Here is a 246,248-nt window from a genome sequence, read left to right on the forward strand (position 1 = left end):
AAAGGGCTGTAATTCCTACACTGTTCACCCAATATGGACGTAAACCCTCAAATTAAAGCTGGAAGTGTTTAACCACACAATGATTGTTTTATTTCAACTGTTGCTGGAGTACAGAGTGAAAACAACAAAAAATGTGTCACTGTCCAAATACGTACAGACTGCACTATGGGTCCTGAATCACTGGGGATGAAGGGTTCTGCTGGCATTTGGATCTTGGCAGGCCCTAACCTAGGGGAATGTTCCTTGCAGCTAAAAGTAATCTATTTCCCTGTACTGTATATGACTGTACAATGACATGACAACAGCAGCAAGACAACAACCGTATGGGGTCCATATCTCCTTTCGGTCCGAGATGAGACGTTTACAATGTGAGGAGAAACAACACACACGTTTCTGATCCCAGATCAGCAGGAACCAGATAACACACAACCAAAATGAATCTCTTACTTTCCCTCATTGCAGCATCCTAGGCCAACCACTGGAGAAGAGGAAGTTCCTGACAGGTTGAAGAAGTGCAACTCTCCCATGGAATGGCTGCTCAGTCCAGATTGTGGAGTGTACATAGTACAATTCCCAGTGTTGATTCAACACTAGCAGAGTCCTTTATGGACCGACGGTAGTCTATTAGAGTTAAAAGAATTTGGGAAGAGTTGATTTAACACTGAATGCTGCAGGCCACATGTGCTTTGTGCACCAGTATGCGCTCTGGGTAGGGGTTGTTTTAGCGATGGGACAGGCTTACATTTGAGATGAAAGTGAGGGAATACAAATATGTTCAAAAAAGCACTGTGAATTATTTGGCCTTGACTTCCTTGATGAAATGCAATAACTGGCTGGATTCGCAACTTGCCAAGAAGCCCAATTCAAACCCGACTGTGGTGTATTTGTCTTTCATTAGGACAGAGTCTTGAAACGAGACTCTTCTGTGACAATGGTACATTTTAAGTCATAACATGTATTCAAGAATATTTTCTTTTGTTTTATGCTCAGTTGTTTTCCCTCAACACATCCTTATTTGAACATTGATTATTTTTTAATTGGATCGCTTTGGAGCTTGCTAAGGCATGATTCCATTCGTTTATTGGATGCATACTTACATAACTGTGTTATTTGCATGCTATTAGAAACTTTACCCCCAATTCTGCTAACTCTGTATTACCGGAAGAGTGGTGTTGCAATATGAAAGATAGAATCTATAATCAGAGAAAGTGCACGGGATAAAACAGAAAGGAAATGATTATGAATAGAAAGGAATCAAGGAGAAATGTAAAATAAAAACACATTTTAAAAAGTAGGCAATATTTCACAGACACCTCTGGAAGTCCTTTGATGAGGAATGATCACTGTAAAAGCTGGGAGTTTGCCACAGGAAATATTGGCTGAAGTCATATCATTTCATGGAAAACTGAAAAAAAGTGGAAGAAATGTTTACTTCTTAAATTAATTAAGAGAGCTCATGGGCAGCTGTAGGAAATTATTAAAATAACATGCACAACTGTAGCAACAGTAAGAAATACTTGAATTTTCAAAGAGTCAATGGGCGAAAAGAAAGAGTATGCTGTTTTGTCTGTAATTTAACAGAATATTGTTAGCGTGCTGAAATTGCATTACTAAAATAAAACATGTTGTACATTGCTAGGTTTGATGGAAAACCTTTTCTCCCCAGTTACCGTAACCGGGGACAAAGGAGTTGTCAAACATTACAGCAACTGACAAGGAGGGGAATCTTGATCCCAGCACCTTCACCTTCCATATTCTGTTTCTCCCAGCAACACTACAAACTACATTAAGGTTGAGAGGCATATTAAGGTATCCAAAACTGCCAAACAACCCATGGAAAGTACTAGAAATGGACAAAAATAATGTAAAAAATGTTTTAAAAAATGAAAAAAAAAAAAATGGGGAAAAGTGACAGAACTGCCAAAGAAAAGGTAACATTTGCGGAATCTGTGATACCCATGACTTCAGTGAAAACACCCAGCCTTAACTATTTTCCACTCCCGAAAGACTGTCTGCACTCATCAGTGCCTTTTACATTACATTACATTCATGGCATTTGGCAGACGCTCTTATCCAGAGCGACGTACAACAAAGTGCATACCCATAACCAGGGATAAGTGCGCTGAAAGACCCTAGAGGGAAGTACAATTTCAACTGCTACCTGTACAACAAAGATAAGGACCAGGGCCTATTTGAATTTTTTTTTATACAAACAAATAAACAAACAAACAAACAACAAAGCAAAAGTGACCAAACTTAACTAGCTAAACACTGCTTACCTAGCCAAACTAAAAATACCAATACACAAAAAAGTCAATCACAGAAAGACAACAATTAAGGTTCACAGGGAAGTAGGGAGGGACAGGGAGAGGTGCTGCTTGAAGAGGTGCGTCTTCAGTTTGCGCTTGAAGGTGGGAAGAGATTCTACAGTTCTGACCTCAACAGGGAGTTAATTCCACCACCGTGGAGCCAGAACAGACAGTAGTCTGTCCACCCTCCCAGGTTGGACAGTAAATTTTCAGAGTTAATACTGTAGGGAGGGTTACAATCAGGACTTTCAAAGCACACATATTATATCTGAAGAAAATGAGCACAATTAAAATAAATAAATAAATAAAACAACCTGTAAATTTATTTTTGTCCACTGTCATTGATTATGGTGTTTATATGAAGAAAACGGTCTACAGGTCAGGTGTACAGTACCACTTTGTCTGGTTATTTGAAGAACTGGTTTTAATTTTGAAATAAAGGTTCTGAACAGAGATCCCCACTTGTGACAGCCAGGGAAACAGTGTCTGGGACAGATTGCTCAGGCATGGGTTTGAGAAAGTGCGGCGCATTGGCTGCATGCTGCCTATAAAAACACACTTTCACAGCCATCGCCCCAAGCTGAAACCTCATAACCTGATCCCACAAAGAGGCTGAAGTTCCAGTTAGAGAATGAGGTTCTTCCAGGAGAAAAATATGAGAGATCTGGGGAAATCAGTTTGCTCTGTTGGGTGTTGAAAGGAATGTCAGGGAAGTGAACATTTCGTAAAATCACATCGTATGAAAAGCCAATCACAGAAGGGCATTACTTCTCAGCATTGTGGTGTTCTGCCAGCAAACCTGCATTAGTGCTTACGTTTATACATGTAGATCAGTTTGACAGGACACTGAATTACTTTAGCAGTGTTAATTGATACTTGTAAACAACCATTGCTATTACATTAAAATAATACATTATAAATTAAAAGTATTATTATTATTATTATTATTATTATTATTATAAATGATGATGGTGATTATTATTCCTATTATTATAGTAATAATAAGAAGAATCATAATAGTATTGTATAATAATACTGAGTCAGTCTATTTTTACATTACACAAACTTGTTCATGCCATCCTCAATCAAAGAGGTCAATGGACCCTAATTGAAATAGCCGGCATACAATGCAATAAAAAGTGACCATAAGGGGATTGGCCATTATACCCATGACAAATGCGCGCAACGGGTTCCCGCTGTAAATTGAATACGCTCTGCTGCTGTGCGCGATGGGCCAGAAAGTGCTTTCTAAATTGTCCCTTCATGCTGTCTAATATAATTTTGATTTGGGCTTTAGGGCGAAACCGGGAGACAAGCAAGCCCTTTCTCAGGGCAGAAGCAAGGGGAAATGCAGTGTGGAGAACTTGGCTGGGGTGCAGCTATGTGATAGTCCTCCAGAGCCTTTTCAGAGAGGTGGTCTTCAGCTGTCATGACAATCACACCAAAGGAAGCGGAAAAGACCCTCTCAGAAACAGCTGGCCACATTCAGAGTCCTCTAGTCCACTGAGGAAAAAACATTCCAAACAAACAAAACTGTCCTAAGGGAACTGTGTGATCAAGCTAATTACCATATTATTTCTGTTTTATCTCTGAGTTCTAATAATTCCCAAGAACAGATATATAACTGATCTACAAGAATGATCTTTTTTTTAGGTCTTCCAAGGGAAAATGATCAGTACAAAAGGTATAATATAAATTAGTATAAATCATTTAAAATGAGTATAAATCATCATGTTCATTTATTTTAACACATGTTTTCTGCAAGTGTACATTTCTAAAAATAATGATAATGATAAATTATGAAAATTCACTTTAAATAATTACTCGTAGTCCAGATTTTGTATACCTATCAGTGCCTCACTACAACATACAGTAATCTTCAAAGCCACTTCTAATAGCTACTACTAACGGAGGCCGGCTATCAGAACAGCAATCTTTCTGCTATGCTAATGTGATGTCAGACAATGGATGAGGATGAAGGGGTTTGTGCTGGTGGTAGAGTGTGATGTGTAGTTCCGTGTCGCAGGAATATTGGATTACTGTAATGTAATCGCTTCTCAAACTCAAGATATTAACGTAGCGCATTGTCAAATATCTAAACTGGAATGAGGCTTAACTAGAATCGTGAGGTGCAAGCCAAAATTCTGACAGGGTTCTGATTCTTCTTTTCTTTCAAAATGGCGGTCCTGCCTTCAAAATCTAGGCATTTGTATTCATGAGATGTATTTAATTTCTGTATTTTGGGATGCAATGAGAACAGTACTTATACAAGTGTGGATATATCTGATGTAGTATATGGTTACAGTACATCATATCCATGTACAGTGGTTGATGGCTATGCAATACCATGCCTAGTTGCCCCTTTAAGGTTTAAATCCAGCACATTTCCCAAAGCTACACTCTTTGTGTATTATTGGGCTTATCTCCATAGAAGAACCTTTTTCAGTTCTTTATGGAACCCTCTATCATAGGTGTGAAGTGGGAAAGCTCCCAGACAAAGAACGATTTTGCCTGACAAAGAGCCCTTGAACTGGATAGGGTTCTCCTGAGAAATCAAAAGGGTTCCTTCTGGAACCATTTTCTCCTGAAACTGCATTATAAAAGTGAATTTTTTATTCTATATTTGTCATTTTACTTCTCGCGTTCATCTCCTTGGTTTACTTGCAGGGGCTTCTTTCACATGGAAAAAGAGAAAGGCTCAATATTGCATGGTCCTTAAACAGCTTTACAGCTGCAGTTCTGCTTTCAATCAGCCTTCAATAACATCATTATAACATTAAAATGAAATTAAAAAGAGACTGGATCAGCTCACCCCAAATCCTGCTGTCATTCTGCTGTCCCAATATGTAAAGTTCAAAAACAAATATTTGTTTTGCTCAAGCAATAACAGACACACACATTTTCCTTTCTGACTGAGCCTCTTGTTGGCATGAGAGCAAGGGATATTAGAACACAAGTTTTTGGACCCGTGTTCATGATTCAGCATGAAAAATGCCGAAACCCTCAGAAGGAACTGGAAGGTAACATTCAGGGTTTTGGGGGGTGGTCAACGTGCACTGGTGAGAGGTTAACGTCTCAGCCTTCAATGCATCCGATTTCTCCCCAGCTGTATGTAATCAATATATAGTTTACCCAAACGTAAAAAAAACAAAAACACTTGGAGTAACTTCACTCTAGATATTACTACTAGTCAGAGAATCCTCCATTTTTAAACAGAGGTTCTGTTTCTCCCGGGTTACAGACCATCAGGCCCCCTTTCCTCCAATACAGAAGTCACCTTTGCACCTCCAAGGCAGAGGACGAGAGAAACCTGTCAGTGCTATCAGATCAGCATTCCTTAGCAACCCTTTGAAGATGACTACCAGAAGTTGTTCTTCGAGAAACAGCAAGTGTAAATATTTTTGTTTATGGACTGGTGACCTATTCTGTGGCAAATGACTGCACCATTAAGAGTCTGAGAGCACCAGGCAGCACCCCCACAACTCTATATATTATACTATATATACACACACACTATACACTGAGCTGGGGGGTTTTGTGGTAGACCAGGGATTTGAAACCATGGTCCTGGACAGCCAAATGGTGTGCAGGGTTTGATAGCATGGTGACAAAATCATGTAAAATTGTTACTCCTAATTTTGCTAAATGTTTTGGCTTTCATAGCTTGAATTATTTTGGCAAAATATTCATTCGTAATACATTTAATACTAGAGCCCCCTACAAATGTACATGCTTTTAATTAAATTATCAAAATGTCTAAGTTAATGAACCAGATCACTCATAGATAAAATGGCATCTTTAGATATTAATTAATATTTAGCTAAGAATATTATGCTCACTGGTCACCATCTACTGTTTCAGTGCACAAATGTAGCTAAATGCTAAATGCAGAACACACTAAATGAGAGTCCAAGTTTCAATTCCTACACGATTTTAACCTTCCAAACATGTGCTCCTTTATTGCACAAAAGCTTGGGCTGATTGTGATTACTTCATAATTATTATCAGGGTTACTATGTGCATCATTAAAGGGCACAATTCTGCATGGGCGCCATTCCAGTTTTCTGTGCTGAGCCTCTAGCAAGAAGCATAACAAAATGAATGCCTATGTGGTTTGCTAGCATTGCAGCGCTAACCGCATACTAAAAATGAAGGGGTTAGGAAAAGAAAAAAGTCAAAGAAGCATTAATGCTGCAGTGGAGTTCACTGCGCCAACCACTGATATCTCAGACCGATAAGCTCTAAGGGTAAGTACCACTTTGCCAAAGTCAAGCTGAGCATAGAAATCTCTAGCTCTGATGAGGAAACCCATCTTGTGTGAATCAATTTTGCCCTTTCAGTGGTAAAGCAGCTAGTGTTGTTACATTCACATAAGCCCTCACGCCAAAGACAAATATCCTGATTAAAAATGAGTCATTTTAGACGAGACGGCTTGAAGAAGGCGTGTTGTCCTCGGATCGCCAGATCCCTTCAGGCCGCCGAGGGAAAGGGTGTGGGCGGTGTATCCCCTAGCTAACGCTAATTGGATTAGAAAGGGTACAATTGGCTACCAAATTGGGAGAAAAAGGGAAAAATCTGAAAGAATAAATAATTTTCACCCTTCTGTATAATTTATGCAGTGTATACAAACTCAAGAAAGTTTAATATGTAGGCTTACCATTCTACTTGCAGTCAAGAGTGCACCTAGCACTGTGTCAGGCACATTTTCAACTCAATGAACAGTAAGACCCCTTTCCTGTTGACATTTTAGCCTGTTGATAAAAAAATAAAAAAAAAACAGGAAAAACCGGAAACCAGATTCTGAACTGACAGGGACCCCCCACAGTTCCACCTATAGCTGATACTGCCACAGTACTTCAGTGTGTGAGGCACATCAATCAATCTACAGTCTTCTCTTTCTTCCTTTCCTCTAGTATGGTAAAGCAGTGGATCAAAAGGCAAATAACCGTTCGCAGTTTTAAAGAACACTTCTCCCCCACTTGGTTTAATTACATGATTTTGTGAAAGACAAACGTTGTTGCTCTTGGATCCGAGCAGACAATAGAAAAGGAACTCCACTGATCGGTTGAAGGATAAATCTCAAAATTAGAGGGTGAAGGCAAAGGGCACATCCTGTCTTTGCTCTGAAGCTCAGTTCATATACTCATACACTTGGTGTTCATGAAAGGGGCTAATGGACAGCAACAAAATGTCTGCCCACTGGAATCCAGCTGGACCTCCTGCACAACAACGCCCTAGTCTGTACCACAGTGCGAAGCAGTCCTTCTGCTTACTAGTGTCTATTCCCTGCTGCTTCATAAAAAAGGTTTAATTCTGTTTTAATTCTATTTGTTTTAGATTTACATTACAGTCAGTTACATTGCATTTATTTGGCAGTCGCCATTATACAAAGCGACGCATAATAAGAGCATGCAAGGTCATTGGAGCAACTACAGAAGACAGATCGGATAAGGCACAATTTTCATAAACACTTATCCATCAAGTCTAGTCCACACAGTAAGCATAGGCTACTGTAAGTCAGTAAAGTTATGGCATATCACAATTAGAAGTGAGGCATGATTACAAGAGATACAGTGCCACGAAAAAGTATTATTTAAGGAGCATTGTATTTACTGAGTGTAGCATAATAGAAACTGAGTAGTTTTGTGAGGGAAAATGCAAAACTATTGTCAGTTCCTTTGCTTGAAATAGATGCAGCTGTTTCAATTGTACTATTTTCATCTTTTATTTTGTTTTTGTTTCTGTTGACTGTGTGGACATGCAGAACCCGGGGTTTGGTTGATCTACAGAAAAAACCTTTTGTCACTTTCATTTCTCTCACTAGATATAATGAGCTGGCTAACAGTGAATTGTGCTGCAAAAATTAAGCAGTGTTCTTCCTTATACAAAGTCGAGAAATCTTAATCACGTAATCAATCATACAATATAATGAGGCAGTTTTACAACTGGAGGTTTGTGCCAGAACATCAACAGTGAACTGTCATATTAAATTTGTTTAAAATATGAAGTCTATAAAATGGCAGCAAAATCTTCAGTGAACTCAGTGCACTGGCAGCATTGTTCTGAATTCCAGAGACATGGGTTTTGAGCCAGAACTTAACATTACATTTGATGCCTTAAATGCTCTGCTTACATTGGCTGCCTGTAGTATCTTTGCATTACAGTGCTGAATGTGGTCATAACAAAAATAATTATTCATTTCTAAATCATTTCTACTTGCATGCTATAATCAGAACAAGGAGTCCAGTGGGAGAAACTGGCAAACTCAAAAGCTTAAATGTAATTACATTTGTTTTTCTTACTTTGTATTTTTCACCTTTTAAAATTCCACTGTATTACCTCTTTCCCATTCTCTTGCTGGTCTATTGTGTAAATTCAAAACAGGGATAGCATATTCAGTCAGGACAACTCACATATTTAGATAACTATTTTAATGAATATATCAGTGAATATTCTTTAGGTTTGGCACTGAATGGTTCTGCTTCAGGTGCACACACCAGCGCACACACCAGCACACTACCCTATCTAGCAGGGAGCCCAATACATCTCCCCTACTTAACAAGAAGAATACCAGAAACCCCCCTAGTACCCAGAAGCAGATCCAAACAACAGGTGGTAGCTGGGGTGGTGGAGGGTGAGCGCAATTTGTGCAGTGGCAAGTGAGCAAACAGAGGCAGCACAGGCAATGAGCTGGCTGTCGGTTTAAAAGAGGCACTCCGAGATGATGCGTGCATGCGATTGGATGAGTATGAGTTGTAGAAAGTGACTGGTTGATTATGGAAACCTGTGTGTGTGTGTGTGACTGCTGAAGCCAGTTATTGGACAGCTGCGGTAGATTTCCCTGACCGGACTTGCTCTGTGCATTCAATTATATTATTCAGACAATAAAAATATATATTTTCAGCACACATTGAAATTAAGGCGAGCACTGCAGTGGTCAGTTCTGTTGGGCTGTTATGTGGTTTAAACATTTCTCCCATATGACATACTGTAGATTACTGTGAGAAAGAAGGGGCATTTTTTTAAATTAACTTTAAATAAGAATGCTGGGGTGTCACTGGTCAGCATTTGTATTAACCTAGTTCAAGGTGAGGTTGAGAAGAGATAATTAAATTAAATTAGGAAATGCATTACAAAACGCTACAAAACTATTTAATGGCTATGCATTATAGCTCCTGTAATGGGTGACTAAAATATATTGAAGATCGCAAATCAACAAATACAAACCTGATTTATTTCACTGTAATGTTACTGCCCTGTTCAATGTGGAGAATGAATGCTCTTTTGGCACATACTTTATCAGGGATCCCTAATCATTTCTTCAACAGCTGTGTAAGAACAGCTCTTGTTTGGAACCATGACATGTTAAGAGTCTAATTCCTGTCAACAAGCTCAACTCCAACCCTTGAATGACAATCAATGTCAACAGCAAATCATGAAAACCACAGTAAATATCTAATATATAAGAAACACCAACAGCTGATGACATGGTTGCAAACTAGGGCCTGACTTAAGACAGTTTACCTGAGCAAAAACTCGATTGGCTTGTGATTGGTCATGGTGTTTGTTTTACACAAAATCATTGGTTGTGTTATTCATGTTGTTTGTGATGGTTCTCTTTCTCTTTTCAAAAACTTCATTTTGATGGAAAGGTGCTTGTTTACTTAAGACAAAAGGGAAATATTTCCACGCAAAGAGGGTGGTAAAGTCTTACTTTTTAATTTGTTCATAAATATTCATTTAAATTCTAAATACAAAAGATAGTATGTACATCCACAATAAAGTGGCTCTGAATAGGTTGTCATGGGAACCCTTAACATTCAGTAAGCAAGGATTGCCACTAGAATTCCTCATGTCATAACGAAATTTAACAATGTGGATACTCTTTACATTTATAGTCCCTGGAAGAGTAATACAAGGAATACACTCAAAAACTCCCAGACAGACAAAGCTTTACTACAAAACTATTTCAAGCTCCAAAAGGGGAGCGGTATTTGATTGTCCGTTTGCATATTCCGAAACTTTTCCTTCCCTCTTCGTCTTCATGAAGGATAATCCAACAGCTCTTTGAAATCCCTCTGAATTCCATGGAATGGCTTTGAAGTGAATATTTAGAAGTTACTGTAACATCAGTCCGAGGTTAGCTATGCACCTCCCGCTGTCCAAATACTCATGAGGCCTCCCATCAAAAATACTCAAATATAATTTCTTTAACAAATGAGTAAGAAAATAGATTTATTTTTATTATCAGCTTTTAGAAATATATATATAAGTTTGGCGAAAAAATCCTTAAATGGCGGTGGTCTTCCCTTAAAAGGCAGGCGTTGAGACAACACCCGTTTCAAATGCTTGTAAACAAAACACGTTTTTTTTGTTGTTGTTGTCAATAAAATGAAACTCCCAAAATACTTGTTTGAAAAGAACTGCTTCAGTTGAAATGAAAAGGGGGAAAAAAGCTGAAGCTTAAGACGACGGCGAGCTTTCTCGGTACGTAGCGCGTTGGGCATTAGGCGGAATGACCCTGTGGGGGGGAAGGCGTAGGAGGACGTCATTTGCAGATGTATCTCTCCACCGTCCTCTCGCACCTCTTGCAGGTGACGTAGCAGCACCAGTGGTATTTGCAGTGGCACTTCTCCACCAGCGTCTCCGTGTAGGGGTTGTAGCCCCGGCCGCAGCACATCAGGTCACAGCTGTCGCTCCCACTGGAGGTCTTGTTGCACTGCCTGCGGAGAAACCGGGGAGAGGGAGGGGGCCTTACACGCTGCTCTGGATTCAGTTGGCGTGCTTCTGACTTCATGAGTTTAATGCAAGTGCTGTTTTATTTTATTTTATCATGAAACATTTTCGGGGCAAGAGTTCAATTTGGCGATCGTCGAGCTCGGCTAAACGGCTCGTGAAGAAAATGAATTACCACTTTCAATCCAATGTGCGTCAAAATGGAGAAACGTTTAGGGAAACCGGGCAGCGAGCTTTAATGGCATTCGTGACGCAAGACAAATTGGGCTCTTGGGGAATGGTGGTGGTGGTGAAGGTGGTTTTGGGGAAACGCACTTTACTCCTGTTGATAGTTTGGTTTATTGCCACCACCACCCCCGCCACCACACCCCCAGCTCTCCCACACGCCTCACTGACAGGAGGCCCAAGTTAAAATCACTAAGCTAAGCTCCAGTGTTCAGGCCAAATCACTGAGAACCAGGGAGTGCCTCCTATGAGTAGGGCCCCTAATGGTCTCACACTGCAACTGAGACACAAGGGATCTCCCTCCTGTTTGTTTGATATTGTCATGCTTTAATGGTCCCCGTGGTGAAAGAGGAGAATGGAATGCTGGGAGGAGGTGGAGAAAGCAGGAGAAACAATTCGCCCCTGAAGAGGAGCGCCCTAAATTCAGCAGTCTGGTGTAAACGCTGAGCCTATGACCCAAAGACTGCCATTTAAACTGATTCCTTTGTGTGGTACAGCTGCATTGTACCCTTAATAAGGAACTCCATCAGAATGCAGCCGGTTATGTCAATGGATAATACTTTTTTAACACCAAAGTCATGTAAGCTGTCCTACACTGAGAAGAATGTTTGCAAAGCAAGATAAATCGAAAAAAGGAACATAACAGACTAAAAATAAAGAAAACAACAAACATAACTAGGTCTTGAAGGGAACAAGTAGCATAGACTGCATGTGTGAGCACTCCTGCTAAAGTAGTTTGGAAGGTATAATGTCCATCCTATATGGCCGACTATGACTGATATCTGCAAACACATGGAATGGCTATCTGTCACTGTGTGGCGCACTAAATATATTCCGCATGACCACGGGCCAGTCATGAAGAGTTCATTCAAGTTGGTGGATTTGGACATGCAACTGTAATGGATAAACTGGACATATAAAACGGAATTTGTCTGGTATTTAACGGAACATAAAATGCAGATAAATGTTTGTTATAATTCATAAAACTTTATGCTGAAATGAAGCAGATTTTTCCATTGAAATGTGCAGAACCAATTCCCCAATACGAATCCTTATCTGTACATAAAAATGTCCAGAGCACATATAAAATATGACACCCACATGAATGCTTTTGAAGCAGTTTCCTTTCAGGCTGTGTAATTTCCCTTTGAGACAGAGGCTTTTTATATTATTTGTCTGTTCAACATCAGCAGATCGTTTTTTACAGTGAGGGATGCTACTGATTACTGAAACACTCCATTGCAGCTGCAGGCTGACTACAACTAGTTGAAACTAGCAGTACTTTGCCCAAAATACCACGTGTGACATACAAACAGGTGGAACGCAGTCAGGATGATTTCATGACTCACTTCTGTAATCAAACATGCTCAAGGATAATTTCTCAAAAAGAAAATTGAACAGAGACATGCACTGTCTAACATTTAAAGGCAAACTATGCAGAATTTATGGCTCCTGTTTACACACATTCTCCCCATTCTCAACCCTGCCTACACCACCAAAATCATTCCAGCTCATTTTATAGCTAGCTGTTAGTAGGTTGGTAGCTTGGACTACTGTGTGCCATGATGAGCTAAGAAAACCGTGGTCTGATGTGATTCGTAAAACATCTTCTTTAGTTTCCGCTTTCCACACAAACCATTTAGCTAGCTATTTAACTGTCTATAGCTAACCAGTGATAGCCACTCCTGCTAACAACAGTGGATTTCAGTCTTTCTAGCCCGCCTGGAAGGAATTCTGTAACAAGTATCCATACTCACATACATATCAATTCATTGTTGCTTTTATTTTTTATCAGATATCTCAAGTCTTCTGAAAGTCTGGGAGTCTTTTGGATTTAGGCATGAGCTCCCGGCCTAGGAGAGGAAATAAGCTGGTAGTAGTGTGCAGTGGGACACAGCTAGCCTGGTGTGCCAGCTGACATACCAAACTGAATTTAGTTATCTTACAACGCCACAGCTAATTAATGTGACCAAACATTGGCAAGCCAGTTGATTAGCTAATGGTTAGCCACCAAGGCTAATCTCTGGCAAACCTAGTTGTGGCCAATCCACACCCATCTCCTCTTGCCCTCCTTCTATTGGATCATAGAGCATATGAGTTCAGCGTATTGGACACATGCCTTTCAGATACATTACAGTAAAAAAGGCCCATGCCCAGAAGCAGCCGGAGGAGTTTTTTAAATAACAAATACAAGTAGACAAGCGGTGTACTGGGAAGAAATGAACACAGACACATCTGTCAGTCATAGTAATGACTGAGCATGTCCATCTTATAATATTTTCAAGGTGAAAATCCTGCATAGTATGCCTTTAAGATACTCCAAGGTACTCATTAGTGTCCAAGTAGAGCATTACACTTTCAGGGGACATTTGGGAAATGGATTCCTTAAAGAACTCAAGTGCGTCTCCTTCATTTCTGAGTGTGTACTAAGCCAGTTAAACAGACCCCACCAAAGACTCTCTCGGGCAGACATCATTCTGATGTCACATCCTGTCGCTGCTCACCTGCCCTGCGTGCCGAAGGAGCCATGCTTCTCGTTCCTGGAGCAGAAGTCCGGAGAGCTCTGCAGGTACACCAGCTCGTTCTCCCGCACCGGCCGGATGTCGATGTCCTTGGGCACGAGCTGCTTCCTGGTGCCCATGGGCCGGTGCACCACCTTGGTGGCCGACAGATATTTGGTCTTCAGGTCCATGGCGATGTTCTTCAGGTCCTGAAGGCCCTTCCAGCAGGTTCTGATGGAGCAGGAGCCCGAGACGCCGTGACACTTGCACTTCAGCTCCAAGGCGTCTCGCAGCGCCTAAGGGACACATACGCCAAGTCAGCATGCGGGGGACAAACCAGTCTAATTGGGTTTATGCTTGTCATCTTGCACCAATCAATCATGTTGAATTATATTTTGCACAACAGGACTGTCACAATGTGTGTTTAAATATTTATCATTAACAAATGAGACTAATGATAAGATGTAAGTGTCAATATAAGCGTAAAATACTTGTTATCTTTTGGTTTTTGCCGTGTACCTGTCTGCCGACTTCGCTGTTGTGCAGGTGCATGAGCTTGTTCGCCTGGGAGCGGGACTTCTTCATCTTCATGGGCGCGTCTGCAAACTTGGTGCCCATGATCAGGCCGTAGTGCAGGTTGTCGGCGCAGCCCCCCCAGCGGTAGCCCGGCTGGGGGACCTCTCCGGGCACAGGGCCGCAGGAACAGAAGCGCAGGTCCCCGCTGGTGCAGGCCCGGGCGATGGTGTGGCTGATGGTGGCCGCGGCCAGGGCGTAAACGAAGGCTGCCTCCCGCGTGCCTGAATGGAAATATCACAAAATGGAGAAAGGTTTTGGTCACACTTTACAATCAGGTTCACAAGCTGATGTAGTTGTTAATCGTGAATTAATGATGTACAAATACGTTCACTAAGCAAGAAATTACTTTTTCATTTGTTAATGTATTTGTTAACTACTAATATATTTCTTATATTAATATTTATACATTAGCAAACCATAGGATAAACTTATAATGAATTAACCATGAACAAATACATGAATGTTTTCTTTCATTCCAATATGAATTGGCATTAAGTAATGTAGTTATTGATATGAATGATGTACTAAACATAAACAAAGCTGTACAGATTAACTTATTTGTAGTCAGTTAGTTAACAATTATATTAGTGAATGTCAATTCATGTTAACTTACAGCAAAGTGTTACCAAAGTGTTACAAAATTGTAAAATATGGGAAAAACGTAAAAATTGAATTGTTATTTTTAAGCCATAGGAGGCAGAACAACTATCTTAGGCTTTTACATTACATTCCATTCCATTAATGGCATTTGGCAGACGCTCTTATCCAGAGCGACGCACAGTTGATTAGACTAAGCAGGAGACAATCCAGGGCAATGCAGGGTTAAGGGCCTTGCTCTAGGGCCCAATGGGCTGGGTGGATCTTATTGTGGCTACACTGGGGATCAAACCAGCGACCGTGCGGGTCCCAGTCATTTACCTTAGCCACTACGCTACAGGCCGCCCTGTAGTCTCAATATAACCGGTCAAAGGCTTGCTTTGATTATCTAGTGATCTGAGGAAGGATTGACGGAAAATGAGACATGTTGCCCTGTTCATCATCATAGGACTAGTCTGATAGCTGAGAGTTCTTCTGGAGAACCATCTGTGAAGGTAAATTGTCAAGAAGGGAATATGGGGATGATGAGGCCGGTGGAGCTGGGCTCAGTCCAGTTAAGAGACAAATAGCGTTCCCAGCAGGAATTTATGTCAAGCAAGAATGGATGACGAATTGAAAAGAACCCTGCCTTGACTCAGCATGGGATATATCAAAGACACCCCGGAGATGGAGGCCACTTGTGGGCTGGCAGGGGTTTCCAGGCCTGGTTAAACCAATGACAGATGGACCCCGTCTCTTCTGTACGCGTCATCCGGCTATCGCTCATGCCGGTTTCATTGGGGGCCTTTGAAGCGAGTGCACTGTTTGTAAATCCACCTAGCCATTTGGACCACTCTGGCAAAGGAGATTCTTGGCAAGAGGTCCGATAAGAGGAAAGCAACTTTCGGAATGATAAGAGATGATCATAACTAGGAGTAGCAGACAGGGTCTGGCAAGGCCTCAAAGTGGCTGCAGTAAATCGAGCCGTGTGGCACACTTGCACCACCCATGAACACCTGGAGGAATAGGTCGGTTCAGTGATATTTCACTTAAAAGGGAAAACCAGAGGAGCTCATGAAAACGTATGGCTATAGATATTGCAAAACGATTTCAGAAGGGATCAAAATGTAAAATAAACTTTACACATTATGAAGCCATGGGTATTATGGAGGAGGGAAAATAAACTTTAAATGTGCATGTCAGATGTTATATTGAAAACCATTTTAAGATGCTTGACATTAATTACCCAAATGGGTCAACGTGAAGGAATTACCACACACAACATGGCAGAAAAGCAATATTCCAAAGCCACAGGGAGCAGTCTTCACTCTGTGAAGACTTTGAATAATAATGATGGTATCATGAACACTTCACTATTGTAAACATAATCCGTAAAAAAAAATTCAACCACGGCAATATCAAAAGGACATCAAAGCTAAAGAACTGCCAAGATAAAAAATATCCTTGTTCAACTACAGACAACTTTTGCGGTGTGTTTTTATATAAAATCATTTCAGTATGAGCATTTTGCATGCATGTTGGAAGAATGCCTGTTGAATGGTATACATTATATACTGCAGGCTACAGTTTTTCAGTTCCATGTGAGGATATATGGAAATCATTTGAGGCTCTTTCTGCCCAGCAAATTATATGTAGCTGTCTAAATGAAAAGAAAAACATGAAGCTCCCTCATCTACAGGTGTGTATAAAGAAGAGGTCCAGCAAATGTACCATGTGTGACTTAAATAAATAATATGCTCTGAGGAAGACCTTAGTTGAAACTGATCAGCATTGAAATTATCACTATCAATTAGCACAATAAATAATGTTATAATCATCTGCAAAGTCAATTTTTTGTTTCAGACCACTTTATACCTTTATATGAATATACTGAAGGCTCAATCCAGTAATTGTGGAAGGGCTACTAATGGCACAAACAGTACACTTTCAACCAAAAACATCTTTACGTAATATTCATTCATTCATTATCCTAATCCGCTTATCCTGAACAGGGTCGCAGGGGGGCTGGATCCTATCCCAGCATACATTGGGCGAAAGGCGGGAATACACCCTGGACAGGTCGCCAGTCCATCGCAGGGCACACACACCATTCGCTCACACACTCATACCCACGGGCAATTTAGACTCTCCAATCAGCCTACCCTGCATGTCTTTGGACTGTGGGAGGAAACCGGAGTACCGGGAGGAAACCCACGCAAACACGGGGAGAACATGCAAACTCCGCACAGAGAGGCCCCGGCCGACGGGGATTCGTTGCTGTGAGGAGGCAGTGCTACCCACTGCACCATCCGTGCCGCCCTCTTTACGTAATATGAATAAGTAAATAACCAATTCACCCATCAGAGGCCCTCTGATGCAATTATTATCAGGATACATGCCAGTTTATAATCTAGCGACAGAGGGTTGCTGTGACAAAATTACGTGCAATGGATGTCACTGGTCATGGCAACATTTGGCTTATACTCTGGGGGACTGGAGTGCATTTATACTTTTGCTAAGGACATCGACCACAGTCTACGTTGGGCGACAACAGAAAATTCTTGAATGTTAGGCGATTTCAGCGACACTATGAACTTTTTTAGGCCAGTGAAGCTATCCTGGCATGAATGGCACTTATTACAGTATACAATGGCAACCTCTTGTATTCACTAGTGATGGGGGGTGGAGGTTTGTGTAGGGTGCTAGCACAGTGAGACAGCAGAGACAGGGGGAGATTAGTGTAGGGTACTGGCACAGTGAGACAGCAGAGACAGGGGGAGATTAGTGTAGGGTACTGGCACAGTGAGAGAGCAGAGACAGGGGGAGATTAGTGTAGGGTGCTGGCACAGTGAGAGAGCAGAGACAGGGGGAGATTAGTGTAGGGTGCTGGCACAGAGAGACAGCAGAGACAGGGGGAGATTAGTGTAGGGTACTGGCACAGAGAGACAGCAGAGACAGGGGGAGATTAGTGTAGGGTACTGGCACAGTGAGAGAGCAGAGACAGGGGGAGATTAGTGTAGGGTACTGGCACAGTGAGAGAGCAGAGACAGAGAGCTGCGTACCTCTCTCCAGGTCTGGGGGGTACTGCGGTGCGTTCTCGATGGAGGAGCAGTTCCAGCGCATGTCGCCGAAGGTCTTCTGGCAGGTCTTCCTCACCTCGCGGGCGGCCTGGATGATGGTCTGCATGAGCTCCAGGTTGCTGCGGCACAGCTGCACCTGCGAAGACACCAGGCCCTGCAGCCCTTTGCAGTGATGCGTGCGGTTCACAGGCATGGAGGCCGGAGTCTGCGACAGGGCTCTGAAACCAGACACGCACATACAGACACACACACAGAGACATACAGACACACACACACACACAAACACATACAGACCACGCACACACACACACACACACACACATGCACATACACATACAGACCGCACACACACACACACACAGACCACACACGCACAGACACACACACACACAGAGACATACAGACACACACACACACACAAACACATACAGACCACGCACACACACGCACACACACACACACACACACACATGCACATACACATACAGACCGCACACACACACAGACCACACACGCACAGACACACACACAAATACACACACACATACATACAGACACACACACACACGCACACACACATACAGACACACACACAAATACACGCACGCACACACACACACACACATATGCACACATGCACAGACACACACACACACACAAACACACACACATACGGACACATACAGACCGCACACACAGAGATACATACAGACCACACGCACGCACACATACACACACACAAACATACAGACACACACACAAACAGACCACACACCCACAAATACACGCACAAACACACACACACACATATAGAATATTGAACAACAATTCTGCTACATGAACAACAATGTTGCTGCATGTTAAGTAACATTAAGTAACTCCGAGCATGTCTCATTTAATTGCAGCCCCACCCAATTCTAGAATCCACTATCTATTCTTCTCAGTGCCTTTCAGACATTTCAGCCTCAACACCACTTCTAGAAAACTTGGTTGGCATGGTTGGCATTTCTATATTGCCTTTATTCAAAGTGCTGTACAATTGATGCTTCTCAGGGACACTTCCAGGGCAGGAGTGTGGGTAGAATGCCAGACAACCGCTCTTACCGCCTGAGCCAATGTCGCCCCGACTTTGATTTAATTTGGTTGGGGGATTTAATTGAATTTGGTCTGCAGACATGCCTCTCTCCTTATGCACAGTACTTGTATGCAACCAACAATGGGTCAGGACCCAAAATGGGTCCCAGGGGTGTTTGAGGTGGGTCTGTAGCCCACTGACTTATGCTAGTGTGTGTAGACAAGTCCCTGAAAGGTACTACATTTAAAATGTGGGTCCCTATATTAAAATGTTTTAAGAACTAGTGGCTCACCACATTTTATTACCTTCTCCCCCTGTATCATTACTGTACACCTGGACAGAGCGCCCCTCTGCATCTCATTTAAAATGGCCTGAACTTCGTTTGATTTTATTACATATTGTCACTTAAGGGTACTATAGGTAGTGGTTAACTTACTTTTACCACTAGTAATTATACAGCTGTTATATGAGCTTGCTGTTGGGACTGTAATTTGTAGTCAAATGAATTCTGTCCTCTGGGGTCTACTCTGTACGCTTGTATGCCTTGTATGTGCTGTATGCAGTATTATATATAAACAACTTTAGCATATTATGGAAAGTCTTTCTGCATTTCTGTGCTCAAAACCCTCCACAAACCACCCCCTGGCTCCGATATGTAATGTAAGGTCTGGACATAGGGAATCAAGACCTTTTATCTAACAACAAAGGTCTAACTTTATTTCAATAATAACAGTATGATTTCATTTACCAAACTCAAGATTAAGGTATAAGTCATTCTAATCAAACATTTGTTTCATCTTAAATAGTTTTTGGACTTGCCTGTTAACACCCCTGATATACTTTTCCTGAAAAGCGGGATTATTTTACAACAAAGACTTTCGTAAATCTAGCCCTGTGTAGCCTTGACAGTGGTATGTTCCACATGTGTCTATGGCAATGTGAAACATACTCCCCCAAACCACCTGTAGTTCCCCTCTTTTAACAGGTGTTTATTCCTACACAGTTTAAAGTTGCCTCTTATCTTATCTGAGTTGTACAATCCCTTCCTTATATTCAACACATATTGGCTGGCTTCCTGGGAAATAGAAAGTAAATAAAGCAATTTCTCCATGCTATCACACCCTGCAATGGCTTAGTTTAGTACTATCTGAAAAAGCAGCTAATACAAGCTTTCATTAATCAAAATATGTATTTTAACAGAGCACAGTTTTAAAATGGGTGACAGCAATGTGGGTAGTTATGCACATAAAAACTACATAATGCTGCAAAACAAGTAGAGTGCTGCCCTTTATTTTCCCTGGATAAATGTTAACTAACCCTTTTAGAGGAAATGCTTATCGTACTTTAACATTGTTTCTAGGTTTCCGCCATGACATGCAGCAGTCTGCTTTAATTTTACATCTGACAGCTGTTATTAAATTTGCTCTTCTTTTTTAAAAAAATACAATTTTGGTCATTATTGACTGTTCGTGCCAAAGCAAAATTACCGAAACCTTTGACTTTTAAACAGCTGAGACAGACACATGAATTATTAAATTAGCTCTTCTTTGAAAATAAGTACAATTTTGGTCCTGTTTGACTGGAATGGCAAACTGTTCATGTCAAAGCAAATTACCGAAACCATTCACTTTTAAACAGCTGAGACATACAGATGAATTATTAAATTTGCTCTTCTTAGAAACAAAGTTCAATTTCGGGCATATTTTTTTGAAGGGAATGCCAAACAGCTCATGCCGAAGCCAAATAACGTAACCATTCGCTTTTAAAGAGCTGAGACAGACAGATGACGGCTAGAGCGCTTGAAAACCCGTATGCGCTGGGAAAGAGCAGCTCCCTTCAAAGAGAAGGTGAGGAAGGTTGAAGAGCTTACAGCCATTTGATTCCTGAACAAATCTGAGACATCAGCAGGAGAGTGGGCAGACACAGGGGCAGGGGGTGGAAAGCTCTTTTCATGGCGATGGTTCGACGGAGACACAGAGAGACAATGCCGCCGGTAAGACTCGTCTGAGGAACGATTAAAAGACAGGAACCGCGACACCGACCTCTTGTCCCAGCTTTTCACTTCCTGCAAGATATATCCAAAAATATATACATTAGAAACAATGTGGGCTTGAGCTAGGTGAAATATTTCCACCAGTGTAGAATTGAATGTGTTTCTGTGAAGAGGGTGACAAAAACAGTTTAATGGCTCTTCAGAAAGCATAAATATTGATAATGTTAATGATGAAATAACAGGACCCTAACTGACAATCAAAATAACACAAAGGCAATACATTTTAGGTACAGGACACCTAATGAGCTAAAATAAATCATTTATGTCCAATGTGATGCCTTAAATGTTTCCTTTCTTGACATATTTCCATAATTCTTATTTAAGCATATCACATTTTAGAATTTACTTCTAATGAAATGAAAAATCTTCAGATGTTTTATGTTTTAATTCACTTCATTTATTTTTCTTTTTATTATTAGTTACATTTTCTGACAAATCAGAAACTCACAGCAATATTAGCTTGACATAAATTGATTATTAATCAAACTATAAATAAAAAATGCAAGACTTTGGCTTTGTTATCAGCTATTCAAAGCAACAAACAACCAAATCAAGTTGACTTGGATCATTTAACACTAAATTTTGAACAATGCCATCATTCTTACATGCAGACATTATACTGCTCGACAATGTGGCTGATTTAGGTAGCCTAGCCAATCTTTATCCAGCGCTTCATTAGAAAAACTTTCCCATAGATTTGAATTTATATCAAATCAACATTATATAAGACATACTATCAACACTGAATTAACATTGACTTAAAATTAATATGTTCTGTAAACAATAATGCAACATCAAATTCACAAAATAAAACAATTGCGTTAACATTAAAACTGCCATACCTAGAAGGTATATGTAGGCCTACATAGGTCACTTTCATAACTGGTTCAGAATCTGCTCACTGAACTGGCAAGTATTACACTATTTCAAGATTCAGAAAATGTTACTTAAGACTTTAAATTAATTCTTCAAATCTAGTATTCTTAAGAAAGCATAAAAGTAGAACCACAAATAGTGATGTATCCTTACGTCGACTTATTTTGAGAAATGAAGTAGGCTATCTACTTTGCGTAATTGTTCCTAATGTTAAACAAAAATAATAAAAATGCAAAAAACCAAGAGGGTGACAACATTCCTGACAATAGTCAGGACTGAAATAAGGCCATGCATACTACCAGGCAAGTGTCAAGCAATTCCTTTCAGGTGGACTACGCAGTGTGCTGATGAACAGAAAATAAAAACGTTGACAAAGCAAAACCTCCGCTCCATCTAGCGGTGGCAGAGGAATTTACTTAATTTCTTGGTGATCCAATGTACCAGCACAAAATATCCAAGAGTTCGGCAAGAGCTTGAACTCAGTGTAAGCGACCGTGTAGGAAAATTAAGGTGTCATGTAAATTCATGCTGACAGAATATTCGTACAAAATCAGGATTGACATTGTAATTTCAGATTGAGATTGATCACACAATCCTGCGTTAGTTTGTTTTGCCTGTCAGCAAGACTGTATTGCTGCGACCAAGATCAGATGGCGTTCGTATTTTAATGCAATTGCAGAGAGTTTGATTCAGTGGCAAGCAGTTCTAAAGTATATTCAGATTGTTCTTTCAGTTCGTTGTCACCGGGTTGTGCTATAAACATTTAAGATTAAAACAACATGCATTTCGGCTGAAAAACTCATTGATGAATGTGCACAAAAGCCGACCACCTCACGTATTAGAAAAAAAGCTTACCTTTAGGCTATATATTTCACCAATATCACGGGAATATTCCAGACAATATCTCTCTTCATTCAAGATCAGCCATAAAACTTGTTTGTAAATCCACAGTGTTCATGTAATGGCCGCTGTAAAGTCGATAAAGCATGGTGCAACGATACCGACTACTGCCTTAGGAAAGCGAGCAGGTTTCTCTGTCTTTACTAGGCTCCCTCTGGAATGTGAACTAAGGCAATAGCTGAAGCCCCTGTTTATATTCCCTGCGCCGCTTTGATCTCAAAGTGATGTCAGACATAATTAGCATAACAATGCTAACAGGATTTGATACCCACCAATTTCGACATCTGAGAAGAATATGTCAGTGGCTACATCCACCCTCCCCAAATTATACAAGCGATATAGCAAACTGTATTTCATATTTCTAAAATCAATAATAATAATAATAATAATAATAATAATAATAATAATAATAATAATAATAATAATAATAATACCCATGCTTAATATTTAACCGAGTAGGAAGATATTCCTCGATATCCACCTCCACCCACGATTTTTCCTGAAGATTATTGAATATCTCTGGTAACCTACACATCATATAATAATTGCATTCCTTGGGTATTGGGAAATGAATTTAATTAGAACTGTTCATAGTAATATGGCTTTTTAATTCTTCAAACTTTCTATCAAAAGTAATTCCATTATATAATTATTAAGATAATTATTCTTAGACGTGCATATTTATATTTGTTGTAGGCTATATGCCGATCACGGGGCTTGGTCATTTTTTGTACCACTTTGTCAAATACTTCTAGAGTCATAATGGTTTTCTTGTTCCCTTAAAATCATGCCTAGAGATCTGTAAGTTGTTGCATTCATCAGTGTGCTATAGCATACCCAACATTGCATTCCAGTTTTCAAATAGGAACCCTGGCAAATTGTGAGTGTTTTATGATTTTATTGTTATTATTCCAACTTTATGATGGTGCAAAAAGAGGCTGTGGAGCCCATTACATTTCTTACTGAAGGGTTTCCACGATGAAATGGCGCCAAAGACAACACTTTATCGCGCAAAACACTTCTGCAAACTACGATAGATCATCCAAGTTAGGCTAAAAATTGAAATAACCATGGTGAGAGATTACCCCTATCGATTTATTACTGTTATAAAAACAAAGAAACGGTGATGTTCAAATAAGAGCAAATATAATCCAATCTACCATTTTACTGTTACGATTGTTCTATGATTCAATCAAATTGTACACTGATCAGTAAGTGTAATACCGACTCATGTAGGTAGGCTATATCAGGTAGCCTACATTATGACACGATTCACTGAATAATATGAAATGTATATTTCATCGTGTAACTGTATCTTAAACGGCTGTTCAATTAAACTAACTAATTAATCAGTACATTCGTTTCAAAATATTGAAACGCTTCTTCTTCTTCTTGTTATTATTATTATTATTATTATTATTATTATTATTATTATTATTATTATTATTATTATACTGATTACCCCAAACTGCACTGCCGCTAATAACAAAATCGATCATCATGATAAACTTCAAAATGATTGCAACTTAAAAAGAAAAAAAAAAGAAATTGTTGCCTTTGAAGCAGGCAACAATTTCTTTTTTTTTCTTTTTAAGTTGCAATCATTTTGAAGTTTATCATGATGATCGATTTTGTTATTAGGCTATTTCAATGTATCTTTGTCTTCAATTATTCACGTCTGATTTTATTATTGGCCGCTGCGTATTAGCATGCTGCTTTGCACATGAAGATACCAGTCCTCTTTTTCCAAAAAGACAGTACACTAGCTATAACCTACGTGGCACACCAAAATCTTAATATTTTCAAAGCTTACTTTTTGCTTCCTGTATCTACTGTGAGTTTATCTCCAGAACAAGTGTTGTTTCTCATTTGCTTAGAGTCTATGTTTGGACGAGCTGACTTTTTACAAACTCTTCAAATGCTGTTCTCATAAGTGATCTATGTTGTTTTGGTGGGATGGCGTCCCATCCCATTTATGGCCAATAGGGTACACGCCTTACTGTTTACATTTTAGGCTAATTGGTGACAGAAATGTTACGGTAAAGGAAGTAAAATCATTGGCGCATCATGCATTGGTTGTGACATAATTGGAATTTAACGGCTATAAGGCCAGAGACAATGGTTTAACCCACATCAATGAACATGTTAAATTCATTAAGCGAGTTGTTAAATCCATACAAGTACAACTGATTCTTCAAGGGAAATTAAGATAAGGCACTGTTTTTCAGCCAATTTTTAGGATATCATTATTTCGATTTTACGCTATTAGAATTATATACAATGCATAAATGAGGGAATCAAGGCGTTTATTATTATTTTTTTTACATAATAATATGAAGTTCAAAACAGATGATATGAGTTTATCTATGTCTGATCGGATTTAAGGTCTTTTCCTCCTTGCTTTTTTCCCTTTGATAACATACTGTATTCCTATTCTACTGACAAGAGTGAACATTTCCCAGAACAAGGAATAACATAATGACTCACAAGTACTTGTGAATTTGTCTTGCCTAAAAGGTATATTACAATTATTGACTTTGCTCCCCGGTTCCAGCAGTCTTCTTATAATTGTAGTTTTAATATATTTCCAATGCCAATAGAGTCCTACATCTCTAAGATTTTTTGTACGGCAACATAGGAAGGTTTGGTCGAAATGAGAGTTACAACCATTCACTCAATTATACAAGCAGGCAAATTCACATATTGTGTCCCAATAGCCTACTTTTTTTCTTCTTCTTTTTTAAGGAATATACAATATTATAGTTGAAATTTTAACTTTACATATATTTGCGCACCTTTTTAAAACAAAATGTTACTCTTTAACTTTCCTAAATACATGTCTTAGAGGAAAGGTAATGCAACAGAAGTTCAACATTGGTACATCAACAGTATACTAATGATGAATCCAGCTCAAATAGGGATACAAATAAACTGTCTTTGTTACTCTACAGTAAACAAGCTCTGTCTGTTAAAACCAAGCGTCAGGGTGAGATAAATACATAGGTTGCTCAAAATAGTAAGACTTTCCCCTCATTACCTAGGCCTACCTATTTTGGAGCATATACATCCTGCAGAACACTCCCAATCATAAGTAACAGACACATGCAGGAGCCAGGTCAGCCAAAGGGGGCACTCTTTGACTGATGAGGTCAGGACTTCTGGCTGAAATGACCCATAGCCAATTATCAGTCCTACAGTATTCCTCATGTCTCAGAGTGCCAGTGCCATTTCTTGCACGTTGACTCTATTCATGGTCCTCAGGTGTCAGGAAAAACGGTTCCCACCAATAACTCATTGTGATTTACAATAAAAATATAATTCATGTATTCATACACATTAAATGTGTCTTGCATTTGAGATATGAGCAAAACGCATATGGCACATACTGTAGGTGAAATGTTTCTCGTCCTGCAAAAGATCTGCTGAACTGGCATGTCAGAAGAATAGAAAGATAATTGGAAGAAGCCTGAGAGCACAAGGCCTGCTTTACTGGCCATTTCCTTCATGCAGCTCTTGAAATAGACCCATTTGGCTTGGGGAAAGAAGAACTACTGCGGGTACTCTTGCGCAGTGACGTAAATTTTACTTGAAAAAAGCGTTGTGTTTATGGAGGCACTGATTTATTAAAACTGGATGTCTAAAAGCGAAATCCCACATGCCTCCAGAGCTTATTAGCAGTTGGGTTTTGGTACTTTGAGGTTTGCAAGGTTTATGGCCCACTCATCATTGGGCAAAATTGTAAACAATTCTCCCTGGTGTTCCAGATGGTTTGATATTTCTTTAATTTGTACGATAGGGGAAAGCTGCAGCACCATATAACGTGCCCTTCATCTGTAAACAATATGGAGCACTATATTTTAAAGTTAAAACACATTTCTGACACACACTGGTAGAGTTTTACAGAGACACCCCCGCTGCACAGCCAGTGTTTTTCATCATGGGGTTATCTGTTGTTCACCTCACTATCACGATTTAACATATTGAGATATTTCAATCCTACTTGTTTTTTATGGAAAAATCTGAGATGTATAACGAGGAAAGTGTTTAGATAGAGATTTTGAGGACATCCAAACACAATGGCATCTTGAAAGCTATTATTGTAAGTATAGACAAATAAATGTGTACAACCAAACCATTTCTTTAAATTTACATTTTGTCATTTGTTAAAGGACAATAAAAAGTTTGATGTTAAGTTAACTATTTCAGTGTACATTTGGTCCGTATTGGACTCTTATAAACTACAGTATGTTAGAGTTCAGTTATCAATTTAAATCAGTTTAAATCATTAAGACCTCGTGGTTGTAGCAGTTTTTAAGTCTTTACTTATGGTGTATTGTGGGATGTGGCATTACAGACCAGAGAGAAAGAGTACCAGGCAGTTATGGGATAGATCACCACTCACATTGTGGAATTATGACAACTCCAAACCTAAGGCTATTCAATCTCACTTGCATTCTCCACTCTGAACATCATCACTTCTGATTAAAATTAACAACAGACTCACTAATTGCCATTATATCAAATACAGGCTACCATTAAATCGTCTATGCCATCATCAGTATGTCAACTGACATTAACATGACAATCTGAATTGCTGGTTTTGCTATAGCATTCGACATGGAAGATAACATGCAGTGACACACACCATAACAAGCTCAGCCTTTGTGGATTACAAGTGTTTACAAATACTATGGAGTGCTTATAGAGGTGTTATACATTTCTTCTTTTCCTTACTCAAAGAAAGCATAAGGGCTGGCTCCAATCTCACTTTTTAAAGTGGAACCATAACATTGTAGGCTGATATCCCTGGGGTGGGCTGTTCAAAATTACACATTGGCCACACAGTATACATATGTTGATCACGCAATATGATCCTTTGCGCTTGGTATCATATGGAATGCAGAGAATGTTCTTTACCGCTGCTCAAAATTGGAACAAAAAATATATTTATAGAAGCTGGGTGCCACATTTTCACATGGTTTCTGACAGAACCATATCGGCTGTCTGGGGGAAAAGAAAGGCAAGTTTGCTGACATAGTTAAACACCCTGGTCTCATTCCATTTGCAGGTGGTCTCATTGTATTAGTGCGCGTCATAAAAATTCAAATAGCCTGTTTAAATTGTACACTCCTACAGCAGAAGATGCTGAATGAGACTTTAAAAATGCACCCTGCACCTCTACTCTGCAAAATGCATATTCTCCAAATAAAAACGAAAACTATGAATTCCCTCATATGAACTTTTACTCTGAGCCCTTGTTAATGGAAGGCACTGGCAGGAGATCCAGTGTCCATTCATAACAAATATCTTTTAACTACTCTCTGGGGGGAAAGGTAGAAATATAAACGGACATATTTCAAGATTTCTCTTGAAGTGAATAGGCAACCATGGCCAACAGCCTACGCCAAGCAGCAGCAGCAGCAAACAGAGCATTTGGTTTGAGTTACCAGCAGAAAATCCTGATCAGACCTGAAAAGCATTTATTATTTAACTGGCAATTCAGAGTAAACCAGGCAATTATGCCTCAATTATGCCTTTCAACGGGCAAGATGAGGTCGCAGGCATTTTCAGAACGTATATATCTGATTAGCTTCCATTACTGCCAAGTGATAAACACAAGAGAGGTGTGTGTATGGAAGTCGTGTGTCTGTAACCTCTAGATAGCATCAGATTGTTCACATTAAACTATTTCACATTAATTATTTAAATGGCTGCGATTCTAAAATACCAGGCTGATAATCCCTGTCTGCTTCTGCATGCAGGGCCATGTACTAACATAGCTGTGCTAATTATGGCTAATTTATTTTTATTTACAGTAGTCATAAGACAGGGTTCAATTCAAAAACTCAATTCAGATCACATAAAATGACCCTGGGGGCTCGTGTATGCTGGCATTCATTCCAACTACAATTGCATTCCCAGAAGAGACAGCTACATTTTCTCATGTGCTATTGATGTTTTGAGGGATTATTTACCCTCTTATGTCACATTATCACAGAAATAGCTATGTATGCCATGAAGAATACAATAACAGAAAAGGTTTTTAACTTGTTAAATTAAAGAGTGAGGTGAATTGGCTTCTAATGAGTGAATGTATGGACACCAGGCCACTAAAACTGATCATCTGGATAATGAAGAATTCAAAGACAAAGCAAATGATGAACCAAATGTGAGCCAAGCATGCATTGAGTTAACATATGAAAGAACTTAATTAACCTCAGTCCTTCCTTCGATACAAAAATGTTTACCTCTTTTTATGGAATTGTTTGCAATATGGAATAATAAGCACAATATAAACATGGGGATTTTGTTCTTCATAATATGCATACCTATTTCTAATAGCATTTTTCTTAAGGGGTAAATCCCTCTAAACATGATGAGCACCTAATTAAGGGACATTTTGCAGAGCTTGCCCAAGGAGGAGCACAGCTAGGTGATTCCCTGAGGTATCAAACAAATACAGCTCGCATTGATCAGTGCAGCCTGCCTCTGCAATAATCGAGCAGCCCAGCTGGAGGGTTCTGGAATGGAAAAGTACTGGCTGGCCACATGCTTCAGGATGCTAATGTGCTAATATGCGCCTAACAAAACCAAGACAAGACATCACAGTCAGGGCACAGGTTTATAATCCTAGGCAATAGCAATCGTGCCTGGAAGAACTTGTGGACCCAACTCTGAATTCATCATGTCCTGAAAGGTGATTTATATTCCCTGATCATTGCTTATTAACAGCCCTCAACCAAACTACAAATTACAAAGGTGAAAATTTTGCAACTGTATTTTATCAGTATCGTTGCATTAATTTATGCATCCACATAATTTATACATACTGCATTTTAAATAGTTTGGTCAGAGAGATAATTTGCCAATCTTTTTTTGAGTGTTTTGCAATTTGATGATAAGCACAGACAATTCTGCCAGAATTGTTATAGCCACCGTTTCTAATGAAATTAACCATTTCTTTCCAAACATACCCCAACATAAACCACTTTCATAGAAACTAACGTCTCTTCCTCTAGCCATGAAAGCTAATATAATGGGCAGCTGAGCCTGCTCAGCATTTTCATACACAACCTGAACATCCCGGATGCTAATTGATCACAAACCACCCGCGTGGCAGCAAATACGTTCAATATGCTTAGCGTCAGTAATCAACTCGTTTATTCTGCCCTCTTGTGGCTCGTTTTAGAAAAACGTGTCATTTTTCAATTATTAAATGTGTCTGAGGAAAAAAATGTAAAAATGAAAAATGTATTATCCAAAGAATGGCAGGACAAGACTTGATAATAAACCTGTTTATTTACAAAGCAGACTCAAAAATATTGGGCTTCAAATTCTCTAACATTTCAGAACATAATCTGACAAATGTATGGATTTGCTTCAGGTATTCAGTGTGTCTTCAGAGGTTGTAAGACATTTCTGTTGCACAGACTTCATTTTCATGTTTGTTTGATCGCACTTTTTGGCCTTAACCATTTATTTTCTTTTGTATGCTTGTTCTTTTTAGCTGCCTGGTTTTCCTAGCTCTCCGATCTCTACCCTAACCTATTTATGCACTAACCTCACAAGTTAGTCAATAGTTTTGTAATTAAAACTAATCCATCTAAGCCAGGCTCCATGGGTTACTATGTCAGTTTATTCTGCCATTAATGCTACAGGGGTTGATTTAGAGAACACTCAGTTCTCATTCATTAACTTTATAAAACCAATATACGTTTATAACTTCAGACAGAAAGCTGTAAGTTTTAGGTTTTATTTATTAGAATAGCACAAGACACCTTCCAACTTCCCATATTCAAAATTAATAGGTTACATTTTTAGCAGTGTTGAACATTCCCATACAGGTTTACTTTTACCATAAGAGCCCAAAAAAAACTGAATTATAAGCAATGGCATTGAATTGCTGATGGACACTCATGTCTGTGCCAAAACATAGATATGTGAAATGGTACTGATCCCAAAGAAGTTAGCAAGTTTACTCTGTACACTTTAATAAAAACTATGGCAAGGGTAGAAAAGCCAACACAATGATGGAAAATGTTGGAAATCTGAACATTACCAAATGGCAACACAAGGGAATATATCATCATAGAAAACATATGGTAAAATCTCAAGAGGAAGTGATCATTTAACATTTACATTGAGAAAAGAACAGAGCCATATATACATGTGTTCCTCTGCTGCTGTCCTTTTCCATACAGGAACATTTAGACATCATTTGAGTGAAGGAATTCAAACCCACACGCAGTTCACCATGGCGATTTCATACAAGTGACTCACTCTCCTGCTCAGGGTGCAGTTTAACGTAGGTATCAACCATCATGTCCAAGTCGTGCTTGACGTCGTAGTTGATGTTGAGCACCGCCAGGCTCTTTGACCGGTGGTTTACGGGCGTGTCCGCCAGGTAGGCCCTGGTGCGTTTCCAGGCCGCCTCACACCTGGCGTTCTCCAGCTTCAGGACGGGCAGGGTGCACAGGACCTTGAGGAAAGCGTAGACGTTGGGGAAGAACTTGACCTCGGCCAGCTGCATGGTATCGTGGATGGTGGAGGGCAGGCTGATCTCCTTGCCCCTGTGTTTCCATTTGATCCTCCAGCAGTGGAGCTCAGCGGGGAGCGTGTCCGGGTTCGGGAGGTCGCCCCTGTATATGTCGGCGTTGTTCTCCTCCGACGCGTTGAACTTCAGCTGACCCATGACGGCAGGGACTAGCGACAGGCACTTGAGGGCTCTCAGGTGGTTCTCAGAGAAGACGTCCTTCAGTTCCTGGATGACGTATCCCACCAACGGCACGGTCAGGTACTCCTTGAAGTAGCTCTCGGGCTGAATCTCCGCCCCGGCCTCGGCCCGCTGCTTCCTGAGGAACAGCCGGGGGACCCTCACCGGGATCTCCATGGCCGCGGCCAGGTTGACCGCCTCCTCAAACCAGAACTCGTGGTAGACCTCGATATTGTCCATGACCTCGTTGAGAGAATGGAGGACGGCGGTCAGGCTGCTGGCGGCGAAGAACACGTCCAAGGTCTGCCCTTGCAGGTTCTTGCCGAACGCCCGGGTGAACGACAGGGCGTTTTTCAGCACGACTAACGTCGCCACGAACTCGAAGTCCGCGAGCGACTCCGAGATGACGTAGGCGTCGCTGATGATCTGGTCGCTCCACTTCTGGTCCTCGTTGTCGTGGACGCTGTCCATGCAGAGGAGGAGAGACTCCAGCAGGTCCACCGCCAGCTCGAACAGGTCGTGCCTCTCCGTCCAGTTGCCGCGGCAGATCTCTTTGAGCTCGTTGGCCTTCTCCTCGTTGCCCTGGTAAAAGATGGAGATGGCGTGCTCCAGCTCGGCCTGCAGTAGGGGCACCTTGTCGAAAAACTGGCCTATCCTTCTCAGGGTGGACATCACCACCTGCACTCCGGTCAGGAGCAGATTGTTGGCCAGGTAAACGTTGAGGGCGCACGTAGAGCAGGGCGTGTACACGGCCAGTGGGTACTTCTCCGCCAGGCCGGTGGCGATGGCCTTCATCTTGCAGGCGAACACCCCGGAGCTGATGTGAGCCTGACCGCGGCAGTACTCCATGTTCATCCCCCACTTCTCGCCCACCTGGGACTCCAGCCTCTCGATCAGGGCCTCCTCGTCGCCCTCGAAGGGCAGGAACTCGATGAACTCCTCCCGCAGGATGTGGGACTTGTCCACGAAGCGCAGGAAGAGAGGCACGTGGAGCCCGTCGGGGAACTCGGCCGAGTCGCCCGTTATCAGGGAGAAGAAGCGGGACTCCCGCACCTCCTGCAGGATCTCCTCCCGGATGCACCCCTCGCACACCTCCAGGATCCTTCTCTGCTGGTCGGACGGGCAGTACTCGGCGTTGACGGCGGCCATCTCAAACCTCTTCCGGAGGACCTCGTCCCCGGCGTTGATGCGGTACTCCAGCAGGGCCTGGAAGTTGCTGGGGGTGAAGCAGTCCTCCTCCTCCCCTACCTCGGCATGGCCGTTCAGCGCGATGTTCTGCTTCCCGATCACGACGATGATCTCGAACAGGGACTTGAGGTAGTCCCGCAGCTCCTTCTCCTCGGGGTTCAGGGCCGGCTCCTCGTCTTTATCAGCTCCGGCGTCCTGGTCCTCGCTCACCTCGTTCTCCTTGTTTTGAGACTTTTCACGAGCCGCTTCCACTGGGGGACACAACGGAAAGAGGAAGGGAAATTATTCATTTCCTTATTATTTTTTTGTCCCCAAAAAATATATTAAAAGATTTGTAACTTACATCTCCTCTCTTTGATCCTCTTTATGTCCTCTTCTGTCTGTTTGGAGAAAAAGGTGGCGTGTGTTTTTTTTTTCTTTTTGACAATGAACTGTTAAATTATTTCAATTCTGTCAAAAGAGAAACTCCTCAGAGAAGCTCCCTGTTTTTTTGGTTAAAAGAAATATATATATTTTAAAATTTACAATATATAAACAATCATACTCCATACCAGCTCTTTAATCCGCTTCCGGTGCCTGCTGTTGGGATTATTGAGGTGGCTGGTCAAATCGAATATGGTTGGAATGGCGGTGTCTTTTAGCACCGTCCTGTAAGGGCTCTGGAAGACAACAAATAATCATGAAGATGAGGCTTAATTGCATTCAGTTTTCTACCACGACTTTATTATTCGGAACATTAAAAACAGCAATTTCCTCTGAGCAGTTATATGGTCACATTTTTTATTCCTGAATATACCACACACACACACACACACACACACACACACACACACACACACACACACACAATATCTATTTTTTTACTTGGAATGAAATGGTTTGGATCCAAATAATAAAGAAATATCTGGGTTCAAAACATAATGTAACATTTAGCCTACATAATGTATTACTCATAAATGACTGAACACTGGGATATGCAGAGATGTCAAATTTGTAAAACCTGTACAATTTCAATTTAGTATCTTTGGTTTTTTTGGGGGGTTTTTTTATCTAACAACCATCATCAGGGAAAAACTCTCACACAGGAATACTATATTTTACCTGGCCCTTTTTGCCTTAATATACACTTACGGTTTTGCAGATCATAGCGGGTTCAAAGTGTTTGGCACACAATCTGTAGTGTTTGTTCAACTGGTCAGCGGTTTTGTCTTCCAAGTCAGCTCGACGGCAGTTCTCCACCCACAGCTGGCATCTGGACACACAGAGGGAAATGACCATTACAAATGATTCAATACAAACACAATGCTTTCCTCTGGTTACATCAAATAGCAATAACGACAACAATGTAAGCAAATACGTGTCAGCCATTACCTCGAAGAGAACTAGGTACCGAGACAAACTCATAGAAAAGCAGAGGCCAATGACCGATGACCCCCCTCCCTTGCTTTCAAGTGTCATGGCCAAACACCCCAAACATATAGTCTACACATTTTTCCCACCAAAAAGTGTGAAAAAAAAATTCTATATTATAACATTCACAGTGGTGTTTTTCTGGCAGCTAAAAGAAATTGACATGGCAATCACCAACTAGATATGGATTGACAATAGATGCAATCAATTGTTGATTTACAATAGGCTCGACTATCATTTCATCCCTAGCTAGCATGAACACCTGCTGAAATGCGCAGTCAACCACCTGGTACTGCTTTAACTCTTAAATTGAACTAATCTGCAGCAAAACTACTGCGCCGGAAAACCGCACAGCCTCTATGGCTGGTGCACATCGATAGCAGGTATCCAGTAGCCAGAGGCACAATGAGGTGGGGATACCCTTGGGGGTAATATAAAGTACCCCCTTTACATTACCTCCCGGGGCACTGCTATGGTTAGGGTTCTGAAGTGCAATACTTCTGCTGAATGAATGGACATGGCATTGATCATTTCCACTGTTCTGCAAATATATTTGTGAACATATTCACAAACAGACTCATAGACTAATATCTGTCATTTGAAGCTGTGTATTTATTTAGCTAGCTAGCTTCAACTAAACGCGTTAAGCTCAGAGCATATTAACAGCGTTAATATGTAAAAAGGGGGATAGTTAGGTTAAATGCGCAAGACAACAGACCAATTCTGAGCAGCAGAAATCAAACCCTATAGAGCATAGCCGTGTGTCATATCCAAATATGGGTCAAGATGCAAATTTAGCCTGCCATTATCCAACGATGGCGGTCGCCTCAAATGCTCCGATTGAACTGTATGACGGTGCGCCAAATCAGATATTGCTGCAGTTAACGGTGAGACTCTGCTGCATATGCGTAATGTTAACACTGACCCGAGGACAAGCCTCTGATTAGGTAGCTAGCTAGCTATACATCATTTTATTTAGCTACTGACATGTCATTTCGCCAGCCGGCATTTCTTAATCTTGTCAATGGCTTTGCTTACTGGATAACGTTAGCACTGTTTTTGCGTTTTGACTGTCTGCTTAGACAAGCATGAAATTGTTCTTAAGGTTATTTAACCTATTTTTGATCTATAGCTTTTAGCTAGTTTGCCAGCTAAAAGTCATAAAACACGGTATCTCTTGGCTAGCTAGCTTGTACGCACACTAGGGGACATAGATTACAGCCAGCTCTCCACAATCAATTTTGCATGATTGATAGCTTGCATATGACACTCTCCCAACAGTTATGTTGCTAATAACGCGTTTTCTAGTAACGTTACAGAGAAGCTATCCAAACAGGAGGCTAAACATAACTAACTTCGACTTATACAACCAATAAGCTGCGACGTTATCTAACGTGAGGTTACTTAGCTAGCTGGCTAAAACACGCGCGCACGTTCTTTGCTATAGCTAGCTAGCTAGCTTGCCAACGCTGTCAATATTCATTTTCTAAAATGCAGTTCAGTTGTAATTTGCAAGTGTATCACAGAAGCTGCGAACTTACCTTTCCGGGTCTCTAGGAAACCTAAAAAAAGCCAAGTCTGATTGTGTGCTTTTCCTGGTGCAGTTTGGGGCCGCACAGAAATTAGGCATTGTTCATTAATTCATGTAGTTTTGAAACAAAATGTTTAATTTTGACCTCTTGTTTAGTTAACGCGTAGTGGTCGCTATGATTATTTTAAAGGTAGCTTCTTAGTTAATTTATTAATTCGCCATATGTAAAGAAATATTAGGTAGCAATGAAAAGCGCGCAATACTGCTTTCTGTGGCCTGGAGGATTCCCGTGCGCGAAAACAGACGTCCGCCTTCGTCCCATAATGCATTTCAAATTTGTGCTTGCTACTTTGGTTACCAGATTGGACTCAAGTGTACCCTTGAAGGGGATTTATCTAAAAACAACGGGTGGCGGTTTATTCCAAGGTTCCTTTTAAAAGGAAATGTCTAAGAGGAAATTGTTTATGCGGGAAAAACTGATGAAAAATGTACCTGAGGTGCAGTACTTTATTTGGGAGACGTTTAAAATACAAGCAGCTGGCAAAATGGCGTGCCCTAGTTATACCTTCATCTGAAAAATAGCTAGCAATTCGATTAACGTTAAACTACAAAGCATGTACATTACTTAATACTAGGTGATGAGAGTTAGTTAAACTCTAACGGAGGCAATTTATTAATATGTGACGCATGTATTACTTTTCAGATTGGGTTACAATCATGTTGGAAAATCAGTTTCTGGATCTTACTTCTTATCGGATGCAAATGTGTGGCTCGTTGGTCTAGGGGTATGATTCTCGCTTAGGGTGCGAGAGGTCCCGGGTTCAAATCCCGGACGAGCCCTCTTTTAGAAGCTTTGTTACCGTCAGAACGTTTTAGTTAGCGAGTTTTTTTAAAAAATCTCCTGAGCTAAAGCATCCTTTGCGTGCTAATATGCATACATGTCAGTTTTGCAGTTAGAGTGGAAAGAACGATTCTTTTAGTTTAATTACTCATCGCGGTTGCAACACGGTACTTAATTTCTAGCATTAATTTGAACATTAACAGTGACAGTCCTTCTAAAAATAGGGCTCGTCCGGGATTTGAACCCGGGACCTCTCGCACCCGAAGCGAGAATCATACCCCTAGACCAACGAGCCAGCCATTGCTAAATGTTGAGATTTGATTATATAAAGGCCTATGTTCACACAGTCATGTAATTTATGTGATAATTGTATATATGGAAAGTTATATTCATCCGTGTTTGGGCTTTCCTGACGATCATATGTTTCTCAGCTTTACTGCCACTTATTTGGCTTTTCGCAACTGGAATAATACGCTATAACTTCCCCTTTCTCAACAGCTAGCCAGTTATATCGAGCATATGTACTTTTATAATTACCATTTAAATGCCCCAGGAATTATATGATGTATTATATACAATGTCTAAATTGGATTAATAATGTATGTAATTATAACAAGTCAAAAACGCTCTGGATAACATTGTTTACTAGCTAAGACGAAAGTAAAGAGTAAAGTGTTTATTCACTTTTGTATTGTGTAATGGGATTCATTACTTCAGTGGCAAATGTATTAACACCCATGTAAATGGTTAATGCAGAAATTAATCTTCCTGACTCCTGAACAATAAAAAATTCAATCCGCCTGGATTTAGCCCATAGCCTGCTTGTCATTCTGTTTGTTAGCTTGATGATGTGTATATTCACAGGCTGCAAATCTGTGTCGTTTAAATGTTTTAATTTAATTTGTTTATATGTTTCATTTTCTGTTCACACTTTTCCATGGTTCCACTGCACAGCCAGTCTTCTCCTTGCTATGACGAATGGATCTGAAAGGGAAAATAAGTAAGGGAGGAAATTAAATGCAAACGAACTAGCACGAACTGGAAGTAATATACCATATATTCGGTAGGTGGCAACATATTCACATTATTCATTTATGCAAAAACAGTGGTGGCGGAGTGAAGAAGATTGTCGCGAAATGAAACTCCTCGGGTGCTGCTTTAGATATTTGTTATGCTGACGTGATTGACCTTACAGGTTTCGTTTTTCTTATTATATGTTAACTGGATATTTATTGCCGCATGCAAGCAAAGCCAGTATGTTCAATCTGAAAAGGTAATCGGCGTCCTTCCAAAACTAGAAGACACTAAATAATCATAAGAATAATAGCGTTTTTGAAACTTTCTCCAGCAAGAAAGCAATAATAAATATTTATACAATTCCTTGGATTTTCAAAATTGTATTCCTGCATGTCATGCAGGTTTTCTAAATTTGGATTTTTTATTTATTTATTATTTCTCAGCCTCACAATGGCTTCCTTGACTTTCATTGGCACAACTCTGGCCCTCATGTTGACAAATGCCCTAAGGAAGCACTTAAACACACCTGACCAATCAAAACAACTGAGAAACCAACCGTCCAAAAATCATTATACTTATTTTTACTCATTGGTCTTCTGCTGCTGTAGCCTATCCACTTTGAGGTTTGATGCAGTGTTCGGAGATGCTCTTCTGTATATTCTGTTTTTGATTTATATTGCAAAGAGCAAATGTTATCTCAGAATCTTGTAAACAAAATGAGGATTGCGCGGTTATTTAATTAGTTGAGTTAATGATGCTGAATATTCTACAGGGGACATTTGAGGATATTTGAATTTTACTGGCTATTATCAAGTTGTACATTATACGTCTTGCAAGAACTGGTTCCAAATAGAAGTGTGATGTCACTAACAACTTGTATAATGGATGTATAATAATGTATCCTATTACACAATAACATATATATTATATAACAAAATCATTATTATTATTATTATTATTATTATTATTATCTTTTAGATCATTCACTCCTATTTATATATGCACAAGGAAGGTTTAAATAATGAATGGATTCTATAAATAATAGTCTCTATGATCACTTTTTTTCTGTAACTGAAACAATGAGTAAATGAATCAATCAGTCCTAACACCACTGTGCGAGGGTGAGCCATTGTAGTCTTGATGATAAGGCATTTGATCTTTCAAGGAGCTCCCAGTAAATATTGTATTATTTTTAGTGTCATACTGGACCCTTATACCAACATGAGTGTGGGCCTCCTAGATTATATGGCCATGATACACAGATACAGAGTAAGACAAGTTGCACTATAAGAATAACACAATAAGTGCTGATAAAATCATGTATCATCATCTGCATAAACAGACCCAATATATTCCAGTGCTGGCAGAAGCTGCCAAAATTAGTTTGATTTATGAGATATTGCCAGCTTGAATTCAATCCATCAATCGATTACCACGCTGAAGATTATACTTATTTAGGAACATATGCAAAAGCTGAGCTGCAGAAACTATCATCTCTTCTAAAGACAGTGCCAGGTCATATTTAAATCATTACATTATATAAACAAAATAAATATTCTATTAACTTTTTGTGTTTCCGATTTCAAACATTAGATTGAGCAGAGTTTCTTTTTTTCCCCATACTTCAGACAACCCGGAAGAACTTCACTCTAGAGTAAGTCACTCTTGTGCAAGCGCTCAAGAGATAATTAATGTGGTTACTGCACAAGATAAACACAGTCAGGAAATTATATTTATTGTTATCTGACATATTACATTACATTACATTAATGGCATTTGGCAGACACTCTTATCCAGAGCGACGTACAGTTGATTAGACCAAGCAGGAGACAATCCTCCCCTGAATCAATGCAGGGTTAATGGCCTTGCTCAAGGGCCCAACGGCTGTGCGGATCTTATTGTGGCTACACCACGGATCGAACCTCTGACCTTGCAGGTCCCTGTCATGTAGCTTAACCACTGCACTACAGGCCTGCAAATAATAATGCCATGCTTCATTCGCTGTGGTAAAAGAAAGTGGTATATTCATAGATGCACAAATTATATTTGTGTGTATGCCCTCAGACTAGTTAGAGAGGAGTTGAATAGGCTGTTTACAAAAGAGTGCTTAAGTGAAACATGCTTTGTGTGACAGTACTGTTTTGTTCCTTGCAAGATGCTCTATAGAAGCAATTGTGATTGTTGGTTATCACTTCTGCTTTGCCATTAGAGACCATTTATATTGAACTATGACAATAATAAAAAGAAGCCTGTTTTTGTGAGACCACAATGGGTACTTTACAATAGGAAGTGATTTCAATTACTGTCGTGATGTGAAATAAAAAGACATTTTTAAATATAAGTTTTTTACTTGACACTTGAGGTTTAGGATGACCTCAAATATACATACATTAACTTGAATAAAATTATTTATTAGACAACTGCATGACAGTGTGTCATTCAGAATTTCATTAACACAACAGCTCATGTTGACAGAACACATAATACAGTGGGGTCCAAAAGTCTCAGACCACGAGTGAAAATGTTTCTATTTTGCATTATTTTATCATTTAAAACAAACTTTTTCATTACAAATTATATTATCAGCATAACAATTTGAGTGAAGTTAAATCTTTGAAAAATGTACATGAATTTCTTAGTATTTGGTATGTCCCCCTTTTGCTTTAATGGCAGTGTGCACTCGCGCTGGCATTGACTCCACAAATTTGTGCAAAACCTGATAATCTACGTTTTCCCAGCATTATTTGCCAATGTTCCACAGAGCATCTTGTGATGTTACTGAATTGGTTTTTTTCAGTCTTCAAGTGCCCCGTTCAGTGGGTTGAGGTCAGGTGACTGTGAATTGTGCAGCACTCCTTTCTCTTCTTTGGTCTTTGAGTAGTTCTTGCAAAGCTTTGAAGTAACTTTAATTTGTTTTACATTTTTTAAAATCCTAAAACTTTCGGTTTATTTCCAGGATTATAAGATAAAAAGATTTTCAATGTGGTCTCAGACTTTTGGAACCCATTGTATATTATTTCCTATGAAAATTCAGGTTCATGAACAGTGACAGATTGTACGGTTACCTACATATGTGCGGCATGTAGCTACAACAGAAATAACCCTGTAACAAACTAACAAATTAGGCAAGCTAAGATACATACAAAATTAAAGAAACATCAAAATCATGATTAAAATAGCTTACAGAAATTCCGATATTCATTTACTTGGACACATAAATAGTCAGGTCCAAGTGTAGACTCTTTTAGCTCCCACACAGTTGAGTCATCAAAGTAAACAATGGACATTCTATTGACGGTAGCATGTCTGGTGCTTTTAATTCCAGGTCTAAATAAATACTAAAATAATTGGAATTGTCTTTCATTGTAATAATACAGTATTTCTTCATCAATGAAAACAATAAAATAAAATAAAGGAGGATAGCCGAGAATCAGTAGCACCTGATGCACGTTCCTTACAGATCCAGCTGTATCATTTCTTTAGACTGTTACTGTTTGTGCAGCAGTATTTGGCAATGAAATATAAACTTTGGAAAAACATAAAACAAATTAATGTTTATGAAAACATGAATGCATATATCCCCATTTAAATCATTGACACATCATTCATTATGAATGATTCTTTTTGGCCAGAATCATCAAAACAATTATTCAGTATTACAATAAGGCTGTAAAATAAGAGACCAGGAACATAGTGTGTGTAGTGAAAATGTGGCATATAGCCTTATTTCTTATCTTGCATTCCCGGCAGCTGTTAGCTGCTGGTTTCTTGCACTGTGTAAAGCAGGACCTCCCAACCCTGCTGCTAGAGATCTACTGTCCTGAAGGTTTTCATTTCAACACAAGCGGCCAAAACCAGGCTTTGTTTTTCAGGCTTATTTCCTTTTTTCCTTGTTGTGTATCTTGTTGAGAGATGGTGCTCACTACTGCCACTGCTGTTGGCTGCAGTACAGGCGTTTCAACCACCCTTTCAATGTAAAGTCAATGGTAACGAAAATACGAAGTCAGTCATTTTTTTCCCACAGGAAAAAGTAGTTGTAATCTGTGTTTTTCTATAAGCAATACTTAGTGGATGGATGATGGACATTTTGCATCACTGCCGAGTCACTCTCTCGCGCTTAGTGGATGAGCTGCATTCAGCCTCACTACTGCACAGTCTCTGGCACCAAATTCTACAACACGGCAGCACCCGTAATCTTGCAGTTTCAAAACGCATTTCACTGTCCACGGATAGTCATGATTAGGTGACGTAACAGGCCCTGGGTCCATATTTTATCTCCAGTCTATGTTTCAACCCTAATTTGGCACACGTGATTCTATTCACTAGCAGCTCAACGGGATCACTAGCTGTCGAATGAGGTGCACTTTGTTAGGGTTGGAGTGAACACCTACAGGACGGTAGATCTCCAGCACCATGGTTTGAGAGCGTAGGTTTTAAGGCTCAGAATAAATAATAAGTACCGTTGCATAATAATGTTACCTTTGGGCCACTGACGTTCGATTCCTTAGAATCGGGGTCGAAGAAGATCCCTCGGTCCACACGGTCCGCAAAGCTGCAGCACCGTTCAGTCCAGCGTGTTTCACACCAAACATCGACCGCAAATAAAAAAGGGGGCCTTCAGAAAAACTATTCCTGAGCTTCACAGGGGGGAGATATAGTCCCCCCCCCTTCAGTGCTGCCGGTGGTTCAGTCCCCCGTGTCGGGCTGCACCCCCAGCCGGACGTGCAGTTGCTCCGCAGAGCAGCCCAGCAGGCCCTTCAGGTCCCGGACGAAGCGGTAGACGTAGCGCCTGCCCGCGGTCTTGTGGATGATGTTCTTGTGGTAGTAGTAGCGCAGGCCCCGGCTCAGCTTCTCGTAGTTCATCCTGGGCTTGTTCTTCCTTCGACCCCAGCGTCGAGCCACCTGGACAAAAAAAGAGGCAGAGGTAGAAGCAAAGTGCCATCTTGGTTAGAGATGTTTGTATGTTCCAGACTCGCTTCCCTGCTGATAATTCCATCTTAAACCAGCCTACGTTGGTCAAGACGGTTTAAGCTGTGTTTTCCATAATTCCAGCCGGTTTTAACTGGTTGCCTAGCTGTTCATTAGCTGAGCAACCTACAGTCAGCTAGTCTTCCGTTCTAGCTACCAGCTTACCCTACCTGGTAACTAGCTTTGACCAGTCACAGACCAGCTATGACCAGCTAGAAATATTGAAGACACAGCTAAAACCAACTTAGAATGCCAACTCTTTATTTTCAGCAGTGTTCCCAGTTATGATACTGCTGTTGTTTCTAACTCAAATTACTCCTGTAAATATCCAAGGCACTAACTTGTTCTGAACACACCACTCAGCACATAACACAACACCTAAACTCAGCGGCTTTTTTGCCCTGCGAGTCAGCAAGGCCTGTCTGCTCTCACATCTTTGGTATCCATGAGATTGTAAGACCTGCGCTCACCCTGTTGGGAGCCTATGAGCTTCTAACACTCATCTGCACACTCCTTGTTAAAATCTGTGAGATTGTACAGCCTGTCTGTGCTCACCTCATCGGGATCCGTAAACCTGAACTCCCAGCCGTTCCCTGTCCAGCTTATGAAGGACTGACACGTCTCATCTGTCAGCTGCTCCAGCAGGAACTGCCACAGCTGGATCTGGCCACTTCCTGGGAAGGCAGACCAAAGGTCACATGGGCACCTTATGTCACTGCTCAAATGTCATAATGGATTTTCCTTATATTGAAAGGATATTTTGTTGCTGCAATGTCTCTAGGCAGTTCTATTCTGTGCCATTGGTTGTTCTGCATTTAGCTCTTAACATTCTGTAAGTACCTATGAGCACTTAGTAAATTAATAAAAACAAAATAAAGAAACAAATAAAGAAACAAAGGACCAAAGGAAAGAACAGAACACAATGTGGCCACTGTACAAGATCCAGCACTGATTAAACTCTAACAGAAGTTAAAGTACTACTTTCAGAGTAAAATGCATTCTATTCACTCATTTACACAGTCAAAACAAGAGTAAATTCAGGAACCTACATTTAGCAGGACAATCCCCATGGCCTCATTGACCCGACATTAAACCGCTGGCCAAAACCGCGGCCCACAGTGTGGTTAAGCGGAATGGCGGCTCACCCGTGAAGCCTGCCAGTGTGGCAGCAGGGATGCCGAGCTCGCCCAGCTCTGCTGGCCCGCGCCGCTCCTGAGAGCGGTCTCTGAACGCCTGGCCCTGTTCCCGAGGGCCCGAGGGCCCGGAGCCGCGGTCGTCCGCAGAGCAGTCGCGTGACGGGACGCGCTGGGCGTCGGCCGGGTGGGAGAGGCGGCTCCAGGCTCCGCCCCCGCCGCTGTCCCCGTTCCCACGGGACCGCTGGTCATGTGACGCGGCTGGAGAGGGCAGAGCATGCGCGCCACGTTTGGCACATTTTCAACCGCTCAACAAATGTTGAGAATACAAAAAAGGGGCATTTGTATAATGGTGTTGCTTCATAAGTACTTGCATGCAGAATTTAAAACAGGGCCACTTCTGTATGCAAGAACTATATTCATTCAAACAGTCTCATATAGGATGTTAATATCCAACACACTTTTTGTGCTACTACCTTTGTGCTGCTTTCAATACATTTTGGGTCAATTCAATACAATGTCTTACTACTTTCATGTTACAAATATACATACTTTTTAACACTTTTTAATAGAAAGAGACTTTTTTAATAGAAAGAGACTATGTTGAAAGCAATACAAATTGGGTTGTCCTTATTAAGACGTGGAGGTGTGCTATGACAGACTCATTATCGGGTCAACATGCAGAGGAATTTAACGTCACACTTACTGGCTCTACAGAGCTCTGCATCCAGGCTGTTCCTGGGCAGGCCCTGGATGGAGGTGTAGTTGACGGTCATTTTGTCCATCTGGGGTTTGGAGAGGAGCTGGTGCTCCAGTCTGTGAGTGGTGAGAGGGCTGAAGTCCTGTTGCTCAAACACCTCTCTGGGTAAACTGCTAGTGTCGCTCCCGGGAACCAAACTGCTGTCTGGAGAAACAACAGCACTTGAGGAGCTCAGATGAGTGATGTGTGATGGGGGACTTGCCCTGTCTTCCAACCCGAGACTCAGTTTACGTACATCTGTCATAACCGAACATGGTTGTCTCCATTACCAAAAATGTTTCAGGATGAATAAGTCTGGTATAGGCCTAACACCTTTCAGAAAGTAAAAGTGGCACAACCGTTTTTTTAAGCATATAACCTGTGAATTGGATTGAAACAGAACTCACTATATAACGATACTGTTGGAATTAATACCCCTTGTGTTTTTTAGAGATGCCCAAATACTTACCTCTGGAGCAGCTGCTGGTCCAGCTGGACACAGAAGGCACAGTATCACAGAGACTCTGGGTCCCATCACCCTCTTGAACATCAAATGAGAAATCACACATTTAATCAGGAGCCACAGGCAAATTGCATAGATTTCAATGTAGAAGCTAGGTCTTAAAAGGGCAGTTCACAAAAAATTTAATTGAGGTACAGTCAGGTCCATAAATATTGGGACATTGACACAATTATCATCTTTTTGGCTCTATACACCACCACAATGGATTTGAAATGAAACGGACAAGATGTGCTTTAACTGCACAGCTTTCAGCTTTAATTTGAGGGTATTTACATCCAAATCAGGTGAACGGTGTAGGAATTACAACAGTTTGTATATGTGCCTCCCACTTTTTAAGGGACCAAAAGTAATGGGACAAACTAACATCATAAATCAAACTTTCACTTTTTAATACTTGGTTGACAATCCTTTGCAGTCAATTACAGCCTGAAGTCTGGAACGCATAGACATCACCAGACGCTGGGTTTCATCCCTGGTGATGCTCTGCCAGGCCTCTACTGCAACTGTCTTCAGTTCCTGCTTGTTCTTGGGGCATTTTCCATTCAGTTTTGTCTTCAGCAAGTGAAATGCATGTTCAATCGGATTCAGGTCAGGTGATTGACTTGGCCATTGCATAACATTCCACTTATTTGCCTTAAAAAACTCTTTGGTTGCTTTTGCAGTATGCTTCGGGTCATTGTCCATCTGCACTGTGAAGCGCCGTCCAATGAGTTCTGAAGCATTTGGCTGAATATGAGCAGATAATATTGCCAGAAACACTTCAGAATTCATCCTGCTGCTTTTGTCAGCAGTCACATCATCAATAAATACAAGGGAACCAGTTCCATTGACAGCCATACATGCCCACGCCATGACACTACCACCACCATGCTTCACTGATGAGGTGGTATGTTTTGGATCGTGAGCAGTTCCTTTCCTTCTCCATACTCTTCTCTTACCATCATTCTGGTACAAGTTCATCTTTGTCTCATCTCTCCATAGGATTTTGTTCCAGAACTGTAAAGGCTTTTTTAGATGTTGTTTGGCAAACTCTAATCTGGTCTTCCTGTTTTTGAGGCTCACCAATGGTTTACATCTTGTGGTGAACCCTCTGTATTCACTCTGGTGAAGTCTTCTCTTGATTGTTGACTTTGACACACATACACCTACCTCCTGGAGAGTGTTCTTGATCTGGCCAACTGTTGTGAAGGGGTTTTTCTTCACCAGGGAAATAATTCCTCTGTCAGCCACCACAGTTGTTTTCCGTGGTCTTCCGGGTCTTTTGGTGTTGCTGAGCTCACCGGTGCGTTCTTTTTTTTAAAGAATGTTTCAAACAGTTGATTTGGCCACACCTAATGTTTTTGCTATCTCTCTGATGGGTTTGTTTTGATTTTTCAGCCTAATGATGGCTTGCTTCACTGATAGTGACAGCTCTTTGGATCTCATATTGAGAGTTGACAGCAACAGATTCCAAATGCAAATAGCACACTTGAAATGAACTCTAGACCTTTTATCTGCTCCTTGTAAATGAGATAATGAGGGAATAACACACACCTGGCCATGGAACAGCTGAGCAGCCAATTGTCCCATTACTTTTGGTCCATTAAAAAGTGGGATGCACATATAGAAACTGTTGTAATTCCTACACCGTTCACCTGATTTGGATGTAATTAAAAATTAAAGCTGAAAGTCTGCAGTTAAAGCATATCTTGTTCGTTTCATTTCAAATCCATTGTGGGGGTGTATAGAGCCAAAAAGACCAGAATTGTGTCGATGTCCCAATATTTATGGACCTGACTGTAGGTTTCCATTTACCCCGAGAACTCTCGATCCATCCACATAATTTTGCTGAGTTTTCTCGATAAAAGCTGCAGCTCACTCTGATATAACGGATCTCAACGGACCCATATTTTTATTGCGTGCAAAAAATGTACATTAAAAAAACACAACAGCAACACCTCTTTCCATTCAGAGAGCTTAATTTGTGCACAATTTCACCGATAAATACTTATTCTAGAAAAGTGTTGGCTCCTTCACCTCTCATCATTTGATCCAGGTGTTCCCACAGGATGTCCCCCACAAAGTCAGGAGCCAGCTCCAGAAAGTGCTCCTTGCCCAGGCCGCAGAGCTCCTGCCCGCTCAGGTCAAACCTGAGGAAGTCGATACCGGTGAGGGAGAACTCTCCAGCCGCCCATCTCAGCCACTGGGTCACTTCTGCTTTGCTCCACGCATGAGGGTCTGAAAATGGAGAGGGAGAGAGAGAGACCAAAGACATTCATGTGTGGGAGAAAATCCGAGTACGCTGAGTAAACCCACAGGAACACAGCGAGAACATCCCAGCTGGGATTTGAACCCAGAACAACTTCGAGGCGACAGTGTTAACCACTACACCACTGACAAAACACTTGTGATTCCACTGGGGTTCGAACCCAGGACCTTCTGCGTGTAAAGCAGACGTGATAACCACTACACTATGGAACCGCTTAAAGTGACTGCAAAGGTAAATCTGTGAATGGCTTCAAATTACATTGAATGCTGTTATTATGATGTGTATTAAGCATCAGCAATATTTGAGAAATCAAATGCATCGCAATATCAACTTATATCAGTGTAAACATTTCCATATATTCCTATGTGGGGAATGAATGGGTGAAGTTCAATTTATTACCAGACTGTGAGCTACTGGGTCAGGTACCTTGATGACATGAAGAATTCCCTGATTTTTATAGAGAGCTAATATGTGGCAGCATGGTGGTGCAGTGGAAAACACAGCCGCCCTGCAACAACAACATCATGGACTTGAATCCTGACCAGGGGTCTTTCTGTGTGAAGTTTGCTCTTTTTCAGCGCTTAATCCCTCTGCTGACCTTATCCCTCTCCCAGTCTCTCTCTAAAACAATTTACTTGTGGTTGATACATTTTGGGAGGAGCTGAGGAGGGAAGTATGGTGGTGAGAAAGTCCAGACCATGCCCATACAATCCTGACATTGTTTTCAATACAGAATTTATGTTTGACGTGAAATGCGTTATTATAGTTATTTACATTACTTTGAATAGATATTTGATGGATTGTGTAGTGGATACATCCCTCTGTGATAATGAATTCATTCATTCATTCATTCATTCATTATCCTAACCCACTTATCCTGAACAGGGTCGCAGGGGGGCTGGAGCCTATCCCAGCATACATTGGGCGAAAGGCAGGAATACACCCTGGACAGGTCGCCAGTCCATCGCAGGGCGCACACACCATTCACTCACACACTCATACCTATGGGCAATTTAGACTCTCCAATCAGCCTAACCTGCATGTCTTTGGACTGTGGGAGGAAACCGGAGTACCCGGAGGAAACCCACGCAGACACGGGGAGAACATGCAAACTCAGGCCCCGGCCGACGGGGATTCGAACCCAGGACCTCCTTGCTGTGAGGCGGCAGTGCTACCCACTGCACCATCCGCGCCGTCGTGATAATGAATTGTCATTTCAAAATTCTCCAGCCACTGTATTGTCACTAGGTTCAGTAAAGCCCCATGATGCGTGCTTTTGGGGTAATTGTACATCTTAGGGGAAACGTACAGAAGAGACAAAAGGAGACTCACTGCTGGGGATCCCGTAGCGACGCTGAACTCTGGTGAACCCACTGAAGCTGTCGTTCAGGGCCTGGCTCATCACCGCTTTACTGCAGGGGGTCAGCAGGGGCACTGAGCCGTAGTCCAGGTCTGGGGAGAGAGGGGGGGAGGTGTGGAGCCCAGAACATCGATGGAGAATGCTTCAATTGACATGCTCATCAATGTGTCTTTTTTCAGAACTAATTTCCGTAGCTCCTTTTGTAGCTTTCTCAGGATTTACACTGGCTGTGAGTTTTCACAAGCTGCCATTTCTTTTTCAACTAACAGTTTGCCAATCAAGAATGGAAGATAAATTCTGATAGTCAACTTGATACATCAGCACCTCTCAGGATATCACATTCGTAAAACTTTTTAAAAAAATTTTATTTGATTGTAGATTCAGTCCACCAACATTTGATGTGGGATAATAAATGTGACACAAAATGGTTCCCCTGTGTCACCCAGTTGGGTATTGTAACTACACAATGCTGGTTGTGGAAATGTCCACCTTGCGCCTTCTCCCACCCACATATATACACTTTGACATCTTTGAAATCGTATGTTACCTCAATATAATTGATGTCACACCTTTGCACCATAATGCAGTACAGTGTTAAATAATTGCTATCAGTCATTAGTGGGTGATAAGCAGCTCTCATACCATGAGACACAGAGTCCAGGCCAGAAGGAACCTCCTGGACAGACTGCTCATTGGTTGCTGGGAACAGTGAAATGGCATCATCGAACATGTCCAAGGCCATCTGACGCTGGGGGGAGAAAAAATAATAATAATAATGTGGATGATGCACTGAGGAGCATGATTAACATTAACATTAACATCACAGGTGCATCACTGAGGGAATTACAAACTTTTTTCAGGTAAGGTATTTTTAAAGGTGTCTTAGTTGTTGCTTAATCCTTTTTAATGTGACTGCTATGGTTATAGCATGGGAGGGATTGACAAGGAACCTTACCTTGAAATCAGCAGGATTACCACAAGACAAATGGTTCATTTTGATGTCACAAATTGGAATCTAGAGTGGTCAGGGAATAGATGTTTAGGTTAAAGCAATTCCTCTGAGAAACCCTATAACACATGTCTAGCAATGACATATACGTTTTTATTTACAATTGTTGCTACCCAATTTTTAACAAAAGTCTGGAAAATAATTTAATATTAAATTAAATCTATGCAAACGAATCAGCAGTGACTACATATTTGCAAAATATATGCATTTAAACCAATTATCTTATTGGTGATAAGTTTAGTGGGTGTATCCAATTAGATATGACGCGCCCTCGCCAGCGCGTGGGCGAGTCCTTAACAATGGAACATATCAGTTATTTTCCCAGTCTGTACATTTAAAAAATCGCTATCGCGCTTAGACTAATCATAATCAATATAATGCGTAGACGCAAGCACCAACATTGTAGGCTACACGTATTGTTTTGCTATTGTCTTCCGTATGACTAAAAACATGTAACTAGCCTACCTAGCGATACTATCAACATTTTTATAGGTATACTAGAGATACTATATATACTACTATACTATGGATATTATACTAGATACTATTACAGATATAGGCTTAGTACTACGTTACTGAACAACAGATAGTCGAAAAGAGATCGCCATTGTCAGCGAATGGCAAATTGTATTAGCTAACATTAGTTATATTAGCGACAACAGTTTTGGTTGGCAGTTTACTTAAAAACGGAAATTTCATTTAACAATTGGATTTATTTGTATCACCGATTATGATATGCTCACCACCATTAGAAAACTATATTTGCCCGTTGTTCATGATGTAGTCGTACATTAAAGTCTCCTAAACGTACTAAATGCACTACCCATTGTCTTCGAAAGTTGTACAAAGCTGTGTAGCTAACCATCAGAATCGATTCCTGTATTCCATAAATAAACTAAAAGTCCATTCCTTTTGTGTCCGATCTCAGTTTATTCCAAGTTTCCGACTGAAAACCACAAGAAAAAATCAATCCACCTTCTGAATGAGTCAGCCTGCGAGTAGCCCACTATCGCGCGGCAGCTAATGGGGAAGTAAACATATTTGCTCCTATCATGTTAGCCATTACACATAGGGGTGGGGTCTAGGCGACGACATACAGATATCGGAGTTTATTGCCGCTCTTCGTTGTAGCCTAAGTATTTCTTCACGATCAAAAGGGTAGTGCTCTTTGAGCAGAATACTAACAACGCAAACCTATAAACCCATTTGATATTAACAACACTCTTATCACGTGAAGTTCGATTCAGTTTAATAAACACACTTTGAAAATGTGTTGGAGGTATTTATGACTGTGTAACCTCCCAATCCAATTTTAATGTCCTTCGGGCTTTATCCCCCACACATCCAACCCACGAGTATTCAGTGTAAATTGGCATCACAGTAAGCTATGGAGCACGGCGGACAGAGGTGTTGGTGTGATATTCCATTGTTGGGTCACTGGGTATGAATTCATTTGCATTTCTAGGCCGGGTCAAGGTGCATCTTTGAATGCTCGTAACAAGGTACCAAATCAGTTATACCGTTAATACCGCAGGCGCCATCGATTTGCATTGGCCAGAGGAAGCCCCTTTAAAATACACTGAGTATAATTTATATGGATCTGTCAATGTATCTAGCAATATCATCTTAATACAATGTTGTATCAACATTATGTGGTCTGCAACATAGCTCTGGACATTTTTGGTAACTTTAACCCCTTAGGTCCCACCAGCTGGCACGGGGCTGGACCACTTGTTGTCTGTTTCGCTGTTGCATACTTCTACAAAAGTAGGCTACTTGTACATAGAAATGCTCTTAACTATGTTTTTTGTATAGGCACTCACGTACAAGCTTCTCTGACCAGTAACCGTAATGCAGTTGCTAAGTATATTCTCCCCACCCATGAGCAATCAACTACAGTATAACTTCTATGCAGCAAAGAACCGACTATGTGCATGTGCAACGGTGTATAGTTTGTTAGGCTTGCACGAAACAGCGCATCATTCTTTTGCCCTTACAATGAAATAATCACATTTTCAATATGCATGCACTTTGGCCAAAACAGTTCTTGAGAAAAGGTTGATGTTTTACAACAAAACATGTATTTTGTGATGCCTATGTTTTAATATAGGACTTCCTTTGAGGACTTCAAGGAATCTCTAGTCTGAATGAATATTTCAAATATATCAAAGGAAGACACCTTTGACTCCACAATAGAAGGAATTTTCGGTGTTGTGACCACATTTTATACAGGGTGAGCATCTAAGTAAATTCTAAATAAATAGTTCAGTAAGCTTATAAATAAGGAGCCATCCTGCTTTTGAATAATAAATAGCCTGTGAAATTCTGGAATGTGTTTGACTTGTTGATGGGGGTTGGGTATACACAAACTTCAATTAATGCACCTCAATGAATATATTAGTATACAATATGTTACTTTACTTATTATGATAAGTAAGCTGATGAGTGCAAGGAAAGAGAGCTTGACAGGCAGGGGGAAGTGCAAACACTTTTTTTCAGGATAAATGTTGTATAGTTTAGTAAGCAAAATTCAGTCTTTTACACATCATGATATCATTTAGTTTCCATTTGTCCGTTTGGAGTCTGCAAATGTCCTCTTGGGAAAACTGCCTAGATATAGCCTAGAATAATTTTATTTTGGTGATATTGTTGTGGCTGTGGCTCCATTGTGTTTCTAGCAACATCTGCCACAGCCACAATAATTCGTTCAAAACCAGACAATCTTTTCAGCTTCCTCTTTCACTGTGTTTGGGCTTATGTAACTTTGCTTGAGTGATAATTAGAGCAATCCTGACTCTTGAAAAACAAACCCCAAAGGGATACCTCTCAGAAGAGAGGATTATGTCTGTCGTTAAAAATGTTCAAGAATAGTAACCATTTTATTTTGTCATTTTCAAGCTTGTGTCAAGAAAAGGGGCGATACTTAAGGGGCTAACATGTATAAATTAAAACAGGTTAAAGATTCAATATCTAGCCTAGTTTAATGTGTGTTTCTAGGGACATACACTGCATATTATGAATTTAGCAACATAGTGTCAGCCCTATAGGAACTGTTTCATAAACTATGTTCAGAAAGGACTGCACCTTGGAGGGACTTTGTGACTGTATATGGTTCAGTTGTCTTTGGGTAGGTTATTTTACCTGAATTACCTCAGGGAGTATTCAGCTGTATAAATTATGACTGTATATACTCACCTCTAGATAAGGGAGTAAGGAGATGACTTGTTTCTCGCTACTGTGTTTTCCCCCAAAGTAAGCTTTTCAAATTGGCCAGAAGACAATAAGTGTACAGTGCCAAAAATGTAAAAAATGAAAAAAATAAAAGAAAAAGGCCTAACAAGAACAGGGCACATGGATTTCCAATATCATTTACGTAATAATTAGAATTTATTTTAATTTTCTAAACACTCTATGCTGCCTCCCCCTGCTGGTAGTTCTGCACATTTGCATCTCAGCAATATGAGATGGGAAATGTAAAGGAAAACATTTGCACTTCACTTCATCTGGTATGTTACAGCTTTCTATAACCATATTTAAACAATTATAGTTCTATATATTTTTTCCAAAGTCTGTGGCATAAATTTAAAAAATTGAAATGCGACTGATTTATATTAGTTGATAAATCTTGATTAAATATCTGTATATCTCTGTATTGTACTGACCAGTCATAAAAACATGTACAAATTGCTGTTCTGTCATTACTATATTAGTAGTAACATTTATAAATGTTGACATCACTTATATTATAACTCTTGTTGTATGCAGCAAATACCTTACAATAATAAAACTGAGACTTGTGTAAGCTTGCCACCCCCCACACTGTATTTGTACATCCAAAGAAGAAAAAAGGCTTGAAAATCATATGAACACTTTGGAGTGTAATTAGGCATTGAAGAAGGAGAGGCAGCCCTGCCAAGTCAGAGGGAATGGCCTCCAGATTTCAGCCCGGTTCCTCCGTCTAGACTCCTGCCTTGCATTTTTTTTTCCAGCACCAGTTGAACACTGGCTCTTTTTCCTGAAAATTCCAAGAGCCGCTCGGCCGTTTGTCCCTTTCCCGCTTGAATTTCAGTATGGGGAGCAGACCTCACCTTGTGCGTTGGGGTATGCTACTGCCGGACCACTCCTGGTTCCTGGTTCTACTTTTGATGTCTGTTTAATGTTGAGCTTTGATGGGCTGAACGGCCTGCTTTAGTCATCATACTCTCACATTCTTATGTTGCTGTGCCAAATAGGACTGCATTGCCATGTGGACCAAAGTGGACTACTGGATAATGTGTGGACTCTTCTAGGTCTGTAGCAGGTTCAGCAAGGGTCTCATATCATGGCACAAACAGATTATCCTCAGTCAGCAACTCTCTTTCTCTCTTGCTCTGGGATTGATTGATGATGTCTGTTTACACACTTTGTTACAGGGCAAAATGTAAAACTACAGTGCTATATCTTGGATAAAAATGATTGGCTTCACTGCACAAGCACTGCGCAAATAAGAAATGTAACAATTCATAAAACATTGTTACCTATTTGTATTTGTGAAGTAACCAAACATGTTATTTCAGTGTTGTTTAATTCTTCACCTAAATGAGGTGTTTCCTTTTCTGTGACCCTCCCTCTCTCTGGCAGACTTGAAGAATGTCTGGGATCCAAGGGGACTGGGACTGCGACTGTGCTCATGGTGTAGCATTCTCAAAATGGAGGGAGAAAAGAGCAGGAGAGAGGGAAAAGAGAAAGCGAGAGACCAGCCCGCAGAAATGTAAACATGTCTGGAGCTAAAATAACCGCTTTCATTGAAAACACCCCTCTGTCACAAGAAGGCTGCATGCTACACCCAGTAAGAAATAATTAAATAAAAATAAAATGACTAGCTTGCCACTGAAAATGATTTGCTTAAAATAGGCATTGTAACAACAGCGCATACGCTGTGAGTGCATTACAATGGCGCCTTTTCCATAAGGAGTGAAGAAATTGTAGTTTACGAGGCCATTACTGGAATTGTTGAATGAAAAAGACAATGCTCTAACAAGTTGAAATGAGGTTAATGCACTTATCTTTTCTGAGATAAAACTATTGTTTATCTTCTCGTTATATCCCTCAGTTATCAGACCATAAGCCTATGGTGTGTCCAATGGCCTTAAAATAATAGGGTCAAGCCATCCCCCTTTTGCATAATATTAACCCACTGGGTACAAAATGTTAATAATGCAAAATAATGCAAAAAAGAGGAGCAAGATCCATGGAACATGCAAAAATATTGAATAAATGTTTTGGTCCGTTGGAGTGCATAGGAAATTGAGATGTTTTGTCAAACAAGCTGAAGGTAATCAATATCAATATCAGCCCCAGCGGATGAGATGCTTCATGTTAAGCAATGAAACATAAATTATAATATTATTGGAAACGCAATCAATGTTCAGTAATAAGTATTGTCAATCATGATCAATCTCACAAATACCAGTGGATAACTGACTCCTGCACTCTCTACAATAGTCTCTTTTTTACTGCACTGGTATAAGACCAACTGTCCATATTAAAACACTTTAGAAGAGCATTTCCTGTTGACTGTTACTGTGAGATAACACGTTGTGAGATAATTCACTGTGTATAAAACGCATTAATTAATTAACAGGTCTATTTTAAGACGTGCTGTACAATGCTCTTGAACAATGAAGTGAAAGCTAAACGACTGTAGATTTTGCACAGAATATTAGCCTACATTTACGCACATTATAGTACGTCACGTGCTGTTATATATATGTTTTAATTGGCCTACCACTCAGAAACAAATTGCATTCTATTTTCTGATTTGGGTGTTAACCGCCCCTCTCTCTCTCTCTCTCTCTCTCTCTCTCTCTCTCTCTCTCTCTCTCTCATACACACAGACACGCAGTGAACAGTAGAGTTTTGTATGACTGTAGTAGCATATTCCATGCAGCCTGGCGATTTGTATATAATACAGATGAATAAGATACCTATTTTACTCTATACGGTTCAGAAGCCTACATTTTAATGAAGTTCTTCCACTTTTCGGAACAAAAGTTCTTGATCGAAACAAAAAAGTAAGGTAAGTCCAATATCACAACTTTTCTGCAGTTGCGCTGCGTTATTGGCGATGGCTTTTTTTTTTGTTGGTTTTATCTGTGATTCCGCTCATTTTCCTTTACAAAAATATTTTCTTGTCAGACGACACGGGTTATTTGTAATTATTTTTGGGAGAGTCATGTATCAAAATAGTCTGGGATATTTGCTGCATGCCAGTCGTATTAAAGCGCAAGTAGGCTATGTTTTGCTCCGGGTTCTGTGATCTCTATATACTGGAAAGTAATTGTATTTTAAACTTTTGCATCTATACAACTTGTTGCATTGTCTGGTACACGCCTGATTCCTTAAAAAGTAGATCTATAACATAAGCTAATTGACGATGATGATGATGATGATGATGATGACGATTTATAGAAGTATATCGGTGATGCATATTGACGAGGATTAAAATTTCAGATGACAGAATAATGTCGGCTATTATTTTTCCAAAAATGAAGCCCGCAAAGTGATCTTATCTACCTAATCATTTGTAGCCTATAGCCTACCAATGCATTATATTTGCACGTTGTGCAAATTGCATCTAATTGTTTATATATTTTGGATCTGACTTTAAGTTTTGAATTCAAAGCGAAAGGACTCTGGATGCATGTCTAGATGCAACAGCTAACATATGAACAGTATAATATGTCTTATTCATGCTGTGGCTGAAAATCTGTACTTTAATGAAAGGTATTTAGATAAAATGTAACCACTAAATCCAAAAATTCTGACAACTTGAAACATTTGTAACATTGTATATGAAATGGGCATACAGTGTGTTACTACTCTGCAATCAACAAGGAACCAATGATAACATCCAGCTTATTACAAAGTAATTCATGTAGGACAAACATGTGCAGGTTACATTTTATTGGAATAACCCACATCTGAACTCAACTACTGCCTATGCTGCGCTCACCATCTTTAACCAAATGACCACTCTTAAACTATCTCCCTGTACTAAATATAAACTACTTATGTATTTACATAAATTACATAAAGTATGTGAGGCTCTTTAATAGTTTATACTGTATTATGCCAAGGTCACTCGGACACTATAAAGAGTCCTACAGAAACCATTACCTTTTCTTTCTTTCTTTTCTTATTAGCTTACTGGTTCCCTGCACTTAATGTGGTAATGAGAAAAGAGTTGTGTTTGGATGAGAACCTGGATTTTGGCGACCCGGGCCAGGATTTACCAAATGAAGGACAGATGGGGGCGATACGGGGTATATTTTGTGTGACCACAATATGGCACAATAAAGGTTCAGTATGTAGGCTGTTTGCTTAAACAGGGCAAAACAAAGACATGTAACACTACTGCTATGAACATTGCCTCATATGACCGTATTTGTCACACAAATGGGTGCTTTAAAGCAGTACACACACTCCTTATCTTATCCTTATTTGTCGTTTGCTTCCGTAACAACTCATTTCTGGTAGGCAGTGTTTTCCCTGAGAGTTAAAATCTCCCTGGTGATCCAAGGCCTGGTAGACAGCTGGGAAAATGGCATTCAGGCCAGAGGCTGTGAATGCAAAATAAAATAAAAACATACTCCTTCACTGAGTAAGTGGGTGGTGTCAGAAAACAGGGTTTTCTTTGGCTACTTACAATTTTCCCTTAAATTTGAATAATCTTGAAAAAAAATTCTCATATGGCATTTCTGGTGAGAATTATTGCAATTAAGACAAGAGGCTAAGATAACAGACTAAGGATTCAGGTATTCAGATTTGTCTGCAAGAAAGAAACATATCCCTAATATTCAATCTACATGCAACTAACAGTTAAAACATCAAACATCAGAAAGGGCAGAAATGGCCCTTTCTTATCAGGTTACCTGGAGCGCCTTCTATTCTAAAACCTAAACGTAGAGAGACACATAATCGATAGTTCAAATAAGGGCAACAGACATAAGGTTAACTAAGCCTAAATGTAATATAATACAAACGGAAATTGGTCATAGCAATAGTGTTTCATGACTCATAGTTTACATGACAGTACATATAGTGAGTAATGATTTATGAACTCCAACTGCAAATTATGTAAACAATTTGGAGTGTGGGGCCATTAATCACCAAATGAGACTGAGAAATGAGAAATGTTGTTAAGTAAACTATTGCTGGGAATGAGCAATATAATTTTTTTAATTGGTGCATGTCTTGTTAAAAACAATAAAATTGTACCAATACATAATAAATCTGAAAGGCATCATTAAACACAAGTAATTCTTTGTGTGGTTGTTGTGTTAAGTGTATGTACTGCTTATGAATATGGTTTGCATACATCGCGAACACACCTGTGTACAGATGCCATTTAATGTAATAATTTTAGGCATGTCTCATGCATCATTCCTGTAAACACACATGCATGTACACATGCGAACACACACACACACACACACACACACACACACACACACACACACACACACAAACATAAGTTAGGTCGGTCTCAGTTTTTGTCTCGCACCCAAGTGGCAATTTTAGTTTTGGTCTTAGTCTCCAACCTCTCCGTTGTGGTCTTGGACACAGCGGCCATAGCTCCTTCACAAGTTGTATTTACTTGGCCTTCCAGAAGAAACTTAAATCAAGCCAGTCTTCCACAGGAGCCCCTGTCTCTGGGGTGCAGTCTGGCCCAGCGCTGGCTACCCACAGGGCCTACGGCTGCAGCTCCGTCTGAGAAAACAAGCGCTCGTGGGGCTTAGCGGTCAGAGTTTTGGGGAGGAAAAATAAAACCAAAATGGGAAAGCAAACTGCCTCTTTCCTCCTCAGCAGTTGAATTTATATGTTGATGTGCTCTGTTTCTGAATGCCTTCAAACGGACTTGGTTATGTGGGGGGTGGGGGGTAAATAGGTTAGGAACCAGGCTTTTGGGGAATTCTTCAGGACAGGAGATACGGTACATTTGCCTCGGTCTCAGACAGAGCTCCAGTGCTATAAGGAGGCCCTGTGTCTTGGGCTTTATATAGAATAGAACACATCTGTCTGTACATATAGTACCATATCAGCAAACCTGAACCACAGGTTTCGGCTCTGAATTGTCGCAGTACTTTTTGATTCCTGTGGGCAATTTAACAACATTTCCTAACTTTGCTCTAATCCTTCTGGTTCGTGACTAGCCACAGTGCATGTTCTAACATTGCCACAGTGTTTAGATCAGTGTAATAAAAATTCAGTGCCAGTTTAATCTATTCATATTCAAGCTCTGTGACACTAACAAAATGTATATTTATAGGAAGTGATACTGTCAGGTACTGTCAGTCACAAAAGTAATATAATACACTCTCAGAAATAACGTGACAGTGGAGGTACATGTTTGTTCTTCAAGGATCAAATAAAAAAAAGTACAGTAATGTTCTCTTTGGGAACAAAATTAGTATGTTTTCCCAGGCACTTTTCATACCTTTGTTTCTAAGAGTGTATAATATAATATAATATAATATAATATAATATAGTATGTAGGCGGCCATCTTATGAAAAGGCCCATAGACTGCAATGCAGACGTCCATATTGTGAATGAGTGGGGAGTGCTGAAGCCAGTGTTTGGCCCGCTGGGAGCAGGGGGCCTGGCTGCCTAATTTGAACCCTGTGTGCGTGGGGAGGTGCCGGGGCATCTGTGGGGATGGGGGGCTCGAGACGAAGGCGGGGGGCCCAGAAGTCTTGTTATTGTTCTCAGCACCACACTTTCATAGCCCAGAGACTGCTAATGAAACCAGCCTGTAAATCTCCCGTTATAGGCGACATAAACTAATTTTAGATTTCTCACTCACCGCCGAGGCGCTGGCCGATTCGTGTCTGCACTGGAGAGGCGTGAGCTGAATGTCTTTTATTTATTTTTTGTTAAGGGGGGCTTTTACTGTATGCAGGATGTGGTAAAGTTTGAAAGTTTGAGTTTACAGGCCACACTCTGGCCGAAAGTGGAGTTTTATTGTGTGTAATACCCACCCCCCTCATGGATGAATAATGGCCTGTTCGTCTCACTATCAAAAATGAAATATACCCTCTCTTTCCACGTGTTGTCACGTGTGATAGCCGGGGATTCTGTTTACTCAAAGGTGTTTGTGGTGTGGGCCCACCCACCAGCCACAAGGGGACCAGTTCTCACATTTTAATAATAATAATAGCAATAACAATATTATATATACTGTATGGTTTCTGTTCTGCTGGGATTTACTCTGACATACTTGTTTAATGCAGTCATGACATAATGTGTGGACCACATACACTTCAAGCCACCTGCAACGATCTTTTGAAAAAAGCACTCATGTGCTCTGCTCAGGTCTGGGGACTGTGGTTTGTGGATGAGGGCTAGCGTTAATGTGAATGGTGAAGATGGGGTGACATTCTCCCTTCCTGTTTGAACTTAATGAATTAATGAATTTAAATGGACTTAAACTGGTAGATTCATGTCTCTGGTGATGTCATTGTGAGAATGTGGCCGTACATGTTCATAATTGTGCCATTTGCTGTAATAAATATGAATTGACTCATATAAAACATTTTATTGCCTTAAAATGTACTATGCATGGCTATGTTTTTCGTGATTGACTGGCTGGTTCTGTAGCATTCTGGTCTTCGGGGCTGATTTATTTAGAAATGATAGATTGTTCTTGAAAGTGACAGAAAGGGTTCATCTATAATTAAGCTACTGAGTAGCAGTCATTTAAGGCATTTGGCATGACCAGAGGCCTGTGTCACGAAGCAGGATTACTAAATTAGCTGGATAACTGCACTGAGTAATACCCGGAACAGCTCTTTTTACTGCAGTCTATGCTGCAGATTTGGAAGGGTTCAGGGTTATCTAGCTAAGGCAGTAATCCAGGAGCCTGTTCCACAAAACATGATTACTGAGTTAGCCGGCTAACTGCGAGTAAAACCTGAATGCCCTCCAAATCTGGAACATGGACTGAAGTTAAAATAACTTTTTTTCCGGGCTTTACTCAGTGCAATTATCTGGCTAACTCAGTAATCCTGGGGGGGTATTTCACAAAGCAGGGCTACAGAGTTAGCTGGATAGCTGTGCTAGTTAAAAACCCAGAGCAACTCTCTTTAGTTCAGTCCATGCTCCATATTTGGGAGGGTTCCAGGTTTTACTCTGTGCAGTTATCTGGCTAACTCAGTAATCCTGCCTCGCAGAACAGGCCCCTGGTTCAGGCCCCAGAAGTCCCCAGTAGCCACGCACAGCTGAATACACACTCCCAGAAAGGCTGGGTGAGTTTAAGCTCACCAGGGTTCCTCACTGGGTCATTGCTCCATTAGCTCCTCACAATGATGTGTCAGACAACCTCAGGCTGACACCTGTCAATCAATTAGTGAGAGATACACTTCTGCGTTGATCAGCTCGCTCTGCTGTACTGGATTTGCTGCAGTACGGAGGTGATTTAGTCCTAAGACTGTGCATGATTCTGCTGCAGTGCCACTTGTCTGTATTGTGAGCTGCAGTGGCAAATGGACACATTGAGCCAAACCAGAGAAGAATTAAAGGACATAATTTGGGTAGAAAAAATAAAAGAGTTGAAGTATTGAAAATATAGATTGTAATTTTAACAGACTGATCCTACAGTATGTTGGGAGCAGACAGCACCTGAAGCTAATCACTGCTTTACTCTGCTGGGGAGGTCTCAGATGGAAAAACGTTTATATCTTTTATAGGCCAATCTCGAGTACATGTTTTAGTGTATGTTTCCTTGGCAACGGCTGCAGAGGGACGATCATGTTCGTTCTGGGCTCTGAAGTGCTGGGAGCAACTCGGAATTCAACAAGTCGAGCAGTGCCAAACTTGATATCTCCCTAAACGAAGAGTCAGATTTATTGGGTTTCATCATTGGTGTAAATGTGTGTAAAATGGGTTTAAGACATTATCTGGGAGACCAATGCATGATTTTTCTCTGGTGAAAGTGTTCTGTTAGCCAGAGTTTGTATTTTAATGTTGATAAATGATTAGATATCTGGCAGAAACCGAATGTCAGTGGATAGCTTCCAAAAACGTTTCCATTCCTTTGGCAGCATTTTCAATGCAAGTAATTGGTTTTAATCATATTCAGAATAAAATAAACTCTAAGCAGATAATCCTTCTAATGCTCTTGATGGACTGTTCTGGATGGGACTGCTTACTTACACCCTATATTAATATTTTCAATCGACTGATTTGCAGTGGCTACAGTTTTGTCTTGTGCCTCTAGAGCACAGTTGGCTCTTTCAACCACACTTGCTGCTGTTGATGGTATTGAGTTCCACACAAGCATTGCCTTAAATACTGCCATTCTAGAGTACGTTTTTTGGAATGTTATTTAAAAAGTCAGAGTTCTTTGCATTAGACTGTTCAATTGAAAGCATTCTTACACTTTAAAGGGTTAAATATCAGCAAGTTCATAGTCACTGTTTGTCTTAGTTGCTGAAGTTACTAAGTGTGCCCCAATAACAACCCTCAAAGTAATTTCTAGCCTTGGTAGCCATAATAATTGGTAATTTGGCATTACCCAGGATTTTTATACATTAGCATCATGATTAGAAATGCTTTAAACTGTATAAACTTGTTTATAAACACTTAATATTTCATTATATGATATGCATACTTATATAAGCAGATAATCATTAGTGAATTGCATTGAAAAGTTAAATTTTTCAATGAAAATGGAAATCTCATTGGGGGGGGGGGGGGGATTGTTTTGTTATTCAAATATCGTGGTCACTTCTAGAACACTTAGGATATAGAAAAACCTTCCCAAAATACCTTCACAGGGTTAATTCATGGACCTTGTGTATAATTTGGAATACTGCTCCAAAAATATCCCATTCCTAGAATGCAACTGAAACACTCTCCATTTCTGCCTCTCTTCCAGTAGAGAAGTGTTTTTTTATTTTACTTGACAAAGCCGTCACTGTTTCAATGTGGCGAAGATAAACGTGGACCTTGAGCCAGAATTTCCTGGTCTGCCTGAACTCCCCTGGCTCTGGTGGCTGCTGGTTTCATCTTTCCAGTGGGCCTTATTAACTGAAACAGCTTGAGCTGGGCCCTGAGACTGCTCAGCTCTCGATGGAGAGAGGAGGTGAAACACGGCGGGCTCGCTCCAGTCACTTATTTAACCCATCCTCGTCTCCCGCGTCCACTCCTGACCTGGAAATCGATCAAGACCCGCCATCTTTAAGGACTTTCCAATCCTTTAGATTCTCTTCTGCGGCTTGAGGAGGCTGCCAGAGGACGCTTCCGTGAAGACACACGAGTGCCGTAAAAACGATGGGCCTGTGGATCCACCTCTCCCCATCTGCCACGTCTATAATAGATGTGGCTTCACACTGACGCTTGGCTGAAGAGGGACATTCTGTCTGTGTAATACATGGTTCCTCCATTCCTCCATCCTCGCGTCCTCCTTTCCTTGTGTCCTGCATTGGGTGGAGCTCGGACAGGATGGGGGAAGGTTTGGAAAGGGCCCAGTGAGTGGCTCTGTAGTGTAGTGGTTAAGGTACATGACTGGGACCCACAAGATTGGTGGTTCGATCCCCGGTGTAGCCACAATCCGCACAGCCGTTGAGCCCTTGAGCAAGGCCCTTAACCCTGCATTGCACCCGGGGAGGATCGTCTTCTGCTTAGTCTAATCAACTGTATGTCGCTCTGGATAAGAGCGTCTGCAATTGAAATGTAAACGTAAAAGTGAAAGACCATGGCTTCACGTGGAAGAACCCACAGAAGCCATGCTGGCTATATATACAAGCTTTGGCTTTGAAGGCCATAGTATACCTTGCACACAAGGCAATAGAAAGGACCTAAGTGCTCAGTGTGCGTGGGTTAATCGCTGTTTCCCTATGTGGTGGGAAAGGGGCTGCAGTGCATCCTCAGATGGGTGCTGCATACGGGCGGTGGATATGTCAGCTTTTACACTTCCCTGTAAAGCACTTCCCTAAAGGGGCCGTGTTCAAGTTCTACCCTCCTCTGTGTCAATCCATATTTTATTATCCTTGGTCACTATTTTTTTTAATCTGTTCTGAATCCTAGCCAGCCACATTTTCCTTGTAAGATTAAATATAAAATGTATACATTAAATCAAGGTCCTAACTCACTGTGGTCGTTAAAATACCATGACACATTTATAAATAGTAAGTATGGTAACCCACTGTTCTTGTCAAATTCTCATAAACCTGTACTTCTGACTACATCATCAATCCCCCAATCTGATTGGCTACATTGTTTTCCTGTAAAGTGCCTTTGTGACAGTGTCTCATAAGTAAAACTAAATGGAATTTAACTGAAAGTTTACTGGAAGTTACGCTGTGTATATACGTATATAGGATTGCTTCGCAAATGTGTTTGAGTGGGTGGATCACAGCTATGATCTGTCTTTAGTAACAAAACTCAAAACACATACAGTGCATCCGGAAAGTATTCACAGTGCTTCACTTTTCTCACATTTTGTTATGTTACAGCCTTATTCCAAAATGGAATAAATTCATTTTTTTCCTCAAAATTCTACACAAAACACCCCATAATGACAACATGAAAAAAGTTTAGAAATTTTTGCAAATGTATTAAAAATAAAAAACTAAGAAATCACATGTACATAAGTATTCACAGCCTTTGCTCAATACCTTGTTGATGCACCTTTGGCAGCAATTACAGCCTCAAGTCTTTTTGAATATGATGCCACAAGCTTGGCACACCTATCTTTCGGCAGTTTCGCCCATTCCTCTTTGCAGCACCTCTCAAGCTGGGGAGCGTCGGTGCACAGCCATTTTCAGATCTCTCCAGAGATGTTCAATCGGATTCAAGTCTGGGCTCTGGCTGGGCCACTCAAGGACATTCACAGAGTTGTCCTGAAGCCACTCCTTTGATATCTTGGCTGTGTGCTTAGGGTCGTTGTCCTGCTGAAAGATGAACCGTCGCCCCAGTCTGAGGTCAAGAGCACTCTGGAGCAGGTTTTCATCCAGGATGTCTCTGTACATTGCTGCATTCATCTTTCCCTCAATCCTGACTAGTCTCCCAGTTCCTGCCTCTGAAAAACATCCCCACAGCATGATGCTGCCACCACCATGCTTCACTGTAGGGATGGTATTGGCCAGGTGATGAGCGGTGCCTGGTTTCCTCCAAACATGACGCCTGGCATTCACGCCAAAGAGTTCAATCTTTGTCTCATCACACCAGAGAATTTTATTTCTCATGGTCTGTGAGGTGCCTTCAAGTGCCTTTTGACAAACTCCAGGCAGGCTGCCATGTGCCTTTTACTAAGGAGTGGCTTCCATCTGGCCACTCTACCATACAGGCCTGATTGGTGGATTGCTGCAGAGATGGTTGTCCTTCTGGGAGGTTCTCCTCTCTCCACTGAGGAACGCTGGAGCTCTGACAGAGTGACCATCGGGTTCTTGGTCACCTCCCTGACTAAGGCCCTTCTCCCCCGATTGTTCAGTTTAGACGGGCGGCCAGCTCTAGGAAGAGTCCTGGTGGTTCCAAACTTCTTCCATTTACGGATGATGGAGGCCACTGTGCTCATTGGGACCTTCAAAGCAGCAGAACTTTTTCTGTACCCTTCCCCAGATTTGTGCCTCAAGACAATCCTGTCTCGGAGGTCTACAGACAATTCCTTTGACTTCATGCTTAGTTTGTGCTCCGACATGCACTGTCAACTGTGGGACCTTATATAGACAGGTGTGTGCCTTTCCAAATCATGTCCAATCAACTGAATTTACCACAGGTGGACTCCAATTAAGCTGTAGAAACATCTCAAGGTTGATCAGTGGAAACAAGATGCACCTGAGCTCAATTTTGAGGCTGTGAATACTTATGTACATGTGATTTCTTTGTTTTTTATTTTTAATAAATTTGCAAAAATTTCATGTTGTCATTATGGGGTGTTGTGTGTAGAATTTTGAGGAAAAAAATGAATTTATTCCATTTTGGAATAAGGCTGTAACAAAACAAAATGTGCACAAAACACACCAGGATATAAACATGCATGCAAAATCTTATCACTGAAATAATGTAAAAATAAATCCTTGGTTCAATTCCTTAGCTTATGTGGCTAGTCGTAACATAGTTGAAGTATGTAAAATAGAACGTACTTAATGTACATATTTTAATGTATTTATCTCTCAGAAAATATATATATTTTTTCTGTGACCTGAAGTGTTCTTGCACCAGAAAATCACCTTTTAAGTGAATCTTAATTGTAGCACTTACTCAAACCACCACTTCTTTCTCCCCTGACAGATGAACAGGCCTGTTTTTCTTTGGTGAAGTTTTATTTTTGTTAAGAAAATAGGATCATGACAACCCCCTCGACTGAAATTACATGCCACTTTTTTGGCACCGCTCATGTTGGGAGGGGGGTGTGTGAATACCTGACCGATGAACTAATATATATATAATGATTTTTCTAGGAATAAACTAAAAGGGAAAAAAAAAAACTATGTAGACCGCAAAAGTCCCGCGACCCCCAATTATTTATCATTTTGCAAAGTGCAATTACAATTTTCCACGACAGACATACGCTGAAACCTAGAAGTAGATTGTGTGATCCAATGAGAATAAAGTGGAGCTCTTTGGCCTGAAAGCAAGGTGCTGTGGTGTCTCTGCTGTCCATGCTGGTGACAGCATCTCTCTATGGGGTTGCCTGTTCAGCAGTAGGGCATGGGGAGTTTGCGATCATTAAGGACAAAATGGCTGAAGCCGAAAGCAAGTATTTCATTCAGGTGTACCTGTTTCAGTCTGCAAGTGATCTGTGTTGAGCCTGAAGATAGGCTCAGGACAGTGACAGTGAAAAACTACAAAGGAAAATGGCTCATTAAAGCTCATACTTAAATCCCATTGTAAATCTATGGTTCGGCCTCAATATCTTTGTCCATCTAGCTTGGCAGAGCTGGATCAGATTTGCATCAATGAATGGGTAAAACGTCCAAAATGTAAATGCACAAGAAGACTAGAACTAATTGCTGGCAAAGGCCTATCTGCAAAGAAGAGATGAATAATTTTGTGAATGAGAATTGTAAGTCTTTAATAAATGTTTTTAATAAAATCATTAATGTTTTGAATTTATTGTGTTAGGGAAGGGGGGGGGGTATTTAAGTGCTTTAAAATCTTAAGGTGTAACAGTGCAGAGTGTAAACAATTATAAATATATGAAATTATAAATATATAAAAATGTATATATTCAAAGCACTATATATACTGTACACACATATATGCATACGCACACACATACACACACACAAATAATGTAAGTGTAGATAATAAACAATACTACACTACTTGAATGCCTTTTCCCACAGTACTGTAGCCATTTTCTAACAGTCTGCTGCCTCGCTTAACAAAGTGTAAGTAATAGACAGTGAATCATCATAGCTTTTGCAGAGGCTATGCTTAACATGCTAATGTTAGTAATGATTGTATACTCAGCTTCAATGTGTGACGGGGACAGCTGTCTGTTTGGGGATGGCTCCAGATGTTGAAAGACAAGACTCTGAGAACCATACATACTTAAGACCTGGGTGGCTCAACTTTATGGCTAATATTTGTTACTTGATTACATTTCCAGACAAAATCATGCAAGACCATGTTTTGTTATTTTGTTTATTTATGGGAAAAATATTCCCCTCCTTGTCAGTGAAAGGCGCTGTTGAGCTTCGGTTCCAAAGGTAAACACTTCTTGTGGGGTACAGAGTGTGTCTCTGTGTTTCTCACTGGCTTCACTTTCCTCAGGAGCCAATGGGAGCTCGTCCAATAAGTGGTGTCAGCAGAAGTATTCACACAGAGCAGTCTCAGCTACTGTGTGACTGGGAATCAGTCTAAAACAGATGGCCATGTACACACATACACAATACTTTCACTTTTTCACAGGCATTCATGCATACACACACATACACATCTATAACTGTACACCAGTACACCACTATTACATATGCTACACTCTGTCTCGCTCTTGCTCTCTCACACACACACACACGGGTGCATGAAAGTACACTACCAAAGTATGAGCATACACATTCATGAGCGCATATGCAAGCGCACACATACAGTACATTATGTTCCCTCTCTCAAACATACAACACACACATACACACACATTATGCTCCCTCTCTCAAACATACAACACACACATACACACACACATTATGCTCTCTCTCTCTCAAACATACAACACACACATACACACACATTATGCTCTCTCTCTCAAACATACAACACACACATACAGTAGTTGTACAAAAATGAAATTAAAGAAAATAAAAAAATGTATTTCATTAGGATATTAGCACAATATAAGGTTGCGGTGGCGGGTTTGATTCCCAGGTCGGATGTGGTTATTGTCCCATTGAGCAACATACTTCACCAGAAGTGATTCAGTAAAATGCCCAGCCCTTTAAATACATTGTGTGTGATGTTAGCCAATCTAGATAAGAGCGTCTACCAAATGCTAAAATGTAATGCTAATTTGTCTTGTGTTTTCCTCTAAAGGTAGAGTAAAGAGAAGAGACTAGCCTCGTCTGTCGCCCATGTCTGCTTGGGGACATGATTCAGACTGGAGCAGACTTTGCAGACACCACCAAGGTCAGTACTAACTTTGACAAAAGCCTGATATGCCACTGAAAGCTTTTGGCAATGTATGGCACTGAAACTGTGACTACACTTCTGAGTGTAGCTGCAGTTGATTTATAAGAGAAAAGAGCACGGGATGGACTGAGAACATTTGCTGCCTCTCTGGTTGCCAGGTGCTCCTTTTTATGCGGCTTAAAGGGAATTGTGGGTAAATTCCTAGTGGTCTTCCCCTGAGTGTGATAGGGTGAACACATATGCATTTTTAGGTATCATGTCATCTCCATTTTTCACTAGAGTCTGCTTTTTCACAATGCATGATCCTTCTATTGATTGATTGATGAAGCATAAATAGAGCATAAATATCTTTATTTTAGGGTGTTTGTTAACTTGCTGGTTACTGTGTGTGTGTGCATGCCTGTGTGTAGCGTGTGTGTGTGCATGCCTGTGTGTAGCGTATGTGTGTGTGTGTGTGCAACATGTGCATGCCTCTGTGTGTGTGTGTGTGTGTGTGCGTGTGCGTGTGTGCAATTTCTGGCTACCGGTGGTCCATTTATGACAGTGTAGTCTCAGAAGGGCCTTTTGAATCCAGTCTTCATTTGCCTCTCAATCGCATCACAATCTTCTCTTCTTTGCTGGAAAGTGACACCTCTTGTATAAGTGCTCTTGCTTTAATCCAAGACTAATATACTAACTGCAACAACAGAGCAGTTCCAGGCCCTGGCGGAGTGCTGATCCTTGCATACCTTGCCTTTCTTATGCAGAAGAAAAGAGCAAAAGCATCAGAGCTGCTGGCATGGTGAACGGGTTCAGCCTGGTGAAGATGGCCTCCCCTCTGTAAGCGCAAAGGAAATGACAAAGGGGTGAGTGGGATCATAAGAGCGGGATGCAAAGGGATTTATAGTTGGGGAGGGGTGGTGACTTTTCAGTTTACAGAGAGTGTCTTTTGGGGTTAGTGTGCCTGTTTCTTGCATTGTCCGCCCTGTGCCAGTACCTGGGAAGGGTCTCGGCTTTCAGTGTTACTTCTACTGTACATCGGGCTGTAAGGAAGTTCAGTTGGGGCGCCCCAAAGCTCCTCATGAGCTTGAAGTCCTGTGCGTGTAAACATGGCTAAAATACCTGTAGATAGACTGAGAACATTGGGTGCTAAATGCAAGTTAGCATTGAGTGCTTTTCTTCTGGATTTGTTACTGACTCCATCAAAGTACTGATGTATCTAACACACCTACAATGTATTTGGTACTTTCAAATCTAACAGCAGCTACATTATTGCTGAAAGGATGAACACAATGACAGTATTTGCTTGGACTCTCCAATCAGCTTTCATGCATGGCCGCAGCTAGAAATCTTATAAATAGGCTTGAAAACTATCAATATTACTGTAACAAAAGAAAAGAAAAGGTGTAAGTACTGATGCTTCTGGAATGAACCGCCTAAAGTTCCCCTCAAGTGTTTTACATTTGAAGAAAAAAAAAATGGCAGAGAAGTTTGAAAAGGGGTACAAACGGCACCCCAGAGAATGGAGACTATTAGTGGGGATCCAGTGATTTACGAAGCTAGGAAAGTGGGATCAAAGCAAAGGCTTCCTTCATCTTTCCCTTGGTCAAATAGAGGGAAAATGGGAATAATATTTGCGGATGGTGTCATCATTATGGATGTTTCCGGGAGTTTGAGATCTGTAAAGAATAGTTTGCAGCTACCGGAAATACCTCTCAATAAAGCAGGCAGTAATTCTGCCCAGGATTCAGATTTAATATTGACGTTGCTGTTGCTTTCTCGGTAAGTCTTTGCACTTCTGTGCCTCAGTGTTTTCTTAGCTTGAAATATTTTTTCAGAAGTATTTTTGTTGGGTCTCATATATTTACTGGTTTCTTTTTCTTTCTTTCTTTTTTTTTTAACCAGTGTTTACAATGCATTTTACAAGCGGGCCCAGAGTTGGCACTGCCGTTCCTTTATTACAGCACTTAGAACAGCACTCGGGTTGTAAGGACGTGCTGTCCTTTGGAAAGGTGTGACCTCGTCATAAAATAGTGAGCTGAATAAAATACTGGAACATAAATCTACGTTTCTCTTTGAGTATGGTTTTTAGTCATAATTCACCTCAAGTCATAATTTAATGTGTCCCTAAATGTTCCAGGTTAAATTTTATTCAGTGGAATCTATTAAGTGTTACACTCGCAAATAAATTAGCCATATACATCTTAGATTCATAACATTCATTAGTTTTCATAACAACAACAATAGACAGCCTCAAATTAGCTCCAGTCATCCAATAAAAATGTGGACACACTAGCTATCTTACTATCCCAATTCATTTGGTCAGTGTGGTGCTAGTGTTGTGGAATTCAATAACAAGCAAAAAAGTGAACTTGCAGTCCAGAGGGTGATGTGAGAAAACCTAGATGCAGTCCCCATTAGTTCCCTTGGCTGGGGACCTTAGCGTTTGATTCAGAAATCATTAAGTCATTGATTCATTAATCATTTATCTGCAATGATAGGAAACTGACAGTTTTATTCTCTCTTGAAGTTTGAATTTGGTCAAATTCAAGACAATTGTTGATTCGTAGTACCTCTTATATTTGCTGTGGATGGTTAGGGCTGAGGTCTGAAGCCCATTTGCAGACGTATTGCTTTTTAACAAGCCTCTGCTGACAGTGTATTCTCCCACAGTGAGGCCAGAGTTTGCACAGGCACAATGCGGTCTGTCCCATAACGAGGTTCTGGGTCAAACGTGTGGGCTGACTGTGGTTTCGTGACGTCTCTCATGCCTGAAATCTCCCGCAGCTTAATCTGTTACACCTCCTCAGAGGGAGAGAGGGAGAGTAGGAGAGTGGGAGAGAGGGAGTAGGAGAGAGGAAGAGAGAGAGGGGCTTTGCCTCGCTGTGACAGCACCCACTCGTTCTCCGACCACAGCTCTTCCCACACTGTGATTAAATAGCCTTTACTCAGCCAGCCCGGGCCCAACCAAAGCCCGTCTCCAGTCTCCAGACGCTGTGTTTAAGTGCTCACAATTCCTCCCACCACCAATTCGGGCCAACCGCTTTGCTCCTCCGCGCATTCCAAGAAATCTGGCATTTAGGAATTTTACTGGGGCCAAACGATACGTTTTCATATCTTTCTTTTTTCTGTTGGGTATTTTAGCTCTTCGCCCGGTTTTGTATTCAAGCTTGTCGTCCAATCGCATTCCTCTGTATTTTGACCAGGCTTTCTTTCGTCTCTCTCTCTGGTGTCACCAACTCTCTGGCTCACAGAAACCCTTATGTGGCCGCAGCAGAAGATGTGCTCTTCACAGCAGAGAGGGTTATTTTCGGCATTCAATTTGGAGAAATACCGTTCCAGCCAGAATGGAATATTTAAAGTGACAACTGTAGTGTTTTCATACGTTTGCACTTGAATTATGGAGTCATTTTCGGGATAATTTACTGTGCAAGCTTTCCACTTCATGGGTGCCGCAGAACACTTATAAATCCCTTTGGACAGAATAAGCAACACATTAAAGAAAAAAACCAAATGCCTTGCTGTTTATTTCCAGTGTTCCAATGACTGATGCGTATGTCATCTGTGTCAACCAGGAACACTGTGGATTAACACAGTGAGATAGATTAAGTGCTTGGAGTTTGGCATGGAACAGAGAAAAAATTGTGGCACTTCTTGAGCTAGGAGTTGGCCAAATTCAAGAGCTAATTTGTTACTTGCCAAATCATCAAAGAAGAGACGCCAACAAGACCTCTCCTGTTGTGAAATTCTGTCCATTTTTACACAGTAATTCTTACTCAGTTTTTTAAAGTGATGAAAATGGTTTCATTTCATAAGAGTTTGTGTCACTGTGTATAACATTTTAACTTTATTAATAATCATCCATAAGCATTGAAAGATAAAACAACAGCATCAATTGTCAACCGTTTTTAACAGTTTATGGCAGACAACCATGGACAGATACATTTAAGCATAGATTTCTGTAAAACTAATATCCACTGCAATGTATCACATCATTTATTGCATATGCTAATTTCCAGTGCTCTTGGAAACATCTGTCGCTGGGCTTATGTTGTCAGGAAGAGTACTACAGCAAGAAGTTTATCCTCACTAGTCGGCCTTGGTAATGTAATTATGCTAATGTGTTGCTGAGTAGAAAACCAGGGTTCAGCTCCCATATCCAGCAAGTAATCTCTTCCCTTCCTTAAACCCACACTCTCACCACAGTACAGTTTCACATTTTACAACCCATCGTTTACTTGAACTGGTTGTAAGGTTCTGCTGCACACATGCACAAGGTTTTCTAAGATTATCTAAAGAACACTGCCACTCAATGGGAATGACTAGTGAGGGTTAATTATATACGATAGGGTAAACACATTTCTGTACTGTAGCCTACAGTAGACTGCTTGATGAGGTACTACAGACTGTCGGACTGCCATACGCTTCTGAATTAAATGCTTGAGGCAGCTGTACTGTTGCAGGCAAACGGACACAGAGTAATGACTTGGCTACCTGTCAGACACTGTCTGGGCTCACCTGTTTTATCAGGCTCCCAGGTCCAGTATGTGGTTTCTCTGGAAGGAGAGCTCAGGAGACTCCTCTTCATGCCTGAGGCTCAGAGGTCTTCTTTGGGAGAACACAAGGCCCATCTGCATCACACTCTCACCACACGTAGTGCTGCCCTCTGGTGGTGGGAGCAGCATTTGCATGGTACATCCTGATTGGACATGCGGGGGAGTTAGCTAGGCCTAGGCAGAATGGTTAGCCTTCTCTGGTGATCCTTGTAGTTGACATGCGCATATGCGTATGATCTGAATAGCCACTCTTCCGTGTCTCATTTCCATATGCCCGCTGGAAACAAGAATGCTTTAGCCCATTAATGCCACAAGGGGGCGTCTCAGTTCATTCAGCGCCTCGGGCCAGCTGCCAGACCTTTTGTTTTCCACAAGCAGAGGACTAGTGTAAAACCAGGAAGGACCTTCCACTTTAAAAAGTCTACTGACAATATATATATTTTTGATCAAATGTTTTCTTATTCAATTTGTTTTCACGCAGAACAGACAACAGTTTTTTCCTTTTTTTTCCTCGAAACATCCTGTCGACTGACAATAGTAATAATAATAATAATAATAATAATAATAATAATAATAATAATAATACATTCAATTATCACAGTATATGATATACAAAATATATTATATTGTATTATATTATGGGCGGCACGGATGGTGCAGTGGGTAGCACTGCCGCCTCACAGCAAGGAGGTCCTGGGTTCGAATCCCTGTCGGCCGGGGCCTCTCTGTGCGGAGTTTGCATGTTCTCCCCGTGTCTGTGTGGGTTTCCTCCGGGTACTCCGGTTTCCTCCCACAGTCCAAAGACATGCACGTTGGGCTGATTGGAGAGTCTAAATTGCCCGTAGGTATGAGTGTATGAGTGTATGAGTGTGTGAGTGAATGGTGTGTGTGCCCTGCGATAGACTGGCGACCTGTCCAGGGTGTATTCCTGCCTTTCGCCCAATGTATGCAGGGATAGGCTCCAGCCCCCCTGCGACCCTGATCAGGATAAGCGGGTTCAGATAATGGATGGATGGATGGATGTATTATATTATATTATATGGCCAGAAGCTATACCATCATGCACCCTGCTCCTACCAATTGGCTGAATATAAGCAGGTGTGGGTTTGGTTAGTACTTGGATGGGAGACCTCCTGATTAACTTTAAAGTTGCTGCTGGAATTGGTGTTGGTGGGCCAGTAGGGGGCAATCTTCCCTCTGCCCAAGTTATCCCTGATGCCCCAGGGCATTGATGGGGACACTGTGCTGCAAGAGACATTGTCTTTTGGATGAGATGTCAAACCGAGGTCCTGAATCACTGTAGTCACTAAAGATCCTATGACACACTTCGCAAAGAGTAGAGGTGTCCTGGCTAAATTCCCAACCCTGGGTCTTTCAACCTGCCACTTACTCATCCCCTGATTCAATCATCAAAACATTGTTCTCTCCCTCTCTACCTCAGCTGATGTATGGTGAGCTTTCTGGTGCAAAATGACAGCCCTGCATTGTACAGAGCAGTGTACTGAGTAGAGCAGAGTAGAGCAGTGTGCTGAGTAGAGCAGTGTACTGAGTAGAGCAGAGTAGAGCAGTGTGCTGAGTAGAGCAGTGCAGAGCAGTGTACAGAGTAGAGCAGTGTAGAGCAGTGTACTGAGTAGAGCAGTGTACTGAGTAGAGCAGTGTGTAGAGTAGAGCAGTGTACTGAGTAGATCAGTGTACTGAGTAGAGCAGTGTGTAGAGTAGAGCAGTGTACTGAGTAGAGCAGTGTACTGAGTAGAGCAGTGTGTAGAGTAGAGCAGTGTACTGAGTAGATCAGTGTAGAGCAGTGTACTGAGTAGAGCAGTGTGTAGAGTAGAGCAGTGTACTGAGTAGATCAGTGTACTGAGTAGAGCAGTGTGTAGAGTAGAGCAGTGTACTGAGTAGATCAGTGTACTGAGTAGAGCAGTGTGTAGAGTAGAGCAGTGTACTGAGTAGAGCAGTGTACTGAGAAGAGCAGTGTAATGAGTAGAGCAGTGTACTGAGTAGAGCAGAGTAGAGCAGTGTACAGAGCGCAGCGGGGAGTCCCACTCACGGCTGTGGCGGTGGAACAGGACATTCCTGTGCACGGGGCCAGCCCTGCTTCTCAGACCCCTGCCGAGAGCGCACAAGCCCCCGCTCCTCCTGATCGCCGCTGTGCCCACGGGTATGTGCGGGAGGACAGAACAGGGGTTTCCTACAGGCTTCCTGCTGGAAGCAATAAAAAGTAAAAAAAAAAAAAAAAAAGACAGAAAAGCAGAGGGTGAGCAGTGGGTGTCTGCCGGGTTCAGAGTGTTCTCTGTGGACCTGAGGCTCAGGTGCCCTGCGAGAGCGTCACTGCGGAGGCAGAGAGACAAGGCCATGCGGACCGTGAAATCTCAGTAGATATGTGCCATATTTTATCATTACTACAAGTTTTTGGTTGTTTGATTCAATGTTTGTCTCTAAACAGAATATTGTCTTTTTCATGGGTCTCACTCATGTATATCTACCGATCATTAACCAACCAAAGTGTATTCATTAACATTGAGGGATCCTTTCCTTTTTTTTTAATGATAGTCTTGCCTTCCTGAATTGGGACCTGCAGTCTTCTATGCCACTGATGTAGGGAACTAAATCACCCTCGCCAAGTGTCATCCTTGAATCCAGTGCTATTTGAAGACCAACTAGCATTGTTTTCTTTTATTGTGTTTGCGTCATAGGTCAGGAGATCCCTTACATTCGTCAAACTCACACACATGCACACACACACTTGCACTCACGCGCAAACACGCAGCCCAACACATGCAAGCACACAAACAACACAGTCATGGATGAGAGAGAGAGAGAGAGAGAGAGAGAGAGAGAGAGAGAGAGAGAGAGAGAAACTGTGAGTGAGAAAGCAAGAGAGAGAGAGAGAGAGAGAGAGAGAGAGAAATACCAAATTATGCAGGGGACTGCAAATTAAAATATACAATCTTAATTATTGTCTAATAAAACCAAAATAGCTTGTTGTTTTCCCTTTTCTGCCTGGCTGGGTCATTTCTGTTGTGAAACTACAATTACAAATAATTGCAGAGGTATGCAAATGTGTTCCCAGGAAGGAAACTGGAAGAGCAGAGTGAATGTTATGGCCGTGTAATGGCCTCTCATATTTTCTGCGGTGTTTTAAAGGAGGGGCTCCCTAAGCTGGGATCTGTGTCCCTAACCATCCACGTTATTTCAGGAATCACATATTTTATATGATTTATATCACATATGATTTTTAAATCATGACATAAAATCATGTTTGCCACAGCATGTACTTGATAAAGGTATATGAATTATAATGACTGTGTAAATATATTTTTTATATAGTTTTAAGCCAAACTGAGGGACAAAAGTCATAATTCTCACCTTGTCTATTTTTTTTAGCTGTCACAATATTGTAGGTGAAATGATTTAACTTCCATGGCAGTAATAAGCAGTTTCTCTAGTTAAATGTGATGTTCATGCTAGCGTTGAACCCACATGCCAAAATAGCTGGCTAATTAATGGCTGCCCGCGTTGGGCATGGTTGTATCACGTAATTCAATCAAAACTGATTGTTTTTGGCTTTTATTTCTTAGCATGCCAAATATGTGCCATATTTTATCATTACTACAAGTTTTTGGTTGTTTGATTCAATGTTTGTCTCTAAACAGAATATTGTCCTTTTTCTGTTCTATGTAATAGAACAGAAAAACAGACAGTGGTGTCCCAGTAGACACACTAAAACACTCTAGTATACGCATGGTTATCAGCTGACATATTCACTCACACGCAGGCACCATGAACACACACACACACACACACACACACACACACACACACACACTCACTGACTGTTACAGTATATTGGTTTAGAAAGTGATTTTTTGAAATAAAGCTGTTTTACATTGAAAGACTAAACATTTTTGTATTTTTTCTATTCTAATTTTAAAAAGGGTTCCTGTTCCTTTTACATCCATCCCCAGTCAGTAGTGGGGTAGGTGTTAACAGTGGAACTCTTTGTATTTCACATTAACTCCCACATTGTGTGATACTGCAGTAAATGTCTAAATGGCTAGGATTTGTAGTGGACAAACATGTGCAGTTTAGTTTGAGCGCTCTAGCATAAACACTCATTGAGTTTTACATGTTTGAAAAGTGTTACAATCATCCCCAGTCTCCCGTATATTGCAGCCTGTACTGGGTGATAGGTAGAGGTGTCAAAAGGTAACTGACCGTGCTTAGATTATTGCGAGAGTCTATTTTCAGGTTTAAACCAAAAGTCTCTGCCTCACCTTTAGACCATTCAAAATTCTGCTGCTAGGCTCTTAACAAGAACAGATTACATGTGTCAGTGCATCCCTGCTTTAGTTGTCGGTGAAATTCAAAAATAGATTCTAACATTTCACTGCTTACATATAAAGCATTGCATGAGCTGGCACTGGTTTATATTGCTGAGTTGTTGGTCCCATACACCACTGGAAGTCAGCTCAGGTGTTCAGACCAGAGACCTCTGGCAGAGTTCAGGTTAAAATCAAGGGCCTTCACTGTCATTGCCCCTAGACTCTAGAACAGCCTCCCCTGTTGGATCAGTTTCAGCTTTTAAATCTGTTCTTAAAACCTACACATGCAAGCTGAACTTTCTTTGTATTGTTTGTTTTATTTATTTTGATATTTATTTATACATCTGTACTTTTAATATGTACTAATATTTTTGTACTGTACATGTTGTAATAACTATGCTTATGCTTTGTTTTTACAATATTTTTAATTCTGTAATTTTACTGTTTTCTTGTGCTCATTGCTCGAAAGGTGCTCTATAAATAGTTCATTGATATTATTATTATCGTTGTTATTATTATTATTATTATTATTATTATTATTATTATTATTAGCAGTAGTAGTAGTAGTAGTAGTAGTAATAATAATAATAATAATAATAATAATAATAATAAGAAGAAGAAGAAGAAGAAGAAGAAGAAGAAGAAGAAGAAGAATACTTATGATTATGATTATGATTATGATTATTATTCTTTTTTTTTTATAATAACCAATTTACTGAGGTTGGGGGCCTTAGACACAAAGTGCTTCTTTTTGGGGTTCTAGAGATAAAATGTTAGGAAATTTTGGTATTACACCATAAGTGGTGGAGCAGTGATGTGTTTAATACATGGCCCATGGGTCTTACGCAACTCTCCCATTGCAAGCCAGTCATCAGCCATACGGAATTTCATGTGCCATTGCACAGAAGATGGGCTGTGGTTCACAGCAACTTCCTCTCCATGTGCTGGGGCCAGATTTCAAATGCCATCTTATCTAGCGCTTTCTGCCGTAGCTTTGAGCAGGCGTGTGAACTGCAGGTAGAGTTCCAAGAACATCATGGATCATGGACGAATACATATGTGTTTGTGGGATTCCAGTCTTGAGAGAGGAGGGTTCATTGTACTGATTTATTTGAAAGTTAAAGTTGAGGAAAAACTGTGAGTCCAGGCCATTGTTTAGCAACTCAACAGGCGGCCTTGAATAGAGGCGATGTGCATGGGGGTGAAGCAAATGCTGTTACAGTCAGCTGTAATCCTCTAGGGGGGAAAGGTGGTGTGCAACCATATTAAATTTGGAGTTCATGATCAGACATCTGCTTCCTGCCCCCGGTCTAAGTGTCACACACATACACACACGCACACACACACACACACACTTTTCTGCACCTGCCATGGCGGAGACCCCACTGTTGAGGTAACACGCCCGCCTACTCTGACTAGCCTGGCCCCCACCACCCTCCCCTGTTAAAAGGGGGGGAAAAAAATTTACCACACATCATGATGAAAAACAACATTGTTTTTAACCATTCTTATCTCCTCACTCCCAAATATCCTGTTTCTTCGAACTGCGGCAGCCAGAACCAATAGAATCCCCTTCCTGCTATTGGCTGACTTCACTTCCCAGCGTTAGCACAATCTCATCCGTTCCAAACAACGCTAGCAAAACCGCAACGCTCGCTCGCTCTTCAGAAAAAAAGAGAGAAAAAACAAAACAATCGCTGTATCGATAAAGCTGCTCGATCAATCGTCCTGATCGAGAATGGCCAGCACTATTAAGGTGAGTCAGAAACAAGGGGTTCTTGCCAATGTTTGACTTGTGTGGATGGTTTTTTTGTGGGTTCAGTCGTTTTCTCAGCGCTTTAAGGATAACAGATTAAGAGGGAACACCCTTCTCCTGTAGTGGTATGACAGGATTTCCTATTTTGTGTTGCCTTGTCAATGTCCGCAAGGTTTCGGAAAATAATCAGAGGAATCACAACAATGTTCGTCTGGCGCAATCGGACATGGCTCGCCGTGGAGCTTGTGGCCACGACAAATCGACAAATAAGTATATACTGTCTTTTTTAGGAACTGTTCCACTACAAAAGGACACTTGTCACTTCTCCAAATGACACATTTTAGTAAATTATGTGGAAAAAGTTTGTTTTAAAGTTAGCAGATCAATATTCAGCAATTACTCTTTGTCAATAAATATTCAAGTTATGACACAGCAACATACGCAATTGTAATTGAATGATTATCGTGATTTATGCATAGCTTATGCATAGTTTTAGAGTAAACTGATAATTTAGGGCTATGGTTATCAGTTTAATAAATTCTACAACCATAGTAAAATATGAATTGAAATGATATGTTTTATTATCTAGTAGCTTACTGTGCTTTTTCTTAGCTATAGAGGGTGTATGACTTACATACAATACATAAAAAACAGACCACCATCAGGTTTGTCTTGAAGTACTTATGAATCATTCCACTTCATACTGTGGACAGTGAACTAATTTGTTTTTTTGGGTGTGATGTATGGAATTTAGGGTCACACTTTACAATTAGGGTTCATGAATTGGCATTAACTAAAGTAGTATTTAACATCAATGAATTGATGTACAAAAACATGAATTAAGCATGAAAATAAACTTTCAATAAACAATTATTTTTTGACAAGTAATGTATTAGTTATATTAATATTTATACATTACGATTAGGATAAACATGATTAGTTAACCATCAACGAATACATTAACTGTTTTTTCATTCCAATTTGAATTGGCATTGACCAGTTCTCAACATGAATGAATGATCTACAAAAGCATAAACTGTATGTATTAACTTCTCAGTAGTTAGTTAGCAAGCAACTACATTAGTTAATGCCAATTCATTTACTGTAACCTTATTGTAAAGCGTTACCATGTAGTATGTAGAGCAGGTTTCTGACTGATATGTTGGGATATGACTTTTTCTGTGACAACTAAAGTTCGGAATGGTCATCTGACATGCAATACTTTGTTCTCTGAATATGATAGAAATATGATAGAAATCAGTGGAAGAGCAAAAAGGCCATGCATTTAAAGTAATTACATTTGGCAAAACAATATTTCAGGAAATTCATTTCAATGCAAGCCTTTTTATGGAGTGATTTTTATTTAATTTTTTCTTGTGAAAATACAGAGTAAAAAATATGGTGTTTTTTGAGGTTCCAGGGAAAATAAATGTTACTTCAGAATGGTTCATAGGCAGGGACCGTATTTCCAACAGCTCACACATTTGTATTTCATCACAGAGGTGTCCTGGAATGTTCCGTGAAGTAATGTTTTACTATCGTCCTTATTTCCACACTTTGGAATCTTCTGTTGTTTCTCTGGAACTTTTTTACTTGGACTTTAATAGTTGTTATTCAAATTGTATAAACCTGTGTGCATTCAAATGAAATCAGTAAAAAAATCTAAATCTGTAAATATAAAATAAAAATAAAAGCAGTCGCATAATTAGGTGTTTTACGCTTGATAGATTTTGGCTAGAGATATGCAATCTTTGGAATTCTGCTTTACCCATTAAACGGGAAAAGCCAACATTATTTAATTGCTCTTCTGCTCAGAAATAGTATTCGCATTAAACAATCCCAAGGCTCTAATTTGGTTGTTTTGCACAATGGTGTGTAGAAGAGAGGCCAAATATGTATATTTATTTACTTGTTTATTTATTTGTGTGAGGAATAACAAAATGGGCTTAAATAAAGCTCAGAAAAGCACTGCATTACAGTGTAATACTGAGCTCTGAGGTCACCATACTAAAAGCTGTGGCTGGGGCATTGTGGGAGGTCCGGGGCTGGAACCCACAAAGCAGGCTACTCCCTGATTGGCTGCTGGCCTGCAGGACTGAGAGGGAGACCGAGATTCACTTTTTCTCACTAATATCTGCTTTCTCCCAACAAGGGAAACGCCTTATCGCCCTGAAAACTTCCCACATCCTTACTGCTCATCAAAGTCACTCTCACACCCTCTGACTGGGCTGCCGTAGCTTTGACTTGATTTTTTTTTTCCTTTACAAACGCAGTTTTGCCAGTTAATTTTGGTGATTGCTGAACTCACCATATTGTCTGTAGCACTGGCATTGTGCCTCTTATCAAGCTACCAAACTTGAAATGCTTTAGTAAATTTGTGGCTGCAACATAGATTATTTTAAGAATAACCCCAGTGAGTCATGCAACTTCCATGTGCTGAAGTTTGCCACACTTGCATAGCTTATGCTATACTCCGTATAGTGAAATACCATGCATGTTACGCTATATACAGTTTTTTAAACATTACAGTAATATCAACCACAGCCAGTCAGAGTTAACCTATTACAGTAAGTCTGATGTTATGGAAAACCAAAGGAAAGACCAGCAAGGGAGTGGTCTGTAATAACAGGAGCTGGAGCTCACTGATGTTGCGGAGCAGTACGTTTGTAAAGCTAATGTTTGTAACGTTTTGGATGTTAGCAGTTGGCAGGTTCCTCAGTACGAATGGTAGGGCGGGCTCCCACTCATTTCACTCTCACACCCTCTGACTGGGCTGCCGTAGCTTTGACTTGATTTTTTTTTTCCTTTACAAACGCAGTTTTGCCAGTTAATTTTGGTGATTGCTGAACTCACCATATTGTCTGTAGCACTGGCATTGTGCCTCTTATCAAGCTACCAAACTTGAAATGCTTTAGTAAATTTGTGGCTGCAACATAGATTATTTTAAGAATAACCCCAGTGAGTCATGCAACTTCCATGTGCTGAAGTTTGCCACACTTGCATAGCTTATGCTATACTCCGTATAGTGAAATACCATGCATGTTACGCTATATACAGTTTTTTAAACATTACAGTAATATCAACCACAGCCAGTCAGAGTTAACCTATTACAGTAAGTCTGATGTTATGGAAAACCAAAGGAAAGACCAGCAAGGGAGTGGTCTGTAATAACAGGAGCTGGAGCTCACTGATGTTGCGGAGCAGTACGTTTGTAAAGCTAATGTTTGTAACGTTTTGGATGTTAGCAGTTGGCAGGTTCCTCAGTACGAATGGTAGGGCGGGCTCCCACTCATTTCAGTGGCCTCCGTTAGCGAGAAAGAGGGCCGAAAACTCAGAAGTTTACAGCAGTGTCCGCAGTCAAAAACGCAGATAGATGAGAACTTCCTCTTTGCCTCCATGGCACCAGTTTTCACCCCCACCACCCGCCCAAATACAGGAAATGCTTTCAGAAGGACTTTCCTGTCTCCTGCCGCGCAGTTAACACGATTGGTGAAGCTCGTATGAATGAATGACCGCTATCACCTGATGTATCCAATCTTCAGCGTCATCCATGCAGAAATGCAACTGTCATATCTTATAACTAGCCTCTTTTGTAATCCGAAATCCTATAACTGCTGTTAGGAAACTTGTGATTCTAGTAAAATTTGGAATGTTGTCAAGATTCTGACATTCTGGGTATGTGTACATGTCAAACTGTGTGAATGTGGTCAACTTATACACAGAATTACTTGCTTCATATCTACTACTACTAAGTTGCTTAATGTTATTGTGTAATCATTTGAAGAAAATAACTTGCTTAATGTCTTAATGTAAATTGCTTAATATTGCCCCTGTGAAAAGAGAGTAATGCCATAAGGTTATATACAGAGTAACATTATTAATAGAGTAACGTAAAGTTTAGCCTGGATTCAGCATCTGCTTTGGCTAAGGGGAAGTCAACAGTCACCCAAGCGATTTCTGTGAAACTTGAGGACAATCAGTGAGTGAACTCACGCCTTTATTTTGTGTGTCAGCATTTGCTATGATCCTGATAAAATACAGAATACCAAGCATTAATATCCCTGCTCTAAAATCCAGCTGTCAGCTTGACAATTGAGCTTGAGAACTTGAGAATTGAGCTGGTCAAGCTGGTCATAAACTGGTCTTTCCTGGTATGGGCTGGTCAACCACCTAGTGCTGGTAGCTTGTCTGACCTGGCAGCTGGTCAACCATCTACCACTAAAAACATAGCTTGAGCTGGTCAAACCATATTAAGATGGGAGCTGGTCTGAACTGGTCAACCAGCTAAACCATTTCGAGCTGGGAGCTGGTCTGAACTGGTCAACCTGCTCCCAGCTGTTTCAAAACATTGTTTGCGCTGTTTTTCCAGTAGGGAACTGTACCACCAACAGTGCACCTGGTCAGCATGTGATGCGCAGTGGCATTGAGGGGAAACGTATAAAAACAATGAGTCAGAAAAACATGATCTCTGAGTGCACTGCCCAGACCTGACAGCACAGCTAACGCCTCTCTGTCCCTGTCTCAGCTCCTTAGAGCAGAGTGAGAGTGCAGTCATTCAGTCTTTCATCCGACCTACTGCGTTAAAAATTAAACTTGTGAGAAGGACTATGTATGAACAGGGCTGTAATCCCTACGTGGATCACTTGACATGGATGTAAATACACTCAAATTAAAAGGGACAGTCTGCACTTTAAGCTCATATTCATTGTTTATTTCAAGTAATGTGCTGTAGCACAGCAAAATTGTGTCATTGTATAAATACACTGTATAAATAATTGTACAGTAATACAATATAGGGCATATTATAGAGCAGAGAGCAGCAAATCATGGTCCTTGAGGACCAAGAACTGCTGCTTTTCCACCCTCCCTTTACCTGGGAGTCTGGTGTGAAGACAGTCTGGCCAATCTGTAGCACTAATTACCCAGGGGAAAAGAAAGCCAGGGCTGGATTTGCATTCAAGGGCCAGAGTTGATGATCCCTAGTATAGAGGGTAGAGTAGAAGATGTGTTTTCACTTTATCAATTTGCAGAGTAAGGTTTCACAAATGTATACTTTTCCTCAGGGACTGTCACATATGTTATAACAGATAGCTACATTTACAGAATATGCAGCAAAATACATCATGGAAAATTCCTTCCCAAAACAGCTAAATGTACACTGCTGACAAAACAGGACTGTGGTCGCATGTTTCTCAGTGTGATGGATGGCAGTGTAAGTGTTGTACTTAGCAGGAGAGTGCACTGCTCTCTGTACAGGAACTAGTGCGTCCCTCTGCCCCTTCCAGCAATGTGCGCCACGCCCTTCGACCCTGCGGCTAGCGCTTAATCACCCCGTCGGCTCGCTAATGGGGTTAGCCGCTGACTTATCAGGGGAGAAACAGTGGCCACAAGATCAATCTGGTTTCCGACACCACTTCCCTTTCCTCTAACTGATCCCAGCCCAGCCTCATGACCTGCCACGGGGGGTCCAGGAACGGAGAGCGGGTGGGCGCAGGGGGCCCCAGCTTCTGGGAGTGAAGCTGGGGTAACTGTCACTGAAGCAGGAGCATTGGGAGTAGGAGTGGGAGAATGCTTGGAGATGGCAGCCATCTTCTTGGGCACCTACCTGTCTATGAGGGGAATAATTTCAGTTTAAAATATGGGGGGGTGTTAAGTTTACATTACAGCCGTCTGTAAAAGTGCAGACGACTATATATGTGCCCCCCACTAAATTGCACCGATGCTGTCCCTGTTGCTGGTTCAGGTTTGATAAAGCATGCAAAGGACCAGTTTATAAAAATGTAAACTCCACCAAACTATGCTGAATTATGTGTTCAGACAGTAGGTATGCTCACTGCGCTAATGCAGCCTAAGTTTATTAATATTCACATGTTAAAAGGTGCCAAGACCAGAAAGTGCTTGGCTGTATTGACAGAAATACAAGGAGCACAAATGCTCCCTTGTGAATTCAAAGGACCACCCACTAATACTGCTGTGAGTTCTGTAGGGTATATCCTTATCATATAGCAGTCATATGACCATTAATAAAATAATTATTAATTAATAAAATAAAAAAATTAATTACACAGGGGTTCTTGATCTTCTTGAATAGGTCCACATGCAGTTGCAGTACCCTATAATCAAATGTGAGGAAATGATAAAAGGATTTGAGATTAAAATAAAATAAAATCCTTATTTTTATATTTTATCTCGATAAATTAATTTTTTGTTCTTATTTTTTAAGTAAGCCCGAAGACAATGCATAGAGCATGTCTTTCTCTGTAATTGTAAGTTGGATGGAGATCCAGAACACAAGATAGCATGAGGTGAAGACGTGGTTAACTATGTGTGGTTAACTATGGTCATATCGTGCCAGTTCCTTAACTCAGGAAGGAGTGCATCGAGTTTACCCTTTGTTTTTTACCTCTACTGTGAAAAAGATCCAGTGAGGTTATATCCACCGTTAGCATGTGGTTTTCGGGAGGATATTAAAAAACAGATGGCATGATATTTGCTTGAATGTGGTTATCATTGTGGTCTCCACGTGGCTCTGGTGACATTCAGGAATGTTTCATGTCACTTCAATTCCATTCACAAATGCTGGATGGATTAAACTTTTTTTTAAAAATGTAGCTTAGTTATTATGCAGGCTAACCAGCCTTGGTAATCTCTAGCCAGCTTTATAAGTAATAGACTAACCCACAATTTTATCTCAAAAGAAATAGATGTGCCCTTGGGCATTCCATGACTTGACTTAAAGTAATCAAAGATGACTAACAGAAGGTTATAATCTTTGTTTATAATATATTGATAGTACTGTATAACGTATGAGTCCTTGTATGGTCTGTACTCCTGATACAGCAGCACCGGTTACGTGTGTAATCTGGGAAGGCAATACGTACAGGTGCACTGTTGTTTTCGCACACTTGAGGTTACACTGTTTGTCACTGTCAAAGCAAGGCGTTAAACAGAAACGTAATTCCTTCTGCACACAGATGGTCGCACTTACTGTATGTTACAGTTCACACAGCCGTTCAGTCATACGGCTATGTTCTGTACAGACATGTCCTCTAATTATTCATTCATTCATTCATTCATTATCCTAACCCGCTTATCCTGAACAGGGTCGCAGGGGGCTGGAGCCTATCCCAGCATGCATTGGGCGAAAGGCAGGAATACACCCTGGACAGGTCACCAGTCCATCGCAGGGCACACACACCATTCGCTCACACACTCATACCCACAGGCAATTTAGACTCTCCAATCAGTCTAACCTGCATGTCTTTAACCTGCATGTCTGTGGGGGGAAACCGGAGTACCCGGAGGAAACCCACGCAGACATGGGGAGAACATGCAAACTCCACACAGAGAGGCCCTGGCTGACCGGGATTCAAACCCAGGACCTCCTTGCTGTGAGGCGGCAGTGCTACCCACTACACCAACCGTGCTGCCCTTCCTCTAATTATATAAAACTCAAAGAAATTATTCCTTGCCAAAATCAACAACGTCTACCTTCCACTACACTCTCTGGTGGATGTATTGGATCTCAGTGTGATAGCTTGTGAGAGGTATGATCGAAAAGTACTGGATTGTTTATGGACATTCACACTGGATAAATTTGGTCGGTAATCTAATTTAGATATATTTTTATTTTATCTTGTGAATGAATATTTAGGCCAGGCCTCTTTATCACATGTAAAGGGGATTGACTGACTGTAGTGGGGCTCAGTTAGTAAAATAAACTCACTGCAGTTGTGGCTTCCAGCCTGGGCTTTGAAGAGTATGCACACGAGCTGTCAGCAGTGGAAAATGATTAGCCTCATCCTGCCAGGTGTAGGGCTATCACTGCATTGGTTCACCCAAATAGTCTTTTTTTTTTGGTGAGCATGCTAAACGTTCTCCTGTACCGTGTATCCCATGGTGGTAAATGCGACTTAGATGTGGCTTAAGTATACCAGGAGCACACACACCGCAGCTGTAGTGGCCAATGTCTGGGTGCAGGTGGCTTTGCAGTAATGGGAAAACTTGGAAATATTGTCTCAAAAACAATGTTAAGATTACGGGATGACAGATTTTGTCTCGCGGTCCACCCAGGAAGCGCTGTCGGTGGTGAGTGAGGACCAGTCTCTATTCCACTGCGGCTACGGAGCGCTGCACCCGCCCAAGACGGAGATGACGGCCTCCTCGGCGAGCGAGTACGGCCAATCGGTGAAGCTGAGCTCCCGCGTCCAGCAGCCGGATTGGCTGGCCCAGCCCGCCTCCCGCGTCAAGATGGAGTGCAACACCGGCCATGTCAACGGCTCCAGGTGGGTCTGGTGGGGTAAAGGCAGCGTGTATCCAGCATTCGTCATGAGAAACAGCCCTCGGTCCTCTCCTTCTGCTGTTTACTGCTCTCTCTGCAAATGTTCTGTACATCTGCCAGAGCATTTCATGGAAAGAAATCTGAGGGAATGAAACTGACACATTCTAAATTCATTATTTCAAGTGCCACGACCCAGTGTGTCACAGTTCAGGGTTCTGTCATTCGTACCAGAAACCACATTTTTGGAGGGATGTGGCGTGCATTGCTGTCAGAATACAGAGCGAGTAGTAACTGGAGAATGGAAACCAAACTCAACACAGCTGTGTCTCCTCAAAGAGGGACTGCCACACATCTCTCAGGGATTCAGGGATTCAAGGGACAATGATGCTGATGATGGTTGTTGTTGGCCATTGTTGTCATTGTTGTTGTCTGTTTTGCTTGTTATTGTTGTTGTTGCTTGTTGTTGTCGTTGTCTGTTTCGCTTGTCATTGTTGTTGTTGCTTGTTGTTGTCTGTTGTTGTTGTCATTGTTCATATTTGTTGTCGTCTGTGATTGTTTTGTTGTCACTGCTGTTGTGTTTGTTGTTGATGTTTGAATAATAGCTTGAATACTAGAGGAATACAGCATGGCTGTATCAAATTGGATTGTTATAATTACTTTTTTATTTCAGATCCACCCCCATCCCCCCACACACATTAGAAGCCTGTCACATCCAGTCAATTTTATTTCTTCTTGGATTTAATGATGATACCTACTGTAGTTTACGTATTCTAAAAAAGACCACAATGATTCCAAACAGCTCATTAAATTGGTCAGAATTATACTAGACAACCACCAATTACCCTGGCTCAATGAGCTAATTGCCTATACACACAAACACAATTTCACTCGTAGATTAGATTTCAGTAGAAAATATGGACACAAGAACAGTCTTCGGCTGTGGGATCACTGCCCACCTCTGATTAAGAAACATTTGACACCATCTTCCAAAGGATTTGTATGTCACTTCTACACTAATGTTACTTATGCCATTAGGGCCAGACTGTAGCTTGCTTTTGTCAATAGAGGAACTTGTAATATACATTGGCACCTAATACTCAGTTTCAGTCTCAGTTTTAGGTACTACACTGCTGTGGAGATTTCCTTAATAGAAAGTGTCTTATTTTGTATAGGACTCTCGTTACCTTTTCATGAATATTTTTTCCTCTCATGGTCGATTCACAACTAGCAGTGGTCACTGTTTGTGTGTAAAGAAGAAATAAAATAAGATGATAAATGATATCAGGAAAGCTCATAAATAATCCCAACACTGTCCTGTATCTCAGAGGAAGGGTGATCCAAGGGCGGAAAGCCCAAACGTTTGACTCCTCTAACCCTCCTCTCGGAAAGCGGAGCTCCAGACTCTTAATTGCACTCCTCCAGACAGGCTTAGCTTGCTTTGGCAAATGCCTGTGCCCTGGCATTCAGGAGCCTGCTCTCTGCCTGTGCATTTACGCTTTGCTTGAATAGCGTTCCTTAGCCTTGCGTCTGGGCCAGAGGTTGAGCACCTCTGAGTTACACTAATTAGAGGCGCAGACATGACTCAGATTCTACCCCAAACTTCAGCTTGTTAATGTAGTTCCCATCTGTGTTGCCGATGCAAGATAAATGGCATCATTTGCAGAGTGACTGTTTTTTTTTTACTAACACTAAATATAATTCCAATGTTGCCGCTGTGTTGACGCAATGTTTTTCAGGCTGATGAAACATTCCAGTAACATTGTAAGAACATTCTGTGCTAGCAGGGAATCTTTTTTGTATAGAACGCATGTTAGCTTTAATCCATGTTGATACTCACAGATGGAATGGACTTCATGTGATAGGTACATGGCATGATTAGCAGCTAGCAGCAGCCAGCAGCCCAATATTGTGTGTAGTACAAGCAGCGTGCCATAATGTCCTCTTGCAGGGCCTGAATGGCATTTCTAGATCATGAAAATGCAACATTCAGACAACACGGCAATATAATTTGTCGACACACACACACACACACACACACTTCATAATTACAAAACATCAAAGTGGGTAAAGTTTTACTGCCCACGTAATGGAATACTTGGAGACTGCATTTTGTTTCCAAGAGAGAAAACAATGGATTCAGTGTGTTCCAAAATTGCTACAGTGTAAAAGCTTTTTTGTAAGCAGAAATCGTGAGGGATGTCTGGTCTTAACTTCCGTTTTCCTGAAAGTAAAATCATTTGCTGAAAATTTGGCAAGGAATGGTGGTGGGGGGTGGAGTGGCAATCTCCCTGTGGATTCACTGAGTTACTTAGGACAGGGAGAAATGGAGTGTTATTCAAGGAAAGACACAGATATGGAAACTTAATCCGGGAGTCTTTCTTTGGAGACAGCATTTCATTTCTTAGGGGATCTGAAAGCCATGAACGAGAATGTCACTGAGAATGTCAGTCTGTGCCACGGAGCACATCTCATGGAAATGAAAAGATAATCATTATTATTGTGATTGTTGGAAAGATTATTGTGATTATGATTGCTGGGTTATCTTCATTTATAATTTCTCTATTCATTCAGTGAAGCCTCCCCAGGGAATTCACAAATCTTTGCATTAATTTTATTTGGTAACACTTTACAATAAGGCTATTGTACGTGAATTGCAATTAACAAATGTAGTTGTTAACTAACTAACTAACTACTGTCACAACCTGTAACAACTTTCTTTATTCATTTGTACCTCATTACTTCATGTTAACGTATACATATCCAACTAATACATTTGTTACTAGTTAACAAATTTTGTGTACCCTTATTGGAAAGTGTGTCCATTTTTATGTGGGAGGTGGGGGATGGATGAGTTGTAGTGGGGAAGGGGGCTGCATCTATAATCAAGAGTATCAACAGGTGAAATGGTTGTGTGAGATCCTGCAGTGCATTTCTAGAACCTGATGGGCAAGGAGGATTGTGCTGGTTGACTCCTGACTTTAATTTCAGTTTCCCTTTTGGGTCACCGCGTTAAGATGGTATGCATTAATAAAACATTCCAACTGCGATCCACATCTGGTGGCCATGCCAATGGGAGATCCTCCAGGCACGATAACATCTGCATGACAAATGAAACAGGGTTAATCATGGGGTTCTCTGTCTCTTTCGAGCAGTATGTTTACAGTAAGTATTCTAGTCTAGCAGGGGTGGAGTGTATCAACTAATGGGGCCATATCCAATGTGAAACTGATAAATATTTTTGAAAACGAAACCCGCATTTTAAACCTTCCCAAACAACGGAACGACAGCTACTGCATCATTGTGTTGGTGTCGCCTCTTCTCTGTGTATCAAATTATCAACTACACAACCACAAGAAGAAACAGATATGTTAACGCTCGCCTTTTTCTCTCTGTGAGGTCTGTCATCTTCAGTGATTGTGAAATAGCTTGTATTCCAATTGTTTTATTTCCTCAGACCTAATAGTGCTGTCTGTGTCCGCTTTTCTCAGGAACTCTCCGGAAAACTGCCACATGGGGAAGACAGGAAAGGTTTCCAGTGGAGCTGACGGTGCTCCCATGACCTACAGCAGCTACATGGAGGAAAAGCACACCCCTCCCCCCAACATGGTCCCGAGTGAGCGCCGAGTCATCGTGCCTGCAGGTAACTCATTACATTATTGGCATTTTGGCAGACGCTTTTATCCAGAGTGACATACAGTTGATTAGACTAAGCAGGAGTCAATCCTCCCCTGGAGCAATGCAGGGTTAAGGGCTTTACTCAAGGGCCCAATGGCTGTCCGGATATTATTGTGGCTACACTGGGGATCAAACCACCGACCTTGCTGGTCCCAGTCATTTACCTTAGCCACTATGCTACAGGCCACCCTAGACTCCTGGGTCAACTGTAAAAGCACTGTCCATTGGGTGACTGAGGGAGAGTCTCACAGGGTCAATGGGTAATAAGCCGTAGCTGCACTCAGGGAAGGCAGGGTATTCTCTAAAATTCGGGTGTGCTACGTAGGCATGGTGCTTCGCATGTGTGTCCTTGTTAATCTGTGGCCTCCAAAATTAAGAGGATGAAAGTAGGGATAGAACAGGTTGTTACTGCTGATTCCAAACTTGGGTAATTAAGACAAACAGCCACAAGAAAAACAGCCTTCAGCTTTAAAAAAAAAGTGTTGTCTTCAGCTAAACTCGGAGAACAACACAAAAAAAGACCCCTAGTAGAAGAATGGTGATTTGAAGGTACTGTTGGGTCAGAGTTCTGAGTGAGTTCCAGCCTCTGGCTTCTGAGATAAAGGGGGTCCCTCCCCTATCCGCCCTGCATAGAAATCTGACAGTTTAGCGCAAGTGTGCTGTCGTCTAGACCGCTTCCTATGGAACTGAAGGGGAGAGGAGGAGGCGGAGTGCTTGAAGCGTCAGCCAAACGGCTGCATCCTCCAGGACTCAAGACAAAAGCATTCCTATCACCACTTTCCCAGAGACAAACACTTCAGGAAGAGATCCCTCCTGAGCGTCACCTTTGACCCTTTCAGCTCCTCGCACACGCATGTTGGCAGAGGAAGGGAGGAGGTGGGCCTGAATATTTTTCCACTGATTAAAAAGCAGAGATTTATGACTCTCTGAAGTACAATATGGTTCCCAGTCCTGTCTGGAATATTTTCCTTTGCAACTTAATGCTACCATATGCGTGTTAATACCTTTTAAGAACAGACAGTTGAAAGTGGGGGGCTCTTCACACGCATTTAGTAGGCATAAATTATTCCACTCGTTCCAGGCGCTGTTGGTCATCCGCAGTTATAACTTTCTTTCTTACTGCGGTGGAGTGGTTGGGTAATAGTTTCATTCTTATAGGGCAACTTCCTCTCCAACCGTCGTTGACACGGCCCATGATGAAGCACACTGAGGACATCCTGTTTTTGCAGCTCGTGAAGAGACAGAGAGCCCAGCTCTGCTGTTTGGCTAACACGAGGCTCTGCTTATCTTCAGTTTTTTTCAAGACATTGCTTCATTGGTTTATGCAAATAAGTTGGATATGAAATGAAATAGGTAAATACAGTATGTTAATGGAGGTACAGTATGTACACGACTAGAAAATGAAAGCTATACTCAATGAATGAGGTGAATAATGAACACAACCATCCACCGACTATGCTGGGATGCGTATTCGAACAGGTTTTAGCCCCAGGTTTAAACAGTAAAAAAAAAAAAAAACTCTAAGGAAGTGCAGTGCCCCTGCTGAGGTGACAATTCAACTTCCTGTTCGAGTTCACTTTGAGAAGGGAATGCTAGAAGTTGCACAATGCTATCCTCAGCTGCCATGCAAACCTTGGTTTAAAATGTTTAGCCATGCATTCTTCCTGGTGTTTTCTCTCATTCACATTTGCAAAATTAATAGTGAATGGACAAGACACAACATGGCTAAGTGTGAAAAGCTGGTTATTCAGCACACAGATCATCTATGGCTCTCGCTGGTTCTCTCAGGACAACTGGAACTGGTCTTAACTTGTGGCCGGGAGTAACCTCTTGAACTGAGAGTGGACAACGCACATCAACGCTGTTGGTCACATGTTGCTTGATTATATCAATAGCAACCAAACTGCTGAATTTTTGGAAATTATTTCCAAAAATCCACCCACACACAGCTCCACCAGACATAACCCCTACCAAATAAATACATACAGTTGAAATCTCCATTTGCTGCGATATATATTGTGCTTTCTTATGTCATAAAACAGTATATTATCGTGAGCAATGTGTGGAAGCTCTTTTTTTAAGGTTCTGTATGATAAGTTTGAAAAGAAAACACTCATGATCAGGGGAAGAAATATTATTTTTGGAAACAAGACTCTGATATGAGAATAGCTCATATTCTTTCATAATAATTTCTCAGTTGGCAGCACAGTGGTTGCCTCACCACAAGAAAGTCCTCAGTTTGAATCCTGGCCTGGTCCCTGCAGTCCAAAGACATGCACGTTTGGCTTATTGGAGAGTACAAAATGCCCCTAGGTATGAGTGCGTGAGTCTGCGTGCCCTGCGATGAAGTAGCAAACTGTCCTGGGTGTATCCCTCTTGTCCAGTACATGCTGGGATAGGCCCTGACCGGGAATAAGTGGGTTAGATAATGGAAGGATGGACAGATGGATAGTTCCTCAGAACTGTGCGCTCTTCACCCAGGTGAGTTGTCCATGCCTTGCCTTGCAGACCCCGCCCTGTGGACTACGAGCCACGTGCGGCAGTGGCTGGAGTGGGCGGTGAAGGAGTACGGCCTCCTCGACATGGACGTGTCCCTGTTCCACAACGTCGACGGCAAAGAGCTCTGCAAGATGAGCAAAGAGGACTTCCAGAGGCTGACCCCCTCCTACAACGCCGAAATCTTGCAGTCGCACCTCCACTACCTCAGAGAGAGTGAGTGCGGAAGCTTCTGGAAGCGTGCGGGGTATTTCACGGGGTGAACTCGACTGCTACGTATTCGTGAAAGTCCTGAATGAGTTCCGGTCTGATGTACTGTATGTTAATTATATACTGTTTGTTTGTACACAACACTTATCATGGCTGCTGCCTCTGCTTTGCTGTGCATACTGTCGTTGTGGCTCTATAACTTGGCCCTTTTCCATTTTCTATGTGCATCCCATGGAAACTGCCCGCTGTGTGTCTCAACCCAACATTTTCCTCAGTCAGGACTAATCCACAGACGACTGTAATTAAGCAGGGCTCAATGCAACTCAATGCAATAATATACTGTACAAGTGCTACACATTGCACATAATTCAAATGCCATGTTGGCTTTGATACTCCAATGGGAGTAGGACTACTGTATATATCACATAGGTCTAGACATGAATTTAAAGTTGCTGGGTCATATGGTTTCTGAGGCAAGACTTCATATGGTGCAGTTAACAGCATAAAGCATTCTAAGTGAGGAGAACAGGCCCAGTCAACCTCTCTCGGTTTGACATGCATGTTTCACAAATCACCACGGGCTGCGGCTGCTTTCTCTCCCCGTCACCGTGCTAATTATCGTCCTTCTGCCTCCATCGACATGCTCCATACGCTTCCCCTCTCTCCACCTCCCTGTTTCCACCTGCCCGCCGCTCTGACCGCTCGAAGACGAGAGCCGCTCGCTCTGAGCCCCTCCGCGGGCCGCTTCTGTCACTCAAAATGGCTGCCGTCTGAGCGGACTGTTTGGAGGCGTTGCCGTCGGTTACCTCTTTCAAAAGAATGTTTTGTTTCTCAGCTCCTCTTCCTCATTTGACTTCAGACGATGTTGACAAAGCCTTGCAAAACTCCCCGCGGTTAATGCATGCCCGCAACACAGGTAAGAACAACCTGCCCCCCCCCCTCTCTCTCTCTGTGCTTTGCTGTGGCACCTCACTGACTGTCGGACATGAACGGTGTCTGTGTCGAATATGTAGCTGGTTGTGTGTTAAGTCAGGGGGTGGCGGGGTGTCAAACTCAGGTTTCTGCAGGGCAAAGTGTGTGTGTGTTGGTTCTGGTTTCAATTACTCCCAGGGTTCCGTTCACTGAAAAACAGCTAACTGGTATATCTGCACAACTGGCTGAACAGGACTTCCATCTGAGACGTTTACGGCTGAGATCCAAACAATTTCAAAACGTCAGAACAGGTTTTACGCCGTTATAATATTCAAGAGTAATTAACATTAACGATCCCTGGTAAAACATGTATGCAATACACATAAAACAGTTTAGACTATGGAACATTTCACGAATAAGTAGTTGCCAAAATTTTATTTGAAAGGCAACCTTGGGTTCTTACGGCCTCATGTAACTTTTTGTAAGACTGGCTCGTAGCATTAGGTGAAAAAAGAGAAGGAGGTCAAGATATTTCATCATATCAGGCATGGAAATCTATTTGCAGTCAGCTTATTTAAAGTTGATCTGACTTGTAAGGGAAGACTCAAAAGAGGTCTTGGTGTTTGGTCACCACATGTGACCAGTATGGTCAGTCATCAGGAAGAATATGGCACCAGTGTTCCACAAGAAACTCATTCAACTCAGTAGAGGACCTTGGGCAATGTAGTCTCAGGCATTGTTCACTGGCTGTCTGAGCTTGATTTGATTCAGTATGGTGACTGAGTGGGTAATATTTCTCAAAGTTCTCAAACATAAAATTTCATAGAAAACAATTCATTTAAGATTGAAAGAGCAAGTCTAAAGCCAATCGCTAAGAACATTTCTAGGAACTAGGGTTAGTCACTTTCAGTTTGTATGTCTTACATCAGCCTATTTAAAACCCAAGAACAAACAGGGCTGTAATCCACTCATAAATCAAACTGCCTACGTCTTTCTTTTAAAGCTTGTTCCCTTTTAATTTTTTCCCATATATTTTAACGCCAATTTGGAATCTACATCTGCATCTCTCGAGTTACAGCAGTACCACCCAGTCTGTCACTGCACTGCAGTCAGAAGTGCTAAAGAGTCAGCAGCCTGTAGTCAATCAATTTTTGTCTTTAACTTTAGGTAAATGCAAGCTCACCTCAGCCCTGTTTCCAGGAATAGGATTACTGAGTTAGTTGGATAACTACACTGAGTAAAACTCAGAACCATTCCAAATCTGGAACAAGGACTGAAAAAAAAAAAGTAAAAACAGCTGTTCCAGCTTTTATTCAGTGCAGGTACCTAGCTCAGAAACTCTGCGTGAGTGAATTAGTTCTAGGGATTATTTAATTTGAAAAAAAAAAACTTGCTTATCAAATATTAGGTAAAGTTAAGGACAAATCGTAACCTTGGAATTATCTGCATTCTAATACAGCAAAACTGAAATGCAGGGCAGTTCTTCATAGATCAGAATGACAGACACCCTAAACATACTCTGAATGTACAATATAAAAATCATATCAAATTGGTCTCAAAAATATGATTAAATTCCAGCCAAGCAAGATTTTCCAGAGTGCACCAGGACTGCTCCAGGAGAGCTAGTGCCAAATGGAGAGGAACTTACTGGTTTGTGGTTGCTTATCACATTGCTGGAAGAAACCAATGCAGAAACCATCAGGCACTCCTCCAGTAGGGTATCTTTATTTCACCTGGTTTTATTGCCTCTCCCATTGATTCTGGTGACATTAAAGACTGCGCTAGGTGCATTTTTTCAGTTTTGTTTCCGGAAGAGCACAGTGCTTGTGAAGGGATTTGGGTTCTTTACGGTGTATATGACTGTTCATTTAATGGTTTAGTGATGAGTGGAAAATCTCATGCTGGAAGTAGTCATGTAATAATTACAAGTCAGAGGATCAACTGTTTACAGATCAAATTGGTTTACATTATGTGCCTTTTGAGTAGACTACAACAACAAAAATAGTTTGAATTGGAAACATTAATTGAGAAATAAACAGAATGTAGTATTCTGACTATATATTTTAATGAATAATGAGAAAAAAATAACTAAACCTAGCACTTTAATGAATCCAGCATTTATTAGCCAAATATTTGGTTTTCAAGGCGACATTAATATTTCAGAATTTGGTAATACAACAGTAGCACACTGCATATTGCAGTTAATTCTTCAGAAAGCATATTCGGTTGTTTATCCTATTGAAAAAATATAAACAAACAGGCGTGTGAAAAAAGTTATAATACCTGCATGCAGACCTGAGTTTGACACCCCTGATACAGTGTATAACAGGCACAGGAATATGTGTACAGCAATGCATATTTATGGGTAAAAGACCTGAGATGGCCTGTTCTCATTGTGTGTTTGTATGTACTTATGTATAAAAAGCTCAACTAATATACATTTCTAGATCCACTTGTGTCTATTTTGTGTAAACAAGACTGCAGATAATTAACCTCTTTAGATTTCTGTAAATAATCATAATCCAAACTGTCACTGCTCTAGCTGTTAGAGACTAAAAATTTGTTAATAAGTTATTTAATTACATATAACTCTTTTTTATTGTCATGCCATTTTTGATTTTCAACAGATGACAAGCTTAACACAAAAAGAACATATTATATTTCTCCATAGACTAATCTTACAGTTGTGACAATTATATCAAGTGTTTTTGTTTACTGTCGTTTAAAATAGAAGCTGTCACATTTGCTAGCTTTAGAGGAAGGTAATTTGTCTTTACCAGGTACTTTGTGTAAACATTGACATTGTGTGCATCCGTGCACACAGTGGAGCACCACTGGCTCGGCTGTTTTTGTATTGCTAGGGTCAAAGCTTGATTTAATTGGATTACACATCTAGGCCACTTTACCTGACTTAATGGGTCTAAATTACTTTCATAATTTTTATTGAAAACCAAAATGAGATAGCCTTGTTTCTCTCCAGGGTAATGGATGATGGTACCCATCCTATACATTTGAACAGAGAAACTTTGGATAACCAGAAGCATTTTTGTTTGGATGCGTGTGTTCATGCTGAACACAAGACTGAACATAAGAGAAGTTTGGCAGAACATTCACACAGTTGAAGGCAGCCATGTTTGCTGGTGTTTCTTGCTTGGCACTTGCATGGTGCTACAGTGCAAAGCGTTGCAAAGACACAAGGCTTCAGGTCGAGTGCAGTCTCATTGTAATGCTGTCACATCTTGAGATAGGGTTTGCCTGACCAGTATTTTGAAGAGAATGCCATTTGCCCCCTGTCAACAGGTGGTACAAGCTTCATATTCCCCAATTCCTCACTGTATGATGCCCCTCCGAGGGTCCCAGCCCGATCAGGTGAGCAACATCCCTCTGATGAACAACACAGGTCCAGTGCTCACTGGATATGATTATTTGCTATCTACTATAAAAATGAACAGTCATTTAGTATTTTATTTAAAGGTGAGATTTTAATTGGGTACCTGACGAGTATCCAGCATGTATCTGAACATGGAGTTCATGAAACATATGTATTTTTGAAGCTCCTGGGTGGTATAGATACCTATGTGTATGTGTATTTGTTTCACTGTAGACTGAACCAACAATGCTAACTATGTACCCAAAAATGAACTAACAAGATACCCTGTGATTCAGAATAATTTAGTGAATGTTTGGCCTAACACTAGCACTAGCATCTGAAAATTCTGATCAATTTCTCACTGAACGAGGAAACCTTGGACCTTTGCCATGGTCGTTTCTTCAGTGACCACACAAACTGAACTGAGAGAAGGGTTCCCCACTCAGCCGATAAATACTGAGCAGTTTCTCCCTCTGGTGGTGTGTGCTTGTTATAGCAGCAGCTGCACTTTGGATGACCTGTCATGTTTTTCACAGACATAGCCTACGAGGCCGTAAGGCGGTCCGGATGGACGCCGCAAGCTGTGCCTTCCTCCAAGGGTGAGTGCAAGAATACATTCTGATGTCATCGTTTTCTGGCCATTCAACTCTACCACCTGATAACAAGTCTATTTTAAACGATGGTATATAAAACAAAGATTGATTGTTTCTGCCTTTCATAGGTTCCCAGCTGTCTCCTGCCATAGTGACCAAAACTGAGGACCAAAGACCTCAGCTGGGTGAGTAGGTAGCGTGTTACACGGAGATGTTCAGCTGGGTTAGCATAGCATATTGGACGTAGATGCACAGCTGGGTTATCATAGCGTATTACACAAAGATCTATTGCTGGGTTATTGTAGCGTGTTACACAGAGATATTGAGCTGGTTTAGCGAAGCATGTTACACAGAGATGTTTGGCTGGGTTAGCATAGTGTGTTACACAGAGATGTTCAGCTGGGTTAGCGTAGTGTGTTACACGGAGATGTTTAGCTGGGTTAGTGTAGGCTATTACACAAAGATGTTCAGCTGGGTTATCATAGCGTATTACACAAAGATCTATCACTGGGTTATTGTAGCGTGTTACACAGAGATATTCAGCTGGTTTGGCGAAGCATGTTACACAGAGATGTTTGGCTGGGTTAGCATAGTGTGTTACACAGAGATGTTTAGCTGGGTTAGCGTAGTGTGTTACACAGAGATGTTTAGCTGGGTTAGCGTAGTGTGTTACACAGAGATGTTCAGCTGGGTTAGCGTAGCGTGTTACAGAGAGATGTTCAGCTGGCTGACTCTATAGCATGTCACAGTGAGATGTTCTATTGGCTGATCTAGAACATGTCAGTGAGATGTTTTGCTGGGTGATGGTGTTATATCACAGCATTAAAACCCAATGTTTCTGTGGGCCGCTTTACTGCAGATCCCTACCAGATACTCGGCCCAACAAGCAGCAGGCTTGCAAATCCAGGTACGGAATTTTGGGTTGGGCGGGGGGTGGGAGGTCTCTAGAAAGCACAGCCTCAGCTTACCCTTTCCACACACTCTTCAGTGTGTCTGCACTTTTAGAGAGTATTGTATTGGTTCCAATACACCAGACAATCATTTGAGTAGTGGATCCTTTTTGTGTGAGTTGCAAGCCACTTTATGTCCTCAAATCAATATACCTCAGAACCAGCACCCCAACCCACTAATTGAAGAAGGGGAACTAGTGGGCAACTGTTTTTAGGTTTAAGTTATACTTCATGAATCACAAAAGTCATAAATTAATTAACTCTGTATTAGAACTGAATTACCCACAGAATGAGTGTTTTTGTGTCAAATTTTTTATGCAAATATTTTAAGGGTATCCATAACACAGAAATTGTGCAACAAAGCAATAATGGTTGGCGAGCCCGTTGCTATTGTAGTAGACATGTGAAATGGCACTGAGATTGGTCCTGGAACGGGTGAGACATTGAAGTTCAAAATGTGATATTTCCACTGGGAGAGCCAACCAACGCAAACATTTAGTGAGCACAATATACTACACTAAACTGTAGGGAGGTCATTATAATTGATCACATGGGTTCATTGTTCCTCTGCATTTGACTCATCCTAGCTGCTTAGGAGTAGTGGGAAGCTACAGTACAGTGCCTGGGGACCAACTCCAGTTCTGAGGGCAGTGCCTTGGCCAAGAGCAATCAATGGCAGGAGTGTAGCAGGAGTATCTTGCAGTCATGTTTATAGGATAACTGCACTGAAGGAGGTGAGAGATGGTTAACGGGTGACAGTGACCTCCTGGCATCTCCTCCTCCCTCCCCAGGCTCGGGGCAGATCCAGCTGTGGCAGTTCCTGCTGGAGCTGCTGTCGGACAGCGCCAATGCCGCCTGCATCACGTGGGAGGGCACCAACGGCGAGTTCAAGATGACGGACCCGGACGAGGTGGCGCGGCGCTGGGGCGAGCGCAAGAGCAAGCCCAACATGAACTACGACAAGCTGAGCCGCGCCCTGCGCTACTACTACGACAAGAACATCATGACCAAGGTGCACGGCAAGCGCTACGCCTACAAGTTCGACTTCCACGGCATCGCGCAGGCGCTGCAGCCCCACCCGCCCGACTCGTCCCTCTACAAGTACCCCTCGGACCTGTCCTACATGACCTCCTACCACCCCCACCAGCAGAAGATTAACTTTGTGAGCCCCCACCCCCCGGCCCTCCCGGTCACGTCCTCCAGCTTTTTCGCAGCCCCCAACCCTTACTGGAACTCCCCCACGGGGGGCATTTACCCCAACGCCCGGCACCCTGCCACCCACATGCCCTCCCATTTGGGCACTTATTATTAGACTCGACTTTGTGTGTGGGGGCGTCCGTTAATCAGCAGGAGGAACCAAAAGGAAAATGAGGAGCTAAACACCCTGAAAGGGGCTTTTTGTCTGGGCAAAAAAAAACGTGAAGGCAAGATGGCGGAGGATTAAATTACAGGTGTCGGAAAGGAGCAGGGGACCAGTATATGAATTGCGGAAGGGAACAGAGAGCGTGTGGGTTTTGACCAGGTAAACCTCTTGGTAATTGAGGAGTGAATGAGGAGGTCTCTGGTCACGTGGGCTGTTTGGTTGAGCTGTGATGAAGGCAGAGGGAGTTTCAGCTGCTCATATGTTCTCATTAAAAAGAGCATCGGGCTACAGTAAACTCACAATAACCACGTGGAGAGATATCCACTATATCTTAGCATTAAAGGACTGTATTTACTGAAGTAAACATATCATAGGAAAGGAAAATGTGGAAGAAATAGGTGTTGAGAAGGCATGGGTAAACGTGGAACTGTAGAAAGGAGCAGCGCTGTGTATTGGGGAAAGTGTGGAGGAGGTAGAAGCTGTAGTATATATATGTAGAAATGCGTAGTGGGGACAGCATGAAGTCAGGCAGCAGACAATGTAGGGATGTGGTAGAGGGAACAGGAGGGTACAAAAACATAGTTGATGTCAGAGGATGTGCAAACTGAATGGAACTAAAATATTAACAGAGACCGTGATATATGACTTTAGAAATAAACGGCCGTATTTATCTGGTTTATACCACAGAGCAATGGCATTACCGAAGGCAGTAAGAAGCCTTTCACTTGACTGTTATTCTTAAAGGAAATGTTCTAAGATTCCGTGTTTGGCTAGCGATTTAGAAAACTGGAATCACGAGTATTCTATAAATACCGTTGGACCTCGATGTGTTTCGAGAGCGTAGGAGAGCTCTGTGGCCACAGGCTTTACCATGAAAACTCTGCCAAAGAAATTTTCTAAAAAAATAACATTTTTTAATGTTTTCCTTCTTTTCCTGAGTCACAAACGCTGTGCGTTTGTTAGATTGAAGCACAATATCAGTGTTATTTCTTTTTATATTTTAAATATATACTGTAACTTAATGCATTATACACTACGAGTTGAGCTCAGCTAGTCAAATTACAGAAATGATAGTAATATAGGAAAGATTAATGAAAGCATATTAAAAGAAATAATAAACAAAGGAAAGTATGGTGGCCTTGGATTTTTAATTTATGCAAAACAGTATTTGTCTTTAGGAAACAGTAGTAGTTTGAACAAGTAGTTTAAAAAATTGATTGTATCTGACACCAAACGTGCCACTACTAACATGTAATTTTCAGACATCAGCCATACACCCATGAACATATTACTGTGCGTTTTCCAATGCAAAATTTCAAAATTTCAACTTTAAGCAGAGGTTTACCAAAGCTGCTTGCCAATCAACATAATAACCACAGCACAGAATTAACCTCTCTTGGTTTACTTTCCACAGATTCTGCTATCAGTGTTCCTAAAATCCCAGATTGGCATGTAAGAAAAAGGCACTAACAATGATAAACATTACCAGTGCTGCAGCATACCCACATCATGCACTAGAGTACATGCAACGTGCTGAAGGATAATGATGGCTATGGTTGCTAAATCTGTCAGACATGCAATCTTTTATCCATAATGAACTGTAGTCATAAAGCACTCAAGTGCTGTGGGACTTTGGTGCTAGGAAACAAGGAGAACAAGCAACAGCTACAGTATGTATACTCCATCTTATTGTGCCCATTGTACTTTACATTGATATTAGTTTGACATTGTCATGAATAACTGCTGTTGTTGTTATTGCTAAACAATGTAATGTACAGTATCCATTCCCTAAAACTGAATTTGCAGTACTGTGAGCTGTTAAATGGCTATCATAAACATAGTCTATATTTAGATTATGATACATTTGGGAGTAGTTATGCGTGTTGTTTTACTATTGTAAATGTACAGTAGCCATATAGTAAAGTACACATTTTTAAACATTCCTGTGGGTGCCTCTAAAAACCCATTTGTGGAAAGAATTTGTCGAAAGGCCATTTAGTTGGGATGTGGTGAACATATCTAACCAAGCCTATTTTTGGCCAGATAATGATCAGATATTTACAGACATTATAGGTGCAGTGCTTCTTGAGCTTGAAGAATAATGACCACCCACCACCAAGAAGCAAGAATACCTTGAAACCAGGGAACACAGTACTGGGATTTCTCACAGAGGGAAGGGTACACAGAAAACATATACGGTCATATTTTATATGTTTTTCTATTGTGCAATTATAATAAAGTATTTTTGAACCAAAATATTTTGGAACCTTTTTCATTTTCATTTGAAGCATGAACACTTGACACTTGCGGGGTTTGCCTGACAGCACATGAGACAGGAGAACTGAGCCAAAACTGGTTGTGTGTGCGTGCATGCATATGTGCATGTGTGTGTAGCATGCAGCAAGCTCTCAATGTTTTATCCCAATGATTTTTACTCCTGGTCCTGGAGAGCTGCAGGGTGTGCTGGCTTTCATTGTTACTGGGTAGTTAATTGATGAATAAAGCAGTCGATTACCCAGTTAACTCAATTCCATCTGGTTTCTTTGGTCTGAATCGGTTGCTGATGCTGTATAAAGACACACCCTGTGGCTCTCCAGGACCAGGAGTGAGGACCCCAGCACAACCTCTCCAGGACAAGGACCAGGACCTGTTTTATCACAAATTTCACTTTGAATCAACACTTTGAACCTACACACGTAAAGTGTACTTGCCACAAGAGGGCAGTTTCTTGATCAGCCTTCTTAAGTGCAAAGTGCTTCATTTATCTGTAGTACTGTGCTCCTGCTCTGAAAATGGGTCACACACAAACAAACCACCATACACTAATTTGTCTGGCGTAACATTTGTGGTTATCTTTATCATTACTACACAGTACCCATCTCATTTTGAAGTTGCTTGCCTCATCCTCTTTTACCGTTTTGCACATGTACAAATGTAACCTTCATATAGTGGCACACGGTAATGTCCAACCCACCGTCCTACAGATGGTGTAGATTCTGTGTTTGTAGCCGGGCGGGGAGAGCAGGTTCTGGAGAGTGTGCAGCCCACACAGGGGCAGGAGTGCATGCCCAAAACCTGGACACCTGCAGATGCATGAAATGGCTCTATTTCCCTCTGTGGAGGCTTACCCCATTCAGCCCTAGTGCAGCCAGGGGCCAGTGGGTTTTCATTAGCGGTGTAAGAAGCTGGAAATGACTACAGTATGTCTTGTCGAATGGGGGGTTGAAAGCAAGATTAGATCCTTCAGCTGATCCTTCAGCCTCTGTAGGATGCACGCTATTTATTAACTGTTTAAGAACCTATTATTATTATTATTATTATTATTATTATTATTATTATTATTATTATGACTGGGACACGCAAGGTCAGTGGTTCTAATCCTGGTGAAGCCACAATAAGATCTGCTCAGCCGTTGGGCCCTTAAGCAAGGCACTTAACCCTGCATTGCTCCAGGGAAGGATTGTCTCCTGCTTAGTCTAATCAAATGCACATCGCTCTGAATAAGAGCGTCTGCCAAATGCCAATAATGTAATCATTATTATTAGTAGTATTGTATTTTTATAAATGTTTAACTTGCAGTTTTGAAAACAATAGTGCTTCCATATGAATTAAAATGTGGTTAACATGAAAAATAATTACCACCTATTCATAGTAAGTGCTTGCATGTAAGAATCTCAGAAAAGCAGCAGAATTTCTATTGTAAGTCTGCATATCCCTAATGTCCCTGGGTCCCTTGTGTTCGGTGGCTGAGAACTGAAGTGGCATAATAAATTGATATCAACATGTGAAAAGCACTTCAAAAAACCGCTTTAAAGTTGTTATGATAAGTATTCCCATAAACGAACAACATGCTAGTTCTGTAAATGAGAGGATGAAGGTTATTATATTTTATGTATAATTAAGAGAGCTAAGGGCCTAACTAAGCAGTGATGAGCCATTCATTTATAACACAATTAACTGAATTCCCTGCTGTTTAACGAACACAAGATTTACTGAGAAAATTCAGGTGTTTTTTCTGAGTTAATTCCAGAGTTGTGAGGAAAATTAGTTCTGGTTTTAGAACAGCAGAAGAGGAAACTGCATTTTGCAAGATAACTGTGATAATATGATTCCAGTGAAAATCTAAAATCTAAAATAAAATCCAAATGGGGAAATTTTTCAAAGAATGCCAATACGCTGATGCTTTTCCAAACCCTGTCTTGTGTATTTTATCAAGATATTTATAAAGACTTTTTGACTAACAGTTGACATTGTCCACATTGAGGTATATACTGTATGTGTTCTGATGAGGTGATGGTGGGAGTTGGTGTGACGTGAGTGTCAATGGTGAAACCTGATAGGCTATGGGCACCTGTTGAGTATTGCGACTATCCAATGGAATGGTAACCTGAGAAACCGTTGCTGTTGTAAACCGATGTAACCAGCTGGTGGGAGAAAGCTAACCGTGTCCTATTGCTATGGTGTCCTTGTCATTGTCACCTAACCGTACAACACAGACACAAACCTTTAATGCCTTACTGTAGCCATAGGGCCCAACATACACTTACATCCCCGTGTAACACAGTGGTTGGTATCACAGGCTTTCTCTGGACTTGAATTAATGTATCCCAACGTAAAACAATGAAATAAAATACTACTTCTTTAATACCACATTTGGCCAAATTGAGACTGGTGGGTATAGTGCACGGGACGAATTAATTTCTGATATTGGGCAAAGTATACAGTAAATGATAGTACAAATTAAATAAATGAATAAATAATTGCAAAATATAAAAAGTCTGAATTTGGTCTGTTGGGGAATATATTGTATAATTAGGCACATTTTAAATTAGGAAAGTTTATATTGTACAGAAAAAAATAGATTTTTTGGGTGGTAACCATGATATGCACTGTGAAAAAGCTAAAACTAAAGGGAAACCAAAGTCTTTGAAACTACAATCTCTCAATTTCACATCTACAGCATTAGTTAGATATCAAAAAGTGACGATTTAGAACAACTTTTTTACTGAATTATATTCAAATTATTTTCAACAATTTTCAAGACGGGACCTTTAATTTAGCCACAACTATTTTGCACAAACAAAAAATATCTCCTGAAGCAGATACTTAAATTTGGAGCGAATATCCACCCTTGTTTGGCGACAGCTCCGGAGCGCGCAGATGGTCTCGGGAAACGGCAGCAGCGTGGTGAAATAAAGCCTTTCAGGAAAGACATTTCAGGTCTATCCGTAGACTTGGGGAAATATTTTCAACCGTCAGCTCTCATGCCACCCAGCCTGATAAACAGGGATTAATGTGCTCTCCAGAGAAGGACACTGCTCTTGATCTACCGCGAAGCAGTGGAGATGTGCTGGCACCAGTGGGCGGATGCCTGCATCCGTGTGTTTCTGTTTTAGCGGCGGTTGGAAGGCCTGAAATAATCACTCAGGTTAAGGCTGGTGATTTAATGGCAAGCAGTAATAGCAACGCTTGACAGCTTGATACCTGCTCTCTGAAAATGTGAAGCAAAAAGCCAGTCCTCGCCAGGGTGTGGAAGGCACGGAACCAGACGACGCATGAATCTCCGATACAACTTCGCGATTTCACTGAAGGCTCGGTTGAATGCTTGCCTCGGTAAAGCGTCGTTGCGTTTCATAAATAAATATAGTCGTGTCTGTTTGACAGATACATACTTTCTTTCTGCACGATGGAAATGAAAATCGTCCACACCAAATGCATGTGAGATGAGATCCAAAATAACAAACACATCTATGCAACCGTTTCTGATTGATATCCTTGCAAATGTTATGCAAGCTAAGCAAGGTTAAGTTTGGTTACTTACCTTCAAGCTGTGATGGTTTGCAGAAAGGTTTTAAAGCACCGCGGTTAGAAAGGAAACACAAGAAGTTTGAATGCACTTGCAGCTTTTGGTGATCAAATTACACTATTGTAGGGTGGTATGTGCCCCACAGCTGCCTGAAAGTCGAAGCTGAGGCCCCGAACTCCAAGGGGAAGATATACTGCTCTGAAGATACCTGTAGTTTTCCCAGCAGATCCATGAGGAGGCCTGATGGGACGGGGGGGACATTGGCTCAGGAGGTAAGAACAGTCGTCTGGCAATCGGAGGGTTGGCGGTTTGATCCCACCCTGGGTGTGTCGAAGTGTCCCTGAGCAAGACACCAAATCCCCAATTGCTCCTGGTGCATTGCATGGCTGTGTGTGAATGGGTCAATGTCGGAACTGTTCTGTACCCTCAGGTCCTCTTAGCACTCATACTTGTGTTTGATTGGCACTTCATTGTATGTCGCTCTGGATAAGAGCGTCTGCTCAATGCCATGTAATGTAATGTAAATGTAATGTAATGTCAATGAGAATCATCAATTGAACAGCGCTTTCGATAAAGGTGCTATATAAACGCAAACATTTACCAAAAGCACAGGACACTGGTTTGTTTGAGGGGAGGGGGGCTTAGCTTAAATTAAATTGGCTGCCATAATGACCCCATTTCTCAATGTTTCTATGTCTTGACATGAAGGCAAGCTTTCGTCAAACAAAGGCAATAGCTTTGCTTAATTATTTCTTCCAAAACACCCAGCCTATTACAATTCAAAAGTCAACATTAAAGGAGTTTTCTGCCACTTGGCTTCGGCTAAAAGCCTTACTGAAAACACACTGGCACTGACTGCCAATTCTACCTAATTGACTGGTACACCTGCGGTGAAATTGAACAGATTCGTGAAAAAAAGGATGCCAGCAGAATAACACCAGTATTTTACTGATGAACACAGTATGCCAAATGCTTGGACCTTTAAAACAGAACAGAATGCGATTATTACTATACTGTAATATTGAATGTTATTCATTACTATGGTTAAATTAAATAATGTATTTCAAATCATTTTTAAAAATCTATTAATTATGGTGTGACGTATCTCAGACTACTGTATAACCATGTATGCAGAAACATTGACTAATATTATAAATATTTCATCATCGCAGGTCTTTTCACATTTCATTGCTTACAAATGTTTGCAGTCTCATCACCTTTAATTGTAAAGAATTAAAGGAATTAATTTCTGTATGAGTGTAGGGCTGAAAGTAAATGATATGTGCATCCTCTAACATCATTTGGGAATACAGTTATTCATATATTCACAGCACAGTATTTCTACTTTCTTGGAACACTTTTTTTTCTTCTTTTGTCAGGTCATTGGGGTTGTGTTATTGTAGTTTTAGTGCGGGGGAGAGACACTGTCAGTATGTAGAAGTCCTTTTCATCAGATCAGTGGTCCTGGAGAGCCACAGGGTGTGATGCCTTGTATTCGCTTTAATATTAGCAACCAATTCAGACCCAAAGGAGCTGAGTTAATTTATCAATTAAAGCAGTTAATTATACAGTTAAGTGCTGAGTAACAACAAAAGCCAGCACACCCTGTGGCTCTCCAGGACCAGGAGTGAGGACCACTGCATCAGATCGTGCTCTATAAGTGGAAATGGTATGTACTGGACCTCGAAGGGCTGGAGGGCAGATACACGTGGTCATGTTATGGTTGTATGGTTCTGGTTCTGGTTCAGAGACAGTGGAGGGCCTTGCTTGTTTTTCAGTCCAGCAGACAGATTGCCTGCAGGTGGCCCCAGCTGGTGGCCTTCTCAGTGGCTCTGGTCTGCTAACTCTGTGCATAAAACCATGAACCTCTCTGCACAGGGTCCATGTGTGTACACTATGGCACACACACAGAAGTGCACACACACACACACACACACACGTGCACACATAAGTACATGCACACGTGCGCATGCTTTCTATCGCTCTCTCTCTCACACACACACACACACACACACACACAAACACACACACGACTATATAACCGTGAGGCTTTGCTAAAGTGGCCTCACGCTCCCTGAATGACTGACGACCATTTTACACTGGTGAATGGCTCATTCCCCTCATCTCCTATTCCAGGAAAAAAAATGTATATTCACACAGCATTTTCACATGAATTAATCATTAACTTTGCCCTTGCTGGGCAGGGTTTAGTCCCACCCTGGTGACTGGAAGAAGAGGTAGAGAGGAGACCGTCCTGCTTCTTGGTCACCGTCACTCCCTGTATGAACCGCAGCCTTTCACCTCCAGACAGTGCCTTCATTACTGCGATTTTAAAATGGCTGAATGAGCGCGGGGGACAATTCTGTTCCTTCGGCAAACTAGTGAGGCAAGCGCAGTGGAGTCAGAGATTTTCCAGTCTCTGCCAATGGGCTGCTGGCTGCATCAGTGCATAGATGCATAAAGATGAATGTGTGAGCATGTGCGTGTGTGTGTGTGTGTGTGTGTATGTGTGCAGGTGCGTGCTTGTGTGTGCGCGTGCGTGCGTGAGCGTGTGGGTGTGTGTGTGTACGCTTATAGAGTATAATCTGTAGAATTCCCAGTATTCCTTCAAGGCAAAAGTCATTGTATATGCTTTATGTGACATTCAAGGCAGTTCACATTAATGCAGCCTTTTTTCCAACAACAAAAAAATATAAATGCGTGTGCCTATTTCCACAGTGCAGAATATAGCCATACAGAGCAAAGCTGTGATATCTAAGGCAGGGTTAACCCGGCTCTTCATTTTTAGTGTCAATCAGAGGCCAAATCTCTCTGTAAATGCTTATTGAATGTGCTGCGTATTGCCCCAGGAAAGGCCCTGGTATAAGGTGCCGCTGCTGAAGCCATTTAATACTGTGTTCTCTATATCTCTGCGCACAGTTTTTCAGAATTTTACATTTTCGCCATTATTTTTTAATGTCTTGCCATGGAGAATGGGCAAGGAATTACTGATTAAAAATTCATGATTAAAATGAGGTACAGTAGAGGAAACAGTCCCTCCATTCCTGGGCATTAACACTTTGTGCGATATAAGCTGGTGCAGAGTTAGAAGAGGCTCATGTTCAAATGCAATACACTCTCCGAAAAAAAGGTGTGTACAATCGTCTGTAAAGGTATAAACTCTTAATATAGAAGTTTGTATAGAATTTGTACCCCTTGACAGCAATACATGATTAATTTGTACCTTATTGATGGTAAAAGATGTGTATGTATTAGTAGCCAAACATAAACGTTCATTTACTCTACTTTCAGGATAAGTAGAACAGGAAATAAACAGAACATGTGCCAAAAGAAATGAAATGTACCGCCACAATACTTTTATTTCTGAGAGCGTAGACAGAACTGTTTAGTGCTACCATGGCTATGTACACGATTCTGTTACAAAGCAGAACAGTCTAGTGCTACCATGGCTATGTACCTGACTCTGGTACAAAGCAGAACAGTTTAGTGCTACCATGGCTATGTACACGATTCTGGTACAAAGCAGAACAGTTTAGTGCTACCATGGCTATGTACCTGACTCTGGTACAAAGCAGAACAGTTTAGTGCTACCATGGCTATGTACCTGACTCTGGTACAAAGCAGAACAGTCTAGTGCTACCATAGCTATGTACACGATTCTGGTACAAAGCAGAACAGTTTAGTGCTACCATGGCTATGTACACGATTCTGGTACAAAGCAGAACAGTTTAGTGCTACCATGGCTATGTACCTGACTCTGGTACAAAGCAGAACAGTTTAGTGCTACCATGGCTATGTACCTGACTCTGGTACAAAGCAGAACAGTTTAGTGCTACCATGGCTATGTACCTGACTCTGGTACAAAGCAGAACAGTCTAGTGCTACCATGGCTATGTACCTGACTCTGGTACAAAGCAGAACAGTTTAGTGCTACCATGACTATGTACCTGACTCTGGTACAAAGCAGAACAGTTTAGTGCTACCATAGCTATGTACCTGACTCTGGTACAAAGCAGAACAGTTTAGTGCTACCATGGCTATGTACCTGACTCTGGTACAAAGCAGAACAGTCTAGTGCTACCATAGCTATGTACCTGACTCTGGTACAAAGCAGAACAGTTTAGTGCTACCATGGCTATGTACACGATTCTGGTACAAAGCAGAACAGTTTAGTGCTACCATGGCTATGTACCTGACTCTGGTACAAAGCAGAACAGTTTAGTGCTACCATGGCTATGTACCTGACTCTGGTACAAAGCAGAACAGTTTAGTGCTACCATGGCTATGTACACGACTCTGGTACAAAGCAACACATTTTGAGCAAACAAATCCTCTTCAGGCAGCACGGAGGCACTAAAATTGCATTGTTCTGCTTGGTTAACTTTGATGCGAAACATAATGAGCGTGAACATTAATACTGACACCACTATGCAAGATTTATTCTCCAAACTGCATATGGGCCATACAGCCATAATGGAGCAAGTTATTGCTGTGAAGAAATGTGTGCTTCATGTAGGTGCTTAATCCCTGACCTACCTCCATTAAAAACCGTTTCCATAACAGCTCTGTGCATGTCCTAAAAATGAATTTCTAATTGAGAGAAACAGACTGCAAACAGGGTCTGTGTTGCTTTCATCAAGCGCAACAAAATGACATGACAAATGACAAAATGCCACAGGGCGGGTCTTTCCGCTAATTACTTGTCACTTAGATTACCCTCCCGCTCATAGGTGTGGTTATTTTTATAGTTCACATGCGTACTTTTGTTGGGTGTCCACATGAAGTTTTTGAAAATGTTTTTTAAAGGCAAGATGAAGAAAACTTTTTTGTGCAACTGCTGAGTCCAATAAAAACTACAGTTTTGCAGTTCAGTCAAAATGGATTTGTCACACACCATAACACACCCTGGGGCAGACAGAAGAGATGGACACAGGGAGGAAGAAAAAATTGTCGGGTTTCCCTGGCGTTTTATTATTTTATGGGAACTAGAGTCCGTGAGCCCAAATGTAAAATAAACAAATCTTCACTCACGGGATCCAGACCAAAACAATAAACAAAAATGACAAATGTAAAGAAATTAACCCGACTCGCGTAGCTTTTCAGCAGGCTTGGGCTCTGTAGCTTGTCAGCTCTGGGTTTTGCCGTGGTTCCCTGGTCTCAGCCGCCTCCTGTGGAAGGAAGCACACGTTTAAGCCCCTGGATTGATTTATAATGTAGTCCAGGTGTGTGCCTACTTAACCAGTAGGCCTGGTCCGCAGATTCCCCTGCCTCCTTCCCGCAAACTGATACTTACCAAACTTGAAACACATTAGGCGAGTGTCGCTGGACTGAAATCACAGAAGAGTCTATTGTCACCCAATGTCGACTGCGGTCGTTGTCCTTAGCAAAAAGTTTAAATGCACTCCAGTCTCCCAGAGTATAAACCAAATGTCCACATCCGTTGCCCATTGTTGGCTGCAGAAATGCTCTGTTGCTGGACTATAAACATAAACATACAGGTGCTCAAATAGGAAAGTAATGTTCCTTTCATTAGAATGTAATATCTATCATTAGCTGTATTCTTTCTTATTTGGCCTTCTTAGCTTTATCGTGAATAATTCTGGAGGCACTGTAAAATTAGCTGAAAAGGTTGAAGATGAAGAGCTGGTGTTGGTGGTCCCGTAGGACAGACATTTTCTCACATATTAAATGTCCATCCTAGAGATTTATATCATAAACTTGACACCCCACTGTGGGAAATTCCCTGGCCATACAAAGAAAGAATTATGTTTGATTGTAATGGAATTACATGCACACTCTCGTGACAATGGAATGATTCGTATATAATGTACCGTAACTGAATATTTAATATGGAATACTCTGTTGAATTTAATTGAATTGAACTGACCTCAATTGAAATACCTGTTGAGTTCTTATGCAGTGTAAGCTTCTCTGAAATAGGCAAAATATACTTCTTTAATAATGCTTTTATTTTTTCTATCACTGTTAAAGACAACACCACATAAAACACAATAATAAAATGACATAACTCGCTGCACCGATTTGATTTTACCTTTAAAATGGCTGCCGTCCCCTGTTCCAAACCACATCAAACCTGGAGTCCCCAGATGCAGCCTCAACCATACACTTCACAAGCACAAATACGCAACAGGGGAAACTCAACAGTGCCTGGCTCAAACAGGAAGCAGGAAGCAGTGCTGCTGACTGCATCAACAAATTACTGTGGAAAATGACAAAATACTCTAGGTCAGGCACACAGCATTTCACAGGATCGTACTGTTTTTATGACTTCTGTTAGCCTGTAAGATATTCTCTTCAGCATATAAATAAACACTGGTGGTAACAAATATCATCAGGCAGCACCGGCTATTGTCTGAATGATACATCACAGTGGTTTATTCCATAATTGCTGTACCTGCATCACTGCTAGTGTGGAAGTCAATATACTTGCTACATAATATAGGGCTTCATGCCACCTTTTATTTGTGTTTGCTTTTTTATTTTTTTGTGTATGAAACAACTGTGACAAATAATATGCAACGTGACCAATGCTATCCATTATATTTTAAACAATGACAGTGTTATCTTAACATTAAATAACATCAGCCAGCAAACATTAGGGTAATGGTATATAATGTGAATCAGATTCTATACCTTCCCCTTCTCTGCCCTGCCCCCCCTCTACACCCTCCCTCAGTGAGCTTCACAACATCGATCGAATCTGACCCCCACTGACTGAGGTGAGAGAAAGAACTTCTGCATCGATTCCCTGGTCAAGATACTGTGTGAACCGTCGCAGAGATCTGTTCAACTGGAACGTATCAAACAAAAGGAGCTCTCTGCTTCTAAGTGCTCTGTCAACAAAGTGGGTTGTTATAGATGTTACAATGCCTTTGGGGACATATGGGTCAGTCACTGCCATTTACCACATACAGTGTTCCTCCAGCCGGCTGGACATAACTGACAGTCCTGAGTCATGTCAGCCTAACTGTGACCAACAACCAGTGCACCATCCACCATGATGCCATTCAAAGCCAATATTTACTGTATGACAAATCCAAACAATTCCATTGCCCAAGATTTGTTCACAATTCGCTTTTTCAGCTCGACTGAAATATGGTGTGATGGTAAGAAATGTTAATATTATGCTCAGCCACTTATATTAAGACATAAACAATTATTATTATTGCTAATCTCAATATACTTTCCCAGTTGATTAATAGGACTGTTAACAACTGCAAATTATTGCATTATACGTGTGGAAGAATACTCAAAGAATACCTCATTCCAAATTAATATTTGTATAAAGCCTAGATATTTTGATTTGCTTCAGTGGGGTTTAAGTCATTTTTCAGCATATTAGAATGGTACTGTAGTTACCATTAGAGATATCAATATGACATGTACTTATTGTCCTCTACAGCGCAATTGGTGAGATGCATAATCTTTCCACTTTTAAAGCATGACCTGTATCACCATGTTGTAGGCTACTACATACACACTTGTGATTTCTGAAGTTGAAAAGATTCCCAAAGGTTGTGCATAAAAAAACCTATCCAATAATGTCTAATGAAAAAAGTGTCAACATTCATCTTTTTACAATATTGTGTGACCAATGGATACATATGTATCCATATGTCAACCTTCCACCTTTATTTTCAATACAGTCAGGTGTTCATTATAAAGAACTAAGAAAAAAATCTATTTCAATAGCATGGCTACACCTTTGCTGTTTTCCCCTAATGAGATGTTTAATGGATTTTTTTATTATTATTGATCAGTATCCTACTGCCGTATTCCATATAATTGCTGAGAACAAGTTCAACTAATAATGGGCTCATTAGAGTACATGAATGTGTCCTCTTCCAGAAATGGTATTCACAAGTCTTTGCTGTGTGTATTATTAAAACCGATTCATGTCAGGCAAGCTTTTATACGGAGCTATATTTCTTTATAATAGGCTATCATTGTTTTCACTTGGGACATGCTTGTAGCACATGTTTACTTTTTCCTGTAGACAAAATATGTGTCTACTGACACATTTAGAAGCACAATCTGGATATTCAAAAATATTGGATTACGAAGAAGTATCATTTGACTAGTGCTTTAGTGTCTAAACTGTGTGAATAACTTCACCAGACTGATGTAATCTGATTTATCCACACGTTTATATACATTCACTTTGCCCATTCCAACGTGTGTGAGTGAGTGAGTGAGTGTGTGTGTGTGTGTGTGTGTGTGTGTGTGTGTGTGAGAGAGAGAGAGAGAGAGAGAGAGAGAGAGAGAGAGAGAGAGAGAAACTAAAGGCGAGATGTTTTCCTTTTTCAGCATGCGGCACTATTTGCTGTCGTATTCCCCCACGACAGCGCTTTGCACAGACCGCTTTATCTTGGATTAAATTGCTTATAATTATTTTAATTAATGGATTTCGTGACGGTTCCTAGTGTGATCCTTCACTTCACGCGCATTTCTCTCTGGGAAGAGTTATTTCTCTCCATTACGCGTCTCAGTCTTGCCATCACTCCGGAGCAGTGTTCGCAAAATCTGGATGACTGTTTAAACCTCTTTTTCTAGGTTTTTCTTTGTTTCTTTTTTGCTGATAGAATCCTGAAACATGCCGATTTCAACAAGGAGGACCTGGAATGTCAAACGCGACGATTCCCCTCCAGCCCTTCCCCCCACGAGATGTGAAAAGCGGTGAAATTAGTAACAACATTGCATTTATCTATTTCATTCGAATAACCCACTGTCGTGAATCCAGACGCAAATCTAAGGACCATGATCGAAAGGAAAACGCGCTATGAAATAGGTGGGTAACCCCGCTCGTTTCTTGTCTTTCTCCTCTCCCATTTCAAATGTAATTTGTGGACCATGTTTATTTCTTCTGAGGGAGATGAAGAATTAATGAAGACTGTATCAAATTAGTATAGCGTGGAGGAGTCGGTTGCGTAACACTGGCATACAGTCGAGTTTTATGAACACGGTATATTGTAGCCTTCCCGTACCCTCTACTATTGCAAAATCATAAGAAATCACTTTTGGGCTTAAGAAACATCAATTAGTAAATAAAGGTCCGCAAAGGTCTATCAGTGGACTAAAACAGTTATTGAACTGTAATGGTCATTTGCGTTGCTTCGGGCGATTTGAATTGTGCTCATTAGCACTCCCGCAGTCTTCGTTGAGCATTTTAGTAAATTTAAAATAGATTTGTAGAGATACAGTTATTGGAATTATCTTGCAGTTACCATTAGTAATTACTTTGACGTGACAAATTGGGGACTGAATACACCTGGTGTTTTGGTTTAAGTTGAGAGAGATGTCACGTGCGCTTTGGTTGAATTCACGCAGTTTTTAATGAAAATATTATTGATTCGATTACATTAATTAATAATGGTTCGCAGGTCAATCATTTAAAATATATAACATGTATGATACGTATAGCATTCATTAGGCTATAGGCTGTAAGACTGTAATTGTCGTTACGATGAGGACTAATTAGGGTGATAGATAGGCTACACATTATCTATTCAAAAGGGTTCCATCTCCATGGCGACCTGAAAATCTAATTCAAACCCAGAATACCTTATGTGTCGCTCATGGAAGGGAGTCGGTCCGTTGTGTGATGACAAAGCGGAAGGCAGAGAAAACCCCTGAGAACTATCACTGATATGGGCCATTAAATATTTCACTTTCTTCTGAAGAGCGAAATAATGTAAGGTGAGTGGATCGAAGCTACGGCGATGCAAGGCCTTCTGGTCTTAGAACATGGCTGTACAATAGTTCGTTTCAAAGGGCTGTATGTGTAGAATAGGCTACTTGTATGCATGCTACACTTACATAGGTGATGCTTAACTTTGTATCTCGACGAGTGTGTGATTTGTAGGCCTAAATGTGTTGCAGCACTGCATTTGCCAACGGTTCCCCCTTTAATCTAGTGGGACTAATTCTCATATAGTTATTGTAGCTCCCGTCTTAACATTATAACAGCTCTTACATTTTGCAACAGCCTGCATACCGCCCACTTCGAACTTTCTAGGGACAATATAACGCCTTTTATATAATTGGTTTATATTTTATTTATCATATGCTACAGAGTGTTAAATTGATGGAAGGAGCATGAAAAACAGGTTCCTGATGGAAAAGAAACGCGATCTTGATCTTACCCCGCTCATCTGTTGGAGCAAATGGTGATAATGAATTACCATATCAGGAATGCATTGTTATTTCATATGGCGTAATATATCGACCTAAAATAACGATTTATGGACGCGTTTGAGTTCGAAGTAGTTCCACGTGAGTAGCACTGGATGTTAACGTTCTCTGTCCAGTTTCTCTGGAAAAAAAACCCTTTGTATTATTCATGAACGCATAGGTAAACAGTACAAGGCACAGGCGACTAAGTCTCTTCTCCACATACGGAGACATTTTATTATGCCTTTTGCTTTCATGCGTTTCAGAAACATCCTTGACGCTTATCCAACTTCAAGATGCACATTCAGATTCAGAACCTTGGACAGCAAGCAGCGGGAAAATGAGTTTCTCTCTTGAAACCAGCTTAACGCTTTTTGACAGTACTTTTACATAACACCCCATTAACTCGTCGTTTCGTTCTTGTGTGTAGGTGATTATGCATTTTCCCTTCAACAGCTTAATTTGATTTTTTTCCACGTTTAACTGCCTGATTGCAGTAATGTGTCGTATGGAAACAGCTGGCGTGTTTTATGGCCGAGCTATTGGAAGATATAGGCCAGTTCAGAGGTTGCTTTGGTCAACCAATGCTCCACCCGACTCACGGCGGAAGACAAAATGAGGAGGGGAAAAAAAACTCCTACGCAGCTTGTTTTTTGGAAACAATTTAACAGTAAATATAGAAAATCATATTCCAATATAATGCGCAATATTGTGGTTCAGAAATGTTTAAGACACGTTTTAATGAATAATAATGGCGATTGTATTAGTAGGCCTACTGTCTGTCCGTTTTAAGTTGAGTGTGACAAGTGTCAAAAACTAACGGAAGTAATAATTTACTGTTGTGAAGCATATTAACACAAATATACATTCAACTGGCAATAAATGAAATACCAGCCATAGTATCTCTTTCTGTAAAATTCCTTGCTCGTGCCAGAGACTGATAATTGGCTTGCGTCTCCAACCGATACACGGACATCGACGTCGAGGAGCATGCGCTTTTAACCACAGTTAACCCTGTGGTAACCCTGGCGGATTACGTATTTCCTTCAGCATCCCATGCTAGCGTGTTCCCTATGTTCCTTAGAACAAGTCCCTGATGCTCCTGCCAAACACGTCTCAGCAATCTCCCCCTCTTTCAAAATCACAGAGATTTATTTTCTGTCATCACTGTCAAAGTATTAAGAACTGGGCCCATGACCCTAAAATGATGGGATGTTAATTTCCTAATTAACTCAGGCACAACACCTGCTTTCAATATGCTTAGCATCCATACTTTCCTTTCCATTTTTTTAGACTTAAGTGTTCTGCTGCTGTAGCCTATCCACTTAAAGGTTTGAGTGCAAACCAGTTTTTTGCTCACAGAACTGCTGCTCACTGGATGTTTTTTGTTTTTCACAACATTCTCTGCAAACTCTAGAGACTGTTCTGCATAAAATCCCTGGAGATCAGCAGTTTCTGAGATATTCAAACCCGCACCAAGAATCATTCCATGGTCAAAGTCACTTTGATCACATTTATTCCCCATTCTGACATTTGTTCTGAAAAACTGCTGAACCTCTTGACCTCGTCTGCATGCTTTTATGATGGTTGATTAAATATTTACATTAACAACCTGGTGTACAGGTCTACCTAATAAAGTGATCACTGAGTGTATATATTCTCATTGTACCATTACCAACATTTGTTTTTTCATGATTCATTTTACTTAAGAGCAAAATGTGGGATGATCTGGTCAAAACACACACTAGTCTAAATGCTTCTTTCAAAGAAGCTATTTCAATTTGCTTTCCAGGTTTCCATGCACAAAAAGTAAAATATCTTCTATCTAAAGTACTATCTTACTGTACTTTACATTGTCCCTCCAGACTATCCCCCTCTGGAAAGTGTGTGTGTGTGTGTGTGTGTGTGTGTGTCAGCAGCTGGTGCATACAAGCATAGAAACAACATAGCTTTCGTACATCATTCATACATGAACAATGATTGCCATTGCTGTGTGTGTGCATGTGTGCGTGTGTGTGTGTGTGTGTGCGCGCGTGCGTGCATGTGTGTGTGTGTGTGTGTGTGCATGTGTGTGTGTGTGCATATGTGGTGCCACTGCCCTGTAGTCCTTGTGATAAACCTCCCTTTTCTTGTGCTTTGTGTTGATTATATCTGTTCACCTAAAGCAATCAGCAGGGTTTGAAAATAGATAAATCGATAAATGGGTGACCCCAAAAGAAAATCAGCCAGCTCGTTCTGCACACGCGCGCCTTCCATTATGAGAGCCAGATAGATTCAGCTGCAGGTTACCATGGAGATCATAGCTGCTGTGCTCACATTACCCAGTGAAAACAGAAAGGTTTTTTCCCTCCATCAAATTGCCTAAATTCTCTGAGACGTCTTGCAAGAAACAAATCCATCCAAGTTACAAAATGTGATTTATAATCGGCAGTCTGAGTCCATGCTTTGATCCTTCTGAGGAAATGAAATGGTTACGGACACCGATGTGAACGAGTACAGCAGCACAGAAATACTAAAATCTGCCGTTCTTTGATGAAAGCACAGGCCTCTATCACAGAGCAGGATTGTTAGCTGGATAAATACACAAAATACAACCCAGAACCCTCCCAAATGTGGAATATGGACTGAAGTAAAAAATGCTATTGTGTTTTACTCGGCGCATTTATCCAGCTAACTCAGTAATTCTGCTTTATGATACAGGCCCCAGTTATCCAGCTAACTTGGTAATCCTGCTTTATAATACAGGCCCCAGTTATCCAGCTAACTCAGTAACCCTGCTTTGTGATACAAGCCCCAGTTATCCAGCTAACTCAGTAACCCTGCTTTATGTTTTTATTTTTTGCAAAATTGTACCATGATGAATTGCTTATTACAAACCAAAGACTTGATCACAAAGGAGGCTACACATGTCTAAGATGTACATAATGTATTCATAGCACCTGTCATCCACAGCTAAGCATCAAACAGGGAGACTGTTCTTACATTTTTGGAGTTTCTCTCAGCTGGGTTTTTAAGTCTGAATTCCCCAGGTCAGTGTCAATACTCCAAATACTTCCACTGAGCCAGTGTCAGTCAACTCAATTGGGTCTCTAGGCCTATATAAAATGATTGGCCCTGAGTGATTCTAGTGAATGGAAAACATTGGAAGGATGGCGCCTTTCAGTATAAAGAGGAGGGACACTTTATTAGGTTTAATACTAAGTATTTTTTGGCATGTGTATAGCAGGAGTGTTTCACCTCTTGTCACTGTGCTGCCGTGGTGTTCAAAGCGTGCAGATTTGCTGTTAAGAGGTTTCTTTAATTGGTTCTGCAAATGAGTCACAGTCAAGCCTACCTGTCACATCCCAACGTCACAATTTAACCAGTTTCATGCTGTGACAGCCAAATTCAGTTAATCCTCCACCATTTTGACACAATGTCAACTTTCTCTCCCACCCACTGGCATACATTTCATTGGTGTCGAAGGAAGATGATATCTAATTACTGGTCTCTTGCTGGCACTTGTAGAATAGAGGCTAAATATGATGTGTCAAGATGGGTTTAGTGTGAACCTTTAACTGCCGGTATGTCCATACTGTATACGCACAGCAACTTTAAAATGTTTAAGACCTTATCATTGTTAATTTGCATGTATAGCATCTGGCCAAGACATCTGCTGCCATAGTCTAGTCATTTACAAGTGCAGAGCCCACAGTTGAAGGGGGAATGCCTATAATTATTGTATCTTTTATGGGTCCTCATCTTGTGAACGCCATGCTCATGTCTCTATTTATATTGGAAACCCTGTGATAAATCTTCATACAGACAGCTCATTATTTCCTCTTCTGTGAGATTTGTTGTTGCTATTTGTTCTTTTTATTACGTATTAAGCATTTGTATTATATTTTAGCATGCATTGGCCTTACTGGAGTGTGAGACATTTTGCCATTCTGTGTTCTACTCTATTGTATTTTATTTGTATTTGTAGGTTTAGGGCGTGGCTTGGAGAACAATGCCATGGAATGATAGGGACTTCTCTAAAACTTCCAAAACATACTTTTCTAAACATAACATAACAAACAGACTTCTAGAACCATAAAAAGGGCAGGAGTGATTGGGATTCCAGTTGTGTCAAGTTCAGTATATACTGTACCACACATGTATACAGTATATACAGAGACAATTATCAAGTTTTTATTTTTCTTCATAAAAAAAGCAGATTATTTCTGTCCATGTCTGTGGGGGTACTATAATGCTGTAATGTTTTGGTTCGTGCTCCAAATTGAAATGAGACCCATGTCCTTAGTTCTGACCTTCTCCACCTCCTCCAGGTTCAAGCTTTCAAATATCAGAAACCTGCAAGTGCACAGCATAACTTTTGAAGTGAAAAGCTTTTATAAAAAGACTCTGTACAGCACTACAGCAATTAGAAATCTGCATGTTTTGTAAGAGCAGTCACCAGCCCACTCTGCTTGAGTTTGCAAAACAGGAAGTGCAGGGCAGTGGGTTCTTCCCTGAAAGAGGCCTGGGGCTTTTTCCAATCACTTATCCCCTCCCCCCCTTTTTTTCCTTTCCTTGCTCCTTTCCTTGCTCCTAGCTTCACCCATCGGGAGAGGCAAGAAAAAGAGGCAAAAAAAAAAGGTCAAGTTGGTGAAATCAAGAAAACTGGAATTAGGCAAATTTCCTTGCTCCTTCAATGTCAGTTCTAAGCCACATCAGTCACAGAAGTGACATATGTGTGGCAGATGGGGAGAGGTGGATCCACAGGTCGATAATTTATACACCTCACATTCCAAAAATATACTTCCATAAAGAATGAACTCATACCTCCATCAATTTCCGGGTCAGGCAAAGAAGAAGGAATTGGGACATGAAAAATAAGCAATTGGAGAGAGCCCATCGATTCTGCTACATTTCCTTTACCTTTTACTTAAAGTTAAATGGGGCGGCCTGTAGCATAGTGGTTAAGGTAAATGACTGAGACACGCAAGGTCGGGGGTTCGAATCCCAGTGTAGACACAATAAGATCCGCACAGCCGTTGGGCCCTTGAGCAAGGCCCTTAACCCAGCATTGCTCCAGGGGAGGATTGTCTCCTGCTTAGTCTAATCCACTGTACGTCGCTCTGGATAAGAGTGTCTGCCAAATGCCAATAATGTAATGTAATGTAAATAAGATTTAATTGGCATGTTCACCAATTACCAAAATGTATAAGCAGTGACCCATCCCTGAATTCCTGAAATTGTACATTAGGTGAAACCCCTGGAAATAGGTATATCGTCCCAATTTTAAGTACACCAGAGAAAGTTTCGCCTCCTTAACTTTTCCGTCTAGTGTTCTCGCCTTGCACACTCTATACGCCGACTCGAACACGGCTCCAGCCCTGCCAGCTGTAAATACCCTTCCTGCAGCTAAGGCCTTCCTATTGGCTGGCCTGGGTTGAGACAGAAAACCCATTTCACACCATGTAAAAGGTGTTAAAGGTTGTGTGTTTCTGAGCTTCCATGGGGACAGCTCAACTCACTAGTGTTGACAGTGTGGAGTCTCCTTCTACATAGCTTTTCAAAGCTTCCATTCCTTTGAAGGTTACAGGAGGCTCACAGTTCAGTGTAGTTAATAAGTGTTAACTTTATCTCAAGGATGTGGTGACAGCCGTGCTGATAGAATGACCAGCCCACAGTACTCACATCAGAAGAATCAGTTATTTTGCCCAACACCAATGTTTTTAACTAGATGACCCTAGGCCAGAACTAGGACTGGCACCTTAATTCTCTCAGATAATTAAGCTGAGAATTAAGCTAATGTGAAGCTTTAGGTGAAAGCTCTATATGTGCCAATATGAGGAGTCAGTTCTGAAACCATAATATGTAGCTTATGGCAATCTGAGTTGAGTTATGACCCAAAATATTCAAATGTATCTGAGGATACAGGCAGGATAAATGCAGTATCTGCAACAGAAGTGCCATAGAAATCATCTAAATGTGAATTTATAATCATACACACTACAGTAAGTAGGATGTTCTAACTGACATGTAGCCCTACACACAGCGCACAGATCAGCACTGTGTACAGAGTGGCTGCAGTGCTATGCACAGCATTGTGTATAGTAGTATGTTCAGAGGCACACAGTCCCAAACATAGCACAGTAAGGTGTTCAGACTCCCGTATAGCTCTACCCTCAACACAGTGTTAATATGTGGCATCATCGCCCTACCCACTGTGCTGTGCTTATAACGGTTTCAAGAGTGCAGTCTCTGAGTAACGCAACCATAGCTTTGTAACCAACAGAAAAGAGAAACAAAAATAATTGCATAAAGTTACTAATTGCATAAAGCATACTTCTACCGATGAGGAAATGGTCAACCCACTCTACTAATCATGACGGAGCAGCCAATCGTATACGTGGCGTAGTGAATAACCTAATCGTGACAACAAACTTAGACCTAATAAGGGTCCTGCCTCTAGTTCTTTATTATGATGGAGCAGTTTAAGGTGAACGCTGAAAATACACATAACTGCAGTATTAAGCGCAGCCACAGTCAGGAGAAATAACCCCAGCCCAGGGCGAAAACTCTAGACGAAATTAAGAGGTGTTTCGGAGTCTCTAATTGAATACGAGTAGCGCAGTTCTCCCACGGACTTGTACTTTATATGGGTAAATGATTAAATGAAAAGATAAGACGTGAAAACAAAAGTAAATGCGCAAGGCAGACTCCGCCTCCAGCGAGGCTAAAGCAAATCTCAGGTAGACAGACCAAACGGACAAAATGTCAGAAGATGAGTCTCCAGGCTAGTAACCACCCAAACGTGGCAAAGAACGCCACTCCATAAACTCGTTTACCTAGCTACAGGAAGGCCGGGATTAGTTTTACTTTGAAACCTTAGTGTCTTTCCACTACCGTAAACGTTTGCGTAACTAAGGAGAGCTTCAAATTCCATTCACAAGCCGACTCGCCTTCAACTCTGCCAACACTAAAGGGAGCTGGTAACCCAGGCACGAGATTTCAGAGAGGGATATCAAACTGCCCAAATGTTAGGCAGCAAGACCCTGAGCTAGAAACCCATAAACGGGTTCCCAATAATCAGCATCAGCATCAGCATCAGCCCTAGCCCTAGCTAGGGAAAGTCCCGGAATCCTTTTAATTTTAAAAGGGTTCCAGTCTCCCAACTGTCAGTGTACCGGCTTTGTGACTGAACGGACGTGAAGTGTAACACAGAAGCACCGGGCAGTTTGCGATTACCAACTCCTCTTGCAATCAGCGATACTGGCTGCAGAGGGAAACATTAATATGTCAGGCACGCCCACTCATAATCCCAAGGGTTAATGCCCAACGAAGCCAGGCAACCATGACATCCGAGAGTGAAAAAATCTATATATGTTTACAAACGTGCAATTGAAAATTGCAGATGCGCGGGTGACATCAGGAATGTATTGTGTACATCGGCACCAACTTGCCATTAACTTGGGGAGATAAAATTGTTTGAAACAATACATATTTTTTACAGTTACACGTTCACAATAACAGCACTGACCACAGGCAGAACAGGCTCAGAAAACAGGTGCACATTAAGCAACATTTGCATACGTGAGGCACACTCATGAAACAGCTGGATGAACAGTGAAATGAGAAAGAACTGCTTCTGCTGCTGAAACCAGGCTCACTCAGTTACAGGAGAACTGCCATAAACAGGGGCCTGTGTCACAAAGCAGCATTACTGTGTTAACCCAGAACAGATTTTTATTGGGAGGGTTCCAGGTATTTCTCAGTGCAGTTATCCAGCTAACTCAAAAAATCCGGCTTTCTTACCGACTAGCTAGTTAACTAGCAGATAAACAAACTTAGAATATTAGCCAAACATCTTTGCTAACCATAACCAAAAATGTCATAAAAATATATATCAGCTTTACCAGACAATTAACTCATTGTACTACGTCTAACACAATATATTCTTAAAATCAGTTGTCCAGAAGACGTAGATTTTCAGACGTATCTATTTTGAGACGTCAAAGGTCACAGGTGGGGGATATGGGGTTGGTTGAGCAGGGAAAAGGAACAGCAGATGAGTGAATTCGGTCCAAGTAGATGTTGCATGGAAGCAATGTGTCGTGCTTCATAGAACTTCACCGTGTCTGTGATTAAATATAATATATGCACTGTCTAACAGATGGCTTCCAGTATTTTTACCGGCTGCCACCTCTCTTGCAGTTTTTGACACTCGGCTGGCAGTATAATTTGTCCTCCTTATTTATTAAAATACATTCTCTCTATGAGAGCTGACCCTTCAGATCACACTTAAAGGTTCTTTTCTGTATTCTGTCTGCTGGGAATCATTTCTGATTTCCACTGTGGCACCTTGCAATGAGGACCGATAATGTGCCTAAATATCCCTAAATCCTGCCCATTCTCACCTCTGATTGGATGTGAGGAATCACAGCACCCGACCGTGTACCCATTCTAATCTCTGTTATGACCTGCATACCTAAAATCTAAAATAAATGTGTGAATTGCAGTGCATATATAGTGTTGCTATACTGTATGACACAGGCAAAGATTATCATCAGTTATTGTTGTAATTATAATTTTTGGGTAGTTAAAAAAAGTTAGTCCTTTTCACTACCCAGTTCTGTGTTTTTCACACAGGAAAGGCGCATAATGACTAAATTATGAATGATACCTTTTGCATAGCGTTTTGCATTTGTCAGTGAATTTACTTCTGTAGATTGGTTCTGCAAAAATGGTTACGTCTTATGAAAAATGGTTCAAGGAGACTAGACCAACATTTTACAAGGCCTCATGACAGTTTTTTACACTATTTAGCCTTTGCAATGTACAGTACCCCATCGGTTCTGTCAATGGGTAGATCTCAGTGACTGACTGTCTGTATCAGCTTTATGGTCAGGACATAGTTCATAGAGAAGTCTCCGGTTGTGGCTGACCGTTGGCAGGGGCAATGTTGCAGTTTATTCATGGTCCTTTAAAGAATTGTTGATAGTTTTTTTTCTTTTTCGACTCTGCTATTATAAAGAACTACACCTATCTTCCACAAGTTACTATCATTAGTCCCTTTTAGATAATATCCTGAAAGCCTCTAGTGCTTCAGATAAGAGTTCGAGGAGCAAGACAAACAGTTTAAATCCGATTTTTATTTTTTTATTCTGGCTGAAGTGGAGAGCAGGGAGTGTAATTAGACCGTAATGATGAAATCTTAATGCCTAATGATGATACTCAGGGGCTCCTGATTTCTCACAGCCTGAAGTCAGTCTTAATCAGCTTCCATCTGGTCCAAGCCCTAGTGATTATGTGACACCGTTCACACCAATGCTACTGCTGTATTCAGAAAGAAAGGCCACACACTACTGCAGCACATTTTAAGATATATCGACTGACATTCCATTCCACATACCTCAGTGTGATTAACGCCAAGCATTATTTTTCTGCAAAGTTCTCAGTTGTGTGCTGGTGCCACCTATAGGGGTGGATGTTAATGTACAGGACATGCGTACAGCGGATGCAAATACTCAAAGCACCATTGAAGTGACAAATGCATTACAGAAACATTCAGTAGTTTCCCATTACAGAAAGTGGAATCTGTAAAAAAAAAAAAAAGGAGGCAACCTAGTTATGGGGCTTTACTTCTTATTGGAGAGCATTGCTAAACATAATTGACATTTTTCTATTTTTCCCCAACTTGGAAAGTGCTACTATATTTGTTAGTTCATAACATACCTGTAATGTGAAAGTCTAAGTGAAACAATAAAATGAATGAAAGTTATTGTTGTAATACACCAATTTGGATTATGCAGTAGCCAACGTATCCATTTCTTGGAGATAGATTGTGTGTACTAGGCGTGATATTTGGGCCTGAATACAGGGTGGACACTACTTTGGATCTACTGCCAGCTTCCCGTTACTGCTGAAGTTTTGCTTTGCAGGTGTAAGGAGGGCAGAACGTATTGCTTTAGGCATCTGCCTTTGCAGCAGTAATGCAAACACACTACTCTGTGGACAGTCTAGACAGAGTTCTGAGCTGCTTTTGCTCAGTCCAAGTCATTGAAAATGTGGTGGTCTAAAATCACAGCACATAAAAGAGTCTCTAAGAGAATGAGTTACACTCTTTTTCTCCCTTGCATTATTACTAGTTTTATTCAGATGACTTTAATAAGCAGTGACATATTGTTTTCTGGCTTTTGGAGGGCAAATACGTCATACGAGTATGACTGGTTGAAGCTTTATAAAGATTTGTGGAAAGGCTTGATAGGGCAGCCTGTAGTGTAGTGGCTAAGTTACATGGCTGGAACACGCAAAATCGGTGGTCAATCCCCGGTGTAGCCACAATAAGATCCGTACAGCCCTTGGGCCCTTGGGCAAGGCCCTTGACCCTGCATTACTTACTCCAGGGGAGGATTGTCTCCTGCTTAGTCTAATCAACTGCTCTGGATAAGAGTGTCTGCTAAATGCCATTAATGTAATGTAATGGTCTATATGAAACAGCAATAGCAACTCAATGTTAATTGAGTAATGCACAAAAGCTAGGTTTCTGTGCACATATGCACCAGTTGCTGCAACACATACATACACAATACCTTAACATACAGGAAGTGATGAAGGAGATATATTATTAAATAAAACTACACTTATTGGTGAATGAAAAAAACTTAAAAAAGCCAATAACATGGAAAGAAAAAACGAAGTTGACCAGTGATTCAGAAATAGTGTCCCTCGTCGGAGAGGGAGACTGGTAAAGGTGACTTTGGAAGAGGACTCAGGTGGTGGCGTGGCCAGGCAGAACACATACCTAATTGGTCACATCTAGATGTGACTGCACACCTACACTCTGTCTGTGGCTGCAGTACGGCTGAAATGCAAATACATCTCTGTTGTGTCTGTCAGTTTGGACCTTCATGACATCTCCAGAAATATGTCTGCCATACTCACACTCATCTGCCACCCCCACAGGTTCCCCTTTGGGTAAATCCTCATGCATTTTCCTAAAAACTAGAATTTCATTCTGAAGAAACGGTTACGTAAAGGTCAAAGTCCAATGAACCATCAACAAAAATGGATTCATTTACATACGTAAATAAACTGCTATTTTAAAGAACTCATTTATATATCAATAAAGTAATTTAGAATATTTTGGCAGGTAACTCTTTCAGTCAGAACCAGATATGAATGGCAGCAGAGGATAGATGTGATATAATCAGTGGATGAATGTAGCCTTTCTGTACCTTGAAACAGTATCTGTATCTGTATCTCTCACTTCTCAGTATCTTGGATGCTCTCTGCATACTGTTGCAAGAAGGTGATGGTTAGAGATGTTTGTGATGAATTTTAATTGGTACAGGCTGATCGCTTGGTTGTATTTTAAGACCTGTAATTAGCAAATGTGTTGAGTGCGGTTACAAGAGTGACTTGCAAGGGAGTGAACTCTCGTCTGAAAAGCCACATGACTGTAATTAAGGCATAATTATTTAATTACCAACGTGGTTTGTGCCTGCTTAGGCGGCCGATCTCTTGTAGCCTAAGGAGGATTTGGATTTGAGAGCATTTGTTCAGCCTGTTGGAGTGAAATCCCAGCCTGTCATGTGTGTTCAAAGGGACCTGAAAGGGAAATAAAAGCTCCATTTGCACGGGCCTAGTGTAACCCCAGGACGGTCTGTTGTGTCATTTTTAAGCATTATGTGGGTAATTGCAGGAGAGCATTCATTCGGGATAAAAATCCCTGTTTTTCCACCCCAGTTACTGGAATTTTTCGGAAAACGTTGGGTGGCTGCCTGTATCTCCACACACAGAAAAAGGAATACCACTTTTGATTCTTCAATTGATTCTTCAATTCTTTCATAAGCTGGTTGCCAAGCACTGCTTTACAGTAACCTTGTCATGGATGTGACACATTTTCTCCTCTCTTTTGTTTCTGGGCTGGAACACAACTAGGTAGGTAGGTTAAGCCAGGGGGTGGATGACCAAGCTATGATTAGCCAGTATCATCATATCCTCCTGACACCTAGCAAGGTCATAGTCTTTACATACACTCAGTGAGCACTTTATGAGTTATTTATTAGACTTCTTTTTTAGACTTCTACTGCTGTAGCCTATCCACTTAGAGTTATGATGCGTTGTGTGTTAGAGATGCTCTTCTGCATACCACAATTGTAATGTGTGCTTATTTGTGTTACTGTCACCTTCCTGTCAGCTTTGACCAGGCAGGCCATTCTCCTCTGACTTCTCATTAACAAGGCGTTTCTGTTTGCAGAACTGCTGCTTACTGGATTTTTTTTGTTGTTTTTTGCACCATTGTTTGCAAACTCTAGAGACAAGTGTATGTGAAAATCCCAGGAGATCAGCAGTTTCTGGGATACTCAAACCACCCTGTCTGGCACCAAAAATCATTCCATGGTCAAAGTAAAAAAACAACTCTACCAAGGTGTGCAAGCCCTCTCTGGCTTTGTGGAACAAAGTCACTTAGATACATTTTTTTTCCCATTCTGATGGTTGATGTGAACATTAACTCAAGCTCCTGACCCATATCTACGTGATTGTATGCATTGCACTGCTGCCACACAATTAGCAGATTCTTGACATACATATACTTTTACATATTTTTGACAGTATCTTACTTGCAGCAATATAGTTATTTCTTCTTTTGAGTTCCTTCTATCGATGTGAATGACACCAGCACAAATGTAATGTAATTTAACTTGCCCAATTAGTTTTCATATGCCATTGTGTCAAAATCACCTTTCAGTTCAGGGGAAAAGAGCATTCCCTCCACAGTATCACCACCAGCTATTTCCTTAGCTACTCCACAATTTCTTCGGCTGCCATTGTGGTCGAGGAGTACACTCTACGCACAGCTGGAGCAGGGAGACAGCAGGCAGTGAAATTCTTTGCTTCAACGTGTTGCTCGAGACATTATCTGACCTCAGGAAAAGATATCCTTGCCACTCACTTGAAGTGTACAGTACTGACTGCTTTGCAAGAGAGCAGGTGAGCAATTAAAGATAACCATCTCCCTTTGGGGGAATCAGTGACATGTTCCCACTCGGAAATGGTTGACTGTTGTTAAATCAGATTTGGACAATCTGAAGCAGTGCTTTTTAAAGGCAAGCTGAAGCAGAAGTTAGAGCAGCACTAGCCATGATATGATATATACTGTGTACAGTGGCTTCAGAAAGTATTCAGACCCCCTCACATTTTGCACTTTATTGTGTTGTAGATTGAATTTTAAACTGAAGAATTTGCATTATTGCCCATAATAATGACAAAGTAAAAATATGTTTTTAGAAATGCCTCATTTATTACAAATCAAAAACTGAAATCTCTCATTTATATAAGTATTCAGACCCTTTGCTATGGCACTCCAAATTGTGGTCAGGTGCATCCTGTTTGCTTTAATTATCCTTGAGATAGACCTCTGCGATAATATTGTGGCGAGGCATATATCAGGGCAAGAGTACAGAACCATTTCCACAGTGGCCTCAATAATTGTGAAATGGAAGAAGTTTGGAACCACCACTCTTCCTAGAGTTGGCCATCTGGCCAAACTGAGTAACCGGGCAAGAAGGGCCTTGGTCAGGGAGGTGACCAAGAACCCAACGGTCACTCTTAACAGAGCTTCGGAAGTCCTCTGCAGAGATAGGAGAACCTGTAGAAGGACAACTATATAGGCAGCACTCCATCAATCAGGCCTTTATGGTAGAGTGGACAGATGGAAGCCACTCTTGCGTAAAAGGCGTATGACAACCTGCTTGTAGTTTGCAAAACTGCATTTAAAGGACTCTTGAGTGCACAAAGAAATAGATTCTCTGGTCTGATGAGAAAAGAACTCCAAGCACTATGGCTGTCTAACACCAGGCACTGCTCATCACCTGGCTAATATCATCCCTACGGTGAAGCATGGTGGTGGCAGCATCATGCTATGGGGGTGCCTCTCAGTGGCAGGGACAGGGAGACTGGTCAGAACAGAGGGAAGGATGAATTCAGCCGAATACAGAGAGGTCCTTGAAGAAAAGTGCACGTGACCTCAGACTGGGGCGACGGTTCACCTTTCAGTACTACAATGAGCCAGGGCATACAGCCAAGACAACACTGGAGTGACTTCGGGACAAGTCTCTGACTGTCCTTAAGTGGCCCAGCCAAAGCCCAGACTTAAACCCCAACATCTGAGGAGGGCTGAATTAAGGTCTGAATACTAAATGAGACATTTTAGTTTTTGATTTTATGACAGTTTCCACTTTGTCATTATTGGTTATTGAGTGTAGACTGATGGGAAAAAATGGCAACTTTACCCATTCATTAAATTCAAATAAATCCACAACACAATACAGTGTGCAAAAAGTGAAGGTCTGAATACCCTCTGAAGCCACTGTAGGTTTTGGGGTAATTTTTGAAGAGCGGGGAGCCAATTTGACTGACGCCAAATATGGAGGGGGACATCAGATGAGGATGTGCACCACTATGTGAAAAGGATATTGATAATTGACACGTGATTGATACACAACAGGGACGTATGCTGGATTTAGGGGCTGAGCACAGATTATTGTAGGGGGGTCCAGGGGCATCCTCCCATGGGAGAAATGTTTTTAAATTAACCTGTAAATGGACCATTTCCATTCCACACATTTTCTTTAATGTGGGTCTGCACATATCAACAAAAACAGTGACTGACTTGACCGTCAAGCTCATTGCTGATTGGGAAGTCTTACTTTAAATGAACTACAGTGCACACCACAATGGTGAAGCTAGGAAAAAAGATTGCCTGCACGACTGATGGCAAAAGAATAGAGAACGAGAAATTGAAGTGTACTCGACTCGTATAGAGATGCTGTGGCAAAGCACTTTGTCTTTATGAAAGCAGAAGTGGGCTAGCATTCCTCCACAGCAATGTGAAAGACTGATATCAAATTATAGGAAGTGTTCGATTTTAGTTATTGCTGCTAAAGGTGATGAAACCAGTTATTAAATTTAAGGGGGCGATTACTTTTTCACAGGGGTCACGTGGATGTTTGGTAACTTTTTTCATTAAATCAATGAAACAATCATTTAAAAAATGTGTCTTGTGTTTACTCAGGTTGCCTTTGTCTAAATACATTTTATACAAGTATGTGAAACCATTCAGTGTGAAAAATAGGCAATAATAGAGGAAATTAGGAAGGGCGACTGTAGGTGGTTAGAATGTGTTTTTGGTTAACTTGTAAAAGAGAAATGTTATCCTGAATGTCTCATTTTATTCCATTCCCCAAGCTGAAGACAAACTGCAAAAAGTGTTTTATGGATAAGATTTTGAGCACGAATACAATCTCATCTTAATGTCAACACCATAACGTTAACATTAGAGGGACACACATTTGCTATTCTGCCTGTTAATAACAACAGAAAACATGTCTCGTCTACACTCAGTGACCACTTTATTAAAACAGCCACACCCACACCCTCCATCGTAATAGTTTTGGGCTCAAATTGGTAAATGGTTGGCATTTATATAGCGCCAAAGTGCAGTACAATTGACATTCACCCATTCACACACTCACACTCACTCACCAACGGCGATTGGCTGATTGGGGGTTAGGTGTCTTGTGCAGGGACACACCCAGGGTGGGATCAAACCAGCAACCCTCTGACTGCCAGATGACTGATCTTACCTCTCTTACCTCCTGAGCCAATTATTATTATTAATAATAATAATAATAATAATAATAATAATAATAATGAATAAAAAGCCATGCTCATTGTAATTTTGTTTCCAGCTGATTTATGATGCCTCCTGAGGATTTCCCTTTGCCACGGCAGCTGCGGACTGCCCCCTGCTGTTAGGAGGCTGCAATGTCCTGGACAACACAGATGCCCTTCCTCTCACCTCTCCGGCTGTTTCTGACATGGCCTTGAGGCACTAACACCCTCACAGCAACACTATGGCTGTTTCTGACATGGCCTTGAGGCACTAACACCCTCACAGCAACACTATGGCTGCTTCTGACATGGCCTTGAGGCACTAACACCCTCACAGCAACACTATGGCTGCTTCTGACATGGCCTTGAGGTACTAACACCCTCACAGCAATACGATGGCTGTTTCTGACATGGCCTTGAGGTACTAACACCCTCACAGCAACACGATGGCACTTCTGACATGGACCTTGAGGTACTAACGAACGCACAGCACTACAATGGCACTTGAGGCCGGCAGAATTTCGAGCATTAATTCTTTATAATATGTTCCTCAAGGACCCCCCCCCTTGGACTGTACCCCCTTACATCAACACAGAGCCACTTTTCATGCAGTAAAATGGTCATTCTTAATGGAAATCTCTGACGTAACACTGCACTGAGGCACCCAGTCTCACAACTTCTTCTTAGTCGTGATCACACCAGCTTGTCAGGGTGATGTAAGCAGTTAGAGCATTGCAGTGTGACATTGTGTAGTGTAGTGGTTAAGGCACATGACTGGGACCCACAAGGTTGGTGGTTTGATCCCCGTTGTTGCTACAATAAGATCTGCACAGCCATTGGGCCCTTAACCAAGGCCCTTAACCCTGCATTGCTCCAGGAGAGGATTGTCTCCTGCTTAGTCTACTCAACTGTACGCTCTGGATAATAGTGTCTGCCAAATGCCATTAAGGTAATGTAATTCTGTCTTAACAATGCATAATAGCATACTTAAGACAGAATTAGCATGTAGCATAATACTTGGCCTTGAGTTTACCCGCAGAAAACAAAAAAGACCAGTACTGTAATAAACATAAAAAATATATGAACAAGGAATGAAAGGAAAGTGCATTTCTTTCATATTTGTATTTAGACTGATTCAAGCATTACACTGACACTGACAGATTTTTGAAAGGGTAGAAATGCAGCTGTATCCAGTATGGTGTAGATGCATGGCCCTCCCGTGGGAAAGTTCAGTCTTGTCTTCTTTGCTGACATCCATCAGTTATGGATCTAAATCTGAAAAATGCTTAGAAAAGCCTTTTCCAGGGATTAAATGGTATTATGTTGAAACATTAATTCATTTAATTTGTATTTTCATGGTTGAAATTTAGCTTGAACATAGACACAAAAAAATGATTTGATCATAGGATTGTAGCAGGGATGATTTTCAGAGTCATTGATAAATTGCACTGGCGTATTGGCAGGTTTTTTCTTATTTAACATAACGTTCCAAAATAAAAAGTTTAAAAATGGAAAAAAAAGATGCCAGAGCCCACAGATTGACTGATTAGGGTTCTGGCATTGTGGTATTATAGTCAGTAAATGCCTGCTGCTTATTGTTTATATATATAAACAATATAACATACATTATACGGATTGGGTCTCAGGAACTGCGTGTCTGTCTGAGAATGGCGTATTACTTGCAAGCGGTCAAACTGTAATGTTAAGGTCAACTCATCAAAAAAGAATGTTGAGAGTGTTGAAAAAGAATAGCTAAAAATAGAAAAATAAAAAAGGTCAATCCAAGGCACGATGTAAACGGGAATATGGATCTCTGCCTTCTGAGATTTTACCATAATAGGCATGTTTCTATGGAAACTGAAACAGTGGAATAAAATTATGCGATGCATCAGTCTTCAGTCACATCAGACTCGCTCTTCAAATCCAGCTTAAAAACACCCAAACAACAAAAACAAAAAGGTTTTTGTCCTCTATATGGTTGTGGGACTGAAAACAGCAAACCAAATTATTAATTTGAGTAACCACATATATGTTGCGTCTCTCTTCAAGATAGGAAGGTTATTCATATGGCAATTCAATGTAATACACACGCAAAGTATCTTTATGTGAACTTCACTTACTAGGCAATTCAGATTCCTTCCAATATCCTAGCGAACCTGTGCTTTGAACGTGTTCACACACCTAGAGTATGGGGGCTTACTTACGAATCCATGAAAATAGCAGGGGCCCCGGGCAAACGAGTGTCGCATCATGCAGGATTTGAACAGCCTTCGAACCCTGGAGCATTCCTTGGCTGTGATCGTCACGTTTGGTATGTTCTCTGTCTTTTGAATGCTCCCCTAGGGAGGTAATGGAGGCTTCCAGGGGAAGCAGAAACCCTGCTGTCATCCTGCTCGTCAGCAACACTCGTTCACCACCTCCGACATCAATGAGACAAAAGTAGCCCCCTGCGAGACCCCCAGGGCCCCGACACATGAGTCACCGTGAGCCGCTCCCTGGCTTACAAATCCCTCCATCAGCGAGAGCGAGCAAGTGCTTTTAAAGCGTTTTACCTTTCAATCACAAGCTATAATCAGTACATTAAGTAAGACCGCCCTACTGTAAAATCGAGGTTGACCAGCTTGAAAATCGAGCTGGTCATGAACTGGTCTACCTGGGTATGAGCTGGTCAACCAGCTAGTGCTGGTAGCTTGTCTGTTTCAAAACAGTAGCTTGAGCTGGTCAAACCATCCTAAGGTGGGAGCTGGTCTGAACTGGTCAACCAGCTTAACCATGTCAGGCTGGGAGCTGGTCTGACCTGGTCAACAAGCTACCAGCTGTTTTTCAGTAGGGTGGAGGGCTTTGGTACAGAGACGCAGGGGTCCGGTTTGAAATCCTGATGGTGTGTTTAGCATGGCCTGCATGGAGGTACATATTTAGCAGGATTCAGTCAGCACGGTGGTGCCCTTTGCATAAAAGAGGAGAGACTGCTTGATCAAACAGCTGCACATACAATGTTCTTCTCTGATGCAGAACTGAATGCCTAAATTTGGATAAAAATAAATATTGGGGAGACTACAGTTGGCATTTAGATGAATAAATATTGTTCTGTGGTCTATGGAAATGAACTGAAAAGAACCATGTTTATTTGAGAGAACACTTGATGATGCTGTCTACAGTATGTTCCTATTAATTATTTTATCTCTGCCATCTGTGACACAGTAAAATGAAAAGCTGTTTAAATTCATAGCAGAGATCATTTTGGTCCCTTTGGGGCAGATTAGCATACTGTCTACATGCAGTCAGCAGTAGGTCTCATTTGTGTTTGAACTTTTGAACCGTGCCACTCTGTGTAGTCAATGTGTGTGTGTGTGTGTGTGTGTGTGTGTGTGTGTGCGGGCATGCGCTTGTATGTGGTGCTGTTTTGAAAAGTGAGGGTATTGGAAGGCTATAGAAAAGATGTATGGCATGAAGAACTTCAATCAAAAAAAGTTCATAAAACAGGATATAGTCTGAAATCATCCCAAAGCGTCTTTTTTCCCCTATTTACAAGCAGGATGGTAAGAATTGTGTCAATCCCACTGTCCCTGCTCTCAATTTGCATATGGAGGTGACTCATAGCACACGACATGTAGGACGTTTATTTTCTCTCTGTCGCAGAGCTGTGCCAGTATGGGTGAGTCAGCTGTGAAATCTGACATTTGTTATGCTAACCTTTATCCCAGTCTATGCTTGTTTTTGCTCTTTCTCTGGTTGAATCATCCAGATAGAATTGCAGTTTAGAAATATCTTTGTTCAGCAGTTTAAATAAACAAAATGGCAGTCGCCAAAGAAGGCAATGCAAGGGGGATGAAACCTGAAACCATGTAACCATTCTCAAGTTACTGTACTGTACAGGACTCCCTGGTTCCTCACTCTGGGTTTTGTTTTGGTACTCCAGGGCTCATTGGACCAATCAGTTTTAAACAGGTAATCAACGTAGTGGTGCTGTACTGTGGTTTTCATTATCTTGTTCTTGTTTTGGAAAAGAGGGGCCTACTTGTTACTCCACTGTTTGTGAAAATTTGCGACAGATACAGTTACAGTTCTTTGTCTTCTTTTTCTTCTTTTCACTTCTCATGTCTTCTTTGGAAAAGTCATCTCAAGTAATCTGTTGACATCTCAAGCAAATTAACATTAGCCTTGAACTGCTCACTTCAGAGACCTAAGGATAAAAGCTTAATCTGTTCAATAAAAAAAGTTATCTTAATAATCTTAAAGGCCCGTACACTCAGATGTTACCAAGGACCTGAGATGATTCATACTGATTTAGATGTGCCCTTTAAAAATGTCAGATCTGAGACAGAAATGCCTTTTGTGGAAAGTGTGGGCATTTAATGGGCCCTGTATTGATTTTAATTGGGAAGGTTGCAGACATTTTACACCGGGCTTATACTTATATGTATTTTGTCAGGCCAAGAGTGACCCTACAGTAACATCTCATTTGATAGATGTGTGATTGAAATAGCCACTCATCTTCTGTGGAAAGCATGGGGATTTGATGACACTTTGATCAGGAATTTTCCAGAAAGATTATTCTTGGCAGTGGAAATCTGGTTCTCTGTTAAATTGAGATTGTGAGCTGGAAGTAAGGATACCTTGGAGAAATGAAGGCAAAGGCTTGAATTTGTTAGCTCTGAGGGTTCTGTTTCAGATGCTGTTTGTAGTGAAGACATGCGAGTCTTTTCCTGCCTCATATGTTATAAGAGAATAAATACCTGCTGGATATCTCAAGGGTCTTTCTGCCTGTTACTCCGGCTAATAAAAGAGAAAATGATCCGATTCTGCTGAAGACAGTGAAGATTTAACAGCTAGCATGAACATTAAACTTCAAATTCAAATGCATTCCTGAGGTATAAAGAAAATAGTATTTGCATTGTTGTTTATTTTTTGCTTGTTTTCAGTGTGAAGCTTTTTCACACAGGTAGCTGTGAGGCATCTGTGTTTGTGCATCGGTACAAAACAGCATTTATTTACTTCTTTGTTGTGAAATAGCACATACAATCATGACTATGAATGGTCCGGTTCACTCTGCCAGTATTACATTACATTCCATTATAGTAATTTAGTAGACTTATCTAGCTCTTTGAGACAGCTCTTATCCAGAGCGACGTACAATAAAGTGCAAATCATAACCAGGACCAGAACCAGAATATGGAGTACAATGGCATCGTACTTTTTGGTGAGCTTAACATCACACTTTGCATCGTGACATGGAATTACAGGTCCTTTGCAGCATTACTTGACTGTGGAACACATCTTCATTGTTTTATTAAAGATGTGACAAGTACAGCCTGCAGAGACACAGTGTGTGGTGGGAGGAACACACTGAACCAAAAATACATATCCACAAAAAGTCTATTGCATGTTTTGAACAACATGCAGTCTACTCAGAGAAAAATAAATAAATGTGAAGAATTTACTTATTTCTGTTCGCAAATGCCTCAGTATTAAAATGAAAATTTTCCACCACATTCCATTCTTTATTCACTTCATACAGTTATTTTTATGAATATTATGTAACAGGTCTTGATAAGTATCTGTGCAGAGCTTGGTTTCACTTTCAAGAGGGTCGAGGACATCATGGATTCCTTTTTGATGATGGCTAACAGATTGGTCTTGGACTTAATAAGGCTGGGACTAGGCAGGGGCAGCTGCAGAAAGATCTGCCTGTGCAGAACTGTGTTTCTTGCTGCAGAGAAATGACTCGATAGTCTACATGTGCATGTTCGCGTGAGATTTTTTAGATTGCAACTGCCTTGCGAGTCATCACGACCCCAACACTGACACACAGCAGGTGTAATGTGAACACAGAATACAAAATTTCACAGGAGAACATGGAAAGAACGAGGGTGATATCATATTTTATCATTTTACGAGAGATGTAAAGAGCAGACAGTGTAAGTTTTCTTTGTAAACCTATACAGTCTTTATTTTGCCTTTGCCTTGGTTTTTATCATGGCTAATATTTATCATTTCTAATATCCTGGAGGACATTTTTGTGTTTTTAAATCAAAAATAGCTCTGTAGCTTCTGTTCGCGATTCTATCACAAACAACTCCAGCTTCATCATTTTGGCTGCATCGGTTGCATCAGATGGTTTCCTTACACGGGTTGAAAAAAAAAAGAATAGCGTTTCATTTGACAATGGTGAAATCAATAATTGCGTTCAGTCTCGTGAATCGATCGGCTGTGAGTAAGGCCCTGCCTGTAATGTATATTATTGCAAGGCTGCAGTGGCAGAGGGGCAGGTCTGTGTTTCAGCCCTGCTACAGTGCCTTTACGGAGGGGCCTGTTGCTGTCAGTTGCACCAGCTGTCCCCTCCGCAAGGTGTTACATCATTCAGGAGCTTGGGGAATTCCTGGGAACTCATGCAGAAGCCCCAGGAGACCGTGGAGAAGAAGTGACAATTCAGAAAAGTCCGGAAGAGAGGCTGCTCTAGACTGCTATAACCATACCACTACTTTGCTTTCGTTAGTCTCTTGGACATAAATGGCAGATGCTTTGCTCTTCTCGCGCTCATATCCAAAGTCGCAAAACCACAACTCCCTTTGGAATCAAATCTATTTTCAGTCGCCGATGCTTAAAAGCTTCTATTGGGTTGCATTGCCAATTTGCGATATTAGAATTCATCCTTAAATTCTAATCCACTCAGAATCTCCTTATGGCTCATTGGACAGGAAATTGTAGCCCTTATGTTCAGCATCCTACGTGCATGTAAGATCATACTCTTTGGAACCAGATGCAGCCCAGCCAAAGTTAGCCAATCACATCAGGCTATCACAAGGCAAGGTCAAGTCTGGCATTCATGTGTATGCCGTCCACTCCCATCACCCTCACTTTCCGTTGTTGCTCCGGTTCTGAGGTGGATGAGGAATTTTCACATTCATTCAGACTTGGGGTCGATGAGATGCACGGTTGGCTCAAAGATTTTGATACTCAGATCTTTGGATGGTGTAGAACACAGGAAGTACCTTGTTTGGAAAAGTATTGTTGCCGATGATTTATGCCTTGAGAAAAAATCGTCTCTCCATGTTGAACAAGCTCAGGCAGATGTGAAAGCAGAATAAATGAGAAAAGACATGGGAAACAACAGTGATTGGATTCACTGGGGAGGCAGTTTGTCTGCACTGTCAGTATCATAGGACCTTCCTAGGCATGCCTTTCTAAAGAGGGCTAAATATAGATTTGGACCTGTTCAACTGAAGATGCCAGAATTGTTCTTTGAGGGTATCTGTAATAAGATTTTTTTACCACCCCTCACCTTCCCTGTGAAGAACCCTGTCACAGAAATGCACGGAGTTACACAGGAGATTTTAAAGATACAGCAAATTACTTGGAATTAGTTACTGTATGGCAATCCTGTGTAATTATTCCCAAAAGGTGAAACTTGAAATTTAAGAGTAACTAAGGCCTTGGATGTCCCGCCATATCCACTGAGGAAAAGTTTTCACTGACAGTACAAATCATTCCTACATGTTGATGTTAATTCAGAATTTATATCAGTTTCTAATTTATCATTCAGCTTTTAGAATTAGTGCTATTCTATTAATTACAGATATAATTAGCACTATTCTACTTGTATTAGATGTACACAGATGTTCTTTTTTTTGTGTGCTCAGTTAAAGGCTGAAAAACATCATAATACACATACAATATATAGTAATAATCTTGAGTAAATCCTCAGAAATGACCATTGACTCAGTTTTGTCTCTCATAACTGTCTGATCCACTGATAACTTATGACACACTGATAGAAGACTGACATTCTGAAATTGACTCAAGCTAGCCTGTGGCTAATTAATATCAATTGATGTAAGTGATATTGTACACCAACTAATTTTAGGTCCACTCACAACCACTAATTACCAGGTCCACTTTTCTAAACCAACCCACCTTGTTTATGCAACAGACCCCACAACATGCTTACATTCATGTCCACTGTGTCTGTTCTCTCCTCAGCCCCAGATCTGCCTAGAAGACCTTATGGAGCAGGATGTGGAGAGTTCAGTTACTACCAGGCAGCCTAAACTGCCCAAGCAAGTCAGGGACGACCTGCCCAAGCAGCTGGTGGACAATAACCAGCGCAAGAGGAAGACCCAGAGGTACGTGCGCAAGGATGGGAAGTGCAATGTGCACCACGGGAACGTGCGGGAGACCTACCGGTACTTCACCGACATCTTCACCACACTGGTAGACCTCAAGTGGAGGTTCAACCTCTTCATCTTCGTCCTGGTTTACACGGTCACGTGGTTGTTCTTCGGGTTCATGTGGTGGCTCATAGCCTACATCCGGGGCGATTTGGACCACATAGGAGACAACAAGTGGACTCCTTGTGTCAACAACCTCAACAACTTTGTCTCGGCTTTCCTGTTCTCCATAGAGACCGAGACAACCATCGGGTATGGCTACAGAGTGATCACGGACCAGTGCCCCGAGGGCATCTTGCTGCTCCTGGTGCAGTCGGTGCTGGGCTCCATCGTCAACGCCTTCATGGTGGGCTGCATGTTCGTGAAGATCTCGCAGCCCAAGAAGCGGGCGGAGACGCTGGTGTTCTCCACCAACGCGGTCATCTCCATGCGGGATGGCCGGCTGTGCCTGATGTTCAGGGTGGGGGACCTGCGAAACTCGCACATCGTGGAGGCCTCCATCCGGGCCAAGCTCATCAAGTCCAAGCAGACCAAGGAAGGGGAGTTCATCCCACTGAATCAGACGGACATTAACGTGGGCTACGACACAGGCGACGACCGCCTTTTCCTGGTGTCCCCGCTCATTATCTGCCATGAGATCAACCAGCACAGCCCCTTCTGGGACATCTCCAAGGCCTACCTGGAAAAGGAGGAGCTGGAGATCGTGGTCATTCTGGAAGGCATGGTGGAGGCCACAGGTAAGCATTCACGCTAATGCTACCACAGCATAGCAACAAGTTAAGCAAGCTTGCGGACATTTAAGCATAAAAGATGTACAATTGTAGAAAACAAATCCAGAACCAGTGTCAGTTTAAATTTGGTTGGTTTTATTTTTTCATCATCATTCTCATTATCACATCAAGCAATATTAATCATTAACAGAATTTCAATCATCATCATCAATTTCAACATTAACCTTTTTGTTGATTTTCAAGAGAACTATTCGATTTTTTAGATTATTCTTGTATTTTTTACTTTTGGATCCTGCTCAGATGGCCAGCATACTGTCTGCTGGGACTTAATGGTATAGCTACTGCATGTGCTGTGCACATCGTTTAAACTGAGCAGTATTTATATACCCATAAACTGCTACTGTAGTGCTGCCACAAGACTAGGCGTAACACAGGTGTACACACAGACAAAGCGGGCGTTTCTGTGGTTGTTATAGGGTAATTTATTAATTTTAAATTAAAACGGGAATTCCAGGGTGTCTTGGTGGCGCAGCCTGTAGAGCACTGACCGCATGCTCATTGCGAGCTGTGACGTCGGCGGTTCGAATCCGACTGTCTGATATTTGTCGCATGTCTTCCCCCTCTCTCGCTACCATTCTTCCTGTCTCTCTGTACTATATACTGTCCAATAAAGCTGAAAAAGGCCTAAAAAAAAACAGGAAAGGCCAACATCCATGAAATCTATTAGGGCTCATGTGGCATTCATAAGTATATACTTGATTAAAGTGCAGTTGTATACTCTTCTTTGCAGAGTGCCACAGGTATGAAAACAGCTAAAAGTATTAAGAAACAGCATTACGAAATATACACATCTGTATGCTTTTTCTTAATTGTGTTTGAAGTTCAGTTTGTTGTATTTAACGTATGAAAAATGAAAACATGGATCCCACAGCACATTGTACTTTTTCCTCTCTCTTGTGCCCATTTGTTTTCAGGTAGCAAATATTTTTTCTGTGAGAGTTCAAACAGCGATCATTTTGATTCAGTGCAGAATACGGATTACTCAGCGTGAAAAGGGAAGGTATTTACTCAGAGTGTGGTGTCTCTTTAATGTCTCCTTAAGTAGAATTCCCCCTTAAGTAGAAAATACGGTGAGTCGAGTGGAGAAATGAGAAGACAGGGTGGTTTCATGGGAGAGTGACTCACTTTCTAAGCATAATGTACTTTATTAGTGATTAGTGACCTTCTAAGCTGAGTGTTCCCTCCAGTAAAACCCAGAATGGTTCTGAAAACAGCAGGAATTACAATAATTGAGAGAATATTTGGTGGTTGGAGCTGTAATACAGATCGGCAGCACTGCAAATATTGTCTCTGTATTTATATAAATCAGACTTGGAGTGCTTCGCGGATGTGCAAAAGTGGCAATTTCTTAGGTTTGTCAAGCTTTAAACTGAAAATTGAAACAGTTTCAAGGCAGACTTTATTTTTATAGACTTGTATAGACTTTATTTGTATACCTTGGTGAGGACGTGCTGTCATGCCTTGTCAAACATATTGTGACTGTGAGGATGACTTTGATGGCAATAGGCAGAATAATCACCATTTAGAAATTTGAGCTGTATATATTTAACGACAATAAAGGACGGCCCCCTACTGAGAACTCGCAGTACTTCTCAACCTAGATTTCCACCCGTCTGGACCAGTGTTACCCACCATTTTCAAAGTTAAAGAATCTCTCTCAAAGCATGCAAGGTACTGACGTTGTTGTGACTGTCAACAGTAGGCCTGAAAACTCTTTCAGGATTTTAATTAAGCAATATTCATTTTCAGTACAATTTTAATTTTGCGAAAGGGAAGTTCATTTACGTTTTTTAAAATTGATTCAATCTCTCAAATTGTTTTTAAAGGATTTTTCCACCTGGCACACCTGACCTCGCCAGACAACACACCAGAGTGCTGCAACACACTGATTTGGAAACACCGCTGTAAGAATCTAGATTCAGGCTTTTGCTCACTGGGCTTGGTCATATGTTTTCCAAACATGAGCCAAACATGTGAAAGTTAATGTGGAGAAAAAAAGGTTGTGAGCTTGAAGTATGTGTAGGAAACACATTCAGCTTGGCATGCCTCCTGTACTTTAGACTTAAACATCACTACTCTCTCCACACAGAGAAGGCAGGTCAGGGAAGGGTGTTTTCTAAGCAATAATGACCCCGGGCTCAATATTTTATGAGAGCTGAGAGGGTTTTTCGCTGGAACTAGAGCACATAAAGTAAATGGGAGCTGCTTGCACATTTTCCCTGCCATGTAGGTTCAACTATGTGCCATTATGTTTTATGGCAAAATTTATCCCCTTTCAATCAGCTTCTCTTGTAAATGCGTATTATACACTCTGAGCAGGTTATTAGGTATTTATTAGACTTAAGTCCTCTGCTGCTTCTATTTAGAGGTTTGACGCAATGTGTGTTCAGAGATGCTCTTCTGCATCATCTAGGGTTATTTCTTCTGGGTTGTTTGTCCTACTGAACCCAATGGAGAAGTGATTACCCTTTACGACTTTTTAGCAAGCAAACAAATGTGTTCTGTACTGTATCAGCATAATTTACATCTGAATCTAATCCCACCCCACAACTCCCATAGAGATCCTTTCAAATGCAAGGAGTTTTAGTATCGCTTGTAAGACAACCTGAAAGTAAGATATCCAGACCCTGATGTTGATAGGTCACGGACATCAGGAAGTCATGGCATGGAAATCATATGCAACCAAGTATAAAAAAGGACAATTTAATCGATGATTATGTTAGGTTGTCCAATTATTTTGAGCCCATACAATTTGGGGGACTATGTATAAAAATGGCTGTAATTCCTACACCATTCACTCAATTTACATGCAAATACCCTCAAGTCTGCACTTTGAGCTCATATTCATTATTTATTTCCAATACTTACTCCTATATTCTGTGATAGACAGACCTGAGAAGCACTGGAAGAGGCTTCCAGCTAACCAATGCACACGTCATTGTTGACAAAAAAAACACCCTTGGAGTTGGATAAAATCTGTCAAAACTAGGATAAATTAATTTAACAGTTAAATAATAATCAAAGTAACTTCACGACCTTGGTAGAAGAATCTTGACTGGTTCAAGGATCGGGCTGATCCTCTAAAATGACCCATTGTGTGAATGCAGATGTGACATTTATCTGTATTTGTTCTACAAATGTGGCTTTTAGCCCAAAGTCAAAGGTCAGACATCTGCAGCTAGGGCCACTATGTAGAATCCTACGCACAACACCATACTGATACTCTTAAACACCAGCTGTTTGATTTGGCTTCGACATTTGATTTCATTTTTTCTTTCTATATTCAGTCTTACTATAGAACTGTCATAAATGCAGTATGGCAATATTTGGTCTTACTTTGTCATGAATGTGGATTCCTCATTCAATAATCTGCATGCATTTTTAACATATCCTTAGTGTATAATATCCTCATAATATAGAGCATAAACTTTATAGACTAGATAATTCTAATTAAATAAGTTTTTTTAAAATAAGTAATTGAGCTATTGTCAAATTATTAAAAGGTTATGAGTGGGATGGAGTGGGGGTATATTTTGTTAATATATTCAACAGCAGAACAGGTATTGAGCTTAGCATTAACCTTTTGTCAGTGTGTATTCTTATTTTCTTTTTCATGTTCCTTGCAATTTCATTGTTCACTATTCCCTTGTGTTCAGAGCACAGATGAAGATTGTGCTAAATTATTCCTGCAGCATAACGCCTGGCCATCTGCTGGTCTTATTTTTAGTCTCAAATGCTCCCCATGATGAACAGATGATGGCCTTGGTATGAAACCCAATCGATCTTGTCACCTAATTCCTCAAACGTGGCATTAGCTAACACAAAGCGAACACAATAACCAACATCACCAATTAAAAATGTGCTTTGCTGGATAATACACTCACTGAGCACTTTATTAGGTAGACCTGTACACCGGCTTGTTAATGCAAACATTTAATATTATTGGTGATTATTGGTGTCAGACAGGGTGGTTTTAGTATCTCAGAAACTCCTGTAATTTTCACACACAACAGTCTCTAGAATAAAACAAAAAACATCCAGTAAGCAGCAGTTTGGCAAGCAAAAACACGTTGCTAATGAGAGAGGTCAGAGGAGAATGGGCAGACTGGTCAAAGCTGACAGGAAGGTGACAGTAATGCAAATAACCACACATTACAACAGTGGTATGCAGAGGAACGGTTTCCTAACTTTTCCTCCAAATGTTATCACAAATTATTTAAACCTTAACAGAAATTTTTGGATAAGGCTGTCCATATTTGCCTGGGGTGCCAATAATTGTGGAACCAGTTTTTTGGGGAAATGTAAAAAATATAAGACTTTGGTTGATTCCATTGAATCATTCATAAAGCACACTACACATGTTGGAAAATTAAGCTTGTGTCAATAACTGTATTATTTTTTTTAGTTCAGAGCACTTTTTGTGCATATTTATCAATCACATTTTACTTTCACTGAGTATTTCTATTCCTCATACATCTTGCCATTTGGCAACTGTATTGTGGCTAGCTTGTGTTTTGGATAGGTCAGTCCTTTGTCAGACTCTCAGCACATTTCCCAAATGAAAGTCAGCCTCAATTAATAAAGTTGTCTAGGCTGTCACAGAAATACAGCAGAAAAGCTTCTTTGAGATCACACCTGAGGCATCGTCTTTGTGCTTTCAAAGTCACAGCAGTTTTTAACTTCACGGTTCCTCTGGTGTGTGAAATTGAGCAAAATGTCAGGTTGAGATGACTCTGGCGTTTGTTCTCCTGCGAAGCAGCCATGCCGCGAGGCGCCCTGCTCCTCCAGAATGGTTGAAGCTAAGCAAGCGTGGGCTTTGTTAGTACTTGGATGTCAGAGCTCCTGGGAAAATTATTTTCCATCGGGTCAACCCTATTCCCCAGTGCTGTGACGGGGACGTATGAAATCATGGTCCTCGAGAGCTGAGAATCACTGGTTCACCACCCTCTCTTTACCAGGGAGCCCGTTGTAGTACTAATTCTTCAGTTAATTACCCAGGAGAACAGAAAAGCCAGGGCTGGATTTGGATTTCAGGGCCACATTTGATGATCCCTACTGTAGGAGACACCGTCTTTCAGATGAGACGTTAAACCGAGGCCCTGCCTCACTGCGGTCATTAAACATCTCATGACACTCTTTGGAAAGAGTATGGGGTTCCCCGGTGTCCTGGCTAAATTCCCAGCCCATCTCGCTCAACCTCTAACCTGATTATCCCCAGATTAAATAGCCTAAAATTGGTTCACTACACCTCATGTGTAGTGAGCGTCTGCTGCAAAATGGCTGCCGTAGCATTACCCTGGTGGGTGCTACACATTGGTAGTGGTCGAGGCAAGTTTACCCCTTGTCACTGGTAAAGGGCTTTGAGTCACCAGGTGAAAAAAACATTATTATTATTATTATTATTATTATTCCTCTCTCTGCAGGTATGACGTGCCAGGCCCGCAGCTCGTATGTGACAGGCGAGATAAAGTGGGGCCACCGCTTCACGCCGGTGCTGACCCTTGAGGACGGCTTCTACGAGGTGGACTACAACAGCTTCCACGAGGTGTACGAGACCAACACGCCCTCCTGCAGCGCCCGAGAGCTGGCCGAAATGACCGCCCGCGCCCGCCTCCCCCTCTCCTGGTCCCTGGCCAGCAAGCTGAACCAGCACGCTGCCTTCGACCCGCCCAAAGTCCAGCCCGAGACGGACACCGAGGACAAGGCGGAGAGAAACGGAGACATCTGCAACGTGGAGTCCAGACTGTAGTCGCTTCAGTTGAGCCGAGATTTGGGGCGGGTGGGGGTCTCTCATCCACCCCTCAGCACAACAGACCAGTGTCCTGGAGGGGGTGGTGTTGAAGTTAAATGCTGGAGTCGAAGCAGTGCAGACCCAGGGGCTACAGCAGATCCTGCCACCTCCAAGGAGAACAAAGCCAGCCAGACACGCAAACGGGGGGCGATCGCATGCTTTGGTAATTGTTCTTTCTTTAACCGATTGACCCAACTTTACTGTTTTTTTGATGAAAAGATTGAATCTATATATGATATAGATATATATTCCAGAGAATTTGCCTTTGTATTTTTTGTACATACTTAATTACTTGTTCCTAACCAACGGCAGTTGTGGCAGATGTGTGTAAGAACGTCAGGTCGTTTGATATTAATTCGACAAAAAGGGTCAGATCCGTGCGTATGCCCCGCTGTACGTAGTGTTGAGGGTTATCTTCGTAACGGCTTTTTACAATACAAGCATGTACCAAAACCTGCTGCAGCTCTATATAATATCCGCAAAAAAAAAAGAGAGAGAGAAAAGATACAATGGATTGGCGGGACGTGTGAATTCTCTGCTGCGTTGGAGGCGGACACGGCCGATGATAATCTCGTCTGACTCCGGCTGTGCACGGCGCTTTGTACCGCACTCGGGCCGCTGACCAGGTGACCAAGTCCCTGCCACGCCTCAGGTGTTCAATGACTTGGCTCTCGGCCGCAGCTTCTACCTTTCGAGCGTTTCCTCGGCTCTCGCCAGGTCACGTCCTTCGCGCCGTAACTTTTAAGTTGCTCTCAGCGGAACACCGGGGGGAGTTTATCGGAAAAAAACAGCCACAGGCGTCGCGTGAACTCAGAGTCTCGCTTTTATTTATTTGTTCGCCCGTTTCCTTATTTTTAGCTTCGACTGTTAACTCTTCTGGCGTTGTACGTGGCCGTGCGGGTTTCAATTTAACGGCACAGGAAAAAGAAGGATACTGTCAGCACATTGCGAAGATAAAGACACCAAGGTCTTGTAAAAACACTTTATTATTCAACTATTTCACAGCAGAAGTGTATTTCATACTCCTTCAGCAGAATAAACGTATAAAATAAGTTTGAAGGCAGGCAAAAAAAAAAAAAGCTTTTGTATTTACGTAAACCCAGTTCAGATTTATCATCTGCAGGAACACCTAAAATAATCTTGATAGATTACAGTACATCACCACCGGTACATTGTAGAGTTGATCTAAGCATTGTGTTGTTTTCCAGTCTACGGATATACTTTTATATTCAAAAGACAGAGAGAGAGAAAAACAGCAAAAGTGTGTTGTCAGTTTAAAATATGTAGTATTTCTAAGAAGCAATTAGACACTGACTGAGGAGCACAGCCGTATTCACGATAGTCTCACTGTTCCTAAGACACCAAAGGACTGGCAAGAGACATCTCTCACATCAGCCATTGGCGAAGACCAACAAGAGATGTGCTTTTATTCCGCGATTAGGCCATTTCAGTTTGGCCCAAGCTCAGAGCAAACAGAACAGAAGTAAAGATGAGCAGCAGTGATAGTCGTTTTCAGACTTATAGTAAGTATTGTGAGAATTTCTGGGTACTATGGGTGAACTGCAACAAAACAACACTAGTATATTATGACAAAACCAGTATAAATAAGATTTAACAGCAGAGCAATGGTTTTGTGTGTGTCAATGTACAGTGTCATAAGCTAAAGATGTAAAAACGTTGCAATTTGGTTGCTACACCTCTTTTCCTGTCACTTTTCCTGAAGCGCGTTTGCTTTTCCATACGGTACATACACTGAGAGACAATCAAGACATTATTTTAATGTGCGGCTTGTTCGGTTGTTATGTTCCTCTTGTTTTTATTTGAATTTTAAATACATCGTTTATTTTAGGTTTTCATTGTTAAATGTTGCACGACTTGTTCATTGCACTATTTGGTGTCCCTAGAGGCAATGATCAAAGAGAGATTGCGTAATTTGTTTTATATTGCATTATATTTTGGGGGTGGGTATCTAATTAACTAATAGCACAAAATGACAAGAGACTAGCAGCACATGAAGAGCATTTCTATTGAATTATTTTATTTAAGCTGTGAATACTGTTACCCTTATTTACAGCTTAAAACAAATCCAAAGCCTTTATATTTCCATTTATGCTGCAATGTAAATGCATGTCTAACATTCCTCTATAATTTACAAACAAGGTTATCCTTATATACAGAATACTAGAATATCTTAACATAGTCACACATGATAGTCACACTACTCCTGTTGGTCAATAATTAGATCCTTAGAAATACTAATAGTCAGTAGTTCTTTATAAGGCATTTATAACACACTCATGGGCACAAGTTCAATTAAAATGACAATTAAAATAATAACAATATCTCCAGAATAAAGAATACTGTATACTAGGGCAGCCAAAACCTATTCCTAGAGATCTACTGTGCTGTAGGCTTACCCTAACAAAGCATGCCTCATTCAACAGCTAGAGTTCTCATTCAGCTGCTAATTAGTAGAATCAGGGGTGCCAAAACTGGGTTAAAACGAAAACCTGCAGGGCGGTTGGGCAACCCTGCTTTACGCACCATTTGAAATACAGCAGAGTTATCCGACCTAGGTTTTCACATATCTCTGCTATTATTTCTGTTGTTACTGTATTAATGGAGGTTAATGTCTGTGGGATTCAATTCATTACAGCGCATGGTACTACATAGAATTGTCATAGCAAATTCTGGATTCATGCCGTAAAAACGAGCAGGAGCTTATAAGAAGGAATGTAATTTAATCATAGCTAGCATTCAAGAAAGCTGAAGCCTCATTGAGAGAAATAAGCTCTGACTCATTATTGGTTCATGTTTTTAAATGGCGGTTCAAATATTCACACTTAATTTATCCAAGCTGAATTTCTCCTTTTACAGGAAATTTATTTTCTATTAACTAAACCTTGCTGGAATATATATTTTTGGTCAGATTTATACTCACGGTAATAGTACAGTCATTTTTGTTAAGGGTTCAGACTTTGCCCAGTTCTCCCATGGCAGATTGTATTTGGTATTGTTTGGGTTATCAACTTTGCCGGAAATTTTGTTTCTTTTAATCTCTCTGTGTTCCAGTGAAGATAATTTTGTCTTGCGTTAGCCTCCCCCGTGGGGAGCAGGACGGAGATAACAGAGCAATATGGAGGAGACACCATTCATTTAATGAGTTTTCAAATGAACCCTTTCCCCGTTTGAACCCTGGAAACTGAGTCGTAATTTGTAGTTAGGACTTCACTGGGTTGTAATTCAGGAACGCTATCCTGGAATCACAGCAGAGTTGGAATTGTCAAAGGACGTGTAAGGATATAGGCATAGCTGGTAATCATAATTAGGATTTTATGCTCTGACAGATGGCGTTACGCGCATTCTCCTTAGAACATTGTCAATATGTTTTCCTGTGACTTGTAAAAAGATACAAAACAAAATCAGTATCGGATTAACTAAAATCCCCAGGCTAACTTGGTTAATAATAATAATAATAATAATAATAATAATAATAATAATAATAATAATCAATAACAATAACTTTTATTATAAAACATAATGCCAAAACTGTTATGCCACAGTGATGTATGCATTTATCATTTCACATATTTTTGTAATGTACAAACTATACAAGCAATTTGAACCTGCAACCATCCACAACAACATTCTATTCTATTTATTCCGCCATACAGGACACAATTGACAGATTATTCAGAGTATGGGCCAGTTTCACAGATGCAGATTAAACGTGGTCCTGGACTAAATTTAGCTTTCCATGGAAAATCGCAATTCAAAATGTAATATGATATATGTCTATGCCTGCCCTAAGTAAACAAAATATATTGGGCCAAAGAGCCAAAAAAGACATGGTTTATTACATGATAGTCTATTTACACATAGTACGCAGTAAACAGACCATTCATTTTAGTATTTCTTCTTGGTACGTTTGTTTTATTAGTGTTATTCACACTAATCACAGCTTCACAGGACAATGAAAACAAGCTTTGGATCTGGAAAATACTTAGCCATAATACTTATAATTAACCATAGCATTCAATGTCATAATTATGTTATTTTCCAGATTCTGAGCTATATATCAGACTGTGGTTAATTCTTCCGCACCCTTCCACAGCACCTTACTACACTTACTTTTTTCATGGTCTCACCGTCTACCTGTAATTCTGATTAATTCTGGTCTCTAACTATTTGTTGTGGTTCGATATACACTCACTGAGCACTTTATTAGGTAGAGCTGTACACCAGCTTTTTAATGCAAATAGTTAATCGGCAAATCATGTGGCAGCATCTAAATGCATAAAAGCATGCAGACATGGTCAAGAGGTTCAGCTGTTTTTCAGACCAAATGTCAGCATGGGTAAGAAATGTGATCAAAGTGACTTTGACTGTGGAATGATTGTTGGTGCCAGACAGGGTGGTTTGAATATCTCAGAAATGGCTGATCTCCTGGGATTTTCATGCACAACAGTTTCTAGAGTTCGCAGACAATGGTGGGGAACCAAAAAAATCATCCAGTGAGAAGCTGTTCTGTGGGCAAAAATACCTGGTTCATGAGAGAGGTCAGAGGAGAAGGACCAGACTGGTCAAAGCTGACAGGAAGGTGACAGTAACGCAAATAACCACACATAACAATAGTGGAATGCAGAACACACAATGTGTCAAACCCCAACAGCAGCTTAAAATAAGTCTAAGAAATACCTAATAAAGTGCTCACTGAGTGAATGTTGAACATTGTGCGCATTTTAAGACCAGAGCGACGTAAACTGTACGAAAGGTTTACCCAAATATAGCCAGACTGTTCTTTCACCTTCACCTTGATCAACGTCATGCCTCGCTTTAATTATATCCTCTGTAAAGTCAAACTGGTGATTATTGCACATGTGTGTAACTATTTTCTTTTGTTGGTGGATGAAAGTGAATTGTGTGAACTCCGGGCGTGGGACGCGCGCTAAAGATTTGTACTCGAGTCAGCGGCGGTTATTTTCAGTTTGTCTGTGCACGAGCAGAATGAAAGCATGCTTTACATAAAAGCACAATAATTGTACAGAAAATAATAAAGACTACAGTGCCAATTTTTTCAATAAATTGATATGTTTAAATACATTTGTTTGACTCGCTCTGTTCACATCTTTACCGTTAACTGTGTTCAAACAACTATAATTTTACGATCATGTTGTCATTCAGAGCAGTGGCTAATACAACACTGATGTGGGCAACAGGCTTCAAGAAATGCATTCAGTTTGGCTGAGAACACTATTGGACGTAGTGTTAAACATCGGAGGTAAATTACAGCATGAAAATGTTTTTTTCAATTGAAAGCCAAATAATGCGATCAATTACACCTGTAGATATTCAGTTTATGTATCATTTAATAATTAAGTGATAATATTGCGGGTTAAGTAATGCTTAGACGCCCTGCCTACATGGAAAAGAAACAGCGGTAACATTGCACTGGAGCACACTCTGGTGTACTAACAGTATACTGCACAATATATGATGAAATTGACGCGTTTACACGGTTTAATTCTTAATCTCGTCTTATTTTGCATTGCATACCTAACTGTATTTCATTGCATAGCCATACCAGTAAGTTTTAAATGACACCTCCACTTTGACTCGTGTAACACGACACACGATATCAGAATGAATGCGCATAATTTGGACAAGGTACATGAAATATCAGCTATGTGTTTACATTATCGATATGCATTTCATCATCATACTAGAAGTGCTCTACCTCATATACAACAGAAACATTGCAGCGGTTTGACAAAGGATCTGAACGCTCTTAGCGGATTCTGCTTGATGGTGCCATTCGGGAGCATTGTTCCAGGCTGTGGCCATCTGCTGGTTCTGGGTGGCATTGCATCCACAGTTCCAAAGGCACACCGCTAATGGTGTTCCTAAAAAGGCAGGGACTCAAAACATTTGGCTTATGGCAGAGGTGTCCAATCTTATCCTAAAAGGGCCGGCGTGGGTACAGGTTTTTGTTTTAACCCAGCAGTAACACACCTGATTATACTAATGAACTAACCGTGGTCTTTAATCAAGACCTTGATGAGTAGAATCAACTCTTAGTCCTGCGCTAAAACAACAACCTGCACACACACCGGCCCTTTCTGGATAAGATTGGACAACCCTGGCTTATGGGCTTCAACACTCATGTCTCACATATTCAACCAATGCATTTTATAGACTTGATATTACTTGAAATATACTCAAATGTATTCAAGAACTCTGGAAGTCATACTCTGTATTTGCATTTCAGTGCTTCAGGGAAAGGTGAAACCATCAATGAAACACAACTGGTCACTTGTGCATCTTCATGACAGGTCCAAAACAAACTAGCGGTGTTTTAAGTGTAGTGCTACTTAAGTGTAGAGTACTTTACGGTATGACTGTGATTACTGAAATGTTGTATTTATTGGCAGGGAATTGGGAATTTTAATATTAAACAGACAGATGCTATATAAAGACATTATCTGCCAACCTAAAACAGGATCTATTGGTAAGGATAAAGCACTGGTACTAAAAAAAAACTTCAAAAAGGAAAAAAAAGAAGAAAAAAAGAGGGAAATGATTGAGAACTTTCTAGGGAGTGATTGTAGGCGATGAGGTCAGCTAGGCTGTCAGTTTCCCTGACATAATGACGGACGTCTATTTCTATATAAAGTGTGGGCGATGTAAGCTGGCAAGAGTGCGGATTTTGATAAGATTCCAATATTCTACTGATCTCCCCCATACTCCCACTCACCGTGGGAACAGGATACCTCGCTCAAGAGTACAAATTCCAGACAAACTGCCATTTTAGTGCCAGCTTTAACAGGTCCTTATAATGGTCCAATGTACAAAATAAAGTCAGTCAAATGCTTCAAGAGGATGGCCTGTCACCTTATCCAACTTGATGTTCCGCTCACACTGAACAGATCTAAAGTATTGACATCCTGCGCCTTTTCTGTCCAAATCTGTTGTGGGAGAGAGAAAGAGACACCAACACAGGAAAGGCTCGAAACCAGTTAATTAACTTCTTTTTTATATATCATACATAAGACCGCTTGAATATAATACAAAGGGCATCATCATATACACAGCAGAGTCTTGACTAGATCATAGGATCCGTGGACACAGGTACTTCGCCTTTTACCATGCTGTTCATCTTTACAGTGCAGGCCAGACGTCCTGTAACCAAACTGTGCAGTCAATCATTCAAAACCGGACCAGGGGACAAAGCATATCGGAAAAGAAAAATAAAATCCAAAGAGTAGCTTTTTTTTTTTCTTTCTTTAAATGAAAATAATGAAGAATTTGACATTTCTTTATACTGTATGGCCAAAGAAGGTGACAAAGCACAGACTATACAGTCTAGATGGTCGTGTGCACCAAATAAGTGTACGATGATCGGACGTAAAAATGGCCCCACATTTGAAGCTTGCACTAAGTTTTTTTTTTTTATAAACAACAACAACAGAAAAGAAAAAGGCTAACAGGTTCATTGAGAAACATGCACACGCAATACCCTGTCTGAAGTACTTTTAAGGTACGGAGGTCTAGTGTTTCCTGTTTCAAAACTTGACACTTGAACATTGTACAGCCGTTTTGTCAAATTGCCTGGAAGCAATGTTTCCCCATAAACTAAAATCACAGAATTCCTTCCACTGAATAGCACCCACACTGACAATAATGCAATCAAAATACCAGCAGGAGAAATGGGGTGAGTTCTTAACTTCCTTTATTAAAAATATATATATAATATATATAAATAGGTACATAAATTCTATTTTTACTATTAAAATCTTGTGTGTATGTGTGGGTGTGTGTGTGTGTGTGTGTGTGTGTGTGTGCCTGTGTGTGTGTGTGTGCGTGCGTGGGTGTATGTGTGCGTGGGAAGGAAGGCGGGGGTTGAAACCTTAATACTTGAAGAGTCGATCAGAGTATAGCTTTCTCCTTAAGATTTTGCTCAGTATGGTTCAGAAATCCCTCAAGCTGTCTTTTTTTTTTTGTTACTTTTTAAAATTGTAATATTGTAGTATGAAGCACAAAACTATTATTACAGTACTTTTTAAATTTCTCAACTATGAAAAATGACCCTACTACTCACAAAAACTATGGTGAATTGTTGATACATTTCCCATGAAATGGCAGCCAAACTGAGTCGTGTTTGTGGGTGGGCACACCATGCAAGATTTGCCCCCAGTGGTAAGTAGGTGTGGCTTCAAGCAAGTCTGTGGCACCATTCACAAACTTGACTAATGATCAAACTACTTTTTTTGTGAGCGTAACATAACAATCTGTTACAGGGAGGGAGCAGGGGAGGTTTTAAATTCGGTTATAAAATTTGACGTCCCTAAACTTCCCGGATAGACTATCTCTGAGGTGAAAGGTCCGAGTGGAACCACCCATATTTACACTTCCATAGTTCTTTCCGTCAGAAATCAGCTATAAGAAATATTGTGTTCAGACGCTTTTACTCAGCTTTGTGGTTTAAATTCCAATCTTTATAAACAGGCTTAATACCATAATAGCATTTTACAATGTGTAACAATTTTAAGCTGGAAGTTGAGTTGCCAAATGCAACGAAAATTTAGGACACTGCCTCTTCCAGCTAAAATGTTGCAAACGATCAATTACTTTGAAAGTGCAGGGGATTTAAAGACTGGGCTGTTTCAAATTGCTCTTGTTTTAGCTGTAGGCCTCCAGCATGCATCATCACTGGTCTTTCTCAGAATAAAAGGGCTTTCATCACCTTAGAATGGGGCGTTTTTGTGCATGTAGCCATTCAAGCTTAAAGTCTTTTTAAACTGTCTGGATTCTAAGACTTGAGCTAAAAGTTTATTTGAAGCTTCAGCAATACTGACTGAACGATGTACCTAAAAATTCAGCAGTTCCCAGTGAAAGAAGTGATTGTAAAATGGCTTGGTAATACCACAGCATTTCATTTACAGCGTAGTTCTTCTTGCCTGGAACAGTCAACCATCTGAATGGAACCTGCAGAGTAACAGCCAGTTCCTATGCCTTAAAAACAGTATCCTACAAACAGACCCTTTTCTCCATTTTTTAGGGGGGGGGGGGGCAAAATGATTCAACCATATTACATCCAGGATACAGCTAACAGTAAATGTATGGAGTTTGACAGTTTGGGCTTCTGCTAAAGCAAGTGATACAGCCATTTTATACTGACATTTGGAAGGGTGAAGGGGAAAATAACACCATTTCCATAAACCTTGTGTCAAAGTGCAGAACTGCTACATTATTGGTTACAGACATCTATGTGCTATAAAAGAACAGCTTTGGTACAATAAATTACCCAAAGGGGAAAAAAACAATTTTGTTGTAGGATTCACAGCATAATTGTGAGGGATAAAAGCAGTCACATAAAAACTCTGCGTTTTTAATGTTCAAAATGAACACAGGACCTCTGTGCTGATGCTCTGATGGGGGGAAACTACATGCTGAAGGGAAGTAAGCAAAGAGAAATAAGCATGTTAGTAGCAGGACAGAGCACAGTCACAGACTCCGTCTATCGCGCTCTACTTCTGTGACCTTCCGGGTATTTAAGCCGCCATGTTTAGGACACGCGTGTGAACTTACCAGACCCCCGCGATCGCAGGGTCCACAAAAAAAAGTGAGAAATCTTTAAAGAAAGGCCTCTTAAATCACCACTCTCAAATACCTCTTTTTCCCCCCCGGTCGTTTCCTTCTCTCTTAAAAGAATTAAGGGCAGTGTAAAGATCAAAAATAGAATAGAGGAAAGCTTCTTTCTTTCTTTTTTGAACAATTATTCAAATAATAAATGTCCAGTTTGTTTTCTCCATTCGGAATCCAATACTCGTAAGGCCGAAGGGTTATCTGAACAGACAGCCGCTGCCTGACGTCCCTAGAGCGGGCCCCCAGCAGACCAGTCGGGTGTTCTTCAGTGCATCTCCTCGGTCCGGGGCCCAAAAAGTCCCAGCATGCCCGCCGTCCGGAGAGCGCCCCGCGTCCCGCTCTCCTTGGAGGGGGTCCGGCTCCGCCCCCAACGCACCCCCGACTCCGCCTCCCCCTGCAAAGAGCGACGCCCAAAAACCGCCGTGGTGCCCCGGGCGTTTCTGGCGGAAACAGACCCGCGCGAATCGACCGCGCGCCGCCGCCGTGAATGCGATGCGAACTTAACCGGTTGAACTGCGAGGACGTAAACAGCATTTTTAATGATGATTCGATAACAAATTGGCAGAACAGCTTCCGGCAATCGCTGTCTAACCCACAGGTAGTACTGACACAGAGCTCTCGCCGCTAATAAGATGGGTCCCGTTCCGGCACGGGATAACCGACGACGTGTGAGATGGGATGATGGATGCTGCAGTCCTTTTTTTTCCCCGATGTACTCACTGAGCAGGTCTACTTACCCTGCTCGTAACCGACACAATGAGGGAGGAACAGAACGAAGGCGGATAAAGGAAAAAAAGGGCTCTGTACTTTTTAGTAGCGGCTCAGTGATCCCTCCCTTCTGAAGTAAGCAGCATTTTGATCTCTACGCACGTCTCTTTGAAAAACACCACCTTGAAAAATACACACGAGGGAGGGGGGGCGGGAGGGGGTGTTGGGTCGGGTGGGGAAAAAAAAACAAAAAAACAACAAACCCATTGTCAGTTTAGTCACGAGCTGGCCACCGAGCTGGGCTGCACGCAGACGCCAGTCATGGGAGACTCCTCCCTGTCCATGCCCTGCCTCATGCTCAGGTGGGCCTCGGTGATGTAGTGGGCCGGCCCCTGGTGCGCCTGGTGCCCCGCCATGCCCGTCTCCTGGCGGGGGTTGGTGAAGGCCCCCAGCCCCATGCCCAGGCCCCCGTTCTGGCCCAGGTCCAGGGCGCTGGCGCCCATGGGACGGCTCTGGTAGGCCTGGTTGCCCTGGTTCCCGGTGGAAGAGGAGGACGTGGAGGATGAGGAGGCGGAGGAAGACAGGGAGGTCATGGACAGGTGTCCGTGCGCCACCTCCATGGAGTCCTGGGTGGAGGCGCTGCTCGTGGGGGAGTTGTAGAGGCGGGGGCGGGGCCGGGCGGCGGGGGCGGGCCCGTGCTGCAGGTGGTGGTGCAGGTGGTGCGGGTGGTGGTGGGGGTGTAGGGCCTTGGGCTGCTGCGGAGGCACGTGGAAGGTGGTCTCCTGCACCGGGTGCGTCTCCACGGTGACCGGCTCCGAGCCCACGCCGCCCGCCCACACTCCGGGCGGAGGGTACGGCTGTCTCACCTGCAGGTCCCCCGAGACAGAACAGCCGGTTAAGACAGCCTGGCTCCCTCCCCAATACACAGAGACTTTACTCAATGCCCCCTCCCATCCCAACATCATAAAACATTGTAAAACAATGTCACCAGACATAGCCTCCTCAATAACTAAACTAAAACATAAATGGATGAAGAGGTCTAGTTGTTGTTTGACCAAAATGGAATGGGGAAAAAACTTATGATCTAAGTGACTTTGACCATGGTTTGTTGGTGCTAGACGTGGTGGTTCCAGCACTCCAGAAGCTGGGCGGGGCTCACCTGCGGGCAGAGGTTGTCACAGTCGATGGCTGGCACCGCCGCGCTGAAGCGCCCCCCGCTGTGTCGGTGCTGATGCGTGGGGTCGGACCGCGCCCGACCGCCCGTGCTCATGCCAGAAGAACCTCCTGCAAGAACACGGTCGACAGCTCATTTACCCAGAGTTACCCGGCAGCAAGTTCAACCCAAGAGCTCAACCCACTGCCATAAACATCACCTCCAATTTACAAAGTGAGAATTTTCACCAATTACCAGATGGGGTAGGAATAAAAATAACGTAACGTAACTGACTGTATCAGCGCTTAAGATATTTGCCTGGGAAAAAACCACAACTGCACAGTAGGCTAGGCTTAAGTAGTTGTGTGCACTTGCATTCTCATTGTAAGCTGTTCTGGATATGAGCATCTGTCAAACAGCAGCAATGCAACGTAACAGGATGTAGGGCAACGCAATTTTGTGCAACAAACAGTGTCACAATGTTGCATAACATAATGCAGGGTTACATAATGTAGCGTAACGTAATGTAACCTAATGGAACGTAGCGCAATGGATCGTAGCGTAATGGAACGCAATGGAACGTAACGTAATTGGACATAATGTAATGGAACGTAACAAAATGGAACGTAATGAAATGGAACGTAACGAAACGGAACGTAACAATGGAACGTACCGTAATGGAACGCAACGTAATGGAACGTAACGTAATGGGACATAACATAAAGCACGTGATGAAAGCTGGAGAAGCCAGGCAGAGGCAGCAGTGAATCCTCTCAGTGCTTTAATGAGCCCCGCGGCGGGCCGTACCTGAGCTGGAGGACGTGCTGGACGTGGTTCCTGAAGACTGCGACTGCTCCAGCGCGGGGCTGGTGGACACGCTGCTGCTCGTGTTGGTCCCCTCGTCGGCCGTCTTCTTGAAGAAGCTGTGCTGCAGGGCGTAGTAGGGCTGGATGCGGCTCTTGGGGTCGTAGTCCAGCATTCTTAAGATGAGGTCCTTGAATTTCAAGTAGTCTGCTACGGCGTGGCCCGACTCCCCGGCCCGACGCCCGCCCGGGCCCCCGGCTTCCACCCCCAGCACGGTGTGGAGCTTTCGGGAGGCCGGCGGTTTATACTGCGACAGAGTCACAGGCACAGTCAGACCCCACAGTGCCCACGGTACTGAACCGCCCAACACTGAATGAACCCCTCGCAGGCCCGCTATATAGCAGGAGCATTGGTTTAGACCAGGGGTGTCAAAGTCCAGTGTCGGAGGGCCGCAGTGCCTGCTGCTATTTGTGCTTTTGTTTCAATCAGCAGGCAATTAAGACCTTCAGAGCAAGACGCGTGGACTCCAGCCACTCAATGAGTTCCAAAACAATGTTTCGGTCATTGCATCAAAAAGCAGCATACATTGCAGCCCTCCAGGACTGGAGCTTGACACCCTTGATTGAGACCCTGCATCATGCACTTACAAAGTTCTTACAAAGACCTGTAAAAACTGTAAAACTATTCCCGCGGAAGAGAGAGCTCCTGAATGACTGAGCGTCTCTCCTCGTACAGAGGCTGCCCCCGGCCCCTCGCCCACAATAGAGCCCCTTCTCACACTTACCCTTTTGCCATCTTTGGTCTTCTTAACACCCCAAGTGCCATCTGACAATCTCTCAAAGAACTTCCTGGCTTTGGGCGCCAGGTCCATTATGTGATTGGGAGGGATACCAAGAACTTCAACTATTTTATTCATTTGATCCACCTGAGAACAAATACAAATAACCACATTAAGGAAAACATCTCATTGGACAAGTTCCCAAAGTTAAACCATGTATTACACAGGACCCCGGAGGGGACGGGGGGCGGTGGGTAGGTCAATAGTCTGTGAACTTATTACTGTGATAAATATTACTGTCCTAGGTCCAGGAATAATATAATTATATAATTATGTTTCTGGACCAGGAAATTTCACCTGCTGGTCTTGGTCCTCAAGATACAATATTTCTTCAAAATTATAGAGAAGCGTGATAATTTGTGCAATTCCAGCCACACAGTAGTGAACGCAAAGACAGACAGGTAGATAAATGTAAATGTCTCCACTATGTCAGTACCAGAAATATCCATGCGCAATAAAACAGCGCCCTCTACTGTGCAGCTTCCACAGTATACCTTTTTATAAACAAAATTATGAAGCTGCCTTATGGAGCCATTTCAACAACAACATTCTGCGCAGTCATCACTTCAAAGGAGTCGTCATCTCTTGGATTCTCACTTCTTTTCAGTAGCCATCTTTAAAAAAAAATCTTACACCTATTTCACTCATGTTCTCAGTAAAAAAATAATAATAAATGAAAAAGAAATTAGGATACATTCACAAAATTTTGCCCAGTTTGTCATGTCGTTGAGGTACCCGAGACTGACCATTGATGAAAGCTGATTACTGATATGTGCAATAAGGGATATGTCCTGAACAGCATTTCCCATTTGCCTGTAGCCAGGCGAAATGCGTTCTCTGTGGAGGGGGTGAAAGTATGGGTTATCCTTCAGGAACATTGTGTGCGGAGCCGAGATCACACCACACACCAGTGTGGACATCTGCTGCGCACACCACACCAGAATCGCTCTGCCACATTTTCACAGAGCGGCGCTCTCGCATTTCGCAAAAATGAAGCTCGCCTTCTCTTACTGGACAACGTGAATACAGTCCAGAATTTGGCAACAGTTCAACACAGACCACTTACACTTGTTTGATGATAATAAATATTAGGGCGGTTATTTGAAATGTAATAATGTAGTGTATCATTATGTACCGTAACAATGTAGTGTAAGGTAGGGGCGGCCTGTAGCGTAGTGGTTAAGGCACATGACTGGGACCCACAAGGTCGGTGGTTCAATCCCCGGTGTAGTCGCAATAAGATGCACATAGCTGTTGGGCCCTTGAGCAACCCTTAACCCTGCACTGCTCCAGGGGAGGATCGTCTCCTGCTTAGTCTAAAAATCAACTGTAAGTCCTTTTGGATAAAATGACATGTAGCATAACAAAGTGGCTCTACCTCGTTGGCTCCGCTGAAGAGAGGCTCTCCAGTGTGCATCTCCACCAGGATGCAGCCCAGGGACCACATGTCTATGGCCAGGTCGTAAGGCATCCCCAGCAGCACTTCAGGCGAGCGGTAGAACCGGCTCTGGATGTACTGGTATATCTGAAAAACAGGAAAATGCCGATATTACACGCCAAGCTTTTGCCATGTCCGCGTCGTCCTTTGGGGCTCGAGTGTTAAGAGAACATGTCTGGATGTTATCCTCAAAGTCCTCAGAGTAACTACAGCCAACTACAGGGGGTTTCCACCCTAATGTCTGACATCGGTTCCTGTGCGCCTGGGTTTCTGTAACACAAACTCCGAAGTGCTTCAGCTGCTCAGGAGGATATGCCCTTTTCACCAGGGTGGGAACTGGCACCAGCCACCCATCCAGTGTTGGTCAATTTCACCTACATTGCCAGCCACTTTGGCAGGTAACCACCCATCACTCCTATTATACTGTAAATACCTTGTCTGGTAAAACAGTGAAATTGGCTGGACAATTTTGGGATGCACCAGCCACTGTGGCGCATGGACAAAGTTAGTTTCCTGCCATTGCTTTCTGCTGATCCCCTTCCTCACAGTGCTTTTGTCCTGCGCTTGTGAAGGCCCTGTCCTGGGGTAAGGGCTAGGGTATGGTTAGGGTTCGGGTATGGATGGGGTTGTGGATAGTGTATGATTTGGGTAAAGGTATGGTTGGGGTTAGGGTATGGTTAGGGTTAGGTGATGATTTGGGTATGGTTGGAGTTGTGGATAGGGTATGGTTGGGATTAGGGCATGGTTGGGGTTGTAGATGTTTATAGTTTATAGTAGGTTTGTGACTGACGAGGCGGGGGGCAGTGGTTTAGAGTAAGATTAGGGTACAGAGTTAGGGTCAGTTTTGTGCCTATAGAAGCAAGTGGCAGTGGTTTAGAGTAAGATTAGGGTACAGAGTTAGGGTCAGTTTTGTGCCTATAGAAGCAAGTGGCAGTGGTTTAGAGTAAGATTAGGGTACAGAGTTAGGGTCAGTTTTGTGCCTATAGAAGCAAGTGGCAGTGGTTTAGAGTAAGATTAGGGTACAGAGTTAGGGTCAGTTTTGTGCCTAAAGAAGCGAGTGGCAGCGGGGTAGGGCGCACCCTCTGGCCCAGCTGGCAGGAGCTGCCGAAGTCGACGATCTTGATGGCGCTGCGCTTGGGGTTGCACAGCAGGATGTTCTCGGGCTTGAGGTCGCAGTGGATGATGCTGAGCTCGGGCGTGGCCAGGAACAGCAGCGCCGTGCACATCTGCTGGGCGAACTTGCGCGTCAGGTTGAGCGAGACGCCGCGGAAGTTGGTGTTCCTCAGCAGGTCGTACAGGTTGTACGACAGCATCTCGAACACCAGGCAGAGGTGGTTCCGGAACATGAAGTGACGCTTCAGGTGAACTAGGTTGAAGAGAGACAGGGGGAAAAAAAAGAAAAGAAAAAGATGTTAAATTAGAGACAAACCAGTTTTTTGCTCTTAAAAAGGTGACATTTTAAATTTTTTAAAGATTGTCTACTCTACCAGCCACTTGAGCAGATAAAAACCGGTCTTGCATTATTCTGAACATTTATTTGTCTGGTAAAACAGTGAAATTGGCGGGTAAAACTTGGGACACCCCGTGTCACTGCGGCATCACACAGCCATGCAGGGAGCGCTGCGGACAAGAGTGTAAAGCCCTCCAATGCACCGGCCTATGAGCCAGGGCCAACCATCACAGCACAGACCACACAGTGCTACAGAGCACTTTGGTGGGCTGAGGCAATGCAGTGTAGAGTAGGCTTTCCTCAATTATAAGTCAGCGTTCTATAACTCAGCGTTCTATAACTCTGTTCAAATACTAGTAATGGTCGCTACTTCAGCATTACAAAGTTCAGTTCAGAATATTCTAATCACATATTAGTGATCGTCCACCCTGAGCCGAGTGCCAACACTGGGCATGACAAATCATAGCCAACCAGCCACATAGCCCAGGCCGGACCCTGCGGTGTCTAGACTGAGAGTCGAACCTGCTCTCACTGAGAGCTTCTGTTACCGTGTATTATTAGGGGGCTCAGTGCAGGGCCTGGCTTTCTTTGACACATAAGGAGCTAATTCGCCGTGCTTTTGTCATGATAAACGGCGTGAGCTGGAAGACTGAGCGGAGTTCATCATTACCGATGTAGTATTTCATCTCCGTGTCATGTTTGTTCATGAGCTCGAGGAGCCGCACTTCAATCTGTGCTTGATTGAGAAAAGCCTTCTTGTTCTTGATGATCTTAATTGCCACCCACTCCTGCTCCATTCGGTCATATGCTTTAACAACCTAGGGGCAGACAGAGAAATCGCAGCGAGTCAGACACATGCACACAGAGTCCCAGAACAACTTCAGACTCCATGGTGGTTGGGCACGAGAACATTTTTTATTTTTGACAAATTCACCACACAACTGTTCCCAAATGATCAGAAATACAGCTGTGCAGTGTCTGAAGACCTGAATGATGACTGTAATATTGTATTGTAATATACAAATATGATTACGCTATAACTGACTAACTTTCAGCATCTACAATATTATTAATATCACAACTGCAAGATAAAAAATGGTTGGAATATTATCATTATTTCCATTACACTTAGCTGGTACCAACTGGCCCAAGCTAGACTATGAATATTTCTATTTTACGTTGAACGAACAAACAAATTATCAGTACCACAATGCTCCTGTCACGCTAAAAACACAGACTCCTATTGGCTGTCGCACCTGGCCAAATGACCCTTTGCCTATTAGGGAATCGATTTCATATCGGTCCATCCACTTCTCCCCATTCTTGACGATGTAGTCGTAGTTGTCGTCGTCATAGCCATCGTTGTAGACCTTCCTCTCCTTCTTGTGACTGGAGTCCTCTCCCTGGGCCTGTTGGTGCCTCCGCTTCTTTTTTGCATAGTATACCTGCGAGGAGCGCGAGGGAGGCAGGGCGGAGGATTAAAACAGGGACAGCTGGCGGGAGAGAGGGGTCCCGAGGCCGCGGCCCGAGTCTCACCTCATTGATGTGTTTGTAGGTTTTGATCAGGTCGATAGAGAGCTTCCTCAGAGGAGCCGTCGCTGGGTCACGAAAGCACTGGGGCACGAGCCTCTGCAACATGACAATATCAGGGATCCCCTGGAACGCAAACGCGTGACCTCCCGTTAAACCTCGCCCCTTAACACACACACACACACACACATTACACAGGCATATAAACAAAACCGTTTGTTTTCTAAATAACCAGCAGCATTTGTTGTGAAAGGTACCACCACTGTTACTTTGGAACGTTTTTGTCAAAAATAACAGCAGTGTGGCTTTGTTTGGGTTCGGTTTCTTGTTCAGACATAACAAAGGAGTCTTGGCCGCCTTTCACACCACAGAACTGAAGGTCAGCGGTGTCATGCAAGCTCAGACATGGATTACATACACTTTCACCATGTATTAAAGTGATCAATTACTTTAACAAATGGATGCTACATTCACTGCATGCTGGCAATGTTCAGCTCCTCTCATGGCCCATTCTAGCTTCCCCAACAGCATGTAAGCAGAAAAATACATCTGATTTTGAAATAATATAGTAGTGGGGGATCTTGGACTGAAAATCCTTTACGTAATTAACTAGTGGGATGACAAACCAAACGCTGGGATTGATTAGGGCTTTGCCCGTTCGATTAAGTGAAACTTAGTGAAGCTACTGCTCTATCATAGCTACAAAACTCTACAAAACACATGCTACACTGATGTAATCGTAATTCTATTTTTAATAGAAAAGAGGCTTAGTGTAGACATAAAGGATTTATGCAAGAAAATCCTGCTGATCAACAAAAGTAACTTGTCATAAGGAGATTTTGAGTGGCTTTGTAGCAAAGCTTTTCCATATGTCCCTCTGTTTAAACATACACCATTTTGGTCTCGGTGTCAGCTCTTTGTAGTGGACGGGTTTTCCTGGCACGCATAACCAACATCATGCACAGAAATGGCAGTGTTTGCATTATATGCTGGGCTACATACGTAGAAATTAAATGATACACGAACGCACGACACAGACACACAGACAGACACACATACACACAGTCCGCTGGTTAGTCCACTTGCAGCACTTTCCACTTCAAAGCCAGGTTAACGGCACTTCAGTGTTTAAATTCAGAAGATTGCATCATGACCTTGAAGGTATGAAGTGCAGTTAAATAAAAGAGACTACATGGAGACTCATGAACAGACTGATGCGACACCATAACTTCACCAACAGCGCTGTGGCGCGTCCTCTCGTCAAGGTTTATTTCGCGGAGCAGGAGAAGCGCTTGCCGGTCCGCGGTTGTACCTGGTTGGCAGTGGTCTGCTGGGCCTGGTCGCTGTACGACAGCACGGTGACAGGCTGGTCCGTAGTCTGCTGGTGACAGTCACTGTACTGCTGGAGCGAATGAGGCATCTGTGGAGCCACCTGAAGACCAGCAGCGTGGAAAGAAAACGAGGGTGCGAGCCGGACGGACGAAGGTTTGCATGCTGAAATCTCTCCTCCTGGAACAGAGGAGCAGAGGCGGCGTGTGAGATCAAAACCGCACGTTCTTACTGTCAGAGGGCCGAGCCAGTCGACGGTGAGACTCACGCGGGACGGACCTGGTGTTGGACCCGCTATTGCAGCCGACTATGTTAGGCCGCACTGGCCCTTGGTTTGTGAGAAGTGTGCGAACCGCTGACAAATTCAGCAAGATATACGTACTCCTTCAATTCACCCGTAATCCAAGAAAGACTAATATAAATTAATGAATGATAATGAGACAAACTATAGCTAGAGAGACACAAGTGGCAACAAGCAGACATGTTACCCCAAACTCCTCAAAAAGAGTTTTCTAGAAGGCTGCTTGTCACACACACAAGCAGGCATAAACAACCTTGATTAGAGGCTGACGCACATCTAAAGAAGCACAGAATCATATTACCAAAATGGGCAGCAAAAATAAGATAACGTCTAAAATGTTTACTATCTTATTGCACGTCAGAAGCCTTGCTCTCAATCTCTCCAGAGCGGGTTCTGCTCCTTAAGGGTCTAAAGTGGGCGACTGCACGGGCCGGCCTGCCACCCCACCAGCACTACACTGGCTCTCTGCAGTGACAGGGGGGAGAGGAGGGGGGCAGGAGGGAAAAATAAAAGTGCTGCGTCACAGTACAGAGTTCACCTCTGATGTTGCTCTGACACTGCAGAATGCAGCCCTCTCCGGATACAGGAGAGAGGGAGAGCGAAAGAGGGAGGGAGGGGGGGAGAGGGAGGGAACAAGAGAGGGCTGAGAGGGAGGGAGAGAGAGGGGGGGGGGGACGGGTGAGAGAGAGACTGAGGGAAAGCATTCACTCACAGTGCATCACCTTCACACAGTACGCCGTTCCTTCTACCAAACAGTAAGCATTACTGTAATCAAGTAATTTATTGAGGCTCAACTACACGAGACAAGGATACCACCGGGTCATTTTCACTTCCAAACAGCACATAAGTTGCCGTGAAATCGAATAAAAGCTCCGAATCCCGGCTCAAATTGGCCCAGCAAGAGAGCAGAAAACATACAGGCTATATCCTTATACAGAACTTACATCTAACCCAGTGACCACTAGATACGGGCTACTGTATTGTATTTTACATGCCTTGTAGGTAAATTACCCCACTTTCCACTGAAAGGAAAGTGTAAAACACATCATCCGGTGCCTTCCTCATACATCAGTCAAAGATCTGCTCAACATATTGGGGCCAAACATACAGTTCTGTCAATTCTGTCATTTAATTTAGTTTAGACTGGCATATGATGCAAATCTCACATCACCTTATATTAATCTCTTTGCTAGGACTGTCCAATGCAAGGTTGTGGGTTCTCCTGGGCCCACAGGACAGGGTTTAGAAGGGTCGACAGGATGAACACATGAAACTGAGTTTGTCCAAGCAGCCACAGCACACAGCACCAGGGCTGCGCTGTACATTGCATAGTTACTATTGCGGTAGCTATTGCAGAACAGCAAATTGTTTTTTTAGCGCAATAAGAACTATCTCTGACAGGTGGCGGTAGATTTTGTTCCTTCTTTTTGTCTTTAGTCATACTTGATACGGTAACACAACAAACTTCAGGTAAATGCTTCCATACTTTTGGAACGTACTTTATTGCTCTTTATCCTTGTAGTCATGTATTTATCTGCCACATGGAAACAGCCCTGTTGCTATCATATCAACATTGAGGTGTGCTACTGCATGAGGTATGATTAAAAAAAAGAAAGAGACTGAAAGAAATCTAACACCACATACCGGACCATAGCTGTTACTGCACTTACAAAAAAAAATAATAATAAAAAAAAAATAACGATATACTGCGATGGCTACATTGCCCAGCCCCACACAGCACTTTCACACATTTTGTTCCGAACGGTTATATTCTTTGGTTGCCATGGTAAAGTGTCAGTCAATTAGTAAACAAAATAATTTACCACATAGGTAAATGCAAGGGCTACAGTGATAATTATAATGTCTCTCAGTACTGCCACTAGGCCTGGGTCAGCTCAGTTGAAAGATGCTACCCAGTCATAAAAGTGCAAGACAGATATTTTATGCAACAATGTTTTTCTATAGGCTTACACTTCAAATTAGGTCTATAATCTACAAGCCTATGACAAAATATGATTCAAGTTTATTTTAAAAATATTTAATTAATGTGTTAACTGTTCAAATTCACTTTTGGGGGAAAGGGGGGAAACAGTGAAGCATGAAGAAAGGTATACAGAACCTATGGTTATCACTCCGACATCACAGAAATCACAAACATAACAAACAGTCAAAATCATCTAAAACTGGAAGGCATGGCAAACAAGTAGTTACCTATTTTCATATTTAATTTTGGAGCAACGAATGCAATATATTATTTAATATAGTTAAGCATAAACAGTTACTCTGTGGAAATAACTGAGCAACAACAGCAACTTTATGGCTCGGTAAATGAAATCTCAGTTCTATTTTGAAATCTTAGTCCATCCGCAGTGAGTGGGGATTCTGCAGATCATTAGGTACTCATTTATCAACATCTCTCACCAGGCAACACAATGCAGCAGAATCACACAGAGAAACCACCATTCTGAAACCCAGCAACAGCCCCTAATTAGCATAGCCTACCACCAGGAAGATACCTTGTGATTGGGCAAGCCTATCAAAGCACAAGCCAATCACAAGACGGTATGCAAATACTCCGCTTTTGTTGCCAGGGCAAAGCTGCCATCTATTGTCCAATAGGAAAACAAGTAATAAACAAGAAAGAAACCGCTCTTTGTCACATTTCCAAGCTGCCTTTAACACATTACTCCCGGCCAGTAAAACGGCAATACAGCCCAGAACCTGCTTCCAGTTTGTCTAGGGATAGAAGTGATATTCAGCTGACCCGAGGAGGGGGGGGGGGGGGGGGGGGGGAAGGGAACGCCGACGCACACTGGAGAATAATCATCCAGGCTACATTCTGGTACATTTGCAGATCGGATCCTTTTTTTCCAAACGATATTTGTTAACTTGTTCTGTGAAACGAGATGCCGAGGATTCAAAAAGCATTTCAGAGCATTCATCATAACATGCTCCGTTATGCAACCATGAACAGCAAGTCTGTTGTCGTCAGAAAAGTTGTGCTAAAACATAAATAACAAAACAGCTGACCAATATATTAATGCATCACTATTCATAACATTTTGTCATACATTGGTTAATCCACAGAAACCACAAACAGTAAATGTTATGCATTTGAAATTAGCTGAAGACCTAGTTTAATTAAATTATGTTTTTTATTATTATGTAATCTCCCTCCAGTAGATGTTCACCTATATTTTTAGCCTAAGTGCTGGCTGGCTTCGTACATACTTAAATCTAAGGGAATGTGTTAAGACACAGCTGCAGGCTTGCTCGGCTGTTTCTGCAAAACTGAGTTTTTCTGCAAGAGCAGGGATTCCGAACCGAGGGTCCACAAAGGAGCCTGAGGGGTTTCTCGGTCAAATATAAAGGAAAAATATTTTGTTTCTTTTCCCAAATGTCATAGATTGTATATTTTAGACTTTCGGTTAAATTGTACAATTTAGTTTTGATGCCCTTGGTAATAATAGTATGCACAAATACAGTATATTACTGTACAAATGTCATGAGGAGAGTAATTAATTCACTGTAACCCACTCATCTGGCACTAAATGTCTGTTCAGATCTGCAATATATATCCTGTTTTGATGTCCAACTATGTAACGGTGTGTTAAATAGCCATGAAGTGGGTGTCATAAAAAAGTCAAAAGTTTTACAGAGGTGGGGGTCCTCTGAAAGAGGGCGGTCATTATAGGGGACTCTGAGATGAAAGGTTGGGAACTTTACGAAAGTATGCTTTCAAGGTAGGTGAAAGGGCTAAGAATTATTTCCATCTGCTTTATAGCAACCAAGGTCAGGGGTTCATTAACCAAGAATTTCCCGTCACAGATTTTTAGAAGCTTTGACGGAAAAATCCAAATACAATCCATCATTTCAACAGATAAAAAATATTGCTGCAAATGGCTTAAAACTAACTGACTGGAGTAGCCTACACCATAACAATTTGTGAGGCATGCTTTGCTGTGGTGCGGTGATTGCGATGGTCGCTCAACCACCCCGTTCAGACTATGTTTTTTTTAAAGAAGTAAACTAAGAAGATAAATAATATAATACATTCAGTAGGTGGCGGTAATGCACTATTCTTGGTTTTCAAACCACCGTTAAAATTAAAAAAGAAGATCTATTTACGTAGCTAGGTAGTCTGTGTTCGCAGTAGGCCTAGGTTGTGTAATCAATAAGCTAGCGGACAAGTCATGCCAACTTGTCAGCGCATAAAGTTCTTTCAGTAACAGAGGTGAAAAACGACCCATTGAGGAGGTCGAGGCAGATGCCAAGACGCAAAATCTTTTTGTTCATGCATTCTAAAAAAATTCATGCAATAGGTGTACTTCCGGAAAATTTGGGTCAATAATGGCTAGTTATTGCGGCTTGACAGAAATCGCACTCCTCGTTAATTCTAATGTAGCCTGTTCTTTTGGTGATCGGAGTTGCGTTTGTATTAATTACTTAACGTTAGACCAAGTACATGAAATTAAAGCTGCTTTTAAAAAAAGAAACATAGACCTATTCTGCACATTGATTTAAAGGCAACTGATCACTCCCAACACTCAGTTGACACTTTTGGATTTTTATTTTACTAACTTTAGAGCAAGGCCATGACATTAAATCAGTTTTATTTTCTTTTTTTAAATACGTTTTTGTATACACTGATTTAAAGGCAATTAATTGCAGTGAATGAAAACTTTTTTTTTTTTCTTCTCAAAAAGGTCACTGTTTAAATGAATGAAAGACTGAGTAATGAACTATACATCGTCTTATTTTGGTGAATGATAGGCCTCTGTCTACTGCATGTTTTAATTCTGTCATTCTGAGCTTTCAGCTTGCAGGCCCAGTGGTGCCAACAAGCCGCAGCCATTTGAATCGGCATGCATATAAAAACGCAACGCAAACAATAAATAGGTGAACATTAAAACAAACTTAATGACCAGTAAAAAGACAGCGACCGATTTTTTTTTTTCTTCACGTTGACGGATTATGAACGGAACCATAGCCTCAGCTAGCTAAAAACAAGTTTTTACTCAAAAACGTTTCAGTGCAAGTTTTAAAATGGCCCAGACAGTTTGTGCAGAATGTTCAATGGTTGGTGTTGAGGCAGCGACAGTCCTACGGGCTACACACAGGAGCCTCAGACCCTCGTGCAATTCCACTTGAGGGGAAAAAGAAAATTCAAAAAACATCTTCGGGTCACTTTCACCAGTTACCTTAAGACAGCCCATATTCATTGAAAATGCAGCTTGTTGTCCTCAAATGGGACAGCAATATGCCGGTTTACCTTCCCTCTTCAACCACTCAGCCCCCATCGGTTGCAACTCCTCATAATAATAATGAACGGCAACATGGCCACGATGGCCAGTATAGTGTTTCATAGCCATGGCCAGAGCAGATGCATCTGAGCCACATTCTTGGGAACGAAGAACCTGTGCAGCTTATGGGGTTGGCGTTGATACCTCTACACTAGCCATTGTTAAGTGGACAGGTTGTCAGAAACAGGTGTAAGTGTAAAAATCATCCTCCATTACACACAAAAACTGTCCAGGCCAATCAAAAACATCCAACAAATAAGGGGAGAAAAAAAAAAACAAACAAAAAAACTGCAAACTACCAATACTCCAGGCCTCAACTGTGAGACCAGTTCCAAGATTATCTATGAATACCCAAAAGGGCCCTGCCCCTTTAATACTTCATAATACCACATTTCAGCTACATTGGTGAACAGATGACACATCAGATGATGAAACTGGCACCTGTTTGCAGTCCACCTATTATGAAGAAGTTTCAACTGCATCTGGCTTTAAAAAAAAGCAGACCTGTATTTTCATTATGAATCACTATGAAAAAAATCACTAAACAGGACAGCCAAATACTAGAAAGAAAATGAAAAATGCACTGCAATGCACTGTAAAGAAAAATGCACTGCAAGCTAAGAACCCGATAAAAAGATTTATGACAATGTTATCATTCAGGAAACGGATCCAGTGGAACAAACATTTCAATTAGACAGGATCAAAAGAGGAAGAGCAGAAGCATAAATCAATAATCTGTACAGCCCAACAACTACAGAACATACACGGTTAACTTCACAAATCATGGTCTAACAAGTTTGCTTTGGTAGGCTAAACATGGCTAAAGCAGAGTTACTCACATAGATTCTCTGTATTCTTATACACAACCTCAAGAGACATAAATTCTAATTGGTGCATATGACAGTGCTAAACTTTAAGGGCAGTTAGGGCAGTCCTAGACTGACCAGAAGATCCTAATAAAACAATGGAACGGTGGGCCTTCAAGTACCTCAACCCATCCATGAAGAGTTGGAAGTATAAAAAAATAAAAAAAATCCTTCCTGTCGTAACTTCTAAAACTGGGACCATAAAAAAAAAAGAGAGAGCCATCATCATTACGACAGCATCTTTTTGGATATGTATTATTCCATGCTGAACCACTGAAATTCTTTCAAATCCATGAAACTGAAATAAATATATTTAATGTATTTAACTATGACCGCCAACTCTGAAATTTGGCCCTGCCCTGTGAGAATAGAAAGAAGTTAGTTGGAAGTGGTCCTACGCCATGCAAACACTGCAGAATGAGTTTGTTTAAAGAAAGGATTTTAAAAAGCCACTGCTTCTTCCACTCAGCTGAATAGCATCAAACTCATTGGGAGTAGTCGTTTCATTTTAGCACAAGCTAGTTAATGTATTATGCCTTACTATAAAAATTTCAAAGACTATGGCCATGTCTGAATCAGCACAGTTGTCGACTACTGAATATACAACTAGCTTCATGCAACTTGTATACTCAATAGTAAGCAAGCGCGGTGATTCGGCCTATATATTCCCAAAACACTGTTCAAAGGTACGTGGACGGGCCCCGTGGTGTGGTATGAATTCGGGACCATGCCAGCGCTGGCTGGCCTGCAGTGCAATGCACAATCGTAGCCCAAAGGAGGGAGGGGTTCAGTTGGCTGGGACGACAGCGCAGCCCATCACATACCAACAAGCCCTGCTGGTCCGGCGGTTGGGTGCCTGCAAGCCCTGCTGTTAAGCTACACCATGAGGCGTCTGCCTCAGACTCATGCCCGTGTGAGCGTGAATGACGACACCGTCACCACCACAGGCTCTGGTGGTCAGCACGCGCTTGTCAGAGCCCTCCCGAACTCGTAGAGAATGTTGCAGCAAAGGTGTCGGGGGGGGGAAAAAAAACAAAATTTGTTTGGCCATTCCACATTGGCAAAAAGCTGAAAAGGGCATTACAAAACCAAAAACAAAAAACTTACGGTTGTAGCCAAGACAACAAGAACTGAGAAAGAACAACACGGCAGGAGAAATGACTATTTAGCTCAATTTAATAAAAGCCTAATACAAACCTGTATTCACGAGAAGAACCGGAAGTGTAAGTAAACATTCCGCTTGCCTTTAAGATAAAGAAATGTTGGGTTTTTTTTTTAAATAAAAAAGAACACAAGAAAAAAACAAAAGGAGGTAGAAAATTGCAGCTAACCTGTATGCATCGTCGCCTGTTAAATCTCATATCATCCTGGGAGGAGAGTCCAGCAGCAAACCACAAGCGACTACAAGAAATAAAATTAAGTCAACACAATTACACATTTCAGAAAGCCCATCGTTAACATTTGAGGAATAAATGTCGTAACCATCCCACAAAAACAACCCAAGTCACAGGGAAAGTAGGAAAGAGTTGATATGAATTAATTGAATAGCAGAGTAAGAACAAGTGTTTTATAGGCTAGTAACACCAAGATTCCTTGAAGGACTTGTATTGGCACATGCTGGACTTCAGCATTCAGGAGTCCCTTCTGTACAGCCAGATGATCATGAAGGATCCCACAGGCCACCACTGTAATCTATACTATACAATGCTATAATTCAGTATTGCAGCAAAATAACGCGATGAAGCTATTTTCCTCTTCGAGAATAACATATGGCAATTCAGTGATAAATGTTATGCAAAAAAATAAAATAATAAAATCTAAAGGTTTATCGTTTATCTCGCAGGTAAAACCCGAATATAAAGAAAGACTTATGCCTCAATAATTCTGCCAATACAGAATAAACCTTAGTAAACACTCATCTGTTGATTTTCGATTGCCAACAGAAACTTGACGCAAAAAAAGTAAATTGCTTAGATTGTGGTTTTGGCTTTGTGAAGTTTTTGTAGTCCAAGTGGGATTTCACACTGCAGATAACTTCGGCCTTATTCAGTGACTACTCACAGCAACAGTGTCAATGCTGCCTTTCTATTAAAAACGTTATCAGAAGGAGGGTCAGACTTCAGAACAGTTTTAACTTAACTTTTTTTAATATTAAGTTGAGTTTTCTGGTACAATTTAAAGGCTTTTGTATCTGTGGCACAGTAAATGTATAACAGGACTTGAACGCAGTTTCCTGAGCATGATTACAGGCCTACTAAAAAGGGTTTAACATACCTAGGCCAACTTGCAAGTGGTTTTCGGGTGGTACTACCCCTTCCTTTACAACAGAGACTCTCACTGTTGGGTGGTCTAGTTTGTCTATTGCCAGGACAATCATTGGTGTAGATCTGTAAAGGAAAGAAGTTTAATTAAATTTTAAATCAGTACTGCCTCAATGGTCATTTGGAATGTACCCGACAAGTTGTCAGTGACAATCTGGTAGCCAATATTCAGTGACAACACGCTTTTTAACATTATGGTCCCTCAGGTGGTAAAAATAATACTTGTAAAAATAAGCTAGCTTTGATGAAGAGACTGTTCTCATGTTACATTCCATTCCTTAAACTGATGTGTCTTCCACCTAGCTGAAAAAAACAGGTATGACATTTATTGTACACTGCTTAGAATCTGTAATTTTGTGGCCTAAAACCATTTGTTCCCAATAAGCATGCATACTCTTTTGAAAACCTATTATTACCTTAATTGCATTAAAAAGAAAAGTCAAAACCAATTGGGAGGTAAAGCGGATGTCCCGCTGAATTGCATTTCCGGTATGCTGCTACATGCTATGCTAGCACATTTCATCATAGATGGCAGCAGCGACAACTTCATATAAGCAAATGAAGCATTAAATCGTTCTGCAACCACAAAAGTACAAGGCTCCAGATCATCCGAAAATTATCGACATGCAGCTTTTTATTACTTTTGTCTGATTTGCGTACCAACAGCAACAACAAAGATGACCTTATCTATCCTCAGCTGGCCGGTCTAATGGGACGTACCAACACCCATGGGTTTTTTTCCCCGCAATTGCGCTTCACATCGGTTGCAGTTTGCCATTGATAGGCTACTGATTACACAAATGTGTATTAGTAATTTTATGATGAACGATGGCTTTATAGTCTGTATTCAAATCAGCCTGGCTAATTTAGTAAACTACCTAATTAGTGACAGGTTGAATCAGTTCACTCAAACATAACTTAAAATGAAAAAAAAAGAACTTCAAGTTACGACCGCACCCGAAAACAGACAATCAGCTGTTTGTACATGATTTTATTTTCATGGCCTAAAATTAAACACTTTTTTGTATTTTAAAAGTACTTGAATCTAATGTTTGTGAGTTGCCCAAACGGGTAACACATACATTTCCCTTTACGCCTTTCAGTGCCAAGAGAGCCATATGGCACTCTCAACCTTTTCCTTTTCAACCAATCAAAACTTCTCCTATGCTTTTTTTCAGCCCCTATGAAAACCCTGCTAAATTCTCTCAACTCTCCCAACCAAAGCCAAAGCTGCTTGGGACGTGGGTAGAGCCCCTTCATATTGGGCTTGGGACTGAAAGGGTTAAAGCAATGCATCCGTGTTTTTTGGTGGCATTTTGGCCACTAGAAATAAATATTGGCTACCAGATTTATTGACATGGTCGGTTAGTGCATTTTTTAAAATCCATCTACCCCTCGTGTTGGGTCGAAGCAATACCACAGTGGACATGAAGCATTCAGCTTCCTTAACAGTCACAAAGCAAAGTTGTGATCAAAGCATTCAGGATGATTATTTACGTCCGTGTCCCATAATGGCTAAATGAACCACGTACCTATTAGAGTGCAAAAGCCTGATTACTGGAAAAGAGTCAGATAGGCATCAGGTGCTTATTCACTTACTATGTGACACCTATATGCAGGTCTTTTACTGTAACATGGGCTTTAGAGACCGAACGAATGAATACATAAAAGAATTGCAAGAACAATCCAGAGAAAAATGTCCACACCTGAGACACTGAGGTATTATGCCATCTACTGCTTAAAATAATTTACCTTCAGATTACCTTTTTTAGCAGAGTACTAGATGAAACCGATAGGTTTATGATCTACTCAGCTTAGACCACTCCTGTGGTGTTTACATTTCATGTGATTAGAAAATGAGCCATTCTCCGCCAAATATAAATACCGGTATGAGATAAACTTTAGGCTATACATCAGTTAAGGTTTACCTCCACATCATAACATTCATTCATTGATTCTTAAGTCAGTTAAAGTTTACCCTCTTCTAAACGTATGCCTACAGAACTCCATTAAATAAAACCTTAATTTCAAAATAGTAGTGTGCTGTCATTGCATGTTTATTCTGACATCATGTAATTGCAGAATAATGATGCACTTAATCACTAGTTTCACCTCCCGGTTCTACCTTCAATTTTTTATATCAGCCGAGCTCACATGTAATATGTTCTTCCTGTCCCTGCAAATCTAATTCTGACGAGGCATAATAGACCCAATGTCAAACTGCCCCATGAAAGTGGGCTGCTAACACTTTTTATACCTTAAAGTTAAAGACCCTTTTCTACTGGTCCAGATTATACTATTGTTCAAATGCTATGAATGCTATACAAAAAAAAGAAAAATAATCTTTAGGTACATTTGTGCAGATTTTTATTACATTTATTTAGATTTGAAAATGAAATGGCATCACTGACACCTATTAAGAGTTGTGCAAATGGTACCTTTAACTGTACCATCAGCTGCATTCAAGAACTGCATCATAACTGGACGGGCCATTTTACTTGGTAATTGGCATGCCGCCCCATAACTGTTCCATTTCGACTATGGACGTTTCTCAATCGACTTATTCCAGGGTTCTGGGTGAGACGGTGCTGCCAGCAGCCTTGGTGAACTGAAGACTGTCACTCATAAACGGCGCATGACAGCGGATCCCTGAATCTGCCCACACAGGAGCAGCGAGGGAGGCTGTAATCTGTGCATAGTTCCAGCGTGCTCCGCCTGAGAATCATCACCATTCGCTGCTGCTGTGCTTTCTTTCAACCGAGGAATGCTGGAGGAATTTAGGAGCAGTCTTCCCTAGAATATGGAACACGCAGTACGAGCCGCGGACAGCTTTCCCAAAGGGAAGCGAGGTCACAACTACTTCAAAATGGTCATTTCCATTTTTCTAAATGGCAACAAAATGGTTACACAACATTTTTATTAATTGTTCAGTTTGCTTGAACATATTTCGCTGAAATAGGGCTCGGCCCAGGGCTTGGATGCTCACCTGGGAAACGGCAAAATAATAGTAACAACTGACTGGTTACCACTGCTGCAGTCTAGACTAGAGTAAGTACAGCAAGTAAGATGACCTATTTGAGGCTACTTTGTAAATAAGTTTTAGCAAAAAAATGCTACAATCGTTCCACAAAACAGGTTTACATGTTGCACACACAAAATGGAAGTTCCCTTTACACTGGCTGGTGGCCAGTATGGCCTGTAACAATGTTGCAATTCCGCAGGAATAGTACAACCCATCGACTGTAGAAAAAAACATGGACCAAGTATCTGGAATGTCACCCCTTGTCTTTCCATGGAACGTTGAAAAGGGTGGCTGAAAAATCGGTCCTGGAGACAACTGCACTGGCGCTAGTGAACAAATAAGCATCGAAAATGAAGCTCAGTTTCAGCTAAACCCCAAAGTCAAACTCACACTCAGCTGGAAGTGAAACGCAACGTCACAGGCGTCAGTGCAGAAAACTACATACTGTTCAGCTGGGTTGAAATTTGCGGACTCCGAAAGCACAGAATGCAAGGAAAACGCTCATCAATGTTACATAAATGTTACATACATAAAACCACTGGCGACCGGCTCATCTGCAGAGGTGGAACCTGTGCTTTGTGGAGATGCTTTGTGGACACTCAGCCCTTTGAAATAGTTTACATGCCTTCCACAGCCTAATGGCAAACCATACAGCCCTTCTACCATGAACGGGCTGCAGTGATGCAACATTGAGAATGGTACATGAGAATAACTACTCAGGTCGCTGCACAACGGAAAGTTGAAAGAGGTCACTTTAAACCCTGGGTGATCAACAGCAGTCTACCAAAGTACCATATGGTGGGGGTCTCTGGGACACCGTTGAACCTGGGTGGGGGTCTCAGTATCTAAACTGCCTGAACCAAAAGGCTTGTGATGAAAGCACATTATTTCTTGTTGTATCCCATAATATTTCAGAGAAACAAAAAACATAATTTCCTGAGATTTATCCACTTTCCTGCAACACCTAAAAATGAATATTTTGCTCTACCCCTTGACCCTCACTCTGAAATCCTATCCACTCATGTTCACTGCCCTGCACTGGCTAGTGGTAATTTATTTTTTCAATGAAAAACTAAAAACAGAAGACAACAGAAATAATCTTAAGTCTTTCCTTCAACTGATGGTACTCCAAGGTGTCTCATGACCAAGAGTATTCTCTGCACTCTACATGCCATTAGTTAATGAAACCAAACAATGCAATATCAAGTGGTTTGTGTTAAAGTTAATCTGACAGAGACAGAACATCATGGCAAAGGTTTAGAAGTGTTAATGCTCATTTTTGAGGCACAACCCCATTCAAGGCCATGCGTGAGGTTTGAAGCACTCTATACTTTTACAGAGTTTATGATCTGTGCATCATTACACTCCAGAACCACAGGTGACGGTACACCCCATTTACCCACTATCCAAGCTGGGAGTGGGCAAAGACACAGAATGAGAAGATGATAAAACAGAGGTCAGCAGTGAGTCGCCATTTTTCTAATCAACCAATCATGCCAAAGGACTAAATTAGAAGGAGTGGTATTCATATCTTCCTGCAGTGTTCTAACATCAACCTTCAAAACCTGAAGCAGTGTCGGTCTTGGTTCATTCTTGGTGGGAAGACCTGGGGAAACTTTGCTGCTGCTGAAAGACCTATTGGCATTGATCAGTAGAGGTCAGACTAAATAAATAAAACCCAATTCTTCATGACGGTGAAGAAGGCACTGTAAATTGTACCGACATCAACCCACGATCCATACACACTGTATTTAGATTCCGGTTGGTACTTTCAGAAAGAACATTGACGTTAACCCCTGGCCAAAGTACCACAAAACTGGCTCTGGACTTATTTTGCAATCTAATCAACCAAATACAGTGGAGCTGCTACACAATCCCTTTCATTCTGGAACACACTCTGAATCCACAGGTCATCAGTGCAAACGATTTAAAAGGTTAAATAAAAGGCAAAATAAAATACAATAAAAAATAAACAATGCCGTAGAAGGCACAGCTACAATTGTCTGCATTCAGAATCCAAAAATTAAGTGAAACAAACATGAAGCACCAATTCCTTCTGAATTTTACGGTTAAACGTTTAAAACGGAGATGTACACGGTTTACCAAAAATTGATAATCAATAACCAATTCCAGCCAGCAGTATACAATAATTGGTAAAGTTTACAGTTACTTCAAAATATAAGCCAAAATGTATAGAAACCATTGGCATAAAAGTAAAATCATTACACCAGTGGACTGACATCCCATTTTATATTTACACCATTTCCGTTGGATTCCCTGCCAATAATTAGACCAGATTTATCGTGTTGCCACCACGACATGGTGTTATCACGTTACTGTATACCACACAAATATTGGACATTAAAGTACTCATCAGCAGGAGATTGGGCACATTTCATACCAATCAAGTCTGTCAGGCAGAATCCATAGGGAAGAGGTAACACGAAGTATATATTTTTATTATTATTATTATTTTGCATGCGTGGACATAGCCTACGCGGCTTTAACGACAGACTGTTGGACATCTGCGAGCACGATTTGGCAATTAGGCTATTAACTGACAATGTTTTAAATTTGAATGAAGCTATTTTAAGATGGCCCAAAATAGTTTGAAAAAATTCAGTTATTGGAGAAGAAGTTTGGAAAGTAAAAGGCAACATTAAATACCCAACAGAACAAGCTACATAAGCTAAAGGTATCAAGAGAGGCCAGACTCTGGTAGGGCTAATGCTATGATGGGAATAAACATTGTTTATAGTTTTACCAAGAGTAAACACAGTTTACTGTATCAGCATGTGCCAGAAGGTGGTGACCTAGAACTGAATACTAAATACAAGGAGGCTATCAAAGTAAATGTTAGGCCAACAGTCCTTGTAACAACTTGCCAGTGCAAACGACACCTCAACATTGAACTTTTACAAAAAGTAGAAGTGTGGCAATACTCAAGTTCTGATTTTAAAATCCAGCTAAATTGTATAGCATGTTTCCGTGGGTGAAATAGAATGATGTAGGGTGCAAATAATGCCGTCAAGCAAACAATGTGTTTGCTAGTGGTTAACTAAGCACATTAGGATGAACAAACTAGCCATCTGACCAAAAGCCTCTTTGTTGAAACTATCTAACCGTAGCCCACACTTAGCCAAATAAAAACAAAATCATCAACGTAGCTAGCAAGTTAGCAAGCTCTCTTGGTCTTGAATACCATAATTTTATCCATGTTAATCATAGCAATGACATTTAGAGATAACGTCAGAGACCAACAAGCAAATGTTAGCTGGGTGGGTTTTAAATGCTATAAGTTGACTTATCAGTTAACAGTACCATATTTTTGCACTCGACAGCTTGCTGAACTGATAATGTTACTTCACATTGGAGCTTTTCAACACCTGAAATAAAATTTAACTAACTTCCAAGTCAACTATAATATGTTCTACAACATGTTCATCATTGTTAGTTGTCTCAGGGGGTGTTATGGGAGTCACTAGCGGTATTCTTTGCTACTCCAACTCGTCCATACGGAGTGATTAAACAGGGAGGGATGGAAAACTGGCATCATGGTACCCGTGAAAGAAATGCAGGCAGAAACATCAGTTGAGGTGCAAAATCAGCTGTAGTAAAGTTTCAATCATCATTTTTAGGCAGGTTTTTAAACACCCAGCAGTCAGTGAATTCTGAGGCGAACACTATGAACATCTGTTACGTTCACCTAAACGGCCAGGCAAAACGGAACAAAAACATAAGCATCCATTTAGAATATTCATAAACAACTGACAGCAGTATGATACAAGCACATAATAGTAATAATTCATTTCAGCAAAACATGAAACTTCAAAACGGCTCCAATAACCACTCTAAAATTTAAATTGACCACAGTGCTGTTTTTTTGGCAATAAAATTAAATTGCCAGCAGCCATACCATCATGCACCCAGCTGCTGCCAAAGCAGATGTGCGCTTGGTTAGTACTTGGATGGGAGACCTCCTGGGAAAACTAAGTTTGCTGCTGGAAGTGGTGTTGGTGGGCCAGTAGGGGGTGATCTTCTCTCTGGTCAAAATATCCCCAATGCCCCAGCGCAGTGAAGGGGACGCCGCCCTGACTCACTGCGGTCATTAAAGATCCCATGACACTCTTTGCAAAGAGCAGGGGGTTCCCCGGTGTCCTGGCTAAATTCCCAACCCTGGCTCTTTTGAACTGCCACGTAATCATCCCCGGATTCAATGCTGGTGTGTGATGAGCGCAAAAACAGCAGCCATGCTACACATTGGTGGTGGTTGAGGCGAGTTGACATGGTATATGTAATCACTTGTCAATTCACAATAGGATCAACTATCGTTTCATCCCTAGCGGGTTTCTATCATTTGAAACTGCAACGGCGACATTACTGTGGCGCTGTATCGTAATCAGCACATTACACCAAGAAAATCAGGAACGCACAGCTGATGATGATGAACAGACATCACCCAGTTCGCTGCATTTGAACAGGTAAATCTTAAATCAGTTTATCATCATTGCGGACAGAGCCCAAAAGATTCACCAGCTCATCCTTGTGAAAAATGTTAAGAGACAGTACAGTGATCATCTGATCATTACTGACAACTTAAAAAGGGTAATTCACATTACTGACAAGGTGTGGTGAATTTGATCATGTGGTCACAGAAATACCCCCATTCAGCAACCAATCACAATGCACATGCTCACAATCACACAGCAATCACCTTGAGAAGTTGATTACAATTCAAATGGAGCCTTTAGATGTTTATAAGACAGAGCTCAAATTGATTCAATACATGGTTCTCCACCAAGCATGTAACAGTGGTGGTGTGCCACTGTTCTAGGGTTAGCGAGTTGCTAGTTTGGAGTTATGCCATGAATATTCATTCATTTCTAAAACATTCTCTATATTATTTACCTATAGATATAATTGGGCAACAGAAAATGTAGGCTATTGGTAAGCTAATTCAGCAATGATATAAATTAAGCCAGCGTTTTTCACAGTGAAACTGGAATATAATTTTTTTTTGAGCATTTAGAAATGTTCATATATGTATATATATATGATATATGTATATGTATCTATCTATCTATATGTATATATATTCATACAAGAGCTGCAAAGGAAGAGGCATTTCATTACGGAAACAAGGACCTCTTTACCAGTCAGCACTGGCGGGACAAATCAGTCGGAACAGCAGTCATTTGAAACTATTTCTTAACCATACTGATAACTAGAATAAATAAATATCTACATTTTGACCTGTTTTAACGGTCATATAAATAAACGGACATAAAAAGTTAAGTTCGGAGGGGGGACGTGGTCAAAGCAGCAGATTCAGCACCACTGTAATGCGGATAGAGAAAAGATACAAAATGTTTAAGTGTGATGATGTGCAATATAGCCATAATATTCATTCCTATATCTTATACCTATGCATTATCAATAGCCCAATGGCAAGCAGTCGTAACATAGACAAGCGTTGCCCATACAGAAATGTTAAAACATATCAAGAGAATAGACATTTGTAAAATAGGATTCTCGTTAGACTATGATGAGTATAATCACTGTTTTTTCACACAAACTGGAAGAGGCTGTGTATTTTCCATTTGGAGTAGCTTAAAAGACTTTTAAGATAAAGATGTTAAAGATAAATACAATCATACTCTGGTATCTCGCTATAAAAATGAAAATTCTCCCAATTTGGTCCTCCATTTGCTATAATGACACACTATGCGACCAGACACATAGTACATAGACACATAGTGACACTGGTATATTGTTGCCGCTCTTGCAGTCAGGGAAGAGACATGGCTTCTGTTCTCACATCAGTGGAAATTTTGGGAAAATCTTGCGCATGTGCGGTTAAATTCAATTCCAAGTTCATTTTGATGACTTCAAGTTAATTTGGTGAATTCTGTTCATCAAGAAATTATAGCCATGGTTTACAATTTCATATTAAATTAAAAGCAGTTTTATATTTCACATTTTCTTGTCGTGAAGTCAAAACAGAGGTACGTAGTGTACCACTGAACTAAGATTTTCTGTGTACCATTGCACCTCTACTGGTCCAATATGCCCAATCTGGATTTTTCATGCATTACATAACATTGCTTCAAGTAGCTTATGAATTAAATCAAAAACCTTGAAATGAGAAATTACTCTCACTTTCACTTCTAATATTTTCCTTCTGGAGATTATTTTCATAAATATATTTCTGTTTTGTAGTCCTTTTTATTAGGCCATGAGTTCAGAGAAAAGATTTACGATGACTTTCATCACTGCCCTTGATGATTTCCAGTTCTTAACCCTAATCGTCCGAAAGCTTTTTTTGTGGGTGGTCAAAATGTAAGAAAAAATTCATAAGGTGCAAAAGCTCCATTGCCCCTGAAAGCGTAACTTTCCCAAAGTAACTTTTTCAACTTTACTCAATTTGCCTACTGTGCAGTTTAGCCAACCCTTCAGAGTCCTGAACTTGAGGTATACTTTTCTATTCAGCCATCATATTTAGGCTGGAAGTTTGTGTATGTACATCTCAGCATACTGACCTACTGTCAGTCAAAACAAATAATACATCTTTAAGCAATACATTGTAATTCATCATCATTGTAGAAGCATTTCCATTTCAGCTGTAGCTTCACGTGCCAGGCTTATAACTTAATCTCTTGATATTTGACCGTCTAGCAGAGAGAACGTGTTGATACCCAATATATGCCGGATATTCCCGTATGTCATATGAACAGAGATCAGATGTACAAGATTACAGTGCTGTTATGAACCATTACTGAGATAATAAATTAATATCCATTTTAAAATGTTAAAGTAACTGAATGTCCCTGTTGTACTAGACATTAACATAGTGACCAGACGAAGGTTTTGATCAGTTACCTTCCAGTTCATTAGGTATTGCGAAGTAGCTGCACATCTATGCGTGTGACAGCGTGTCATAATAACCCACTTGATACAATCCCCCTCCAAAAAAAATTGAATCGGCAGGTGAAAACCTTGTATTGTGACTTGAATTTGGTCTCAACTACCTTCCCTTCAACCAGATCTAAATATTCAATGTCTTGGATAGTAGGCCTAAAGATATGACTGCAAAGGTTGTCCAATGAATTTGGCCTCTACTACCTCCCCTTGCAACAAGTTATGTATTCAGAATCAGAACGACAGCATGACTGCTCTTTATTACTCCAAAATGTCTTAAGTTCTGCTTTCTTCAAATTCAAGACCCTGGTACTCCCACGGTTTACCGGCCAATCTCCTTCCACCTTTTTATGCATCAACAGCCGATCCTCATTTCCCACAACACAATTACAGTTACCACACAATCCGAGCCACCCAACCAACTGTATTACTCTTCAAACAAAGACTAGTTAGTGATGGAGTTCAGTGACTAAGTTGTAACACTGTCCAGAAAAGACGGTTCTTAGTCTTGTTTGATGACAATGACTTGGAATGAAACACTGCTATCCGTCAATCTATAGGATTTAAAATTAGCTAAGCGTTTACATGAAATCTACTTTCAAGGTACCCAGTCTGATTTAGACTGAAAGTCAAAACATGTGACATCGTCCTTCAGAATATATTTTTCTTTCTGGGAATAGGGCTAGCTAAACATATGGTTTATGTTAAATACATTATTATGTTATGTTTATCCTGACCGACAAAATATATCACCACCATGACAACACTCAGATCACCAGTGAGCTAGCACGTACTTTCCAAATGTGTTTTGAGTAATTGTTTCGCTAACTAACGTTATAACAACCGCAGTAACGGGTGTAACAGCTAGCTAGAAATATGGCCGACCGTATACCATGTTACATATATATTGATGAATTCGCTAACGCGGACGGAAAAGAGCAAGCGTACTTAGTTATAGCAAATGTTACAATGTAAACACCGAGAGACAATTGTAACTTCAGTTGTACATGGCAACATCAGCTGTCCGTCTAGTTAAAACTTGCTATCCAACCTGCTTGCCAGCAACGACATAGCTAACCACAAAAATAGAAAATGTTGCAATGACAGCTGCCTGAAAGTCACACCAATAGCTACCTAGCTGTGTAATGGGCCAGCTAACTTGCAACCCAGATAGATGGCAATATTATTTAGAGCTAGCTAAACTAGTTGCTAATGTTCTTCCTAGTGTAGCGCATATGTTATCATCGCAAACATGTCAACTAGCTAGGGCTAGCAAGAAAGGTATCGGGCTGGGTGTCCACACGAGACCGAAGAGCTGTCATTAGCTAACGTTATATGAGCGCTAGCTAGCTCTATCAGCTGTGGTAACTCGGTATATACTGTGATATTGCGAGACGTGATTGCAACCACTGCATTAACGTTAGGTAACTAGTTAGCTAGCTACCCAAATACTAGCTAGCTAATTACGATAACTAACGTTACAGTCTGAAGGGTTCTAACCGTGTCATTTGTGAACACTGAACGACCATCACGCACATCACACGACTGTTCGTATGTAGAGCTAGCTAGCACTAGCACTTAGCAGCGTGAGAGGTGCCAGTGGTTAGCTGACCAACTAACATCAACTGACCACACGCCAAGGGACAATGTCAATGTGTCAATTAGCTAGCCGCCTGCTGGAATGGTTTCTGAAGAGTAAGCAAGCTAGATACCGTTTGTTAAACCGTTAGCTAGCCAACTGTTGTTTCACTAAACACATCTATTGGCCAGCTAACTAGGCAGCGGCTCAGCGTGGCCTAGTGCAGTTTGGTAAGCTTAACGTTAGCTGACTAGGCTAATAGTTACCAATCCCCTGACTTTCGGCAAATTAACAAGCTGTTGTTTTCTAGTTAAACAGTGCTAGCTGGACATCCATACACTACAAACTCATTTTTACACGAGTTAATGCAGCTCGCCCATACAGTTAGCCGATTTAGCTAACGTTAGCTAGTCAGGTTAAAAAAAATATGTGCTTTTCTGACGCGAGCAGTTTCCGCATCAAGTTACTGACTAACTTCGCTGACGTTAGCTAGCTAGCCAGATGGTGCTAACCCGCCAAGCTACCTAATTTTAGCTAGCGTTAACCAACTTGGGGCTTTTAAAAGAAATCAAGCAACCACCAGACACATTTTTCATTGGAACTCACTTGTGTTGATGTGATCTTCATTTAAAGTCCCATAACCCATGGGGCGAAGTAGGATCCAGCTTCTCCTTTCCTGTAAGGAGCCCTCCAAATTTTCGAACCAATCCTCACTCCTCCGGACTGGTGTCAGTTCAATTTCCAAACCAACGGCGTATATCTCCGTCAGCTAGCTGGCTAGCTAGCTAAAAACAAACACACGTAGCTAGCTAGCTAGCTAGCTTTTGGGACGAACGGTGAGAAAACATAGCTAGCCAGCTAGCTAGCTACATTTGGGGGAGTTAGCTAGCTAGCTAGCTAGCGAGACAGCTAGCTAACTAGCTAACCACAGAAAATTAGCTATAGTTGTTGATGGCTCCTCTCCGTGGGAGTAACAACAACAGTCTCTGATAATAAAATGTGCAGCCTCCCCAGATGTGTAAAATAATTGCCGTGTCCTTTGCTATATGCCTTGTTTTCTTGGATAAGATTTTTTGTAAATTTCACAAAATGGCGCGCGTTCCAAACCTGCGCAGCGAACCGGCCCGGTGGACCAGAGAGACGGACAACCACGTTGCTTGGCACCGCCTAAATATGTCCACCCTGTTTTAAACCATAGGTCTCTGAATTATTTTAATCCAATCCTGCCGATGCATTTGTTTCAAAATCGATGCCATTACTATTAAAAAGTAAATGTATTATTCCGGCGGGAAGGTAAATTATTAGGAAAAAAGCGACTGGTAAAATGGCGACTGACGGAGAATGTTACCATGACGACTGTCAATCAAACTACGAAATTCCCGGATGGACCAATGACGACAAAAAGACAATGTAGTTGTCATATAAACTGTCAATCAATGTTTCAAGTAGGTGGAGTGAAGGCAAAGGTTAGCGCAAATAAGACGGGGAAACGTTAACTGTATGTTTGCCATTAGGTCTCATGTGGTATGGTTGAATTTCATACAGCATAATTTCCACTCCTTTTCTCAGATATAGTGATCACACATTGAGGGCACAGGTGGATCATACTAGTCAGCCAAGGAAGTGTTTTTGAATCCAGCACCTGAATTCAGCATTATGAAATGAGTAGCTGGATTCCCCCTTGTATGATCAGTTTTAATTCGAGAAACCCCCCTGATACTTCTGAAATGTGGGATGCTTGTTCATTTATGAAGATAGGCGGCTAAATATAATCTGAAAATAGCTTGGCTGTCACACACACAATGTACAAACTTAATTGCATGCGTGTCTGTTATGGCGTTTTATTTTTTTAATATTCTATGAAGTCAGTGTCAAATAATTATCCCAATGGCAAACCTATTCATTCCACCTGAGTGAGTGCACGTTAATGGAGGCGGGTGAGGTCAGGTGTTCATTCATCTTCTGTGTGACTTTTCAGACTATTTAAATCTTAATGAAAACTATCTTGCAGTATAGAAAAGACGACACAGCAATACCAGTAACAACTGTGATATAAATTGAAAAAGGAAAACAGCTACACCTACTGGTTATACAGGCACATTCTAGCACTGCAAAGAAGGGGGTGGTATCGCCAGAGATTATTTAATTGGTGGGGAAACAGTCCACTCAGTTACCATGTTGGTACTGCCACAAGTGATTATTATGGGAGGAAGACCAGGGATAGCATTTATTGAATGGTTGCCATTAGAGAGGGTGTCTGAAAATGCCACAAATGTAAAATTCATGCAAAAATCTGTTTCATTTTTTCCCCTTTTTGCCATGAATCAACAGGTCCTATGCAAAATTAGGTCATGTCCAAATTACAGTACATATGGTGTACTTTAGAAGAGAACAATCTATCTATCTTGTAGCATATACATGCACGCACACCAACAGAAATACTGTAAGTAACCAGACCTGGATGCATGAACAAGTTCACTTGAGGCTGACTAGTGGTTGTTTCCCCACATAATATAGTCTTTAATGTGAAGCATTATACACGTCTCCACTGGAAACTATAATTGTTGAATATTGCTGGCATCGCTTTGCTTTGAATTTGACATAAATTGAATTTGGCTCTAAACAGGTTTTCTACCAAAAAGGGTCAACTTGTGGCAGATCATTATTAAGGCCAATCTTACTGCAGTATTCTATCAAGCAACAAGTGAAGACCGATTAAACACATATCGATTTTTTTTTTTAAACAGCACAGTTAAAAAAATTGGTAAGATGAGAATTTAGCCTTTAGTCCATAATATCTCTAGAGGATGAGCTTATGAGAGCTTATATCACATTTACTTAAATATTGATATTATTAATAAGTTTAAAATTAAGACTTTTATCAAGGAGATGAACGCAAGCTTGTCTTTTCTGGAAAAAAGTTTTTGTGATGCGCTATGATGCATGCTATGCAGAAGCGGCTAGTTGCTATGTGAAAATATGTGTATGTTCCTCCTTTAGGAATTTTCAGTTTAGGTGACTGAATAATAGTAATTAAAATGGCTTTCGTCTCAATATCCTCAATTTAAACTTTTATTTAAACATGAATTAATTAATGATTAATCATATTTAGAATATACACTCAGTGAGCACTTTATTTAGTAGACCTGTACACCAGCTTGTTAATGCAAATATTTAATCAGCCAATAATGTGGCAGCAACTAAATGCATAAAAGCTGCAGACATGGTCAAGAGGTTCAGCTGTTTTTCAGACCAAACCTCAGAATCGGGAAGAAATGTGATCAAAGTGACTTTGACCGTGGAATGATTCTTGGTGCTAGGCAGGGTGGTTTGAGTATCTCAGAAACTGCTGATCTCCTGGGATTTTCGCACACAACAGTTTCAAGGAAGGTGACAGTAACACAAATAACCACAAATTACAACCATGGTATGCAAAAGAGCATCTCTGAACACACAACGTGTCAAATCTCCTAAGTGGATAGGCTACAGCAGCAGAAGACCAATAAGTCTGAAAAATACCTAATAAAGTGCTCAGTGAGTGTATATGCAAAGACACCAATCTCAGTTGGTGCAATATTGACTGAACTCACTGGAACAATAATTTATTGTAATCACCAGAAAGTGCAACCCAAATGGCGTTCCCTGTGTAAAATATAGTGTAGTCCTGCAAGAACAGTTAGAGAGAGAAAAGTAGAGGGTGTGCATCAGTGGGTAAGTTGTCACACTATGTGGGGTAAGTTGTCACACTATGTGGGGTAAGTTGTCACAGTAGATCACAAGAACACAACCAAGTCATTTGTTTTAAAATTCAAAGCCAAATTTAACCAAAGGACCAGCTGGGCCAGGTCTGGGAGGTGCTGAGCCCCCCAAGTGCAATTGCTGGTACCTTCGTTAGTTTCAGCAGCGAACCTCTGTGAGATTCGACAGTCCCTATGACAAAAAACTACAGAACATCCCCTTTGAATCCACCATTCCCTGTCAATAATCTCCACGACGACCTTCCACCCCACTTCTGAAATGAACAAGACAGAACAGAACACTGTGGCATGTGGCAGTTGTAGTTGCCTGGCCTTGGGTACAAATACCAATATGATAGTCAGAATCTGCTAAAAGCCTATCTTGTGTAATCCAGAGGATATGCTGATTTAAACCCTATGTTTATATTTATATTAACATTTGTACAGATACAATAGCATTATATGAAACCTTGTTGCTGATTATACAATACCAAAATTGATTTCTGATTTATATGTGTCAATTTATAGTGGGGAAAGTTGTTGCATGTGACAACTTACCCCAAAGTCACTGAGACAAGTTGCTCCAAATGTTTGAAAATTAGGCTTTATCTCAAGGTCAGCTTATCATAGGACAGCTAAAGTATCAAAATACAATTTATTCTCTCCTCTACTTAGTATAAAAATGTTGAAATGTAAAGTACAATTTTTTTTTACTTGTGAAGGTGAAAAATAAGAAAACTACCCTCACCTCAGTTTACTGCGATTTTGACCATATGTAAACAAGAAGTTGACCTCCGAACACAACATCACACAAAATGGCTGATCATCTCGTTTTGGAGAAATGTAGTATGACAACTTACCCTGACCTCCCCTATATTAGACCAGCTGTTGGAAGTACCCTAAGAAATTGATAGGACACAGCAGAAAGGATTGTGGTTCTGTTATCTGACATTCCACCTCCCTCTAGTGGATGTTGGCAATATGAAATAAAAATGAACTCTCCTTTAAGATGGGAATGTAGGCATTTTTTATTTTAACACCATTTTTATTCGGATTATTTTGGTTTGGAAGTAAAAACAAAACATTTTCTTTAATCTTCGAGAATCAGTAATATCAAGTTTCATGGAACTCCCAACTTGAATGCAGTCTCAACCAACCTTATAAATAAAATAAGAAAATAAACACGGTCTTCTTATAATTAGGTTGTTCTTAATATATCTCAAAATAGGTACTCGGGCAGGTATCGGCAGCCTAGATGGGCTAGTGGATACCTGATTGGGACCTGGAAGGTTGGTAGTTCAAGATCCTTTCGGGGGGGGATTGGCCCCTGCTTGGTCGAATCAACTGTAACTTGCTTTGGATAACAGCATCAGCTAAATTATTATTGTAGATGGTTTTGTCATTCAGAGATCTATCTTTTGTTTGTCTCAAGATTCCTTAAAATTAGAAGAAATGTGTCATGGTTAACGTTGCACCCTTTCTAGGTCAGGTTTACTTCTGTTCACTCAGATATTAATTGTAAAAGGCTTTTTGACCAAGGGTGCCCACATTTTTGCACACTACTGTAGATGTTTAATCAGCCTTCACCTGCCCAGCCGTAAGAAATCATTGTGTCATCATTGACTGGGACCCTTATTAAATCCTTAAAGGTTCACCATGAAGAGGGAAATTATACCTTTCATTACATCAATGTAAGATTAAGTAAAGGTAGACAGAACGACCCAAAATTGTACTTTCATTACAGATGGTTCCACTGGAGGGCCTGATTACGTTACGTTACATGATTACATTTAACTTTACCCTCCTCAGAAAGAAGCAATGCATTTCTTTGCTACTGGCCTTAGCACTCAGTACTTCATGTAATGTTACATTTCAGCTGGAAAGTACAGCGCTGTACCAGCATGCCTTTATTTCATCGGAATGCCTTGGCCCCAAAGGGACCAACAACAGGTTGTCAGTTCAGTGGCTGTGGCCTCGAGACCTGGGCCTGTGTGTGAATTTGAAAACAAATTTGCGGCTTTGTACACACTGTGTAACATACACAAAGAAAATGTTACTGTCCCTTGGTCAAGCGGAGGGGTTCCTCACACATTGCAGTCATAACCAGCAGGCAAAGATCATACGACAATTGAGTACATTTGTACCTTACCCGCACGCACGCACACGCACACGCGCACGCGCACACGCACACACACTCACACTCACACTCACACTCACACTCACACTCACAGCATGTAATTACATGAACCTTTTAGACAGGCAGATATAATATTTATAATTTTATTAGGTGTTCAGGGAATATTTGCTGAATCAGCAGTGTTATGGGGAGGGAAGAGACAAAGGGACCCCCTTCTAAGCAGGCTGTCCAGTAAGGCAAGGATGCATAAACAACGGAGTCCATATAAAATAATACAGTACTTCTCACATAAATTAGATCCAAGCACACAAAGTAGAAACTTCCAGAAAGGAAAATTCCTAATCTTAATTCAGGAAAAAGCCCTAAAGATCACTTAATGACAACTTTGAAAGCTAACAACATACATCCTATTATTAGCACAACTATTCTTTATTAAGACTATTGGGGTAAGCAAATCAATAAAAATATAATAGAAATAAATATACAAAGTACATAGGGTTTGGCATTCGTTTACGTAATCTCTCAACCATCTTTGCTTTTCAAGAACACAACAGTTTTGTTTGCATCCTACAGCAAAGCCAGGCTAATATAATTTTAGAAATAAAACTCTTGATATACCAGTTGAACAGATTGCTGCTATGCATAAATTCTTCAAAGAAAAGTCTGTACTGTTGTTCTGACTGTAGGTTGTAGCAAACAACGGAATAAGCAGTGTAAATCTCCTTTGCAGAATTCCATCACATATCAGAAAAATCCGAGTGGCTAGAAAATAGAAAAATACAGGTACAAAATCCATTACATTCATGAGACAGTACTAGAACAAAGGGGTAATATCAATAATTATATAATTAATATAACTCATTTCTATACAGGCATGTTCTATGTAGAAAAGTGGAAGAAATTTAATTGTGGGATTCTAAGTGTGCAGACTGGACTAATTTCCCCCTAAACACTTCATGCCAGAATGTTCCATTTGCCTAAAACACTTTCATTCCTACTTACAGACAACAGGATGCAAGTGCTGATCGTTTATTTTGTTTTCCTTTAATATGGCTGAAGAATCTATCTCAGAGGCTCCAAAACACCATAAATCATCAGAAGAAGCAACGATGGGATCATAAATTCTGAAGCAGTCAGAGTAATTCATTTGGTTTAGAGTTTAAGGTGCAAAATGTATCTTCTAAAACGGGTGTCTTCTAAAAGGCGATGACATTTATTTCTAAACTGTTCCTACAACCAGCTTAGGACAGAGGAGCATTCAGGGAGAAATATTGTTAGGAAGTGAGTTATGGATATATACACGTTACCTGAAGACAATTGCGCCTACAAATTTCAGTGCAAAGGCTAAACTAAATATTTCCTCACTATAGTTCCATTCAAAGACACTGTTCCCTTCTCTTTGGCAAATGTTTGCAAAAAAGGATGCATTGTTAAGAGTGTTCATAGTTCTAGTCCAAACTTGTTCATAGATAGATCAGTCTGCAGTTGTGTGATAAGTGCTAGATCTCAGGGAAACATCTTTACTAAGTGCAGGACTTAAGGAGACGATTTTTTGGGGAAGACATGAATATATATATTATTTGTTTAGCTTCATGGCAAACATTTGGCAGTTTGAGGCATTCTCAATAAGTAATCTTAAAAATGAACAATTATTTACTACGAATTATGTCTTAGCTTTTTTTGCAAATCCAGTCTAATGATGGCAAAAATATGAAATGTAAGCATTGTGCAAGAAAAGCCTGGACTGGAAGTACTTTGTGGAAAATCATTTTCCATTATCTATAAATATGTCTCTTGAAACTATTATCCTTTGAATCTGTCTTTAGAAAATATATTATATTTCAGTATTTGTCCTGTACCTTCATAGCATAAACTGGCTCTAAATAGTTTTGCATTATAATCATGATTTATACCAAACCTGCACAATCGAATAGAAGTAGATCAAGTTAAACTTTACCTGATGGCTCACAAAGAGTACCGCTGCTAAATACCTTAAAGGAGTATTTAGTTCCACTCTCCAAAAAATGTGAAGATATAGTACTGTAAAAAAAATAATTTCTTCCATTGTATTGCACTATAGTACCGGGAGTCATGGTTTCAACTGCACTAATCTGAAGACTGCACATTGAAGAGACTGTGCTCTGTTCATTTCCACAATGCTCAACAAGCAAAGCTTGAGGAATTTCATAGATTCACAAGCAAGGAATGAGTCAGGGGCCACTACTCTCCAATCTCCGATTCAGGTTACTATAGGCACTCTCTTTTTTTTGTATTTTGCTCAGATTTTTTTTCTTTGAGAACAGTCATAATAATCCTGTAAACTGGGTACCAAGGGAAAGAAACTCTAAAGTCAAGAATATAAATGTATAAAACAATGGTCCTAAACTACCACACGCAAAAATTATTAATCGTTTTTATGAAAAAGGTACCACTGAAACTCACGGAAAATATTATGGGAGGAAAATATATGTTGACCGGAGAACCAAAAAATAAAATAAACCTATCAAAGACAAGCTTATAAACCTATCAAAGACAAGCTTATAAAAACAAGAGTGGGAAGTGATGTATGGACGTCAGTAAGGCCTGACAAGCAGCACCACTAATCTATGACAGGGCCTATGAAACCTTAGGGGGGGAATGTCTGTGGTCAGCCACAGTAGTGCAACAAACTGCCGTAATTCAATTTTTCCAGTATGGTCAACACATGAAAACTGAAACCTACAATGAATTTATCCTACCCGCATACCCGCAAGTGTCCAGTGAACCAGGCTTTTGTTCTTTTTACTGAACCAACTTCAAGCGACATCGATTGCTTTTTCCATGTGGAAGTTTTCACTGAAATACTGAAAATAGTGGCTGTCAAAATAAGAAATTTGCTCCGTTTTAAGTACATTTGGGGAAAACTACACCGGTCAGTTTTTTGTGGCAATGGGTTGTGTTTTCTGAAAATAAAAATAAGACTTTCTGAGCTGCATTAAGTTACTTTAGCACACAACCTGAATTAATGACTTTCTGGTTGAGTAATAAACCGGGTTGGAGAATGTCAGACAAAAACACTCTCATTGGATATGTTGACAATATGGAAAATAATACAATTACGTCAGACTTGTCCTTCAACGGCTGAAGAGTAAAAAAACTTGCCGACTTGTACTGACTGAGACAGTTTCTAAACAGCTACAGGAGCTAGTCACAGTTCACAGACAGATTTCTGGCTCCTTCCACCAGCCATGGTCATTGTTAACTGTATGGGTGGCATATTTCTGCATACTTACTCGATTAACTAACAAGGCCCAATCCGGATTCTCCAGAGTAGCACAGAAAGCTATCTGGTTTAGCTAATGAGCCATTTGTACCTGTCTGTGAAGAACTGCAAATACTCCCAGCTGTAGAGAATGAGCAGGTTTGGGACAGAGTAATGCATTCTAATGTATCCGGTCAAACACCATGTCTTATTTAAAAAACATATTTCGCCCCTTATATTTTTGACCAAATGATGAACTATAAGGATCATATAGTTGCAATTTTTTTAAATATAGAAACCCTAAATGGAAATGTGAAAAGTGGTATACCAGACAGTAGCTTTAAAACTGAGCTGACACAGGGGTACAGCATCTCACAGTAAAACCAGCCCTCCCTGTCAAAATAAAAGCTCCCAAAGAAAAACATACATATCTGTACACAATGTGGAATGGAACCCACGTCTGGGTATTTCAAGTCAATTCGACTATGTGCTGTGATTGAAATAAAGTAGTATCTATAAAGCAGTATTCAGTCAGCGTTTGAGAATCTAAGCTTCCAGCTTTCTAGAATCTAACAGCATTTTTTAAGTTGTCAGTTAATTTTAGAGATTTAAAGGAGTTAAAAACATTCAGTGAAAACACAGAATTAGAAATGATATGAAACAGGAAAGAAATTACAAATGTTTTTAAACAAAACAGCCTTTTTCAAGCTCAAAAGAAATTGTGCAGTGTCTGTGTTATTACACTATTTGCTTTAGGAAACTAGCAACACACAACTGGACCATTTATCTACGGTAGATGCTAGTCTACCGAGCTGACAAAAATGCATTTCATCTGAATTATGCTTTGAATTGTCAAATGTAAATCTGTCCACAGACTAAATATGCTGATCAGTGGACATAATAAACATTACATAATTATGTGAATCTTACATGTTAGTAGATTCCGGTTCTGCTCTTAACACTAGATATTGTAGCTGTTAGGTATATGAAAGCTTTGAATGAAATCTGAACTATATGCTGTGTATTGCATAATAATAGTCTGCCTTTAATTTTAAGTTGTAATGAAGGGAAAAGGAGAACATCACATCAGTGTTATTTGTAGTGATTGTGGTTAATTTATGTGCACAAACATCACTCCATTGTGGTAAAATGGGCATGATTGTCCAATCAAAATCATGAATATACCCTCGTTGGACTAAACAGTTAAGATAAATGCGATGATGCAAACCAAAGGAAACAAAGTTTGTGACCAAAGACTCCGGGCTTGTGAATGTCATTGCCGGCGGTGGCAGGATGACTTGAATTTGTAGAAACTGGAGTGAGTGACTTTGTTTCCGGAGTCCGCTAGACATCAAGCACCTGAGACACTGAATCTGAGCCACAGTAACGGACTAAGAAGCAGAGAGGGAGGTAACATTTGGAAGCCATTTTGAGGTCTTGAAGGATATCGACCCACATTGTGCCAGTCTGGTTAAGGGAGGTGTTCAGGACAATAGCGGGGCTTATTCAAAGAGGGTCAGACAAGGGCAGCCAAGGTCTCGCAGAGGTGATGAGGCGGCACTGAAGGAAAAGAACGTCCGTAGGGGTAGGATACACAGAGTACACAGAGGTCCTTCAAATGCCTTTTTCCTGTGCAATCCCAGAAGCCCTCCGTTGAGCAATGCCACCAATTGTAGCCACCTGATGGAAGAGCCAAACTCCTGGGTGGGGCTGGGTTCCTCCTTCAGAGAGGGCTACCCGAGAGCTCCCTCTAATGGAAGCGTCTGACGGGTGGCCCACCCCTCCTCCCCACGCTCATCCCCAGCCAGGCTCACCCAAAGCTCCGGTCCGTCTCGCAATCCCAGGGCTCGGGGGGAGGAGAAGAGAAGAGCGCAGTGTCCATCTGTCCGTCTGTCCGTCCGTCCTCACTGGTCGCCACAGGATATGAGGACGTGGGTCTGTGCAATCTCCTTGGACTGGCCCTCCTGAGGCAGACTGGCAGAGTGCGGGCCTCTGAAAACAGAACAGGGCGAGGATGAATAACTGCCCACGCAAACCTCTCCCTTAGAAAGAAATACTGCGGCTACTGCAAAGTGGAAGTGGGTTAGCTCAAGAAGAATGCGATTAAAATGCTGTAGAAAAGAGGAATGTGGAGGAATTTGGTTCCTGAGGAGACCCTCCACTTGTGATTTTTTAAATGACAAATCTCAAAGGCAAACACAGAGGCAAAGAAAGAAATGGTGAGACTTTGTCCCAAACATTACGTGTATATTTAAAATTCTACAATCACCAACTATTTCAATCCTGGCTGTCAAGGGAGCGCCATCAGGCTTATTTCCATCCGTAGCATCCAACCTTTACGACCTCTATAGCTGAATATGATTTTTTTTTGGACAAATATGAAGTTTTTGGACTATGCTAATACATAGTTTTTCTGTGTCAAAACTTAATTTTCACAATATAAAAAGACCACAGATTACATCTCTTTAGACCAATGCAATGGACAATGACTTAAAAACATCATGTGTCTAAACTTATGCTATTAAACATCTAATGCTTAAAATAACATTTTCAGTGTTTACATATTATGTTTAACAAATCAAATGTAGAAATGAATGTTTAAAATATATATATATATATATATATATATATATATATATATATATATATATATATATATACATAATGCTGTGATAAAAGTTAAATGATTCAACAACTCTGAGGTACTGCTGTCATGCTTCACTTTGGTGTGATGTAACTTTTTCAATTGTCAACCAGTTGGACCGTACTTGCATCTGATTGATTAGTTAATCTCTACTAAATAGCCAATCAGATTTATGTAAATGATTGATGAACACAGAAAAACAACACCAAACATGTGATGTCCATTTCAATTAATGCAGGGTCTGAAGGGGTTAGACACTTAGCAAGTGGGTTGAATAGATTCTTTAAGCCAAGTTCTGGCCATTCCCAGTCCCATGATAGTGTCACCCACAAATCACTATACTGTTATACTGTTGTATTTAATATATACAATGTATTTAGTATTTAATGAATTTATCAAACTAATAATAGTCTCATGTTAATGCTATTCAAATAATTGAGTATAAATGAGATTGCCTTGTTCAGCACAAACTGAACACGCTGTAGCATGTTGTCAAAGATCTGTGCTGATACACCTTGATGGAGAGCAGGCTATTGCTAGCATTGGGGCTGATCAATTAAATGTCCTGTCTTTTGAGGATTCCAGCAAATGAAAACATTTCACTTAAAACATATTTGTTTGTGATTAATATAGGCGAGTGTTGATTCCGAAGCAGGTGTTGTAAGGAACAGGGTTGAGGTGGCTCACCGTTGCACGTTCTCCATGGCTGCCACTTCTGCCAGTGCGGCCAGACTGAAAAACGCGGGGAGGCCGGACACACCGGGCCGGTCGGCGGGGACTGCAGTGGCAGTGCATGCCTCATGCTGCACTGACTGGTCTTCGTTGCATAAACTCTTTTGGGTCGATGGCTTTTCCTCCTGATTCTGTGCCTCTCTGGCTCGGTCTCCTGCTGACGGAAAGCTAAAACTGAATCTGAAACCAAACCTGTGTACGTGTGCGTGAGAGAGAGAGTGTGTGTAATACACTCACACACATTCCTCCATTACATTGTTCCACATATATACATGGATGCGTACACACACCCTAAAACAGTGGTAACCAACCTTTTTCCTGCAAATCTACCCTCCTGTGCATTTTCACTCCGACCCTAACAAAGCACTCCTTGTTCAACAGCTAGAGTGCTAATTGGTAAAGTCAGGTGTGCCAAATTATGGTTGGAATGAAAACCGAATTCCAAAACAGGATGGGAGATCTCCAGAAACAGGGCTGGTGACCACTGCCCTAAAAGATACTTTTTTCTACAAAGTAAGGAAATTATTAATAATACTTTATTAATTACTTTCCAAAACATACAAACAGTCATTGAAATTCCCGAAGGATAACGGGACAGCATAGCCTCTCACCCTCTGCCGGGGACACCCTGCCGTCAGCTGTGCGCACCAGGTGAGTTATCTTCCTCTTCCTCGCCTTCCTCTTCTGGCTGCCCACCAGCGTCTCCGCCCCAGACTGGCCCTCTGGGTACAGGGCGGGGCAGGGCACAGCATGTTTGGCTGTCTGGTCTGGATGTGGAGCGGGCAGGGTTTCAGCTGACATGGCTGCGGAGGTTTGAGCCAGCATGGCTGTGGAGGGCAGGAAAGGGATCTAAACATATGATAGCAGTGGCAACCGGATTTCTGATAGGAAATGACTGGTTGGTGATGGGAGGGGTGGATGTCGCAACAAAAAAAAACTAAAGGTTTCTCTTTAATGTTTATTCAAAAACTTGTACTTGCTTTTCAAAGTATTTGGTATTTCATCTGCATAATTTCATCTTGTTTGCTCTACTTCTGTGATATTTTAGTGTATTGTAATGCATTTGTTACATTTTTATATCCTCAGGGTGCCACTGTAAAAAAGAGGTTTGCTTTCAATTGTGTGCTTGTATGTGCGTGCATGCATGCATGTGCTTTGTATTTACTTGTCTCACATTAAACTTCCTACATCTCAAATTGGCAGAATTAAATTTAGGATGTTGCACTGAAATACTGCAGAAATATTCTTAGTTTTGTATGCATATACACTTGTTTGCCAGGTCGTTGGGAACACTTGTAAGAAAAAAGTTTTGATTATATTAAACGAAATAAAAGAAATGTGCTGAAAGCTCCAATTCACCTTTTTCCATGGTAGCGGGCTGTTCCTTTCTGTGCTTATGCTTGCTAACAATCTTGTGGAACAAATTCTTTTTCTGAGATGGAGATGAACCTACAGTACAAAAGGGGCGAATAAAAAAATGAAAGCAAACGTGTTATGTTGAGTGACATCCATGACATCGTTCAGCAGAAGAAGTGGTTAATGGACAAATGGAGAGATGGCATGGACAGCGCTCTACATTACATGTCATTTGGCTGACGCTTTTATCCAAAGCGACTTACAGTTGATTAGACTACGCGGGAGACAATCCTCCCCTGGAGCAATGCAGGGTTAAGGGCCTTGCTCAAGGGCCCAACGGCTGTGCGGACCTTATTGTGGCTACACCGGGGATCGAACCACTGACCTTGCGGGTCCCAGTCATGCACCTTAACCACTACGCTACAGGCTGCCCTCTAAACGCAGTTTGTAGGATAATGGAGCAGATCTGGGCTCACCTCTGACAGGTACGGGCGGATCTTCATCTTCCTCCTCACAGCTCTTCTTCCTCTTGGTGATGCAGGCGCTCTTCCTGTCGAAGGCCAGGGGGCTGTACTGAGGCAGGCTGTTGAACTTCTTCTCAAACTCCTCCTCCAGCTTCCCGAGACTGCAGTGAAGGACAGGACAGCCGGACTGAGCCTGGGCCAGGGCAGACGCCTGCGCCTGGAGCTTACACAGACCGGAGCTTACACGTCGCCCGCGTGTGCGGATGTCATACGGCCAGTCGGGTTGGACTGCTTTACAGAACATCCGTTTATACCAGGGGACCAGGGATTGACATTGGCCCAGAAGCTCGCAAGGTACTGCAGCTTATTAACACTCTGGTGCCAAAAAGCTAATTTCCCCAATGAAGTCCATTCAAAACTACTTCACCCAGGCCAATTTATACTATTTTGGACAGTACTTTTAAATTCTAAAATTTCTTCAGACTGACCTAATTACTCTCCAGGGTTTTTTTTTTTTGCTGCACAGAGGAAGATTTTTTTTACATTTTTATATTTATCCCTTCCTGTTTAGGTACCCAGTGTGCATTCTCTGCTGCCAAAAACAGCTCCAGCGTGCATTCCCTGGTGCCAAAAAGCCCCATAGTCAAACACGGCAGCCATTGAATTAGCTTCTTGAACAGCTTCCATAGGAATCCATGGAACCGATAAGTAGAAGCTGTGTCCAGTTCTTATATATCTCAATGATTTGTACAGATACCAACTAATCAGGATTGGTTGCTTTACATATCACCCATTTCTACAGATGCTATACAGCCAATCAGGTTTGGTCGCTTTGCTCAAGGGGACAATGTAATGGGAAAATGGACAGGACGACATGCACAGTGCTCTACATTACATTACATTACATATAGTGCATTACTATGCACAATTCCTCCCCTTTCCCCTGTAGTAGAGAATGGATTCAGGAAGTTTAGTTGAGGCTGTTCAGATTCAACTACAGTAACTATCAAACAACATAACATGACCTGCATTTAGCAATGGCTGAAATATTGATATTGCAACTTCAGAAACCTAAAAAAAACAATACATTCGGCACCAATCAAAAAACCTACATTCACTTTAATGTCACAATGAGGCGTTATATCCCAATTACATTAACACTTTGTATGTTCTTCTGAAGATACAGATTATGTGTTTGGTTTTTACACATGAAACGCAAGTCTGAAACACAAATTCGGTAGGTGACAGAAGATACCACAAGTTCCCCTTTCAACCAAATGCCCAGCGCACAATAGAGACAGGGAAGTGACAGGGATGAAGTGGGGGGGTAACGTGATGGGCATGTGATGAGCAGGGCTTCACGGACATGGTTTTTAAGGTTCTCACCCAGGGCCAGGCTCGTCTCTTGATTTAGACTTCTTAAGCTTCTTGCCATTGTTGCCTCCTGGCGGAGTTAAGGTCCAGCTCTCCTCAGGCCAGCTGCCCTCTACGTCTGAGACACTCCCTCTGCCAGAGCCTCTTCTTCCTGCAGAACACACACCCGTCCATTACCCAGCAACCAATCAGCCGGAACCACCTGTGCCACCCTGACCACTCACAATCTACTTCCTGTAGAACACACACCCACCAAAAACCCAGCAGCCAATCAGCTGCTGCCCTGGCCACTCAGCCTCTAGTTCTTGAACATATTTCACATCACAAAAATGTTTTCTTTACAACCACAGAGGAGTATGAATCGGTTATTAATTTCCATTTCATAAGAAGACATCCATCTCCTTCTTCTACAACTGCACATACCCATCTCATCTCATCTCCAGCTTTGCTGCGTTTTGTGTGTGTGTGAGTGTGTGTGTGTATACATATAACAGTAGTTACTGGTTACCTCTGTCCACATTGGCCCTCAGTGAGGTGAGCATTCCTTCAGACACCAGGGTCTTGTACAGGGCCCCCTTACAGGTCCTCTCCGACTTCCTGGAGCCACAGCTCTCCAATTTGACCATCTTATCCTCACTCTTCATGGGCATGGCTAAGGGGCTTGGTGGAGCCAGCACCTCCTCTGCACCGGCTGAGGGCTCTGTCTTCACGTTGGGCTCCTCCCCTTCTCCATCAGACCCAGGGCAGGCCATGGGCACGTGCGCATCCACAGGCTTGCGGTCCTCCTCCTCTTCCCGTTCCTCCTCTTGCGCCTTGACGGGCTTCCTGGCTTTGGGCCTCGACTTCCTCTTCGTGAAGCTGGGGTCTGCGGGTGGGAGGGGCTTCTTCCTGTCGTCCTCGACGCCCCAGGACCCCTTGGCGACGGCGTCGATGGTGTCGATGAGGCTCTCCAGGTCGGACTCCGAGGACGGGCTCCTCTTGCAGGGCTTGGCGGGGGGGCACGCGCTCCGGCCCTCGGCCTTGCTGGCTCCGCCCTCTCCGGCACCGCACCCTTCCCTCTTCTTCTTCTTCTTCTTCTTCGGGGCGTGGGGCTGGCTGAGCGGAGGGGGTGTGTCGTTGGTTGGGGTGGAGGAGGCGGAGAGAGAGGAGGAGGAGCAGGAAGAGACGGAGGGGGAGGACAGAGGGGCTCCCCGAGCGTCACCGGCCTGTTCCCTAGCGACCGTCTCCGTGGCAATGCCTGTCGAGGGGGCAGCGGGGGACTGACCCCCTGGTTGTGGTGCTGAGGTTTCGGTCTTCTTCTCCTCCGACGCCAGACACATCTACAGAGTGCAGACATGCAGAGCAAAATGGCTACTTGAGAAGAATCTAGCAACGGGGCTACACTGCAGTGAGTCACAACTAATCGATGTCATTTTAAATTCTCATTTTGCAAAAATACATCTGTATTGTTTTTTTTATTCCCCTAGGTAAAATTCCAAGCAAATATTACATCATGGCTGAAGCATGTTAAAACATGAATAGGCAGAAAATGTGGCCACACAGCTCATCACCAGCAGATGGCAGAGTTTATTTTGCCATCTATTATATATTGTTGTATTCTAGCTGCTAGCTGCCAGCTGCCAACTGTGGTATGCTAGTTTGAAAGTTGATTGTACTCTTCAAGGGTTCTGAATTTCTGTATGTTTACACTAGGACTCGGAACAGTACTGTCCTCTCAGGTCCACTTTTGCACTTGTTCTTGTGTTTTATTTGCACTTTGTTGTACGTCGCTCTGGATAAGAGCGTCTGCTAAATGCCACGTAATGTAATGTAATGTAATGTAATTTTTGTCATAATCAAGCACATCTTCTCCATGGAATATCAACACACAAACATATACATACATACATACAGTACACACTTATTCAACCTCCATGGGGAGGTTTTTACATCACTTTCATCAAAGTACACACAATGCACTGATCGGTAGTCACACAAACCATGCAGGTTCAGGTCCAATGCAGGTCCAGCTACAACCTTGTATGCTCTGTGGCCCAAGTGAAGGTTTAATGGAGACCACACTCACCTCAGCCAGCTGGAAAAGAGCAGACTGTCCACACTGCCTGCCTTCAGGTACAGCAGCCTGGGCACCGCTGGATACCTGGTCACAAATACCAGATCATTTCATATTTCTATTTGTTAAGGTCAATGCACAGCAATAACATTTCTATGAATGGACCAAAGTTAGCAAGGGAGGCTAATTTACACCTGTAGACCTTGGGCTACATGTTTTTGGATTTCGGGAGGAAACCGGAGTAACCGGAAGAAAGCCACGAGACCACAGGAGAACACACAGGGACCATCGGTGCTAACCACTGTGCCACCGTGTCACCAAATTCAATACAAAATTGTTACAAGTAAGATTTCATTTGTTTGTTTCGAATATTGAACACACAGTGAGCAGTGTAGATCCAGACTGGATGGGCGGAGGGGGATGAAAGCGTACCTCAGGGGGGCGGAAGACAGGAGGACTCACGCAGGCCTTCGTGGGGTCAGTGGGCCCCAGTCGTGATGTTCCAGAAGAAGTCTGCAGATGAGGGAAGTGAGACTGCGCTTCAGTGTGTGGCTACATTACACGCTAGAGAACATCCCGGAAATGTCTCTATCTGGTCGTTAAATATGAAATATTACACGTCAAATTGATTAGAAATCAAAAACTGAAATCTCTCATTTATATGGTTATCACATTACAATGAATCTTAAAATCTTGAAATAAGACTTAAAATGTTTTTCTCTCAAGTAGAAAATATTAGCTGGTTTTACGGTTTGCTTGACAAGTGAGTTGTATTCTGACCCTTGGCAAATCTTGAAAAACATAAAACTGTCTCACCTCATTGGCAAGATTTTAGCAAAATGTGTTAGAAATAAGATTTTAAGTCTAAATATAAGACCAAAATACTTATTTTTCGTTTTTTTGCAGAATGGAATATGCAGGTCACATTTTAGCAATGCTCAAACATAAGCATTAAAGATACCAGAGGCCTTTCATGTGACTTTTCTCTACCCGAGTAAGACGCACCTTGGCTGGGTCCACCTGCAAGACCTTCGCCTCTGTGGCCGAGTCCACAGCGGTGGGCTGGGGGGTCCCAGAGGAAACCTGGAGACAGAACACAGACATGTCACCAGGAATTATTATGGCACAAAGGGACTATGTACAAAAAGAGCTGCAATTTCTATATTGTGGTACCAAAATGTATAAAAATCTGTCATTTAGCCACATGCGAATTACTGGATTACAAATCTAAAATTGTGGAGTACAGAGTCAAATAAGTCTTTGTCCCAGGACTTATGGAGCTCACAGTATATGTCTGCACATTCCAAGACCCCGACCTGAGGAGATACGTTTTGTTCTTGCTTTTTGTCAAAGCAGTTAGACCGTTTTGGGCTTCATTATTAATGCCACATTTCCATTTCTCCTCGGTCAGATTTTGGAGAAAATTCCCCAAAATCATTTGAGAAATTTATTGAACTGCACACAATGTGAACAAATGTCCCTCCAAACAATTTCAATCATCTGGCAACACCAAATTAAATTGAATTTGTGATAGAGTTCTAAAGCCAGAAAAAACATCATTCCATAAACACGAATAAGGAGCTGTGTCATCATTGAACCCTTCAAAATTACGCACAGATCTGGCCCAGTGGAGCTCGCTTCATATTCAGCTGGGGTTCTTTAACCAGACCAATTAGTGATCAATTAGCCTTTTAAAATGTTCTGTTCAAGTAGTCGTATTCATGTACACCCTCTAAAGCCTAATTAATATACAGAACTGCTCAGTGTAAAAGACTAAATAAAGCCAAAACAAGCTTTTCAGGAAATCCCTACTTAAAATTCTGTCATATTTACTGACTTTGAGATCATAGAGGCAACATCGCAACTGACATACGCAAAGCAACAATGTTAAAATGAATGCAAGCTGAGTGTTCAAACCACAACTGCCACATGCGCGCATCAAATTCCGTTATCTATGATTTACCTCATTGATTCACTCATTTCTGACTGCCCAAGCGTAGTAGGAGGGAATCAAAAACTAATTTCATTGCCAGATTCAATGAATGATGAATGAATCTGATTTTAAAAAACCGAATTTGAATTTCAACCATTTTGAACCGTTTTTCACAACAATTATGCCTCCAGTCAGCACAGCAGCGGGACTCAACTTCACGCCCTGCAGGCTGCAGTGTCTGCAGGCATTTGCTTCAGCCGTGCGCTACACCACCCGATTTTACTAATGAGCTTATTATCGGAACCAAGCAGGTGAAATCAGGTGGGGTAGCGCACGGTAGATACCAGCAGACACTGCGGGTTGAGTAGCACTACGACTGTGTCACCTGAACACTGTATAAGAGACTCTATAGTAGAAGTGTGTACTGTTCTACAAACTATCCACCCAGCTCCTATACAGATTTTATCAAAACTTGAAAGATAATGGGGGTGGGAGGAAATCGCCCTCGGGAGAAGAACAGAAATCAGGATGAAAGCAAAAATGCTTCAGAAAATCTACCGCTGGAATTCCATTCAGTGTTGAAATGTTGTAATACCACATTTTTTTATCTGACCTTCTCACCTCAGCTAACTGGCCCAAGTCTGACCTCCCAGTCTGCTTGGTGGAGTCCGTAGCCAAAGGGGCCTTTTTTGAGGAGATCTAAAACAAGAAAGAGCACAGTTCATCAGAATTATTACATCCTATTCCATTAAGGAGGAGGCCATGTTTTCCTTCCTGAATCACTATAAACATTGCCGCTCATAAACGAAGCAGCCATTTTACAGCAGCAGCTGTTGCTCTGCCGTTTTACAAGGCCTGAGACGACTTCTCCGCTCGCTGTTTTACACCGACCCCCCGCGGTTCTCTGTTATGATACGATCGCGCCGGTCGAGGCAATTAGGGTCAATTTGAGGCGAGCAAATGGAATTCGAGGAGGATTAGCGGAACTCGCAGCTGCGGTGGTCTCGGAGTGCACGACGGCGGTAATCGGGAGCTCGCCGTGACGCGGCCTGCCTCTAAGTGCGGCGCAACCGGTGACGGACCCACCCCGCGCCGGCCGTCTGTGGCCGGGTGTGGAGGGGCGGCCGTGTGGAGGGGCGGCCGTGTGGAGGGGCGGCCGTGTGGAGGGGCGGCAGGGTGGAGGGGCGGCCGTGTGGAGGGGCGGCAGGGTGTGGAGGGGCGGCAGGGTGTGGAGGGGCGGCCGTGTAGAGGGGTGGCTGTGTGGAGGGGTGGCTGGGTGGAGGGGCAGCCGTGTGGAGGGGTGGACAAGGAAATGTATTCTTTGTGGAAGTTAATTTTTCTGGAAAGCATGATGTATAAATGATCGGATATGACGTATAATATGGATCCACCTCTCCTAATTTTCCACGTCTGTAATTGACGAACAGGATGTTGGGAGGAGCAAGGACATTCAATTTGCCTAATTCAGGTTTTCCCCCTTCTACACTTTTTTCAAGCCTCTCCCGATGGGTGAAGCAAGAAGTAGAAAAAGGAGCATGGGAAAGAAAAAGAAGGAGAAAAAAAATGGATTGGAATGAGTCTCATGCAAACACACCTTCAGTTCAGGCAGCGAACCCACGCAGAAATTCAGCCAACCACAGTGACCATCTCAGTGCTGGTCACTGACTGTCACATAGTTTAACATGTGAGTTCCTTCCTAAGTCCTATATCACACCTCAAGGCTCTATAACGCATGCTGAATTGTGAGATTCATAACTCATTTATTATCACTGCATACAGATTGTAGGAAGCATATATTAAGAAAGAATATATGCAGATAGAATAAAATTAAGATTCAAATTTTTTATTCATTAACCCTCTTATTATTTACTTTCCACGGTCCATGTACTAAAAGGTATTATCTAGATTATTTTTCTTTTGTCCAAATTATGTTAAATGACACAATATGGTGACTTGCAGAAATCTACTGGTGCTCATCGAGGTTACAAACACAACACTATGAAAATTAGGCCCTGGGAAATACTTATAATTTATGAATATTACACCTCAGCAGAGATGGGAGAACCTGCCGGAAAGACGACCATCTCAGCAGCACTCCATCAATCAGGCCTTTATGGTAGAGTGGCTAGACGGAAGCCACTCTTGAGTAAAAGGTATATGACAGCCGGCTTGGAGTTTGCCAAACGGCATTTAAAGGACTCTGAGAGCATGAGGAAAAAGATCCTCAGGTCCAAGCACTATGTCTGCCGCTGTCTAACACCAGGCACTGCTCATCACCTGGCTAATACCATCCCTACGGTGAAGCATGGTGGGGGCAGCATCATGCTATGGGGATGCAATAAAGTCTGCAAAAAGTGAAGGGGTCTAAATCCTTTCTGAAGCCACTGTATATTAAAACAGAACCAGTACATAGAATAATCCAAATAAATGTTCTGATAACCAGAAGAACTATGCACTTGGTCAGAGACTATGGAAAAGATATGGACCAAGTGTCTGTGATATCACCCACTGACTTTCTATGGGCTTGTGAAAAGCATTTAAACCATGCAGTTTTCATCCTGCTGTGTTGTACAAACTGAAGCCAGAGACTGAGGAGTAGGGAAAAGCGGGACCCATACATCTATGGGCATGAAGTCCCTACCAGTCCGGGTCATCCACAAAGTGTGTGAGATCAAGACTCAGCAGTGATGCAACTGCCCCTGATTCGTTCACCAAACATTAAAATATTGTCCAGATAACACAATTTAACAAATCGGCACATGGGGAGACATTAGACAAAGAAAAACACCTATTTACAACAACATTTTCTTGTAGGAAAAAAATGACTGACTTTGCATTTTGATGGTGTTGTTACCGTTGACTTGGGGTGGGCAAAAAACCTACCAGAGCCCACCGGACAGGAAGAAGACCAGGGAGAGAGCTACGAGCCTGGTTTTTTGGCCGCTTGGTTTACACACTAAAAGAACAATTCGAGAAGGTGCAAAATGACACTGACAGGGTGGAGTTTGTTTGGGGGTGTGGGGGGGGGGTTGTCGTAATGCTACGCTCACCTCACGGGCTGTCAGGGCGTGCTCCCCGGCCAGCAGCAGCATGCTCAGCCCCCCCATCTTGGTAGGATCTGCAGAAGCACAGTGAAACCAGATCAGTGAAGCGGAGACTTGTGCAGGAAGAGGGTGCGTTCTGCTTCCTGCCGCAACACTGCCTCACAACAAGAAGGTCCTGGGTTTGAGCCCCACCCAGGCCTTTCTGTGTGGGGTTAGCTTGTTCTCCCCCGTGTCTGTGTGGAGTTAGCGTGTTCTCCCCGTGTCTGTGTGGAGTTAGCATGTTCTCCCCGTGTCTGTGTGGAGTTAGCATGTTCTCCCCGTGTCTGTGTGGAGTTAGCATGTTCTCCCCGTGTCTGTGTGGAGTTAGCATGTTCTCCCCGTGTCTGTGTGGGGTTAGCATGTTCTCCCCCGTGTCTGTGTGGAGTGTGCATGTTCTCCCTGTGTCTGTGTGGTTAGCATGTTCCCCTCGTGTCTGTGTGGAGTGTGCATGTTCTCCCCGTGTCTGTGTGGGGTTATTTCGCATGTTCTCCCCATGTCTGTGTGGGGTTAGCATGTTCTCCCCATGGGTTTCCTCAGTCCAAAGACATGCAGGTTAGGGACTACAGATGAAAATGAGCTCATCTAAATTGATATGGAAACAGAAAATGTTGATTCACGTGCACTGTCCCTTGTTAAAAAAAGAAAATACATCCCTACCCGCCATGGAGAAGTGGATCTGCGGGACGCTCTCGGCCTTGGCCAGCTTCTTGGAAGCAGCGCAGTCCTTGGGCACCTCAGAAGGGAACGGCCAGGCCTTCTTGCGGGAGCCGGCGCAAGAGGAAGGGGCCTTCATGGACTTGTTGGATGGGGGGCACCATTTGTACCCCGGGTTGGCCTTCATGAAAGCATCCTTGTACTGGGAGACGGAGCGAGAACAAAACAGTAATTCAGATTCAGTTTGCAGCCGTTTACATCTGCCTTGAGCGTATACGTCAAGTTTTCTCTTAAGATGATATCCCATCGCTGATTCTTAGGGCTCATCATACTTTTTAGATATTTTCCTTTCTCAGATTAAAATAATATATTAATTCCAAAGGGATTTATAGCACAATCTGAACCATGATATATGATAAGTAATCCCTGCAGAAGGTAAAAATGGCAAATGGATCTCTGTCCAAGACTCTCTTTAAAATAAAATAAAAATAATAAAAATATCATAAAGCAAAGCCATAGTCAGGGCACAATCTCCAGCAGGTGAGATTTGTAACAACACATCAAAGCCAGCCTCAATCAGCACCCCGTACATCGCTCACTGACAAAAGCAAAGGGAAAGCAAAAGTGAACAAGTTGTACTTTTACCGACACCACTGTTCAAACCTTGTGCAAAATGTGCAACAAACCAGAAGGTTATCCAGTACCAAGTATCTACTGCATTGAGGTCCATTCCTCTACATCATGGGTTAGCCTTTCCCTAAACACTATCTAACAGGGCTCCGCCCCTGCCTGACAGCCGCTCCCATAATCCCATAATCTAACATGGGAACGAGGCAGTCTGCGGCCTGACAAACACCGAAGCAAATCAAAACAGCAGCCTGAAGCATTAAAGAAAATCTCTAAAACGGCAATTACCTCAGACAAAAAAAACATGGATGGATTCTGTTCCTTACTGCTTTTGAAATAGGAGTGTTATATTGTATCATCCACAACACGATTCTCACAGCACGAGTGAGCATGGCACCCTCTCACTGATACCAGCTCTTAACCCTTTCAGGTGTAAGATCACAAATACGCGTTTAGAATGTTCTTAACTGAGTGTGAGCATAGTGTTCATTGTAATTGCGAGAAGTGCTGATTTAGGATATACAGTACAACTGAAAGCAGCCATCTGGAATATAGGCACATAAAGCATTTCCAGTACATTTTGTTTTATGCAAGCTTTTCATTTAAAGCTACAAATCCAGACCCCCCATTCAGGGACTTGGCTCTAGTGTTCGGTGTGATGAACTCACAGTGGCCACAGACTAAAACCTGAGTACAAGCAGCATTACATACCAAACCAGCCAATAGCAGTAGAGAATATTGCCATTCTTTAAAAAATAAAAAATACTTCAGCCTGGATACCTTGATTTATTGGCATTTTTATCGTGTCTTTAGGCTAGCCAACTGTAATGTAGTCTTTTGTTGTGTCCCTGCTCATCACCTACAACAATTATGCAGTTGCACATTTTGCTTAAAGAGGAATTACACAGAAAAAATGCTAAAATAAGTCAACAAAAAAATGCTCCAGGACTGTAAAGATACTGGCGGCTTGGCGGTGAACGGCGGTACCTCCTTGGCCATGTCCGTGTACTTCTGCTTCTCCTGGGGCTCCAGGACGGCCCACCAGTCGGCCAGGATCTTGGTGGCCCCGCGGTTGTCGAGGCGGGGGTGCTCCTGCCGCACCAGGGAGCGGTGCCTCTTGCAGAACAGGAGGAAGGCGTTCATGGGACGCCGGGCACGCTGCTCCGAAGAGTCTTCCTCCTCCACCTCATCCTCCTCTTCCTCTGTCCCAACCCCGCCCTCAGCCTCCTTGCTCTGGCTCTTTCCACAGAGTGACGGGGGCTGCTGGGGGGATGGGGGATGGGGGGGGGGGGGGGGCACGGTCAGGCTTCAGACCCCCAAACACAGCTCCTCCTTCACTGAGTATCTTTAGCTACAGCTTCGGAAAGATTGTCTTTAGCTAGATTGCCTTGCTTGGGTAGTTCTTCAGCTAGATTTGCTTTAAAATGATTATCTTTCATTTCAGCTACGGAAAGGTTATCTTTTAGTAGTTAGTTCAAAGGGGATTACTGTGTAGCAAGATTACAGATTGCAGTGAAGCACAGAAAGGCCATTGTTTTTGTTTAAGATTTCCCCTTGCTCTTTTTCTGTTTATAACACATCTGCACCATAATTTCCTCTTGTTTTGACTGCATCATAACGTTTACCTGTGTAGGTTATGGCAAATTATGCGTATAATTTGTCTTCTTTCAATCAGAAATTAATCGTCTTCTAAACACACTTGCATCATTAGTTTCCCCACCAAATGAATGAATGATACTATCTTCAGCAAAAAAGAGACTATGAAATTGCATTCAGATCAATGCACTCAAATTTATATAATAGCTCACTCAGTGCATCAAAATAGCATCTATACCCCCTTCAGTACATACGATATTGCACTATTATTATGAGTACGAAGACCCCAAACATTACCCTGCCAATCTCGGCCACTGACCTTCTCTAGCTCCTCCTCATCATCCTCCTCTTCGTCCTCGGAGAAGTCCAGGGTCTTCTTGGACAGGAGCGGGTGCCACTGCAGACACTTGCGCTTCGGCCGCTTGCCACTCACCTCTCCCTCCACGGGCGGCTCCGCCCCCCGTCCTCCCGCCTTCATGATGCAGAATCTGAGGGGGTGGTGGAGGGAGCAGAGGAGAGGTCAGACTGCTCCAAAACTACTCCTATAGGTCTCCTTTGACCTCATGACACCCAGCAGAAAAATGCTGAATCTTAAAACTTTTTCCACATATATATGGTAGATATTTATATAGTGCCTGTATCCAAAGCGCTGTACAATTGATGCTTCTCATTCACCCACTCACACACCGACGGTGATTGGCTGCCATGCAAGGCACCAACCAGCTCGTCAGGAGCATTTAGGTGTTGGGTGTCTTGCTCAGGGACACTTTGAAATAGCCCGGGCGGGGGAACGAACCGGCAACCCTCCGACTGCTCTTACTGCCAGAGCCATGTCGCCCCCCAAGCATATAGGTGCTTGGATGACAAAAAACATGTTGCTGTGAAAATATTTTCAAAAATATTCTTTGTTTAATTTTTATTTTATTTTTATTGAATGTCCCTTGTAGTGTAGGCTTTGCATAAAAGGAGGTTAAAATCCATCACCAGTTTCAAATGACCTCGCACCAGAATCCTCCACAGCAAGGTCTACTTTGAGCAATCAGTTCACAATACTTTGATAACAAGGAACACTTCAAGAACACCAGGGAACATTCCGGTAAGATTCCCCATTTCATTGAGATTATGACAAGAATATTACCCAAATCTATTTACAACACACTTTTTGCTCCAATAATGAAATCAAGGTCAAAGAATGTGTTATCCATGTCACATACACATAGATAAGATTGCATAATGGTGATAATTTTGTCATGAGAAACACAAGTTAATGGTAATGATATTCTCTGAATGTTTTGGATGGGAGTATTGAAAATATACATACAGTGCCCTCCATAATATTTGAGACAAATACCCATTATGGCTTGATTTTCCGCAGATCATATAATTAAATGTATTTAAAGATTTTATTAAAGGGTATTTTGTATACATTTTTGTACAGTAGTGTTTATACATTTCAGGGCACCATAACGATTGGGACACATGGCTTCACAGGTGTTTGTAATTGCTCAGGTGTGTTTAATTGCCTTAATGCAGGTATAAGAGAGCTCTCAGCCTCCTAGTCTTCCAATCACCTTTGGAAATGATCAATCTGGTCTGAATTCAACATGTCCTTCTGAAGAGAAAACCTAAAAGGATTAGCCCCCAAAACATGCATGAGCTAAACATGGCTGCAATACAGGCCTGGCAGAGCATCACCAGAGAAGACACCCAGCAATGGGTGATGAGTCCAAGAATCGCTGACTTCAAGCAGCATGCAAAGGAAATGCAACAAAATAGGCTGACTGAAGATGACTAACAGTGACTTTCATTTACATAACATTGCTGTGTCCCAAACATTATGGTGCCCTGAAATGGGGCATTATTTTATGGCCCATTTAATGCCCTTTATTAAAATGAGACAATTTGCACTTTAACCACGTGATTTATTTATTTATTACAAATCTCAAATTGTGGAGACAGACGCAAATAAATAAATGATTGTCCCAAACGTTATGGAGGGCACTGTATGTTAACACAATTCAAATTATTTTCTAAATGAGAAAACCGAATATTAATAAAATATTTCCTGCAGTGTTCCTAACATCACTTCAAACCGGTGTTCAAGTCTCATCTCAGGAACTGGAAACGTTGGGAAAACTTAGATTTGATTGAGTTTTAAATGGCAACTAGCAAAGCCGGTAAGAAGACGGCGTTCGCTCTTCTTCAGACTCACATTACTGAAACCGATCCCTGCGTTTTCCCCTCGTCAAAATGTGTGTGCTAAGTAATGACTACATCTGTAGAGTGCTGCACGCTCCATGAATCCTGGTTTAATTGGCAAATCAGCACACCAGCGGGACAGAGAGTCAACGACGGGGACGGTCTCGGCTGTTTATCAGGACGGTAAAGTGCCAGGGCTAAGTAAGGGGTGGGGAGGGAACACCGCCATTGATACAGCTTTTTAATGCGCACGGTTCACTTCCCGCCGTAAAGAAATCGCGTTTGCAATTGTGTCAATGTGCTTCGGCTAGGAATGCGCTGGAGATAATGAACGAGAGCCACCATTTCACGAACGCGGTGGCAACAACGCAATTAATCTGAACGGCAGCCAAATGCCAAGGTTAATTGCATGTAAGAGATTAACCGAGGGCAGATCTTTTGACAATGCGATGATTCTGACAGTGCACAAGGAAAGCTGACAAATTACGCTTCGTCTTGTGAAAATAAAATGGGGTGTGTCGCAGCTGAGGTCTGCCAAAAAGTGCGTTACTATCCAGTGCCTCTAGCTACCCCAATTTCCGCCCACATTTGTCACCCTCTCAACAACCAGCTCTTTGGTAAAAGTAGAGACTGCCTGGTGCAACAATAGGCGTTATGAGGACTCATAGAATGTAATGGACAATATGCTTGCACTGCAAAAAAATTGTCTTAACAAGAGTTTCAGTCTTATAATGAGACATAAAATAAAATATTAGCTTGTTTTAAATTACTGCTTGCTTGACAAGTGACATTTTCTGACCCCATTGGCAAACCTAGAACAGAGCCAAATTGGTGCACCTCATTGGCAATTTTTGTCTTATTTAGCAAAAAAGTAATAGAAGTAATAATTTAAGTTGAAATTACTATTACTAAAAAATTACTTATGACTTATTTACTTTTTTTGCTGCACAACCCAAAACTGCAGGCTTGGAGCATTACAGATGAAGCCTTGCTGCACGCTGTATGTGAGATGAGCAACTATTTTACACTCTACAGTGCACAGATTTACATGAGAGAGCGAACGCAAAGAGCTAATCACAGCACAGAGTGGACGAAGGGATAGTCCCTCTCACCGATGACAACTAGTTCAGTCATTTGGCGAACTTATGGTACCGGTAGTAAGGAAGAACCTTGATCAACTTGAACACTGAATATTTGATGAGCCGAATTGTATGTGCTACAGATCAAATTTGTCTGATAAATAAACACATGAGCCTGTCACTATAGTTACACACAATAAGGGGATATGAGCCCTTTACCTAAAGGTAATGGCTCTACTTCCTCAACAGGTTAAAAGGTTTACTCCAGCACACTGAAGCTCAGGTAAAATAATTAGACATCCAATCACACAAAACCTTGTCCAGTACTTGGCAGTATACTGTAACATTTATCTCACACAGTAACATTTAAAATCTCACAAAACACAAACACGTGAGCTATTGTCCCGATACTGTATGTTTGCATTTAATGTCTGAACCATACACTTTACCTAAATTGAACTGTACATTATTGGCATTTGGCAGACGCTCTTATCCAGAGCGACGTACAGTTGATTAGACTAAGGAGACAATCCTCCCCTGGAGCAATGCAGGGTTAAGGGCCTGTGCAGATCTTATTGTGGCTACACCGGGATTAGAACCATGTTCAAGTACAACCAATCCTGCACTCAAAACCAGAAACAGTGTTCTGCTGCACCATTGCAACTGCTGCACTGCACGCACAACTCCCTCCACCGGAAACACCGCAGTCCTGTCTCCAGACCCCATTAATTCATTTACATCTCCGGCCCTCTCCCGCGTTTACTACTTCACACCTTCATTATTCAAATCGGTGTGATGCGACGAGGGAGTTCTCGCGTGAGCGACTTAATCAGACGTGCAGTCCACACGGACAACACACTGAATTACACATTTCAGACCGGCTCTCAGCTCTTTGGGGTAGACTTTCCCATCCCCCCACATGATATATGGGGCAATGCTGGTGTACAGAAATGTGTATCCTAGCTCTATGACTAGTTGACTGGGAATCTTGCAAGCACAACTCGTTCAACAGCTAGAGATATTGTTGAGCTGCTAATTAGAAGTACCAAATTTATTACAAGATTTTGTACCAAATGTATTAAAAAATTTGGTACAAGCCCTACTTGAGTGAAAACTTACAGGGTAGTACATCTCCAGGAACAGGGTTGATCAACCCTGCTGCAAAGTGATAATTCTGATGCAAAGAAACCTGACAAATGCTTAATTATGTAATTTATTCAAATAACAGAAGTAACCACCAAATCCTTTCTGTATGCTTTTCACAGTAAAACGCCTGTCGCAATTTGTGTTGGCTATTTTTTTGCTAGTATGTATTTTCTTTGATTTTTCTTTTATTTCATTCTGATCTAATTAGTTAGATGTGCCTATGTGGAATTTAAATAAATAAATAAATAAATAGGGCTCTATACACTGAACTTTGAGAATAGAGCTGATGAAGAATGCCTCTACTGTCTGCTGCCCCCTTGCTGTTAGACCTAAATCTTAACCAAAACAACAGTGATAAACTGATAAACTGTTAAACATTAAATAAAGTTTTGTGTGAATTGGCAATACTATGATAACAAGCATTTGAGCGATATTATGAATGGGCAGAATAAGACTGCCCTTCAGGCTAAACGCAAGGTTAAGAGGAACTCCACGTGGTCCTTCAGCCAAACTGAAACACATAATGATTACAGTCAAGGGTAAAGCTCTTCCTAGATTTCCAGCAGAAAAAGGTACGAACAAGTAAGGAATTTAGCCACCATTCAAATTCTCCACAAAAGACAACGTTTCCCAGAATTGCATTTCTACAATAATTATAGGTCGGTAGAAGACAGCAGAGATGGTAATTAAAACATTATTTCATCAAAGAAGAAGGCTGACTATGGTGAGCAACAAATAGGTGATGAATCTGAGCCTACCTCAATTATTATTATTATTATTACTATTATTATTATTTTATATTTTCCAGTGCAAACTATACAAATCATACCAGACATTTCCGAGGAATGCCTTAAAGCCATCTTCTTCATGGGGATAAAACTTGATTTTAAAATCTTTATTTTAAAATTGAACATTATTTTATTATCTGACACTTGCTTAATTACCCAACTTATTACGTGGAATTGTAATGATTAGACAAAAGTTCCTTTTTCTGTAATGTACTATACAGTTATCCTTGATATAATAAAAAAACTATGACTAAACTAAACTAAACTATGGTCATGACAGTTGTTTTATTAATCCTGTACCTATAAAGTACAGATATTTATTAAATATAAAAAGGATGTGATTTTTTTATGGCTTGTTACTGCATCTAGCTATAAAAAAATAAAAATAATTCTGACTGTATATGCAAAATGTATATAGTATTGCTCAGAAATGAAGACTAATGTCAGGGTTCTGGATTTATTCACCAAAGAGAGAGCTCTGATCTTGATCCAAGTAGATGCACTAGATCAGTCAAAAAACAAAAGCTGATACATTTTTCAGTGAAAGACTTATGATTGCTTCTTCATAGTCCAATTAATTGTAGCATCCCCTACAATTACACCTGCTACTGTGGTAGACTGGAAACGGGAAATTGCATCCCAATTACACTTTCATAACACCATCATACACCTTGTTTCAATTAAAGCTTCCTCTACAATCATACAAATTAGTCAAGAGCACTTGGCTATAATGCACTATGGTCCTTTCAAGTGCGTACACTTGTAAATAAAAGGCTTCTCCTGCCACACTCATACATTACAGTGCCGTGTGTGTCAAATTGAATTTAGCCAGTCATGACATGCTGATCTGGATGAATCTTCAGAATTCAGAATTCAGCTTATCCAAGAATATTTCATAGAGGTGCAAATTGAAAGTATTCAGACCCGCTTCAATTTTTGCACGCTTGTTTTGTAGATTTAATTTTAAATGGATAAAATTGCCATTTTTGCCCATCAATCTACACATAATAACCCATAATGACAAAGTGAAAACATGTTAAAAGTATTCAGACCCTTAATTCAGGACTTTGTAGAAGTCCCTTTGGCAGCATTTTCCCTTCAGTTTTGTCTTCAGCAAGTGAAATGCATGTTCAATCGGATTCAGGGCAGGTGATTGACTTGGCCATTGCATAACATTCCACTTCCTTGGCTTAAAAAATACTTTCGCAGTATGCTTTGGGTCATTGTCCATCTGCACTGCGAAGCGCCGTCCAATGAGTTCTGAAGCATTTGGCTGAATATGAGCAGATAATATTGCCAGGAACACTTCAGAATTCATCCTGCTGCTTTTGTCAGCAGTCACATCATCAATAAATACAAGGGAACCAGTTCCATTGGCAGTCATACATGCCCACGCCATGACACTACCACCACCATGCTTCACTGATGAGGTGGTATGTTTTGGATCATGAGCAGTTCCTTTCCTTCTCCATACTCTTCTCTTCCCATCATTCTGGTACAAGTTGATCTTTGTCTCATCTGTCCATAGGATGTTGTTCCAGAACTGTAAAGGCTTTTTTAGATGTTGTTTGGCAAACTCTAATCTGGTCTTCCTGTTTTTGAGGCTCACCAATGGTTTACATCTTGTGGTGAACCCTCTGTATTCACTTTGGTGAAGTCTTCTCTTGATTTTTGACTTTGACACACATAGACCTACCTCCTGGAGAGTGTTCTTGATCTGGCCAACTGTTGTGAAGGGGTTTTTCTTCACCAGGGAAATAATTCTACTGCCATCCACCACAGTTGTTTTCCATGGTCTTCCGGGTCTTTTGGTGTTGCTGAGCTCACCGGTGCGTTCTTTCTTTTTACGAATGTTCCAAACAGTTGATTTTGCCACACCTAATGTTTTTGCTATCTCTCTGATGGGTTTGTTTTGATTTTTCAGCCTAATGATGGCTTGCTTCACTGACAGTGACAGCTCTTTCGATCTCATATTGAGAGTTGACAGCAACAGATTCCAAATGCAAATAGCACACTTGAAATGAACTTTTATCTGCTCCTTGTAAATGAGATAATGAGGGAATAACACACACCTGGCCATGGAACAGCTGAGCAGCCAATTGTCCCATTACTTTTGGTCCCTTAAAAAGTGGGAGGCACATATACAAACTGTTGTAATTCCTACACCGTTCACCTGATTTGGATGTAAATACCCTCAAATTAAAGCTGAAAGTCTGCAGTTAAAGCATATTTTGTTCGTTTAATTTCAAATCCATTGTGGTGGTGTATAGAGCCAGAAAGATGAGAATTGTGTCGATGTCCCAATATTTATGGACCTGACTGTAAATGCACAACAGCATTATCTAATTTTGTGTGCCAACTTGAATTCCAGAGCTATACACTTTGAACAGGAGATCCCTACGCATTGTACATTTTCAGGAAAAAAAGTTATTTGGCTTGTCTCTATAGAGGAACCCATTTAGTTCTATATGGAGCCCTTTATGAAGGTCTTAAAAGTATGAAGTGTCCTGGATTTAACCATTCTGCTCAACATATAACTGTCCTTGCACTAGATGGGGTTCCTCTATGGAGACACAGAGAGGCCATTTCGAGCTTGTGTGTTGATCAGAAATAGTATGGCCACTGATATTAAGGTTAGAAAAGCATCAAATGAAAGCTATTTTTCATGAACAATCATCATGAATAAGTTAATACATGCCAGTGGTACATGTATGTCACCATTGAATTACAACAATAGCCTTCCGGACAATGGGGTCTATGTCTACATATGCGTCAAGGCACACTGCTACATATACTATTGATACATGATATATCAATCAATAAAGTAAAGTGGAAATTATTTGAAACCTGAGAACAGCTGCAAAGGCAAAGCGATACAACACTGTCCTCAAACCTAAAACTGGAACTACTGCTGGGGTTTTTTTCCAGTCACCTCTGAGCTTGGCACTGTAGCTAAGAGGTTTTCTGGGATTCTATAAAACAACACGTCAAAATCTATTATTCCTTATTGCACAAGTTACCAAGTTGCCTTCTTTGCTTATATTTGATTTGCCAGGTGACACTTGGCAAAAATAAATTAAAAGCAGCATCCAAACTATCTCCAAACCATTATTAAAACGGCCAAGAAACACCCAAAAATGAATTTGACCAATGTCACCTGGAAACTGCTGGTATGTTTTTTTAAACATTTTTTAAAATCAAGATTCAGGCATGTGTCCCTAATGCAGCCATTTTCATACAAAAAATCTAAGCTCTATTTTTAGAGATGACTTCATCTTAACACAGTTTTGGCATTAGCTAAGTGGATTTTGATACACTTTGTATTTACATTATGTTCATTTACACAATGTTCATATTATATTAAGAGTATGTCTGAATTTATATAAATCGTATAAATAATAGAGAATGTTTATGCAATAATTCCAAAAAAACGTGCCTGTATCCAAAACAACTTATTTTCCAGAGCAAATGCTCTCCTAAAGGGTGCGGAGGCAAAAGACCAGTTGGCCTAAATTTATTACTTTGATTTTTCCCTTCTGGGTGAAAAGGAACCCAAAACCCAAACCGAATGGGATCAAAATAAACTCTGAAGCTTCTCTCACCAGAGTACAAATCCATCTTAAAGTACAGTTTTCAACCCCAGACACCTTGTCATTGATATTTGGTTAGTTTTAAACCAAAATTTAATGAAGACCAGACCCGCGGAAACCCCACTACGAATGCTGAGAAGTATGATTTGCTGCTGACCAAGCTGCCACTGAACCACAACCTGTGTAGCTACTTTCATTCTTGACTCTACAGAAGCATGACAAAACAAGTCACAATACTCAATATTAGCCAGTGGTGCTTAGATGCAGATATGATATACAGTATAAGAACTATTCAGTTCTACTTCATATTACTTTTCGGAAGTTCAAATTTCATTGATTTGCCCGTTCATTATGAACACTAATGAACAGGGTGTGGTGTAAGACAGAAAATCAATAGCTAGCATAACATCACAGACATACGGAACTGAAACCTTCTGTTGCCACCTGGAAATACAGCAAATGGATGTAAATTAATTCTGAATATATGGTCAAAAGAATATGAAAATGAAAGCAGCAATGTTACATTTCCAGAGGTTGTATGACCACAGTAAATGTATAGTGTTTATTCACAATTATTAATTAATCAGAAAAAACTGTTTTAAGTGAAATGTTTGCATTTGCAGAAAGCCTCAAAATACAGGACATTAAATTGATCATCCCTTACGCTAACATTAGCCTGCTCGCCATCAAGGTATCAGCAGAGATCTTACTGCTACAGCCATGTGCTCACCACTGAGCAGATCATTTAAGAGTCAAACCTCTCAAACAATGTATAATCTTAGAGTAGTGCACTGTTTATTGTCAATTTTTCATATTAACGTTTGAGGCAATTTACTTATTTTGCACTTTTCTAAAGCATGCCTTCTTTACAATTCCAACATGCCGGTCCACAGCATACAAATGTTGTGAGTAATTGATGGATCCTGCATTAACATGTATATTGTAGAGCACAGGGATTGTCATGACAGAGGCCTACTATATATCGTTCTGGATAAAAGTGTAGAAGCGGATATAAAGCCTGCAGTATATGGGGGGGCGACATGGCTCAGGCAGTAAGAGCAGTGGTCTGGCAGTCGGAGGCTTGCCGGTTCGATCCCCCGCCCAGGCTATGTCGAAGTGTCCCTGAGCAAGACACCCGACCCCCAAATGCTCCTGACGAGCTGGTCAGCGCCTTGCATGGCAGCCAATCGCCGTCGGTGTGTGAGTGTGTGTATGAATGTGTGAATGAGAAGCATCAATTGTACAGCGCTTTGGATAAAGGCGCTATATAAATGCCAACCATTTACCATATATGTATATAGTGAGTATATGGTCATTGACCACTTAAACAAAATAATAGTTAACTACTGTGCATTCACAAAGTCACCATGCATCTACTGCATGCAGCAACCATGGAGTGATTTCTGGTAAACAAGGAAATCCTATGGAAAAGCAACTAATTAGGTTTTATACAATGCATATTTCAACCTACAATCCCCAAGAGAGCTATAATGTGGGGATCATAAATGTAACCGTAAAACCCATTTCTTATCCATAGAAGACCTAAGCTATTTTCACAATCAGAAATATTTACTAAGCATACCCTCACCCACCTTATAGTTTTGGAAAATTATCTGGTCTTTTCATATTAGAGCATGACCCCAATTTCAAACTAATGAAAAAAACGTTTTAATTAAAATGTCATTAAACATGTAAAAGACATTTCAATTTCATAAAAAACTAAAGTATATATGTAGATTATTACAAATACAACACATTTAGTAATCATTAATGTCACCCACATTGGCTTTACATAGGGGAATAGGGGGAATAGTGAGCCATAACAAGTGTAACCCGTTTGAGGTCAATATACTCTCAGTGAGCACTTTATTAGGTATTTATTAGACTTATTTTTTAGACTTCTACTGCTGTAGCCTATCCACTTAGAGTTATGATGCCTTGTGTGTTCAGAGATGCTCTTCTGCATACCACTGTTGTAATGTGTGGTTATTTGCGTTACTCTCACCTTCCTGTCAACTTTGACCAGTCTGGCCATTCTCCTCTGAGGTTTCTCATTAACAAGGCTTTCTGTCTGCAGAACCCGCTGCTCACTGGATTTTTTTGTTTGTTTTTTTGCACCATTCTTTGCAAACTCTTAAGACTAGTGTGCATGACAATCCCAGTTTCTGAGATACTCAAACCACCCTGTCTGCCACCAACAATCATTCCACGGTCAAGGTAACTTAGATCAAATTCTTTCCTCATTCTGGTGGTTGATGTGAACATTAACTGAAGCTACTGACCCATATATACATGAGTGTATGCATTGCACTGCCTCCACACAATTGGCTGATTAGATAATTGCATGAATAAGTAGGTGTTCTAAAGTAAAACTGTTCCTAATAAAGTGCTTGGTGAGTGTATAATATTATTAGGGTAACATTGTGATATTTTGCATATATCCTTGTTTTGAATGTGATATGACAGTCTGTTCTCTGATATTTATTTGTTATCAGCAACAAACGGGATGCAAAATTGCAATTCAAATTTTAATTGAATGATGTGGAAATATAATTCAATTAGATTCATTTAAATACTTTAGGAGTAGTTTAGTGACTGCTGTTGATACATTTGACACCCTAACTGACAGCAGTAAATACCGTCAGTATTTGAACAGATTTGCCATTTTTATATAAAACTATGCTTAATACAAATTTTACAGCATATTTAAGGAAATACATTTAGGGATGAAATTATTTTATTGAAACAATCATATTCTAATATATAGTACAATGGGCTCCAGAATTATTATTAATAATAATAATAAATAAATAAAAAAGGCTGTATAACAACATGGATAATTAACTATGTAGAACTATATGTTCAAACATATGGGAAAACTCTTATTTCAATACATTTACTCTCATGTTACAATGTTTTTTATTTAGTAGTCAAATTTCTTTCTGAAAACCACAGGTGGCAAAATTATTGGCACACCTAACAATTATTGTAAATAAAATTATACAAAGTGAAATTGGCAGTACAATTTCACTTCATTTAGTTAATCTCAGTGTAAAGGAACTATATTGCTTCATTCCATCACTTCCTGTTTCACTGGAGTATAAAAATGAGGTAATAAGCATGCATGGAGACTCTTGTGCTGATATACATGGTTCGCTCACTTTAATACAAAGCAGTTTTCAATAAAACCATGCAGAGCAAGGTCTGTGTACTTTCCTGAGCAAAGAGATGTTGTTGTTGAGTGTTTATTGTACATTTGCCCTTTGACTGCTGCAAACATCGACACCATTGAGGTCCGCTGTGTCGGGGCGAGCTACAGCGGATATCTAGAACATTCACTGAATCTCGGCAAAACTCTCTGGGCAGATAAATAGCACTCTGGGTAAGTGAAAATGTAGCTTTATTTTATTTTGGGGTGAACTGCCCCTTTAGTGCCACAGATTCCCCATTACCTCCCTTTAATCATTTAGCCTAACACGTTGAGTGGTGGAGGAAAACCCTGTCAAAGCCAGGTTCCCCTTGGGATTTATTTCCACCAGGGAGTTTTTCCCTCAACATTTCTTTCCCTTTCCACTGGGGAATTGATTTTAGCTGCTGTTTTTGGGGGGTTGAGACTGCCCAATTTATTTATTTTATTTTTTTAAGTGGCTTTGTGACATTTTCTCTGTAATAAGCGCTACAAATGAAATTGAATTGAAGTGAGAATGCGTTTCATTCCACAGAGCCATTTTCTATGTGATACGCTCATTGTCTAAATTGTTTGACCTTATGTTGAACTAATGATTACAATTTAGTTTGCCGTTCTACGTAATAAATCATGATCTCACCTGGGAGCTCCAACAGCATACTGGGACAGTTATCTTATCCTTTATATATCCTATTATAGCTATTCTTAATCCCTTGCATCTCTGGTTACCAGTGGATGTGCATGAATATCTTGCCTTAATATTATCTACCCTTCTGAATATAAACTGACCTGTTGGACACATACCGGTATAAATAAAACAAATATTTGTACAACACACATATTGTGATATGTTAACTGACAATAATATGTAAACGAATGTGAAATGGAGTTACTTACTTAGGCAAAGAAAATAAGAGATGAAGACGATTCTGTCAATCAGGGCTGGACATGGGATGGTGACCTACAAAACACATAATTGATAAATGAATGTTCAGATAAAAAAGCCCTCATCTAGCCTACACCCCGCCAACAGAAAATAATTTTAATAGTTAGATATAAACCCCATCAATGTCCAACACGGACGTAAATCCCGTCCATTTTACTAATCTGGACAATAGTTGCAGTTGTGTCTCACTATTGCTGGAAAAATTGCAGTGGCCACACTCCTACTCAGTAACATACAGTAGCCTATGGCATGTAGGCTACCTACCACGAGACTTGTCTTAGTTGAGACGTAGCGTAAAGTTAACACCTCGTAATAATGTAAGACGTAGGCTATCTCACTATTGAATCAATCTCGGAACTCGAGCTGGGACCCCAAAGTAACATTTGTATGGAGGAAAACGGCATATTTGTCGCCCTCGGTTCAGTAGTGTGAACACGCTTAAGTGTAACATTGTAGTGGCAGATTTCAGGTAAGAGCATAATGAACTGCTGGCAGACTGAACACTGGAGCTGCTTTTCAACACGGCGCGAGAAGAGATGAGACCATTCCTCGCAAATGTTCCACTTCAATCTGAAAGTTTCCACAAATCAAACAACTATTTCGTTCATCTGACCTTGTAATCTCTGTCGGACCGAACTCAAATTTGCATCTCTGTGCAAAATGTCGATCTGAGGTCTGACAAGACAGACAAGCGCAAGAGTCCATCTTGCTTTGGGGAAAATGTAGAGTAGCCTAAATATCAGTTATGTCAAACTCCGCAAATGCATTGATCAGGAAATATGTCGCTTCTGACAATTTGACCTCTTTCATTACTTAAACTGGGGCTTATCAGTTTCGATATCTGCAAAATTAAGTTCAACTGGCCCGATTCGTGTTTCCGATTTGTTAATGGAGATAGAGTAAAAGTAGCCTGCCCTGCTGCGAGTTGCTGTACTGAATGTGTCAATAGCGGAGTATGTAATGCTTTCTATAGACTAAAGGCGACTTTGTTGCCGACATCTCGTCACTTTTGTAACCAAACTTTTAGGAGATAAGCGTAATCATTCGCGATCGACTGACGTCCCTTTCTATTTATTCAGTTAGAACACTGCCGTACATTCGATGAGGGGAAGTGATCACACCGTTTCCCTCAGAGGAAAGCAAACAGCTCTAGCTTGGCTGTGTCGTACATATTGTCTCCAGCTTTTGCATCGTCTGTTTTACCAAGCACTTGGTAAAGATATTTCAGCACGTAGTTGGACGAATATTAGGCTACCAATTACGATGTTAATGTTGTTGATTGGAGGCCTTTGTGAACGAGTAATAATTTACGAACAATTAAAAGCCACCTACTGTTCCCCCTGCCAGCGCGGTGCAATAATATTCTGGCACATTTTTTTGTGCCGATTGCTGGGTGCACTTGATAAAACGCCACTCGGATCTTGCCATGTCACAAAATAGCTGTAATATTTCTGTCATGTCGGCTTCAATGTTCGAAAACTTACCTCTGAAACCTTACTCAAACACCAGGGCCTTCTCATTCCAGCTTCTCACTCCATCCACCTAACTTATTGACCCATCATAACAGTAGTTATACGCCGATGGTACATTAACGCAAATACAGCTATAGACTCCCAACCACTCTCCTTTTGCCGAGATGAATCCTGCCTTCCGCTACACTGCAGCCGAAAGTAGACAAACTAACTCTAATATAACACGGATCAATGGAGAGAAGGCACTTGTTAAAATTTTGTTATAACAGGCTACTTTCGTTTCATCGAAGAATTTTCTCAGGTCGTCTTTTTTTTCCTCCTACCACCCCTACCGTTCGTTCAAATGTTATTTCTCGATCTCCCACTGGTCTCCTGTATAGTGAATGTGGATGTTCATGGCTTGGCAATGACTGGCCTGTAGACAAGTAATGTAATCATTCCGCTTCTGTCCGTGGTAGCTACACGCACCTACCTCTGCGAACTTTTTCGTGCAATGCAATTATTGTAAAAAGTCATGGAGTTGTCACCGACAAGGGCGAGGAATCGACGACTACGCTTGCCCACATAAACCAACAGAGCCACTAACCCTCTCGCTATTTGTCGTGTGTGACTACTTAGTATAGGCTATAGCTCGCTTGCTCGTTTCCCGGCTGTTGTGTTAGTAGGGACTGAAGACTGGGAGAAAGTGTTTGGAAAATATCATGGAACCGTGTAAGTATACTCACTTGCTAGCACTACTTACCAACGAGCGACCAGTCCGAGTATTTTGTTTTAGAAAAAGTGCAGAGCTCCAACGAGCCGATTCCCAGCGTTATCACACTCACCCTGTATATTTCTCAGAACAGTTTTTGCAACATACAGTACTGTACATGCACTGACCGAAAAAATATATTTTTTATGTAAGGCCGACGGTGATTGGACGAGCACATGAGAGACAGCCAGAATCGCCCACACGGCGCACCCGTTACAATTGAGCAGCGCCGAGAGACAGAGATTAATATAGCTAACATCTTCATAACGTTACGGACATGTACATTATACAACAGACCAGGTAGGGAAGTGCGACCTAACGCTCACCAAACTAATTAGAAATGATAGGAGGGCGTCATGGAGGTTATAGTGTTGGATACCGCGCGCTTCCTCCGTTGTAGCCTGCAATTTCCCAAACGTAAGTAGCTAGAAAAGAATCAAATAAGCGTCCCAAACTGTGAGGGACATTCACACATATCTCCGTTCTAACAGACTATACGTGTGGGCAGCAATGTGATTTTTATGTGAAATAGCCGTTTATCCTGGTTATTGAATAAAGAGAGGAAGAATTTTTGCAAATATTTTCTTCCATTTTACGCCCTGCCTTCCTCTTTAGAGACAGCATAGGCTATATAACCCACCGCCCCTATGACCCACCCCAAGAGGTCACAGTCGTCTTGGAGATATTATATGCTTGTTATATGCAATAAATACGTGTCTAAAAGCTTATTCGTGGCCATTTTCTTATTTTAAAGGAATTGAAGGAATACGTCTAGCTCCTGTATGTAGCCTATGGTGGCGGTAGTGATGATGATGATAATATTCAGATTTTTTTTTTTTCATGTATTATTATTATTATTATTATTATATTACTATTGCTGCTGTTACTACTAAACAAATGTACATTTAAAATGTGGGTATTTTATACATTGTATTTGAGCCCACTCTTTGAATCTGTTGCTCTAGAGTCTAGACCAAAGAGAATGTAATCATTCAATCTGGTTTAGATTACACATACTGTACTTTTATTATTTTGCACAATGGCAAAATAATGCATCTTGAGCTGTTACTGTGTCCTGCTTAGTCTAATCAACTGTATGTTGATCTAGATAAGAGCGTCTGCCAAATGCCATTAATGTAATGTAATGTAATAATGGATTACACCAAGTATCAGGCTATTTTGGCTGACAATCTGGTTGCCTCTACCACTAGGCTGAGACTTGGCTGTAGGTGGACTTTCCAGGAAGACAATGACCCAGAGCATTCCTCAAAATCCACACACAAATGCTTCCGTGGCAACAAAATCTATGTTCTGCAGTGGCTATCTCAGGCGTAGGACCTCAGTTACTAACTTTTAGTCCATCTCTCAGTGTTCATTTCCTTTATCCTTCTCAGTTGCTTTGAATTAAAAAAATATTTGGAATATAATTGTTTGTGTTCAAAATAATTTAGGGGAAGTGCTACTGGTACAGAATGATAAAGAATATGCAAGCAATTTCCATTGCCACTTGCCAGGTATAGACCTAATCTACTTCAATGTGCTGTTGAACACCAGGACACATACTGCATTGAGGTTTTCCTAACAGTCTGTTAATGGCTCATAAGATCACAATGCCCCCCTTAAAAGCAAACTTTGTTAATGTTCAATTAAATAAGAGTAAATCACTCCTCTATAGAATACATACCTATGTATTCACACCTTAACACACGCAACCTGTGAGCAAATGGTAAGAACTTGACTCATTCAGATAAAACTTGATGCAGATATCTAACCATCATGGCCTACAAAATCCTTCTTCAGAGTTTATGCCTGTACATTTAGTCGTCTCACCGCACTAAACCTGGGATAAGCTCTGTCCCTTGTGACTAACCCAGGTTTTATCATCAGCCGTGCTCATCCATGAATCAAAATTGACAACACTTTTAGGACACTGGTGTACAGCCTGCAGTCATCTCTTTTTTATGCTGTTCAGCTAAATCAGGACTTGTACCCGTTACTTGCGAATAGCAGCGGTGTTTCAGCGGCCATTTTATTCTTTGATTATTTTTTACAGGTTGGCATCTCACAAAATCTTCAGAAGTGCTTCAGAAGTGCCGGGTGCCGGGTGAAGCCGGCACTCTTTCTCAGATTGCACAGTCGGGGGTACGCATCTTTAAATTGAACGTCATTGAACCATGATTTCTCCGTTCTTGTTGAATAGTGCCCAGGGTAAAACAGAAGTGCATTTAATAGCCCCCTCTCTCCTCCCTCAGATTTAAAAGCTCATTTGCAGCATATAGGCATAAGTGAGTCTCGAAGAGCTGTAAATGGTTTTAAAATGTCATGCTGATGAAGCTGCTGTGTGCTTTATTCTGTTACACTCTCACAAGAAATGGTTCCTGAAGGCCCATACAGTCTCCATAGAGTCACGCTATCTAGTCCAAGGGTTCCTTTTTGGGCAAAACGGTTCAGTCTGGAAGCTTTAATACTTTTCGCACCTACCATAGAGGGTTCCATAATGAGCTAAAAAGGGTTCCCCTATGGAGGCAAGCCGAAGAGTGCTTTCTTCCTGAGAGAGATAAGTCGCTGTGCCTGTATGTGTATGCACCTCACAGTTGGGCATCGGCCCCACCGAGGTGTAGGTGCACAACGCCCACTTTGTTTTTAAGGTGGGCATTGTGATCTCCTGGGCCATTAACCGACTGTTAGGAAAACCGGAATGCAGTATGTGTCCTGGAGATCAAGAGCACATTGAAGTAAATTAGGTTCATACCTGGCATGTGGCAATGGGAATACCAGTAGCACTTCCTCTTGGTCCTTGCGAGTGCCCACTCTGCCTGCCAGGCCCAAATGCAGCCCTGGGTGAGATGGTTTAAATCAGTGGGAATGTATTGGTGAACGGTTGGCATTTATATAAAGCTCTGTACAATTGATGCTTCTCATTCTCTCATTAACACACACACTCACATACCAATGGCGATTGGCTGCCATGCAAGGCACCAACCAGCTCGTCGGAGCATTTCGGTGGTTAGGTGTCTTGCTCATGGACACTGTCGACTGCCAGACGACTGTTCTTCCCGCCTGAGCCAATGTCGCCCCGGTCTCATTGTGTGCTCCAGCGACCTTGTGTGGTTGATTGAGTGGCTACAGTCTGCCTTTGACAGATGCCCATGAAGTGTACTTCTCCAACACAACAACAGAAAGAGTGAGAAATCAGGGCGCTCTGTGGAGGGAAAAGGAGCAGCAGCGGCGGGTATTAGTGTGATAGTCCACCTACACCTCGGTGGGGCCAGTGCATAACAGTAGAGCCAAATTTAGTCAGTCAGAAGTCATATGTCCACCTTGCCACAGGTAGCATAATTAGTCTGCCCAGTTATTTCACACACACATTCTTTCCATTTCTATTCATCTCTCCATTCCATAATTATATTACATTACATTACGTTACATTACATTACATTAATGGCATTTGGCAGATGGTCTTATCCAGAGCAACGTACAGTTGATTTGACTAAGCAGGAGACAATCCTCCCCTGGAGCAATGCAGGGTTACGGGCCTTGCTCAAGGGCCCAACGACTGTGCAGATCTTATTGTGGCTACACCGGGGATCGAACCACCGACCTTGCGGGTACCTTAACCACTACACTATATTAACCGCCCTATATGAACCCATATAACCCAATTATATGAACCCATATTTCTAATATTAGAAAATGTCTGACAAGTTACAGTTTAATGCCTATGCCCAGGGCAGTGCAGATATCTTTTCAAGGGGCCCACCAACCTATACAAACTGTTTTACAGTACCCAGTTATTGTACAGAATATATTTGACCGAAATGAATGAATAAATTAAATAAGAAGAAACCAGTGGTATTTTGCGGTACTATTCATGAATTGTTCTTAAGTTAACACTCATCAGGCGTAACACACAGATCATCATTGTTTTCATCTGCAGTTTTCCTCCTGCTGAGATATAATTTCCAATTGTGAAAATAGCATAATAGCACTGATTTAAAAAACACAGTGGACTTCTAACTGATTAAATGTCCTGGGATGTGAATATGGGGTATTTTGTTCATAGCATCATGTGTGCACAGCTATTTCTGACATAATATTGCCTTAATCCTTGTGTTCTGTTTGCTTATTAGCACCCGTGAAAATGTTAGCCGGGACAATAATAGGATTATAAAGCGAGACAGAAATGCAATTTATGCTAAATGACTCATATATTATCTAAATCTCAATTCCAAACAATATAACCAACGGACACTCACCAAGCACTTTATTTTTACTTTATTACACCTACTTATTCATGCGATTATCTAATCAGCCAATTGTGTGGCAGCAGTGCAACGCATACAATCACGTAGATACGGGTCAGGAGCTTCACATCACGTTAATGTTCACATCAACCATCAGAATGGGGAAAAAATGTGATCTAAGTGACTTTGACCGTGGAATGATTGTTGGTGGCAGACAGGGTGGTTTGAGTATCTCTGAAACTGCTGATCTCCTGGGATTTTCACACACACTAGTCTCTAGAATTGGCAAAGAATGGTGCAAAAAACAAACGAAAAAATCCAGTGAGCAGCAGTTCTGCAGACAGAAAGCCTTGTTAATGAGAAACTTCAGAGGAGAATGGCCAGACTGGTCAAAGTTTACAGGAAGGTGAGAGTAACGCAAATAACCACACATTACAACAGTGGTATGCAGAAGAGCATCTCTGAACACACAACGCGTCATAACTCTAAGTGGATAGGCTACAGCAGTAGAAGTCTAAAAAATAAGTCTAAGAAATACCTAATAAAGTGCAAACAATTCACATGTGGTTTGATTGAATTTCCCGTCCTCAACTTTTATTAAAGGGTATTTTTACACATTTTGGTCTTACAGCACTATATGTGGTCGACCCATTCAGGGCACCATAATGTTTGGGACATATTAATGTTATATAAATTAAAGTAGTAATGTTTTGTACTTTGTCACATATCCTTTGCATCCAATGACTACTTGCAGTCTGTGACCAATACCGATAGATATCACCAGGTGATGAGGATCTTCTCTCGTGATGCTCTGTACTGCCGCCATCTTTGCCTCCTGCTTGTTTTGGGGGCTAGTTGCCTTAAGTTTTCTCTTTCTGAAACACATGTTCAATTGGATTCTTTTGGTGGTAGACTTGGCCAGTTCAGTTTCCGGCTTTGACAAACTCTTGCTTTAGCAGTATGTTTGGGATCTCTTGTCTTGCTGTAGGATGAAGTGCCAGCGAGTTTGGAGGAATTTGGTTGAACTTGATCAGATAAAATGTTTCGGTACACTTCAGATGAATTCTGCTGATTTAAATCATGAAGACAAGTGAGTGAGCAACTGTGAGAGCACTACATGCCCAAACCCTGCTCTTCCCATCACTCTGACAGATGAATCTTCCACAACAACTTTTCCCATAACTCTACAGGCTCTTCTTAGCAAGCTAACCTGGCCATTCTGTTTTTGTGGATAACTAGTTGTGTGTATCTTGAAGTTTAGCCTCTATAGTCCTGTTTGTGTAGTCCGATCCTCTGATCTGTCAGACAGGTGTTTGGGTGCTTTTCTTCAATATGATGAGAGTTATTCAGTCATCAAATATTGAGGTTTTCCATTGCTTACCAGGCCCTTTGTGATTACTGAGCTCACCAGCATGCTCTTTCTTCTTAATGATGTTCAGAACAGTTGATTTTTGGTAAGCCTAAGGTTTGGCCACGGTCTCTGACTGTCTACAGGGGGCAGCCTGTAGCCTAGTAGCTAAGGTACATGACTGCGACCTGGAAGGTTGGTGGTTCATCCCCGCTGTAGCCACAATAAGATCCGCACAGCTGTTGGGCCCTTGATCGATACCCTTAGCATTACATTGCTCCAGGGGGGATTGTCCCCTGCTTTGTCTAATTGCTTTGGATAAAAGTGTCAGCTAAATAACTATATTATTTCTTAATTTGTTTTATTACATACCTGACTAATCAGAAACACCCATGAATCCATTTATCCCAAACTTTTGGTGTCCTAAAATAGGGGGATTATGTATAAAAAGTACTGTGATTTCTACATGGTGAATTCAAAATGTATAAAAATATCCTGATAGATGCCATGACAGGATAGACGAGTTGGATACAGGGAGATATGGGAAATCCGGATTGCACTGGCGTTTCATTATGTGTAACGGAAGCTTGAGGGAGAGAGAGAGAGCACATGCCCCAAATGTAAAAAATAAACAAACGTCTTCACCTGTTACCCTCACAGGATCTGGACTAAAATAACAAACTAAAATAACAAAGCTGAAGTAAATAACTCAGCTTTCGGCTCGTCGGTGCATTCGGGTTCCGGTCTAGGTTCTCTGTCCCCATTTTAAAAGCCTGCTATGTTGTCCAGGTGTGCCTACTTATCCAGTAGCCATGGTCCTCAGATTGCCCTGCTTCATTCCCACACACTACGCCCTTGCCACACAACTTCACCATCACAATGCAGCCGGGGAGCATTCGGCTTGACAACCCGCCCCCCCCCCCCCATTGCTGCAGAGAGGAAATCGGCACAAGCGTTTGCAGACTCCGGCCGATGGGGTACCCAGAAGTAGCTGGAGGGCCAGATACCACCAGGTAATCCTGTCGTTGGTGTCCTTCATCCGGTGGAGCAACTGGAGTGGGGCATGGTCCGAATCGAGGACAAAGTGTTTCCCCAGGAGGTAGTAAAGGAGAGTCAGTACCGTCCATTTCATAGTGAGACATTCCTTTGAGATGGTTCTGTACTGAGTCTGCCTGGGGCTGAGCTTGCGGCTATTAGAGAGGACCAGTCGCTCCTCTCCCTCTACCTCCTGGGATACCACAGAGTGGTATCCTTCTGTGCTCCGCTGAACAGTCCGACAAGGTCCATGCCAATTCTTTCAAAGGGGACCTCTATTAAAAATAATGGATGCAAAGGTGATTTTTGAATGGCCGCAGCATTTACTGTTTGACACTCCGGGCAAGCAGTACACCACCGTCTCCCCGTATACCTGGCCAATAAAATTGGTGTTTTAAAAAAGTGTTTCATCCTGCCCCAAATGACCTGCCATCGGATTGCTGTGAGCCACCTGGAAGGCACTAAAAGCTGCGTGCCATCTTCCCTGTATGTGGGCCTGACGTACCCTGTATCATTTCTCTTTAATTGTACAAAAATAGGTGTCACTGACACCATTCACACTGCCCTCTGCTGGTCGAGTAGCCTCCCATCAATCTTGATCACTTGCTCAGGGACTTGACTCAGTGTTTCATCCCAAGACTGTTTGAGGGCAGAGTCAGTCACTCAAGAGAGTCGAGGAGGGCCCACTGCGTCCGCCCGTGAATCCGTGTCAGACATTTCTGTCTCACCCAGAACCAGGTAAATGACTGGGACCCGCAAGGTCTGTGGATCGATCCCTGCTCTAACCACAGTAAGATCTGCACAGCCGTTGGGCCCTTCAGCAAGGCCCTTAACCCTGCATTGGTTCAGGGGAGAATTTTCTCCTGCTTAGTCTAATCGACTGTGCATCGCTCTGGATAAGAGTATCTGCCAAATGCCATTAATGTAATGTAATGTTCTTTATTAATGATTACATGGAATCAACCAGAGTCTTACATTCTAAAAATATATATATATATTTACCAACAAACACAGGTTCCACAATTATTGGCACCCCTGGTTTAATACTTTGTGCAAACACCCCTGTCAAAAATGACAGCCATGTGTCTTTTCCCAGGAATTGTGATATGGTTAGAGAACACTTTTTGTTGGATTTTTGACCATTCCTCCATGCCGAACTTTTCAGAATCATTGATATCCTTGGGATACCCCACTCTTCAGTTCAGACCACAGGGTTTAATGGGATTTAAGTCTGGAGGCTGAGATGGCCATTGCAGAACATGGTTTTGTTTTTACTTAACCATTGTAGTGTGGATTTTGATGTATGCTTGGGAATCATTGTCCTGCTGGACTTTAGAATATGTCTCAGCTTCCTAGCAGAGGCAACTTGATTTTCTGCCAAGATTTCCTGGTACTTTGTTGAAATTATTGTGCCAAATAGTGCCCCTGGACCACTGGCAGCAAAACAACTCCAGAACCCATGACCCACTGCCATATTTGACAGTACAGTAGGTATGAGGTGCTTCTCCTTGAATGCATTCCATTTTGCCACCAAACATGCCGATGGTGTGTATGACTGTTTAATTTTGGTCTCATCTGTCATTTCAGTCATAATTCCAATGAAGCGAACTCAAGATACTTATTGTACTCAGTGAGGGCCGTCTTCGTGCCACCCTTCTAAAGAGTTTGTCGGTATGGTGGTGCCATTTTGCAAGTCTTAAATTATCGCTTTTTCCCCTCACTAATGAATGAGACCTCAAGGAACATGGTGTTCTCCACCTGGGGCAGTTGCATTTCCTCTGCGGACTTGAAGGTGCAGATCCTCATCCCAACCACATCACACACAACTGTAAACCGTTCTAGTGCACATCGAAGGTCACAGTACGACAAGACCAAAAGGAGGACATCAACCACAAACAGCAGAGACACCACCCCTATGCCCCAGGCCAGACACACTCCAGACCTCAACTGTGCCTTGAGAATACCAGTGTGGTTCATCACAAATGCCTTTCCAGTGTACAGTGCATGTGATATGTTTGTACAGTATACAATATGGCAGAAGCCAAAGTGGTTTTTTTCCTCCTGGATTTCTGTATAAAGTCTCATTTGTTTTGGTGAAGCTGGCTGACAGTACAATTTTCAGTTTATTTATTTATTTACTGATCTGTATATTTAGATCTTTCTGTTGTACCATATACATAATTTTCTGTTGGCTAGTTAAAGAGACCAAACATTTTCTCCTTCTTTTTTTCAACTGGATAGGCAGTTGCAAAAATTCCTCTCTCTGATCACCAATATAATATCTGGAAATTGGTATTTTGGACCATACCAGATTGTATCCAAAAGTCTGCACACTTTCAAATGAGCTTGATTCTAGCACATTTTTATTATCACATTGCCATCTTAACCTGCTTTCAGTTCAGCTGTTTGTGTCTGTGAGACCAGTCTATACCAGTTATAGGAACCAGTTCTAGGAACTACTGTATATGTTCCTATGAACCTACATCTTTGCATTCTCCGTATAGAATTCAGTATAGAAGTTGCAACAATCTGACCCATATGTTTTACAAAAACTAAAGTACTATCCCAGATCATTGTTACCTTACATTTCCTACAGTTCATTTATTCATGTGACTTAATCATTTTTCTTCAACTTGCTGCCTTGGGAGAATGTGGCCTTTGAATGATTGTTTGCATGATCAATATGGCCGGTGTCAGCAGAAGAAGGTATGTGTGATTAAGGTCTGATGAATGCTGGTAGTTATCTATAGGAATGTTTTAAAGGAATACTTTTGAAACGGTTTCTATAGTATTTTAGCAAACTCTTTAAACTCCTCTCGTATATATGCTGTACACAGCAGGTGTTGTATGAAATGCATGCACATTTTATGGTATATTTCTGTTCCTATTTAGTGGCTCAGCATTAGTGCGATGTGGTCTATATCGAGGCTATTGCAGTCAGTTGCAGGCAGTAATTTCGTGAATTTTTTTTTCTTTTGACCACACGTGAATTTTTATTGTATTTTCTTCTATTTATACTTGTACTCATAGTGAAAGCAATTCACCTCATACACTTTATTATGTATTTATTAAACTTACTATTATTATTACTAAACTTATTTTTGGGACTTTTCGGTGTTCTGCTCCAGTAGCCCAGTTCAATGTTTGACATGTTTGGTGGTTATTTGAGTGACTGTCACCTTCCTATCAGCTTGAACCATTTTCCTCTTACCTCTCTCATTAACAAGACATTTTTTGCCCACAGAACAAAAATCCCAGGAGATCAACAGTTTCTGAGATACTCAAACCAACAGTCAACAGTCATTCACCACGTTTTCACCAACGGTCATTCACAATCAAAGTCATTTAGATCAATTCCCTATTCTGATGTTTGATTTAAACTGATCCCCTTGATCATGTCTGCATATTTCTATGCATGTAGTTGTTGCCATATGATTGGCTGATTAGATATTTGCATTAACAAGCAGTACAGGTGTACCCAATAATGATATTTTACAATGATCATTTTTAGGCTATAATTGTGGTCCTGGAGGCATATACACTGTATTCTAGTGTTTATCATGTTGATTTGTTGTTATGAGTGGTTGGTCATTAGTGCACTGTTAAATTTCAAACAAAATAATGTGCAATATTTTACCATTGAGTACATAAAGTGTGCATTCCTATTAGCTGGTACGTGTGTGATTCCTTATTGAACAGACTATGCTACAGTATGCAGTGTTATCGTTGTGTCGAATGTGGATCATGAAACATCTTGATAGGGAGGTTTCACTAGGGTCTCTGAAGCATGCTGCGTTAGCTCCCTCTAGTGATGACTGATGCACATTACTCCAGTGACTTGATGATAAGTACTTTGAGATGAAACATTGGGAAAGTAGCACATTTAGACCAGCAGGGCCATAATCTCCAAAATGATTCACCTCCTTTGTAAAATGTCCATTGCGAGGGTAACACTACCGAATCAGTTTATATAGTTTTTATTTACATTGGTAAATACATTAGGCGTATATTTGACCGTACCTTTTTCTGTATATTTCAGATCCTTTGGTCTCTACCTGTATGGACTGTTCTCTTCACTTCATACCATACATTTCAAATTTGGAGACCAAGATGGCCACCTTGTATACTGTAATCCAGCGTTCAGTTAACCACTTCGTTGTTGATCTTGAGGCATTTTTGGGATCAGATACATATGATACATATGATAACTGAACTCATCACCATGACTGGCTTTCTAGCACTGTGACTCAACTCAATACTTTCTGTTCTCTCTATGATGAGGAACAAGGCGAAACAGAGGGGGGGGGGGGGTATGAACCTCTTGACCACGTCTGCACGCTTTTAAGCGTTTAGTTGCTGTCACATAATTGGCTGATTAAATATTTGCATTAACAAGCTGGTGTACAGGTCTACCTAATACAGTGATCACTGAGTGTATAGCAATACAATCCCATCCTATTCTTGCCTGATGTGGTATGCCCTTACTGAGGAAGCGGTTGAATGAGATAAAAATAGTTACCTGGGGATTATTCATCAATGGGGGGGAGGTAAGTGTGGGTGGGCTTAGGGTGGCTGGGAGGGGCCTGTTGTGACAGAGCCTTCCTGTTGGTCAGGAGGAGGGGGGAAACGGGGCCACAGCGTGTGGCCGAGACCATGGCAGCAGCCCCCTACAGCACTAACCTAGAAACCCGCAGCCGGCCAATCAGAAAGCACCAGGACAGACACGGATTCTATCCATGCTATACGAATTATGAAATGAAATCTCTCTCATCTGTCTCTCTTTCTTTTGCTCTCTCACTCTCACTTGCTCGGTGACTCTATTACTCCCTATCTTTTATGCTCCCTCTCAGTATTCATCCTTCTCTCACTACAACCACCGCCGTTCCTCCAATCATTGCACTTTTCCAGTTGAGTTGCTATGCTATTAAATTAACGTTTGAAATTCTAAGAGCAGCGTGTGTAAAAATGAAGAGCACCGGAAGCCCTTGTATCTCGAGAGCCTTATCCTACCACACTTTGCATTATTTTATTTTGTGTTTTTTTTTTAGGATGTTCAATTATACAATGGATATTGATTTAAATCAGATTCAAATTTGTATCTTTTCACTCCTCATTCATCCCCTCCCCCTCCCCCACCCCAATTCCTGTTAGCCCCCAGAAGAATCACCACTATCAATTTGGCAGTGGCTCCTTGTCTATATCACTGTGACATACCTACCAGCGATCGTTTATAATGGAGTGGTGCTTAGCATTGAACGTTGCACTAGGGGCTCCTCCAACTCGTGTCACACCATGAAATGTGTTAGAGGGCTTGTTTAATGAGGGGTGCGAGTGGTTTAAATTCATATTAATAGTCATTTTTGTTGGTATGAAATGTATATTATCATACTGTATCATCCAGCTGTGCAGACCAATCTTGTGGTTCTATCTCTCGCCTGAGAACGTAACACCCAGCCTAACCCCCTCCCCCAAATGCAGTCCGCAAAACCTCTTATACTTAAACCAGAATGATGAAGATGTGGAAAAAAAAGATATATATTATGCAACAGATTGTTAATTTGCCAAGAAATGAAGTCTGTGGAAGCCATTGCTTTCAGGAAGGTTTCTTCTGGATGTCTGTCTACAGTCATGTGGCTGTAGAGGAGTGGCGTTCTGTACATGGTGGCCTCCTTCCAGAACACAGCCATTTTGGATGGTAATGTAATGGTCCCCACCAGTAGTCTGACACCAGTGCTGTTGATAGCTCTGCCAGGATCTGAATTAGGTGAATTGGGGCCAACTCTCTTACTTAAATATTAGACCCCCCTCCCTCTATTCTCATCAGGGGAGCTGTCTGGGAGACTGGCTAGGGGACTAAGTTTGGGTGGGCGGTACTTCAGATCAAAGACTTCACAGGAAATCCCAGCCCGCTCCAGGCAAATATTTATCATCACACCCTTCTCACCACATAATACACAGTACAGTACACACAAGCTTCCAGTGCTGTGCTTCACTGGTGCCATCTGCAGGTTTAGAGTAGCATCGATTGGCATTTATGAACCACCTGGGTAAAAGATTTATCTTAAACACAATAGAAAATCATTAAGCTAAAATCATTAAGCACAAAGCTTATAAAACACAGAATCCAGTAGAACAATGACATACTGATTCAATCCTGGATGCTGATTGGTTTAGACAGCGTTCTACAGTGATTGTAAATCCGATAAAGTAACAGATAGGCTAGTGTTCACAAACAGGCAGTTTGACTATCACTCCACACACAAACAATTACTTATGAATGATATTATACAATTTTGCAGTCATTTTATAAAAGCAATATGGCACTCAGGGCTGTGACCATTCGTGGTATAGCACTGCCTCTCGTGCTGTATTATGTAATTACAACAACAGAAAAATGAAGATTTGTCCACAATGATACTGTATTCTCAAGGCGAGACATGTAAAAAGACAGCAGAGGGATGCCTTGCTCTCCTTTAAAATTAATAACAAGGGTTGAATGGTGCAGTCAACTATAGTTGTTTGCTTGTTGTACTTCACCACCAAAGAATCTCCACTCGATGTCTTTCCCGCATTGCGCTATGCTGACAGCACCTTGGACACGTCTGCTTGTGAAACATGAACGAGGTAAACTGTGTCATTCTATATGATGTTTAAACCTGTCTCATTTCATCACGACCTCCTGAACATTTTCCTGCTGACTAACTGACCTGTCAGGCACAGGTGCAGTGTTGTAACTCTTTGGTCCTGCGCTTGGAGGTATTTCTGCACGTACGTGCTGCTTCACCTGCTTCTTGTCCATTGCTGGATAATTCCATTGTAAACACTTCACTCCAACATGGCAGCTGGTGGGAGATGGGCAGGTTAACCTCAAGTCTGCCTGTAGCAGGGTTAGGGTCAGTTCCATTTTCAGTTCATGCATTTCACACTGAACTGAAAATGGCAATGACCCCAACCCTGGCACACAGGCATAGACTACACCCTGGATTGCAGACACATAGTGTTACCGCCCGCACATTCTCTGGCTAGATTTCACAATATGGCCCCTGCTTTCCCCCATAAGTGGAACTGTCAGGAACCTCAGTATTTCGCAGAATGCATTCCTGTTTCTGTTTCCACCGAACTTTGAGATCCACAACAATGAGAATTTAGGAGGAAGTTACAAAAAAAAGAGATAATACTTGTTTTACATGGGCCTAAACTTCCCATTACAGAAGGCAAGGGGAGCCGCGCAGACAGACTTGGTGAGGCAACCTCCCATACACACAGCTCAAAGGGAGCGTAAAATGTGGCTTTGGGTAGGGGATGGGTGGGTGCAAGAGGAAGTACTGGGTGCATAGAACCCGGAAGGATCTGCTGTACCAGCATCGGAGACAGCAGGTCAGAGCCATCCAAATGGCTGTGTGTGTGTGTGTGTGTGTGTGTGAGTGTGAGTGTGTGTGTGTGCGTGTGTGTGAGTGTGTGTGTGTGTGTGTGTGTGGATTCACTGGATAATCACAGCAAACCTGCTTCACTGCCAAACAGTGGACAGATGAGGGAACCAGCTCACTTAGTATGCTTGAATAGCTGTGTTTGAGTGAACTGGCTGTTCGGTGAAAGTACATGGTGAATTTGGCTTGGTACCAGGCTTCTATTTCACCTGAGGATAAAGTGGTGCATAGCATCTTAGTTTATTTTCTAGTTAGCTTAGTTCTTTTTCATGTGGGATAACAAAACAAATCTTGTGGGTGATATCTTTATATTAATATATTTATAAGGGCAAGGTCTAGCATCAGGCCATGGCTAAAACCAAAATAGCCTATGTGTACTCATTTTAAATCACTTCCTGTGTCACTTTTTTTCTATTGGTTCAATGCAAGTACAATTCCAGTTGCAACTATTCAAAATTGTATCGTCCATTTTGAATAAATAATTCATACTACCTTGGAAATATTACTGATAATATAAATTAATATTTATCATTGTTACTTTCCAGTATGTGGTAGTATGCCCAGGGTTGTTATAAGATCCTTTAATTGCCCTACCTATTAACTTTGATATATCATTTACTGCTCTAATGAGGAGTCTTGGAAGCTAATCAAGCTGTGTGGCTAATGATGCCTTATTCATGAACAAACAGAGTACTGCAAAGCACTAATGGGATCTTCATAAAATTTATCGCAGCTATGATGACCACGGTTTCCATGGCAGCGGTGGGGGGCATCAAAATTCTTCACTAACATTGTTTTGTTTACTCAAGAACCTGTAACATTAACTGACGAAACTCTGTCGAAAAACGATGAAAACCCCCAATGCATGTATTTATTTTTAATTCGGTGTAAAACATTGATTGGCTTCAGACCTTAGAAATGTATGAACGTGTAGTATTGCTATACGCGTGACTTAGCATGGCCTGTTTTTACTGCATCGATGAATACATAATAAATAGATGCACTGCATTATTTGCCCAGCAGTCGTCTCCCTAGGTGCTGGTATTTTGCGCATTACCTGAAACATACTGTACCTCAGGGTGTTCTCAGGGGCTATTTAGTCTTTTAAGTATAGAGATTGCCTATATAATACAAAATGAAGACCTCAGCGAATTCTCAAACAGCTTGTTAAGCCAATGGGATAAATGGGTGTGACCAGTAATTATGAGATGATGCCGACCGTGTTTGTTGGCTTAATTGTTTGCTTACTTTAATTAGTGGCACACACGTGGACAGCAGTCCTGCTTTATATATCTACACTGGGAAGACTTTAGGACATTTTTTTTATGGGAACAGGGACTTAAGTGATGCATTAGTACTTAGATTACATTTCATGCCATACTGGTTATCTTCTTCATCGAACAAACAATACAAATACAACGGCTGTCCTCTCTCTTGTTAGTACAACATGACAGCACCCCTAGTGGCTGGATTGTTCTGGTCGGCTGTAAAACTGAAAGTAAAATCATCATTATGAAACCGGATTATTTTGGAAATTCAGCATTAGACTGCACCATTTATTTGGTAGCATCGCAATGACGAAGCAGTCTACAATATTTAAGTATGCAGTGTAAATTCAAGATTTTTATGTTCAAATGTTCAAGTACATGTTTCATCCAAGTTTTGGTCAAATTTTCATGTGGATGTGTTACAAGATTTAAAAAAAAATGTCAAATGTAAAAAAGCTTTTATGATGGCTATGCTATGCTACGCTACCTCGGTACAAAAATGAATGGTGAAAATGTGTCATGAGTCTCACTATGTGGAATATACTGTAGCTGCTGGTAGTGAGACTATGATTTACACAAGAATACAGAATACAGAGTGACCTTTTTGGAACAAAGTGCAAATACTGATTAAGCTTTGACATTTGTTTAAGATTTTTCTGCAAGCATTAGTTGAAACTTGTGTCTATATATAAAAACTTGTGTTGAGATATGCCTAAAGAAAATATTACTAGCAAGTAGGAACAGCCCAAAAAATTCAGAAGCGATTTTCTTGTTGTCAATGAATTTCCATTAAAAAAAAGCAGCTCTTTGTATTGAATGATCCATTCATCAGGATTCAGAATTAAAATGATTTTTGCATGCAATGGTGAACAGTGAAATCCTGTGTTAGCATTCATTTTAGCAATGCCCTGAATCATTCATGCAAGAAGGGCATTTCTGGGGAGAAAATTCAGTTGTTTTCATGACATTGTGTTACTTAAAAGACTAAACTCCATTCCACTCAGAGAAATACCCACAGGAAGGGAAGAGACTTATCTCTGTGCATTACAATGGCCACCATTCCAGTGTGTGAGGAAAAATGCTTCCCAAAATGTATACATCAGGAAAGGTCTACCAGTCACCGCAGATTGACTTCATGATGAATAGTTTATAATTCATACCATAAAGGCGGAAATCCATTCATCCATCTGTTGTCCCACAAAATTACTGGTCAGGGTCTTGGGGGGCTGTAGCCTATCGCCGCATGCATGGGTTAGAGGCAGGACTGGGGCTGCCTGTGTCTCAAACTGCACTCGTGTACTTATGAGCTTATGAGGGTGCACCCACACGTCAACTACTTAGAATGCAAGAACATAAAAAATCTGTTCATTTCAGATGCACTTGTATTATGACGTCATTACTCATAGTATATAGGGCGGCCTGTAGCGTAGTGGTTAAGGTAAATGACTGGGACCCGCAAGGTCGGTGATTCGATCCCCGGTGTAGCCACAATAAGATCTGCACAGCCGTTGGGCCCTTGAGCAAGGCCCTTAACCCTGCATTGCTCCAGGGGAGGATTGTCTTCTGCTTTGTCTAATCAACTGTATGTCGCTCTGGATAAGAGCCTGGATACAAATAAATGGTTGGCATTTATATAGTGCCTTTATCCAAAGCGCTGTACAATTGATGCTTCTCATTCACCCATTCATACACCAACGGCGATTGGCTGCCATGCAAGGTACCAACCAGCTCGTCAGGAGCATTTGGGGGTTAGGTGTCTTGCTCAAGAACACTTCGACACACCCAGGGTGGGATTCGTACCAGCAACCCTCTGACTGCCAGACGACAGTTCTTACCACCTGAGCCATTGTCGTCATAATGTAATGTAATAAGGGCGCCTGCCAAATGCCAATAATGTAATGACTCTTCTGACCTTGATCTGGCACACATCTGACTGGCAGTGGCACATCTGAAGTGATAGTTAGCTAGCTAGCTATGTTATAGCAGAAAAACCTGAACATATGTTGGTATATTTTAAATAATAAAGTAAAAAGCTTAGCAGTATGCATATTAAGGTTAAGATGAGAGAAAACACATTATTCACAGCTCATGTTAGTCGTCTCCAGTCAGTGAAATTCGTTATAGTTGTATGCCCTCATTAGCTGCAGCATTGTATTTTTAGCTTACTTTCCTTTATAGTTGATTACTTTATAGTAAAATTCCAATTTCTTCTTTGCTGTGAAAACTGAAAACGTGATGAATACTGGAAATGGAAAGTGTGCTCGGAAACAGACTTCAATTCCTGGTCCTCCTAAGTACAACAGAACTTCCAGTGAATTCAATGTGTACTTGCCAGTTTTTCTAATTGAGTTTGGGACGCGTTTGATCACATGGCCGTTAACTACCGAGCTTGATTTACGCACCAACTAGTTCACAAGTGTGCAATTTGAGACAGTCTTTGTTGTCAATCTATTTCAGGCCAAGCACACCATTCACTCATACACTCATACTCATGGGTAATTTAGACTCTCCAATTAGCCTAACCTTCATGTCTTTGGATTGTGGGAGGAAACCAGAGTACCCAGAGGAAACTCACAGACACAGGAAGAACATGCAAACTCCACACAGAATGGCCCCTGGATTTGTGCCTTCTTGGTGTGATGTGACTTGTTAAATAGTCCCATCCTTCACCAATGCCTTCACTGCACAAAAAGCACTTCTGCATTAATTCCACTAGATGTCAGGAAAGTCCTCTGCAAGTGAAATTTTTATAGTGCAAACAGCAACTAGTTTTGTCAAATAGGGTAAAAATCTAATTATTTTTTTTGAAGGTAAAAATCTAATTAGTGTACAATACAAATTTTATTTTGTTGGACCTCATCATACTAATCACAGATATTGTTATGCTTCTATGGGTGAATATTATATTTACATGATATATTTCAAAATAAATACCTTCACAAAATGTCTTTGCATATGCAGTACAGGTGCATCTCAAAATTAGAATATCGTATAGAGTTCTTTTTTTTCTGTAATTTAATTCAAAAAGTGAATCTTTCGTATATTCTAGATTCATTACACAAAGTGAAATATTTCAAGCCTTTTTTTGTTTTTATTCATACATACATTTCTACCTTCTGAAAAGTATGTTCATTTATGCATGCAGGAATACTAACACGGAGGTAGGAGGTGTACACAAAACAGCGACTTGGATCTCAGTCACGGAACCCCAAGCTTATTGGTGAGTTCGTAGAGCTCTCCTCTGATAGGGGCGATACCCCAACGACCACGAACACCGCTTGACTTTTAGGAAAATCAGCAACCACAGATATTCACCAGACAGTCGACTAGGCTCAACAGACCGCGCAGGAGACTTGAGGCAGAAATGCGAGCAGCACCGAGGGTCTAACGGAGGGTCACAAAGCTCTTCGCTGAGAGGGGCGAACGCTCTAAAACACGTCATTAACCTTAGCGGCACTAGAAGGAAACTAAAAGAATTAGCCCCCTGGGTATGAGGCTCATGCAAACATAACCTAACTACACCATCCGCCACCAGTTGAGAATAGCGACTTAGTGCTGGATATCCAATGACGGACAAAGACGACGACAACCAAGAAAACAATGCGTTTAGAAAATGACAAAACAAAACACCTCGCTATACTAAAGTATAGTCAGACGCCTGCCAAACTGGGAAACCGCACTTTAGTGGAAATACACAATGACGCCAAGAACAATATCCACCTACGAATAGAGGGAATATTGACTTCCAATTACGCTTGATCCAAACTGTAGGGAGTCTGAACCAGTCTTCAGTACTCCTGGGTCCACCTTAACTTATCCTACAGTGCCTTACTTCCCAAAGGTAAATAACCTATATGGACGAACAGCCTATAAG

The 246,248-nt window shown here is 41.3% G+C and overlaps 7 protein-coding genes and 3 non-coding genes across 19 annotated transcripts; 3 read left to right on the forward strand and 7 right to left on the reverse strand.

Annotated features, from left to right (window-relative positions):
• Positions 1–10,857: 10,857 nt before the first annotated feature.
• On the reverse strand, positions 10,858–21,031 carry LOC133108660 (protein Wnt-11-like). The gene is made up of 5 exons (XM_061218292.1): positions 20,949–21,031; positions 17,986–18,221; positions 14,291–14,568; positions 13,775–14,067; positions 10,858–11,032 (listed from the first exon to the last, which is right to left on the reverse strand). Exons 1-5 carry the CDS (start codon positions 21,029–21,031, stop codon positions 10,858–10,860), a joined length of 1,065 nt encoding a protein of 354 aa, XP_061074276.1.
• A 9,615-nt stretch (positions 21,032–30,646) lies between these two features.
• LOC133108463 (52 kDa repressor of the inhibitor of the protein kinase-like) lies at positions 30,647–36,064 on the reverse strand. Its single transcript, XM_061218003.1, has 5 exons — positions 35,760–36,064; positions 33,940–34,060; positions 33,360–33,467; positions 33,152–33,188; positions 30,647–33,059 (listed from the first exon to the last, which is right to left on the reverse strand). The coding sequence occupies exons 1-5, from the start codon at positions 35,846–35,848 to the stop codon at positions 31,171–31,173; spliced, it is 2,244 nt and encodes a 747-aa protein (XP_061073987.1). The 5' UTR covers positions 35,849–36,064; the 3' UTR covers positions 30,647–31,170.
• A 453-nt stretch (positions 36,065–36,517) lies between these two features.
• trnap-agg (transfer RNA proline (anticodon AGG)) lies at positions 36,518–36,589 on the forward strand. Its single transcript has one exon. It is a non-coding gene; the product is annotated as a tRNA-Pro (tRNA).
• A 224-nt stretch (positions 36,590–36,813) lies between these two features.
• trnap-cgg (transfer RNA proline (anticodon CGG)) lies at positions 36,814–36,885 on the reverse strand. Its single transcript has one exon. It is a non-coding gene; the product is annotated as a tRNA-Pro (tRNA).
• Positions 36,886–39,501: 2,616 nt separating this feature from the next.
• LOC133108464 (protein C-ets-2-like) lies at positions 39,502–50,650 on the reverse strand. Of its 2 annotated transcripts, none has more exons than XM_061218005.1 (10): positions 50,563–50,650; positions 49,534–49,593; positions 49,221–49,326; positions 48,551–48,670; positions 46,987–47,187; positions 44,917–44,988; positions 44,415–44,612; positions 43,721–43,969; positions 43,131–43,249; positions 39,502–42,509 (listed from the first exon to the last, which is right to left on the reverse strand). In XM_061218005.1, the coding sequence occupies exons 2-10, from the start codon at positions 49,570–49,572 to the stop codon at positions 42,294–42,296; spliced, it is 1,320 nt and encodes a 439-aa protein (XP_061073989.1). In that variant the 5' UTR covers positions 49,573–49,593; positions 50,563–50,650; the 3' UTR covers positions 39,502–42,293. The 2 variants fall into 2 exon arrangements, with proteins under 2 accessions (XP_061073989.1, XP_061073988.1); XM_061218004.1 differs by having other exon boundaries at positions 50,450–50,580.
• On the reverse strand, positions 47,358–47,430 carry trnav-uac (transfer RNA valine (anticodon UAC)). The gene has a single exon. It is a non-coding gene; the product is annotated as a tRNA-Val (tRNA).
• A 4,853-nt stretch (positions 50,651–55,503) lies between the features above and the next one.
• Positions 55,504–102,919, forward strand: LOC133107865 (transcriptional regulator Erg-like). 4 transcript variants are annotated; one of them, XM_061217119.1, is made up of 12 exons: positions 55,504–55,645; positions 68,105–68,197; positions 68,947–69,045; positions 86,887–87,098; positions 90,583–90,734; positions 93,278–93,481; positions 94,311–94,391; positions 97,688–97,756; positions 98,294–98,356; positions 98,479–98,535; positions 99,210–99,257; positions 100,092–102,919. In XM_061217119.1, the coding sequence occupies exons 4-12, from the start codon at positions 86,965–86,967 to the stop codon at positions 100,610–100,612; spliced, it is 1,329 nt and encodes a 442-aa protein (XP_061073103.1). In that variant the 5' UTR covers positions 55,504–55,645; positions 68,105–68,197; positions 68,947–69,045; positions 86,887–86,964; the 3' UTR covers positions 100,613–102,919. The 4 variants fall into 4 exon arrangements, with proteins under 4 accessions (XP_061073103.1, XP_061073101.1, XP_061073102.1 ...); XM_061217117.1 differs by lacking the exons at positions 55,504–55,645; positions 68,105–68,197; positions 68,947–69,045 and adding an exon at positions 78,410–78,813 and having other exon boundaries at positions 94,335–94,391; XM_061217116.1 differs by lacking the exons at positions 55,504–55,645; positions 68,105–68,197; positions 68,947–69,045 and adding an exon at positions 78,414–78,813.
• A 12,087-nt stretch (positions 102,920–115,006) lies between these two features.
• LOC133107711 (G protein-activated inward rectifier potassium channel 2-like) lies at positions 115,007–147,241 on the forward strand. Of its 2 annotated transcripts, XM_061216826.1 has the most exons (5): positions 115,007–115,278; positions 132,386–132,525; positions 140,289–140,431; positions 140,710–141,213; positions 146,691–147,241. In XM_061216826.1, exons 3-5 carry the CDS (start codon positions 140,323–140,325, stop codon positions 147,014–147,016), a joined length of 939 nt encoding a protein of 312 aa, XP_061072810.1. In that variant the 5' UTR covers positions 115,007–115,278; positions 132,386–132,525; positions 140,289–140,322; the 3' UTR covers positions 147,017–147,241. The 2 variants fall into 2 exon arrangements, with proteins under 2 accessions (XP_061072810.1, XP_061072809.1); XM_061216825.1 differs by having other exon boundaries at positions 140,289–141,213.
• Positions 147,242–154,074: 6,833 nt separating this feature from the next.
• On the reverse strand, positions 154,075–187,607 carry LOC133107835 (dual specificity tyrosine-phosphorylation-regulated kinase 1A-like). Of its 3 annotated transcripts, XM_061217059.1 has the most exons (13): positions 186,870–187,607; positions 174,698–174,810; positions 173,755–173,824; positions 165,937–166,133; positions 164,631–164,750; positions 164,351–164,539; positions 163,765–163,912; positions 162,724–163,010; positions 161,585–161,731; positions 160,153–160,293; positions 159,372–159,675; positions 158,571–158,695; positions 154,075–158,277 (listed from the first exon to the last, which is right to left on the reverse strand). In XM_061217059.1, the coding sequence occupies exons 3-13, from the start codon at positions 173,762–173,764 to the stop codon at positions 157,690–157,692; spliced, it is 2,256 nt and encodes a 751-aa protein (XP_061073043.1). In that variant the 5' UTR covers positions 173,765–173,824; positions 174,698–174,810; positions 186,870–187,607; the 3' UTR covers positions 154,075–157,689. The 3 variants fall into 3 exon arrangements, with proteins under 3 accessions (XP_061073043.1, XP_061073042.1, XP_061073044.1); XM_061217058.1 differs by lacking the exons at positions 173,755–173,824; positions 174,698–174,810; XM_061217060.1 differs by lacking the exons at positions 173,755–173,824; positions 174,698–174,810; positions 186,870–187,607 and adding an exon at positions 173,248–173,411.
• A 4,659-nt stretch (positions 187,608–192,266) lies between these two features.
• Positions 192,267–227,127, reverse strand: LOC133108765 (HMG box transcription factor BBX-like). Of its 3 annotated transcripts, none has more exons than XM_061218504.1 (17): positions 227,044–227,127; positions 224,781–224,844; positions 212,214–212,382; positions 211,286–211,558; positions 209,675–209,873; positions 208,985–209,052; positions 206,556–206,633; positions 205,007–205,084; positions 204,434–204,514; positions 204,014–204,088; positions 202,457–203,267; positions 201,961–202,099; positions 200,587–200,735; positions 200,114–200,203; positions 199,366–199,581; positions 198,710–198,908; positions 192,267–197,370 (listed from the first exon to the last, which is right to left on the reverse strand). In XM_061218504.1, the coding sequence occupies exons 3-17, from the start codon at positions 212,370–212,372 to the stop codon at positions 197,283–197,285; spliced, it is 2,703 nt and encodes a 900-aa protein (XP_061074488.1). In that variant the 5' UTR covers positions 212,373–212,382; positions 224,781–224,844; positions 227,044–227,127; the 3' UTR covers positions 192,267–197,282. The 3 variants fall into 3 exon arrangements, with proteins under 3 accessions (XP_061074488.1, XP_061074486.1, XP_061074487.1); XM_061218502.1 differs by having other exon boundaries at positions 211,286–211,561; XM_061218503.1 differs by lacking the exon at positions 227,044–227,127 and adding an exon at positions 226,314–226,513 and having other exon boundaries at positions 211,286–211,561.
• Positions 227,128–246,248: the final 19,121 nt, after the last annotated feature.

Source organism: Conger conger, chromosome 13 (genome assembly GCF_963514075.1).
Source record: "Conger conger chromosome 13, fConCon1.1, whole genome shotgun sequence".
Classification (NCBI taxonomy): domain Eukaryota; kingdom Metazoa; phylum Chordata; class Actinopteri; order Anguilliformes; family Congridae; genus Conger; species Conger conger.

Excerpts from the sequence above, each read along its gene's own strand:
- LOC133108660 (XM_061218292.1), bottom strand. The coding sequence starts at position 21,031 with ATGAAAAGAGCTTTCCACCCCCTGCCCCTGTGTCTGCCCACTCTCCTG. Across the intron at positions 14,068-14,290 it reads ACAGCGAAGTCGGCAGACAG|GCGCTGCGAGACGCCTTGGA; the intron begins GTACACGGCAAA and ends TGTGTCCCTTAG. Across the intron at positions 11,033-13,774 it reads TCCTTCGGCACGCAGGGCAG|GCAGTGCAACAAGACCTCCA; the intron begins GTGAGCAGCGAC and ends GTTTCTCCGCAG.
- LOC133107865 (XM_061217116.1), top strand. Across the intron at positions 87,099-90,582 it reads GGCCATGTCAACGGCTCCAG|GAACTCTCCGGAAAACTGCC; the intron begins GTGGGTCTGGTG and ends CGCTTTTCTCAG. Across the intron at positions 97,757-98,293 it reads GAGGGTCCCAGCCCGATCAG|ACATAGCCTACGAGGCCGTA; the intron begins GTGAGCAACATC and ends TGTTTTTCACAG.
- LOC133108463 (XM_061218003.1), bottom strand. The coding sequence starts at position 35,848 with ATGCCTAATTTCTGTGCGGCCCCAAACTGCACCAGGAAAAGCACACAA. Across the intron at positions 33,468-33,939 it reads CCGCTATGATCTGCAAAACC|AGCCCTTACAGGACGGTGCT; the intron begins GTAAGTGTATAT and ends GTTGTCTTCCAG. Across the intron at positions 33,189-33,359 it reads GGAAGCGGATTAAAGAGCTG|ACAGAAGAGGACATAAAGAG; the intron begins GTATGGAGTATG and ends TTCTCCAAACAG.
- LOC133108464 (XM_061218004.1), bottom strand. Across the intron at positions 49,327-49,533 it reads GTAATCCTGCTGATTTCAAG|CGTCAGATGGCCTTGGACAT; the intron begins GTAAGGTTCCTT and ends TTCTCCCCCCAG. Across the intron at positions 43,970-44,414 it reads TGCAGAGCTCTGTAGAGCCA|CCGCGTCACATGACCAGCGG; the intron begins GTAAGTGTGACG and ends TGCCCTCTCCAG.
- LOC133108765 (XM_061218502.1), bottom strand. The coding sequence starts at position 212,372 with ATGAAGGCGGGAGGACGGGGGGCGGAGCCGCCCGTGGAGGGAGAGGTG. Across the intron at positions 211,562-212,213 it reads ATGAGGAGGAGCTAGAGAAG|CAGCCCCCGTCACTCTGTGG; the intron begins GTCAGTGGCCGA and ends CCATCCCCCCAG. Across the intron at positions 199,582-200,113 it reads GCCCGCTACCATGGAAAAAG|CCATGCTGGCTCAAACCTCC; the intron begins GTGAATTGGAGC and ends TGCCCTCCACAG.
- LOC133107835 (XM_061217058.1), bottom strand. The coding sequence starts at position 186,909 with ATGGGTTATGGGACTTTAAATGAAGATCACATCAACACAA. Across the intron at positions 166,134-186,869 it reads TGAAGATCACATCAACACAA|GAGGAGAGATTTCAGCATGC; the intron begins GTGAGTTCCAAT and ends CCTCTGTTCCAG. Across the intron at positions 161,732-162,723 it reads CCTGCCAGCTGGGCCAGAGG|ATATACCAGTACATCCAGAG; the intron begins GTGCGCCCTACC and ends CCTGTTTTTCAG.
- LOC133107711 (XM_061216825.1), top strand. The coding sequence starts at position 140,313 with ATGGAGCAGGATGTGGAGAGTTCAGTTACTACCAGGCAGCCTAAACTG. Across the intron at positions 141,214-146,690 it reads AGGCATGGTGGAGGCCACAG|GTATGACGTGCCAGGCCCGC; the intron begins GTAAGCATTCAC and ends CTCTCTCTGCAG.